Source organism: Pieris brassicae, chromosome 3 (assembly GCF_905147105.1).
Source record: "Pieris brassicae chromosome 3, ilPieBrab1.1, whole genome shotgun sequence".
In the NCBI taxonomy this organism is placed as follows: domain Eukaryota; kingdom Metazoa; phylum Arthropoda; class Insecta; order Lepidoptera; family Pieridae; genus Pieris; species Pieris brassicae.
Genome location: NC_059667.1, coordinates 14,824,984 through 15,051,871, shown reverse-complemented (window position 1 = coordinate 15,051,871; position 226,888 = coordinate 14,824,984). Strand labels below are relative to the sequence as shown.

The window sequence follows — 226,888 nt, the reverse complement described above, 5'->3', positions numbered from 1 at the left end:
GATTTCCTCCCCGGCTGATACTTCTTACCTCTCCTACCCGGGGTACAAATTGGAACATTCATTTGTGCCGCGGGCTGGAGTTTGCGCGTACGTCAGAGAGGATATCTGTTCTCGTCGCCTCGGGACGCTTGAAGGAAGGGACCTATCTAACCTCTGGCTGCGCGTAGACTGCGATGACCATCCGCGATTCTACGCATGCCTGTATAGGTCCCATAGCGGAAATACCGAAACTGACCGACTCATTGAGCACATCCAAATGGCTACAGATTCCCTGCTCGAAAGGATTCCTACCGCTGAAATCGTGATACTTGGCGATTTTAACGCCCACCATGCCGATTGGCTCGGCTCTGAAACCACCGATCACGCGGGAAGATCCTTTCACGACTTTGCTTTAGCCTACGACTTGACGCAAATGGTCCCTGCGATTACGCGAATACCAGATGTGGATGGTCATAAACCTTCTTTGTTGGACCTTCTGCTGACTTCACATCCGGAGACCTACCAAGACTCTGTTGACCCGCCATTGGGTTCATCAGATCATTGTGTGGTACGGAGCATTGTGCCGCTCACGCGCCCTTTACGGCCTAGCTTTGCGGGCTGTCGCCGTGTGTGGCACTATAAGTCAGCAGATTGGGACGGGATGCGGTCTTTTTTTGCGTCCTACCCTTGGGGGCACATTTGCTTTTCGTTGAGTACTCCGGATGCCGTCGCTGACTCTGTCGCTGATGTGATCCTGCAGGGCATGGAACTTTTTATTCCATTCTCTGCGGTGCCGGTCGGTGGCAAGTCCCAGCCTTGGTTTAGGCGTTCGTGCAAAGAGACTTTGCGCCGTAAGCGTGAATGCTATAAAGCCTGGTCAGAAGCGGCGACATCCTGTGATGCGGCTGTACTCCCTCAACACTGTTCCGAAGTGCTGGAAGACAGCTTTGATACATCCGATCCCTAAAAAAGGCGATCGCTCTGATCCGTCCAACTATCGCCCAATCGCAATAACCTCCTTGTTCTCCAAAATAATGGAAACCATTATTAACGGCCAGCTCTTGAGGTATCTAGAGGGCAGCCAGCTGATTAGCGATTCTCAGTACGGCTTTCGTCGTGGTCGCTCAGCTGGTGACCTCCTTGTATACCTTACACATAGGTGGGCAGAGGCAATTGAGTCCAAGGGGGAGGCGCTGGCGGTAAGTTTGGACATAGCGAAAGCCTTCGATCGGGTGTGGCACAGAGCACTGCTCTCGAAGCTTCCAGCCTATGGGCTCCCCGAGAAATTATGCAACTGGATTTCCAGCTTTCTCGCTGATCGGAGCATTAAGGTCGTCATCGACGGAGCATGCTCCGACCTTAAACCCGTCAATGCTGGTGTCCCACAAGGCTGTGTCCTATCCCCGACCATGTTTATTCTGCATATTAATGATATGTTGCAACTTAGCAACCTTCATTGCTATGCGGACGACAGCACTGGGGATACCTTTTACACGGGCCGGGCAGGTATTTCTCGGGCTGTTGTTGATGAGTGCCGGAACAAACTTGTGTCTGAAGTCGAAACTCTTTTACGTGGAGTCTCGGACTGGGGTAGACTAAATCTAGTCCAATTTAACCCCAAGAAGACACAAGTATGCGCGTTTTCCGCTAAAAAAACTCCCTTTGTCGCTACTCCCCTCTTTGAAGGCACTCTCCTTAAAGCCTCAGCTAACATCGGAATATTGGGCGTTGACATATCGAATAACGTCCAGTTTCGCGGTCATTTGGAAGGGAAGGCTAAATTAGCCTCCAAAAAGCTTGGTGTGCTCAGCAAGGCGAGACGGTACTTCACTCCGGGCCACCGCTTGCAACTCTATAAAGCGCAAATTCGGACATGGAATACTGTTCTCACCTCTGGGCGGGAGCTCCCCAGTACCAGCTCCTTCCACTTGACCGTATTCAACGAAGAGCGGTTCGAATCGTCGACGACCAATCACTTTCCGTGCGGCTTGATCCCTTGGCGTTGCGTAGAGATGTTGGGTCCCTCTGCATCTTCTACCGCATTTACCATGGGGAGTGTTCAGAAGAGTTGTTCGGTCTAATACCCGCAGCTGAGTTTCATTATCGGACGTCAAGGCAAAATACAAAATACCATCCGTATCACCTCGACGTCCGTCGTTCCACAACTGAGCGTTTTCTAAGGCAGTTTTTGCCGCGCACCACCACTATGTGGAACCAGCTGCCCACTGAAGTATTTCCGAACCAATTCGACTTAGGGTCCTTCAAGAAAAGAACGTACCAATTCTTGAAAGGCCGGCAACGCACTTGCGAGCCTTCTGGCAATGTGAGTGTCCATGGGCGGCGGTATCGCTTCACATCAGGTGAGCCTCTTGCCCGTTTGCCTGCTATTACATTAAAAAAAAAAAAAAAGGTGACACGAAGTTCATCGGGTCAGCAAGTAAATAAATTAATTCATATACAAAATTAATTCTGCGACGTAGTCTGATTTCACAATTACACTTAATTTGAACTGAGGTCTTTTATATTTGTAGGTACACCACCTTTAATTAACCTAAAATCAAGCGGTACGAAAACTTAATATTCAAATCAAAGTTGGAATTACGTGGTAGGACTGGTCGTTTTCACTTTTTTGACATGGGTTGTATGATAACATTAAAAGTCGTACGATACGCCTATGTGTGATATGTGTATTAAAATTTCATTCTACAATAGCATAGAAAAAACAGAAATACATGGAAGTTAGGTATTTGTATCTCTTAAATTAAAAGTGATACAATGATTAGGTTCAAATCATCCATTTCCAATTTCTGAGACTCATTTAATCAGGGCAATTCCGATTTCTGTAATAGAATTGTTTCACTTTTCCCTTTCCCATTACGCTTCAAATACTAAGTTAACGGATCTGTAGAGATATCTTGCGATTACAGTAGTAAAGAACAGGTTTACTTAACCTGTTTTAAATATTTATAACATTGGTGGTGCACATCTAGCATTTTAGTTTAGTTTGCGCATCTAACCTAGTTTTCGGGAATCTTAGATTGTACCTCAGGTTATTACAGCGTTACTATATGAACTTGCCGATAAAATACCTAATAATTGTAAAAAGGAAAGAAAGTTACTCTGCCTATCTATAAAATGCCAATACGTTGGCTTTACAAACCTAAGTCCAATCTCAATACAGTCACGTGCTTCGCCATGCATGTCATTATGGTGAGGCGCGCGACTCTCAACCCTGAGTAAATTCTTCAATTCAGCAGTACACTGTCAGATTCTTCTTTGCTTGCTGTTTTTGTGGTCTTCTAATACACGCTGGCCTTCGCAGCCCTACAACAAAAAGAAAGTGGTACAAAAAACCTTGGTTTGGTGTATTTATATAAAAAATATTTAGTTATTATTAAATACAAAAAAACTTTGAAATGTGTAATTAAAAACAACTGTTACTATATTTATTTAATCTAAATCTATTCATTACACCTTATTAATAATATAATTAATATAACAAAAGCAATAACTAATTAAATAATAATACATCTCTTAAACGAAACCTTTCAACGGATTTAACATGCGATATAATATCTAATTAATGTTAATCACTAGTCTCATGTATACAGGTATCTACAGGTGGTCAGTGAACTGTAGTCCGATCACCTAGCTAATTCCACTTCACATTTACCTAAAATAAGTTTCAAAGACTGAACAAATATACTCAATTTCACGATTGCATAAGTATCAGTCAGAGATTTTAACTAAGGGAATTTGTTTTAGGAAACTAGCTGCCCTGCGAACTTCTCCTTAATGTGATTTTACTTAGCCTACCTTTTTAGTACATACCAACATGGAACATTTTCCTATGCTACCCCAGAGACTGTTCAGTTTTCAGGAATTAATACTTTTTAGGTTTCTCTGTGAGTTTCTTTGTGATCGTAGATAGTGAAAATTGTATGTATGTATGCTGTATCATACAAAAGAAAAGAAAAAAGGTTGGGGTGGAGGGAGCACCTTTAAAATTTAGGGGGATGAAAAATAAATGCTGTCTGATTCGCAGACCTAACCGATATGCAAACAAAAGTTCACGAAAATCGGTAGGGCCAATTCGGAGGAACTTAATTACAAACACGTAAGACGAGAGTTTTATATATTTTGATAATTGTGTTGTGATTGGTCGTGGCTGTGCTGGCGCGTGCCCGAGATTTTCCTTTTAACACTTTCCAACTTTAAAGTTGCGTCACACTTGTAAAATATTAAATAAACTTGTAAGTTCGACAGTGACGGTATGGTTTAGACTCAAAGCTCAACGGCCAATGGCAGAAGGTCACTCGTCTATTAAAATTAAAATGTAGTAACAGTTACCAGAGGCAACATTAAGGTTATAAAGTACTTATATGGATCGCAAGCGAGCAAAAGCCATCTAAGAGAAAATAACTTTGACGCAGCAGTTTTCAACGAACAATTTATGAAAGTTCGTATTCCCTGAGACCATCCATTTACCTTGTGACGTTCATTGGCTACTCTTGATTTAGATTTCCTGAATGTAACATAGTTACGATTATTACAGCTAGTAGCTCGTCAAACGATTTTTTCTTAGCATCACTATTGTGCAATTCACACGCTTGACTTAGATTTAATTTCCAATGCAATAAACATGAAGCCTTCTTTATTGTGTACTGGGTATCTTTTTACATAATTAACCGGCTATATACTATACTATATTATACTTGAATTAGAATGAAAAATATTTTTTGTACCAAATCTCTCGTCTTGTGGTGTTATATATTAATTTAATAATTTAGTTACATTTTTTATATCAAAAAATCAAAACTATTTATCGAAGTATAAAATATCAGAATAAACTCTCAACTACTCTAATAAATACATACAGCTATTTGAATGTTACACTAATTACCGTTCAATATGATACGATGATTATATTCTCAGTAAACCTTTAAATAATTTTGGCATTTTGAAAAAATTAATGTACATAAAATATTTATGCACATTATAAATACGCAGCTATCATGAATAAATTGTGAAGGACTTTAGTTGATTGGACAATTTGTGTAATTAAATAATTTAAATGCTTTATATTCTGTAGCTATTATATGTTAAGAAAAACACTTTTTGAACGGATTAAAGCTATGTATTATTATTAAAACTTATAGTTATTTACATAATTCTAAATTTTAATTTTTTTCCGACGTTTCGCGTACTTTTCAGCGTGCGTAGTCACGGTGACTGAAGACGAAATGTGTTAAATGTCAAAAGTATCACAGCTGCAAAGAAAGTTGTTTTATCTGTATTTATTGCCCCGAAGTTGGTATCGACTAAAAGATGACGGCTTTAATCCGTTCAAAAAGTGTTTTTCTTAATGTGTAAAAGCTATTTTAACAAAAGCTATTATATGGTTTGATCAAAGCACCAAGTCATTGTTCAGAAGCACGGCATCCAAAATTAAAAACCATGATGTAGCGATCATCATAATCATTCCAAAGAAGATGACACTATAAGAAGGTAATAACAGCTCTGTAGAGTAGTTTGGTAGACGGGTACGAATCACGAAAAATAGTATGAAGCGAAACGATATTCTTAATAAATAGTAAGTCTGCCTTTATTTTCAGCTACTATTTTGCAACTACAATCCTTGAGTTATAGCATCGTAGGCAACACGTAAATTACGTTTGTACGGCAACACGTGTATTTATTAATTGTTATGTAGCTGTCGTAAGGAATTGTTGGCTGAAGCAAACGTGTGATCACAATGACCGTAATTTTAATTGCACAGATATAAACGATTTGTTTTGCAAAAGCTATAGCCACATGACGTACAGATACCGGAAAACTTCTAGAGCATTATCAAGGGAGTGGGGGAAACCTTGGGCATCGTACTCATTGCGGGACACAAACGTCAACTGATTTACCAATCACGCGATCGAAACGTCATTCTGCCCCCCCCTACAATTGATGCCTAAAAATCGCTTCTGCGCAGGCAAGGACATTTGTTCAAGATGTTTGCCGGTATCTGTACTTGACTTAAGGTAATGTGTCCCAGCTGGGACAAAAAGTATCGAGCGTTGAAAACCAGCCTGATCACTCTTGGGCAGCTGTTTTAACTTCACTTCTTTCGACAACTTTTTTCGACTACGCACTGATGCTTTGTTGCCAGGTCTGTTATATTTGACCACGTTTCCTTTTACCAGAATTCCTGTCTTGAGCTTGCTTAGCAATGTGACTTGGATGCATGCGAAGCGAGACCCACTTCCATTTTTCGCGTTTTATAGTCCTGTCATTTGGCACCTCCTATAGCTTCCACGTGTGGCCAATTGCAGGATTTGATGAAAGCAGCGGTTCACGTAGACCTGGAGTTGTTGCATGGTGCTTTTGTATCTATCCACATTTGGCAACCATACAGTAACAGTAAAGACTGGATGTTGGATCGGATGATTTTGAGCTTAACTCGTCGTGTTAAATTCCGTGATTGCCATCTTCGGTTCCTCCAGTTTAGGTAAGTAACCGCACCGGTTTCCTTTGTCTTTCGCGAGTCATGTGTCGATTGTTTCTGCCTAACGTAGATCAGGTCTGAATTCGTCTGCATATCAGCACGACTATGACTCAACAAACAGACGATATCTAAAACATAGGTCAATGTTTCAACATAAATTTTGGTCCATTGAGCATGACTTTATCCAAGACGACAAATAAACAAAAGCGGTTAAAAATGCGGTTACCTATGCTTTACGCTAGACTCACGAAAACATGCTCTGATGTGGGTCTTGTATCTTGTATAACTTACTTTTGCGTATTTCTCTCTTAATGTTTATATTGTGGGCTTACAATTGTCTACCTTACTCAAAGACTTCTGTTCATTTTATAATAGGGCAAAAATAAACTAATAAAAACTCTTTTTAAAGTATCGCTTTGATAACTCTTTTGAAAATGTATTCGCTTCAATAGTCATTCTAAAAGTTAAAATCAATTAGTTTCTTCAACTTTTTATTACTTCTAAGAAAAGCTTGGTAAAGTATATACATGATATTGATTTCATAAATAATCATTGATTTAATATCATTTGCGAAGGTCTAATAAAGTTATTATTACAAACACAAACTGTAAAACAAATATAGGTCGACTGTTTCTCATAAAGATTTCTTTTTTTAATTTGAAAGAAATAGCATTTACAATTAGGATTTATAAAACTTACATTTACATGTTTAAATGCAAAAATGAATTGAACCGTCGTATGTAAAGAAATACAATTTACAGGTTAATACATTATTAACTGAAGTCTAAAATCGCGATTTAAACTAAAGCGTACGTTTTATAAATATTTATTTACGCAATATATAGTATAAAATAAGGAAACTTATTTTATAATAATCACTTCAATACAATATCAAAACCATTGATCCTGGATCCAATTAAATCCACAGGAATTCATATTAACCCTGAACAAACAAGCTGAAATTATTCGAATTTAGCTCAATCGCGTATGTACAATATTTCTTAATTTCTCACACAATTTATTTCGGTTGACGTTTGTAGCCTTAAAAGTAATTTCCCAGAGTCGTATTACCGTGAACATTGTACGCTGAATGTAAACGACTACCTACTAATCTTTTCGCTGAATTAACTTACTTTGACTTGGTGACTTCGTAGCGCGATATGTCTTACTCAGCTGGTCGACGGAGATATGCAAAGTATACTTTGCGGTTTTTAATATGTCAATATTTTATAATGTATTTTTTTAACAGCTAAGGACCTTACTATCACATTGTATTTTTTTCGGGTCCTTAGAGGCAAAATAGAGGAATGGAGAGACTGGGGCTGCGTGTGCCAAATAACCACTCTCGGCGTGGTAAGCGATCGCAATTGCTGGCAGTGCCTCGGGTGCGTATGAACTTACTCAGAGAAGCACCATTTACGCGTGTCTTGCGCACCCTAAATATTATTGCTTGTGAGACAGATGTTTTTACTTGCACACTGGCTTAATTATAGTTTAGTTTTCTATTGCATTAGTATTAAGTTACTGTAAAAATAGAAAATAAGGAAATAAATAAATAAATAACAATATATCTAGTCTATATAGTTATCTCTTAATATACGAGTTTCTTTTAAAATAATGCCGTAAATGAATTGTGTTATCAGTATAACCTATATAGTAAAGTGCGGCTTGTACGCATACATGATGGGGAGCGTCCGGGCTGTTTGCGGGAGGTTTTAAAAAAAAAACCTGACATAATGATTCCTTCTTCCGTTACTTTCCTTTCCTTAAAGTACGGATCTATGATGACGGATAATGAACTACCCATTAATGGGAAAAAATAAAATAGTATTCAGAAGTTATTATATAGTATCAGTGTGTTCCGTTTAGACGTGTCTAAATATTAACTAAATCTCGTATGTACTATACTAAAAATATATTATGAAAATAAACGACAGAACGCAAACTTAAGAATTTTATTGTTATTATTATTATTGTTTTAGTTCTCTTATTAACACTGAAGTGTTGGAAGTGTGAACCCGACATCCAGTCATTGTGTTTTAAAAGAATATTTAATTTAAAATTTTCTACAACTTTTTTAAGTCACAATTCACTTACGTTATATTCTTTTCATTTATAAGCTTTTGCAATATTTTAAAAGTAATAAGGCTTAAAGATTATCTTTGTACATTGACAATATTTAATAATAATAAGCTGAGGAGGCCGTCTCTTTGTATTGAATCTGTATCCCCATGTAAGCCTCCTACAAGCCTACGCACTCCCCTTATAATAATAACTAAATGTAGTAAGTTTTAAGTTCCTCATACTTATAACTTATTAAATGTTAGGAAAAACACATACAGCTATCTAGTCTAGTCAAATAGCTAGAAATATGATTATAAAAATGTTGTAATCGTATTATTCAAACTTATATTTTATACTGTTTCATGCAGATAATTCATAAAAGACAATTTTGTCGTATATTTATCAAAGGCTACGGGGGTTAAGCCTTTGTGTGACAAAAACAAGGAGTGAATGGTTTTGTGAACGGCGACACGGACAAATCGCTTTAATTTTGTATTCATGAAACCTGTCGTTATTTTACATTAAACAATCTAAATTAATAACTTAATTGTTTTATTATATACATGTCATGGACCGATGATAGAATTAAATTATTTATGTGTTTAGATATGAATTAAAAAATTAATACAATTTTATGAAATACTTCTATTTAATGAATAATTGGTAACGTTCATGAATATAAGCAGGTAATGCATGGCCACTTTTGAAAATAGTTAAATAGAGATCAAATAATAACACGTTAGATTTTCTATAATTTCATAATGTACCATATCGTAGACAATTACAAAATCAGGTACAGTCTACATTTGATGACGTGTGTTCTTGATTATTTTTATAACACTATAAAATACAATGTAAAGTAGGTTGATTCGGGGTAGTAAGTTTCTTTTGAATAACGCGCATTACTAGAATATGCATTGCTGCCTACAAAGCATAATCCTACCCCTAACACTAAAATGGATGTACATGGACTGCAATGACAGTCGTTTTGTGCGTGCCGTAACCTAGTTTTTCCCCTACCCTATAAAAAAAGACATCTGTCAGCAAACTCATTCATTAATCTGACGTGACCAATTAACTTTTACGGCCAATTTCAGCCAATTCATCCAATGCAACTTGAAGTGATATGTAACTCTCAATAATGAAGTTAATAATTGGCAAAATTTAATGTCACCATTGTATTGGTGTAGGGTTTTTTCAATAATTTGAAGAAGCTGAAAAATGTCAACTTAGTTAATGCTATTCATAGATGGCAAATTTTTAGGAAATTAATATATTTATATTTATTTATTGTATAAGTGTTCTTAATATAAAGGAAGTTGATGTGGTGGAAACACAAACTGTGCACAGTTTTTCTATCCACCAGGACGTCGAACATAATTAAAACATTAACACATATATATATACTAAGGCCAGTGACATATAAACTGTAAATTTATAACAATCAACCATTCAAACGATTTAAAATTGCACGTAAAACGTCATAAACAAATCTAAACACTGACGCGCCATAGATAGCCGATGCAAGAAACCTGTTCTTGTCGAGAATTCTCATTCACATACAGGATGAGTTCCTATATTCGAATATTTTTTATTTTTATTTTTTAATGACGTATATAGCATAATTTATGTTATGCATAATTTATAATTGTTTGACTTATGTAGTATTTTTTTAATTTAAATTTAATATTGTTTCTTGTTATATTAGTAAGAAGTGTAGCTGGTATCGAGTTTATTAAATTTGGAATAATGTAATCTAATGTTTTTTTCCCATATAAATTATTGTATTTGGGTAATAGAAATTCGTTTTTTAATTTTCTACGTGTTGAATAGTGATAGTGAGTTTTAATTGTTTTGAGGTAATTTTCTGTAAAGTAGTTTTCATTTAGTAATCCTAGTTGCACTTTCTCGTGTATAGGTATAATTTTGAAAAATGCAAATAGCTTTCTGTAGTCCGCTTTATATTGTGATTTTAATTTTATGGGAGCAATTGTTTTTAAAATACGTATTTGTATTGCAAATATTTGATTTAGATAAGTTTTGCATGTTCTCCCATAGTTTGTAAGTCCATATGTTATAATGGATTCGGCTAGTGCTTTGTATAATAGTAGCAGAGTTTTAAGAGGTTTTTTATTTTTTATTAAAGTGAATTTGGCAAGTATCGCTCTTAGCCTATCACAGACAGAATTAATGTGCATTTTCCAGGACATTCGGTCATCTATTGTAAGCCCAAGGTACTTATGGTTATGAACTAATTCTAAGGCGTTGCAGTTGCAGCTTTTAGGGGGCGAGTTATAAGAATGTGCACATGTGTGGTTGTGTAAGATTAAGATGGGTGTACGTGAGCTTAGATTGTGACTGGATCGGATATGCATGAACTTTGTTTTGTTAGGATTTAGTACAAGTCCTACGTCGTGGGACCATTTAGCCAATGTATCGAAATCAGATTGTAGCTTTGTTTCTGCTTTTTGGATGTTAGGCCCTGCGGCTACTAGGCATGTATCATCTGCAAATTGGAATATCTGACAATACTTTATTATGTTAGGTAATGTGTTAACATAGGTAAGGTAGTGTAAAGGCCCAATGACTGAGCCCTGCCCTGAGCCGTACCTTCTGTAATAGATATTGGAAAACTTTCTTCGTTGCACACTTTAACACGATAAGTTCTGACTTGCAGATAGTTTTCACACCACTTGAGTAGGTTTCCTCGTACTCCGCAGTCATTTAAGTTCTGTAGGATTACGCTGTGCTTTAATGTGTCGAATGCCTTACTGTAGTCAATAAACACTACTAGAACATGATCTTTTTTATTTAAATGTTTATAAATGTGGTCTGTGAATGCGGATAGCAATTGTGTGGTATTTTTATTTGGTTGGAATCCATATTGTTTGTTAGAAAGAATATTGTGTTTTTTATAATAATTTTGAATTTGTCCACATATGTATTTTTCTATTATTTTGTTAATTGTTGGCAATATAGTTATTGGACGATAATTATTATAGATTTTTTTGCTACCATTTTTGTATATTGGTCGAAATATGCCTGTTTTTAGTAAGTTAGGATATTTTCCAGTATAAATGCTCGTATTAATAAGGTTAGCTATGGCTACGTTGATTTTATTACATAATGTTTTAATATCCATAGCTCGTATTTTATCTGCACCTGGAGACTTTCTGTTGTTTAATGATTTAATTATCTTTGCAACTGATTTAGGGTCTGTTGACTGAAATTTCATACTAGTATTTTCTGCATGCTGGTAAGAGCTTTTATCTAACAGTGGATTTACACAGTTGGTTGATATACTACTAATACTATTGTGGAAGGAAGTTGCAAAATTATTTGCAATATCTTTACATGTAATATTTTGGTTTGCAAATGCGTTCTGTATAGCTACGTCCATGGATGTTTTAATTTTTCCTGTTAGTTGGTTTAATATGTCCCATAGATTTTTTAGATTATTTTTATTAGCTTCTATATTGGTTCTAATTGTTTTATTTTTAGTTTTATTTATTAATTTATTGACATAATTTCTGGTTTTATTATATTTTGTTTGAGTATTAAGTTGTTTGGATCTTTTATATATTGAGTAAAAAGTTTATCTTTGTACTGACAACCTTTAATAATTCTATTATTAATCCAATGGTTACTATTTCGAAGAGAGTTAGATTTAAGTTTAACTGTACATTCAGATTTTTTATATGCTTGTGTTAAGTTATTTTGTATGAAGTTATATATACCAATAGGACACTTCATTTCTATTGTTGGCTTCCAATCAATTTGCTCTAGAAGGATCGTTAATTTATTATCGTCTATTAATGTTTTATATGTTGGAACACCTGTGGCTGTGTTTTAGTGCAAGCAAGCACGATCGCTCGATGGTCCGCTAGTTTTGTGCCCACCGTTGCCGTGTATAGGTCGTGTGTTTGGGATCGAGCGTATATGTGGTCTATGCATGATTTTGTAATGGTTCCTTTGTATAGTTCCGCCCTAGTGTAAGTTGTGATCCCACACATAAGGCCTAAACTGTGTAATGTGTAATATCGTATACACAAACAAATGAAGTTTACGTACTACACAATTTTAAGAGTACATAATGAAGTAGTTGAAACATCATTTATTTTATACGATAATTTTTTTTTTCAAATTCACTGAGTGCGGGCATAGTTCTAGTCATTTGGGCTAAACTTAAGGAACATTGTGATTTGTCACTTTCGCAGCTTTTTTAGTACTAAGCTACCTAAAACCATTTTATGTATCACTTTTTGCTTAGATATTATGAAATAATAAAGTATTGAAATAAATTAAATGTTCTATCATTTTCTTTTAGACAATTTTACACCGCTCTTACTTACACCAGCAGCTTTTAATCTGCTGCATAACATACTATATGAATTACCATAGTTCAAGTACGCTGCCACAGAAAAGTGTAGGTTTACGTTATCGCATTTTTATCAGAAAAAGTACATTTTACATTTCCCCATAGCTGTGCGTGTTGCTAAGCCAAGTTGTTAGCAATAATTTACACTTATTTATAATTTGAAATGTTTTTTGTTAAACGTAAAGTTATTTATGACTGAAACTACGAGTATTACTCATATTTGTACGAACGTTTGTATTTCAATTTGAATATTTTAATTATAATTTACTAAGTAATCTGGTAACTAAAGTGGTATACTATTCGACAAAATTAGCTAAACATCTAATATGAAGGTACATTAACAATTGGGCAGCACATAATATTACTTCCATCGTCATTATCTGCAATGAATTGTTGTAACTAATGTTATCGTAATGTGCTTATATTGTTAATGAGGCGAATCACTCTCTAAACAACGTCCAAAAAGGTAATTTTAAGATCTTTTGGGGCGAAAATATTACTTATTTTGGTCTGAACGTTTCTAACGAATACACTGTAAGTATATATAAAAATAACACACTGTGTATACAGGTAGATGGAAATTTACTATAAATTCCCAGGCGAAATGAGCGAAATCACCGAACGGATCCCGATGATCAAAGAAAAATTAAAAATTAGATTAGGTTAAAAAACACCTTCACTGCGGGGACCTTTACTTCGTCCTTCGCTCATTCCAGTGAGCTTCCGTCTATCCCTTAAGGCGACTGACTACCCTGCGACGTGCATGTAATATATTCGGAAGAGTATTATAATATTCTTATAATTCCATATGCCCAGAAACACTACGGTTTACGTGAAATCCACTCGTTTGCTACGTATCCAGTTAAACTTTGTAATATGGTTAGTTATTCACATTACGAGTCTGCTGGGATACTGGTTGAGATTAACTACCTTTGTAATTGAATTGTATGTGCGACGGTACGTACTATCTCCATATTAATATTGAATGCTAATTAACCAGTATAAATTTGTTGAGAGTCAGCTGACAGCTTTTAAAAGATAAAATCTATCAACATATAAAGATCCCTTGGTTTATACCTGTAAGCTATTTGTATACTTGGTGGGAAAATTTTAATGTTACTGGATTTATTGCTTTTTATACGGCATTCCCGAGTCACTCCAAATGATGCCTTAGATTGTTAATCGTCTTAGGTTTAGACCAGCCATCAGCTTACTATGCCTTCACGAACCAGTCTACTTGCATTTAAATAAGAACCGTTATGTATATAACTCAATCGACTCACACGCCTAAGGCGGGTATTGCAAGAGGTTACAAAGGTGCAACAAGCCCAAACGCTTGCACCTTTGTTACCTTCCATTATTTACTTCCAGTTTCTATTTTAGCATCTTTATAGTCACATACTTTAACTAAAACTATTACTGAACAAACGCGTGCTAAATATAAAAAATGAAAATCGTTTATCCTTATATCTTGTGACATATATTATGAGTTTTAAGTATCCATATAGAAGCGATATTTAATATTAAGATTCCAAATTTAAATTTCGTAAAAACACCTGTTGATAAGTAGTATGCAATGAGAGTAGCAGATGTGAGGACAATGGGCTTCTGAGCATCAGGCAATAGGAATAAGCGATTTGTCCATTAGTAACGAATGTTTGCTGCAATCAGACGACCGGCTCGATTGTAATTAATCAACCCCCTGTATTGATGAGCGGATCGATGCATTATTTACGAGATTAAGTTTCTCTAATAAGCTACTAGCTTCTAGTATTATAGGAGTAAATAATACAAGCTACTGTAATTGTATAGAACAACAACTATCCTTGTTTATGTGATATCTAATATAAGGACTTTTACGACGCATAACATATCGCAGTTGAGACTTGCCATGTACAATTACGTAGGAGATATCATAGTCTACTAGCAAATAATATTCGTACTGTAATACTATGATACGATCTTAGTATAAATAAATAAAAACTTTATTCATGGCTGAAATGTGATGTGCTAAAAGTCATCTATCGTTAATCCCCCCCGTTTGAGGGGTAACTAGATAACAATTATGTTAAAATAGTTTATTTAAGAAAAGAAGGTTTAGTGTTTCAACCAATCAAAAACAAGACTTATACGAGATTAAGTATGCGTGAATGTGGGTATGTGTATGGCTGGCTGTGCGTATGTATTTGAGAGTAGCTGAGAGGGCGTGCATTGTGTATGTGTTAGTGTTTGGAACCTTAAACTCATGCTGAGATACGTAGTAAGGCCTCCGTAGATTTGAAATTCAATTTGGCTCGCGTCATTTTTACGTGATCTGCGAGTTTGAAAATGCAAAGAAGCGTTGGCTAAACACAGTCCTTCGTTTTGGGGTCGGGAATACAAAACGTCCGTTCTTTGATGTGTCCGGATTTGTTAGTTCATAGAGTTTCTGATATCTTAAACAGATCGCTAAGATGTAGCATTCCTACAGCTTCCTACAGGTGAAGTTTGAGTGCGGGGTATGTAAACGGTCTGCGATAGGCAACTTTAAGAATTGCTCTTCATTCAGGAGATTCCCTCCATTTTGCTCTCCCTGAACTCCTCACGCAGGTAGACAGTATGTTAGAATGGACTAACAAAGTCTTTAGTATATTATTTTAATAACTTCGTCCTCCGCTACTCGTTTCAATCGATTGAAGATATACATTAGCTTATTGATCATTTTATTATAGTTCTATAAAGTATAAACTATTTGAAGGTCATCTCTGTTATTAGGATAGATATTATTAAGCATCACCATGTTTTCTTCTTATATTGTAAGAGCTATTCCTGAAATCTATAATTTATAATGTAGGGAATATCAGAGAGATAAATTCAACGAAATTTATATACTTACCTTTCCCTCGCAATCTATTTATGAAAATATTATGTATGTATACAAAAATAGTGATAAGTTTATTAGAATAGAACATACGCATAATGTAAATATATAATCGGAACAAATGCAACTTCCGCGTACTAGATATCTATCTAATGTTGGTCATTCTTTTTTGGGATACTCTTCTTTAATAAAATGCCAGAGGCTCTTTTATCTCTGCCTTTAAATAAATTTAAGAAATGTATTAAAGAAAAGCTATGTTAAAAGGTTTGCTATAAAGTTAACGATTATCTAGTTGATCAAGGGGCCTGGGAATACTGCTAGACAGGCTACTTTTAATTAATTTGTGATATTTGTTTTAAAAAGTAGTTAATTAGTATTGTTTGCCATAGTAATTTTATATGATGATTTGCTATTCTAAAAGAGTACCCTCTCGGTATTCTTCGTTTTTACACCGGCATTTTCTCTCAATCTACACCATCTGTCTTCTTTGCCGATCAGTAGTAGATGAGGATGTCTACCGATTCAAATTTAATGACGTGGAATAAGTGATACCTGTATATCATATATTCCATTATAAACGTTTTTTTTTATTTTTTTAAAGGAACAGTGATTGCAGGTACTTGTCATTCCAAATTATAAATTGTTTTCTTGTGAAATCATATTAAATTTTAGATTTGTAAAAATTCTAAGGGCTTTATTTCATTAATTAACCGTGTATTTTTTTAAAATATTTTTCCAATTTTTCTCTTCATAAAAACCTACCTCAGTGTTCACGATTTTGATTTCAAATAAATCAAAAAGAATTACTAAAATTAGCCAGGCGCCTTCGATCTTTGCCACACGTTTTGGTATTCATTTTAACTTTTATAGATGTATCGTGTCTTTGTTTCACAGCGGAGTGAGGGGATTTCAATTTGACTCCTCAGTTAGTTTACAATTCCACTAAATACTGAATCATTCTAACAACAAATACACGTTCTATAATAACGATCTATTGATATTAGTCATATCGCCAGGGACATCTTGTGTACGTGTAATTACATAATAATAGATAATGTTGCTTTTGAGTAATGTTTGCTTTAAAACATAATACATAGGACAGTCGGAAGTTATTGAGAATTACGTATTTTGTTATTAAATAATCCCGTCACGATATATAATACCCGTTTATTGTATAACTAATGAATACATGGCACACAGATAGATTAGATGCTAAACATTTGAATTTGTATATAAATACATGCTAAAGAAAATAATTAAAAACGCTAAAAGCATATTTATTATATAAGATTTTTCATAAAGAATTCTTATTAAATTTGTTCAACGTTTTATTTTATTTATGAAGGTCTAAAGCCTACGTCTTTATACTATTTGTTTCATTTAAGCGGGCAGCGTAATAAAAAATGGATCAAACTGCGCCAAAATTATCTAAACTTTCAGTTTATTATAAATTGCTAGTAATGAAAGATGTATCGAAGATATATCGTTTACAGTCTGCAGCCCAGATAGAACGCGCACGCGCAAATCAGTATAAATAAATAATTACAAAAAAATATATAATTTATTAGAAGTTATTCTCTATATAGTTAATCCCTCGCTATGTCTAACATATGCTTGCCGGATTTGGAAATATACAGAAAAGGTAAAAAGAAAAATCTAAACTTGTTAAAGGGGCCCAGAACGCAGCATGCTTAACATTAGAAAAATGAATAAAGCTAAAGCTATTGATGCTAAAGCTTAAATTGCATCTCCATTTAAGCTTTAGGGCAGGGCATGTAGGAAGACTCTCTGTCGATCGATGGACCATAAGAGTGACCCGGTGGGGTGGCCCTATTGAGAAACGAAACAGAGGAAGACCACTCACGAGATGGGCGGACGACATTGCAAAAACGGCTGGCTCGAGCTGCATGCAACTCACCCAAAACCGAGATACCTGGAGTTTGTGGACACAGGTGAAGGCCTCTAAGGGTTCTTGCAAAATAATTGGGAAATAGATATAAAAAAAAGTAAAATAATTAGTATAATTTACTTTTCTTAAAAAATATATATGTAATAAATAGTATTAAGTTTACTTTGTTCTTAGCAAGAAATAAATAGGATTTTTTACTTTATTGTTATTATTCCCTATAAATACTCTAATTCCAATACCAAAATCAAATTTGAGCTTAAAACCAAACCACGTATGTTTGTGTTTACTGGATTAGATACAATTTCAAGTTTCTGACATTATTCGGTACGAATTAGTGAGAAATGAGAGCGGGCTGTCGGCAGCATAGGGGGTGGTCATATCGACCCCTCCAATTCAATTTGCGGCGCTCAACCCGTCACAAGCGCGGCTACAGTCCGGACAAATATACCGTGATATGTAATTTTCAACGGCGAGTTATTTAGCCGCAGTTTTTAACAATAGAAAAGTACAATTACTCTTTTGGTGAATGAAATTAATTTTTCAAGGTACACTTATATCGGGACTTTATTACTTCGTAAGGTTTCTGGAATGACTAACTTGCTTGTTTTCTTAATAATAATAGTCTTTGCAGCGGAGCCATTGTGCCCAGGGACTGTTTTCTATCTCTTACACTTTTTTCTATAAAGATGGATTCTTAGCTGGCAACAGCTAACATACTTTGTGTTGAATATCAAAAGAGCAATCATAGTGTAACTGAAGATGACCAAAGGAGGAAAGTAGCATAGGACAAAGTAGCTATCACGTTCGGGGTTAGATTGTATGTTTTTTTGAAGTAGTAGAACACGGGGATTCACTTCATATATCCTGGACACTACGGATTTATTTAGATTAACTTTCGTTAAATGGAACACGTGCCTTCCTTTTATTGATGGTGGTATTCAATCACGTCAAAACAGATTAATGGATTTGGTAAAATCTCTCGTCGGTTTAGAGTACAGTTTGAATAGCACACAGTTTTATACCTGAAAACGTATGGCTCTTGTGGAAATTAATAATGAAATCCATGAAATCATAGCCTACGTGTACATAACAAAATATGGATTTATTTAATTGAATAAAACTTGTTACACAAAATTAACGAAATAATAATAGTGATATGAAGAAAATTTTTCAATACTAGGTTAGACACGAAGCTTACTCAAATTTTAAACTTAAGTTATTTACGTGTCTCTAATTTAAAAAGCAACAATCTACTTTTACGTACAAATTTGGCTTATGGGTACCATATTCAAGTGTAAGAAATATTATTCATTTAAAAACGTATAATTTCCTTTTATCTACATCTATATACATCTTAAATAAATTTAGCCAATAAATTAAAAATAGATTTTTTTCAATGTCAATCACTTTTACTTAAGTAGCTATATAGTTTTTTTTATATTTGCGTTCTCTCATAAGTGATATAGTGTTTTCAGAGAATACAATTTTAAACCCTGCTTTTTATCCTATAACCTCGATTTTGTTCCCTTGGGAGTAGACTCTTGGATCGTGGGGTTCAAGTGCACAGGTGCTAATTAAAGACTTATTAAAGGTACACGGGGACAGGGACCAATTTTTTAAATTTGTTTCAATAATTTTTATTATTACCTTGTAGGTTAGGAAAATACGTAGCCAATAATAAATAATAAGCCTTTAATAAATAAACTGAAAGATTTAATATATAAAATGTAATTATTTACAAATAAATCTCAACAAAAAATATGACTCTGTAGTCTAGACCCCTACACAAATCACGTCGACTGTTTGTTGGCTTGCGTTTTGGTTATTTATTATATGCTAAGTATTGGTTCTATTGTCTCTACCCAAAATTTATTACAGTTAATTCGACGCCTTGATTTCTGTTTATATAAATGGCCGAGGGTTTCTTCCCAGTTCTTCTCGCCCACTGTACGCCCTTGGGAACTGGTAATTAATATTAATAGATTTTCTTCGAATAATATTTATATATTGGTGTTTATTTTTGCAATAATGAATCCTTAGCTACAATTGTTAACGTTTCCATAAGTCAAAGTCAAAGTCAAACCGAATTTTAACAAATAATTATTAAGTGAGAGGTTGGAAGGAATCTAAATAATCACATAACGTAGAAAACCATGAAATTGGTTGTTGCATTGTGTTTCATTCTGATGTTACGTAATATTCCTTTAAAGTAATATTTATAGTATACGAGTATGTCGACAACTATCAAAAATTAAAACGTAAGCTTACCAAAAATACCTCTACCCTTCATAACTGAAAAAATAGTTCAAACGGAATCTGATGTGTAAAATATCGAGTACACGTCAATAGAAAACAGAGTTCAATTCAAAAATACACAACAAACGTTTTGGCACGATTCGTTAACAAATAGCTTAGTTCAGGAACGACCGGAGTTTGTCCACTACGCCACAGCTTATAAAATACAGCTAATCCAAATGATAATAAATAGTTATATCACTACAATATATAACAAGTGTTAATTTATTTGACAGTGTAACTAAGATACAGACTTTTGTAGATCCATTGCCAAGACGCAATGGTATCCGAGTGGTAGTCCGGTCCGTAATAAGAGTGGCAAACACATTATACTGGTGGATCATTCCTTTTAAACATTTGTAATTAATTGAACAATTTATATTTTTTATAACGCTGGTAATGAAGTAAACTCCTGAAAAATATAATATTTAACATTATATTGTTAAGTTGTTTGAGGTTATAATTTAGATCTGATCTACTTAGTTTACGCTATATAAATAATATATGTTTTATTCTATTATATTATAAAGGTGCGATTTAGTTGATATATTTGATATCTTCTTGTGCATTGTATACTTAGGTATGCTGTTTGTTTAGTCTATATATTTGATGTGAGACCGTTCCCTCGAATTGAACTAGATTCTCTACTGGATTTAGCTGTTATGGGCTGGACTTTTGAACTGTGTAAGGTAACTTTTGCGAGGAACAATGATTGAATATCAAATTTTAATAACTATGCTTTACATATGATCCATCTGTTTCATGATAACATCTATAGAGCCGTAAACTATGATCTAGACTTTTTGGTTTTAGGACAAAATTCAAACGAGCATACGGGTAAATTAAAGTGCTAACCACCGCACATGGACACCGACAACGCCGCGGGCATTGCTTGCGTGTGTGTTGCTGAGCTTTGAGACTTTGATTTTTTTGTCATTAGTCCACTAATTCTAAAGATAACTATATTACAAAAATTTACTTATTTTAATTTGAGAAACAAAGTACACGTTTAATTGAAAACCTTTTTTGTTTTGATTTAAGTCGGCTAAAAATAGAATAATTATATATAATAACATACATATATTTTTTCATGTAATAGGAAGCAAACGGGCTCACCTGATGTTAAGTGATACCGCCCGCCACCCATGCACACTCACAATGTCAGAGGGCTCGCAAGTGCATTGCCCGAAACACTTTGAAGGACATATAAAAAATGGTATCGTAAAAAACAACAATACAAAAAATGTTATTACTATTTTGTATTTAAATATAAATATTTAGCATATTTTAAGTTGTTACTACTAGTTAGATCTATAAATAAATTGGCAAATTACGTAACGTATCTAAACCAAGTGGCTTAGACATTCATTGAATAAACATAGGAATCTTATAAATTATTAATTGAGGAGAAAAACAACAATATTTGTCGGGTTTTCATTAATCACGAAAGCTTACGCAAACCGTATTGAATATTTGAATTGAGAGAGATATTAATAATATTATCGATAGGTGAAAAATTTAATGGATAAATTTAAATTGTAGCTCAGTTTCGTAAAACTCTTTTTATAGTGGGACATTCGACAAAGGTCTTCTCCTAATATGGCCATTTCTTGTTAACTTTACATTATTATTATACTCCCAACATCTCATGTTTTTTTTGCTCACTTGGGTGCGAGGTACATAGTATGTACACTTTTATATATATATCCACCTTTACATTTTATTTTGACATCGCATTATACCGTTATAACTTATTACAAATCGTGTTATAGCTTAGGTAGTAAGGAGAAATGTTCCAGTAAACTTACAGAATGCTTACGCGTTCCGTAACGTGAACAGCACGTTACGCGTTGCTGTTATGCGTGAAACGTATCATAGTTATGATAATATAACTATGATACGCGTAGTTCATAGTACTACGCGTATCATAGTACTATGAACGCGGTACATAGTACTATGATAACTAGTGGTAACATGTATCATAGTACATATATAACATAACCTATAATACGTTTTCAGAAACACGATGGAAAATTTATGGCGGCACGCAATGAAACCAAATGAAGAAGATTAGGGTTGGCCTTTTCCACTTGGCAAGCGGATGAGGCTGATGTCATATCATTAGAATAAGACTTAATATTATTAATACGCAATTCTCCAAAGTAAAGGATATAATATTGATTTTATATTATTATTACCTCAAACACAATATAGGTATACAGTGTGTCTGACGTAAAAGAGTATTAGTTGTAATGAATACTTCGGTACCTTTAGAAGAAACTACTAAAGTTTTACAAGTAGTTACTAATTTCGTTTTAATAGCACCTTGACTTCAGAGAAAGAGTTTTTCTTCAAAACGGTACAAAGAAAGAAAACGCTTCCAAGAAATGGTTTATTTTGATAGCGTGTTTCAATATTGCGAATGTGTTGAAAGGCAATAATGATGCACATGTAATATGAAAATGTAGCCTGAGACTGAAACTCACTTGATGCTATTTTATTTCAAAAACTTTTTGTGCGTTACAAAATACTTTTTACCGTCATATGACGATATATTAGGATCTAATATTAGAGAGATAATAGAGAACTCGTTTGAGGCATTATGTATTTAATAGTTTTAGTCAATATATATTAAATGTTATCTATAGAGGCAGTTGTCTGGAAACATTGCACCAAGCAAAACCTTGTGCAAAACAAAGCAAAACTCTGTAAGACAAACACCTAATAATTGTTATTACTAACAGGTATTAAAAATCGCGGTGAAGTCTTTTTAGCGTCTGTAGAATGACGCCATCTAGCTACGACTGTGAGATAGACACAGTATTTTGTTGTTCAGATAAAATATCCTCAGCTTATAAGAGAAACGAAATGCGTGACCAACTTAACAACAGAGGCAGTAAGTTCCCTGTAAGCAAGGCGATTAATTGTCCCATTAATGTGTCTTTCAGTGGCCATTTCGTTGCTAATCGAGCTAAGGAATCAGATAACATCGCTTCAGGTCAGCCGAAGCTATTTGAGTAATACACGCGATTAGTCAATTTTCGTGGTAACGCGGAGTAAATTAGTCGTAGTTTTTCGTGAACGCAACGTTCCCCGCTGTGAAAGTGCCGAAAACATTATAAATAGTCCGAGATTAGGCAATCTGTACATGTTTTTGTGCTTTACAAAATTCACCTGTCATCTAGCTAACGAAGGTCAAATTAAGTATTTTCTAAGAGACATTTTCTTTAGATATTTAGTATATTAAACCTTTACAATTCGCAAATTGTCGCACTCCTGCGAGTCGACAAAACTATTAAGATGAGGGAAAGGAAGCTGGGAATGGGAGCTTGTTGTCGCTGGATTGTACGAGTAGAATACACAGCAAAAAAGGTTATGTTTCCGGCAGCGGTGACAATTGTCCGGAACGCACAATCTCATAATCTCTCCCCAGCAAGTATGCGCTTTATGCCTCGTTATTAACTTTGAAGCCGTATTTGATAAAATATAAATCCCTACGCAATTCTAGGAAGTCATACCCTAAATAGTAGGGTAAAAGTAAGGTAAGAAAGAGATGATAAGAAGTACTTCCTTTTATATAAGGTTCTGAGGAATGTAAGTTCAGTTTCCTGCCTTTCATCTTCTTTCAAACAGAGCTCATCTAGAAGCATGCTGGAGTTCGTTGTTGGCATCCCCAGGCGCCGCACTGATCGATTCGGGTGGTTGTATCTTTTAAAAGCAGCAACAGCAAACAGCAGTTTAATACGGGTTCATTTAAGCGACGGTTAAATAAGCATCTCTTTGGGATTATGGCCAATCGTCTATCCAGTTCTGTATACATTTTTCTATATATATGGATAATTGAACTATCGAACTATTAGAATTCATATTATTCTTGCATATCTCATATTTTAGTGACAACTTAATGATTATATTGTTGTGGTGTGAATGTCACTGGCCTTTCGACGTCCTAAGTGACAGAAAAACTGTGACCAGTTTGTGTTTCCACCACACTGTTATATACTTCTTATTTTATTTCAGATTATGTATACAATAAATAGATGTAACTAAAGAATATAATAGTAATATGAAATTAAAACGATAACCCCAACATTTACGTGACTTTTAACAAACAAAACAGTTATTTGGTTATTAGCGTGATCAATAGACAATTTAGCCAGTGGAATTCTAAAGAAAGTTGGCCTTGACCTACTCAACAGAGAACTACGCTTTCCCATCGGAAAACACAACTTTATTTTTTTAAATAAATTAAAATATATTTTTTATGTGTACAATAAAACTTGCGTTTCATTTAAGACCAGTTACCAGTTATTTAAGTTAGTAATAGTATTGCATCCACTTCTGTAGTTTAACTTGAGTATATAGGAAATCCTTTGAGCTTCACTTCCGGGCATTAAGTAACTGAATTCTATTGTGATAATTGGAGCGTTGCTGGCATAATAATGAGAAATATTTTATATAAATAAACTTCTAGTCTATACCGATATAGTCGAGATCTGTGGTTACTAAATTCATACCATATTCTGTCGAAGTATGTTATGTGATATTACTACTCTACACTACTGATATTTATAAACGATTGCGTGATTACATTATTTTTTAATTAATAGTTTCCACGTGTCATAATGTGATTGGAAGGGACAACTGATTTCGATATTACACTAGACTGTTATGGGTCAATTAAATAACGAGATGAACTAACCTTTATATAAAACCAGACAAAGTTGCTAAAACTAAACTAAATTGGAAATATTTTAGAAACCTTCGTGTCTTTAGAACACTACAAATAGTTAAGGTGAGCTTCGATTTTCGGCTATTGTATTATATCGATTATTGTATTATTAAAAAAATTATAAATTGTTTATGTAGTTTTGAAGTCGTTACAAAACACACATTCTTTCCCTTTCGTCATATTGGTATACGTAGAAACAATCAAAGTTGATACTCTAATAGTATTTGATTTTATCAAAGAATTATACAACCATATGTTATGTAGCAGTGTGAAAGCATATCCAATTTGCAGTAAAGTAAAAAATAAGTGCAACCATGTCAGCAGATTATGCATGTTAACGTTGTTATTATCTATTTATAAAGGATACCGCATTTGCTTCAAAACGTTTGCTTATCTTGTATATTGTATTTACATTTTACTAAACTCGATCTACTTGATACGGGCAACTTATAAATTACAGTTATAATATTAAAAATTCTTGATGCATTTTATGATGGAAAGATTTAGAAGGTTAGTAAATTCCGCCTCCAAAGCAGTACGGATAATTGTATGGAAAACTATTTTCAGTATTGAAAGCTTGAAATGGCTAATAAAAATATCATGAAAATATAACTAGAATAATTTTTCGGGCAAGAATATTACTATCGATTGGTTCTACAAAATGTAAGTTACATTTTACTCAGCCAGTATTTATGACATATAAATGGAAAATAGAATTGAAACCAGATCTTTGGTTTATTACAGAAGAAGTCATAAACTTTGCGGATTTCCAAACGTGTTACTATTTTGATGCTTTTTCGAAGTGAAACAATGTATTTTTACTTTTATATTTCAGACGCTCCTTGTTTACTTGATTACTTAGCGAAGTTAGTAACGTTTGGCGAACCTTTTCAGTGCTTACAGAATTATATGGTTTGTTATACTGTGTATAAAACTTTAGCTTGAGAGTTCCGTTTTTTGTTTTAATCACTTAAAGGGAATAAACCAACGGAAATGAACATCACTGATTACGTCTTATACATTGGAAAATTTTGAGACTTTTGTCAGCTTTAAATTCCGAACTTTTTAACAAATAAAATAAAATTTATATGACTGTAGTGACACAAATTGTTTTCCACTTAGCTGCGTATGTATTATAATTTTCCCTAGTGCGATTAACCATAAGAATAATTCATCATCATGCAATACACGTAACTTTAATGTGAACATGGATTGCGTGGTGGCAAAGATTTTTATAAGCTAGATGCCCATATACATAAAATTAATGTATTCATGTTCATATTCGTTCCTCTTCTCCTGTCAGCCCTGAATGGCGTACGGGTTAATTTTATTTATTATTTTTGTCCATTATCTTTTTTTCCATACCGGTTCCTACAGTAAATTCCATTCGTGTATAGTAAGTTCAAAACTAAGGATTGAGAGTAATACGTGTAGCCACTAAGCCAGACCATACATTTATTTATTTATTTCCTTATTTCCTATTTTTACAGTAACTCAATACTAATACAATAGAACACTAAACTAAACATAATGTAACATACAAGTAAAAACTTAAAATCTAAACTCTTTTATAACTAATTATAAATAGTGCAATTTTTGTGAATTCAGCCAGTGTGCAAATAGAAACATCTGTCTCACAAGCAATAATATTTAGGGTGCGCAAGACACGTAAATGGTGCTTCTCTAAGTAAGTTCGTACGCGCCCGAGGCACTGTCAGCAATTGCGATCGGTTGGCAAACACAGCCCCAGTCTCTACAACATTTCTACATTATATATTTTACCTTTAAGGACCTTAAAAAATATAATGTGATAGTAAGGCCCCTCCCTCCTTAACTACATAAACTAGGTCATATATGTATGATATAAGTATACATACTTATATTGAAATATCTAGTAAAGTTGTTGATATAGTGTCCATAATTCACATTATAAAGTGGGCGACACGTTTACGTTAAATGCAAGGTAACAGCGTTGTGCAATTTTCTCGGCTGCGCAGTTATTAAGTGAAATAATTCCACATTAATTATAACCCATTACAGCACTGCGCAGCTCGTAATATTTTACGATTTCAATCAAAATAATGTGTTGTATAAGATATTTTCAACTGGAGTTTTGCATTTTCAGCGTAAATAGTTATTTACGTTTGTGATCATTATTTGTGATGTACGTTTTCACATATAATTAAAGTCAATATATCAATAGTCGTACTTATGTGTATTGTTATTTGGGTATTATAAATTATATGCAATTTTGTTGAATTCAGGAAGAAACTATGGGAAAGAGTTGTATGATTATTTGAATATTTATTAATTTTACCGTCATTTTGTAACAAGACAGAAAATTTACACTATTTTGATTGAGTACAAGAAGAAAAGTTATTAGTATTTAGTTTTTATTTATTGAAGTGAAACTTCTTTATCAGCGTTGGAAATAAATTTACCATCACATTTTTCGGTTCCTCGTCATGTTTTTCTTGTCCCTACCACGGTTGATTCAAAGAGTATTCGAGTTTCTCCAGCGAAGTATGGATAGAATGTCGTATAATAATGATAGTAATAATTATATTACAATTAATAAAATTCTGTAACAATCTTAGTAGTAATAAGGTAAAATGAAATAATTGTAATATTTGTATTCATGTCTATGATAATAAAATTTGTTAAACTTTATCTAATTTACCTCTATTTAACCAATATCTGTAATGTTGCATATAATAGATCATTTTTCGAAAAATAAGTTCATAAAGAAGTTTCCCTTCTTACATGTGTACACTAGTACACGCACTCATTTTTATTATTACTATATTTGGTTTATTAAATACACTTTTCCGGAAGATTTCGAAACACAGGGATTTAGAAGGCTTTCAGGAAAAATCATAGTGTAGCTTAAATTATATTGAAGCGTACTTATGTTGACAACATTAATCCATCACACATAAACTACGATATTAAGAACGGGGTTTTAAAATGGTACTTTTGCTATTTAGGTTATGCAAATAATTATGTTAAAAGAAGTAAACAATAGTACAAAGTAATTCAGTGACGCCTCAACCCTACATGGGTCTTGGCCTCCAATTACATGTGATCAGCTTTCTGTCACAGATGTCGTTGATCTTAAGATTTGGGACATGCCGGTATCCTCGCGATGTTTTCCTTCGAGTGAGTGTTAGATGCGCACATAGACAGTAAGTCCGTGCACAATCGGGGAACGAATCTATGACTTCAGGAATGAGAGTCGCACACTCAACACTGCTTTTAATTTTTATATCATATTGATAAGATAAAAACTTTGTAAAATAAAACAACTATGTAAATGTAAAAACACATGCTTTTATAAAATTAAACAATTTATGTGTGAGTTTACTAGGTTCTTTTCGTGTGATGTCACAAATACCAGGATATCCGCCACAAAACGATTTCTATCGTGACCACGCTATAATTACTACAAAGTTGATTGTGCCGATGTTTTGCTACAAAAATTTCACTTTGTACCTTTGACAGACGAAATTTTTAAATTTGAAATTTGGAATTTTAAAAAGGGTTCTGTGTTTTATGGAGGAATGTATTGTATGCGATTACGTTCAAGTAACTCATAGGGGAGAACTTTTAGTTATAGTTAGTTTATAGTAAATTTTAGTAAGTCGTAGTTGTAGTTTAGTAACACACAAATAAGACAAATCGTTTCTAAATGTAATAACTCTTTTAGTATTTTGTACATTATAAAATCAAAGATTTAAATTTAATAACGAGACTACCTCGGCCATCTATAACATTTGCAAATAAAATATCCAACGACAAATTTGTTAAATAAACTTGACAATTTGGAGACTTAGACTTTTCGCAGGCTATTATTATTGAACTATTATCAAAGTTAAGTTTTTGTATTACTTAATGAGTGTATAAGGCCACATCTTATGAATCAACCGGCATAAAACGTATTTCTTTTAATTTTGTACAACATTTAAATAAGTTATTATTATTAGTATATTAAAATAAAAATAAATTAATGGCGCTACAACATTTTTAGATCTGGGCCTCAGATTTCTGTATCTGTTTCATGATCATTTGTTAATCGAATAGGCAAGTAGGTGATCAGCCTTCTGTGCCTGACGCACGCCGTAAATTTTTTGAGTCCAGGGCAAGCCGGTTTCCTCACGATGTTTTCCTTCACCGTTCGAGCAAATGTAAAATTCGCATATAGAATGAAAATCTATCGGTGCACAGCCGGGGTCAAACCTACGACCTCAGGGATGAGGATGAGGAGGAAGCCACTATACTAACACTAGGCTAACTACATTAAAATAATATTACTTTTAAAAATATTATTTTAATTTTTATTACTAATAATATTTTTATAGATGACAGCAAAACGTGTGTTTAACAAGCATACGAAACATATATAAATATGTAAATATGTATGTAATATAAAAATATCACGAGATTTCAGATAAACAACTAAAGTTAAAGCAGAAGGTACAAAATGTACGGCAACAACTAATTACAAAAGGCCAACTATTTGCTTGTGATTGCAACTTTTTAAATAACTAAATTCATAAAAAGACAAAAGTTTTTTTGTCCTCCACAAAGCCCGATTTTATTTACAAAGTTTGCGATAGCTGCTGTGGCATATTTTAATGGACGAACGGTGATTTTTAAATTAGTTTCTTCATTTAATTTGTCATAATATTATTGACCATCTCGTCAACGATACTGTAACTTAAATATGTATTTTTATTTATCACGCTTACTTTCCAAAAACTTGTGACATGTTTTTATATGTATAAGAGTTAACTGTTATAATATTCAACACTTGACGTTTTAATCTTGCTTTTTTTCAAGAGCATCCGATGTTTTTGTATGCAACTTCGATGTTCTCTCAATATCCGTAGCGCTGATGTGGAAGTTGGGATTGTACAACAAAACTCTTTCGCTATTGGAAGTTACAATGTAAGGATCCAGATTACACAAATAAGTCACCCTGCTTAATCGTACAGAGGTCTAGCGTGTCTATCAAAATTCATCATATGAAGCCGAACAAAAGAAGAGTCTTTACTCAAACTTTGCTTTTGTTCCCTTTGGAGTAAAAACTCTTGGGCCGTGGGCATCATGTGCACATGCGCTGATAAAAGATTTAAGTTTCCTCGCTCATCGCAATACAGTGAGGAAATGCTGCCAGCGTTAAAGGTACACTACCAAAGGGATCAAACTTCTAAAATTGGTTTTAATTTTCTTTTTATTAATATATGATTATATATTTTGATTATTATTACACTATATAGGTTAAGAATATTATAAATACTAGGTAATTATTTTTTATTTATTAAACAATATTATTGTGAATACTTAACGTTCTTCTAAGTCTTAAATAAACCAAAGAGAGTAGTCAAGACATAATGGTAAAGGACTAAAGGCCTTACTTGCAGGGCATGGAGCGATGAAGATATTTCGTGTGGCCAAAACAATCTTTGGGTTGCACACGAAATTTAACGATAAACTGTTAGCTAAGATTAAAATCGAAAACTATTATACAAACCATTCCATTTAATTATGCTTCTATTCACCTGACACCGAAGGATTGGATGATATACTCTGTAGTTTTAGTGATCGACATTATTTTATTAGAAACTCTAGTTCAGGGAATAACATAATGCAATATGTTCCCGTAACAGTTATATGTGGTGGAACAATTACATTATAAACAATCATACTAGTGCGATGCATAACGATGTATGTATTTTATGATAATGATTTATTCGTTTAGGAATATTCAGATATTTCATTTGAATGTCAGTAACTAAAATAATACAGTTTGTAAGACTTACTGTGCGTTTACGCATATGTTGTAAACCGGAGGTCCTGGGGTGGATTCCCGAGGTAACATTCGGGGTGTTTGACAAATTTCTTCTTCAGAAACTCCTCTTTAAGAAATCACTTTTTTGTTTAACGTAATTTTTGACAACGTTAATTATATTTATTTAATCAATCATAAATATTTATAAAATCAGTCCTTTACCCATAATGATACTATACAATTTCTACTAGTGTAACATAATTTGCTAAGAATATAATTAAACAAAAGAATGCCTTACATCTATATCGGACATAGACGATGACATCTTCATTTACTAGTTCGCATTCACTAAGCCAAAAGGAATATTCTTTTTAGTAATTTCACCCCAACAGTCTCGCAAATGATAAAATGGTGGTGAAACTATAGTTTAGGAACCAAAGCGATCGAACAAACCATATAGATGCAACGAGAACAAACATTCAGTCTTTGTGCGTTCACAGGCTCAAAGGTAAACCGTAAGTAAGCATCAGGTATTGGATATGTCATTTGCAATATTCAGTTATTAGCCTATTAGGACTTACGATGTTTTTATTCACCTATTAAGGATTTATATGTACACCTATGTCTACCGCTGCTCTAATTTGAAAATAATCTAATATCTACTATCGAAATAATAATGCATATAAACAAGGTGCTCGTAACTTTTAATTTGAATTAATCACATACAGTCAAAAGATTCATTTGAATTTGTAAATGGAATTCGACCTTCCAATTTTTACCTATACAAAATTCCTTTCATCTTCAGGTAAACATTAGCTTCACCTAAGCCTCCACGTGCAGGCATCGTGTCATGAATACGTATTGAAAACGAGCTTACACGCTTATATCTACTGTTATCATGATGAATTGTATGTACCTGTTTATGTAATGCGTGGGGCAAAATAAAAGCAATATAGGAATTGTTTTTTCGATAAACAATAACTGTCATTAATTTATTCGATATGAATTCGTTTTTGTCTTAAAATATGAACTAAATATGCAATCTGAGGCCACATCTGTTTACTGACGAACGTTAAATGAGGAACAAATTTCATATAATGATACACACACCTAAATTTTTCTTTCTTTTTTCTATGAAGCGCAATGAAAAAGTCAATAAAGTAATGTTTGTTAGTTTGTTGAACAACACTTAATGCATGTTTTTACGTACTGTCGTCTGTCTTCATCAGCACATATAAACAAGAGACGAGAATAATTGTTTCGGGTCGGTTTGGAAGGCTTAGAAAATCATAATTCATGTCGATTCAGGGAACTAGACTGGAATTTACTTCACCCAGCGTTATAGAGCCAATATCTATAATCGACTATGTGCTCGATCGACTAGTTATACAAAATAAGAATAATTTGTATAATCAAGAAGGAATTTCGTTCATTTCGGTTAGGATTACGGAGAAATATCAATAAAATTTAAATCGAAAAAGAGTTCTAACATTACCAACCATATCTGTTGCCACAGGACTAGCCCAGGTAGTCAGTTCATATAAGATGTTATTACATTGAGCTATATAATATTTAATTACTTCTCTGTAGAATTATAAAAATGTTAAATATATAATCCCGTGGCATTACATCCTTAAGTGGGTCTTGCCCTGAGATTGCATCCGTTTCTCGGTATTTTTTTTATTCTATAGACAAGTAGGTCAGCCTTCATGTGTATGGCACATGTCGATATTTATAGCTACAGTAATTGTTAATAGAGCACTAAGAAAGTACCGTTTGAGCATTGAACACGACCACATGGCTGAGGATCACACGCTCAAGTCACTTTTTTTTTCGCGGTAAAACCCTCCCGCGGCACGGTTGCTTCGTGGTGAAGGGTTATGTGGGACCCACTGCTGTGCATACCCACTAAAACCCCACCGCCAGTAATTGCCCAGGGCAGGACACGGAAACAGCGTAGCCTTGTCCAGGCTACAGCAAGAAAGGCAAGGAATTTAAAAATTCTTGATTGCTATACCTTCCTGATCTTAGTTGTTATAGTATCACATAATGTTATTAATTATACTCATATAACAAATTATATTCATTTCTAGTTAAGTAGTAGATTTAAAATAATATAAAATCCGTATTGTAAAACAGAAATTTCAGGAAATGATAACTAGTGTCGATTATGTTTTATATGTAAGACTTATTAAAAAAAGTATGATTGGCTATCACATTTTAACAATTATTAATTGCATTTCCCATCTTTGCAGCAAGCGTATCATATGAAACGTATGGATTAAATTAAAAATATGTTGTAGCATAAGCATTATATAAATTTACGCAGATGCAGGCTAGATTTTCTATTTCCGATTCCATTCTTACATACAATATAACTTCTCAACATTAACCTTACAGTATGCTTAGACCCAGTCAAGAATAAAGTGCTTTGTACAGCACTAGCAGACTGGAATAATGATGAATAGAGTGGAACAAATCAGCCTCAACAAAACATATTGTCCTAATTGAATGGAAGGGAAATCGCTTTTCGATGATTCGACAAGTTATTGTTACATTAAAGCACAAAAATAAGTAGTAAAGTAGATTCATAAAAATGTAAATTCTTGTTCATATACAAAATCGCTTTTACTTAAATTACATTTTTGTTTGAGTAAATGGCTGTTTTGGTACACAAATATAAATGTATCTGTGTTAGATACACAGCTTAGTTGTTTGTTTGATTCGTAACTCTAAATTTAGTCCGGAATCAAACACAGAAATCAGTTCATCAGTACCATTAATAGTAATAAAGATTTAAATATATTAAATTTCATTTAAAGGGCTTTATGCTTTACCTTATTATATGGATGCATAACAAACATATCAGAAAAAGATAGTAAGAAATACATAATTTTGATTTCTATAGAACAGGGGGAAAACGGGCAAGAGGCTCACCTGATGTTAAGTCATACTGCCGCCGTTGAGCACTCATTGACAGAGGGCTTGCCAGTGCGACCTTTTAAGAAACATAATATAAATAGATGCGCCCTAGAAAAATTTTACTCACAAAAATACACAAAAATACTATTTTACGGAATAAAAATGTCAACACACAAGTTAACAAAGGTTACGAAAATTATAATTAAACTAACATAGTAATAATAAAAATTAATGACAAGAATATTATCACCAAATTTAAAAGTTTGGTCCCTGTGGCATTGTACCCATAACGCTGGCAGTATTTCCTCGCTGTATAATAATATTATGAGCAACAGCTCTGGGGTCACTGGTTATATCTACCAGGCGTCAACTTAAGTCTTTGCGTACACCTGGCACTTGAACCCCACGGCCATAACATATTTTATATAACAACGTGACTTAAAAAAGACAACTTGGCAACTTTGAAAAATAAATTATAGGCATATTGTCTGGCCTTGTATAAATTAATACATATGTTTTTAAGCTGACGATACTGCCAAGATAAATCTATGCGATGTAGTGTGTATAAATGACAGCTTTATTCGCGTATATTTTTGCTGACGTGTACAAACAGGGGGTAACAAACAGTCAACAACAATATACGTGCAATTTATCCTGGTTTCGCGAAATGGGGACCAGGTGTACATTCAGAATACCGTAATAGTTTAATATTCGCTCGTGTTTGACCGAAAATAAAAAAATAAATTACTTAATTTAATGCTAAAGTATTCGTGCGTGATATACGTAGCTTGTTTCGTAGTCGTTCTTGCTTGTTCTCATTCTTTAGCTTCTAATTTCTTTAAAAAGTCTCGATTGCAATAAATTTATGCAAAAAGTTTTGAAAAAGTATTACGATAAAACTGATTACACCTTTTAAGAGGCAAAAAGCATGCTTTATACTGAATAACTATTGCTTACTAATAGGATTATTAAAAAAATAAAATATAAATCAATGGCGCTGCAACGTTTTTAGGTCTGGGTCTTCGATTTCTGTATCTGTTTCATGATCATTTGTAAATCAAATAGGCAAGTAGGTGATCAGCCTTCTGTGCCTGACACACGCCGTCGACTTTTTGGGTCTAAGGCATGCCGGTTTCCTCACGATGTTTTTCTTCACCGTTCGAGCGAATATTAAATGCGCACATAGAAAGAAAATCCATTGGTGCACAGCTGGGGATCAAACCTACGACCTCAGGAATGAGTCGCACGCTGAAGCCACTAGGCCAACACTGCTCTTAATAGAATGGGATAATTAAAAACTATAAATTTGTGAGAGAAATATATTAAGTTTGGAATATTTAAAAGTACAAATATGAATATGGGTTCCTAAGTTCCTATTATACTTTTGAGACAATCCCATTTTAATTAAAGGAAAAAATTATATAAAATTATATGTAAAAAAATGAAGTATTAGCGAAATTATAACAACATCCAACTGTGCCTTGCGGTATCGCGTTGATCTTATACAGCCTAAGGCTATCCTGATAAATAGACATTAGCTTGTTCAAACGAACGAGCTTTATAATATCAACTATGGATATATATTTAAGATACGTAAATATAAACCTGACCAAAATTCACTTGGTTACACTAATTTAAAAATAGACCTCATCTATAAAATTAATTTTCAGAACATATTTGTGTGATTAATATGATTATGATTAGGGTCCCTTCATAAGGATTAGGGTTAGTTAAGTTAGCCGCAGACCGCCCTAATTGTTAATGTATTAAGTAACCACGACATTACAAACAATGTAACCTATTAGCATAATCTTCATACCAACACCGTAAGCTCATAAACTTTTAGCAACTGAATCTTATTACTAGGGACGTAAAGTGTATTTTTACTAAACTGATTAAACATATTAACAAATGAAAGGACTGTCAATAATTTCAATATTTTTGAGAAGACTTAAAAATATAATAATGAATGCATGTGTATAAAACGTAACTCAGAAACGAATTAGTTTTAAAGGATTGTAAATATGGGCAATGTGTTGAGTACTATCTGCTAGATTGAAATTGCTTATATACAAGCGGCCAGTGTCGGTTACTTGCTGCTCGGTTGCTTGTTATTTACTGGCTAAATGGTGAAATTTATATTAGACGGAAATTTACGTAATTATTTAAAAATAACAGAAATATCAACATTTCCTTAGAAATTTAGTATTGAGAGTCTAAGTGCGGAAACTGAGTCCACAAACCAATAGTATAGATAGATTAATAATAAGAATATGACTAATAACACGATTTAGTTAAAAAGACTTCGTATGTCCATCTAATTTTCTTTTACACCGTTACAATTTACACTTAGTAAATTGAAAGGTTCTTTAAGGCTTCTCACTGACCGTGTGTAAGCTCTACTTATATACGAATAAACATGAAAATGGACTGAATAATGTTATCATTAATCATAATATTTACGTTCTGATTTTGAAAGAGTGGTTTGGCGGCTATCGCCTTCGCTTTTCAGCAACATTTTTAAAATAATAATCAAAACACATCGCAAGTAGGTAATCTAGATAAATTCTAGTCGGACGTTGATTAGATGTAATTTCTTTGTTTCTTAGCTATGCTACACGAATTAATTGATGAATTTCATAAATACACTTAGAAAATTAAATAGTAATTAGGTTGATGGTATAAATATACGACGTTTCATAGCAGATAGATATTTGTTTAGGTATTCAATATTTCTAATTATTAAGTATTTGTTATTTATATTTAAATACAGGTTATCTCTTTCTAAATAAAACAATGTTAAGACGTTTAAAACTCGTATATTTGAGGTATTTCTTATGATTAACAAGAATCTGACAATATTCACTTCAGCACTATCTAAAAACCGACTAACTAACGACGGTCATCGATGCCATGAAACCCATGCTTCAAAATAATAGCGATAGCTTTTACCTTAATGTGTGTATTCTGCTTACTATAAAAACTGAGCAAAGAAAACTCCAAAAATGTAACGAACGAAAATCCCTCCTGACAAAAGTTTCCGCTCGCCTCGTTTCTGCAGGCTGTGTTTAACCAGCACTTGACTTGCTTGAAAAGTCTATTTGTTTTATCGGTATATTTGAATAGAATTTCTAACAAAATACTATATTGTGATATGAAAACGGATATAAATGACATTGTGTTAAAATACAGTCGGGATTCGAAATTGCTTAAAAAATATAAAATGATAGATGAAAATTATAATTGTTTATTAACAAAACAAGAGAAAACTTTGTTTCTAATTAGTTGCATTTGTTTATATTAAATTGAATCTTTGTTTGTCGTATCTAGGTGCGTTTCATAAATAAAATTAAGCGTATAATTACCAAAAAATAAGTTTCACGGTCAATCGTTCAAGAATTTATACTTAATTCATTTTTATTATTACAGATTATTTATACTTAATTCATTTTTATTATTACAATTTATTTTTACTACATTTTTTCAAAATTCAGAACAACTAATTTTATTTTTTGTATTTAAATCATAAATATTGTAAACCAATTTTAATAAACCAATTTCTATACAATTTTGAGTGAATAAGCCAACTTCGCTCATACGTAAATGTTGCCCGGTAAGAGTATTATAACTTTCGGACGAACTGTGAGTGACAGCTCAGCGGTATCTAAATTGGCTTTCTAACTTACATGGCTTGAATATTATACATTATTGACAAAGTCATAAGCGCTATTTCTCTACTGAAAAACTATTAGTTCATTAACGGCCATCGATTTTGTGCTTGAAGTTAAGTCTTCACTCTGAAACATGTCATGAGTCAAAGGACAGGTAATATCTAAGTTCAAGGTAAATCTCTAAAACCAACTATTCCATAACATTAAGTGTGCGTCTTAATTATAGTCAACAAAAGTTGAAAAAAAAACGAATTCAAAAGTTTCAACAACAAAACCGTGTTCTTATTTTAAATTTAAAATAAGAATTAAACACTTGTTTTCCTGTGCGGCTTGGAACAATGCAAGGCTCTCAATCTCCTAACACTCTTTAAAAAAGGAAATATTTGTAGAGAACAAATGAAACACTAAAGTGTGGCTGAGCTGGCGTTTCGCCAGAAACCTCGTTTAGGAGCCGTTGACACGCGATCCATACTCATTTGGTTGATAGAAGAATAATTATAAATAATGATCACTGTAGCCTTCAATTAGAGGCGAGGACGAATATCCTTACCAAAATGTCTTTTTGATATTAAAATCAACGCATTTCAAAAAAAGAATGAGGGTAAATAATTATATATTTACTTGAATTGATGAAAGAAATTACTAACTAGACGGAATTTATTTTGGTATCATGCACCTTTGTACAACGAAGTTGGCTATAGCTGTTCGTATAGAACATAAATATTCTTATAATGTGTACTTTTTATATAAAATAAAAGTCGTAGAAGTATACTATATGGCGTTACATTCTTATGAACAATTATAAAACTAGTATGATGAGTTCTAAGTTTAGGTCCCATTTATTTAAATTACTATTTAGATTATACTTAAGGCATTCTTATTACTTACTTATTTAAAATAGCCCTTTAACCCTGCATCTGTTTCTTTCGTGCCTGACAAACATCGGTGATTTTGAGTCTGTGGCATAATAATGCCTCATGTTTAGTGTAACTGTTAGGCAAGTATTAAAGGACGAAAGAAAAATATATTGGTCGGTGCTCAAACACATCTTAAGGTTATGAAATCGTATGCATAACTAGTCTAACATTTCTCAACAAAAAATGTAACTTGTTCATACAAGTGTAAGTAATCTAATTATTAACACTAATTGGATTATCAGAGCGTGCTCGACCGAAGCTGTGTTTATTTAGATTTCTACGTTTACTTAAGCGATTTTTATCTCTTTTTTGCATATTAAGATAAAGAAATTGTTATAAAATATTAATAATTGTTATATTTATAAAGAAGGCCATTGCCTCTGATGGATATCAAATAATTCCATATTTGTTCCACATACCTGACTAGTCTAAAGTTTGACATGATGGACTGCTGAGATCTCGGATACGATTCCTGGGTGGGGCTGAAAAATAACTGTATTTAGATTTTTCAATTTTAAAGGTTACATTAAGTTAAGAGGTTGGCGGTGTTGAAAACCACAGCTGCACGTTTAGGTCCCATTACCAGTGACTAGCACGCCAAGCTAAAAAAGCAAAAATCCAGTATAGATACACACAATTGCACAATTGTACAAAAAAAAAAAACAATAAAATATTATTCCTTACAATATGATATATTATTTTAAACCAGCTTCCTCCAGGGTTGATTACGTGTATTTTACCAAAATCTCTTGTGGCCTCTTAAACGATAATTCCGTATATTAAAACAAATTAAACACCCAAACCTTCTTTAGGAATCGGTATACTGTAAAGTATTGGTAAAGACTACAAAAAACCTGGTCAGTTCTGAGTTTATTAGCGTACAGACTGGAACCAGGCGGTGTCTGCCTGGTTCTTAACTTTACAATAACTTTATTTTAACTAATAAACTATTAAACAATAAATAAAAAAGCATAGTATCAGTAGTATTATTATAAGTAAAGTTTTCCTTATCATCTTCATGAATTGTATGGAAAACACATATGTAAGAACAAAAAACACTTTCCCAGTTTAAAGTAACAAAATTTTATCTTATAACTAAGACTGTGTATTACATTTTAAAGTTTATGATCTTGACAAGCTTAAGTGGCCATCAGGATAGCTGTTGCCAATCTCTTAGTCGTGAACGAGAAACTTTAGCTGTAAAATGTGGTTACAAAGAAAAATTCAACGTTACGTTATCAAGTTCTGTCAATGAATCTACATCTATGCAGTAAAAACATAGCGGTTTTATTACGTAGTAATAAGAAAAAGTAGAAAAAAGATACAACTTACTTAGAATCCAACCTGCTGTGCTATGTATATTATTTCTTATGGTAGATTATTATTATATATACCGAGAGATTCAACACGGCTGTGGGTCCCTGCTTGCTGCACCACCATGTATTATAAAAAAGTTTTTGCCATGGCTATTAAACTGTTTAATCACCTTCCTAGAAGTTATAGATCACTGCCGAGTAAGTCTTTCAAGGGGAAGGTGATACATTTTTAAAGGCAAGGTGCCTTAATTGCGTGGACGAGCATTTAGGACGGACATCAATTGTAAACAACTTAACATTGACTTGTAAACAACTTAACGTGAAACTTTTTTATGGGCGTTGAAAAAAATATGTGTGCGTGTACTAGTGTACACACGTAAGAACTGAAATGTCTTTATGACCTTATTTTTCGAAAAATGATCTACTATATGCAACTTTACAGAAATTGGTTAAATAAAGTTAAATTAGATAAAGTTTAACAAAATGATTTTATTATCATAGACATGAATACAAATAATACAATTATTTCATTTTACCGTATTACTACTAAGATTATTACAGAATTTCATTAATTATAATACTATCATTGTTATCGTTATTATATATTTTTGTTATTAATGGCTTCGAATCTCTTCGAATCAACCGTGGTACGGACAAGAAGAAGATAGCGCGTAACCGAAAAATGTAATCCTATATGGGGCAAAAGCATCCACACTGATCCCCAATTGGTCTTGAGCGTCGAATTTTATTTTTAAGTCTTTTCGCCTCATACACAACAATATTTGTCAGTTTCGTTTGGGACGACCACAATTTCGCTTTTCTTGGGAATTTCAATCGAGCCCTTACTTGGGGATATGATTGGAATCTCATCGGAGTGTTAGACCTATCCAATTCTACTTGCAACTCTTAATTTGCAGGTCAATGACTTTTACGGCACAGAAAATACATAAACTACTTTAATAATTTGTGGTGAACAATGTTATGTTTTGTAAAGGGATTAAAACGATTAATTAATTTCCATAGCGCACGTAATTGACAGAATTTTCCTCTAGCAATGTTCGAGTGTATTACTATCAATATTACTTTACTATAAATTGCCCAAACAAGCTCGATACAAACGAAACCAATAGAAATTGTGAGATTTATTGGCGTACAGTGACCACAGACTATGCTCTCACAGTGTACCGTGATTGTCTACACAACGTTAATTAAAGATGCCACTACGCTACGTGTACTGTTACTCGTTACTCTGGGGAACACGGAGTCAAGAGCGCTAGACAATTCCGAAGATGAGTTCGCAAGGAACAAAGTTACATTGGTTTGCATTTTGATTATTAATAGTAAATTTATTATAAAAACAAAATGTTTTTCAAGGAATGGTAATCCCTGTTGTAGGTGACTAGGTACTCATTCGTGTACATATTAGGCATAATAAATTATAAAACATAAACCTTTAAAGCTAATTAAGTGAGGGCCAGCGGTGAATCCCAAAAAAAAAACAAAATGTATTTATTGTCTTTTGTTAACATAGCTTTTACACATTAAGAAAACACTTTTTAAACGGACCTCGCACGCTATAAAGCTCGCTAAACGTCGGAAAATTCTAAATTTAAAATTTAGAAAGTGTTTTCTTAAAATGTATTTAAATTACTTTAATTAATTACTAGAACAATATTTGAGACTTAACTAAATATGCAAATTGAATCGGCCTGATAAGAGATGCACGATCAATTATCTATAGTCTAGACTTATTACTAGTTGAGAATTGACAGGTCCGATGTGAGGTATCCGATCAAAAAGCTTCCGAATCTGTTGTCCATTTCCTTTTATAACGGTCTTGCGTCAGAGGTGTACCAGTACTGGTTATGCGAGGCAAAGGGAGTGCAATGGATATGTAACAAACAAATTAACTTTTTTCTTTACCGCTACTTTGGTTTGTTTATTTGTATTATTTGATTATATGTAAACAGTGGATATGAAGGTGTATTGCTACTTTTAGGTCAAAGCAAAAGTTATTCAAATATTTTTTTCACAACTTAGACACAAATTTTAAAAATTTACCCGTTTGAGTAAATTCTACTGAGAGAAGCAGAAAAGAAACGACCTATGTTGTTTATGACGTCATTCATTACATTTTAATCCAATATTTTTTTGATCTACGGTAGCTATACTCGTCTAAGTCTCGACTTTGAATTGGCCCCTTCACACGGCCGTATTTGTTTTTAGCATATATATGTTACCGTAAAATTGTAAATACCGTTAGGTTATAATCTATCTCGCGAGATTATGAACTGTCGAAAGATTGTGACCCTCAACGTACTGCTTACAATTTAACGTATTACTATTCGATAGATTGGATCTATCGAAGTGAAGCCGTCAAATTTCAACCTTAGAATTGTCAACTGTCCGAAGGCTGTTAACGTTGCGTTAAATTGTAAGCAGTACGTTGAGGTTCACAATCTTTCGACGGTTCATAATCTCGGGAGATAGAATACAACTGAGATAGAATGGTATTTACAATTTTACGGTGACATGTACAGTTAAGACAACAGACAACCTAAGAAAATTAATAAACAATTGATCGATCAAATACTACATTATTCACGTAATGTGCCTTTATAGCATTCTAATTATAAACTTGTTGTTTACTTGAAATGCCAAGAGTAACTATAATGATTAACTAAATTGTATTATACCAAAACATGGATAGGCATTTTAGGCTGGAAATTACCTTACGAATATCAGCAGTGATGTATCTGGCTTAATTACGCAGCGAGTTAGGGATAAATGACATTTCGCTAGCAGTATATATCGTAATACAACCTTCTGATATTTAATTTAATAATTAACTGTTTTGATATAGCTCTAAATTCAAATGTTTATTTTATGACATGGGTGATAATTTTGACATTTATTAAAAGGATTAGTTTATATGCTTGTTACCAATACCGCATTGACCGTGCAACTGAGTTTCATCATCAGACGCCGTGGCAGATAACGAAATTCTACCCTTATCACCTCGACGTAGCTCGTTCTACAACTGAGGGTTATTTAAGGCAGTTTATGCCGCGCACCATCACAAAAAAATACTATTTTTTGGAATCTTATCCTGAGTCCGGCAAAGAACTATTAATAATATATACGTTAATACGTATTAATAATGTTTACTTTGCTATACTAGGTTCGATGAAATTAGGAATAGATACGTCGACTGTATGTATATAAACTTGAAAACCAATTGAGAAGTTTATTTATAGATAGAAGGTTATACATTTCTGTCGTTTACACTGAACTGTCGATTAATTGATAAGCTTTTTTAATTTCTGTGTCAGTGTCTCGGGGTGGAGCGCGGTACGCAATGGAGAGCTGGAGCACTGAGCCGCGCCGGCCCTTAATAACAATTGGTTATGTAAAACATTAAATTAATATAATTTAATCTTGGGTAAATTTTTAGTATTATAAATCGAAATGATAATCAATATAGTTCAATACGTACAACGTTAGTAATTATTATTTTAAAAGAATTAGTCGTTAGTTGATGTTGTATTTATGGAAGCGAAATGTATTTCTAGTTAATGATCCTAAAAATATTAAATATGAAGCGATAATAAGAGCCCCGTATTTGTTACCATGGTTATAATGCTATTACCAGGTAACCACGAAAACAAAAGTTTTAGTATCTCGTGTTAATCTATGTCTATAAACGATGTTTAAAATGACATATCTGTTAATGTTCTGATTTGGATATTGTTATATTTATTTTAATGTATTTATAGCATTCGATATTTAAAAATAAATCTCTTACTAACATGACACTTGAACATACACATGTCACAGACAGTATAACAAGGATAACCTGACAAATCACTATTCTACCAGCGTCCGTTACATTTGCAATTCATATCACGCTGCATTTAAAGTACAAGGTCTGTGGTGTTTAGGTCATAAATAGTGCAGAACAGTAAATTGGACGCAACAGTCTCAAACGATGACGCAAATTTGAGCGAAATAGGTATTAGGCGAGGTGCCAAGTTTGTAAGTAAGGAGTATTTTTAACTTAGCTAGTTGATGAGGTTGCAGCCTAATTAGTCGTTATGGATGGCTCGAGAGATTTGGAATGTCTTATCTTTATTTATACCATTAAACTGAAGTGTGATTTAGAAGTAAATGCAGTCTATCATGGTATTGGAAATAATAAAGCTAAACATAGTGCTTTTTAGGACAATTCTTGCCACGCACCAGCACTTTATAGAACAGATGAAGAGATGCTATGTCCATGGGCAGCGGTAAGTACTTAATTGTAAGTAACCCGTGTTCTCGTTTGCCTCCTTTCTCGTAAAATAAACAAGAGTAACATAAACGTATCGTATTTTTTTATTGAATTGTAATTAAATTTTTATATTGCTACACAATAAATGTAACTGGGAAGTCACTGCATCAGAAGCCTGGGAAACGTTTTTCATGTAATCAATTTATGACAGTAAATTATTTATTATTATCCTCCTTGTGACCAATTTACATATATTTTTTTCACTATCAAGTTACTGTACAACATTTTGTTATTTGTATGAATTTCCAATTGTAAGTCAGTTTATTGCCAGAGAATACTAGCATTTTTATGCCATAATTTAGGTAGAATAAGAAGACATGATGTGTTCTGTCTACAGAATATCATCAAAGAACATAGGCTTAGACAAGTTTTAAAGCGTAACTCTGACATCTGTTAAGATGCATTTCGTATTTTACAAGTGTCATAGTTAGGTCGCTTAAAAGTTGTCTCTGAATCAAAGTTATAGATTATACAAAATTTCATGTCTCCTGTATGTTCTAAGTGTTAACAGATATTTAGAGGCTATTAATAATACGCATATCATTTATTAGCAATCATATGGGTACTTACAATACGTATATAGCTGACAGAAATATTAGTTAAATTAGAGAATATTAAAAACAATACATTTTACCTTTAACTAGAAACTTTTCTTTTTAATAGCTTTACTCACGCTATTTAATATTGTAATTTACATAAACATTAAACGTGACCGTGCTTCTTAAAATGCATGAGTAAAAACCTACCTTTGTAAAAATAAACACATATATTATTAGTGTTCACTGATAGACGACATAGCTTCACATGATTGTGGTAACTACTGCAGACTTGTATATGACATACAAATCGCCAATCAATGATTTCGCACTTGTAAGAAACATCCATACTTATCCCATATTTAATATTACTACTTTAAGATATTTTATTCTTAGTGACATTTTTTCTTTTTCTCCTTTTAATTTCTGGATATAAATTAAAGCCTATAATATAAAACTATTTTATACCTAAGTCGAAGTCTCCTACATTGATTTTTCTTTCTATGGTTGATTATTATTTCAAATGTAGAACAATTTTAAACTGAAAAGAATCCACGTCAACGATTAGCTGTTCAAATCACGTTTGCGAAATTGTGCTTTTATTATTTTACCACAAAATAAACCATTATGCCATACATACAACTTCCAAACTCCAAACAATTGAATACCCATAAACCAGATTTTACAATCGAGCATGCCTTTGTGCAATAAGGGGTTATGAATTGTGGTACCGGTTCAAAGCGAATCAACGTTTAGACACAATTCACCGTTTAACAAGCCTCTAACACCGGCAATGGCTATAGAATTGGTAATTGTGACCGATGACAATAAACTCCAATTAATACTTGGCAGGATTCGCAGTGGGCGAAGTGTGGCCGGGTGAAGGATTGATGACGCATTTCATTACGTAATTGAGGGACAGTTATAAATACTTGTTATGATTGTAATTATTTCACACCAATGAGTAATATACTTGTGTGTGCAATTATTATATATGAGAGGAATTTGGCATGTTTAGGCGCATGTCCGTCGCATGGCCGATGTAGTACTGCATTTCAAAATATGGACAAGTTTGTTTACCGCTACAATTGTTTTGTATTTGTCACTGTCGGCTTGATCGGTAGGCTATAAAAACATCAACAAAGCAGATGTAGTACTAACAAAAAACAACAAACATTTTAAAATTTTGTATAAAATCACAAAATGTGTTTCATACGCACGTGTTTCAGTTTCATTTATATGACAAAATATATACAAAACCATTTGAGATAAAATCCCATACATTTAGTTAAGACATTCTTTCAAAAGATCCGGAGTGTTATTTGCTAAAGCGCTCACATTCGTGAGTTTATAAATTCTTTATGAGTTTACCAAACTGTCAGTCTCCTTGAATAATGTACGGCTCAAATTAGCTATTCACTTATAAACATGTTTGTTTATTTCTATACCTTAATTATAAACAGTTACATACACTATTATTTACGTGAATTTACATGCCCTTTACATTTTGCTCTATACGATGAGGTACGAGAGGTATTCAATAAATAGTGATAATGCAATACAATCACCTTGAAAAGGATAAAAATACTATCAGACATATTTCAGATATTAGTAATAATAATAAAAAAGCAATCAATTCGCTTTTGTTTTTTTAAAAATAAAAGTAATTTGTTGGCATCGTTGTTATTTACTAGTAAACCGATACTTGAGAGCAACATTAGGAGTTCATGTTCTTCAATATTCAACGGTTGCGCGTTCAAATGAGGAAGAACTTCCATTAACGACCCCCGCTCGAGACATTGTCTTGGCGGATCGACGTATGTAAGTAGTGTCTATAACATTATCATTTGGGTATGAAGAAGAGGCTGAGAATTTCACAAATCTCTTTGAGTTTATTACAACAAGAACCTATTTTAGCTCGATTTATAACTATGGACGAAACTTTGCTTCACCATTATGACCCGGAAACGAAAAAATAGAGCATGGCTTAAAACAGACCGTCCAACTTCGAGAAATTTAAGGTATCTTACATTAACATGGGCGGTTTTCTCTGACAGCCAAGGGGTGGTAACGTTTGAATATCTTAATCATGGTAGCCATGGAATCATATGGCTCCATGTTAAGAAGGCTTTGTAAGCAGATTAATTAACAAACTTATGCTAGGAAATACTCAAGCTAAAACGTGGGAAGCTCGCTAAAGTTGTGATGTTATAAGATTGCAGTCCCACGGAACAAGTACAGAGTTGATATGGCCGCCATTCAAAAAGCTGGCTAGCTCCGGACCTGACCTAGCTCCTAGGGACGTGATTTCTAGCTATGTCCCTGAAAGTAACATCGGAGCCATAAAGAACAACAACAACATATTTTTAAAGGGAATTTTAGCTTCAGAAAAAAGATCTATTAATTGTATAAACCTTACAAGGACTACATCGATTAATGAATCATAATTGCGTCGTACTCATTGTAAATTTTTCATCACCTCTAGTATATCTTATTTATCATAATTTGATATTCACTTACTTTTAACTTAAAATTATAATACTGTCACGTTTCGTGTCCTTTACATAAGATTTAAGGTTCATATTATTTATTAGCCTCTACATATTAGGTCACTTTAATCACGATGTTCTCCTCTTTGGTAAGGAATTCCAAATTCAAATTTGTACAGCTATTTATTCATGTATTTGTGCTCCGATGACCGTCATTCATTTGTTTTTTTCTTCCGTTTTTTTCTGTTTGCGTCACACATTTTACAAAATGGAAAACTTAAAGTATCGCATTATTTACGAGTACGAGTTCCGCCGAGGCACGAGTGCTGCGGAAACGACTCGAAGGGTGAATGATGTGTATGGCGGTCATGTTGCAAAAGAAAACACAGTTCGTTTTTGGTTCCAACGTTTTCGTTCTGGAAATTTCGACCTGCAGAACAAGACCCGTGGACGGCCTGAGACCCAAGTTGATAATGAAGTATTGAAGGCTATTGTGGAAGCGGATCCATCGCAAACCACGTCCGAGTTAGCTGTAGGCTGCGGTGTTAGTGATAAAACTGTTTTAATTCACTTGAAGCAAATTGGGAAGATTAAAAAGCTTGAAAGGTGAGTACCTCACGAATTGACTGAAGCAAACCGGCAACCGCGCGTCAACTGCTGCATTACATTACTGAACCGTCACAATAATGAAGGTATTTTAAACCGAATCATTACCTGTGATGAAAAATGGATTCTTTACGATAATCGGAAGCGCTCAGCGCAATGGTTGGATCCTGGCCAGCCAGCCAAATCCTGCCCCAAGCGAAAATTAACCCCAAAAAAGTTACTTGTAAGCGTTTGGTGGACTAGTGCCGGTATTGTTCATTGCAGTTTTCTCAAATCTGGCCAGACTATTACGGCTGATGTCTATTGTCAGCAATTGCAAACCATGATGGAAAAGCTAGCGGCTAAACAACCTAGGCTGGTCAATCGCTCCACGCCACTGCTACTTCACGACAACGCTAGACCACACACTGCACAATAGACGGCTACCAAATTAGAAGAGCTTCAATTGGAATGTCTAAGACAATTAAAATTAGACAATTTTTTTCGAAATTTGGACAACTTCTTGCAAGGGAAAAAATTTAACTCTGATGGGGCAATCACCTTCACGGATTTTATTGATTCCCGTCCGACTGTTTTTTTTAGTAAAGGGGTCAATGAACTACCTATGAGATGGCAAAAGTGCATAGAAAACAATGGTTCATACTTTGATTAATTAAATAATATCCCATACAAAACGCCAATTTCATATGTAAGGACCTAATATTTTACAGATTATAATTAGTTATTAAAAATGGCCAAATATAGATTTTTACTTTGTTATTATAAGTATTATAGTAAAGTACATAAGCAAAATTGTTTATTTAAAAAAATGGTTTAATATATTTGAACTTTTGGCCCAAAAGCTACAAGTTTTGTCAATGAAAAAATGTCTGTATTAGGTATGGCTAATATGAGTATGTAATATGTGTTGAGTCTAACTACATCATGATCTTCATCATAGTGAGTGATGCATTTAGAACTGTTCTGTTGCGTTTCAAGAGACGAGTCGGTTCACCGGTTAAGTTTAATTTGCCTTTAATATAATGCAGCAAATAAGGACGTATTTTTACATAGAAAATTTTGTTTATGCTTCAAAGTTCTGGTCCTTGTTACTGGTAATGAACTTAAAGTATTTCAAAAACATCATTACACTTTTGTCAACTAGCACAGCTGTCATTACTTTAACCTAGCTGTCAAAGTCAGCGCGGTTTAAGTAATTGAATTATTATATATTATATTATATTATATACAGTGAAATCTATATCTATCTGAATGGCAAGGGAAATGCAAAAAATCGAGTTAAAGAGATTTTGACTTAACAAGAACTTCGAGATTTCGATATCTAAATATATTTTTAGGTTCGATTTTGATAATATAAGTAGGCACTATAAGAATAAATAATTCTTTGCACATGTACAAGACAAAAACAATAGATTGAAGCCCTGGACTCGAACATACACTTTGAATTTTATTGCTATTATTTCCGGAAATTCCAAGTAAGACGTGATTATATTTTACTAACTATGACTTACTGAGTCTCTTTTTTGAAATTTGACTTATAGAGTAATATATGTATTATTAATACTTCGTAGGGACTACTCTACATATTTATTTTAACAAGTAAATCAAATTGTTTTCTCATAATTAATTTAATTGTTTATCTTTATAGCCTTATATTTTTTGGTTAATGTATTTTTTTCTTAACCGGCTTAAAAAACTAATTAAAATAAGAAATATAGGATTAATACTTAATTAATTAGTTAGAGTTAATTTTTGTTTACCATATTTCATGGCCCTATTAGTTAATGTAACTTTTTCAAGCACATTTTTCAGAAGAACAGGTACTTTTTAAATAATATAAAACTAAAGGCGATGATAACAACAGAATAAATAATAACTTTGCTTTTGTTTCTTGGCAAGTGACAGGTTTTATCTGAAGAATGCACCTGGTTCTAGTTTTTCACCTTGAATTAAGAATGAAAAATGTTAACAACCTTTTATAGAAATAACAATGAGTTTATACTATTTTTTCGATACTCATTAATCTATATTTACGTTAATGCAATATAAATTATCTTATCATCTGTATTTAAATTTAAAAATTCACAGTCCTCCATAACTATATTATGACAATGAGAAAAAAAACACGCTAACTACGATATAAGCATGAATTTCTTCTGAATTTCCAATAACATCTAAAATAAAACTTTTCTATTGGATACGGTATCTCTGACCGCAATTGTAAATCATCCGAAATGTCCAATCATGTCATAAATAAACAAAGACTCTTATAGTGGTTTCAAATATAACGTTTTAACTCAACTGGGGCCTTTTTGACGAGCTACAACCGATTGGCCCTCGATTTAACTAAAGATACTGGAATGTTATTTCCAAGTATTCTGTTGGCCCAAATCGGGTACCAAATGAGAGCATGTGGATGACGGCGTTTCCCAACAGGTTTGAGGCTCTAATTAAAGCCAACCGAATGCACAGTTACTGCATCTAGTGCGATCCTTGTTCAATACCAGAACGTGGCTTCAAATTAAACATAAAACAATCTAGACAAATGCGTTTATATATTTCATGAACGTTTGCTAACTAAAGTTTCGTTAAGTATATTTTGGTACTGATTTGATCAAAGGCAATGGTCGTGTGTCGGCTGCTTTGTAATTGATTATACTGTTGACTTTTTTTATTTTACAATATTCGTTGGCGAACGGCACTCTATGTCGTCGTATAAAAAACTTGATATGAAAAAATAAATTTTACTGAATTTCAATTAATATTTTCTGTTTTTAACAGAAGATATCGCGAAATAAAGGTCTCATATTTGTGGTCTACATCATGTACATAGGTTTGTTTTGTTTCTTTTATCTTGCTTCTCTCAAGAGATGAAAGGGCAGTGTAATCCTAGTATTGTCAGCGTGCGATCCCATCCCTGCGATCATCGTCAGAGATCAGGTTCCGTCTCCGGGCGCCAATGGACTTTCTGTCTATGTGCATTGTGCACATTTAACATTCGTTCGTACAGTGCTGTGCTGAGTACTGCAACGTACAAAATAAATTTACTGGCTACAAAATTATGGTTTCTGTAATTAAAAATCTACATGTCTAAGCAATAACTAGTTTTGTTGTGTGTCAGTTTTCAGATATCAAATAAGTATTCTCAATTGAAACGTAGACTTCGGTATAAAAGTTCTTAATTGGTCTTTCTTATAATTATTAATTGTATCGCCTTCTTAATTATTAAGATAAGATTTGTGGGTACGCGGAATAGATAAAATTTGTATGTATCTATATGTTATAGGTACTCAATAAAATTTCCTATTAATATATATATATATATATATGTGTGTGTTTTACATTAAATATAAAAGCTTTATATCAAATATGGTCAGCAAGAAACTCACCAAGTTGTAAAATTACTAATTTGATAATGGAAAAAAAAATTAAAGTCATAAAATATATATACATTGTACGTACGTGAACGAAAGAAATTAGAAGTGTATGAAAATGAAAAATTTACTGAACTGTTAATTTAATTAATCAATTTATTACCACAATCGTAATATTTAATTAACGCCATAATGGCCTTATTATGCCACAGATATATATATATATATATATATATATATATATATATATATATATATATATATATATATATTAAGATTCTAAAATTAACAAACCTCAAGTAAATTCTGAATCTTTTTTGTTAAGAGTAGCTGTTTAATATTCATAAACAGTTAATGGATTCAAAATAAAAGCAAGAATTGTTTTCCCTAAATTGGTAAACAATTGCGAACTTCTTGAGTTTGTCGACTCGAAAAGATATTGTTTGTATATTGATTTTCCGTGGCCGTATTTCTGGGTCTGTTTTAGCAATGTTTGCAATTTGTTTTATTGCTTATAAACAATTGCTATGCTATTTGTACTCAACATGTTTGTTACCATGGTTACGATATAATTTTACACGTTGCCTTGGTAACAGGTATCTTACGTAAAGTTACAATATTATATTTTTAAATATTAAACCCCACGCCCACCTTCGTCTTACTGCATGTTTTTTGTTTTTAAGGATTGATTAACTACTCATTTCAGCCTGATTATTTGAGTCTAAATAATACTAATAAATTGTTAATATCCGCCGGAGTAATCTGAAACTCCGGGTTAAATATTTAAAGATTCACGTGGAATACTACATATACAAATTAAATAATAAAAACAACTTTAAAAAAATATAATATAAAATACAGAGGTATATCTTGCTAAACTCATATGTAGTAGAACTTTGTCGCTACACAGCGGTTTACTGCTACAAGACAATCCTGGTTGGAACGTATTTGCATATTAACTACCACTCTTAATTGTTAATCTATAGACACATGAGGCTCAAATCTTTGTAAGGATCATACATAATAAAGTAATCTAAAAAGGTATTTTTAGACTAGATAAGATGTGATTGCTTGACGCCGTCAATTTAAACTTTTCTCTCTATTTGTTTACTGTTTTCTTTTAGTTTTTTACTGACTGTATGTTTTTAATTTTTCTCTTTACATAGTTTCTAGCTGTCTCCGCGAACTTCGTTTCTCCTTAATGTGATTTTACTTAGCCTACCTTTTTAGTTGTTCTTAGTATGAATCAACATGGAACATTTTGCTATGCTACCCCAGAGACTGTTCCGTTTTCCGGAATTAAAACTTTTTAGTATTTTCTGTGAATTTTGCTCTATAAAAACCTCAGAGTTCAAGTCATATGTTTTTAATTTAAAAAAATAGGGGTTGATCGTAGAGGGGTTTTTGTATGTATATTTGTATGCTGCACCATAAAAGTTGGAAAAGGGGTGGGAAGTTGGGGTTGGTGTTGGTGGGAATCGCTGATGGAGTGAGGTCAGCATTGCCTAGAAAAAGACAAAAAAAACCTTCTGCTGTGTTACGTAGTGGAACACTAGTATAAGCAGAACCCCGACCAGTCCGAGTCATCCACGTCCTAGTCGTCCACCCTGGGACCTACTGCAGCCACGCTCACGCGTGCCCCCTACCTAGAGCTGCAGATGAGCTGAGGATGCAGGGCAAAAGGCGAATATTCTGCGCCTTAAAACAGAATCCACTCACTAGGGAGGTAACCCGTATAAAACCGAGCATGTCTGGATGCTCTAAAGTGGCAGCCCCACTATCAGACTAGGGCACAGTGGGTTAATCTCCTGCTTGCCTGAAAAATCAACGATTCAAGAAACCGAAACAGTGAGAAACCGGACCGATCTTTTACCGACGACCTTTGGCATTAAATCACGGACACGAATTGCTTTTTGGAATATAAAAACGCTAAGTAACGACACTCGACTAGCACAAGCAGAAGCAGAAATGATAAGATATAATCTACAAATACTTAGTTTAAGTGAAGTGCGTAGAAATGGTTTTGGCGAAATGAGAACGTCCAAAGGCCTAACTCTTCTATACTCCGGGAAGGAAAATGAGGATGACGACCTTGAATATGGCGTCGCTTTCCTCCTCTCTAACTCCGCAAAGAAAAGTCTTTTGGACTGGAAACCGATCTCAGACCGAATCATTTGGGCCCGCTTCAACTCAAGAGCACGGAAGATCTCCATTGTGCAGTGTTACGCTCCCACCAACACGTCTGCGGAGGACATCAAGGATGACTTTTACAACGCTCTAAATGCCACACTTAAAGGTATTAAGAAACAAGATATTGTGATCGTCATGGGAGACCTTAACGAACCACAAAAGTGGGAAGCGAAAACAGTAACTGTGAGCGCAACATGGACTCGGAGTACGGAACGAGAATGGTGAACGGTTTATAGAGTTTTGCCAACACCATGACCTGACCATCGGTGGGACACTTTTTATTCATAGAGATGTACATAAGTACACATGGAACTCCCCTGATGGCTCCACAAAAAACCAAATTGACCACCTTGCGATCAGTTCGAAGTGGCGCTCGTCACTCCTCGATGTCCGAAACCGAAGAGGCGCTGATATTGACAGCGACCACCATCTGGTTGTAGCCGAAATGCGACTCAAGATTGCAGTTGCGCGACTAGCTGGTGCCGAAGGTGGTCAAGAAGGTTTGACGTCACTAAACTGCGAGATCCTGAAATTTTGAACAGGTTCAGGCTTGAACTTCGTAACCGCTTCACCGGACTTCACGCCGACGATGACTCAATAGACGGAGAATGGAAACGCATCAAAGTGGCCTAAAGACCAGCTCTTCTGTCTTAGGTCATACTAAGCACTCGCGCGTGGATTGGATGTCACAAGCTACTTGGCAGCTGATAAACGACCGTAGGGAACTCCACCTAAAACTGCTAGGAACCAACGACGAACTACTACAAGCCGACCTCAGACAGCAGTATCGGGAGATTCGTAAGAAAATCTATCGAAGCTCGCGAAAGGACAGAAGGTTGTGGGTTGACGGTATTGCTAACCACGCTCAAATTGCCGCTAACACTGGCAACATGGGAGAACTGTATAAAGCGACTAAAATCTTGGCAGGAAAGATAAGTCAGCATAAAAAGCCTCTAAAATCAAAAGACGGTCAACTTATCGTAACAGCAGAAGGGCAACTACGACGCTGGCGTGAACACTTCGAGGAAACCTTTCGTCCCACAGCTACGCATGGTAATAATGCATGACACATTTCCACCACCCAGGCCACTAGACATCGATATCGAACCATCTACACGTGATGAAGTGGAGAGAGCGGTCATGGGTCTTAAGACTGGTAAAGCACTAGGGCTTGATTTAATAGCCGCAGAAATGTTAAAAGCGGACTTGGCTACTACCGTCGACACGCTGACACCTTTGATTGGGAAAATCTGGGCCAGCGAGAAGCTTCCGGAGGACTGGAATAGAGGCCTTCTTATTACTGTGCCCAAAAAAGGTGATCTAAGCCAATGCAGCAATTGGAGAGGTATCACCTTGCTCTCGGCCCCTTCCAAGGTTTTCTGCAGAATTATCTTGGACAGGTTGTCTGCAGCCGTCGAGCCTCTCCTTCGCATAGAACAAGCTGGCTTCCGGCCTAAAACCGCTCGTGTACTGACCAAATTAACACTCTTCGTATTATTCTCGAACAGGCATCAGAATGGCAGAGAGAGATTTATCTTACCTTTGTTGACTTCGAAAAAGCTTTCGATACGTTGAGATGGAGCAGCATATGGTCGCGACTCTCTAACATTGGTGTCCCGCCAAAGATAATTAACCTAGTTAAGGCCAGCTATAGGAACTATTCTTGTAGAGTGATTCACGATGGTCTCGTCTCAGACGATATTCAAGTGCACGCAGGCGTCCGGCAAGGCTGCTTACTCTCGCCACTACTTTTCCTGGTTGTTCTCGACGGGATTATGGATCGCATACATCAGAACCAGCGTCGCGGAATAGAGTGGGGATTAACCAACATCTTAGAAGATTTGGATTACGCCGATGACCTCTGTCTGCTGAGTCACACGCACCGCGACATGCAATCTAAGTTGGACGACCTGGAACGCGAGGCGAGATTTGCGGGACTCAAAATCAACACCCGGAAAACGAAAGAAATGCGTGTTGGAGTTGAGAATCGCACCCCAATGCGGGTGGGTGCAGAGGACATAGAAAGCGTTCAATAATTTGTTTACCTCGGAAGCGTCGTGTCTGAAACTGGAGGTACAGAAGAGGACATCACTTCGCGCATTGCCAAGGCCAGAGCAACCTTTGCACAACTTCGGCCTTTATGGCAGTCACGGTTGTTGACGCGTCGAATCAAGGTTAAAATATTCGGATCCAACGTCAAATCTGTGCTGCTCTATGGGTGTGAAACGTGGAAGGTCACCAAACACATCTCGCACCGACTCCAAGTCTTCGTTAACCGCTGTCTTCGACGTATTCTGAACATCTACTGGCCTGAAAAGATCTCTAACGAGCAACTTTGGGAGCGCTATCGAGAAACCCCGATCAGCCAGCAGATCAAGCGACGCAAATGGAATTGGATAGGCCATACACTCCGAAGGGATCTCAATCATATTCCCAAGCAGGCGCTTGATTGGAATCCGCAAGGAAAGCGGAAGCGTGGCCGTCCCAAACTAACCTGGCGCCGAACAGTTGCGGCCGAGGCAAAGAGAGCCGGAAAGACTAGGAGCGAGGTGAAACACGAGGCTCAAGACCGAACGCGATGGAGACTCACTGTGGACGCCCCACCTAGGGGTTATAGGACATTAAGTCAAAGTAAAAAGTAAGTCACCATAAAAAATAAAAATGAAAAAAATTGTCTAAAAGATAATTTAAAAAAATTGTGGTGGACCACCCTTAACATTTACGGGGCTGAAAAATAGATGTTGTCTGATTCGCAGACCTAACCGATATGCATTTCACAAAAATCTGCCGAACCATTTCAGAGGAGTGACACGAGAATTTTATATATTAGATGTAAAGGAATTTGCACTGTGCTGTAGCTGTTTAGGCAACGAGGTTAAAACATCTTAATGAATTTAAGGATATACTCTTTGTTTTAAAAAAAATGAAATAAAAATAATCACTTTAAAGTGGGAAAAGGTGTTTTTATTATTGAGCCCTAACTTTCCACTTCTGACCAGCATCGACCCATCAGTTCATTAGGGATAACATTGATAGCGCAAGTTATGGATATCTGTGGAAATGGGGAGAAACACATTAAAGTTTGGAACAAAAGGTTTGGTGAACTTATACAATCGTGGATCCCTCAAATAAGAGCCTAATTTTTAAGCCTTTATATACACCGCGCACGCAGTTGAGCCTCCTGGCAGTTATTCCTCTGTTTATTGAAATGAAAAAAAACTGTCTACGCTGTCTAAATGTCAGCAATATGCTTCGATGTATTTATATCACAATTTAAATTGGTTCTTTTTTCTAATAACAAAAAAAAAATACTTTTGGTAATTATTATAGATTGCACAATCGAACAAGAAATATGAAGAATCTGTTTAATATAACTTGATTTACATTAGACATAAATAATGACAATTGATGAAATATGACAATTGACTTCCCAAGGATTTAATCTTATAGTAATAAAATTAAAAATATATTTCTTAGAAATATTTTATAGACAATATGAATTTATTGTAAAGCATAGGTTTTAACAAATACACTGAACGAAAACGCTACGAAAACGTTTCATTTCGAATAATATATATAAATAGATCAGCCTAACTTCATGACAGCTTTTGAAAAAAATGAAGAAAGCATATTCTTTTTCCATACATGTCTATACATCATTCTAAATTGGATTGATCGATTTTTTTTTAAATGTATATATCATTTATTTATCAAATCCCATATTGCCAGAACAACTTTGGTCGAGAAATACTACAAAAACTCATCATACAGAAGACAAGAACTTGAAAAGCAATACGATAAAGGTTGATTAATAATCGAGCTCACAAAATATTTTCAAACATAATCGGCGTTTTGATTGAAAAACTTTAGTTTCACTTAATGTAACTTTGAAATTTTCAATATTCCATTAGCTAACTGACTTGAGAAACTATCTTAATCCTTAATTCCAATCAGTGTAAATGTACCTCACGCTGAATCAGCTTTATATTTAGAGTGTAATGCTCTTCAGGCCTTTAACCTTAATTTATCAGATTATTTTTAAGATCTCATTGGAAGAGTTTGAACATTTTGAATTCATACAATTTGTTTCATTGAATACTTGTTAATGTTCATTGAAGGTACAGAAAGTTCGTTTCAAGGCGATTATTTACGACCTATAAAATGAATTATTTCTTTACAATTTTATAATGAGATCAATTTGCGATTATGAATTGAACAAGTTTTAAATCGATATAAATATACAACTAGATGGAATCAAGGACTGGAAGCAAAAAACCACAAAACAGGATCGGCTAGAGATTCTTACACGACCAGCGTATTCTGTTACTTCTAATTAGGAACCACTATCCGACTTTATTTATATAATGTATATATATTGATATAAAATACATATTTTTTATAAAGCTTTGGGTATGCTATTGAGTAAAGGACGTTATTTAAAACTTTATTTGTATCTGTTAAAAATCTCGTTACTAAAACCCAACATTTTAATTGTCTGGTGAAAAAATATAACTTTTGTTGCAAAGATCTTTTGAATATTCATTAAGCCGTCACTTACATTACGCTTTTCATACATTTGCATAATGCTTAGCTGAAGCATATTTTGTATCGGTTTTACTTCATAACTCAACCTGACTCGGTTTAAAATATCTTTTATTCATCTAAGATAATAAGCTTTTTACTAAATTTCTTAAGCGTTGTTTTAAAGGATTCGTCGCTTTTTTTTGGATCATCATAGGGTTTTAATTATACCAGACCTATGTTATATGGTATTATATAAAGTCTCAATTTCATATTAATTTATCTAGAAAAGCACATAATATTACGATTAGATTGTACTAACACGGGTAAATAAATAAATACTATTTCAATTTACACCAAGCCTCTCAAATCTACAAAAACTGAGATAAATGTAATTAATGAATTCGTCTGCCGTGTTAATTTCTTTAGTAGTATAGTTGTCATAAATCAGCATAATTACGATATATCGATAAATTTTACAAGTTGACAAGTTTGACAAGTTTGACAAATTTGACAAGTTAGTAACGTCTACCAAGGTATGTGGAATCGTGAAGGGGAAAAGAAAAGTGGTGGAAGGAATGCATGGATAGATGACAAACAAGAATTGTAAGCGAGAAGGAGATAGCATGATTTATTTAGTTATTATAGTTTTAGAACGTTATAATATTTTGTATTTTATTCTGAAGTCTCTTAAAGTTATCTTGTAGCATATATTACGTGTTTTTCTTATTATATAATTAAATTATTCCGAATCACAGATTTTTTATATCTCATATATAAAAGATATCAAGCGAAATCACAAAGTAAAAAAACTTCCGGAAGCACTTCGGCATCGCGTGAATTATTTCTAGACCGTGTCACGTACGCATTGTATTCCGTGTATGTTCCGCGACATTTACAAAGATAAACAAAACTGGACTTGATAATATTGAATTTTTTGACTTATTATTTACTATATGTCACACAACTGGAGGCTGAGGTGGTAGGGCTAAATACAAGGAACTTTTAAAAAACTACAATTTACTTCCTTAATACAAGGCGTAATTTGATAGATTGTGTCACTATAAGAAAAATATGCGTACATGAACTAACTTGTTCAGATCTTCTCGAACTCATAACATTCAATGTTCCTGTCAGATCTTTACGCTCGTACTGAACCTTCCGACTCCCAGAACCAACATTGGGTTCCGCGAGCCTCTTCACAGGATGTGATCTACTTTGGATTCTGATACTAATATCGACCTTTTTTCGCACTCCTCTACTACTTCATTTAAGAATAGTTTAAAACAACTATTGATGTCCTAAGCCTTGTATCTTTCTTCCTTATTATAGCTATTAGCATGTCTGTCATTCGCCTGATTTATAAATTTTGTGTTGTATTGTCTACCTAAATAACATTCTGCTGTCAAGTTTTGTATTGTTTTGCTTTGTATATTTCTTATCAGTGAAACTTTTTACGGATATTGTATTAATTTTACAATTTATTTTCTTTTTACTTTTATTGTATAAAGATGTATCTGTTTTGTTTCCTAAATGAATAAATAAATAAATTATGATCGCCATACACAAGTTAAAAGACATGTACTCTACGTAAAATTTTAACTGTACTTAATAGCATGTATATTTAACCTAACCTTAAGAATTCAGAGATATAAGAATCTTCATATTTAAATAAGGATTTTTTGTGCATGTGAAGATTTATAGATATTAAAACAATATATGTTCTCGTATAGAGTGATTCCCGAGGAATGTTTAATTACACATTTAGATTAGTAAATACATAGAAAACTGACCACCAAGCTTAAAAGAAAAATTTGCTCCCCATTGCAGTTGCCCCATTTCAAAGTAACTAAAACATCTTTGTAAACGCACATCTATATCTTTAATATCGTGGGCTTTTTTCTCATCAAGATTTCTTTTAGGTAACTCTTCGTATCCACTTCTTACGTTGAATATATTTGTGACTCGTAACTAGCACGTAGCAAATAGATTTACTTTTTCTTAGAAAAGCTCTTTTGGCATCATAAAAACAATTATTTCGCTCTTACGACTAATATGTTTGAATATCATAGGGACTTACAGCAAATATGAATGTAAACAAAGTTTATCTTCTGCAATACATTATTAATATACGTTACTGTTCAAGATCCCTAAGTACCTAGTCCAGCTATAGGTACATGTATCTTTTTAATGAAGTAATGTAATATTAATAAAATTTATAATTACATATTTCTTAACGTCTCAAATAATAATATAAATATTATATATTCACCACAAAAATGGCCACCTTTGGCTTTTATATAGGCCTTTAATCGAAGGGAAATTTCGTCACTGCTTGGTGTATAGATTTTTTAAGACACTCAATGTCGTTTAGAGCGGGCGATGTCCTCTAGACTGACTAGTCTGGGCTAGATGGGGGCCCGTCTTCAGCTCTTATAAAGTCCAGAACGTTGGTTTCAAGCCAAGCCAAGACTTGAGTAGTTCGTGCCTTGTGACCAGGTGCAGAATCCTGCTGGAAAATCCACGGTATGTTTTTAAAAAGTATATTGCTGATAGGTTCATAACAGTATCCAACACGGATAGATACATTCTGACTGAAGTTTTCACTCGTTTTTCACAAAAATGTAGTTGCTTAAACGTTTCTTAAGGCAATTTCTGCCGCGCACCACCACTATGTGGAACCAGCTGCCCACTGAAGTATTTCCGAACCAATTAGACTTAGGGTTTTTCACGAAAAGAGCGTACCAATTGTTAAAAGGCCGGCAGCACGCTTGCGAGCCTTCTGGCAGTGCGAGTGTCCATGCGCGGCGGTATCACTTAACATCAGGTGAGCCTAATGACCGTCGCCTTTGTAGTTCTAACATCGGTCACCCCCGATATTTTCTGGTCTTCGACAGACGAAGTTTTGTTGTATCTGTTGACAGATACGAACATACGGCTGATACCAAGGTTTTGAAGTGTCTGGAATATGACCGACGGCTTCATACCCACCTTGTGCAAAGAGATCACTGCATACCTATTTTTTTTAAAATATGTGCAATAGCGCAAAATCGAAATAAGTTAAAATTAAATATGTGTTCCAAATTCAAAATAATTTAAAAAAAAATTTTAAAATGCTCAACATTTTATTTTCATATACTCTTCTTTACTCATTCCAGTTACACAATTAAACTCTTTAATAAATCGGTCGTGGATCTGTTTCTTTAATTAAATACTAATTATTAATTCCTATCCATTTCAAGGCATATACGTCTCTATGTCTAGGAAAACAAAATTGAATCTTTATCGATAAATTGGTATTCTTAAATAACTTGAATCCATTAACAAAGAAGCGATTTAATTAGTATAATGTTAATTGACATTGATAGACAATATTCGAAATTTAATAAGACGATGTTGTTCGATATTTAAATCTTGATTTTGTAATTTTCTAACGTACTCGAGACTTTCTTTCATTCTCCACTTACTTTGACGAACATGTCCCCTCAACTTCATCACGTCCGAGTGAAGCACCCTCCTTGATTAACCTAGACGACATGTTTGTTACACTTCGATTAAACACTCAATCGCATAATTCGTTTAATGCGTTACGTATTAGCACGCAATGTAGGTCGTCAGTTTCCTTTCTCTGTTTATTTCAAACCTACGACAACAAGAATATTGATTATGAATTATATTAGTTGCCGCCGGAAGTCTCTAAAAAACACGATCTTTAAACAATCTTAATTAAAACAACACTTATAATGTAATTACAGAGTGTGGAAGCTCGATGCTGTGCATGTTTGATTTCTTACAAGTCTACGTTTTTATTTATTATTTATTAACACTTCGTTGCATTACAATATAAAAATTAAACATAATTAAATGAAAAGGAGAGCAACTGGCGGTATTATCGCGTTTGAGCTATCTAACCCAGGCAACCACAGTGAGAATTTTTTTAAATTAAATTACATAAGGTAGACAAGAAGTGCAAAAATACATATTACATATAATTATTAAGACAAAACTAAACAGGATCAAAAAACAAACTAACTAAAAAAAGGATACAATAAAAATAAAAAGTGCACATGAATCACGATAAATTATGATCAGTCTCACGTCAGTTAGTAGTTAGTACGAAAGTTAGGAATACGATGTGGACAGGTAATGTTCGTACAGAAGTAATTTAAATGAAGATAGAGAAGGAGCTTACGTTATACCTATATTCTTAGAGACCGATACTAAAATATCCCATGGTCTTCATCTTGCAGAATTTAACACCGTGAAATCACTGGTACTTAATTTTACTAGGGCTACATGTGTAAATAAGACCAATTATTAAACATGATATTGAGTTACTATCTCATTCTTGAATTTCAGAAAATAATATAACAGCTAAATTATTTTTAAAATTTGGAATTTAGATAATATGTATGTATAAATTATTTAACAAACAGACTCTTATTAAATTTGTGTAATGTCTAGATTATTATTTCTTAATTTGATTTGTTTAAGTTAGATTATTGTTATATGAAAGATTTTCTTGAGCTATCGTAGCTAATTTAGAATTTTTTGAATTTTTAGACGACAAAATGTATTTTGTATTCACCGCGTCTCATCTCTATCAACACTGCCTGGGTATCATGAGAACAGCAAAGGTGATAGTGATCCCACCTTTAATGTAAAATTTTTTTCAGTGCACCACAGTGAGCTGTGAAACATTGATTGAGGCTTAATCTACCTAAAATATATACTACCACTGCTTTTTTATTGTTTAGTAACCGTAAATATATCTTAATGAATGACTCTGATTGGAGGCAAACACGGACAATTCATATTCGTGTATTGTACCTAAAACTGATTTCAGTAATAACTTTTCATAGCTTGCCTACTGAATACCACCAAACCAGCTTTTTGGCAACAAGCCAGACATAACATACATAAATTCGAAAGTACTGTGAGCCATAGAAAAGTTGTTGCATGGTTCTTTTAAAACTGAACTGACTGACACTCTGCAAGGGACGCCTACACTCTGTATAACATACTGTTGTGTGACTATATTTCTATACTTGTAGATATTTTTTTGTTTGTTGTTCAGTTGCATTTATGCTTCCCGGTTCGACTTATATATATAATCATATAATTAAAACTGTAATGTTCAGCTATTGAATAAAGCTGTTTTAAATCTACTATACTTATGTAATAAATAATGTTATATATAAAATAAATAAATAGGATTTTTAATATTTATAGGTATGACTTGGAATAATAATAATATAATGAAAACTGCAATGTTCAGCTATTGAATAAAGCAGTTTTAAATCTACTATACTTATATAATAAATAATGTTATTAAAATAAATACTACTTCAATTTACAAGTCCACATGATTGAACCCCAAATGTTATTTTTCATGACATATTAAAAGTATTTTCAAGTTAGAATAAAAGTTATAAAACTTCAAAACTGCTAGCGACTTTGTGATTTGTTAGAGCTAGAATTTGCAAACATTTGTAGGAGAACTTGAATAGAAACGGAAACACACAGTAAGGAACAGTGGCGGGTTCTTCCGCGCTTTTGTTAGATTCAAACTTTAGTAATAAAACTTTTTAAAATTCATGTAAAATCTGTTCAAATTAAAAAATGTAACGTATTATCGGTAATATTATATGAATTAATTGTCATTCAAGTAACTTTATGTTTTTATAATATAGAGGAAAGTGGTGGTGGTGAAACATACATATTAATCGATTTTATACGAATGTATTAGTTTTGAAACAAAATTAATTTCCCAACTCTTGTATCAACTCCATAGTCCCGGCTTTATTACGTCTATTTACTTTGACAACGATTGTTTGATTTGACTATTTACAACAACATAAAGAGTATTAAATGAAACCGTTGAAAATTTAACACTCGTTAATTCTATTTCACAAAGTCAATAAAACATAATTAATCCAACTCAATGACAATAAGCAAACTCCTAAATTTCCCAAAATGTGAGTCGTTGCTTTAAATTTTGCACCGCATTACAGACTTATGTGTACAACTTGGTTTGACATAAAGCTCGTTTATGAAACATTTAATGAGCAGCAAACGAGCGGTTGTACATGAAAATTTATGATATGTTTGTGCGTCCTCTTTCACCACGGGCGTCAATTAATGAACTAACCTTAAATGATGATTATTAAAATATGACTGGTATCATGCGGAATTCGTGTTATGTTTGCGGGCTTATTTTGCTTCTTTTATACATTAATGAAGTAAAAATTATTTGTTTTGCTGTAAAAAAAATAATGTGAATTATGCTTTTTTAAAATGGTATACGTTGAAAGTAAATGAACTCACAATTATGTAAACTTTTTATAGTGTACCTTAGAGGGGCTATTGGCAAGATAACAAAATACTATAACTTTCTTTTTATTACACAAAAAAAATTCGCCGACTTATTTAAGTAAAATCAGTCTAAAAATATACCAATTTAAATTTCTGTTATAATATTTTCCTATGTTTCCTTTTTCTATTTAATTCAACATTAATATCTCATTATTATCGCTTATACACAAAAATAATTCATGGAATTAAAAAGTGAAATGAAAATTAAGTCACCTGCAATTTTGTTTTATTATTTAGCATTTAGTACAGTCACGTGATATCAAGAACATTTTATGAATATCACATAGGGGAAATTTTTTCTTAGCCCACTTAAACATGGCACTTTAATAAAATGCAAAAGCTAGCTATAATCGATTTATACTTCCCTAATTCCTAACGTTAACTCGCTCAGGTCAGGGCGGTGTGAACTTAAAACAAAAGACGAAACAACGGCGCCCTCCGTTAGATTCTGATGTCCACAGCATTTACAACATGCATTGACATGTGGCATAATACGTTATATATATTACTTCCGTTTGTACATATCTCAATCACTTTTTGTTATGTACAGAAAATGGAGTTAATAAGATGCTTTTGAATAGTATTTATTACTGGAAAGTTAAGTTAAGTTTGGTTACTAGTATTATAATTCGTAGTGTTAATTATTTCAATCAAGGATGGTTATTAAATGCGCTTCCTATAGAAAAAAATTGCAATACGACTCATATTTTAGGTATATCTGTTAAAATTTTGTAATGGAAGTAAGAAGGAATACTTGTCTCTAATTAAATACTCAATGAAACTAAATTTCTCGGAATAAGAAACCATTTTTTAAAAGTAAATGTAAGTAGCAAAAATATTGTCTCTAATGATTATTATTATCTTACAAGGAACTTCGTACGTAAACAACATAATTGTAAATATGTGATAATAATTTCTTTGATCATTTGTATCTCATAGACAAAGTAGTAGAAAGAAGGTCTAACATGTGTCGTCTTTTCTTAATTTGAGACATGACGGTTTCCTCACAATGTTTTCTTTGACTTTACGAACGTGTGTTGGAGACGCACATTGACAGAAAGTCCATTGGTGCCGACCTATGGGCTTTCTATGAACCTATGGCCTCAGGGATGATATACACACGGTGAAGCCACTAGGCTAAAAGTGCTGTCAATATGTTAAATGGTTTATTTAGCTATTAACAGCGTATATATTCGAACAGTTAAAATATGTTGATGAATATAAAAATATTCCTGCTGGTTTAGTTTGAAAGGTATATATAACTCTGTCGTAATAAAGAGCTAAAGTCACTAAAATATTTCAAGGAGATAAAAATATTTATATAATACAAAAGGTATGTGTATTTACATGCCATTAACCAGATTAAGTTTTCAAGTAAAACCATCGTAACAAATTGGCTTCTTGAAGCAGTTTGTGGAACCTACAATCTAACTTCGATTACTTCGAAAAGCTCACAAATTTCACGTATCTACGTGATGAAATAACATTTGGTTTTGTTAGATTCTATTTCCAACTCAGTGAGTTAGGATTAAGGAAGTTAAACGGGTTTAAATGTTTATATTAAAAGATATAAACATGACGATTTTAGCTGTGCATAGATGTTTTAGAATTTAATAATTTTACGTGATTTACACTGAAATAGTTATTTTCTTTCAGAATTTATAACACTTAATTTACTATATGAAGTTCAATGCAAAACTTTGGTGTAGCTTGCAGACGCTCGGTAATGGATTAAATGTGTTTTCGAGTTCAACAACTGAATTAACCGTTGACTATACGTATATAATGTGCTCGTACTCGTAGCACCCAGGTTGATGAATATATTTGTGGAGTACTTCTTTGGATACCATCACTGATGGTTAGCTACCACCAATTTAATTTGATTGGTATCTTACGCTAGTAACAGTTTCTGGGTGGATGTGACGCTAGTTTACATATGTTCCGTCATCTGTACTTCCTCCTTAATTGTGTGTAAAAACTCAATGACAGCGCGACTCTTGCCGAGTTTTTTTTACCAACGTTATTTGTTATATGGATTAAATTAAAGAAAACATATTAAGAATTCGTTAAACAAATAATCTTTTACCCGTTAAGTTCTATTTAAACGCAAAGTACTCTTGTCACAAACAACAATGTATGTAATTAATAGGTTGCAATAGATTTTAATGTGGCTTATAACTAAAACTTTGTCGTATACGGTTTTGCCATCAATGGCAAAATAATTATATCCACTAAGCAAAAACACACTGATGTATAATCAGAGTATTCATCAATTTATATAATATATATAACATTTTACCAATGTTGATAAAAATATTCTTAAAGTTATGCCACTTTATTGGAATAGTTAGGATTTAATACTCCGTAAGCCAATAAGTGGAGTTCAATCAAAACAGTAAATTCACCCATTTATGAACGAGCTAGTCATTGTTTATCTGGCCTATAGATGCCTTCATTAGACAAGGGAAAATAAATGCTGGAAAGTCTGTTTTCCGATTTCCCCTACGTGACCTGCGGTCGAACTGGAGAGTTAATGCCTAAGCACACATCGGTCAGCTAGCTTCGATGTAGTCATTGTGAAGTTGGCTCATTGTGGGCTATGGTCAGTACTTAGATGCGATTTTCATCTTTGATAAAAACCCCTTTTGATCAGCATTCCACTATAGGTGGAACGTACTATTTAGCAAGTGATGTCCCCTTATAGTAATGTTTAGTGTTATTAAGATATTTAGTGTATTATTTATTTGGTTTTTGTACACATTATATATTTGCTTATTATCCGCAAAGAGCGTTCTTTAACGCTCAGTGACGATGAAAGTACGTCGTTATCTAAGGATGGGGGCAAACAAACAATATTAAAAAATATTTTAAGCTAAACTTTTAAATATTGAACAAACAACTTATTGTCAAACAGTCCTTTGATAAATTAATTATATTTATGGATTGAACTTTCGAAGCCTTAGATTAGATTAGAACAATCCCATTTGTTTTCATCTTGAAAATGTAAGACAAAGAAATTTAAAAAAGTATGATTATCTAGCACTAGTTGTGCCTTTTACTTTTTCTTTAACAGATGTTTTTGGATTTTTGAATTGTATTGTGTATAATTTTTGTTGTTCAGATTTAAGGAAAAAACTTGAACATGAAATGAACACAACTTTACTATTTTTTCCATTTGGACACGTAGTTCCTGAGATAAGAACGTTTGACCAAATTTTCTATATCTATTAATCTTTTTATCTGAAAACAATCTGACAAAACATACTTGTACATATAACAACAACAAAAAAGGGTTAGGGAAAAACAACGCACCGATGGTATCTAAACCACAGACAACAAACTCGATCTCGCAACAATTTTTACGTTACTTTTTACAACACACGAGTGCTTAACAAATGAGGGCACGATTCTGTAATCTGTAATGACCTGTCTTGATTTATGTTCTGTCGGGTGATGTTATCCGCAATACTGCAGACCCTTATGGAAACAGGTACATTTTTGAATTTTTCCCAATGATTTATGAAACTGGTCTTTGCTTTAGTATCTTTGAATGTTGCAAAGCGAAGTGGACTTCTATTGAAAGTGTACGTAGACATGTCCACAATAGCACGAATAATATATACGCTTAGTTACCGTAATAAAATAGTATGTAACTTGGAAATTCTGGGCTTATTGGAAACTAAGCAGAAGCGTAAACATACATGTAATAATATCTGTGTAATAAATTAAATTTTAAGGAAAATCGACGCATTCTGGCTGTTAATAACATTACCGTATTGATATATTGCCGTGTGAAAATAAATATTTTTCATGGTGTAAATTCAGTAATCGTATTGCTAAAGGCTGTTTTAATATTAAAGAGTTTGAATTTAATATCATTCTGGTTTTAAAATACGGTATCGAAAAAGCAAATGTAAAAAGTACTCGGGGAACTGATCCGATGAATCCTACTTGAACTGCAAGTTATTTTTGTTGTTGGAAGTTGTGCTGGGCTTAAAACGATGTTCAACTAACCACTTTTTAGTGCATTCGTGAGTTTTTTCTCACAACTTGCTAGAAACTAAACTAAACTTAAACTTTTGTATTAATTCAAAGATCTCGTTGTGTGTTTACTTTTACAAAACTTTACAAATTGTCTACTAACCAGTTGCCTACATAACGTTGCGTTTGACACTGGGAATTATCACTTTATAGCATTTCCTCATGCTACTTAGGGGCTACCCCCAATGGTATGGGGTACTTAAAGTTTAATAAAAGGCTTGCTGTGATGCTATAACTTATTACGATAAATTTCAACTGGACTGCGAATGGTTCACCCCCTTTTTATAAACCCTTAATTAGCGGGACACCGTTTTATCTATAACACTCGTGTCCAGTATGTTTTCTTTTTGTGCATGTATTACACAAGCGTAAATATAATTTAACAGACATAAAATGATAACGTAGGCTCTATATAGTACTGAGTTTGTTACCATGGCTACGATACTTATTCAATAAAATAAATAAGTTTTTGAAAGAAATAACAGATTTTATTAATAAGCTCATTAAAACTAATGCAAGTATTTTATTACTGTTATTAGAAATAGAGAATACCTTTATTGATCTTATCGAATCGATTTTATATTTAAGAAATTTTAATTGTTCGACATTACCGTATTGGCTTAGTCAATAAATAAATTAAAGATTTAGGGTTTAGCAACAAAAATTGACTTAGAAACCTCAATCTCAATTTTTTTTTTTGATATGAGATTTTTGTAACATTACACGTGAAAAATAAATATAATGCTTTTACGTAAATCTTACAGAATTTCATTCGCGAAATGAAAACATTTTAACAAACACATTTCATCCTCGCAGTTTCATTTATCTTCAGCATCTGCATATGTTACAATTATTTTTTGTGTCACAAATCCATTTACTCTCCTATCCGTTTGAATAACACTTCATATTTTAGTAAAATGTTTGCTTAATATTTTTGTAACGCTAAAAATACATTTAATGTATTTGAGCGTTATACCTCAGGGGGCAAACGCGCCTACGTGACATTCATAAAAGGCAGTACCCAAGCCCACTGACAATCCATACTAATGTGTGTGTTGCTGGCCTTTGAAGTATGCTATATTTTAGTCTCCGTATAAAGACCTCTAGTTCTCTAAAAGAAGTACGTGGCGATCTAACCTCGAAATATTGGCTTGTGTGGTAATGAAAGGAGGCAGCAGGGAGGAGCCTAAACAATTATTCACTCCTTAGTACACACAAAATGCGCATAGTGACGCAATGTGCCTGCTCAAAGAGAGATATTCAAATTATTCAGTAATAAAATCACTCTGTTGAATTTGGTCAGAAGGAAGAAGCTGGAAGCTACAAATATTTCTAAAAAGCAACCGAATTATACGATTATTTTCTTTCCACTTTACACATCTATATTTACAGTTACCACTATTGGACGTGCAGCCTCAGTGTGCGAATGTCATCTCTAATCCTTTCAGTCTATGTCCATTTAACACTGTATTGTAAAGGAAAATAAGGTGAAGAAACGTACCGGCGTGTCCGTACAGAAAGATCACCTACTTGGCTATAATAAAAAAAAACAAATGATCATGAAACAAATATATAAATCTGGGATTTTTTTATATAGCACTTATTTTTTTTAAATAATAACTTGTGTTATTGAACGTGTAATTCTACGAATCACTTGAGTCAGACAGAGTAGACTAAACGACAGCTAGTAGTTGTGCTCTCTGTGAATATGTTACATCAGAAAATATGAATCAATATCAAAACAAGTCAAGCTTCAAAATCGTTACACAGCTATATAAGCACTTTCCGCTATCTACAGACAATATTTGTCGTAGTAGCGCTTCAATGAAGTGGGAAAAGGATAACATGAATGTCACTTAATGGAAATGCTACAGTGAACACATTACTGTCAATTTTCATTTATGTTCGTCAAAATTTCTGTTTTTTTTCGGATTTAACAAATTTTGGCTTTTTTATTGAATTACATTACGTTAGTCTTCAGCAAATAATGGGTTTAAGCGTAAGCTTCACACTTCAGCGATCATTTATGATACAATATGAATAAATCAAGGCATCATATAAATGCCCAATTCCTTGTTGCTGATATAAGTCTGATCTAGCAGTGTACTTTCTAGGTCCCCCTCACTTAAAACTATTACCGTATACAATTTAGAGGATCCATTCGGTTCTCACAATACATCTGCTAGTAATAATTATCGAAAAGCTTCTCAACAAATAAGAATAATTTTTATGTGGTAAAAATCATAAAATAAAAAACACACGCTAAACCATTTTAATAAAAAACAAACATAAAAAACAACTGTTATTTCGATGCTGATATTGCTGCCAACATACTTTTATTATTGCAAACGGAAATATTAAAAATAACAATGTACAACCTCACATTTCAACCGATATCATTGCAGTTGATAGGTTTTAAAATCTGTTATCTTTCGTAAAAAGTGTTTGTGAAAGAAAAAATATAGAACAGTGTGCTATGACCTAGTTACCTAAGTCTAAAGAAATATTTCGTATTGAACTCATTGCTCATTAGTGGAAAGCTCGTTGCACTGGCTTTTTTGTTAGTCTGCTGTTTTACCTTATTATGCTATGCCTATATACTTTGCCGCTGAATATATATTGTAGGCAAAGCATACGAAAAGTTATATGATTCTTTTTAAATTTTGCTTATATCGATTTAAGCCCGAAAACGTCAGTTTATATTTTAATATTTGCAGAGGAACTAATATTTTTATTTAATATAGTTTACTTTACAATAATTTGATAACACGATAGTCACACCTAAACTACCTCAAATTTATTTAATATTAAAATTTATATAATTAGTGAATGTAATTCTTTGAGAAATAAAGCACACCCACACGATATTTACAATGTTTTCGAAATATCGGACGCCTGCCCGTTGATTCACTTACTTTTAGATTAACACTGCTCTAAGCATATATCATAGTATGGAAAATATGGTTCGTAATTTTTAGATGACTAAATATTCTTCTACGTTAAAAGCGAACATTCCATTTCTAATAAAATTCCTACTTTTATGAAATTTGCCTACGTATTTGCAGTTCTTATTATTTAAATAACTTATGAGAATAAGCAAAATATTATCTTCATTCAAATTTCCAAATTCCGAAGCATATTCAGGATCATTTGACGAATTCAATGAAACAGATTTTAATAGGTTTATCTGCGATATGTTTCAATTTCAAATGGATCAGCCTAAATATATATTTTGTGATTGCTACAGGTCCATAGAGCAGTGTGCCAAATATTGTTAATGGTTTTTAGAAATGCAATTTGCAAGTTTCATTTTTAAAGGCTTATAAAATATCGAAAATTTTGATCTTTAAATTATTTATAAATACCTATATTTGAATATCTATAAATTATCTTGTTAAGTTTAACTTAATATTTTATTATATATATTTTTTTTTTATTCTTCAAATACATCGAACGACGTTCAGTTTCGCGGTCATTTAGAGGGAAAGGCTAAATTAGCCTCCCAGTGTGCTCAGCAAGGCAAGACTTTACTTCACTCCGGGCCACCGTTTGCAACTGTTTAAAGCGCAAATTTGGCCCCACTTGGAGTACTGTTCTCACCTCTGGGTGTCAGCCCCCGTGTACCAGCTCCTTCCACTTAACCGTACTCAACGAAGAGCAGTTCAATTCTTCGACGACCAGTCCCTTTCCGAGCGGCTTCATCCCTTGGCGTAGCGTAGAGATATGGGGGCACTTTGCATCTTCTACCACATTTACCATGGGGAGTGTTCAGAGTTGTTCGAATTACAGCTGAGTTTCACAATTGGAGGTCCAGGCAAAATACGAAATTCCACCCGTACCACCTCGTTTCGTTTCGTTTTTTAAGGCAATTTTTGCCGCGCAGCAACTCTGCGGCCCAAAGCTGCCCACTGTTGTATTTCCGAACGAATTCAATAAGGGTCCTTAGAGAATAGGATACTTCAAGAAAATAGCGTACCATTGAGAGTGTCCACGGGCGACGGTATCACTTAACATCAGGTGAGCCTCCTGACCGTTTGTTCTATATAAAAAAAACATATATATTAGTAAATAATTAGAATTTCTCGTTTAGTAATTACGTTTTTAATAGATAGAGTGAATGGTTAGATACATATCTACGAAAATCAATCAGTAACTATTGCATCAAAAATATGAATTCTCCAGATAAAAAATAACCTTAGAAACCGTAACACACAAATAATTTATGGGGCAGATAAAATTTTTGTGATTCTTTATTACTTAGTTCTGTTAGGATGAGCTTCAGAGACTAGACTAAGCGCGAGCCATAGCTCCAGTAAGTCAAAATCTAATACATTTTAGACGTACGAGAGTCTAATTTAGCGCGAAGGCTTGTTCTTGTCTGCGATTCTGTTACATCTCGAGATATTCACAATCACTTATCTCGCTAGTCTGTTGGCCTATAAAACCGATCCTAAACTAATATAAATCAACCACTATTAAAACGTGGAGGCGATCAAAGAATTCCAGTCATTTTTTATCTACGCAGTCGAAGTCGCGGGTAGATTACTATAACTTTATTAATAAGATTCATTAACTTAATTAGAGAAAAATATAGCTTTTCTTATGAACAAATTATCTTTAAGAAAAATTAAAATAAATTATATCATTGCCGCTCAAAGAAATAAAGGCCATAATATATTTTTCCATTATGTTGGAATGATAAAATTTCCACTTCGTACCCTGAGGAGCCATTCAGTGTCAAAATCGTTTAGAAGTCGTGAAAAACATTAAAAACTTTTGTCATCTTTCATTTTGTCTACAAACTTTTTACGTGACCTAATGATTCAGTAATTTCTTAAAATATAATGAACTATAGGTATTCGTTGATATATGTGTGTATGGAATTTGGTATACGTACGTATCGTTTGGTTTGATACTAACTATAGTGTGTTCATATAATAACTAACAAACTAGAATTCAATTCCGAATTAATTCTTGAATTTAAAATACTTATACGATGCATTGTAGCTGTCACGTAAGCTACTAATTTTTCAGACCATTATACGAAGCTTCATTTTCTTCTCTTTAATATGTGGTATCAACACGTTGGATCGTTGTGCTTTTCTTGACAGCAGCAGCTAGTCTATTAAAAATTAGATCCACGTTTAAAACCGTTAAACAATAACCTCTTCTTGTCCCTTAATATTCGTGATCAAACAAGCTTTAGTGAATGATAGTATCAATTAGTACTAGTACATTATTCCAATAATACCGAGACTGATTGGTTCAATTAACTAGAAGCGATGTCAAGCTAAGAGCGTACTTGCCCTCGCGTGTCATAGAATACGCCAGTCTAATTCGTCATTGATCAGTGGTTTATCAAACAATGTGTGATTATACTCCAATATATCATAATAGGAACTATGATAAATTACCTGTTATAGGCAAATAACATACCTAATAGTAATAATAATCCTTAATTTAATATATTAAGATATGTAATTATATTGTAACAAGGCATAAGTGGGCGAGGCTCATCTTATGTTAAGAGATCGCGTCCCATGGACATATACTGCTAGAAGAATTGCAAGAGCGTTGATGGCCCTTTATGAATATGCTCGTTTCTTAAAACAAAGCAATAAATTTAAAAACGAAATTTCTCTCATTTAAAAGTTTTTTTTTGTTCTTATCTATTTGTGTTTTTGCCCTTAGAACCAAACGCTGTTTTTATAGTTTCTAACATTTTATTAAAGTGTGAGGTTATTATATAAATTGTAATTTAGTATAAAGTAGTCACAGAGAAATTTTCTTTAAAAACGATATTTGATAATTTGTTACTGACCATAATAATTTCTTCGTAAAATTTCAAGTAATGAGGAAAATTCTAAGAAATTTAGCTCGTGTTCGCTGTAATTTCACGAAAACAGCCATTATTATACCTAGTACATTTGTGTATATATATCTATCATTATATATTAAAAGTTCCTAACAAGAATCCTCTAAAACAGGAACCGTGTCAACATAACGCAATTAAAAAATATTCTAAAGAGCTTTTAGAACTCTTTTATGTTAAAAAGTTGTGAGATTATTTCGAGAATAATGAAGCTGAAAGCTTTATCATTTGTGTGAAGCGTACAAATTGTAACTTCCACACAACAGATGAAGGGATGACAAGTGATGTGTCAAATCCATCTCGTGAAATAAATTCACATTGGATGGGCGTTTTTACACAAAATATAGTGGTTTATTTTGTGCCACTTCGTGAGGTCCACAATACAAATACTTCCATTTCAATACAAAGTACTCATAAATCTAAAACTGGGACGTATTTCCTCGTCCACCCATGACATGTTTTACTCCTGATTGATTTTGCGATTGATCGCTGAATAGCGTCAAGCGAAACTCGACATAATGCAGTGTAAATAAATAAAGAATTTATCACTTAATACCGAAATTCTTTACGGAGTCTTATATTGGTCTCATCACAATTGGATATTCCGGTTCTTGATGTGTATGTTATAATGATTTAACATATGTTTTTGTAAACATTATTTTCAGGAAAATGCTATTCTTGAAAGTCGTATAGATTGAAAGTACTTTAAATTAAACTATTTATGTAACAAAACTACAAACAACAAAGCTACAAAAACTGAAGGAGGTGGAACGGATTCGATGTGTAATCTTTTTATAGTTTATCAATATAGGACAATTATTTACTACCCTCAAAGTATATTTGTTATTAATATTAAAAATTATTTGCATTTCTATAAAACAGTGCAGCAATTAGCAACCATACAAGATATATATAGTCTTGACGAAAACTTAAGTTTTTTTTAATAAAGTGAACAGATATATAGTGTTACCGATGGTGTTGAAATATACAAAATTAGAAAGACTATAATATCTATAATATAATTTAAAATAAAGAAATTAAAGAATAAAAAAAAGAAAAGATATAAATATAAAGAAATATCACTTAACTCTTAAAATTTATATAAAACATTTGCAACATCTTTTATGATCACACACTAAGTTGTATGTAATGATGCATTATAAAAAGAACCAAAATAGTTATTTGTTTAGTTTTTCGTTAACTAAAAAATAAAAGAAATAATTAAAAAATATATTTTACCAATATAATTAGTTCTTGATCTCTTTAAAATAAAAATAACCATAGATTTCAAATGTCTTTCAAATAGTAACAGAGTATTACAAACAGAGTAGTGGCCCTCGACCAAGTGTTTGTACACGTGCCGGCCTTATTACGAGTTCCAAGTTTAATGTGTAATTGCTAAGTTAATATTTTTGGGTTCGTGCAACATTTAGTTTAGTAAACATTGTTAGCTATTATGATTATTTAGATATTTTCACCGAGTGAAACAATCCAAACTATGACATTAGAATTCCAAGCTGAACTTACGATATTCATATTTCTTCTTTCATACGCAATCATTAAATTAAGTAGAAAATATTAATGCGATAAACCTATTACTCATACGAAAATGCTATATCAACAAATAACTCTTCTAACCCTCGTTGATAGGGGCGTATAATTCGCTAATGGTGAATTTATGGGCTATTAACAACATCGATAAAATGTTTCTAACGAACTACCGAAAATCAATTAACATTATCTATTTATAGTCTTTCTAATTTGAGTTGTATATTGCAATAACTTTTTTGGTATTGTGAAACGCGTATACTTATTGTATTAAGTTTTAAATTACATCATTACACATTATAAATGGCCGCCCTGGTCGCTGACAATTTTTTCATAAATACATAGATTGTGATTCATTACAGTTTTATATCTTGTCAAAAGACAATCTAAAGGAAATCCACGCGGGTTATGCTGCAGAATCGAACATGAAGATAGAAAAATATTTGTATTCTAAAAGTCTTTATAAGCTCCTATTACAATCATTTATTCAGGAACATTTAAAAAACAAATACCACACCATGGGGAGGGATAACCCAATCTCAACTATTGTGTGATTGTAGTTTGAATTGCCCAATTGTATTGGCTCTTTCAATTAGTTCAGGCAGGCTATTAATAACTTATAACTCGTACTAACCCGTAGATCTGCGTGCGATAATTATAACAATTACTTAAAATAATCAAGTAGCATGCATTTATTGCATTATAAAACTTTGCTTAGGTGACTGTAGGTTTTTATCGTTTTCTAAAATTTTTCTACATTTCAAAATACCTGGTCTTTTTTTTACACATAGAAAAATTGCTGAATGGATAGGGTATGAACACACAATATACGTAAATTAATCATTAAAGCCTTTTATAAATTTCATGATTATTAAAATAATTCTAATCCTTGGGATTGCTTTGCCAAAGTTCAAACAATTTGTATGACTCAATACTTGGCGATTAAAAATAGTGGCGGAGAGCTTCTTGCCCGCTCTACGCCATTGATTTACAAACTGGTAAAGTAAATTTAAATTTAGAATATAATAATAAAGTTAGTTAGTTTCGACCTCACACCTATATGGTTGCTCATACTAAGCTTACACTGATCAATACCATTTTTAATTTACAAAACATTTGTCAACATTCATAATATTATATTATTTAACTATAATCACACACATCACAAAAATTACCTTCAGTTTTCGCGTTAAATACCGTTGTTTTCGTGAAATGAAAGTTCATTCTGTAATCTATAAAGCTACACCACATTTATTTCCGATTATCTTTGCGTACACAAATAACGAAATCCCTATTAATTTATAGAATGGGGAGTTCACCGCACCGGCTAACCCCACATTACGAACGAACGCGTTGCTTAATCCAGGCACGTTTAAATACATTTTTATTACGTTCCCAATAGTTTGCATGGTCTTAGTCACTTCAAATAGTGAAGAAAAATACGTGGGATCGTCATAAATAATAGTAATATTTTTAATGAGTGGCATCGATTTATTATCGATTAATTTATAAATTAAAATGGGTCTGAAAATTAAAATGGCCATGAAAGGCTATATCGTCTGATCAGATCGAGAGCATCGATTTTTGAGTCTAACAATTTCGCATTACGTATTAATTGTGTGGTATTGCGTATATGGAAAGAATGTGCACGTCAAGACTAAGCACAGCTAGGATTCATAGGCGCGATCTCTGTGTTAATTGCTTATCATGAAGAACATGGCTTTAAATATATACAACAGATTTCAGGCGGTTTTTAACTCATCTGTTATCTGATCTGTCAATCTTAAGGCTTACGCGGGAAAGCATATTGTGACTCTTTAGAGATGGACCTCATGAAAATAAATACTAATAATCGGATTGTAGTATGAAATGCCGCAATAAAACATTCTATATAAATTTTCGGAAGTAAAAGAATTGTTATATTGCCGTTCTTTCTACATCTCAATAATATTTTAAATCCAAATATTTAACAGTATATCGCACGAGCGATTTTATTTTCGGTCTAGTGATCGTGTCGTTCATTTTTATCTAAAACCTGGCATTTGTGTGGAAATATAATATGACGTTTGAAAAATATGTTGTTTTATTAAAACATTTGGATAACGAACATTTGTATGCATCAGTTATAATTAAAAACGCTTTGTTTTAGAAAAAATATACAATTGAATTAACTAATGAAATATTTGTATACAATGGTGAGTGTTTCATACAAATTTATTGTTATTAATCTAGAGTTAATATGTATAATATTACGCATGTTCTGTAGACAATGAGGATAACGGCGATATTAAAATTAGAAATATATTTAAAAAGATCGAATACTTTTTGTAAATTATTTGCATAGCTTTCTGCATGAAATATTATGTTTATATTTTTCTTTATATATATATATATGATAACAGTATGATACAATAAATAATCCTTTCTAAGTTATCATATGTCAATGATACATCAATTATCATTTATTTGTGTATATACAGATAAGAAATAACAAGTGCTAGTCATCAACACAGTTCGACAGGAATATATACGTAGTTATGAAATAAGCCAAAAAGTTATAATATAATCGTGTCAAAGAAACCAAACATGCCATTTAGAAGTAATATAAAACCCACAACAAATACATAACCTTTAAATATAATTCAACGAAATACCTACTCAAACGAGGTAAACATCGTAACCTAAGTGGTTGTATGCAAAAAGTCGAAACTTTTGTAGAATACGTTTCGCCTAGTGCATGGCAACACTGCAAATTCAAAAAACTCTTTTTAAACATCAACCAAATTATGCCGGTCACGTATCCTACCCCTTACTACACAATTTTAAACCAACGCTTCTATTTGCACTTTTGAATCTCATTCAATTTCCGATTGTTTCATCTTTTGTAGGTTTCATAATTTCTACTGAATCAATAGAAATTGGCGTCTAAGGGAAATTGGGTCATTATTTTCATCCTAACTTATAATATTGATGATACTCCAGTTAGATTTGTATCTACCCTCAAACCATGGGTATGCCGAATTCCGGCTACACCAATGCTCCATGACGTTATATTTATTAATATTGATAGTGTAGCCCAGATTTTTAAACAACTGAAAGGTTTTAAATCTAAACTGGTATTAAAAAGTTTGTAATTTGTAGAAAGCAAAAACCAGAAGTATAGAATCAATAATATATATAAAATAAGAAACAGATGAGTATGCAGGTCACACATTTCTGACACAATTGCAATGTATACTACATATATAATGCATTTTCTATAGTACAAGTTATAATCTATTTATCCTTAAACGACACCAAAATCTATTTAATAAAAAATATTATACTTCCAATTTTGACTAGTAATTTTTTGCCTCACAATGCGGATAGGTGCTTAAGAACTTTTTTTAAATTAATCAGCCAACCACCGATTATATCAAGCTTTAGATAAGTAGTGTTTATTCGTATATATTCGCGAAGAATTCGAATAAGAAATGCCTGAACTTAGGGTGGTTTTTACAGACAGAATTTGGAAAATCTGCTGATCTTTAATATTGGTAATGAATAAGGGACGACATTGTTAATATTTTGTATTCGGAATTATCAGCAGAAATAGATATTTCTAGCTGGCTTAAGATTAACTTGTATCAGTCTTTTTAAAAACCTTAGTTGTATATACGAAACAGATAAATAATGTTAAAAGCCAAATGGTTGATTTAGGTACTAGAATTTTTACTCACATTTATGTATACCAGTGTTAAGAGTGCGACCCTCTCAGGTCGTGTGTTCGAATCACGCGCACCAATCGAATTTTCTTGCGTTGAAGGCAAATGTCGTGAGGAAACTCAAAAATCGATGCCGTGTTATGAAGCACTATAGGGGTCTTTGATTTTCTTATTTGGTGATAACGTCAACAGTAAGTTTACTTTTTTACATATATTACTGACACATTGTCTACGCTTGAAAACGTAATGCATTTTCGAGGATTCCTACAAAAAATGAATACATTTATGTACTATTATTTTTGATAGCTTTGCTTACTTTTTCTGACAAGAGGAGGGGGGGGGTATAATTTTATTAAATGTGCTTACTAATACTTGAGAGGACCGCAGAAAAAAGGTTTAAATAAACTGATGCAATCTGAAGCCAGTTGTTCCACTGAATTATTGTTATTATACCGATATATAATTGTTTGATCACATGGGGCATGCTTTATGTAGCGGGCAGCGGGACGCTCATACTGCCACATTATAAACATTCTTAATGCGTTCCACATCAATAATAGCATAAATAAATTCATGTCTGTAGACGGTAAAATTAACGCTAATATTAACGCTCGCTCGTGTTAACAAATGCTGGCAAGTAATGTATAAATAAATTGTTACTTTGAAATGACCATAACTTTAAAGTCTAAAGTGAAAATACTTGGAAAAGGAAATTGCTATAAAATGACATTGTTAACGTTTTAATTAAGTTGTTCGCCGAATTTCCACCGCAGCAAGTCATTTGTCGGGAAACCGAAAATGCAATCTAGTTTTATAATGTCTGACACAGGCTGAAGTACGGAAAATTAATTTATGGCTTCATGCATGTGTAACTAGCATCCCCTTTCTAAATCCGCATTGCGGATTACTAACAGACAACCAGCCGTTCATTGTGAAACGTCGATGTTCCATTATTCATCATGCTGGCGTAATTGAATATATTTTGTCATTTTTAACCTGTCAAAAAATTTGACCTGAATGTCACACTTTTTGTCGCAATAAACCTATACTCGTACCATGAATAATATGGGAAAAATGATTCTCATCGTGCTACGTTCTCACGACATAAAAATAGACCACAGGACCAGGCTGATACAGAAATATAACTAATGAAATAGACGAAAAATCTGCACATAAAGGACATACATAGTGTCATTGATCTATATTTATACAGGATAAAAACATAAAAAAGTACTTGAAATATCTATTAACATTGCAAGAATCTTTCATAATAATGTTTAGCAACAGATTATTTAAGAGCCGTTTCTGAGTGCTAATGAATAAGAACGATTACTACTAAACATAAAATAATTGAACCAAATTAAACTATTCAATTTAACTAAAATACAACAAGTATTTTGTAATGAAAACCGAAGTATTTTAAAACAAAATTTATTATGCTCTGTTGCTTTTATCGCGACCAAGTAATTCAAACAAAATCATAATTAATCAACTAAATTCGATTTACTCGAAAATTTCCATCAAAACTTTGTAAGGACCACGTGAAAATTAAGCGGCGTGAATTAGAAACATTTTGTGAAAATGGAGATAAATAATTCACAATATAAATGATTTATTCGATAATTGCTCCGTGTATAAACATATAATATTATCAATAATAGTTATATAAATAAAACTACTCTCTGCTCAGTCAGAGATTTAAAACTCATCGTCAGTCAATACTTTTATTCTGTCTCTAAAGTATTCAAAATAACTAAAGGCGTAAAATGAGAGGAAAGTATGGAAAACAATTACGGTAACCTTGTGTGGCCGAAGTAGGTTTCATAGAATTCATTACATTTAAACCTTATTTTATATATAAATCAATGATTACAAAAATCTGTTCAACTGTTTAGTTTCGTAAATAATAATTAGCAAAGATTTATTTTTGTTTATTTATTTACGTGACAGCCATAATTCAAATTATATCTAAGAAAGTCACAAGTTTTTTTTTGTTTTAGGATTATTTCACCAGAATACGAAGCAGTCCTACCTGTGAAGTTAAGTGAGGTCGTCATACCGGCCGGACTACCAGATATAGACTATAACAAATTAACTATTAAGTATGTTACCGAGCCCGTAAAAAGGTTTTATTAGGGTTATGTTTGTCACTCTCAACTTTTATTCTTAATAGAAAATCTACCCCAGGCAAACCCAACGTAATCTAATTTGACACTGGCCTGTAGTGTTTTGTTAAATAATATTTATATAATAATTATTATTATATTAACTTAAAATAATAATACGTTCCCATAACACACAAATACTCACAAGATTAACTTTGGGACCTTGCCCCAACGGAGTATGCAAAACCACCACGGACGAAGAAAATTTTAGCGTCTCAGATCTCAAGACTGGGGATGTTTTGAAATTGAACCCAGGACTTATTTGATCACTGTATCAAGGAAACATCAAAACTTGTATTATTTTCTTAGTCTTATCATCTGTTTCTACCTAACTAAAGTACCCGACTTTAAACTTAAATGAAGAGCGATATAAAACCAGTGCACTTAATAAAAATTAATTAAAACAGAATTCTTGCCATAAACGTTACTTTTAAAGCTTTGATTATCCTGGACTTTACAAGTGTCTTGGAACTAAGTACACCGCTTAAAGTTTGAAGACAATTAAATAACTCGGCTCTCAAAGTCTTTGATGTTCAGTAAGTAATATTTTGAGTCTTATAAGATAGACAAAGAAAGAAGTTTCTATCATAGTCATGTATGTATATTTTTTTAAATTTTAATAAGTTAAATAGGCTGCTTAACATCTACCCGCTCACCGTCTTCAATCTAAAAATACGACAAAAGGACTGGCTTATAAATACAACCTACGCAGTGTTAGAGCTTCATCTGAGACCTAGTATATAGTTACACAATTTATTCATTCAGCCACAGACTCACTCACTCACTCACTCACACATTTGCATTCACACACTCACTGATGATAACAGTTGAAAATCAAAAACAAAAATAAATAAACTAAAAGATGTAATTAAATTATATTATAAATATATTTTAAGGAATGTATAATTAAGTTTGTTATGGAAGAGCTGGGAACCCTGATACAGGTATTTTTTACTAAAAAGACTTCTCAAATCTTACACATTGTAATGCATATATGTACTTAAAATGAATAAACATTAGTATGTATTTCATAAATTAAATAGCCTCTAATATTTGAGTAACATTAACAGTAGACCCATTATTTCACATGGAATTTTAACATTTTTCATATAAACGGTTAACACTTAATAAGCCTAAAAAATAACTTACTGTCTCGCAGCGGTGGATGAAGTTATGAAGGTCTGGCCGTAATTATACTGTTACATAAAATCTTATCTTTTTTCACTTTTTAGTTATATTGAATTTGGAACATGTATATTATTTTAAAAACTTCTTTCGATTTTGCGCCGTTTCAACATCGTTTTTTCATGTTCATTATCAAACCTGGTCAGAAGGCACGGATTACCCAAGCCTGGCTTGAAACCAACGTTTCAGAATTTTAAGAGCTGAAGACTTCAAATTATGGTCAGTTTACAGGGCCTGCACTAAACGACGCGGTGACATTGAGTCTTTAAATTTTTTTGTAACAAGCAGTGGTGAAATTTCCCTTGGTGTTTCCAAGTGAGCGTAAATCCATAGATTTATAGCCAAACAGATTAAAAGTCTGTATAAAAGCCAAAAATGTCCAATTCGAATAGAATATTTCTTTTTAATTTTTACTGAGTCTTTAATAATTATGTAGGTACGCATTTTAATATTATTACATTACTTCATTAAAAAAAATGCATTTTCATTTGTAACAGAGCTTTCGCTGGATTATGTATTACAATGACTACACTGTAATTGATTTTTAAAAATCGGTTGATGTTGATAGACAACTGTATATCAGCTAGCCTAGCTACTGTAGTTGTTAGACATAATGATTTGAGATAGGTTTAGATTTTTATCTTTATATTGTTTAACAGTATTGCCGTGCATATTGTCACTCCGAATGCGTAAAAAGTAGAGTAGTTTTACTATCTGATTTGCAATTTCTGTAAACTTTAAGTTTTATTTTTAATAAAAAATATCTAATATGCTACTTTTTACCTTCAATCCAAGTCGCCCGTCATTTATCATTCAAATGAATTTGTTCTTATATCAAATTACGGGAATAAACTGGTTAAAACTCTAGCGAAATTGAATTTACCTTTTCGAATCGAATTTCGGCCAATTAAAATTGGAACAATATAAGTGTCATTAGCGTCTGCTTTTAACCTCCTTGAGACAAGTAAGCCAATCGAGCCCGTCGGAAATATCTCGAGGGCTTCTCAATCAAGGAAACTTTTCTGCGTGTCATGTCCAGGCCTTGGAATGAAGTGTTTTCCTTTTGACTATGCTTTCTGAAACCCTTATATTATAAGTTTTCTAAATGCACTAAAGTTTGTAAAAAGATTGCTGAAAAGTTAGCTTCGTAAATGTATTATTCCAAGGGTATGTCTTCGAACGCCGCAGTTTTTTCTTTCTCAATGCGCAAACCACAAAAGAAAATTCTTTCATATACGGTAAAAAGTAGTACAGAAAACTGATCCCATTAGTATATTAAATAAAAGAAAATATTAATATGAATAATACAAAAGTATAAACAATGTACCACAAACAAATAACAAAACGTTTACGAAAACGGATATTTCAATTACCATAATTTGAAAAGTGATTTTTGTTAGTAAAATATTGAAACTACTTTAGTAAAGAGGAAACAAGTACTTGATCTCAAAGGTCACTTGTGTTTGCTTAGACAACCCTTGTAATTGAGTTCCGAAAGGCCTCCGAAAACACAGCTTCGAGAAAGTTATTACACGTTTTATTAATAAATTTATTTATAAACCTTGAAAAATGTATGTAACAAATAAACCAATAAGTTTATGATTATATATAGATGATTAAGTTCATGATATTTGTGTATATTTGATCTGTACACTACCTATACAAATTATCAAGGCAAGAGTTCTAAAAAAAAGTCTGGTGTCTTAAAAGACACTTGACCTTGAAAGTACACACGTTATAAGATATATATTGTTGACCTGCTGCTTTCTGCTTACCATATAATTTGTGCGAGACAAAAAAAAAGTAGTATAAAAACAGTGAGCTATTATATTAAAAATATGCTTAGGAATCTTATTGTTTACAAAATAAATAGAAATACTGCAAATAACGACCACAGTCTTAGTTTAAATCCAAAGATTAAGTCGTTATTGTACCACTGGATACTCAGTTTTGAAGTACAACTTTCCACTCGACTTTTCTTAAGTGATTCAATTTACGAATGGAGTTGTCTGCTCCAACCCTATCTATATGAATACAAGCTTCCAGCGTATTTATTTATTTACATTTTGTTCATTTGTCAAAACATGTAAAGCACTATCAACGTAGTATACGTTTACATAATACTCTTTGATCTTGAGTGAATAAAAGTAACCGCTTGCGTTAATAAAACAGCTAACAAGACTCCCAAGACCACGCAATGACCATAGAAGTTATAATATTATTAGAGGTTATATTGTGGTTTATGACATTTACCTTTGAATAATTATAATGTAGAGAGAGGGTGAAACTTGCCGAGTTTCTTGCCCGTTCTTCTCAGAACAAGGCCTCCTGGTAGTTTTGCTCTTTCGCGAATATTGTGAACGTTTTTTACATACATAAGCATGCGCTAAGAGGCACCTAAACTAAATACACGTGTTTTGATTTTTGGTCGTTATTAACAGTAAAATCGCTTTACGTAATACAAAGTGGAAATGGTAAACAAACCTAATTCCTATCGGTATAGTATAGTATTGTCAAAAAATATTTGAAAAAATCGACTTGTAAATTCCAGGTGTACTATTTTTTTTGTACGTTCAAGCATAAGTTCGCGTGGACCGATTGGATACCCGAGGTGTCAAATGATTCTGACAGGATTTTGTAATCAGACTGATAGTTTGTACGATATAAGCTAAAATGTCTCATGAAAAATACAAAATTCTCGCTGCCCCGTCGTGATTAGTTCTAGAAGTGCACTAATAGTACTAATGTAAATTGATAAATGGATTGGTTCAGTAACAGGGTGAAAGAAGGCGTGCTGTGGTACAAATATAATAATCAAATTGATTATAGTTCCAGTGGTTTTGGCCTTCTTTCTAACGGTTTTTTCAAAAGTTAGATATCAATTTTAGTTGGTAAATTCGTTTTTTTAAATACCCTAAGAAGTATTAAATAACAATAATTTTCAACTTCTTTTGTAAGATAATCTTCTATGATTCTCGAAAATTAAGTTAGAAAGAAGGCCAAATCTTAGAACTGTTCGGGTATCAGGCTCTTCTCTATAACTGTTTTTTACAAACCCTATAAGCTAAGTTTCCTCAGCCAGTGAAATATATAAAAATCTATATGGTATTTTTAATTTTTAATCCATAAAAAGAGAATTGATATACAAAAGAAAAACAGTTTTTTTTACTGTTACTCAATATAGCGTACTCCACTATATTGTTACAGTTCTTGAGTAGGAACTTAGACGTTTGTAACACACCGAAATTAAATTTGGTGACTGACAGAATCCAGATTCTCTACGTACGTTAAGTTAATAGAAACATCACCGTGAGATATATGAAGAAACTTTGTAGAACTTGGAGTGTTTAAGTTTCGCAGTCGAGGTTGGTGAACGTAAAAGGGCGCGACACAAAACGCGGGCATCCAGGCATGAAATTAAACAGCTTGCACTAAGTTGTTAATCGTCTGGAGTTTTGCCAACGCCCAATTTGAAGAAATTGCTGACGATTCGGCCAAGTTTCACCAGACTCAACTAATTGAATACGGCGCCTTCGCCCACGGCTAACAATCCGCGAATTGGAGAATAACGATAATAAATATTGATGTTGATTTTAAGGGTTAAATTTCAGATAGAAATTGCTGCAATGCAACATAACTTAATCGAATATATCTAGGTTATTAGAATATATGCTGTGTATGCCATTTACCTGTGATTAAACATATAACAGCATTTTGAGTTAGTCAAATTCCTGGATTTGAAATTTTAAAATATAAACAAAATCTCACCTTAATTTTCCAAAACCTGATTTACTTAATAATATAACTATAGAAATATCGAAGACTTGGACAAACATTTAAATGCCTCGTCTATATCAGTTAAAATTATAGACACAAATTTAGACCATATTCACCACCTCATAATCAAGACAATAACAAAATGTGGCTGGTGATTTACATTGTATGTTCAATCAGCGGAGTAAATACATCTATACCTAGGTGATTGATAATTAACAAGGTCAAATCGAAAGCTTGTAATTAGTTCTCTCGATCAAAGCAAAGAGCATAAATTACTGCTAATATACAAATTGTATCATGTAAATTTCGAAAGGTTCTGCAGAAAATTTTTGTTAATAATGTGCAGGAAATTACAATTTTAATAAATCCTTGTTTATTACTTTATAAAGCGCGTTCGGCGTTTTACAACCAATATCATTCGAACAACGAAAGTTGATGAAATTTTAAAGCGGTCTGAATATCAATATTTTATTTCCCTCAAAACACGTCAAATTTGAATAGAAACATTATTGCATCGGGTCTAAAGCCATGCAATACATGAATATGAATCAATATATCATTTGTGCATTATTATCATGTGTTTTCTGGGAAACGTTTTAAGATATTATTATTTTTTAAGTTTGACACACCACATACCAGATTCGATGTAGGAATTATCCAGCCATTTCCAACAAAACAATGTACTCAGTTTTTAATAAAATATGTATTCTATTCTAGTCCTTGCTTCCATGCGTCACAGTGTGCCGGGCGTAGATCATATGCGTTCCTAATATAAAATTCTAAATAATTAGGTTAATCAAGATTTCCAAATTAAAAAAAAACTTTACAACGTATGCTCAAACGTTTGCACTGGTATGCAAACTCGTAAGTTATGTGCTGCACAAATGTCCAACCATGCTGACATATTTCGTACGCGTGCCATTTAAGTCATGAATGTATGGCAGCTTCGTTTCCTAAATGATGAAGCTCCGCCAAGTATACTAGGCCAAAATTATGTACACTGACCATTGCCAACTGGCTGTCAATTTCTGAAATAACAGGGCCGGTCTTATTTGCGTATCATAGGCTCTAATTAAGACGAACAGTTATTTAAATATGATTTGAGAACTGGCAGTAAATGTAAAATTAGAAGCATTTTGCAACAGAGCAGTCTCATTTGATTCTTTAAATATGTAAGAAGTTTGTTCTTGCACTTGCATAAAAAATAACAGAGTTCATATGATATTTTTATAAATATATATGATTCTTTCTATGCAATCTAACTCCATACATCTCAATAAATAAACAAAAAACTATTACAAACAATAAGTAGTATTAAAATTTAAATAATACCAAAATCGTACACATTCGTCATTAAGTATATTATTTTAAAAGCTCTTGCTCGTTAAGTACAAAGCTCTCAAACTTTCACGAAAATACAAATAAGTGTTTGTATTTGTAAGTTTACAGAGGAAGAGGTAATCTGAAATGTGCACAAGCCGCTTGTTACGACTTACCTTAAGCATGGAACACGTGCTTGGAGTTTTTAGAGAACAATTTCTTATCGTTGAAAATTCTTAAGCTTATATTTAACTAGCAGGATGTAACTTTGTGAAATAAAATGTTAAAAGGTCGTGTGCCTTTGTTTACGTCTCTATGAATGAATAGTCAAGCAATCTATTTTTTTAGTAACTAACAGGTGTTGTGCTCAGTGTGTTGCCGTAAAAATTATCGGTGCTGTAATAAATGAGTTCAACATTACATCTAAAAGTGCATCAGACGACGCATTTATCTATAGAATAACTTATATTTTGTAGTAACATTAAATATTTCGATAAAATAAGAAAACCATAACATTATTCAACAAAAATTTATAAAACTCGAGAAGTTGTCATCCATCCGTGTCTCTCACAGTAGCAAGTCAGGGTTTCACACTTGACTGGCAATATTAGTGATCCTGTGGCGGAGGGTTACAAGCCTTTAGGACATAAGAATAAAACGTTACCATTGTAATCCAATCCACTAATTCATATACAGCTAAAAGAGCACTCCAAACAATGTTCAGGATCCTTCTTCTTCTTTTAGTGCTTCTCCATTACCGGAGAGGATCCACATGCGAAAACATTATTACTTCCTTCTACCAACACGCTGATTCAGAATACAAACGCCCACAAAGCCCGTAACTGTGGACGGTGAGGCCATTTTACAGCTGTGTCACTACAGTTAGGAAAGTTTACAAGCGGGTACCAGCTCTAGAATATTTTTAAAGTGACTGTTTCAATAGTTTACTAGGCTATAGTCAAACTTAGGTACAAACTGTTGTTGTTTTAACTACTAGCTTAGAAATCGAGACAGCTTCTAAGTACAGGTCACAAACATAATTAATGACCTAGTTTTCAATGAAAAGCCATCTCAAGTCCCTGTGTTTAGCTGCAAATTAATTCATCAGGCTCGTTTATATTCATTTATTTAATTTAGATATTTCAACTAGTATCTGAATAGAATGGAATTTGAAACAATGTTCAATAAATAATTAAGTATAATTAAAGAATAATTATTAATTTCGATTTTGTATTATGCTATGAATTAATAAATAAAATTAAAGTTAAATATATACTTATAAAGGGTTTTCTAAGAGATTTTTTGTGGTGTAAAAGTTTGGGAAAGGCTTATTTATCTCTGGCACTTCCAATTCGGATTAAAAAATATTTTTGTCTGTGTTTATCCATCGGTTGTGGAAGCATTACTTGTGTACGTGTTCGTAATTATGATGTTTGTATATATAAGCTATATGTTGGGTACAGATAAGCATAAAATACTGACACAAAATTCGATTTACATACGATATTTCCAATACGCTGCATACATCAAGGCACTACGAATTTGCTACGAACGTGCTACGACACAAATTTCGTAGCGCTCTTACACACCAGTGATGTTACGTTGACCACAGCCAATTGGGTCAAATAACAAATCTGAATCGTTACACGGTACATAGTACTTTAGGCAGAAATTTAATTCATACATTCTTATTTTACAGGGTAATTATTTATTCGATTAATTGGTAAATAAATTTATTAAAGAAATGTTGTAATGGATATCGATATCGATACGTGAGCATTTCTTTCTTAGCATCCTTCAGTCTCTTCAAAGTAATGTTTAATGTTTAAAGAACTTTATTTCTCATTACAATTTTTTTTTATTTACATGAGAAACTTAATATATGCAAATGAGATATACAGTATCTTTAATGCCCTTTTGAATTGGTTAAACGCGCTAATATGACGAATTTTAGACGGAATTGGTTAAATAATTGCACACGCCCACACTTAAAAGACTTCTTCAAATAATTTGTACGCGGCTTATCTTGCATAAGCAAACTCGCTCAACGAGTATTGCGTGTAGTGGTGTGTGTTTGATTTTTGTTAGGAGAGAGTTATTTTTTAAAATTAAGATACGGGTGCTATAAACATTAGTTTAATCGTCATGATTTTGGTTTCTTGGTAGATTTTATTAGTCTGTGTTAAAAAATTGTATCTAAGTAGTGCTTTTATTAATTTATTGTGTAGTGTTTGTACGTATATGTTAGACATTTCGTTTTTGCATGCTGTACCCCATATTTCAATTAGATATATGAAATGTGGCTTGACTAAACAATTATAAATTAAATGACATACAGATTGCGGAATGCATTTTGATACTGACCAAAATCTGCCTATGAGTTATTTTCGTTTGGTAATTATTATTTGTAATATATGAAAGTCCCACTTTAAATATGTATAAATTATAAGTCCCACATATTTCTCCTACTTTTTGTTAGTGATTTCAACGTCTTGAACTTTTAGCGGTTGAAAGATTAGAATGAGTTTATTTGTTGATACATAACATGTTTTTGAAATATTAATTGTTAGCAGATTTAATTGAAACCAAGAAGATGCTTGAGCTTGAATAACCATAACCTGGATATTTGAACCAAAGTAAAATAAGCAGGTGTCATCAGCGTAGAGAGTGATTTATCCGTGTAAACCGAGTTCGTGAATTTTGTTTGTACAGATTTAAAAAAACGGACCTAATGTAGATCCTTGTTGTACGCCGCATAAGATATCATTACTTATAGGAACGGAATATCTTCAGACTAAAGCGCCAATACATCAAGCACTTAACAAACTATTTCCTTCTTTCGTAAATATAAAGCTTAGCTATCCATTGGTGTGTAAAAAAACACTTTTCACATAAACGGTTTTCCTATAAGGTAGGTCAGGTCGATAAAACAATTAAAGTGTGCACTTAGGCCCGCATTTGTAATTAGTTCGTTAAAAAACACTTAATTGGCGCCGAGTTAGTGATGCGGTAGTGCGCTGCAGTAACGCTTATACAGCTTTTTATCGCAGTGCCGTGAATCTAACGACCGTGGAATTATCTTTTTGCCTCAAGTATAGCTTAACACGTGTTTCTCGAGCTGGCACTTTGTTAACACCCGCATTTTGTTCTTGGATTTTAAGCAAAATACAGTTACATTTGGACATTGTATTTTAAAGAGAAAACATTTTCAGTAGAATCAATCTATTAAAAAAATTGTATAGAGAGTAGGCAGGCATTAATGCGTCTTAGTGTTATTTTTTCTAAAGGCTTTTAACTTTTGTACCATCGACAATTGGAAACTCACATATTTAATAAATCATTCCTTGATCGTATATGTTATTTTGCTCCTTTTATCAAACTAACGAGTATGAACTTCAAATATAATAATAATTTATTACGTAAAAAAAATAATATAGAAAATTCTCTCATACTATATTAATAATTGTTATTGAAAATAACGCCATATCCATTGATTTATTAGGTCTTCAAATGTATAAAATTTCGACGCTTAAATTATTAGCACTAACTTCTAAAAGAATTATTCTCAAGAAAAATTGCTTTCGTACATTCATCAACTTCAGACCACTCAAAACTTTTACGTGATTAGTGAGGACTGTGCTTAAGTAAATTCAGGATCATAAAATAATCACTCACAAAAGTTTCAACGTCATATATCTTTTTAACATCAAATTCTTCAAATCTGTAATAAAATTTTAATGAAGTCCTGTGACCCCAGAGCATTCGTCTATCTGCGTGTGTTTCATATATATTTTGTTTAAATCGTAAATCTATATTATAACTAAGTATAATAACGTACAACCTACCAAATGTAATTCATAGATACTGAGTAAATAGTAGCGACAATGTGAGCAGTGCTCCGTGAGAACCAAATGAAAGAAGAGAATGTGAGATCTTTAAAATAGTTCTAGTATAAAATATACAAATTCTATTAAAAATTAACGCGATTAGACTGTCAGAAACTGACATTACAAATTTCGCTAACTGAATGAAACCCCAATATTGCCACTTTACTTTAAACTGTAACTGTAAACATCCTTTTAATTGTGTTCAAATTCATTAATGTGATCGCATAAATTTTTAATACAATTTAAAATCCGAATACGTACTTAACCGCACCAAAATTAATTACGAAAATCACTCAGAAACATAATATGGCTAAATATCACGTATTTTGTTAATGATACGCTCCGTACATTTACTGTCGTATTAATTAAAATAAACCTGGTTCGTCCCGTTTGTATAACCCAACTAAAGGGAATTCCTAATCACGCGCTTACTAGGTTACAGTTTATTGAATCCTCTATAGTATTGAAAAGGTAAAAGCTTTTAGTAAACACTTGATGTTAAATTAGACACGCCTTCTGCATTAAGCGATATCAAGGAAACCGCGGTAATAGTGGTTAGATAAAGGTTGGGATGGACTGAGGTATTGAAGCGAGCATTCGGCGAACAATTCTTAAGTTTTACTGTTAATTCATTTAAGTATTACCATTTCAAAAGTGATTTTTTAATGTGATTAAATTTTTTGTGATAAAGATTTATTACGCTAAAATATGCTATAGATCCGATTAGCTGTAAAATCGTTTTCGTTGTGAGGCAGACGTATTTCTGTGCCTATTTCACATATGGCTGAAAGTATGTAATCCCAACCCAAAATAGGTACGAATTATACGTAAGTCATACTATAACTCAGTGTACGAACCTTCTGTGCGTGTGCTTATTTTGTAATTTAGACTTATGTACAGGAAAAAGCCTGTCGAGTTCGCTAGTAAGACTATAAAATACATCATTAAATTACAATCAAAAAGGAACTTGAAAATGAGTTCTAATCGTTCCTTATAATTGAGACTCACCATACAAAGAACTCAACGCCCGAACTAATTGCGCGCCAGACGTGGTAAGAATAATGGTATTCCTTGGAAAAATTGCTTCCCCTTCCACTTGTTTATTTACCGCCTTCTAGTTCTTGATAATGTAGTTTTATCGCTGCGATGTAAAAGTTTGTTCAACAAGATTTATGGCCATATTGTTAAAAACAACGATTCGCCCCAACAACGCTCCAAAAAGTCTACGATCGAGCCGAGATAGCATTTTTTAATTACAACATTTAGCATAGTTAATGAACTTTGAGTCAAGGTTACAGCATTGCAAAATTACGCTTTTTCTGTTGAGTACAGTTAAGAGGTGCTCGGGGAACCCAAACTCAAGTAGCCGACATTAACGACGTTCCAATGAATATTCATGCAGCAAGAAAAGAGTGGCGCAAAACTTCGTAATGATGCATCGTAGAGGCTACGGGCACGATACTGTTGTACATCGAATAAAAAGAAAACTTAGCCTGAATACCGAGAAAACTTTAAACTGAAACAGCATCATTGAACGCCGCTTACTAATAAGGCGCCTTTCTTTCTTCGTAACAAAGGAATATATTATGGCTTGATTTCTTTATTGCTGGGTATTCTTTTAGAATATAATTAAATTTTTTCTTACAATTAATACATGATTAATGATGATGATAAAGCCAAAGGATATATCTAATAAAACACAAAAGGTTAATAAATACAAATTAACGGTGATATCTGAGTAAAACAAAGTGTACAAAATGTGACTTGCCAATTTTACTCCACATATATCTTCTTCTATACAGAATTTTCTACAGAAAGTTACACCATGTGATTTTTTTGTATATTATATAACAAACTTATCTAGTTTATAAAGTATTGATGTGCTATTATAAAAATAATTATCAACGTCTAAAAAATATTGAAAAACTGATGCTTTGGTGTTTCTTTACTAACAGTTTAATTGTAGTACAGCTTTTTTTTTTACTAGTAGCTCTAGGACCTTTCAGATCTGGGCATCAGTTTTCTGTATGCACCGTGATTTATTTTTCTTAATAGACAAGAACGCGATCAGCCTTCAGAACCTGACACACACCGTAGACTTTATGGGTCGAAGACATTTCGTTCTATTTCCTCATCGTATGGGGGAGTGTCAAATGTGCACATAGACAGAAGGACAGGAGCCGAGTATCAACCCTATGACCTCAGGGATGGGAGTCGCATTATGAAACCACAGGGCCAACACTGGTCTACAGAATATTATTATGTAAAATAAAAGATTGAGCTTCATGTGACCGCGACAAGGTTATATTCACCTTTACTGTGAACTTGATCTAGAATTAAAATTAATAGCTGTGTTTGAGAATTTTAGTAGGTTAAGTACCCTATTTACATACAAGCTCTTCTCATGAGAAGCTCGCTGCTTATAAATGAGAGTTATCACTCTAGTAGGTGATTGTAGAAACTTCGAATTTATGTCCCGTAGTGGGGCTAGATACATACGAGTGTCATATAATTGATAAGCAAATAAGTGGTCACCCTTATGTATCTAACACATGTTTGCAACAATATTTTTCTTTTACCATCTGAACTTAATATGTTAATTTGCATACAGTAGGTGACTGTACTTACATAAAAAAATACAGATGAAATTTTAAACCTGCTGCTTTGGGTATTTCTTGAAGACGGTTAAAGAATCAACTTCATTTCAAATAATTAGACCTAATCAATAGTTTGATTAAATATAGTAATACTACCTGACCCGGCGGACGTAACCCCTGAACAGTCAATGAATGTCATGTTACAGATAACCTGAACTTTCTTTATGGTTTTATGAAAGTAGTACAAAAAATACAAAATAAATATTAAGTTACAAGTTACATTATTAAGACAATAACACAAAAAGAAATAAAAATTGTTATATATTTAAGTAGCTTCATATATTTTCCTAGGTTTACACCAAATAACAATCAATTTATACGTAAATCCTTTTTCATTACTGACATTCTACATTTTTTAAGCTAAAAGGCGCCGTTTAGTTGGCTGCGAGATATACCCTGTCGATTACTTTTTTGATTTGAGGTGAGAGTTTACCGTATCGATGGGATTACATTAAATAATATAAATTGGTTTATTTTCTTACATTTTCGATCTTTTTTAATATTTTATTATTTCTATTGTTCTATTGGGTACGGCCACAAATACAACAAATCGACAAACACAAAAATCAGTCCAGCCGTTCTCTAGTTATAAGTCCAGTTTTCAATTGTATTATTATTATAAATATTTATTCTGTTTCGAAAAATTGCTCAATAATTTACTTTAAATATATTTTTAATGTAATTACCGTACTACACAAAATAAGGATTATATTAATACAGACTGTCATATTTAAATTTGCCAAGAACTAATTTCAAAGACTAAACCACTAAAAACTCTATAGTAAGTGCATCTAAGTAAATAAATTATAGCGTATCCAACGAAGTTTCCTTCTAAATGAATAATGAGAATGGGTCCTTAATCCGACGCAGGCATTTTCAAGGTATTAAGTAACTTACTCTACGGACAAAATGGATAATCACCTAAAATTTTAATAATACAGCTTTATTTCTAATAAGTACCTTTTTTATTTCAGTTTTAGGTAAACTGTATTTTCAGTTCAGTTTGCAGATAAAAGGATAATTTAATGAAAAAAATTGCGCGTGTACCACTATTATATTTTGTAGTATTGTAATAAATTGCTTGGAAAAATACCGTGAAATTAAGTCGCGCCATCTATTGTTATATTTCACAGACATACTCTACTGGTGCAGCCTTTGCGACCATTTCTAAACGTAGGGCCTAATTGACATTTGACAACGACAACTGACTCGTGTTATGAAACTTTGAATTTCGAAACTTGACTTATCAACATTCTACACACAAGTCAAATATTTCAAAATAAATGTTTCGCTCACGTTGTGCAATTTTTATTTAGAAGATTATTGTACCAGTTAAAGTACTTTGAGTGTCAAATTACTATTAGAACATTTCTTAATTAAATTGAAGTGTCGCACGTGAATTTTTAAGAACTTATCTCAACATGCGGCTTGTTGATTCAAAGAAGTTGTTTGAGCTTCAAAACAAACCTTCAAATATTCGGAATATATGTATTGTAGCACACGTGGACCATGGAAAAACAACACTAGCTGACTCATTGATATCCAGCAATGGTATTATATCTCAAAGAATGTCCGGTAAGCTTCGTTATATGGATAGTAGGCCTGATGAACAAGAACGGGGTATCACGATGAAAAGTAGCAGTATTGCTCTCTACCATGCATTGGATAGCAATGAATATCTTGTAAATTTAATAGATTCACCGGGACACATAGATTTTTCAAGTGAAGTATCCACAGCAGTCCGATTATGTGACGGCGCTATTGTTGTAGTAAGTAACCATTATCTATTGCATTTTTAATTCAATATAAAAAATAAAGAAAACTCATAAAACAATATTTTAATGTATCTGTATTTTTCTTACTTGACTGTAACTATATAATTTAATCTAATGATAATAATAAATTTTATCCTATGTCAATTAACTTTACTTACTTATCTGTCAAGGATGAAGTTGTGTGCAATTTGCCTCCAGTGTGGGCCTGCTTATCTTTTGATCTTGTCTCCCCATTGATTCAGTGGTCACCATCTACCTCTTGTTTCCTGACGTCCCTTCCACAGTTGCCTTTATACCACCTCATGTCAAAAAGCCTAATTTTGTGGCCTATTTATTTCAGCCTTTGTAGACCTCAAGGCATTAATTGTTTTTGTCATTATTAAATTTGAGAATTGTCAACTCCATTTTTTGCTTTTTCAAATTTCCAAGTTTAGCACTTGTATGTCGAATTTAGTAAGACGTTCGCAATATTTCACAATCCCAGTTTTTACTTTTTAAATATTTTTTGTACTATACAAATATACAATACTGTGCAATAGTATGTAAAGTAAAATAATTTATTTGTTTGTTTAAATGCACTAATCTCAAGTACTGTTTCGAGTTCAAAAGTTTTTAGTGTTTCATAGTCTATGTTAATTACTCAAGAGTAAGGCATATAACATCATGATAAAACTACTTTGGTTGAAAACCACACTAGTTTAACTGAGAGTTGATCTAATATGAAAATAAGTTAAATTGAAATTGAAACACTTTCACATAAATTGCACAATATTTTTAATTGGATGTGTAAATTTCAGGTGGATGTTGTTGAAGGTGTATGTCCCCAAACAAAGCTAGTGCTGAAACAAGCTTATTCTGAAAATATAAAGCCTGTTCTTGTGCTTAACAAGATTGATAGGCTTATAGTGGAAATGAGAATGACAGCACTTGATGCCTATGTGCACATAACACAAGTTTTGGAACAAGTAAATGCAGTCACGGGGGAGCTATTTGCATCTGAAGTATTGGAAAATGAAGAAAATACTATAGATAAGCAGGTATGACATTTATTTAAATAATATCACTATTCGAAAGAAATATTTAAAAATGTGAAAAGGTGGAGCACCACCTGTTTTTATTCCTATTTAACATCCTATGGGTTTTCTTATATATAACATGCACCCTATCAGTTGTAAAATATATACCAATCTTAGTCAACTATAAGGATATTTGCTACACACACTGCAATTATGTTGTAGATGGGTTCCTTATCATTTTATTTTCAGCAAGTCAATCTGCCTTCTAAAGAAGATCAAAACTTGTATGACTGGACATCTGCATTAGAGGATGCTGATGACTCAAATCTATATTTTTCACCTGACCAAGGCAATGTTGTATTTGCAAGCGCAATTGATGGATGGGGCTTTACAACACATACATTTGCAAAGCTATTTTCAGACAAATTAGGTAAGTGTACAGTATTATCTTATTATTGGGATTGCATCATTATTTACCAATTATAATGGAGTCTGAAGGGCTTAACCTGGATTTGCTTCCTGCATCTATAGCATGGACTAAAAAATAAATTATTTACAATTTTGCTAGTCTCTACTGTACTATTTTAATAATTCATTATAAAAACTTAATGTTTTTCAGGTGTTAAGGAAGAATTATTAAAGAAAGTCCTTTGGGGTGACTTTTATCTAAATTCAAAGACAAAACGATTTATGAAAGGTGCTCAAGAAAAGGCAAAAAAACCTCTTTTTGTACAAGTTGTTTTTGATAATTTGTGGAATATTTATGAAACTATTATATTGAGAAATGATAAGCAAGAAGTACCAGGAATTTGTGAGAAACTTGGTATAAAATTGACAACTAGAGATCTAAGACACACTGATGCCCGAGTTCAACTTCAATCTCTTATGATGCAGTGGCTCCCTCTGTCGCAAACAGTTCTTAATATGGTCTGTTCAAAATTGCCCTCACCAAAAGAAATATTACCAGAGAAAGTTGAAAAACTCATGTGTTCACGAATACGTGACTTTGATTCCTATCTAGATGAAACAAAAATATTAAAAGACGACTTTTTAGCCTGTGATAGTAGTAATAATAGACCGTTAATTATTTTTGTATCCAAAATGTTTAGTGTTGAACGTAGTTCTTTACCGGAAAATAAGCCAAAAGCTTTAACAGCAGAAGAAATGGCATTACGTAGAGAAAAAGCAAGACAAATGCGTGAAGAACTAAAGAATAGTGTTAATACTGATGCAATCTCTATGTCTAAGGAGACAGATTCTCCAGAAGAAAAATGTACTGAAGATGAGAAGGGGAAGGAAGAAAAGGAAGAGCAAAGCGAGACAACATTTATAGCTTTTGCTAGAATATTCAGTGGTAAAGTAAGGAAGGGCGATAAAGTATATGTACTTGGACCTAAACATGATCCATCCAAAATACTTAGTACAGCAGACTTTAAAGTAGATTTTAGTAAGAAATTAAAGGATTTGCAAAGTGATGAACACATTACTTGTGCTGAGTAAGTTTATTGAATCTGTTCTAGTGGCTTTGATGACACTAAAATTTTCTTCTCAGCTGAAAAGTCAATGGGTCAAAGTCCTCTAGAAAAATGACCTAATATGTTTGTTGACTTGATTTAAACTACCAATCCTCCTTTTTGAAGTTTTGATATTCAAATGTTACACACAAGTCAATACAGTTTTTAAAGCAATTAAATTTGATTTGAATAATTATTTTTTTAAGTTTGCATCATGTGAATAATTCAATTATTAATAAGAAAATATTTTTTAAATTTAATATTTCCTAAATTTTGGATTTTAAAAAGTATGATTGTTTTCAGAATAAAATCGCTTTATATTCTTATGGGAAGAGAACTAGAAGAAATTGATGAGGCAGTCAGTGGTAATATAATTGGTAAGAGGGCGCTTTTATATATATTTTCAAAAGTTGTCTTTGGTAATGAAAATTTGTATTTCTAGATTGTATATTTATATTAATTTTTAGGTATTGGAGGGTTAGAAGATCATATACTAAAAACTGCCATCTTAAGTAGTAGTCTGGCCTGTCCGGCCTTCAGTGAAATTCAGTACGCTGCTGTGCCGATACTTAGAGTAGCTATTGAACCAACTTGCCCTTCACAGCTACCGCAATTGGTTAAAGGTAAACTATTGTCTAAATATAAAAAAAGTTATACTCCAAATTGTCAATAAACTTAATCAAATTCAGTATTGATTATATTTTAAATAATTATTATATACAATGCCATAAAGAGTTACATTTAACTTTAAGAATATAAACCTAACCTTTTTAATAAGTTTGAAGTCGGTTAAATAATTATTATGTTAATGATCATGAAGTTCTTTCACTTTGAAAATATGTAAAAACACTAATGAAAGTAACATTTCAGGTCTGCGGCTACTAAACCAGTCGGACTCCTGTGTCCAAGTTCTGCTTCAAGAGACAGGTGAACATGTGCTTGTCACAGCTGGTGAAGTTCACTTGCAAAGATGTCTTGAAGACCTGAAGTAAGATCAATAACTTTTAATTCGGCAAAAATTTATTACGCCATCTATCGGAGTTTCTTGTGAAACTAAACACTCTAAAATAAAAATTACCATCAAAATAGGTTTAGTATCATGGTCGTAACTTAGTTGCTTCTCCTCATCATAGAGCATTTTATGTTTACAAATTTGTGAGTAAGAATAAATGTATTGCCATATCTCAGTTAAACAATTATCCAATGGAAATAATATATTTTGACATTCCTTGAGCTTGAATATTTGTTAAGAACGATCAAATTTCATCAAAATTCACATAAATACTTTTTGCAGGATATATGCAAAAATCCCATTAACTGTATCGGAGCCCATAGTGCCATTCAAGGAAACAATAGTGGATCCGCCAAAAATGGATATGGCGAATGAAGAAATCGATTCTCAGAACATAGACAAAGGAAACGATACAGAGCAAGATCCGGTTGTAACCATCTATACAAATAACAAGCAGAGTAGAATTAAAATCAGAGCGAGACCTCTACCTAATGAAATAACAGAATTATTGGACCGGTCATCAGACTTACTAAAAGCTATCTCTCAGCACATAAAGTATTTACAAGGAATTTCCAACGAGAATATAGAAACGAAATTCACAGATCTACAAATCAACGGGAAGTCTAATCTATCTGATAGAATGCTGAAGCTGATAGAAGCATTTATAACGGAACTAGAAAATATCTGCACAAAACTCGGACCTGAGTGGCAAGATATCGTCAAACAAATCTGGTCTGTCGGGCCTAGAAATTGTGGGCCAAATTTGCTTCTCAACCAAACTGAGGATTACAGTACAAAATATTTACACCATGAGAAAATTCTGAAAGAGGATTCACGGTTTGAATATGAAGGCAGTTTTGTTAATGGCTTCCAACTGGCAACATTGGCTGGTCCTTTGTGTGAGGAACCTATGATGGGTGTCGCTTTCTGTGTTGAAGAATGGACTTTGGATAAAAGCGAAAATGATGAGACACATTCGTTTGGGTTATCGGGTAAGTTATACTTATATAAAATAATGAGTTTTATGAAATTAAAAAGGGATAATTTAAAAACATTAATCTAAAATTTAAAACAATTGTATAGTGTACTTGGTAATACTTGATGTTTTAATATGCTTCAAACTATTTGATAGAATCCAATTTATGTTAAATTGTCAATCTATAGTTTCTATTCTGGCAGTTTTTAAGAAGAAAGAAAAGGTTACATTGAAAAATAATAAAAACACCATCAGATTTGTCGCTTGACTGTGATTGGTCAACGCGTCTAGACAAATCACAAGTGACACAGACTTAATTCGTTCCATCTGCCACTTCGTACGCATAGATTTTTTGAGACCTTTCAATTATATTCGTTATATTTCAATAAATTTACATAAAACCATAATTAATACACCTAAACGGTCATCAGAAATCTGCTTATCTACTTTTCAGTTTATCGCGTACAGTCAAAAGCTGTCGAGGGACTTATTGATTGATAATTTCTAATATGCAAGTAGGTTATAGTTCATCTTCCATGTATAGGTCAAATTATGTCAGCTGTCAAGGAGGGATGTCGACGTGCGTTCCAATTGCAGCCTCAGAGACTAATGGCGGCAATGTATTCCTGTGACATCGTTGTCGACCAGAAAGTATTAGGTAGGTTAATATACAATTTTAAACGAAATAAATATTATGAACACGTGAACTAGTTATAATGTATTTTTTATGTGATACTAATTAGAGAAATAAAATGAATGGTTTCCAAATCGTACAGTGGCTTCAGCTGTGCCAATGGCCTTTCTGTGTGCCCATTTAACACTGGCTCGTACGGGAAGGAAAACATCGTGGAGAAACGTTTCCTTAGACCCAAAAGGTCTTAGAATTCATTAAAATGTTGTAGCGTCCTTTTTAATATATGTAAAGAAATTTACAATAAAATTATTATTTATGATGATAATAATTTGGCTAGTTATTACTCTTCTAATAATATTAATGATCTCTTCATTTGGTACTAAAGCGAACTGTGTCTTTAATATAAGAAATTAATATTGCTACCTACTTTGCTGTTACTAAAAAGGAGTAAACAATTAAATTATAATATTATTATGTAAATAATTAAATACATATTATTTTGTTACAAATTTATTTGTCTGTAATTACAAATATTGCAATTATCTCTACTATTTACAGTATAATACGATTAGTATAAATAATATTAAATCTACCTTAATTTTCTATAAATGCATCGAATTACATAGAAATGCACTGAACACTTATCACATTGTTTTGTGTACATTTTAATATCTTAAAATAATCAGTTGTCTGCTTGGCAATCTTGATACTTACTTAATCTACTTGCGCAGTATTTCTAACATTCTGGCAAAAACGTATATGGAGTTTTAACACACATTTTAAATTTACAGAAGCCTTTTTTTTATATACGATATTGAAATGCTCTACCTTTTTGTCAAAGTATAAAATGCGCCATCCGTAATTATTTCAATAAAAATTGCAATACTAAGAATGTTTATACAAATGTTTGCAGGAGTATCTTAAACATTTTAAGCTGTCGTTCGGGATTCTAATTTCGAATTAAGCGCCTTCGAAGTTTGGCCGACAAGAGTGTTTTGAAACTCATTCGAAATTTGAATAAATAAATTGAAATGTACGATGTCTCAATTTCCTTCAATAGCAATGATCGGCAAAATGGCGCCAAAGCATTTTAATTATTTTTTTTAATACAAAAATATATCTACGAACAATACGTAAAATATGTGCGCTTCAACTCCATTTACATTAGAATATTACTTTTATAATAACTATTAAATGCAGAATGAACGAGTATTTCACAGACTCAAGGTAATTAACTTATTTCTATTATATACTGGTACATGAAAGCTAAAGCGTTTTGATATTAAACATCCATCTCATGAAAGTGACCACAGACTAAGATACTCTTGAGTGTTCTTTTTTCAAAATACAGATTACTAATTATAAAAATTTGATTTAAACCAATCAACATTATTATTATTTTCAGCGCAATTAGAATAAAGGCTTTCAACATATAACCTTTATTGACAATAATTATTAATATTACACTCAAAGTCATCAGCCATTCAATTAGAACAGATATCAAGGGGTATATATGAATTTGATTTTTATCTTGAACTGAATACAGTCCATTATATTCACATCAGTCACCCTCTTGAGATAGAACAGCTATTTAACTATAGTTGTCGTTGAATTCAATGAGGCGGAATTCACTTACACAATACAAGGCCTACTTTGAACCCAACATACCTTTTCTAAACAATAGTTTCTCTTAATTGATCCAATGTAATGATCGAGCTAGTTCTATAACTTTGTACCATGGGAAAGGGGGGTATTCTGTGTCTCGTCTCATACGTGACGAACGAGTTCGCCTGTTGTAGTAATTTGAGTCGAGATAACTGTGAGTTTGGAAACGATTGTAAACAGGTTTATCGTAGGAGTGCTGTTGAGAATAGTCCACTTTGTATGTGCTTGGAGTACTTGACACTCCGCTTGGGAATCTATTTGTGAAGCCTGTAAATGTAAAGATATGGTTAAGAAGATACGAAGAGATAGTCAATATGTACTTTACGAGACGTTTAAGTATTATTACTTTTCTAGACATATACGAGAAGTATATTACGCGATTTATCTGTATATAATTAATATTTATTAAAGGTTTTTTATTACATACCTGAATGGTAGATAGTGTTAGGCCGTACACACATCATTCCATAAACTCTGATGCCAGGCACAGAAGCGTAAGTTGGCTGGTCGTGTGACATTGGTCCTTCTGGAATATAAAGCTAATTTTTATCTAGTCTAGTCACCGATATCAAATGACAAAAAGTTAATTCAATCGTAGAAGTGTCTATATTGTTCCTTGTAATCATTGGTATTTAAATATTTTTGCATAAATAACATTTACGATGCACGGAACAGAGCCTTTGCTATGTAACTTTCAATAGCGATACCGATTCCAATAAGATTTGTACGCGTTGTTACGGATGTTAAGAGCGTCATAGAATTTTCATATAAAACAGGATCAATATCCCTTTCACTATTGGACGGGAGTAAGGGCGCTGAACCAAGAATCGGCAACGTGCTCTTACTCGTGATTGAGCTGAATTATATATATACCTTTTAACGGAGACTTATATTCAGTGAAATATTGCTGTTAATAATAATGAATTACAATCAAATAGATAAGTATATAATAATAATAATCGTTTATTTTCCAAGTGGTACAGTGGTTAGAAGGATCAATTACAAATATCCGCACAATCAGCCATATATAGGCATGCAAATGTCATATACATTATTACCAAGATTTTAAGGCTGGCAACGCACTTGCGAATAGTGTCAGTGTCTATGAGCGGCGGTATTGCTTAATACCGGATGAGCCTCCTGTCTCAATGTTTTATATAAGTAAACTATTTAGTTACTTGATAAAACAGTTCATAGGACCTGTAACCTTTTGTCGTACAATAAAAAAACGTATCTAATTTAAATGAATTCGAGATCTAGAGGGCCACTTATATTACTCTCGAAAACGATTTACAATCATTATACGTCCATTAATAAATTCAAAGGACAAATTTGTAGGTAGTAAATAATTAATCCAAGTAAATACAGGTTTCAGTACGACTGGTGTAATTGAATGTAATCGATAATGAAATTCATTTGATAAGCTTATAAGCCATCCTGTTACAATCTTAACCTGGATAGAATAACTGTTAACTTATTAACATAACTGCGTCATTTCCTTGTTAAACGTTTGTCAAGGATTTAATCTACGATTTAATATACAATTAATGCGTAGTTTGGAATAACGTTCCTAATATATATGTCTTATCTAATTGAGACGTTAAAGGAAATACATAAAGTAATTTGGTTAAAACAAATACTACACAGTAACAAACACACATTCATAAACGCGTGGCTGACTTCGATTGCCGAAAAAAAAAATATATTGAATTAGTTCCAATATTTTATATAGTCTTGTCGTAGATGAGTCGTGATAGTTATGTTTGCAAGCACACAAAATGTTTGAACATTAAATTTAAAAAAACAACAAAAAAAAAATTGTGTGATGGAAAATGTTTTTTTACAATTCTGCGACTTATACAAAGTAATAACTTAAACTATTCGGTTAACGAAACAAGTGTTTCGCATTTCAAGCTAAGCCTTCGCAAGACTGGAGAAAAGTAATTAAATTAATTAAAATGCCTTGCCAATATCCATTTAATCTTGATATAACAACAATGATATAACATCCTGATGACGAAAAGAAAAATCTTTTTGGGTATAAAGTTGATTTCCATAACACATTTATTATTTTTGTTTATTTTCCTAGAGAAGTGTTGGCCTACTGGCTTCGGCGTGGTCATAGGCTCGATCTGCGGATCCAATGGAATTCTTTCTTCATTTATTCGCACAACGCTAAAAAAAGGTTCTTGAGAAAACTGACTTGCCTTAGACCCAAAAAGCCGTGGTGTGCCAAGCACAGGCTATTTGCCTATTATTTTGAGCAATGATAACGAAACAGATACACCTAAAAATTTTGTAGCGCCCGTGACATTTATTTCTATTTTTAATGGGTTTTCAGTATTATCTTACTAAATCTCTACTAATATTATGAAGAGGAAAAATTTGTTACAAATAAACTCGAAAGTATTGGAACTAACGTCGTTTCGCCTTAATGTGTTTTTTTTTATTTCTCTTACCTTTTTGTTACCTACATACCGACATATGGAACATTGTGTTACGCTACTCAATAAAAACTGTTCGCTTTTCCGGAATAAAAACAAAAACTAAATTTTAAATATTAAAAAAAAAAATCACACCATTAAAAACCAGAGTTCAAGAAATAAAAAAAAATCCTGGAATTAGTCCAGCCGTCTTCACGATTTCAACTTAGCAGTATATATAGCGTCATTTTTATTTATATAGAATACAAAAATACAGGTAACTGTGCGTGCAGCCTTACCAAGAATGTGAGTATCCGGACAGCGGCATATAACTAAATAGTGTGATTTTCCAGTCCTTATGTTTTGCAAGGCAAGTAATGACCAATCCCGAGGGGCTCGGCACTCTCTCATCTCGGAAACGGCTTCACATGTCTTTACCAATGTTACTGCTTTCTTCGCGTACTGCAATAATATATGTTAACATAAGAAACTGTAATAGCATTATCGTGAAGTGCGTGTATTAAGTTATTATGTTTACTTGTATTTGTTCTAGTGAAACTTTACTTATGTTAATATTGTTCTTAGTATCTTGCTCATGTTTAAGATAGTAATTTATTATACACGGCCACATTTTGACATACAAGGTGCTACGTGTTCTTGGCCCCGGATATTCTTTGGACTGCCTTAGGTGAGCCGGTGGTGGAGCTTTTTTTGAATCCCAGCTCAGACAGAGCGAATTGTACACTCCTATAATAACTTATACACGCCTATAAGGAAAAATTATAACTTCAAGAAAACAGAAATCTTATGTCATTAATTGTATACTGTATTTTATCTATGCATCTTACGTTAACGTCTTACATTCTTATTCTATAGAAAAATTTAAACTTATTGAGACTAGGTTATTCTTTGCGTCAGCCCTGGATAGGCCTACCGCTATCTCGTAAGAAAGAAAACAGTTTACCAATAATAACATAGTGAAATTGATGTCATGATCCCACAACATCAATTTCACGTTGAAAAATTGTTGCAACAAATGCCTGCATTTATAACTGTTAGTCAACTTTATACAATGTTAAGCGATGCTTCTGAAGGTAACCGTTAGGTTATAGCAAGTAAATGTGATCGGCTAGGTGAGCAACGATTATAAAGGAAATTGGGTTACTGATATCCTGACGTATATGTGTGTGTGTTTATTTTGAGTATCATTAATACTTTGGCTCTACATTAAATTCATTTCATCTGTCTACGAATATACTAAAACTATATCGATATGATTCAGATTCTATTTTTAAAAGTATTAAGTATATCAAAATTCTCTCGAGTTTTAAAAATAAACTAATGTCGTCTGTCGTTGTCTACCTAACCTATTTATCGGCTTTAAGTGTGAGGGCAAATTGCAAAATCAAATCTTTTAAAATTAAATAAAACCTATTCTTTTAGAGTATTCCATTTTCAAAAATATTTTCTCTATAGTCAAAGTTAAAAAAGGAAGTTAATAGAATTCAATTTATCCTCTATGGTTGATGCGTACACAACCATAAATTACCTTCTTTTTTGAATCTGTGGTAAGACGCGTAGTATGCAGGTCGTCGGCGTTGAGGCTTGCCGAGCATGGGTCCCGGTATCTCGCCGGACAGGCGCACAGTGGTTGAGTGTAATTCAGACGAACATAAACTGCATTACACACCTATAAACAATTTGAAGTTAAATATCTGTACATCTCCCTTTACGTGCTCATAGCGTAAATGACGGATTTTGACATTGCACTAAAACAGATACAAAATGTGTCTGTCTTAAGTAAGAAATCAGAAAGTATTTAGTCCTTTTATGAATATAGATGAAACAGTTTTGAGACAAACTAGTTGACGTAATATTACTCGTACTCGGTACGTCCGATACATTAGGAAAGTTATTAGACACTTTGCCTGCAGCTTAACTAGTTTAGGATATTACGTAGATCTTCCATATAAAACATGCATATATATATTAAGTACAATGTATGATTATATCAATTATTAAATTCAAATAATAATCCCCGTCTACTTTGCAAATTTATTTGTATATTTGCTAATTTTTTTAAATTAATAATACATTTGTCGTTACACTTCGGTCTATGCCAAAATATGTTTATCCTGTGATATTTTAAAATAATTATTCGGAATTAATAATAAATTTGACACAAACGATTTTTTATTTATAAAATGTACTATATTAGTACAGTACAGCAAAGAGATATTCGTTTAGCCAAGTCAACTAAATGCAAATGTATCTGTAGGTACAAATCAGGAAGCATTTCAATAAGTTTACCTGTTGAATGGCACATTCAGGCAGCAAATAAATGTGTTGATTGTGAGGATAGTAGTGGTACTTCGTCGGTTTCGCCAGTACAGATGTCGAGCCGGCTGGTAATGGAACAGTCTGAAACGAACATTTCACTTAATACAGAACTTACGTAAATAAGGATTCAGTTTTTGTCACTTCTGTTGAATATCTTCTATGCATTTTATAACCAAACAAATTTGCTGGATATAACATTAATTTATATCAAGTTAAAAACAGAAGAATTTTAGATCAACAATTCGAATCGCACGATCGTTTCCCGTTAACTACGCAAGTAACAATTCTGTGTATTAGTGTAATCCCGAAATCCATTTGAATCTTAATACAATTGATAATGTCTGACCGCAAGATATTTACGATGTACCGGGAATCGAACGCGTGCGTAAGTGAAACGTACCTGCGGTATTTTTGTATAAGAGATGTAACGCAATGTAATACTTTGTTTTTTTTTTAATAAATAGATATTTAGACCAAGATACTTAAATATAATTTGTTACGGAATGTTACTTTTGCTCTTAATGATGTTAGAAATATATGAAGCCATCAAAAGCTGCAGACGTGGTTATTAATTATCGACACAATGATGGGAAAGATGTCGGTCCGAACGAGGTACCATTCATCTCCCCTCTGAGAATCTTTCCAACTATGTCCTCTGATTGAACTCGAGCTCTTTGATCTTTTGCGATCGACATTTTTCTTCCGGGGGTTACATTTAACGTGCGGAAGAAAAGTTATTAGTACAATTTATGATGTAGGTAGAATAATCTTCTAAAAAAGGAATGATGGATCGCGTAGCTTGATACTGTTATTGCTTTACAGTATCTCAAATACACCCTTCGCTTGTTTATCATTTTATTTATATTTAAAAAAAGAACATGAATTTAAGCGAGGAAGCCGAATAACTTCCTACAGTTGAATCCGTATAAAAAAATCACTATAAGGAACAACTTAAATCTGAAGACGTAAAGTGAAACACATAATTGCCCTCGCACGCTTGTCATTTAGTACCATCTTCATTGATGTTGAAAACAATCGATGATCGTGTAAACGCCAACACTAGAATGTAGTTAGTTAGCGAAGCGTAACGGTTCCTCCAGCTCTCTAGTTAGTTTACATTGTAGTGCAATTACTACATTTACCCGCTGTGAGGTTTAATTTTGATAAAAATCTCGCAATCGTTATATCTGCTCTAGTGACCCGTATCTTGATTGTTGACGCTGTTCACTCACAACAAAACTTTCTTGTACGTGATCCGGCACTCACTATACTTGACTAAATCGGACAAAATTGAGCTGCTATCAATCATATTAAAAAGTTGCGTTTAACTTTACCTAAAAATGCTGTCTAGACTCATTTCGTAGAAGTAATGCAATTATTTATGACAATAGTATCTCTGTTTGCAGTGCTCGTTATTATTTTCATTTGATTGGTACGTTACTATTGAGTGTTCTGATTAACTTTTACTTTTAAAACTGTTATCTGCCGAGAGCGTAATTGCTTTCTTTGACTTTTCCTTTGCTTTCACCTTATATTTTGGTGACTTATAATTTGCTTGCACAGCGATTAATTTCGTTAATGAAGCTTAAATGAGGGCACTATACGGTGAATTAGTCTCAATCACTCCTTGCGTAATTAGCGTTTTATTCAGTGGAACTGTACAACAATGTTCGGAGAAATTGTTTTAGAGAAATCAAGGTGAGATCCTCGGATTCTATGTGGTCCACCGGACGTCACGTCCTTGCGAGTTGAATGGTCGATGTTGTCGATAATCGGTAGAACAATTCAATCAACACTTCGTTTGGATGCGTATCTTGTTTCAAGAAAGAATCGCTTTGATATAAATCGATTTGTATACCGTTACGTAAGGTCACCCGAGATGGAGTCAGATCTCACGATATGTTTACCTAAAATGTTTATCTCGAATCGCGATCTTGACATGATCTGAACTTCGTGCAACCTGCAATAGTAAATCGAGATGGTAAGGTTCAATGCACTGTATTGTCTACATTATATATTGTTAACTTTGTATCGTTTCTATAATTTTTTTGTTAAATTAACTCCACCGTAACGTTGGTTTTGAATGTATGATTAAAAAAAAATGCATTGTCTATCTTATTTTGAATTTGAAAAATAATGATTAATATTTCAGGTATCGTTTCTTAAATTGTTTAATTTATGAGACACACACGGAAAACTTTATCATATAATAATGAAATAATAATATTAAATTGTAATCTGAGACATCCTAATATTAATCTTATAAACTTACTAAAACAGAAAGAAAAGCAAGTTTAAAAATATAAACATGATTATAAAAAATTTGTACGAAATTTGAAAATTTACAAACCTTACATTTTGTAAATGTACCTCTATCCTTATTATTAATTCTTATTAATATTAATAAATTAAACTGAATATGATGTCAATCAATATACAAACCACAGAGCAGTATTGAGGGCAGGAAGCGGATAGTGAAACTAATGAATCCCTTGTGTTTAAGCTTTTATGTTATTAGATAGGCTCATTAGATTTCTAAGCAAGTCCTATTCATATGTTAATTAAAACTGTGATATTTTATTTTTTCTAATCATAAATGTTTATTACCAATGTTAGCCTAGTGACTTTGCGTGACCCTAAACCCTGTTTTTTTTAATATACCAGGGGGCAAACGGGCAGGAAGCTTATCTGATACCTTAAATACCGCCGCCCATAAAGACACCAAGATTGCCGTAGGGCTCGCAAATGTGTCCGGCCGGTCCTTTGACACTCTGGTATTTTCATCCATATTAATGAGGGGAAACACTATTATGAAACGAGCAAATATAACGATATCTGCTTGTCTATAACTATCATAAATAAATCAAATACACAAATCGTAGAAAAATTTAAGAGAAAATAGCATAAGTATTTTCATTAATTCATTCTAAATTTAATGTATCAAAGAGTAACGAACCTGAAAAATGTTGCCCGTTTATAAAATCTACTTTGCCTATTAATGTGTATAATCTTGTTTGACAGGCGTAAAACTTCCCACACCAACGTAATGCTGTACGCCTATTATATATATAATAAAAAGCTTTATGTATAGCTTTAAGATCAATTAATTATTAGGCAATGTTTCGTATTCGTGGTCGAAAACAATCGTTCTAAATTAAAAAAAATATCATACAAGCACTGCCTATTAAAATCATTAGATATTTGTGTATTCACAACCGAATAATTGTTACTATTATTCTTTTAATAATTCCAAACATGAAATATGTCTGAGGCTACGTCACGCTATTAAAAGATATGTTTATATTATAACGAAACCAGTTGCATTGATTAATCAAGTTTTAGCTACGAAACAAGTTCCTGATCTACCTCAATACGAATTTATATGCACGTACGTTAAATATACGGTTACAGTGTGTGATTACTTCCGACGTTTGAGCATATTAGCATACGTCATCGAGATATGTGATTACGGTAGTGCTTTTTGTCACCTAACATTGTTATGTAATCTTTTACTTCTTATGTTAGTAATTATTAAATTAAATACTTAATAAATACTCGCATTTCGTCGTATCGAATTCCGATTTAATACGCGTTCGACAATTTCAATTCCAATCACCTGATGTATGCATGCTTTCGGAAATATAAAGAAGATACACAAAGTCAAAAGTGATTATATTAAACAAAAACGTAAAGTAACGCTTATGCCCTATTCTTTGAAACTAACTGGCAATGGACTGCTCATAGCACGATACCGAGACAACATATGGACATGTAGACAACACAATGGAACCCGCGAAATAAGAGTGGGCAGGCCAAAAAGAAGGTGGGCTAATGGGCAGGAATATGTAAAGCAGGACTAAATATCTTATAATAATTAGCAGGAAAAGACTGGCAGACTATTGGAAATAGTCACCTGGAAAGTTCTGAAGGCGTTTACCCCAGAGGGGTCTTCCACAGGTGACTTACATATTACTAAGATATAGCTATAAGTTCATAACAACATTTGATATGGAAATTAAAAAAGGGCTTTATTATATTATTATTATGTATATGCAGACTGTTTGTATTATCGCAAAGTATTTTGTACTTTTACATATTAGAAACATTATAGAAAAACAATAAAATAAATAAAGTTATTTTTGGTAAAATACATTTAATGTTTCCACTGATTCGTTGATTAAAAATGCTGTTATTTTTATTTACATATATGGCGAGCCTGACGTGACTGGATGGAAAACTTTCACGCCTTGAGAGTTTTCCTTGTGTTTAGGCTCTGTCATAAAATATTTATGACGGAGCATATATTTTCATGCTTTTGTTAAGATTTTATCATATTTAGGTTTTATCGAATTTTCTATGAATTATCAATTTTATAGCTTTATATATTTGACGAAACGACGAAATTAAATTATATATTTAATTTAATGTCTCTCTTTTACGTTTTTTTTTTGTTTTTAATAGGGGGCCAAACGCGCCTACGAAACAACCAGAACAGAATAGAATAAAAGGCAGCTGCATTGCTGGCTTTTGTTATAACAATTTTTTAAGTACATTTAAAGGTGATATTTTGACGTACGGTAAGTACCGATGACAATATTATACGACATAAAACACCGTGTATATTGTTATATATTAGGGCTATTAATTTTGCAATCACTATCAACCGCATCTAGCAAGTGCCTTCGACTTGTTCTGATATAATTGCATACGATGTAATGCTGCTCGTCTAGTTTTATTAGTTCATTGGCATGTTGGAGTTAAATAGATTATGTTTGCGTCATTATTATGAAATGGCATATTGTATATTGTTATGCCTCCTACCGTTATCCTTTACGTGCCGATTTACGAAAATAAAGTTACTAAGATTTTTGTATTTGATATTAAGGAGGAGGGAAATACAGAAGATTCACTTTTTATTGATAGTTTTTTTTATAGTAAGTGATACCACCATGCCCATGGACTCTCAATGCCAGATGGCTCCGGAGTGCGTTACATGACTTTAATTTATATTATATTTATTTGATTATTAGTAAGAATCTGTACGCTCTATTTTTGGAGGACCCTTAGTAAAATTGGTTCGGAAATACTTATGCGGACAGCTAGATCCATATAGTGGTAGAGAGCGGCAGAAACTGCCATACAATACGCTCAGTATTGGAATACAATTCAAAATATTTTCAATATATACATATTATTTCTCATTACGCCATTGTTGTATAACGATACAACCCATAGATAAAATATCTTATATTAAATATTCTGCATTGCATTTGCGCTGCACGCTTGTTCGCGTTTGCACTGTAACCGGATTATTGCTTCCGACATTTTTACTGTAATTATCTCATGCTATTTAAGTCAAGACGATGAGATAAAAGTACAGTGTGAACTCGTTTTTTTATTAATATAATATTGAATATTTTAAGTATAGACATGATTGTTACAAAGTATCCAAAACCATAGTGTAATTATCATTTAGGAAATTGCATTGCAATGTTAAATATTTACTATACATATGAGAAGTAAAACTGTGTTCTATACAGCCGAACAAATGTATCTAATTCAAAGGAATGTCTTATATATTGACTCGTTAAAAGTATAAATTATTATTAAAATGTTTTCATTTACTTTCTATAATTCATATAAAGAGGTATGAAATATAACGAACAGTGAATAGATTTATGTTTAAAAACAAAAGAGCATAATGCAAACCCGTGTAATAGCGATACGCGAAGCCATGCTACCTGGAATATTACAACAAAAATGCAAAATGTAGTGGTGTAATTAGATGTGTGTCAGATGTATGACTATCTAAAAGTCATGCCAAAATTGAAACAATCAAAATAAGAAAATTATAATATTGATGCTTTGTGCATTGACATTTCAAAGTATTCTTAACTCATAGATTAATGGACGTTTTTAATTGTCCGTTGAATTAACTGACAAAAGGTGTGCTTTATGTTAATTCCTATAGTGGGTGTTTCTAAATATTTTAATCTTTTTACTAATAGACAGTTATTGTCGTACTTTTTGTGGTTACTTTTTCTATAGGTTGGTGAAACCGGTAATGGCAACTTAATTTGTTAAATTAACTCTCACCCTAGAATGTAAGTGATAAAAATAGTTCTGCTATTGCTGTATAAGTGCCGCAATAATGGGATTAATTACGTCTGGAAACAATTCCATTTGACTGGTAATATAAAAGCTTCAAGTGAATAACTGAATTATTTAAAAATGTTATTATAAATTATCGAGTTGTTAAGAGGTGTTTTATCACAATTTGGAACAATGCTCTTGCATCTTGTTAGAAATCGGCATAATTTATAGCGTCATTATATTTTAAGGGAAACACGTTACATGTATGCTTTGCTCATCTAAAGTCACATGTAAACATAGCTTCTGTTAGATTATCTGTATCTTCATATAATACTCCTGTAATAAGGCTTTTACTAGTAGTTGCTTGTCCTATATTAAATACATGAGGTAAGCTAATCCGGAACAATGTTTTAAAATATCAAACCGCTATAGAAACCTGTTAAACATAACTACAATTTATAAGGTAATATTAGTAAATACTTAACTTCGTGAGCTCTTTAGAATATCTGTTGGAATTACTCTGCATCTTCTGCCCAATTAGCGTCAAAGTTTCAAAGGATTCTAATTGCTAACTAACTAGACTTAACAATGTTATCTTCGAGTCGACTGGAATTCAATTCACGGAAAATGTTAAAGTACAGTGACTATTTTGTTACACACTTTTTAAAGACAAAAGATAAATCTGCAATGGCATGTTTAGTTTTCAATTCTAAGAGTTTCGTTCTTGCTCACAGTGTAAACAAATATGTGAACTTTTTCGTTGAGCTTATTGCTAATGGGCCTGACGTATGGAGGAAGTAGATGTTCATAGTTTTGTGGTTATGGTGAATTACTTAAACTAAACTTATTTCTGATATCTTAATTAAAAATATTTACCGACTGACTACACTCTATCTTATAACTGATTATTATTGTTGTATTTTTTTGATGATTATTAGACGAAAAACGCGGGAAAACGTCGTACTGGAAATTTAGGGGAGAGGTCTATGTCCAGTAGTGGACATTAACAGGCTGAAACGAAATGAACAATGACTCGTCATAATAGAATCTTAAATCTTAATCATGCATTATATATGAAGTCGCGAATTTTACATTTTAATACGTCTATAAGCTTCATAATATAATAATTAATAATATTTAATTTGGCTGTAACAGACGAGAGGCTAAAATAAGCGACACTGTGATAACAACTATCATTGCATCGTATTGCTAATTAATTATTTACTGATAAAGCCAAACGTGGCGAAATTCTAATAAAGCTAGGAAATTGCGGCCAACGCTGGAATGTCTTCGAATGACGGGAATCGTAATGTGTGAATTTATTGCTTTAAGGACGAACATCCTTAAAGGTAGGCCAATAAATTGTATTAAATAAAATAATCCAAGGCATATTCTAACTTGAGTAGCTTAGTATAAAGTTACTCTAGCTTACTCATGCAATAAAAATTTCATCAATCTCTCCTTGATTGCTTGTCTTCCACAGTCCGTTTCACAAGGCACTTTCTTTTACGAACTAGCGAAATGTGGAATCGACTCCCGGTGGGTGTCTTCCCTGAGACATACGACCTCCAACTATTCAAAGTTAGAGTATATTCCTCCCTGAAAGGCCGGCAACGCACCCACTAAGAATGGGTGTCTATGGGCTGCCTTTGAGCATCCCGTAGGTTTGTTTGCCCCCTTTTATATTTATAAATAAATGGTTTTTGGTAAATCGGGTAATTGATATTCAAATATCGTTTGGAGACCTCTTGTGCGTTATTTCTTGTGTAACTAAGACGATGATTATTTATTTATTTCGCAATCTTAAAGCTAACATTTTTAACTATTACAAAAAAAGATATAGGCAAAGATGTAATTCATAAAATTAATCCCAAAAATGTTTTGTTTTATATAGGAAAAATCAATTAGAAAATTATTATATGCATTTAACTAAAGAACTTATTCGGCTGTTAAGAATTAGTTATCCATTAGTATTTTTTGTGTTCTTATTTATTACGTTTCTTGATTACAATATAAGCCGTGATGGCCTTTGATTTAATCGTGCGACTCTGAGGCCAAGACCTAAAAGGTTGTAGCGCTGTTTTTTGTAAGAACTAACTCATAAATTCAATAAAGCAAACAGATCTTTGAACCTAACCTAACCTTTAAATTTAGAAACATTGTCTAGTGATTGTCCCTAGAAACGAAGGACTCATATGGCATTGATGCTTATCTAGTCACGACTAGCCTATGACCGACTAGGTTCCTAATAGTACCGTATACGAAGAAAACTGTTATTATGGCTTGTCAGACCTTGCCTATTACAATAATGAAGATATTTCAAATGTCTTTACATTTATGAGTAGTGAACTTGTGGCCCCTTTGTGCGTTACCGTATATTAGTATATTACTTACAACATATATATATATATAACTTTGTTTTAGAGTAAGTAAAATTGGCAAAGTGGTTGCGGCGTGCGACTCTCATCCCTGATGTCGTACGTTCGTCGGCTGTGTACCAATAGACTTTCTGTTTATGTGCGCATAATGCTCGCTTGGAGGTGAGGATACCGGCTTGCCTTAGACCCAAAACGTCGATGGTGTAAGTCAGGCACAGAAAGCTAAACACCTACTTTCATATTAGAAAAAATACCAACACAAAACAGATATAGAAATCTGAGGGCCAGACCTAAAAATGTTTTTTTTTACAGCAAGTAAAATTTATACGTTACAAGGAACTTAGTGACTGAGTTATAGTTAGAAACCGTCCTATGATTAAGATTTTGTGGAGCTAAACGTAACCAAGACACAATATTAATCGTTTCGTGTAATAGAACTATTACAAGCGATATTAATCTTTAAACCCATAAATCTGGCGCAGGCATTTAAGCTAAAATATCTTCTCTTAGTTTCCATCATTAATTTAATCTATAGCTGATGCTCTGATGTAACAAAAATAATGTAAAACACTACTGATATTTGAATTATGTATATGAGTTGAATAGTGAGATAAGGTGAAAACATTGTTTCTATATCCGGAGACATAAATCTGGCAAATTTGCAAACAAATGTCCGTAACCAGGGCCAATAATTCAATGCGTAGGAGCATCGATAGACAAGCAAATCTGACTATAGATACTATGGCCAAACTACATCCCACGCATTGTAGTATCTTCCTACCTCAATAAATGGGCTGTAATAAGATAGATGATACACTAGCACTAAATTTACATTTTGCGACGCGTGGCATGGAATACAAAATATGCTTTGGTTAAATGTTTCTTCATTTATTTATTTTATAATAACTAATACATTATTATCATTTAAATTGGGTTGTATAATGTTTGTATTCAAACTAGCAGACCCGACCTTCTCCGATTGTAAATCTATCTCCAGTCGGTCCAGCTGTTTAAGAAGAGTTAAATCACAAACGCATAGAGATATAAAATATCAAATATAGTTTGCACGTTATAGCTGCAATTGAAAGCCAGTGAAAATAGTTTCAATTGTATCATTCAAAACAATGAGGCAGTGAAATTGTAGATTTACATTGGAGATATGCATATTATACCCTTATATTGTGAACATTCTCTTCGATAGCAACATCGAAGAATATGCAAGCGCATGGCAAGAATCTAGTCGATAAGGCGGAACTGATCGTATGTCACGCGCCGGGTATGAGCACCTTCAGATTTTGCTCGGAATCTCCCGTGTAATGAATACTTCGACAATCCGTAATTGCCTTGTGACGTTGAATACGGCCCGTAAACGATTGCATTCGAAAGAGAATAATAAACCCTCATCCAACACAGCCTTGCTTCGAAACGTGCAGTTGTATTCAATATAAATCAATCATTGCGATTGGGCTCGGAAGTGCGTTGGTGTGTGAAGTTCACATTCTTTCATTTATCATATTATTATTTCCATCTTGTTAAACACTAGAATTAGATGACGGATGAATACGAACAAAGTTACGGCATTGATTGAAAAACGTAAGTAATAAAAACTATAAGTTGAATAGAAGAAATGCGTCGTCCGTCCTCGTTAGTTTTTGTAATGGCGCTGGCGTCACTAGCCATATTCGCTAGGTCGGACAAGGAAGACATAAAGGGATCCCGTTTTAACAAGTCTTACGGTAATCAATGTCGTTATGCTTCAAGAAACTCTCATTTCAATACTTTTTCAATGATCTGGTGTTTTCTGCTTGACCTCAATACTATGCCTGATAATTTGAATTTCGAATGTAAATTGAGTGCAAACTTCTAGCTTCCCGAAGGATTTAACTACGTGGATTTAGAACTTATTTGGATGTTTTAGAGATAGCTTTGTTCTATTTGCAATGCAAATACCTTCTTTATTTTCTACAAGCTTTTAAATTAGGACTTATTATAATACTACAGTAAGAACCTCATTTAATTCAGTTATTGTATACTCTTATATTAATACTATTAACCAATTTTGTAATTTTATTTTCGTTAGCATAGTTTACAGTATATTTTAGTCGTTACTGAGATTTCCTGGAACAAATATTCGTATAGAAAAGTAATAAAACAATATTCACCTACGTATTTATAAGAAAATTTAAATTTTCTTTAATCAACTCGTAAAATAGCTTTCTAAACAAAATAGTCTAAGAAATGTGTATTTATTTTCCTCTCATCTCGAGTCGCTTCTATAAATTGTTCAAACGAACGTTTCGCGATAGTAGGCATTGTTTTTACATCGTGGCTGGTTGTAGAGAATTTCTCTCGTGGAACTACCATAATGTGCGCATGCCGAGGGTATTGTTAGAAAGTTCAATATAAATTTATGTTACCTACATTTGATTATGCAGTACAATATAAACGAATATTATTCCTTCTACCTTGCTTTCTTAACAAAAGTCTTCTCTTTTTGTCAAACTGTGTTTACGCTTTGATGAAAAATGACAGATATGTACTTAACAGTGGACGGCTTTTGTTTTTATATCCTTCATAAAGCTTACACAAGCATTTATTAGCGCCAATAATAGGTCGTAGCTGTGTAACCCAGCGTCTTCTAACGTCTCATTGATTGCAATAACCGCTTATATCGAAGTTCATTACTTCCCTCAGCCTCCTCTATCGCAAACTGGTCAGTATAGCACGTGTAATGCTCTAATGGCGGATCGTGCGTATCGAACCCTATCTAACGTTAGCCCATAAACCATAGATCGATACCGGTCACGAAGGTTGCAAACACTTGCTTTTTTGTTTCCATTTTGCAGGTTTCCGAAGAATGTAATGAACTATGCTAGAATTGGCTCTGACGCCAGTATAAAAACATTATCATAGTACTTTAAATAGTGAATATTTTAGTATTAATTTGTGATGTCAACCGAGGCAGGTCGCCACGTCTGCGATGTAAGTCCTAGTTTAAATATGAAAGTCGTTTTTTGCATGAAGGATGAGAAGGGTTTACAGATCCTGTTTGATACTTAATGTCTGGAATAGATTCGTATCTATTTCTTCCATCTTTCAATTGCGATACGTGGGTGGTGTATTGTGCACATGCAGGCATGTCTAAGCGTGTCTAGTACTCGACGTCATACTCTTGATGTGGAATTTAAACTTCGTGAGTTAAGGATAACTGTTCAATATCCAAACAATGGTTTTGCAATGGTGAAGAGTAAAGATTGTACACATGAAGTATAAAATGGCAGTTAGGTTCAACATTTGCGTCGAGTGTAAAATTTATTTTGTGGTATGGCTCAACGCTCGTCACAAAGGAATGCTACCTTAACGCTTCGTCCATAAATGTATGTATATTAACGTCGAAATAAATCTTAAAATACATTCCAATGTTGTTACCGAGGCAAGCGAGACGTATAGTGCGACACTCATTCCTGAGGTGCTCGATACCTGGCTGTGCACCAATGGACTTTACTGTCCATGTACACTCGCTTGTCGAAAGAAAACATCGTTTGGAAACCGTGCGGGCTTTAGACCCAAAAAGTTAACGGCGTATGTAAGCCTATTAGAAATATACTTTAAACACTGCATGTTTCATTTGACTAGTAAACAACGCTTGAACACCATCGCACGAACTATATATGTATTTCTAAATCACTTTTAAATCAAAAATAGTCTTGCCTTTTCTTATAGCTAATATACATATTATAAAACAAAACACTTAGACAATACAGAAAACCAAAACAGTTTACATAGATAATCAATATATGTATATGTAACAGAAAACAAGTAATAGACAAACTAAAGAAAACTGAAATTTAACATTTGAAACAACATATAATACTTAATATTTCATGACTGCTTAAACAAAATCAGAGTATTCCCGCCTCTTCAAATACTTCCTCACGTCTTCTTTGGTGAGGTGGAAAATATCAATATCCTCATAGTTAGATAAAACCCAAAACATTGGCGATTTAAGCAGGTAATTCAATTTCGTACGAGGCACATGGAACAATTTTGAATATCATTTTGACACATTCAATGAGTAGTGTTGAGCACTAGCCATAATATTTTATAACTCATTACACTCAGTAGTAAAGCTGAAGGTACATATATTCGTAAAAGCAAGTTAAACATCTTTATCTTAAACAAACGCATCATAGTTGTGGTCAAATCGTGATTTATGTTGTTGTTACCTCGACCACAGCTCTTCGCAATTTCTAATTCTCTAGTCTCGTGCTTAAAGTTAGCTAAGCTAGTAAATTACCGCTCGTGATTACCACAGCTAATGCCTCCTGAAATAATAGTCTTGCCTTCCGCATGGGCAAGAAATATTTATTTTTAAGGCAATTGCTAGTTCCGTGTTTCCTTAGTCATTAGGTACACATCTTTGTGGTTTACATTTTCTTTAGTGTTAGCTGTCTAAATTGATTTATTAGGAGGCGGTGGTAGTCTTACTCCTACAATTATTGTTGTTTACTTTTTAATCATGAATATTCTTAAATATTGTCTATTAAAATATATCATTTAATTTCGCGCTAAAGAAATCAAAGACCAGTCGTCAATTAAAACCTTTTTGGGAACTTTGATTGACGCCTGATTTCATTCACAAATCGTAATTGCTTCGAGTTGTAGATTTTTCTAAAGAAAGCTAATTTGACAACTGTTCGTTTCTAATTTACGATACGCAATTAGGCTTTGTCCGTGGGGTATGAAAACCGGGCGTCAGTAGCCTTACATAATTAGATTGAGATTTTATCTTTGATTGTAGATTTTTATAATTTACATTTAGTGAGTAATTTCACAGAAAAATATAATGAATTATTTCACAATAATTCGTAAATAAGATTTTATAATATTTCTGAAACCCCAACACAATGCTTAAAGTTATATCATATAAGGAGGCATCTGTACAATCATTGCTGCCTTTTCCCTGACAACTTCGTGCCGGCTCGCCAAGAATAATAAGTTAATTATTATGGACCATAATCGAGGGACATATCAATAGACGCAAGAATGCTTTGAACTTTTTGCAATGTGTGTGGTATTAGTATATTTGTATTAATAGTTTAAAGAAGAAATATTCGCCTCTTTCTCTATAGTATCTTTTAAGATTTGTTTTAATACAAATATGCGCATGTTCGGTGCAATAAACTGAATATTATCCCAAGCTAAGACCGCATTAGAACGCACGGAAATAAACCGAACGAGTCCTTTGTTATCAGAGTATTTGGCGGCTGGTCTTGCAACTGGAAATACTAAAACGGAAATATCGACTGGAATAATGGAAAATAGGACATTCAAAATTCTAATTAGTAGGGGCCGTTCATGTATTACGTAAGCACGATATGTCTTTGATTTTCTTATTTGGTGATTACGTAAACAGTAATTATTTACGTTTTTACACATATTACCTACGCATTGTTTATGCTTGAAATTGAAATTCGTTAAAAATTACATAAAAAAATTAATACGTTTATGTACTGTTATTTTTGACAGCTTTGCTTACTTTTGTGGACAAGGGGTTGAGGGGGGGGGGAGATAATCTGCTTACGTAATACTTGAACGGCCCCTAAGCCTTCAAGTCTTTTAATATAAGAGTTTTTTCAGTATCTATTTATTATTGTACTTCTCAAATATTCACTAGCCAGATATTCCTCGTCTTAATTCAGCTTTAACTAGAAATATATGTCTTTTCGTGGTGTATTTCACGCCGCAATCAGGTATCTAGCTGCGTCTTCTTATTAAATTAAGCTGCACTTGTTGATTGTATCGAAAAGAGACTTTATAGAGACAGTTTTATCTATAATGAAGGCTTGTAGGCGCTGTAATATACTATTGTGCGATTGAAAATCTTCAAAGCTTTTTGTGCAAGGTTTACGTCACATTTAAAGATACCTTTAGCGTTTAATAATATAGTGAATTAGCTAGATATAACTATGTATATAGAACTAACTAGGGCAATATTGTGTGCATAATTTTTGAGACAGTAATTGTTTATACTTGCTGTTACTGAAGAAACACATCTTTGGTCATTTGCGTATATATTTTATTGACCTTAATATATATTGCATTTATAGGTATTGCCATGCGGTCAATGCCCTTTACATACATAATACTTATTCTACCTTATACGTTTAATTAGGTACTAAATATGTTATATATAAATCTAGCTTTGTCATTCTTGCTTTTTACATACATTTACAATTTAAATTAACGAAGGTTTCGACGCGTACTTTCATTACTTGAAGTTCGCTTTCATCGTTCAACAAAGGTTCTTTCGATTATTCTAAAAGACTTTGTAAACAAAAGGTATGATAAAAAGGAATGTTTACTTTCTAGCGGTCCCTAATGGAGATCGAAGCAGTACGTGTTTTACGAAAATATAGTCGATCAAGCGTTTGGCGGTTTTGGGCGACCCACTTCACCCATTGACGTGTAGGAATTTGTTCTAGATTATGAAGATTTTGTGATTCCAATATTTGCTGCGGTGAGCAAATATTGACTTGATAATTTTGATCGTGACTAGATGATTGAAAATTTTATTATAAATTGTAAGTAATAAGAAGCAGTGAATACGACTATGCCTTTTACGGCTGTGCCCAAAGTTGATATTTACGAGTTAATATTCACTTAAGCGGTCACGGCTATACTCTCGATATGTAATCGGGAATTTATAATTACAAATAATACACTACTTTTAGTAATGAAAATAAATAATGTATTCCGAGTTGTGAGTTTTAAGAAAAAACAAAAGACGGATTAATACATTTTTTCTTCTCTTTATTATACAAAATAATATAATATTATCAGAATATGTTACATTAGAAAACCGCTGTGGTTATAAAAAAAAAATGTGGCATAAAAACGTTACTCAAGTTAAAATGTAAGTTTTAAAAGGCCAAAGATATTTTACTGTTTGAAGCTTTATAATTGAAATAATTACACTAGGTGATAGGTTACAATAATTAGCTTCATTAATATTCAGTCTCATTAACCACAACCAGGCTTCAAACGTCCTTAAACACTGCGCTGTAATATATAGTACACGACAAATCGCTTTTTAATGTATTCTAATTGATGACTACTGACAAAATACCTTCGCTGTTCATTTGTTATTATATCTAAATCGTTTGTTTCGAGGATATATTTCGGCCCTTTGAAACAACACCAAATCTAACTGGACGCTTACAATGTATGGTAAAGCTGAAACGTCTTCGTTCTCAGGTATGTCCTTCTGTGTCTGATAAACCGACATTATTTTTATCTAAGGCATACTGGTTTCGTTACGATGTTATCCTTCGTTGCTCAAACGCTGGATTTCTCTAAGAATTCAAGTCGCAAATATTACTACATATTACACTAACATTCCTCTCAGACGCAATTAAAATATAGGATTAAAATATTCGATAGTAATAAAAAACTATTTACCTTCATTTTTTAAATAATTTCTTATTATGCAAAGCTCCTTTCTAAAGTAACATGATAATAGATAAATAATAGCTCTTTTATCCAACAATTACAGAAATAACCGCTTAAACATAGTTATATTTGATAACAGTAAATGGTAGAAAGCATTTTATAATCACTTAAGAATAGTTGAAAATTATATTTACTTCTATTTATACGATACATACGTATCGCATTAAACAGTAATTATGATTTACGAAGAATAACACCAGAAACATAAGAAGTACGTATCTTGAATAGCTATCGTAATAGAAAAAATTAATACTATATAATTGTGTCTTTATGTGCATGGAACAAGTATGAAGTGCTTCTAAGTTCCAAACTAAACTGAAGCACGAACATGCACCGTTCGATTAATCTACAAATTCGATTGAGATGTCAAATTGTATTACTCAATCTGTCAAAAACGGAATTTATCATATTTACGTATACGAATACGTAACTATGGTAAGTGTTAAAGCCTTTAATTATAAAGCTATTTCGTTTAAAGCGTTACTTTGATGACCCTTGTTAATGTTATCGTATAATTGTTTAAGTTTTATACTATCTGTATATTGTAACTGTCGAACATTTTTGATCTATAACGACATTTTACAACGGTTTGTCTTTGATATATGCATCAAAAAGAATAAATCGTGATCACGAATTTTCGATTATTAACCGACAAACTCGACATGATATAGCCTTAGATATATATATCTTAGTTGCCGCCTTGGTCGAATAGGTATACGAGAAGCACAATTGAAGTTTTACAGATGACTTATAGTGAAAGTGTATGAGAGTAGAGTAACTAGTCTAAATTTAAATATTGCCGTAATACAGATGGGCTGAACTCATCAGAAAGAGGCTGGTCAAATAAAATAGTTATACACCCGTGGGCGTCATACAGTAGTTACACTAAATTTAATGTCAAGCAAGTCGTATTCAATGTCTTTGGAATGATACTTCTTAATTTTGTATAAATACATTTTTACATTTTAGAGTGGAAGTTTAATATGCCCATTTATTTGGTTTAACGAGTTAAAGCGTGTACGTAGCAATGTCAATGATGATCCGCGTAAGGGACGTCCTTTAACAGCGACTACAGCAGATAATACCAGTGCTGTGAGACGCATAGAGCAGTTACAGGCAAGCCTAGGCATTGGTATGAGTCAAGTTCAAAAAATATTACACGAACATTTAGGCGTCAGGAAGCTTTTTACCATATGGTTTCCCCATACTGGTGGATATTTGACTATGGCAGGTGTCGAGATAATGAGTCATCCGCCATACAGTCCTGACCTGGCGCCCTGCGACTTTCATTAATTCCCAAGAAGTAAAGATAAAATTCGAGGCATTCGCTTTACGAGCCCTGAAGATGCGGTGAAAGCGTACAAAAATGCCATAGAAGAGACCCCTAAGGAAGAATGGGCCCACTGATTTTATCAGTGGTTCCATCCAATGCGACGATGTGTAAAGAGGAACGGAGAATATTTCGAAAAACAATAAAAGTTTTGGCAACTTTGGTAAGTAAAAACGGCTTAATGTGGTCATTAAGCCGTTTTTCTAAGCATTTTCAGTGTTACCTAGGTATTTATATTGGATCAAAGTATAAATAAAATGCCCAAACCTAAAATACTATTAGTATTGCGGAATCATGGTCGATTATTTTGCTTTACATTAGTAATTCAAAACGGAGATAATTCTCGCTAAATCCGAATTTGTTCTTTATGTATATGTCAATTACTGATACTGAAGCAAGCACTTATTTAATTATATCACTAGCAATATTTACGTCTGTAATACGACAATTTCAAACTTAGCCTAAGTAAAGGTACGCTTTTTAGAATTTAGTAGTGCCTCAAGTAAACAATTCATGTAGCATAGTCAACATTCAACGGTTTTATCCATAGTTCATACTTAATATTGACTCATAAGTGATAAACACTAATATTTTTCCGCATCGCTGAAAATCATGTTCGTATTAAATACAACTGATTGGTTTACAATAAGTACCTTTATAACCTATGGGAACATAGTCTTAGTGCATTGAACCTTTGTGTTTTTCTGCACGACAACCTTGAACGGCTGCTTTTTATTGGATTTACATGTGAGGTAATTGTGCATTTCAGATAATAAGTGCTTTGTGAGCTGCAAAAGTTATTTATTAAAAAGAATCCGGGCGACGACAAAATTGCTTGGAAAATCCTTAGCTCTTTTATTACTTTGGTCCATCGCTTTCCGCAATTTATTGGCTCAACATTATATGTGGTTTTTAAAATAAAATATCGCTTAGGAGAAAAAATCCTAAATCTTTAAAAAGATTTAATATTGCTTAATCTATGTCATTACATTATACACTACAATCTAGTTTTATACGCCTCTTTAACTGTCAGTGAAGATTCACGATTTTTTTCTTTTGGAATATTGCGGTTTCGCGACTCTTGTCGCCTTTTTGCAAACTTTCTGCATATTATCTCAATTATTCGCTTCAGTACCAACGCTTTTTACATTATTGACCCTATTAATGGCAAATTTTTATTTAACCTGAAAATGTTACGTTTATGCAAAGATTATAATTCCTTCCTGTTATCTATAGTTTTAAATACAAATATTTTTTTTAAATTTCCTACAATATTTGCGTCACAATCCCAGATAAAAAAGTACGTACACACATGTATCGTCTACGTTAAAATTTTCGAAAATCTTTACACCACGGTACCTATACGCGAAAACATTTGTTTTGTGTTACTATGTAACTTTTTAGCTACCGTCCTTCATAAGCTATTTCCCATTCGAGAGACGTGCTTACGTGTATCGAAAAGGTCATCTCCACGAACTTGGAATCCGTAAGTCATTTAAAAGTAGCGAGTTTGTATGTGGGTCGGTTCATTGTAGGTTAATGGGACATTGCATCGCGTTGCACTTTCTTGCAGTTGTCTCAGAGATGATGATCATGGCACAGCAACTTTGAAATTGGAAATTATCCAATTTAATATATTCATTTCAATTACTCGTGGAATTACCGATTTAATGTGAATTATACTTACTAATGTTATAAGAGTAAACGCGGATAATAACCACGGCAAAAAGCTGTAACAAAACAATTCTAGCAATTTCAATAGAACCGTTTTTATTTCTTGAGGAATTCGTGACTTTAAAATCATATTAAAATGTAAATATTTATTATAAAAATAATAAATATAATAAATTTTCAAGTGTATAATTTCTTGAAGTAATACTAAAATTAAAAATTAATCGACTAAAGGATATATTCAATCAAAATGATTAGATGTGCTAATTGCGCATTTTATTCCTTTGACATGGTCCCGTTAATTGAGACTAATTGCAATCTTGATAAAAATTCCTTTCCCGTCGTGGTATAAAGCGTTGAACCACAATATTTTTGAAAAAGGTTTAAACGAAATTAAAATAAAAAGTCAAATAGCCATGAAACTTTTTGCTCATTATTCAGAAGTTATTATATTTTTATAAGACAAAATATGTGCAAATGTTTCCTATTTCTCAGTAGGGTCATCCGTGTATAAGTGACTATATATTTTTCCTGTGGTATTTAAAAGTATCTTTATAGTTTTTACCGTAATCTTTCTATAGTCCTTGGTAATTTATCAGAAAATCTTAGTGAATATCCAGTAATTATAAGCAACAATCTCAGTTGTGAGAAAGATTCCTTACCAAGATGCCGTTGAAGATTTTCCACATCAACTATTGAAATTATAGATTACAGATAACAATAAGATAATTTGTGCCCGCGCATTCTCACCTTTCTGTACGGAAATTGGAACTCAAATTATTACTACTGTTATACAGTATTGTATATTTCGAATTTAATTGAGAAATTATAGTATAATTTCCTTCATTTGTAATAGTCATCGATGAATAAGATGTTTGTTTGTTCCAATCTGGAGATTGTAATACAAAAAATATTAAAAATTATAGAATTCGTAGTGAATGGGTGTGGCGATTGCGACTTCTTAAGTCGTACGACACGTAGTTTTTGCGTCAGATACATATCGGTTTGTTTACGATATTTTCCTTTAAAGTATCGTTTACGCACATTGATAAAAAAATATACATTTTAAAATATATAACTCAACGTATTACTAAAATTAAATAATCATCAATAAATATATTAAATCAAAATGATTAGGTTGTTCTATTGGATGTGTCGAAGCCGGTTTTTGAACGCATTGATTAGAATCAACATGTTAAGACTTAGTCTGGACACATCAAATGTATGGTAACATGAATTCATTCTACGCTCTGCTATTATTTAAAACACCTATTGACCCCTTTAATTTGCCTCGTACTAAATCTTTGCTCGTGATCTTGTTACTTCCGTGGTTGTTTCAACAGTAATTAACAATTATTCGAACATCGCTATTGATTAAAACGAGCTTTGTTGTCTGTTGCTTAAGTTACATTTGCACGTCTTCGATAAATATCGTCCGCTATTGTTTTCTCATTATTAACCATCTTATTTACTCTCTAATTCCAATTGCGATTATACTGATATAACTTTCATTTGTTATTTTATTTTCTTTATTTATTTATTGTGATATTGTAAGACGTAATACTTATGACTTCACACTGCCACAGTTATTTAACTAAATGACTGAGGCAGTGTGAACTAGTTAAAGAAGAAAAACTGAAGAAAAACTTAAAGGTTTTAAGTCACCTGGTGAACGATTGTTTTGAACGCAGATCTATATAAGCAAGATGCAATAAATTAATGCTGAAATTGGACGGTCTCGATGCCCTTCGATGTTCTAGTGATTTTTTTTTAATTTATTCAAACCAACTTCGTGACCAACTGAATTCAAATTATAGTAAAAATTGCATTTGCAATATTTTCATGATGGTGTTGTGTAGTTGGGCGTAACGCGCCGTTTTGTCGGCTGCTCTTGCCGATACGGTCTGAATGCTTTACAATATCCGTCTAACCTTTGGTTTCGACTTCTAGTTTTCTTCTCGATGGGGAAAGTAAGGGTTTTCTATTTCCATATGTAATTAATATTGCATTCGATTTCTTTCAATCAATCATTAACTTTGTCATATTATTTAAATTTAAATGACATTTTAATAGGTTAGCATACTTATAAATCTAGCTTATTTTAATCTTTGAAGATTAATAAAAATTACGATTTTCTTCTTTAAAAATAACTCTTGTTAAAATGTATGCGATTAAATGAGGTCCCTAATGTCATAATGTCCAAATGAATATTCTGCTATTTACAGGTTTTAGTTGTAATATTTAATATTGACCGGGAAATAGTTTATTGTATCTTACATTTAATCCATATCAAATCGCTTACTTATCCAGAAGATAACATTCACGAATTCTTCAATTGTATATTTAACAAAAGATTTTATAATGTTTTCTCGTAAAATTACGACGGTACTCAAAACGGTATTAATATCGGTGATGGCTTTGTACTAAGTAGAACTCTTTTGACACGACAGACCTGATTAAATATTTATTCCAAACTGATTACGATCTCAATTATTAGTATTATATCTTAAAAGTATTAATTCTTTACAATAATCTTGACGTAATTACAACAATGTAGATATATTATCAAAATATCGTAAACTTCAGGAAAGAGTCCGCAATTCATGGCTTAACGGCCAATAAACTTGACGACGGAGTCAAGTGCGAAATGTTGCGGCTTGGCTCAAATTTGTACTGGAAATGAGCTTGCCGTTAGCGTTCGGTGACACAGCCTACACCACAAATAGTCTATACTTCGTGTCTATCGCAAAATTCTATATAGACGAAGAGCTTTATATAGAAGAGTCCTACAAGTCTCCAAACATTCTCTTATCTATACATATATAAATGAATCCCTATTTCCCTTGGTCACGGCATCACGCGTGAACGGCTGGACCGATTTCGCTATTTCCTTATTTGTTGTTTTTGTTAATGTCAGAGAAGGTTCTTATGAAAGAAAAAATAAGAAAGTTATACGGAAAATTAGAAAATTTAAGAATCCTATCCACCATATTAAGTAGTCCTGACTTTACTTTCAATAGCAAATTTTGTTTTCAGTGCATAGATAGCGCTTTTACAATTCAAACTTTTGAAGCTTCGATCGAAGTTATTATATTAATAAAATACATATAAAATAATTATAGTCGCTAATTTTTTGCATCATAAAGCATTTTTAGTTAATTATTCCAAATTTGAAATCAATATTCATAGTTAAGACAGGATCTGTCGGGTATTTCATAAAATTAATTCAACGTTCAAATATTAAAAAAATCTCGACTAAAATCTATTACCACGATGATATACTAGTAATTACTTCATCGTGATTTAAGCTAATAAGATTTTCTCTACGTAATATCCAGTTAGTTTTACTCATAACAATATATAAATCATAGTAAACTCTACAGCAACCACGAGCTCCCCGTCTAAAATAGCGTTCCGTGTTTCCGACATGGATGGTTGATGTCCTCACCTGTCGCGTCCCGTTACGAGATTATCTTCTAAACCGATTGCATTTACTCTATATTATATGAAAATAACTGCAATTGCATTGCAAAATATATTGCATAGGGAATGACAAGAATGATGACCATTACGAGAGCAGTTTTTATACCACATTATATTATGTTGTAATAATGACTAGGGCTTTTATCAATATTCTTTGAGAATAAATCGAACTAGAATCAGCTTTTTACTATCATTTCTCATTAGTTGCACGTTTAATGAGTTAGATATGTAAAGTCATATTATATAAATTTGTTATGATATTGAACAGTTTAAGCATAAATGCGAAAAAAATTGCTGCAGATTTTACAATTTTGGATACAGTTTTATAGACCGTTGAGTGAACTGACAAACGGCCTGCTGCATGTCAGTTCCTGTACTGTGAGAAATAGTGTATTACCTTTGTTGTAAATATAAATGTAAATTGTTGCCGCGTTAGAGTAATCTGTAATACTCTTAAAACACCTAAACATTCGAAATCAATTTTCAAAATTGAATTCTAAAATAATATGAGAAAGATATCTAGGGTTATCAACGTCAAAGCTTAGCAACCAAATCCGTACCGCTCAACCGCAATGCAAATTGCTATGATAAAACAATGTTTTCGCCCGTGCTGATGTCATTAGGTACACAATAACGTTTCCACTGTATTTACATCCATATAAGGTCGAGATGAAACCCGCCGTGATTGGTTTGTGATCTCACGGTGCCGCGTGAACTACGAGTAACGGATTACTATAACCTTCTGACATAGTTATTATAATATCTGTACTAAATTGATTCCCTCCAGTACGAACTTTCGTGCCCATTGATTCTTGTATATTTTAGATCATATTTATAGACCATCGGAATCTATTGTTTCTGTTTTTATTCGCGCTATTTCTTGTCTGTGTCAACAAGGAATTACACTAAATTTTCCCTTTCAAAGTATAATTGCAGTTTAATGAGAGTTTTCTTTTATATCTGTTACAATAACATTTTTGTTATTTCATTTGTGCATTATTAAAGCTTCAACAAGAGATATTGGGCGTATTAACTGACGGATTCAATTACCACCTATCTGCCTGTCGCTATGTAAGAGTTTAAATTGTGCGAAATTCATTTACTAAGTGAGTGCACGTCCATTCGTGACGGGGATATTAAGTGAGCCCAAGGCGGTTCTCGTGTTACTTTACTCCTTCCTAACTTACTATCACTTAATTCTAGCTTAAATTGTATAATGGATCGAGTTTGTTCACAGCAGCACAGTTCATAAGCGCTCATTATTTTTTGTTCGTAAAAACATGCAACAACAACAACAACAACAACACGTACCTATAGTCTCAGAAAATTCAACATGTGTATGTGAATATATTTTACTACCCTTTAGAAATTTCTGCAGTTAATATATTTTCATGGTTATAAATTCTAGTGAAGCGTCATTAAGCAACAATAAGCAATATAATTATTACAACTCTGAGGTGGCATTCATTCAGCTATATAAATATAGTTTCATTTTCAATTACTTTTTTCGAAGGTGAGTCTTGTGAGGTCTTAAAATAAACTCTCATGAATACAAAAACTACCGCATCGAAGTGATTCTGCCCATTTCACCAATATACTTATAAAGCTTTTTACGACATTTCAATTAAATGACGAAGTTACGGTTGAAATGCTTACAAGCCCTTCGATAGTAAATATTAAGGCTATTGTACTTATAAATAACGTAAAAAGTTAACGGTATATTACAAAAAACATGCGTTTTTCTGGAGCGACGAGAACTCAAATTGAATATGAGTTTTTTCGGTGTTTTTGCTTACGTCTATGGCTAAATTATCATCAAACTATTTATATGTCCCGAAGATGTGTCTGGCTGTGTTTGCCTCTGCACGGAGAAATTATTATTAACTTTACACTAATAAGCAATTCAAATGTTAAAATGATATTTAACATAAGAACGTGTCCAATAACACTACTAACAGACTATATTGAGGGAAGACACTCTATTCTTGTGTACGAATTTTTAAGGTGTAAATAATAACTATTTTTATATTATTTAGTATTTAGTGGTGTCTGCTTTTCGTCAACGAACCGTCTGAGGTGTAACACTTGCTAATACAGTAAAGGCAATCAGGAATAAATTGGCATGTTTTACCCAAATATGGACGACTTGTATCCCAGAAGGATGGTTATCTACTTGCCTTTAAAATCAAAATAATTAAATAAACAGATCAATAAAGGTTGTAGCGCCGCTTGATATTTTTTATCAGGCTACTAGTATTTAGTTAATTAGTTACTTTTCTTGGCAAATAAATATGGCTTGCATGATAATTACACGCCGTAACTTACACAGTAATTTAATAATTCATTAATATTTAATCCCTACAATTAATAATAGCGTTGTGCTTAATTAATCAACCATTTTAGAATTACTATGTATAATCGTTTTTATTACGCGAGAATAAAAACATTACCCTTATAAATATGCGTTTGGATTATGCACTTAGTAAATTAACAAAAAATACATCAATAATTCAATAGTAAATTTATCAGTTTTATGTGTAATTACGGTAAACCTTTGTTTTAAATACGATGTATGTTCTTCTAGAGGTAATCAATATTGCTATTTTAATTATTATTAATTATTTACCTATTCTCACGTATGGCCCATACTATACAGTTGTGCACTATAACGGTACAGTCTTGTGAAGTTTCAAAGGTTGAGTATATAATCAATATTTTTGCTTTTGCATAAACTAAAATATGCGTGCGCCGTGCTCCATGCATGCGTGACCTTATGCTAATATGACGATCGGTGTATTATAACGCACCAGCGGTATAAATATCTTTTGAAGAGGACATTGGATAAAAATTGTTTTATTATGATTTTGTGAACTATATGGACGGTACCTTGTGAATTAAATATGTGTGTAATACACTATAATAATTATATCTTGTTGTTAAAGAATTCATATGACCTAATTTAAAATAGGCTATTTTGCCATTTCACGATGTCTTATAAAAACAAAGAAGATTTTATAACATTGACATCCATTTCTAAAGCATCGAGCAAAAACTGGGGAACATAAAAACAACAGTTAACATTCGACGCGCTCAGTGAAATCTTGTAGAGCCGTGAACATTATTCCCAATCAATTATCCGAGGTAAATTGAACAGGGGATGACAAACTACCATAATGATATTATGTTTATTCAACACAAAAGGCGAGAAAGTGTTATGGCGATCAAATAGCCATTCAATGCTACCGACGTATGAAGCTCAATTTTACAAGTGGCAACTCATTTAGTAAAATGAAGAGGCTATTTCTTGTACGTCACTGTTTTTTATGACCACAATAGCATCTGAGGTTATCAGACCGAATGGAACTATACAATAGCTTTCTCCGATTTGTACGCATATTAATATAGTTACACAATGTTATGAATTATGTGTAATTGAAATAATTTATATATTGTTATCCTTACTGAGATAATTAAGAGAGGTTTCTAACAGGTCCATACATGAAATACCAATTTTTACAATAACACGTTGATATGTTTTATAATGGTTTCTTTTTACAATTATATTAAATATTTTCACTATAAGCACTCTGCTTTAAAGTTACCATTGATTGCCAGTTCTTCTCTTCCGTTCTACGACCTTGATTTGAGAACTGGAAGTAAATGTAAAATAAGAATTATTTGTATTAATTTATTACTGGATACGTTTAAGGCCAATGTTATTAATTATTTATATAAGTAATTTCTTGCAAATTGTTATAAATACTTTTAACTTAAACCTATAAAGCCTCCTTTATGATAGGTCTCTCTAGAGATTTTAAGAGCTGGTGATAAATCTTTTATTATTTCTATATTCAACATGTGCATGTATTCCCATTCATGTGTATTGTTATTCTTCAAAACACTTCATCTTTCATCTCCATAATGCGAAAATTCTTTCAATGGGACATTTCTTTAGAAAACAAACAATTACTTCTCATCGAAGATGTAATTGTGTTATTTCCTTTCCGGCTAGATAAACAAACCATGCATACTCAAGATAGTATGCGTTGGTATTGCGAATTTCGCTGCACGTGATTTGAATTATTATTTATATTCATTCCGACAGTAAGTACCCTAATGACATGGATCACAAACGTAGGACTTGGTTTCAAATCCGCCATAAACGCCCTGGTTTTGCACAGAATTTTAAATTTATAAAGAAAGTATTCGGAAATCATTACAAGGCTAAATCTTGTTATAATATTAGAGATCGAGTTGCAGATCAATCCTAAGAACAAATTTACATTCCATACAGAGAATAGATTGTTCTGATTGAGCGCTTGACCCGCGTCAAATCATGAAAATTCTAAGTCAAGTGATACATGCATACTCGATAGCCAATGTGGGTAGACTTTCGTTACCAACCGCATAACAAATAACATCGGTCACGTTTCACGCAATGTCCGATTGTGGAACACGGATAATTGATATCGTGATCATCCCAATAATTATTTGCGGTGAAATGTGATATTTATTTATCTGTATTTTTATATTTAGTACGTGAACGAAATCTTCTCACGGTCATAAGGCGAAACTTTCGATTCAAATCGCGAGCTTTCATTATATCGGACGTGCTTACATTTTAATGATTTTACCTTCGCTCAAAATGCTTTACTGTGAATGCCACGAGTGTCATCGTCAATGTATTAATAATGCATCGTAGGGTGCTGATTTAAGCTTATTGTTAATAATTAACATTTATAACATATAAATTTTAATAAAAAACGATACGATTAACCAGGTAATAAAAATATAGTAACAAACAATTCCCGGAACGCACCGAATACAAGTATTCATCGACCTTCCTAAACATAGATACAGTTGTCATGTTACTTAGAGTAAGTGGCGACAAAGCAGTTTGCTACTGTTAGTAGTGAGAGGCGATCTGCCCATTTAAGTACGCAATCGCCACTTTTTGTGCTGAATGATCGCACTATTTATCATCGATATCATCATTAAAGCTTTGAAACGAAAAGTGAACTAGATTTTTTACTTACATGTTATCCTGACAAACTTTTGCTTTTAGTCATTACTTTGCTCTTAGCACCGTCAAGATTTTTATAACTTTACATATAAATACAGAGAATTTATGTGCAAGTTTGCGAACTGTAAACAAATACCTGGAAAAATTGATTCAAAATTCAAATCATGACACACACCTGATATAAACCGAATTCGATTACAACATCAACGATAAATGTTGAAAAATACTTACCTCTGTTAGTATCTATTAAGACAGGCTTATCGAATCATTAGACGGACAACGGTTAAGACATGAAAAGGGAAAAAAACCTTATACCGCTAGCTGACACAGTGGTTTATTGAGCATTATTATATTGAATGCTGCACTATCGCAAACCAATGCCGAGGTATTGAGAATTTTACGTCTCTTTCTTATAATTAAAAATAAAGACCATAACAGGTCCTTAATGTCCGAGATTTTTACATTAATGTAGTCATAAAAATTATTCAAATTTATTTAATATAAAATGTATGTAACCACTATACAGTGAGAGTATGTTAAAACCGTGTAATATAAAAAATAAACATTACTGTATCCGCCCAGTGATAAAATCCTTTATCCGCTTTTGCAGTATTCACGAAGAGAAAGTTGAATTTCACCGCAGATCAAATCAGAATCTTGTGCGTATTTCCAAATATGACGTGTGTGTTTTGTCTAACGTTAGCTGCCTAACACCTACTGATTTTATCACGCTTCACATAGCTTTTGATGACCCTAGATCAGACCTTACTGTAACATAACGGCAATACGAGAAAAGTAGCAGTACAGCGCATTAGATGTGCCAAAAATATCAGCTGCAAGTCAACATTAACCCGCTTTATAGCAAATAGTTTCTTAGAAAACTTCGTGCCAGATTTTCTTTACTTTTACGTAACGATTACCGTTTTACAATCCGTAAAGGGACTATTCTCACAATCCTTATATAAAGGATTAGGAAAATTTGTACCATATAGACAGTATTTTTATCACATTTTTCACATCCGAAGAATGCATGGTTTATGGATGTGTCATATACATAGCATATTTTTGTACTTTATCTATACTAAATTTTTCAGTGTGTCTGTATGAGTCAGTGACTCTTATTAGCACATCATTGCTGACTATAAAGACAATATGCCAACGCAATCGACACACCAGCTATTAATCGATTTTTTTAATTCACGGAATTTTCTTGAAATATTTTTCATTTTCATTTTTCATTTAAATATATGTATTTAATAACCTCTTGTAAATCAAGCCATATTAACAAGCTCTCAAGTATAAAAGCCATAGTTCAGATCTCGAAACGATTCATCTTTTGAGTCATTACTTCATTAGACAGACTCCGCACCTTTTAATTGTATATTAATGTGTTTAAAATTGGCTTGTAAGATGTGCTTCAGGCAACCGGATACGAGAAAAGTAATTATATTATATACGTTTTATATAATAGTTCTGAGATAATTGATGTAACATATATGATACTTCATTGCATTTATTTTTCTTGACCGTTATGAAAAACTAGTTCCATTTATGTGGGTTGCTTGATATGCTTCCAATGTGGTAAATTCTATGACCGCCCGAGAGCTCGTAACTATTAATAAGGATAATTAAATCATAATAATGGAGAAATGGCAAACGATACACCCTTATTTATAAAAATATTTTAGTAATTTACGGATTTGAGTAAGATAGTAATTGTTATGAATGAACAATAAAAATCACACCTTTGAAAGATGACTAAGACAATACGAATTCAAAAATTCCTTAACTCGATAGTTTATCGATAGAACTCGTCAGACCAAAGCCAAAGATGAAAAATTCTATGCTAATAAGCCGTCAGACTCTTGCATAATTTTGATTAATTTTTTGTGATACCAACCACGTGTTCTTAAATAACTTCAAACATAACTTTCGATTACTAATAAATGAAGAGGTCAGTTTGTATTGCTTTATTTCTATGACATAATGACATACAAACAAGTTTTTATAATGCCTGTATGATTGATGTTTATATTACGTGTGATGTGGATTTATTATTTTGTTTCAGGTAAGCTGTTTTTCGAATACGGTAAGATGAAATGTTATCAATTACAAGTTGTATTGATTCTGAAAATATGATCATTTTCGACTTTGGTAGCAAAATCTAACTTGTAGTTTAAATCATAACGTATTTAAGGCCGTTATAATATCCATATTTACGAGTATATTTAAACATATTTTATCTCCACTGATAAAGTACACAAGACAGTTAGCATTTTTACCTAAAGTACCTTGTTTATAAAAAAGTCTTGTTTCATTATACAATCCAATCAAATATTTAACCATCGAACTTTTCAAAGTTAATTCATTTTTACCGGTAATCAATTGGGCCTTCTTAACTTTCACTTAAATTGACAAGGTATATTGATAGGGCATTGTTGCAATCAGAAAGCTCTTGATAAAAAAAACAGTAGCGCTACAACCTTTAAGACTCAGCTTTAGATATCTGTATGTTTAGTGATAATTTTTAAGTAGATGATTTGCGGTGCCTGACACACGCCCTCGATTTATAGTTCTAAGGCATGCCAATTTATTCGCCGTACGAGTGTTAATTGCACACATACGAAGAAAAGTCCGTTAGAGACGTTATTCAATCGCAAGGGCTCTAGAGGTACACGCTCAAGCCACTAGTTCAATACTGTCTTGATAAAAGTGTGGCTTAATAAAATTCAATAATCGAACGCGGAATTATAAATTCAGGTCCGTCATATATTTTATAACATGCAACTTTGTCAACATTAGTTTTAGTAAATGATAATTAATTTTCTAAAAATTCTTATAAAGTATTAAGGGTGAGGCCAAAGGCTTGTAGTCTTTAAGTAATTCGGTTTCTGTTCGGAATGCACCGTATGTTTAGTGAACATTAATGGTTTGTCACAAGAGCTCTATGGTGCTCTAAATACATACCTAATGGTCACATTCACGATTTGTTGAGAGTGAAAATGTTTTCTAACACATACAATTAGCATACTTCTATACTTTCCTTCCATTGAAATACATATAAAGTGAAATTAGGTTTGATCTAATAAAAATACTTGAATTAAGTAATATATTATTATATTTACGATTTAAAAAGATGCAATATTAGCTTGTAATATTTAATATTATTTAATTATACCTACTTGTTATTTTTTTATGTTCCTATTTAACGACTCATTTTGAATGGGGAGATAGAAAATGTTTATTAAGTGTCGCATTTATTGGTTGATTATTATACCTGAGTATAAATATGTTTGATTAAATAAGTATTCGGTGTAAAGACTAAAGATAAACTAAGGAGTGACAAACTAGTTTTTACGAAAAAGTATCGCGCATAAAATTAGTAAATATTACCATACGAAACGAAACTTTTACCGAATGCCATAGCAATGTCAATTCGAAGCCTATATAATATGCTTAATTACCTGTCATTCATAGGCTGCGTAATTACAAGCATTCAGGGATACCACTAAAGTAATCATTAAAAACCACTCAATCACGAATGGATTTATTAATCTTAATCAAGAGCTTAAAGCAACTCAATCTTATCTTGTATGTTTTTATCAAGCTTATTAACATGTAAGTTTGTTTATTGTAGTATATTTTACATCAGAAACATAAATAAAATATATTTTTAATAAGCTAAGCAATCAATAGTCGCGGGGTTTTATTTAATTATATTTATATAGTATAGACTAGGTATTAGTAGTATTTTTCACTACTTTCCAGTATTCCTTCTGGTCATATTTTACCATGTAAGTTGAACTATTTGCTATTCAATACTAAGCTAGCTTAATTGCAGTTTCCTAATTGTTGTATAACGCTTTAAAGTACTCTGACCTTTAAATCAACATTTCCATTACAATTGTAAATACCATAAATTTAGCTAATCGAATACAATTCGGCAGATTAATTGATTTCATACACTTTCTACAATAAAGTTGTTAGTTTCGCTTTCGTGAAACATATTTGTATAGCACATTTTAATTTATCTTCATTGCACTGTTAACCTACATATAAGGTAACAAAATCAGAACTTTCTTAATTACTGTCATAACAAAAGTTACGATTTTAAACGGTCACAACTTCATCAAGTGAAATTTGCACAAATGATTTTTCTTCATTTAATATTCTACGCAATTGTACAATTGCCATTTTATTCGCAACTGTACTTATGTAGATGAAACTGTATAAATAAATGTAACACTTGACGTGAGCCGCTATCAGCAAATCTTGGATTACGTATTTCATTGTAAAAAATATTTCCAACAGCGATTGCACTGTTAAACCACTTTTTACTTACCTAAGTCCCGTAAGGCATGTTTATGGACCACGTCCCAGAGTTTTTCTTTAACACTTGAGGAGATAAGACTATGTAAGGAGTACTAGTGACATTCTAACTTTATAGGTCATTCTTAATTTATTACTCGTTGTATTTAACTTATTTTCATCAGTCATGTTGTTCCTTCACGAGATTGAAGCTAACATAATAACAGTGTAAATAATAAATGAGTTTCTATAAATGCATGCGCCGTTTATGATTGTAAGAAGCAGTAGAAAAATGAAGTAATTGAAAAATACAAATTACACGATATTAACCAACCATAATATGAATAAAAACGTACGTTCCTGTACTGGAGATTGAATCTTGTAGTGGGAAATCTAACCACAGTACCAATGTATTATACCAAATAGTTATTATTTCTTTAACATTACTAAGAAAATTACCCTATGGGTTATTGATACATCGTTTTTGTTTCATGCCTAGTGAAGCGTAATCAAAACGCATTGAAAGGAAAATAATAATTATATATCGTCTTAATACGACGCAAGGGTATAGTTTGGTTAATAAATAACCTAGGAGTGCAGGCACCTCTCATTTCAATTCTTCGCTAATATAACAGAATAAACACTACTTATCCAGAACTATTCGGTAGTGGGCCGACCAATTTTTGAAAATAATTAAAAAAAATTATCTAAATTTATAATTTCAGTCCCCCATTTGTCAAAGCTCACCAATGTCCAGTTTGAGCATTCTGATAAACGAGCTTTTTTATTTTTTTGTTACTTTAACTTTTTGATTAGTAATTGTTTTGTTTAATATTTGTTCTGTTGAAATTTGTATGATCTCTTCGGGTATATCATATTTTCTTGACCCATTATTTTTTTAAGTATTTTGTGGTTCTTTTACCAATGTATCAATGTGCCGAGCGTTGGCAAGCTTTTATGAATAAAAAAAATTAAAAGCGTGTGTAAAGTGCCTATCTAATAGTAGTACATTTTACTTGACAATGCCGATACCTAATCCGCATTGGTAAGTAAATGGTACTACTAAAATCTAAAATTGGAAGTGTCATATTTTCATTATTTTTAATTTTTTGGAACAATTATGTTTACCATAATGGTGCTGTCATTTAGAATAGAAAAAGCATTCCATATGATGTGAACTTTAATAAATAAATTTATAGATCATAAATAGTGCATAAATAACGGCATGTCATAGAATTTCCGGTTGTTGTAAGTGAATCAATGGCTAACGTATCAATCGTTATGCAATAATGCAGCAATGGCCTTGAATTGATAATTGAGAAGTCAAAGTCGGTCGCCGCACGGCGGATGTACAAATTGCAACTACGCACGGAACCTGTCCATCTCTTCGTGTTTCTAGTCTGTTGCTTTCATATTACCTATTATTACTGTCGTGTAATTAGAAGCGTATAAATTGTTATAATGCGTGTCACCGTGGAAGATTTGCGAAGCTTCTGAAAATTGTTTGTGCATTTCTCTGTTTCATCTCTATGATTACTTGCTAAAGGTAATTGGTGATTTCATATGTGAATTGTATTCTAGTCCTGAGTCTGTGAATAGCCTAGCATCAATAATTTGTATGTAATATAACTTACAAGTTGCCTGGGCAGGCTGGAAAGAAGGTGGGCTAATGACTTTATAGAAATATCAGGAAAAGACTAGATTGGCAGAGATAGAGACATCTGGAAAGATTTGGACGAGTCTTTTACCCAAAAGGGTTCCATCCACAGGCGAGTAACATATTACTGCTAACATTTAGCAATAAGTGAATACTAGCACAATTTGAAATGGAGCTTAAGCATATCGAAATAAAAAAGGCTTTATTATTATTACTTACATCTTTGATATTTATTGGATAAGTTTTAGTAACAAGTCTACGTGTAATTTCCAAATAGGCTTGAACTAATTTATCCATAATCGTTGATACCGACCGTTAATTTAATGATACGGCAAATGTAAATCAGGCTATGATAACACATGTTGTCCTGATCCATAGACATACATAGACGACCCACAACCTGGCACGTAGAGGTAAACCGTAACTTTGGCGAGCTGTCGCGAAATCATCACGCACACGTTGTAATTGATAATAATTTGTAAAACCACTAACAACTAGATTTAACATAAAAAGTTCTTTAATATGAACGAAGATCACCATTGTCTATTGTATGATCAATACATTATTATTAGTCATACAATACGCAATTATTACTATATTTGATTAAAACTGTTCAATGTTGTTTCAAATCATTATTATTCTACGAAAATGATTATAGTCAAAATCTGTTATAACGACATTGAAGGGCCTACTCATATTTGGTTGTAAAAGCCGATAGTCGTAACAGCTACTAACAGTTTGGTCAATGTAACCGGTATGTTGTTCTAAACGATATCGTTGTAAACGACTGTATTCAATAATTGTATGATCAATAATCAAAATCTTTGTCCTCATTGTCTATATTGCTCGCACAAACTAGAAGCCTTCAATCCCAAATTTTGGCAATCTCATTGGCGATACAATCTCTAATCTCTAAAATAGCTTTCCTTATGTCTTAGAGAATCGTGATCAAAAAGCTTTTATTCGCAATTGTTAAGGAGTGAGTGTTAATACACTTCAAGATAAGTGAATGATATTATTTCGATTATCGCGTTGTGTAATATATTACTTAACGAATTAGAATGCGACTGAAAGTAGAATTAAGGCTGTAATTGATTTAGGTAATGTCACACATATCTAATTTTATTAGTTACAATAGCAATACTTTCTACAATTAAATTGTAACAAGATCTTTTGAATTGAGAAAACGTATTAAGGCGGCAATTATGTAAGGGATTTTGCAGTTAATGAAAAACACCCGAGAACAATTACAGGTGTGTCTACAATCGCTACAGCAAAGATTATTTAATTTCAAGGGAAAGTACATGATATATTAAATGTTTGACACAAACACTTTCATTCAGTTAGCAACCTAGTTATTTGCTTTCGTACCTAAAGTACTAACTACACCCTTTCTCTTAGAATCCGTAATACAAATACGACTATCGACTTTCTATCCGTAATGCGTGCTGATTAATTGGACACGATTACCATTGATTCAAATTCCTAGATAGATTTTATTGACGTATATAATTCAAATGTTCCTATTGCTAAATTGCACCTGTTCTAAAGAACATTTAACTAACATACTACACTCCTCGACCGCCTTATAAAGTTGCCACCAGACAGAAGATAATTACCATACTCTAATATATCTAATTATATTGGCCTAGAGATAAGAGTAATTTTTCGCTATCAACATTTATTACATAAATAAATTTCTGAGTCGACAAATTTATAAAATAAAGACATCGACCCCACTGAAATATGTTCCCCGGATTCAAATGTTCCTAAACGATGCCTTAATTAAGTTTTTTAATTCGTGAGACTGCTAGAGATACGTGATGTTTAGCACATTAATCGCAAATGTATAAAGCTTGCCGAAATTGTATGCAATTTCGTTAACCGTATCGTTTTATTACTGAGTGTTTAATGTTTTAATATTTGGCGTCGCAGTTGAAATCCTCAGCCGGAAATTATCCAATGATGTAGTTTTGCACATAAAATTTTACGATCAGAACGAAATTAAACGATTTCAAATCTTTTTCGGTTTAACAATACGGAGGAAAGCTATTAGTGACGATGCATTAAACTGTTTGGCATTCAGAAATTTCTGTATATGAACTATCTTGTAGTGAAAGTGTTAAGAATATTGTTCGGAAAGAAAATTTGTTTATCCTAAGATGGTTTTCAATGTGGCTTAGCGTTAATGAGATGAAAGTTGGGGCCTCGCTTGGTTCTTTTTGACCTTTTGTTCGTTTAAGAAATTTTTAGAACTTTATGCATTTCATGCTTGTGTGAGATAGGGTTGAGAATGCTAATTATGTTAATTTTATGTAGGTACATATTATATTTTTGATCCGATCAAATAGTATTAACACGAAAAATTTAAATAAAGTTAATTTACATTAACAATTATTTTCGTCGGACAAAAATTAAAAAAATTATAAATCTTTAAATTTCAATTGTTTAAAAAAATGTCCGTGTAAAAATCATATTATCATTTATTTTATTTCCGTCCTTATTTAGTTGAGACTTTTCACGGCGGTAAAATAATAGTGTCTAGTCAATTAATTATTAAAATTGTTAAGACAAATCTGAAAAAACTAGTTCGGAATCATTATAAAGAAATAATATTTGTTAAGATCTCGACGCTATTATCTATATTAAAAATGGTAAAAAAGCGTCATCTATTATTTCTCTTGTTCATCCTTCATTACCAAAACTTAAAATTATTGAGATCTCCGTTTTTGCCCTGCAAATGAGCTGACCTAACCATTGGATGATTTTAAACGATAATTACCGCAGTTTTTGTAGAAGAGAACTAATGACGCCTGATAATTTATTCAAAAGTGTTGGTATGTAAAACTTTTCTTTGTTAATTATGAATATTTATTTGAGAGTGTTGTGAGATTTTTTACGCATTTCCGGACAATAGTAACCACTGTTTATAGATACGTGTGAAAATGCAAATGAAAGCACGCAAAACTATCTTGCTGTTAATATATTTATTTAGATTATATCACGGAATTATTTTGTTTTAACTTTCACTGTGAAATAACAAAAGGATCACGTGAAGCTTAGAAATAGATGGGATATTTGAAACACGGCATGTTAGGAGAGTCGTGCCAGGATGGTCACGATAATGTTGGTGGGAACAAAAAAGGAGTAAATAGTTCAACGCAACCTAATTCTATCCTTTTATATTAAACGATCTAAGGCTTAGAATTGTATTTCTTCTAATACTTCTCATAATTGACTTTCAGTTAAAGACACTTTAACGTTAACGAAGACAAATCTTCAATTTAATATTATTTTTATGATATTTAGTCATTTCGCAAAAAAAAATCTCTTACCTCTTTTTTAGTCTGGTCATTGATCTTTACGTGGGTCTGTTGAGGCTTGTCTCTCAACGGAAGGTATCCTTCGCGGCTATCTGCTGGTTCAGTGGTGCTGTCAATAAACGTCGTGGAGTCCATGGTTATTGTTGAAGATCCTTCTGTTGAATGCTGATCTGTACTCAGAGTCGGCACAACAGTTTCCTTCACAATCTCATTGGTAGTTCCCAGTGTTTCAACGGCAATAGTTTCAGTAATATCGCTGTTCAAGTTCATAGTAGAGGCAGTTTCCTGAACAAATGGTATCTCAGTGGTGCGCAATGGACGGATGGAGTAATGTTTTGTTGGCCGCGAAGTTACCGGTACCTTAGTAGTTTGCGATTCATATTTAATTGTTTGGGTGACTTTTGTTTCAACAGTTGTCTCAGTAGGGACAGTCTTGTGGGAAGTCTTTTTTATTTTTGGTAAAGCAGTGGCTGTAGGACGAGGAGCTGGAATAGTGGTTTTAATTTTATTGTGGGATTTTCTTGCCATAGTAGTCGGACGCTCATTAAGAGTTGTCATGGTTGCAGCGTCATCCATGGTAGTTTGTACTGTGGGAGGCTGTCTGTCCGCCGGAGGGTCTAAGTTAGATTGCTTTGGGGTTCTGGATGGCGGGAAAAAATAATCCATGATTGATGGCGACTTGTTTCGATTGTTTGGGATCCATGACCAGGGATTGAAGTCTATAAGACGCGGCTTTGAAGGTTCGGATGCTGAAGCGAGAGCGACGAGCGCGAGGATAACGTACGAAAGACGAGGCATGTCGCGGCGTGCGTGCGGCCGCGTTGACGATTGGAGCGGGACTGCGCTAGCGCATCGACAGCACCACCACCGTTCATCCGGTTCATTTCATAGGGTCGCGCTGCAAATTGCACGCAGGAAACGCATACGCGTGAAAGTAGCGATCATTTCGTTTATAAAACCACTGGTGGTTAAGATACACGTGAAAGACGTGAACGAAATAACAAAATTACTTGATATTGCTAAGTGGTACCTGGGACGGGAATTGCAAGTAGAAATCTTTTTTGATATTAATTTTTGGAACGTAAAATCATTTTCAAAGACTTATGCAACAATATACGACAAACTTATGTTTTTTTCTGAAAAGTACTCGGCTGTGCAATACTTATTTTTTAGTTTCAGAGAACGTTCGACACCTCAAATATAAATTTTTGAACGGCGTCACCGCAATCCGTGTAATGTTCATAGATTGATCATTTTTGCACGCTCTATTTAAACTTAAACTCTTAATTTATATTTCCATTTTTAAAGCTCCCACGATGCATCATGGTCTAGTTAAGAATTGTAAAGTTAAATTGTTTATTGTGCTAGAGTTGAAATAATTGCACTTTTAAGATTATATATAAGGATGTGAGTCGCTATATTCATTACTGAAGTAATTTCAAGTTAATAATTAACTTATTATTACTTGGGTAATAAATGTTGAATGCGCAATGATAAGTCATTATAAAATAATTTTATTACTTTAATTTAATTGATACTAAACTTAATATATCCTGTCACAAAGGTGAAGTAAATCTAGGTTTGAATGGATGAAATTTCCTTTATTTCTTAGAATTTTTCATATAAATTAGGACATTAATGTACCTTATATATTATGTATGTAGTATACAAATCAGTAATATTAGTATAGTCTATAGGCCATATCAAATTTATATCTATGATAAAAAAAACAAATATGAAATAAATTATGAAATTTTAAACTTTAATATGTATTTCTTCCTTGCAATTCGTATTGGTGACTAAGCATGAAGACATAAAGACTGTCATAAAATTGATCAGCCTTGCATGTCCTCAAAGCGTCGCTTACGGCAGATAAAGTTCTTTTTAGCATTACAACCGAATACGACTTCTTAGTATATGATAGAAAAAATCCCATTGAGGCAATAGTCATATATAAAAATGTTACATTAACGTAACGAACAGCAATAACAATTTCTACCTACTGACACTATTCGAGTAGCGATAATTGAACGAGCCGAGTAAAATTCACATAATAGCCAAAATGGACCACTTCGATTGTTTCAAAATCATTACCTCTATCCTAACTAGAACCTTTCACACCATTGTCTGTAGGTATTTTTGAATGTCACGAGCTAACTTTTCCTTTTAACGATCATTCAATTACTTTAAAGAAACTGTGATTATATATAGAAAAGGCAAAGCATTGTGCAAATCGCCTTATTGGTTTCTCTAAAGGGAATTAGCAAACATAAAAGCTCTTAAAGAATACAATGAAAGTTATTAAGCATTTGTCTGACCGCGATTGTTGGGAAGAGAAATTTCTTTAGGGATGTTCAAAGTTTATCATTAGTGGCCGGACAATGTGGTGTTGCTTTATGACCAAAATTACAATGATGTAAATTGAACCTAATTACTAACTACACTTTGTGCATCTAGAATTTTTACCTATTTGTAACTGGTTTCCTGAAAGTTGTTCCGGACGTAGTAAACTCCACATAGTCGCCCCTTGATGATAGTGTGGCAATAGCAATATTGCTTTAAATACATGTAGTCAATATCTCTCAATATCTATCAGTTTACTTCTGCCCCGTGAAACTATGATTTGATTTAATTGTAAGATGCTTAATCGCTTGAAAATTATTATATCGGTATACAGTATTCTTAGCAGTAGTATACACGTTTTTATTTCTCCTACAGTGTTTTTTTTAATTCTTTAAATGTCGAGCTTTATTTCATTAATGCGGCGTCCTATCGCTTATGTTAGTTTTATACTTTAAGAGAGTTTAATATTGCCAGAAATACTTATTTATCTCTTGAGGCTTCTGCCCGATGTAGCGTACTGTGTACTTAGGATAGTAATATCTTAAAACTTTGTAAATTACAAAGTTTCGAATGTAACAAAATTGAGCAAGTAAACATTGGCCACAATAATCATTTTTCCATTACATCAGATTAAAATGTGAACTTTCACGTTGTTTACAGCTAAAATTACCACGTAATATGAAGTGGTTGACTTGTATTTTCTCACAAGATAGCTCTCTTATCGGATAGAAACAATGCCGCACCAGTAGTGAATGCTTGCGAATGACAAGCGCACTTTTTCTTCGGATTGAGAGCTTTTTAAATTAAGACTGCCATGTTTTTATTGTTATATTTTCATTCCTAACAATAGTAACAAATTTTGATAAGAATATATTATAGTTTATGTTATATTTATACATATACGGAGAGCGAGTTCAAAATAGCGATTTTGTGTATCTTCTGTATTTAATAATATATATATTTTGTCGACATCATCGTATTGGCTTATTAGGATTGTGTATGCCTTTTTGTGAATAAATAAATAAATATATTCTTGGCTGGCAAAGTGTGTATCGGTGAGGTTGTGCGGGTCCTTAGAAGTCGGAAGAAATGAGTTAAGAAACCGGCCTTACTAAAAAAATCTATGGTTTACCGTATAGACGGCACGTTTTAGTTAAATTCTCAAATAAACAAAGGAAAAATTAAATAATATCAAGCCATACCAACTAAATTATCCAGGTATCAAAGGCGTAGAAAGCTCGATTGATTGTATTTATTTCAAGCGTATCCGATTCTCATGGAAAGGAAATAACAGAACATAATAATAGCCTCATGGGGATGATAATCGTGCGAATGCAACAAACACTTTTACTCATCATTCCTCTGTCCTCATAATCTCAGTCCCCTGACCTAACAACTCCCTGTCATTATCCAGAGATTGCCGATCGAATCGCTTGATTACTTTTACATGCGATACAATAGAGGCATTTACGTCACATGTTGTACTGTGAAGTGCCGTTCTTAAAATTTGAATTGGACATTTTGAAAAAAATATCGACATTCTCGTAAATGTCAGTAAATAAATTTATAGGATACCGAATGCTAACAACGTCACAATATTTAAATATGTTTAATTTGTATTAAAGAAACGCTCAGTCTCGACATTAAATAAATTTTCAGTTTCACTAGTTGATAAACAGTATTTAACTAAGGTTTTTATTAATAGAGTTTGTATGTTATATTAAGATCAGAGATAACTTGCTGTAGTTAGAACCTCATCTATTACTTAACAACTAAGTATTACAAAACGTGCAATACGCGGTATATATAAATAAAATATATATATCGCGTAAATTATATATATTGAATTAATTAAAGAAATTAGTATTTTAACAGTTGCCGCCCAATATGAGTATGAAAATATTATGTACTTTTATAAAACATAAATACATTTCTAAAGCTCAGGGACTGTCACAACTTAAACACAAGAAGTAAGAATAGACTTGATTTTCCAGTTTTCAGACATCATAAAACTGCTCACTCATTTATGTATATAAATATATAACAAAATTCCAGGTCATGTAACCAAACTTCCGCTACATAGTTTAAGCCTTATATCAAGGAAACTCTGGCCACTAATGCCGCTATAAGATAGTGTGATGGCGTAAATTGACATGCAAATTGTACCCAGATGAATAGATGACTTTTTTATTTTTTTTAGTATGCTATTTTTATCAGGCCTGAGATCAAACTCTGGCTGCCATACGGTCAGTGGATTTTTATAGATATGGAATTTCAGAGATGTTGAGTAAATTACTTTACGACGAACATAAGAAATCCTAGGACGGTAAAACCATATTACATTGTTAACTTATTATAATCTTTACTAGAACTGAATAATTTGACATAAAATACTAGGTGTTTATTAAACTATTAAAATACTACATAATTTGCCTTTGCCTTGACATAATGCTATTAAGTTTCTCGTTTGTCCGGATACAGAATGGTACTAAAAAGTAAATTTCACGTCAATAGCACATTTCTACTACGGGAAAATTGATTCCCGGGTGGTCCTCCCATTAAGGATTCAATCATGGCGTCAGCAAATAGGAAACGTTCACTGTATTTTAGCATTTAATCGTACTTTTCATGTAATCCACGTTTCAAACGGAATTTTTTTTTAGCTATTTACAAATATTGAGAATAGTGAAAGAAATATAGTAAACCTCCCAAAAGGCATTAATGCTTCGTAATATTTACCTCACATACCTGTTGATTTCAGGGTCTACTTTTGCCAGTTTTCTTACGCGTATACGTTGATCGATTTTATTAATATTCTTGTTTTTCGTATTATAAAGTTCACAAGAGAGTGTGACTAATGAATTACAATCTTGCCTATATAATAATTGGGGCTAATAAGTAATATTATGTTGATTTCTACAATACTAGTGTAAAGCTTAAACTAAGGTAATGTTATATAATATTTTGACACTATGTTCGTGAGTCCGAAACACCACACTTGCACTTATATCTACTTATAACTACACTAGTTTTAGTATATCAAAGGGTTTTATTCTTAAGGCGTCTTGTTCCCGTTGTATCAAGTAGTTGGACTGCCTCAGCAATGACGGTTATGGTATTTAGGTTTCGCCGCCACATTAGATACGTGTAGATATTTTTATTTTTAATATACCACGGTGCAATGTTCCATTAATATTCTTAATACAGTGTATCACTTTTATATTTTCTTTATAATATAATTATGAACATTCTCCTTTCTCTTGTGTATACGCTTAAAGAATATGAGTATGCCAAAGTTCAGAGTTATTAAGGTGAAATTGGGTGAAATATAAAGCTCCGCTAATGAATCCTAGTTTTGAACCGCAATTCGCTCCACTCATACATTTCTCACCGCAAGGGGATTACTTATCATGATATCTGTTTCAGGGAAACTATAAAGTCTTTAGAAACTTATCTATGATTGGAGGGGATTCCCAATTATAAAATGCATTTCTATAGAGAGAAGGAATTCATAATCATTTCTTAAAAAGATTATTATTATTATCTCAATAGAAGAGTTAACTTGCTGAAGGTCTCAATCTTGAGCTTGGTATTTTCTTTCTTCAGAATTAACAAATGTTTTACGGAAATATACATTACAAGGAAACCGGCATCTTTCCTGGAACTGGGGCGTGTTAAGCACAGAAGCCTGATTACTTACGGTTATAAATTATCAATAACGCGAAAAAGCGTTGGACCCAGGCTTCACAGGGATATCGTAGGAAAAAACTTCAGTACTAGTATAGATACTCGTTTATAGCAGAAGTATTATTTCATTAATCGGTCTTGGATTGTTAATAATACTTTATTCATAACTTAGCTTATTTTTAGACGTGGGAAAGTAAGTTCTCCACGGAAGTCTTATTATCTGTATACGAAATTTATCCAAATTAGCTCAACTAGTGAAGCGAAATCAACACAATAGCGTTAATATGACGCATCAAATAATGCTAAACAGAGGTTTCACTGTACCAAAACCGTCTAGTATTAATCAACTATTTAATAGACATTCGAAAATGCATCTTATTGTTATATGAAATAGGACTTAAGACTATGTCATATTGGCGCGAAAATCACGAATTATTGAAATGATGTTAGTAAGATTACAGTTTAATTCAGTAAAGTCGTGGTGACCTAACTGTACCGATTGTTTGATCTCGTTGGAAGCCTAGATTTTATAACATTATGGCTATTTCCAGCAAATTCTGACACGGTCTTACGATCGGGTCAAAAGACTAATGCATTCCTAAGAAGTGAAGTATTGACACAATCCTATGTTCTCTTAAGGATTTTCTTAAATCTTCAGGAGTGTCTTTTTTCTTAAATCTTTTATTTAGTGTTATGATTTGGTATCTGTTTTAAACATCTCCGTTGTATATGTGAGATGATTGTTAGAAAAGCGTATGGGATTTACTGAGGTCGTGCGTTCTAACCCCGGCAGTGGATTATTTCATACATTTCCGCAATACATCGTGTGGAAACCAGCATTGTTTTGACGTGTGTCAGTCACTAAAGAATAACCTACTTGCCTATGAAAATACATAATCAAGAAACCACAGATTCGGAGTCCATGTGAGCGCAAGTTTCGTACTTTAGAAAAAAACGTTCGACTGAATTTGCTTGAACTCCTTAATATCTATGTCTTAACTGTGATTTGAATTTAATGAATTGATAACATGGCAACATCGGCTTCTTATGCATATTGTACATAAGACATTGTTATACGTTTCAGCCTATGCTAGAAGTTTCTTATAAAGTACAAATTGCTCTATTAAGTCCTGCATTAACGGAAGGCATGGTTTTTCGTCTCTTCGTTATTAGTTGGCAATCAATGATTGGCTACGGAGTAATGCGCAGGACCTTTGCTTTGCGGGATTCAACTGCTTTGTAATTGGTTATGGGAATGGTTAGGGAAAAAAATGCGTCGGTAGCTTTTAAAACCTTCACATTTTCTTCACACAAAGAATGCATTGATGCAACAATGAATTACCGAGTCGGTTTAATATTATGGTTGTATGAGGTTATTCTAGACATAATTCATTATAATTTTATATACTATGATATATACGCATACATAAATTAACTAACCATGCTTCTTCGTAAATAAAGTCATATCCGTCTCAAATCTTGGTGCCAGGCATGAGGCTGAGACTCGACTGTGATTTTATGACCGAATCACAGCTAATGTTCTCGACTAAACCATAGTGGCGGTACAATATCAATTATAGCCCATTTCTGTCTGTCTGTCTTTCACATTCATTCAAGTTGCACCAAACTTCCTAGAAACAATAGTTGTTTTTGTTACCACTAAATATAACTTTGCTGTGGAATGAACGCCTGGTTATCCATATCACAGGTTCCTAGTTCGGAAACCAGTCTCCCATCACCTTCCCAACTGTAATCTTATTTATTGTTGTAAATGTTATATGGGGGGAAAATAATTAAATAAATAGTCGTTACTAATAGTATTTTTACGCGAAAGAAAAGGAATTACTTCTAAGTGCCTACGCTTTTTGTATTGTTTCATTATACAGTAAAGTTGTTTTCCCATAAGGAAGTTCACGTGATGGTTGTTTACATCGGCATTACAAGAATATATACATATATATATATATATATATATATATATATATATATATTAGTATACCAATATAGTTCGAGCGTTGATACTGTATTTCGAACTCTATATTGTTGGACAAAACTAATACATATAACATACTTTCCGCATTATATTGAAGGAAGTCGTGATTTTAATAATCCATAGATTATAATAGCAGGTTGTGTAAACAATTGTTTTCGTTTTATAATAAATATTAATATAATATTCAAAAATTGTTAATAGTATCTATTACTACTATTCCAGGTATTCCTGGAATGCTATAGTTTCCTTCTGTGTACTGCTATAGAAGGACGCAGTGCCTATTCAGGTCTAGAGGTCTCCTCAAAGGGAGTGAACAGAGGTAGACCATCCCCGTCTCTTACTGCGTTTAGACTAAGACAAAAAGATGTTCTTTTACAGCTAAAGTCCTGGTTGAGCAAGCTACCAAAAGAACCTTAGATGTGTGATCATTAGAAAATACCCGAGATGGTTGTGACGTAACGGGCAAACATTTGCCGGTATAAATTTTTACAACCAATTAATTTAGCCAAAATGAAATAACCTTTAAGATATTGAAACATTTAATCGCTTTGTGTCAATAATTTAACTAAACCTACGTAAAACAAGGAAGACGTACCTCGGTACAATACAAAATATTAACATTTTCTCATATTTACATAAATACACGATTGCTATATTCAATACAAAAGGCAACACAATCGTAAAAATAGTATTTAACAATAAGGTTCATCTAAAACAATAATATCGCAAACATAAACTTTGTCCATGGAAGACATTGAAACAAGGCAACAGTCTTAAAGTACACAATATATCTTTAGAACATTTTGCATGTAAATAACGATTATATCATAAAGTCCTTTATTCGAAAAACTATTGTACCACAATCATGACGATTGCAGCTATTTTTTGTAATTTTATTATATACAGTTATAAATGTTGTAAAAAATCACACAATAAGTGAATATAGGTGACATAATAACATACATACGTATACCTTTTTGGCCTTAAAAACATCTTATAAAATATCATAATTGGGTTCGATATCGCTATTGGAAGTTACAGAGGAAGGGCCCTATATGGAAATAATTTATGTCAACTTTTTAGTATATATAAAAAAGTCCTTTACACTTCCGTTGTTTACATGAAATGCACGCAATAGATACAGTATGGCAAGTTATATAAAAATAATTTAATCTAACCGATTGGAATGATACTTAAAAATATTATTTACAAAACATAACAGAAACAATTACTATGTAATAGCGATTTTAACTTACATATATTTACACTGAGGTCATCATAGCTGTCTATGTAGACAAATCAATGCTTAACTGGCCAGATATATATCGCATCAATATCTGTGATTTTATATTGATTCCGGTCCGTGTATGTTCATATTTTAAAACTACCTTTACCGATTTGATTTTCGTATTCTTACGACAATTTTGTACTGAACAGGTATTAACGAAATATGAAGCTTTGAGCGTTAGACTAGGTGTTTCAGTCTTTGTCTCCAACGAACCTGTAGCTATCAGGGGGCGGTTCTGGCATGCAGTAGCCGTGGTAGGTGCGGATATCTTCAGCGACGTAGGTGACTCCTGGCAGCACACCTGGTTCTGTATGGTGTTTGGGACATGTGTGGTCTCGTGGGCATTGGCAGATTGTACTTGCGTTCACTTCGTCTATCTGTTCGTGGCGCCGCCTAGCGCTGAACAGCCGGCATGGTTCTTTTCGTGAACACCTCAATCGCTGTAATAAATAGAAGTTGTTGTTAAATCTTACATAAAAATAAGAACTATCATTAATTTATTTAGAGCGATTTAAAAAGTCATAAAACGTATAATTTTCTTTATTCCAGATGCAAATGTTATAGAAAATAAATTCCATATTATGTACGACTCCTTAACTTCTTCGTCTCGACTCGACTTTTAGATTAAAATATTTAAGCACCATCTAGTGGTGACTTTGTAAACTACAACAACAAAGATACTTACGCTTTGTGGCGAGCACGCGAATTGATACTGGTTGCCTTGTTCACCGCTAGGTGTCGTGTAAGGCAATTTCTTGAGAAGATATGTAACTGAAGACTTTGGACAGTGGCAATTAACTATCTGTTGAGTAGCATTGCTATCTGGCAATGAGAATATGGTCCATGCCGCGTCCTTGAAGTACCGGCATTTTGGCAATCGCCTCACTGGTTCACAGGTCTTGTATAGTGTTGTCTTATCTGCGAGAGTATGGTTATCATCCGACGACAAATCACTGAAATTAAAAATTAAAAATTAAGAACGTACCAAAATATATTTATGTCTAATGCAAAGATACTTTGAATGTGTGGAATAATTTGCAAAATTTTAAGTGGGCTTTAGCTATCTCATTCAAATATGTATTGTTTTGCCGGCACACGCTAATGGAATAGTTAGTCTCTTATAATCGCTAGAAATGTAAAATGTCCACTTTAACACCGTTATACTCCCACATAATCGTAACGCAAACCACTTTCTAGCTCCCCTGTGTTGCTTTATTTTGCCAGATCATATAACCTTTGAGTACTACACAGTAAATGGCACAATATATACCAGCGTTACGACTGGGTTTGTCATTATTTTCTGCTGCACGTCAACGGACTCCGACGTTACTAATTTCCCATTATGATTGGTGGTGCTGATCACCATACAAATAAGATCGAGAGTTAACACTTAGTATCACTCCCGTACAATAAAATCTATATATGTTAGAGACATCTGTTTCATGCTGAATAGGCGTGAGTTAATTATTTTAATAGTGTGACTTTCAATATAAGTTGTTATTACTCACCTAGAACAAGGCCTGTGTCCCAAACACCGACATTTTCGTTCAATCCAAGGCTGGGCTGAATCATAAAGGTCGACTTTACTGCAGACTTGTCGTGCTCTGCAATCTGGTAAGTCTTCTTCTGACACCTAGAAATAAAAATCGTTTATATAATACACTATATTATGTTATTTATCTGTGTAGGATGATATAGAACCTGTTTCAATTTGTTAAATAATTAAAGTCAAAGGCTTGCATTATTAATTTATTCTTGGTCTCATGTTTCAAACAATCGTTTGTAAAGAATTAAATATTAAAAATGTATTGAATATAAATAAAGTATTTCTTACAAACACTCTATATCGGTTTTATGATTAAAAAACTGTACTGTCTAAAGAATTGAGATTTTAATTGTTATGCCGTGATATAATCCGGTAAACCTATATTTTACTATACCTATTAATATACCTATTGAAAGTTACCAAGAATTTAGTGTAATTTTCCTAAATCTCGCGCATTTAAAATCGATTTGATACATTTTGTACATTCATCGCGTATTTTTATTTAGCGTGCAGTTGTTGGATTTTGCATGCCGTGATTAATAAGAATTGCGGAAGCTAATACTGAAAAACATTCTGGGAATAGGTACAACAAAAAATTACACTTTCCTTCCTAAGCCTCGTTTAGTTAGAGTCGACAGCGATAAGGACATAACATTCTATTTGACGCACGAAATTGGTATAGGTCATCAATAAATCATTAAAATCCCAATAAATTCTGTATCATGTAGTGCTATCTTCGTGTGGGAGAAAATTGGGAAACACCTGCCATGGTGATTTTACATCGAAAGAAGCTAATCATAATACTGTATGAACATGTGTTCTATTCAATTTTTTTTCGAGGCAAGGACTATCGGTCGTGGCATACTTCCGGCTGGAATTACCGGCGACCTGTTGACTGTGGGAACATTTTTTCAACGCAAACATAACTCAACCTAGTCCTAGTTCCAGTGGACGCCACCCATAATCATTATTTTAAAATTTAACGGCGTTTTTATGACATATTCTTCAATAGATATTTTTATGATATTACATTTTTTTTATTAATTAACAGATTTTTCGGGCTTTTTTCTGAATGGATTTGACGATATTCTTAATTCGAATTTTATGCTATGTATAAAACGAGGCAAGCAATACATGAGAGGTATAATTTAATGTTCAAATAGACAGCCCTAAGCCCTTAGGGGCGTGAAAACGTTTTTTGTTGTTCCGGATATACTTCCGTTTCTTGTGCGTTGCGATGTATTTCGCGGAAACTGCCTTGGATGGATCAAAAGCCGGATAGCCCTTTTGTAACGAAAACAAAAACACAATACATGTTTTGTTGAGTTCTTGACTTGAGAGCCACCTGCTAATTTACCCTTCAATGGATTTAATCCAAAATAATAAATGTATAAATAAATCATAATGTTTATTGTGTATATGGGCTTAACGGAGCTTGCATATCGCGCTGAATGCTAATCGCATTTATAAGAAATGCGCTTTTTAGACTTCGATGAATATCAATCGAGGTTGACAATACATAAGTCATTTTTATTAGATGTTTTGAATACAAAGTTTAGACACTAAAATAATATTCAAATGTGGCTTATACGTTGCTCAATTCCTTCCTATTGCGTATATTTTGAAACCATTCCATGAAATGACTAGCTGTCAATCATATCCAAGCATGTTTTGAGACTTTAAAAATCTCCACAAAGTCTGAATCAGACTGACACTTAAATTCCTACGGTTTTCTAGAATATATCCAACGGCGAATAGGATAAATTTTTAAATGTATCACTTATGCTTAACCCAAAATTTTATTATAGAGTGACTTTCTTAAAGCTACGACAATAGACAATATCTTCATTCTGTCATTTATTAAATTTATTTTTATCAATAATTATATTTTATAACGTGTCTTATTAAGTACTTTACATAATTTTTGGGGTGCCCTGGACCTATTCATTTGGTTTTTTTAACGCAATTTGACCGTTGCCCCGCTGGCGACAATTTTAAAGCACGCTTCCGTTTTTGGTGATATTAATATAAACCCTATTGTGTGTATTATAGAAACTATATTTGCGTGAACATTAAAAGGATGAAGATTTTAACTTGGATCCCGCATTTGCAATGTAAAAATGGACTTTCACGAGATAAAATAGAATATCTTTTTGTTGTTCGAGATGTTTCTCTTGAGTGAGGCGTGGGAGGGGGGTATCCGGTGTGAACAGGTGTGAACACACGCACCTATAGAAGATTATTCTTACAGGCTGCGGCTGCCTGCCGATTTTGGAAAGCCTTAAAGATTTGTTACACAAATAATAATCGACTAAAAATTGGGTTAATCTTATAAGTATTTTATTTTATTACGGAACCCTATTCTAGGCTACAGTATAATATTAGTGTGTTCTTCTGATATTCCTTGTTTATATTAAACAAACTCGCGTGTTGATAGCCTTATAGTAAACTATGACCAAACGACCTTCCACAACCTTCGAAGGGCTATGTGGGCACACGCCTCCATTATCTCCGTTTTTTGTATCGTAGCCCGTAGGTGTAACTGTTGTTTAATATTACATTCTACTTATTTACATTTCGTAAGGTCGTGTATACACACTGTAACCAATAACAATATTTGTAGGTATATGTATTTCATACGTATATTATACGAGGCTCGGAAATTTTATATAGTCTTCTCAATGATCTCTTATAGAAATTAAAGTGATTGTTAATAAAATAATATATATATATATATAATGTATATGTATATGTATATAATCGAGATATTTAAATATTATTTTAAATATCTAAGTAACTAACTTGAGGTCGTGCTGTATAAAGCACACGAAATCTCGAGAAATTAAAAATAAATTATTGTAAGCGTATTTTTATAATACTATACGTCATTTACGTAAAATACACTTTCATAAGAATGTGGTTTATTCACTACGCTATTATTCCTAATACCTACGTATAATTTGTTCCTTCAAAAGACATCAACGGCGCCGGAAACTCATGCGCACGCACGCCATTTAATTAACTCGTCTCATATAGCTCATTGTATGCAATAGGTGTCCAATAACCAGGAATTACATCAATACTTAGTACTTGCACATATTCACTGCCACGATAATGTTAATTATCATTTAATTAGTCGTCTGTATATAAGATTTATATTTTGTGTCTGAGACACATTTTGATGTATCGCTAGTCTTAAATAACATATGTATTATGTATTTCGATTTTGTTTATAGTAGATTGATCATTCACTAGACAACTTGCGATTTTAAGATGTTTGTTATTACTTGTAAGCTAGGAAACTGATCATTAATAATTTCAACTTATATATTAACTATACGCGAAACAATATTTTTTTCCTCTATTTTGTTTTATGCCACTGTAATGTATTGCATTACAGTTCTGATAAATGTTATTGAATGTACGTAACATTAGACCGGCCCGCAGAGTATTGAGACACGCCATCTTACACCATTGTATGGGCATCCGGAGGAGGCATTGATGGTACACGTGTCCTCAATCGAAAAGCCCATTCCTCAAGTGTGCCCAACTGAAAAGGATGAGTGGGAATGATAAAAGACGAGATTTTATCGAGACGCTTTGAGCAACTATGTATGGATGAAATTCTTTATTTATTTGAAAATGGATTTTTATTTTCAATATGCGACCCGTACAATGTTTTACTGTATAATATCAATTATGTTTATATAATATTGGTGAAGCGTTGTATTAAAAATGACAATTTTAATTTGTTACATATATCTATGTAGTATAAAAGAACAGCTTAGCAGTTAACAATTATTTTTACTATATAAGTTATAAATCTCGTATGGAGTGAGGTACAATCTGTATGAAATACAATTGACAAAATTATGTACCTACTAAGTTTTCTTTGTTAACACCTAAGCCAAGTCTAAGTCCAAGTACCAGGTTTTAAGATTGAATTTTTTACAAACAAAAACCAATCATCATAATAGAACGTGAAAAAACAGAAATCAAAACTTTCCGGTCTCAGTCGATTTGTTTATTTTCTAAGATAGAGTAACAAAAAGTATTAGTTTTTTTTTTGTCGCATAAGGCAGGTGCTTCGAATCTCCTATAATTTTTTGCTTTTCACTCCTTGTACTGACTCCGTAAGGAAATTTTACCAATAAGAAATTTGAAAATAAAAACTTCTAAACTGATTTTAATATTGATACGTCGTTTGTATCAATATTTCCAAATTGTAATTCGTTAAAAATTGCTATATGGAATGCAACACACGCTTATGTTGATTTTAGTAGGTGTAATAAATAATATTTTAATAATAAATAATGTATTATTATCTTATTATGCGATATGAGACAATTCATTGCTTGATATTAGCAATAATTTGTCCTCGCCTTAAGCATCTGTCTTTACCTTTACTCGTAGACTCGTGTCTTCAACTGAATTAATTACTATTTTTGAATGTTGAATAACGAGAATATTGTGTAATATTGCAAATATATCAAGGGCAGTCAAGTGAAAGACCCTTTGAAAGTTTCAAAACCTCAAGGATTTTGTTTTTCGAAATTCAAAATTGTTTATTTTAAACAGACATTGTATATTGGTCTGATAATTAATTAAACAGACTGAGTCATTTGTATAGAGCCTGGACTTAAACATAATAACTAATACAAATATTAACTAGAGTTTGCGTACAAAAACTTATTTTTACTGACTTAAAAATAAATTACATTAAAAGTAATTTATAAATTAATAAGAATATAATGTTTACCTAACCCGACTTCGCCCTTAGAATATCCATACTGATATAAACTTCATTCTGTTCACCATATAGATATGTATATAACAGTAGTTGGTTCTACCGCCTCCGCTCAGATGTAAATTGTATGTAAATATTCACAATAAACAGGCTTCCGTAAAATGTAGTTCGACCAAATATGGCGACTTCCCCATAGACTCAATCACGTAGGCCGCGATAGCTATAGACTATAGAATGTTGCATAAAATATTAAATTGCATGCCATTCGTTTATATGGTTGTATTATAATCTGTGTCAATAGCAACCAACGCAACTGATGTAATGGCAAAAATAAGATTCAAAATTCGAATTTCGAATATACTTGCTTCCACTTGTTGTAAATTATTATTAATGAACCTTTATTTACGGGACTAAAAGATTAACTTACTGAGTTTGTTGTTTTTAATTTATTAATATATGAAAGAAATATCTGGAACATGTAAAACCTTTCTAATTATATCTTTTTACCTACATAAATTACATGTAGCTAGAAAATAGTAGCTAGATAGCGATCGTTGGTTAAACCAAACGAATGTTCTAAGATGTGAAGCCGGAAAATTTACTTTAAGTTCTCAGTTGATTTAGCAAAGATTGAAGTGGAAAGGAAATTTCATGCATTAAATATTTTTTCCTCTGCGTCCGCGCAGGCGTCCGGCGGTATCATTTGCTGGGCTCCCGTTATGTCCGTCTCGACGTTTCTTGTCATCCTATCGGATATTTATACGACACATGGAAATTGCGATTTCATTTCGACTAATGAACCGATTCGTTTAATTGCAATCGCATTACTTTTATGCAGGTGTAATCAACCTTTATTTTCTCCCACGCTTGGGTAGCTTTTAAAATTGGAAAATAAAATTAAGAAAGGAAATAGGAAAACTATGGGTTGTGGGCTGTGGCAAAACATAAAAGCAATTATATTTTGCTAAGTAACAAAAATACACACACTTAATCAGATGCAATATACATATTTTTTATATGTATAATTTTGTATATTACGGTAACGAAGTGTAAATAAATAAATAAAAAAATATACATCGCATAATTGTACATAATGGTCTAATTTTGATAATTTGTATCACCAGTATACTGCGTCATCATTATTTTCATCAAAAGCCAAATATTCCGTGAAAACGCTAATCTATAACAGACGTTATGAAACCATAATTTTCTAGACCTAGTATTAGTCTAGTTTAAATTTAGATTGGCGTCTATTCAATCATATTGGCATTGTTGAGTAATGGTTCAATTGTATACATTATTCTATTAGCTGTCACCAACAGCCCAAATTAGACCTTCACACTAATCCAGTAGATTTATTATTGTATTATTTTCGTCGGCACTAGAGAGACACTACACAGAAAAGTCTAAACAGAATATTTATAACCTAAAATAAATTATGTATTATTATCTATAAAAATAAAACCTAATGCATTATATTATTGTAGTACCAACTTCTTTTAGCAATATTTATTAATGACTAACGACTGACTAACTTTTTCACAAAAACTGTTAAAAAGGCTTCCAAAAGTGAAATACACGTAAAGATATTAATTTCAACCTTCCTATTCTAACAACAAATCTAAAGGCATGCATAATAAGTTCAATCTAAGTGTAATTTAACCCTTTGAACTTGTAACTGTGGTACCAAAGCGGATGATCTTCCCTTCTGTGGTTTTGTTATACAAATCTTAGCTTGGTTACTCTTTGTTTGAACGGTCCATTGATCTTTTAAAGTACAGGAAGCTGTTGAAAAGCCCCCTAATAGAATGAGACATTTCTGTCATATGTATGCTTGTATGTTCTCTAACAAAATATTTGATATTTTATCAACGTCATTACTGTCTCTGGCATATGAATAAACGAAGATAATTCTTAAATTCCATTCCACAATAAGATGTAAAACGAAAAGGTTACCGTTACAAATCAGTTTCAAGCCAGTGACACAAAAAGAAAAAAAAAGCTTTTTTTATCAAATTGTACCCACTGCCCGGGACGGAGCCTCGTAAGTCATCAAAGCTGTCAAGATAAGAATGAGTGAATGAACACCTGCCGCTACCGGTGTTACGCATGCTCCTACGCAAGCGTGCACAGCACCAAATCCATAATATAACCCTTAAAAACCGAGAAGTCTCACAGCATTTTGACTTTTAAATTGCGTAAGATATAGCTCATTTTCGATGATAAAAACATGTTTCTAACATTACAACTCGAATACACGCAATTACAGCTTAGAACGATTATCTTGAATCGACTTTAAAATTAGGCATAATAATATGATTAACGTTGTTTTTAATATGACTTACAAAACTTGATATCCGTGACTCCTTTTCTATTTTTATTAAACTCGGTATCATTATTGCGGTTGATCGCATGGCCGGCTTGAAGGAAATCGGTGACAGTTTAATTTTGTTTGAAATTTGTTGGAGGTACAAATAAGAGTTTGATCGGGAACGAGCACTTGTGAACACGTGTGCGCAAGAGCAATTTTAATTGGGTTAATTGTCGGGTGTTCCCTTCCTGGTATCTGTATGACGAATCATAGATTTTTACCAGATGTTTCTCTGCCTCTAACAGCAAACGAATTCGAATAATTTCCTCAAGCTTATTTCCGAGAGCTTAATAAAATTGACTTCTTGGTAAGATAAAGCGATCTCGCGAGTAGTGGAATGTTGCTTGAATAGCTTTTGATGGGGACCTAATATTTTTTGTTATACTGATGACGTCTGCGTAGTATTATGATGAAAGTTTTATAAAATACATATATCATTAATAAGCTTCTTATAAAAGGAAGAAGAATTTTGAAAGCTTTACGGCCTAAATTAATGTTATTTTTCCGGTACAACTGTTGTATTTTTAGATTTATATTTATCGCCTAATTTTCGTTTCGCGTGTTTGCTGAACCAACTTAATTGAAACAAGAATTTCGACATTTCGCCTCTAATGTGTGTCAATTATTTTCTAGCATCGTTTATATTTCATACATAACAGACACGTCCTATTTGAAGTTCATAAGATACTGGCAAAGGTATTTCGCAGTGCAATTGAAAACTCAATACCTTCATACCGCAAGACGCAAAATAATATCCACCTTTAATAAAAGTATAGATTACATACAATACTTACGCCTGTTTGGTACAGAATCTTGAGTCCGCTTTTCTGTTGCATCGTCCTTCTATGAGGCAAAAGAGGCAATTTGTCCGGTCGACGTATGTGTATTTCGGCAGAGGGCCTGAAGGCTTCGAGGGGTGTTCTGATAACGCCCCTGACTTCGTTTAGGAGCCACACGAGGGCGAATAAAGCTAGCACTTGCATGATCACGTCACAAAAAGTCTTTGGTAGCGCGCGAGTAGTTCGCGGGTCGGTTAAGTTCGGACTGGCTGTGGCACGCTCGTCGCAGGTACGACTTGGCCTACGCCTCGGTATAACCACCTTATACTGTGACTGTATCGGTTTAGTACTTTAAAGCAAAAACTTACTTTAACATCGATTCGAAAGCGTCATACTGAGAGACTTCGTTTTGAAGTTTAACTTATCATTACATTTTCGCTATACCACCAAAGCTCCTTGATTTTCTATGTTGCATGTATTAATTTATATAATATGTATTTCTTTAAACGTGGGCGACACATATCTGAAAGTAACTATAATTTATAAATATAAATTTCCATATTTATAGATCAGAAATTAATAATACTTGTTGCCGTGTTTTAAAATGCTATATTAAAATAACAACGGATCAAAATTCTTAAATCCCACTGGGGTTGACTTCCACCGAAGATGTTTTTTTACACAATCTCGTTGCTTGTGTATTAAGCTGCGTTTATATTGTTTATAATTAAATTCTTATTAAGTTCATTAAAAATAGTTCAATAAAAGTTTTATATAGAATTTTAAAAAATCTCCTTTAAGTTCTCGCAGTTCAAAGTTACTAAATAAAGTTAAGATTCATAATAAATATACAAAATAAAAACTTCAACTAATGCAAGCTGAACCTACTTCGATATTAATCCTTTATCTACAAAATTGAAAGGATGATAGTATCGGCCGGCAGCATGAAAAAAATCTTTTGTATTTTACAATCCATAGTTATTCCCGTAAACAATGAATCCACAATAATCCCACTTACGTCGATCAATGACCACTTCAACGGAACGCCACCGTACAATCGTCCAAAAACAAAATCGTTTCGAAACGGAAATTCCTAGAAGATTGTTTAAACAATTCTCGTGAACGTATTGTTTTACCATTGTAACGCGAGCTTATTTGTCTTGCCTCTCACTCGCTCCCATTCACTAGTCTCGAGCCCGTATGAATGAACTGTTTCTTATGAATGGATAGTACTATGTATACGTATCTTTGTGATGGTCATTTCGAGTTATATAGGTAGGTTTGGCACGTGGTCCGTTGGCATTTCGTCTTTTTCGTAACGGTCATGAATGTCATTACATCAAGTTTGTATTTATAAACTAGACGATCAATATTCAGGCATGTTCGAAGATCAAACGTTTATTTGATCACGACAGTTTAAATATATAAAATATTATCTGAAGTTTCATACTCTCAACGTAGTAGGTATAGAACACCATGAAATTTTTATTTTTATGAAAAAATGTCTATATAAAACCCCTTCATTGAATCCAAAACAGGAAAATGCATTATTTCATTTCCAGTTCACTTTGACATACTTTAAACGATTACGTTTCTATTTCCAAAAATAATAAATTCAAAATATTAAATGCATTATTTTATTAACTACTCTAATTTTAATAAATGCTATTTTTACGAATATCACAGTTAAAAACTAACGGTTCACAGGAAACTGAAATAATTAGGCGAATTTTAAAAATTAATAATGGCGCCATTACATTGTAATATATATTAAAAACAGGTTGTTGTTATCAGTCGGTTTTTTACAATCTATCTTATTCATGCTCGTATGCGAATTGATATATAATTCTCGATTATCTCCTAATTTGTTATGTATATTCTTTTTAAATCTGTGTTCTTGTAGCAATAATTATTATATTAATTTGATAGACCAAGATGAGACTTATTTTAAACTTTCAGTATTAAAATAGGTCTAGTAATCCTACATAGTATTTTACTATTTTCTTGACACATGCAACCCTTTAAGCGAAATGCATATTCTCAGAATTGCAGCAAGATACAACAATCAATAACTCACTCCGTTCTCCTTAGACGTTAGCTATACTATTAAAAATTTAGTATCTAAAATAAATATTTAACCACGCCATTGTATTTTAAGTGCATCATAAAATAGGATTGTTTAAAGAGAGGAAATACTAGCAAAAAAGTGTTAAGCTGGTCAACCATGGGTATTGTACATATAGACAATAAGATACTTGAGAAGTGGTAAATTTTTGTTCCTTTAAGTCTGTGGCACGCGTGTGTTAGTATTTAGATGTCTAAAGACTCTTGGTATTATTAGATTTTTTATTCTTATTTTAAGTATTTTTCATTTGTTTTTAAATTCAGCCAGTGTTTACGTACTATGTAAGCAAGATGAACCTGGAATGTTAAGTAATATTGTGATTAAAAATATAAAGAGGTTATTGCACTATAATTTAGTTTAAAATATATTTCATATGTATATTCACAAAGCAGGTATCTCAAATAAATTTTCTATATATGAATATAAATCATATAATTTATAATATTATTTTTTAAAAAATCCTCATATTGTGTACCTAATTTACTTTTATTTTGTCTCAATGTTGGTTTAATTGACTTATTTCATTGTTTTTTTATAAATAAAACTGGAGCATTAAAAATCACCGGTGAAAAGGGACAAAAGAACCTGGAAGCCTTCAGGCTACACATTTCATTACTTACAACTAAAGACTATAAAAAAAATATTGCAACCATTACTAAATATAGAGCAAAAAAATATTATTATACATAGTTCATAGTACCTATAACTATTTTGAATTTCCAAGCCAAGCAATCACATGCGAGGTTGTCCAACAAATGCCTGTTGAGACGATCCTTAGGTCCTATGTTAAGATTTGAGGGTAAACAGTTATATATATATAACTGTTTATATATATATATATAAATATTAAAAATATTATGTATGTAATATTCGCCTTACCAGCTTTTCTGTCGTAATATAGTTTAAAAAACGTGTTGTTTTTCGTTATTCATTTATTTTGATTATATTTTTATGCAAATAGTAAAAATCTGTAACCTAAGTATGGAAGTTTCAACAGTGCTAACATAAAGAACAAACTTTGAACTAACACATTAGTCCTATCTTGATTGTTATTAACAAAGTTTTATCACGCGACGGTACTCGCCGTGCAAGGATACTGAGAAACTTGCCCTATAAACTTCTCAAGTTTGATTTAAGATATCATTCTTGCATTGTTCAAATTCTTGATTCTTTTCTAAGTATAGGTCGGTCGTTCTCGTATGATAACGTCCTCGTTGGACGAGGAGAACTTGGACAAAAAGGCTATTGCATTCACAATGCTCAATTTACATTTCAAAACAACCGAAATGATGCTGGCTGCGATTGGTCTAAATGCTGTGGACCAATCACATTCACGCGATCTATAGTTTATCAAACATACATTCGGCTTTGAGCATTGAAATGTTTTATGTTATTATACTGTATACTTTAATAAACATATGGTTTATAGAAATGGCTTGAGAAGAGACAAATATTTTTTTGGTATATTTAATTTTAAAAAATGTTAAAGGTATTTTTTTAGATTAAGGTTGGTAATTCTATATTTTTCTAATATTTGGTTCAGCACTTCTTAGGTACTTCTTACTTAGGGCTGCTGGAAGAGATCGCTTATTAACGATAAGGCTGTCCGTTACATCCCTTATGATTTTAGTGTGTTGTGTTATTTGTTTTTCTATAGGTATATGTACCGAAGTGTAAATCAATAAATAAACCCCTTATAAGAAAGAAAGACAAAGCTAGATTACTAGCTACAAAAAGTGTGACTTATTTGTTGTTTGATTCGTTTAATTGTTTCATATTTGAAATATACTTATTTCTAAGACGTCGAAAGAATATGGAATGTATAATGAAGTAAGTAATTTAATGTTTAGGTATTGTGTTCATTTAGTACTATTTCATTTTTAATACATTTTTGCTCTTGAAATGCCGTTGATTCGGCTAATTTTTACTACAAAAAGCTATAATAATATCTTAAATTATAATTTCACTCGCTTTAATTTATACCATAATTATTATTGGCCTTAGATTATAATAAGGGGATATAAACGGGGAAAATTTACCATGTATTTAGATTTTTAATCTAATGATCTAATCCCCGGTAATAAAAGCAGACGACAAAACTTCTAACATTTATCAAATTATTTTTATATTCTGTTTAAATTACGAACATCGTGACTTTTATTCGCAGTAATTTTGATACAAATTCAAACACGCAATAGCACCCTTTTAGGGCTTTATAATTTGTACATTAATATTATGTGAGATAGGGCTAATACTTTTTTACTCAAGAAATAAATTAAATATATTAGAAATTAATATTAGTATGTACTTTTTATGTTCTTTCAATTTATTATGCTAAAGGAACGATGGCTCATAGCGTTCTTTGTTCTTCAAATAGGTAGGGTAATATGTATGAATTAACTTATCAATGCTATCTGAATCATATTAGACCAATCTAAATAAGCGATATTATTTCCAAATAGTAATGCATTTTATTGAGAATAATAAAATTAGACAAGCAAAGATTCATAGACATAAGAGCTGGAACAGGTGTGACAGACATTCTCACAAATTAAATGGAGGTGGACGGGTTGAAAAATGAAGCAAAGTTGTACCCGAGAGGCGGAAACCGGAAAGGTCGACATCGCAAAAAATGAGTGGACGAACTCAAATTAATAGTAGGCTCCAACTGGAGAAGAGTCGAAAAGGATAGAGAACAGTGGAAAGAGTTTAGTTAACTTGGCCTTTGCCAAAAGACACAGCGCACTCCGAGATATACTGTAGTGAAAATATATTAAAGATCACAGATCAGAGTTTCGGAATATAATGGCAATATTGTTATTATTACAATGCATTTTTAAAAGTTTTTTGATGAATATATTCGTGGAACGTGTCAAGTTTCAGGAAAATTTGCCACGTGTAAAAAATAGCAAATATCAATTTTGTCAATTCATCCTATAAATTCCCACAGTTATGATATTTTTGGATCACTACGTAGTCTATGGACTTGTGCTATTTAATATTACAAACCTTATGAAAATAAAAAACAGATGAACATGTTTCCCATAAGCAACAGTGGATATGAAAGAGTTCATTTTGCATCTGTTTCACGGATTTCTTTATATTTTCTTTTTATAGGAATCTGTCACTTTAGCATTTGAAATTGTGCAATTACGATGAAGCCGCAAATGCATGACGTTTATTTACAGCATAAATGCCAAACAATAAGTATAATGCTATTATTCTTATGATTAAAAAATATAAGGTGATTAAACTTTTAAAGGCAACCTTTACAGCGTATTTGGACCATAGGTTTGACACCAATTGTAAATAACTCACTTAACGTTGACATTATTTTATGTTCTTTAATAAGACATTGTGAAAATTGATATGACATTTGCATGCCTATTTATATATGGCTGATTGTGCGGATATTTGTAGTCTTGTATTTGTATTATTACAAAACATCTTACATTTCAGTCTTCGTAAACCTGTTACATATATATTAGTTCTGGTGCAAAAGATGATAACTACTCGATTGATTTAAATTGTTGTCTACTTTGTAGTAGAAAACAACTACTAACTAATAACTCCGGCTAAGTTTAACATTCTTCAGTTTAACCTAGTTAAGTTATATATATATTTTAGTTAATATTTAAAAGCGTAGACAAAATGTTAAATAAAACTTGAAGCCAATATGGGCCTTATTTTTTCCCACATCCATTAATTGTAATTTAACATTTGATTCCGGTAATGTCCAATAACATAAGTGTTACTTAGATTTACGTACTCTTCAATAAGTCAAGTTAGTTTTTTGTTAATACAGCGTCGCAACCCCACTACCCCAAGTGTTAACTTAGTGATAAGCTCATATTTTAAACAATTAAAGTTGTTACACAGCTTCAAACAAAGTGTTTCATTTAACAAACATTTGAACATATCCATACAACAACCGCGACCGAACTTAATTCCAGTCTTAGCTTATAAAGTTGTTTATTTCTATGATGAGAAAAATTTAATAATAAATAGACGAATCTAACATTGACTTGTTTACGTTGTCTAACTTACACGTGCAACCTTCCCCTCTGCCCACGTGCGACCTTTGAAGCCTCAAATACCTATTGAAGTCTCCAAAAATAACTCAATTGATGTACACGCTTGCACAATTACATCTCAATAAATTTCTATCTGAAGAATATATTAAAATTTATCATAACCGTCTCCAGGTTTTATTATGGAAGATTGTGTACATTCTCAAAAATGTCTTAAAAGTCTTTAAAAAAATCAGGTTTTTGTAAATACTTAATTAATTTTAATTAGCCACAATTAATTAAATATTTTAATAATGAATTGACAAAATCTATTTGCACTCCTGCACTGGCTTAGTTCGGTCCCTATGATAAACGCGTGTTTCGAAGATACTATGTAATGCAGTGACACGGACCGTTATGATCCACAAATTGTGAATCACTTTGAGTGTGGAAACGAATGCACATGCTCTCATGAAAGGTTAAAAGTAAAACAAAACCAATTAACAGATTGCAAGTGAAGTTTCGGCTATACTCCCACGTCTTGGCTGTCTCGAATGACATCGTTAGGGTTGCCATGCAAAGTGATACATACCATACAGATAATTTATTTATTTTATTTAACAGTTTATTAATAAACCACAGCTCATATTTTACTATTGTTAAATTAAAATATAGCCAAAACGATTATACGAACTAACAACGACACTACTAATAATATATTGGTTGAGATGTGTGTGTGGGGGTGTGTAAGTGTGTGTGTGTGTGTGTGCGTTAAAAACGTGTGATCTTTAAAATTAATTCGATTTGCTTAATTATCTCGTACTCCTTATTATATCTGTACATTTACAATACGTGTATGTTTATTATTTCGAGCATAGTTTGTACCAATACAGGGCAATTTCAATTAGTAACTTTCTGACAAAAGAAAAAACACCCGATACAAGTGTGGCCAACCAACGACATCAAAACCATTGTCCAGATTGTCGATCAGTTACTTATATTTCGTCTTAAGGCCCAACAGTTTGTGATAGCCCTAGAGGCAGGATATAGGTTCTTAGCGGTGCACGAGAGCGGATGCGATCGGGTTCTTACAAGCACGACTTATTTGTGCTCACGACGTTAAGCGTCACAAAACAATAGCCCGTAACAAGCTAGAAAAAATGAATAAACTCCTTGCCTTGAGAACTTATAGTTGGTCATTGGCCAGTTCAATATAATGTAGTAGTATTATTAGTAATCCCTTGAGTTGCCCCCCGAGGGCCCATCTTAAATTATCCATGCATTATCGGGTTGTCTCACTCCCTAAAATATGGCGAGGAGGCCGATGGCTGGCCATGCGTCATACTCGTGAACGGGTGCTACTTGTGGTGACTGGTCGTACTTGAATTCGTGTATGGGGTGATGCTAATTGTTTCGACTATGTATTTGCGTGTTGTTCCTACGAGCGTTTCTATATTGCTATTTCACCATGCGTCCTGCTGATATAGGATCTTTGACAATCTTAGAAAAATCTTTGTTTTTAATTTATTTTATTTTTATTTATTACTAAAGATGTCATGTGGAACATGGTGTAATGGTTGCAGCTACTTACAAACTATGTGTAAAACAAAAAAAAACTTGGCGATTAAAAAGAGTGGCGGAGAGTTTATTGCCAGTTCTTCTCTTCAGTTCTACGCCCTTGATTTGAGAACTGGCAGTAAATGTAAAATTTATTGTATATTTCTTTTTTTTTGGCGTTCATATGTGTACATTGTGTTACCTATATGCATAAATGATTTTTGAGTTTTACTTTGATTTTAAGCTGAATAGTAGAGGGCTTTGAGTGTAGATCCAGGCCCGCGGTCCCCGCGTCAAGCTCGACATCCATGGCTCGGAACTGCATAAGCGCCTTTTGACCTCATCGAAAAAAAAAGTAGTAGTAGTAATAGGATGGACTGAGTTTCCGTAGACGCACATTTAGTACGTTATACGTTAAGTCCTGGCTAATAAAGCCAGACTTTTTCCCTCCAGAAGCTCAGAAGGTTCCTTGGCACTTCGCAGGCTTCATGGAGCGAGCTCACTGCTGCAAGAATTTCGGCTCGTTGGGAGTTAATAATAATCCAGTGGCGCTACAATCCTATATGGATCTTGGCCCTAGGCTATATCTGTTCCTTTGATCATTTTTTTTTTGACTAGATAATAAGCCTACTGTGCCTGACAGATGTCATAATAATAATAATTTATTGCAAGAATATGGTACAAATAGGTGGTACAATAGTAATTTCGCATATTCTGCCATACAATGGCGCGCAAATTTGTCTTTGAAGGAGTTTTACATTTTACATTATTAGTCATATTAAAATTGGTCAATTCTTATATTATTTGTATTGTACATATCATATCAAATGTTATTTTATTTATATCAACTACAGTGTTTCACGCAAATAATCATTTATTGAGTAATACATTTTTTCCATGAGTAATACAAGTCGATTTTTAAAGATTTTCATTGATTTTTGTCTTCACCGTAGGTGTGTGCATATAGAATGAAAAATCCAAACCAATACTGCTGCACTGTTTGATTATAACGGAAACGTCATAATCATAATATTTGGTAGAAATTGTAATTTTTATATCCCCATTTTAAGCTGACTTCCTTTAAATAACATAAAACAAATGAAAGTCAATCGGAACACATGGATATTCGATAATCACAGCCCGAAGCTCGCATTTCCGCTGATACATTTTAAGGTTCTATGCTATTAGCTTGAACCCGGCTAATAGTAATTGGCTACCGTTTGTTAAGATTTATGATAGCAGGTTTGAAAATTATTACAACCTATCATTATGTATTGTGTTGAGGAAGGATGTAATTATTTTTTTATTTGTTGCTTCTGAACTAATTTATGAATGTAAACTTTATCGCATTTAGATTACTTTTTCTTAACAGCTTATTTTTAGAAAAAATCAATTAGCCGAACATTTAAATTGTTGTTCGTAAAGTCCTTTAATTGTTTATTTTACGGTGCATGCATTCAATGCAATGTTTTTAGTTTTGGGTGTTAATATTGTCTTAACGGGTTCAGCGTGATTAAAGCTGTATAAATCTATAAACTTTGAGTAGAAATTTAGATGTTGCCTGAGATTTAGTATCATTACTAAATAGCATACTACTTTTGTGTCTGTGTTTACGAATGGTAAAGCTTCTTTCAAAGTCAAAAGTAGAGCGACACTCTAAACAGTTTTGACGCTCAGTTTAAGTGCTCCCACACACGCCTTCTCTCCATCCAGAGGACATTAAGTCCAACGTTCATATGCTTATTTATATTTGTAGTCTATATTTAAAATTATTTTTAACCTGTGCACGAAACACCGTAGCGATTATAGATAGCATATAATCTGTGCTGGTTTTTCTCGATAGCGGATGTGAACGTTATCAAGTGAGCGCGAAGTGGGCCGGTAATTATAGCTAATGTTTAGCGTCCTTCGAACGGTGTAGCTTTTTGTTCTTGGGCAATTATTTTGTGCCAACACTCCGGCGGAAGCGCAGTGGCGCGACAGTAATGGGTACCCAATACGTTTATGACTACGGTAAAAGTACCCAAGAAGCATAGAAATGTAGGCATTACCAAGTTACTATATAATTTGCTACATTTTTAATCGTAGTCAGAATTCCAAAAGTATATAATTGCAATCCCTGAGCGCGTAGGTTTGATTCCAGGTTGCGCACCAATAGACTTCCTATCTATCTGCGCTTTTAACACTCGCTCGTAAGGATAACATCGTGAGGAAACCAAAATGTTTATACCCGTGTATGTTGTTTATATATATATTGTTTTTATAATAGGCGGGGGGCGGTCAGGCACAGAGGCATGGTCTTTATTATAAAAACAAATAATCACGAATCAGAAATATGAGGGCCAGACCTAGAAGATTATGGCGATTTCTGTACTGAATTATTCGCTATTTGTCTGAGAGTTCAGCTCAAAATTGCACTTTCAATATTTGATAATATTCACAAATTACGATGCATTCATTTACGATACAATTAAAATTGTTTGTATCCATGGCAAGATGAACAGAAAAGTGGAGCAAAAAAGTACTAAACTAATGCCCAACGTACAGCAAACAAGAACCAGCAGGTGATACATGGCAGAGAGTGGCACAGTGCAGAGAGGAATGGCAGGATTTGAAGGAGGCCTTTGCCAAAAAGAGCACATAGATACCTAAAAGAAGATTGAAATAGAAACGTGTTTAAATGTAAAAGTATCACAACGCTATTATAATTGTATTTCTTGTAGAATATTTATGATTACAAGTCTTTTAAATTACTTATGTAACATAACATAAGTTGCAATATTCCCGGAACCATGCAATTATAAATAATAACTGAACGGAAGTTTGTGCCTAACATCGCGTAATCAAAGCTAATAAGTTATGTATATTACATAATATTTTTAATATATAAACTAAATGGAGCGTTGATAGACTAATGGCTATGTGCCACAACCCTTGCGAACCATGAAATAGGATTCTGCATCACAACATTACAACAAACAATGTTTAACAACAATGAGAAGTCTATTTTCTATAAGAGAGTAGGTATATGAATACCTTTGGAAAAGCGAAAAATATCTTACTAAGGAAGAAATTAAGTCTACCTACTAAACATACTAGATTAATAATATTTAGTGAAATTTATTCTACACGTAGCTTTACAGATAATACTTAAAATAAAAATAAAAAGGGGCGATTCATTATCATTTGTTTTTTGTAATAGGCGAGTGGGTGATTAGCTGTCTGAGCCTTTTTGGGTGTAAGGCATGCCGGTTTCTTTGCGATGGTTTCCTTCACCGTCTATGGTGCACTGCTGGGATTCGAACCTACTATCATCTGTCGCAACGACGACAACGACTCGCGCACTTAACCTCTGGGCTAACACTGATAAATATACACATGTTATATATAGACTGTAGGTACATATAAATCTGTGTTTCACTTGGATTATTATCGAACCGAATCAGAGCCGAATTATATCTACTAAATAAATGAAATTATGAACACCAGTATTAATACTATTATTTTGTTGTACGTACGTTTTCATATTCCTCGGAAGAATATCTCCGTTACGGATAGGGATATAGGGCTGAGCAACGGTTCGCGCGCATCATGCCATGATAATTCAATAACCGCATTTCTTATGGAATAACTTCATGTGCTCATAATCCAGTATTTTTCTTCATAAACTGTATCCCTACGCCTGCCTCGTCCATTCTAGTACATTCATTGCGGGTCTATTCTTATAAAATCCATGTAGGTACGCTCTAAGAATACTAAATACATTTTATAAAAAGCCGATGTTCACTTCACCTATTATAAATACATTATATTTGTCTATTAGTACTATTATATTACATATATTTAAAGCCTTTATTTCCTGACCGTACTTAATAATTGGATAAAACAACTAATATTAGGTATTTGTTTTTTTAGCAAACAGTTGACAAAGATTGTTTTCTGACATAGGCCATAATTTTGACCATACCGTTCTATCCTAAACTATTAATACTAATTTGTCATGTATGGAGTTGAAGTAAGCCCAAATCAACTGGCATATTAATAAGAAGCCTCTTTGTCTCTTTTATTACGTTTAAAACAGCATAAGAGTGATAAGGACACAACACTCAATAGCTAATTGAAGCGTATATTTTGCTATATTAAATCCCCAATATACGGAAAGAGTGGCCCTGTTTTTAATACGAATAAGTGGTTAATAATAATCTTATTGCAAACCAATAAACACATGTCAAATAACAACCATTTCTTATTTTTAGTTTAGTCTATTTCCTTAGTTATCGAAATAATATCGAATAGACGGTCCTTCCTACGTACTGGTATAAACAAACGGTGTTACGGTAGGAATGTTTGTAGGTGTACCCAACAAACAACCATAAATATTATTTTAACAATACAAAAACCAAAGCAACATAAGTTCTCACTTAAGAACATACAAACATTTCATTCTATACATTCTACAACTCGTAGAAATACTTCTAGTTATATGAAAAACCTCGTGAATATTCCATTTGCAAGTTCGTGCCAGTATTTAATAGGCAGTAACTGGATATTATATAAATGTCAACCATTGATAAACTAGTTTCCCGGGGAACTTTACTGTTACGACATCGCATATTTACGCATTCATTGATTGGAAAAATATCATTCGATGATATTATTGAATGGGAAATATTAAGCTAGTGGCTTATATAAGGGTAACGCTTATTTTGACTTATTTTTAAAAAATAAAGCAAAAAATAAGTTTTGTATAAAATAATATTTATTATTGTTTATTAGAATAAAATTATTTAATAGTTTAAATCAAGTAGTTGACAAAAGGATAGTACACTTAATTGTTATATATATATTTTATATAAAAAAACAAGCATAAACATTAGCTTAGATTTATCCATATTGACCTGAAACTAAGATCTTGTCTTTGGGTTGATATTATGAAGTAACACGTAATAACGCCTTATAACAATACTAACCTACCGCCATTTTGGTATTTCCAAATCAATACTATCAATAAATTTATTGTTCTAATTGGTAGAATGTCAAAGTATAAAAAATACACACGAAACACTTTCAAGTTCCAAGTATTTAAATATTTAATTAGTAAAATGCCAAATGGTTTTGCAATTTGCATTTCTTAATCAGTACAGTTGAGGAAATGCTTACTGTTACAGTTGTATTAAATACACTTCCGTTTTTAATACGGAGTGTGTGAAATACAATACCAAATCGGCTAGTTAGAAATAATAAACTGAATCAAGTTATTACCTAAGTGGAAAGTTAAATTACACAATACTTAATAGATTTTATTCTCAATTAACTGGACCAATTCAAATAAGAAACAGATATTTTTTACTTTACTTACTTACTTATTTACTTTAGAACTACTCGCAAATGACTCGTAATTTTTGTTTCTCGTTTATTTTCACATTAAAATAATAAAAAAAACAAATAAAACAAATAATTAGGGATACAATGTAGTACTACTACTATGCGACCTTATTGCTAACAAGCGATCTCTTTCAGGCAACTCTAGTAAGAAAACAACAACAACAAAAAAGAAACATTAAGGGTAAAGTCTATTTGTCAAATAAATTTATTTAAGTACCAATCGCGTTAATCATAGACAATATTAATTTGCTGTCTTTGAAGTTGCATATATTTTTATCAAACATCAAAAACGCATACCGAGTACTGACCCGTTGACCTGAGGCAACATAAAAAGTCGAGATTTATCAAAAAACTTGTCTTGGAGTCTGCAATGTGACCGGATGCACGGTCCACTCCGGAAAGCACCCTTTCTCAAAATGACCATAACCAATCTGCTTAAACTTGGAATTTTCTACTTGACTGCTCACGAAGTATTTCGTTTCGTATGCAGATGCCGTTTTTGTATGACATTTTATATCGAACTTTTAGGTGTTCTGTGCAGATTTTGTAGATATTTTTTGTCAATTGGTTTTTTAAGGAGATATAAAACATGTTCTACTTACTGTATCACTTAACGCATGAAGCTTTTTTATCACTCATATTGCCTTTTAAATTAGGATAATTGTGATCTGAATAAGTAAGTTTCGTTTATATTCCTTTATAATTTTTGGGTTATATATCATTTTTGGATTTGGAATGCATATTAGCGCCTTCTACTTAGAAAAATATTAATATTGAATTAAGAAATAAATCTGCCTCATGGGTTTTATACTTATAATATTCATATTATATGCACCTTAGAACATAATTACGAACGTACGCAATTAAAAACCTGATACAACTTATTAATAGGTGTACTTAAAAAAGCTTAAAATGTTGGTATATAAGACTGTATAACTGCCCCAAATAAGTTGCCCACAACCATTAAATTTTATGCGCAGACTAGTTTCGTCTTAACACTAGTCTGATAATAGCCAAATGAGGGAAAGGACATATGCCACATTACCATATTTTATGACCCTAAATTTTGATACCTTGGAATATTTCATCATCATCAATGGCTATAAACCTCTCGTAGGCTTTAGCCTCCTCCTTCCCGACAAAAAAGGCTCGTAGGAGGCCCCGACACATACAAACGGGTCCGGATGATCCAATTACCGTAGCTAACAAATTAAAAGCGCGGCCAATAATAATAAAAATAGCCAAAATCAGATTAGGGTAAAAAACCGCCTTCACCGGGGAAGGCGAGGACCTTTACTGCGTACTTCGCTCACTCCAGTGAGCTTCCGTCCTGCCCTTCAGGAGTTTGACCACCCCGCGACGGCCCAAGCTGAGGTTCGGGTCTCACAGGAGATGACCTCGTACTAGCCGCGGAATATAACGCCATTTCAGGCCGAGCTACGCTCGCCAAAACACCCGAGCTTAGCTGTAAAAGGAAATAAAAATTGTAAAAAAATTACCTCCTCAAGTATACTTCGCCGTCGCAATCTATCCAGTGCTTCTTGGTCCAATTTCGAACCCCTATTGTTTTGAGGTCCTTGACAACTCCATCCCACCAACGCAGGCTCGGTCTTTTTTCTCGGTTCTCTTACCACGGGGTTGTGAGTTCAGTAAGGACCTTGGGGATCTGTCGTCCGCCATTCGGTGCACATGTCCCAACTACTTGAGCCTGTTGCACTTTATGAATTTGACGATGTTGGCGTTGTCTAGGATGTTATAAAGTTCTTCAATGTAGCGAATAGTCAAACACCGTCTTCACAAACAGGGCCAAAAATTCATCGAAGAATCTTCCGCTCGAAAATAAGGAGAAAATTTCTCGTCTTTCTTGCTAAAAGGCCAGGTTTCAGAACCATAAGTGAGCACTGGTCGCAGCTGAGTTTGTACAGTGTTCAAATATATACGTAATATATGTTCCTATATGTAGATGCGTGAACATTTAGTTCGACTGTACCGATATTTATCAAAATTAGTGCTAATATAAATAATATTACTAACTTATTTATTCGTATATTTTTGCATTATTAATGAGTAAATTTCTGATTTCAGGCAAATTGTACGCAGCGCTGGGTCGCCGCAATGGTCGAGTGGTAGCTAGCGACTTGCAGAGTGGGTCTTCGTCCTTCCGAGTAGAGGCTTTGATGCCTGTTGCTGAAAGTTTTAAGTTTGCACTCGAGTTAAGGACACATACCTCTGGACTAGCTGCGCCGCAAATGATGTTTAGTCATTGGGAGGTGGGTTCACGTTTTCAACTTAGTGTTTGCTCTTTTTGGTTGTGCTTTGATGTCTCTTTTCCTCCTTAAAGAGCAGAGAGCATTGGCCTAGTAGCTAAAGCGTGCGATTCTCAAACCAGACGTCAAGCGTTTGATTCACGGCTGTGCACCAATGGATTTTCTTTATATAGTGCAATTCACTCTCTCACAAAGAAATCAGCAACATGTCACAGACTGCTGATAACCTATTTCTGTAAAAGATTTCTAAGATTTATTATTAAACAACCAAACAATTTTTGGAAGGCTTTTTAAAACATTTAGTATTGACTTGTATTGAATGGTCAATTATTTTTATTAATTTTGTACAAATAAATAGATATATCTATAGGGTTGATGTAATGAATAATTCCACGCAAGCAGTAAAATAACGTATGGCATCACGCCAATTTAACGTAGCCCTATTGTTGGATTATATATTAATTAAGCCATAAACTGCAATAAACATACAAAATAGGTTAAAACTAATTAAATTAATAATATATTTCAGGTGATAGACATCGATCCGTTCTGGCGTCCACGCACTGAAGAGGAGTACCTCCAATGGGGTGAAAAATGGGATGGCGTTAATAAAGCAAAAGCCTACATGGATGCAGTGCGGACGAGGAAGGGACTGGCCACAGACAAACATTTGGTTCAACACGCCGAAAAACAACGAACGCTTTCTAAGAAGAAATAGTTTACAGTACATCCCAGAAATAAGAAAAGCCTGGCGTTGGGTCCATGAGCAGTTACGTAATTCTAAGTACCAGCCTAGTAGTGTGCATCAAAGCACTTTAGCGGGATTACATCGATCTACGTCAACCGTGGGCAGACTATAGAATGGGATATATTTAAAAAAATATTGACGATTAAACAATTAACTGACAATCGTGTATTTTTTTTCTGAAGCGTGGCTGCGCGATAACGCTTGCTCTAGGTTAACGCTGGTGCTACAATGAGTTAAACAAAATTTCAACATCTTTCATGATCAGTCATATAAGAAAAAAAAACATGAACGTCTTTCGAGTATAGAAAACTTTAGTTCTACGCGTATCCACCAGAGGTGCTGTAGAGTTTTTCTTCTATTAGATATAGTGAAGCTTTAGTATAAAGATTAGACCTATAGTTGAATTTTCGTGCTTCCGTTTAGTTTCAAATATATAAGTTTTAAATACATACATATATTGTTATCTTCCTATTACGATCGATATTTGATATTGTTCGTGGTTAAGGCGGGGGTAGAAGTAAGTGACCATTCTTAAATGTCTAAAGATTATATTAGTTTTTAATTATATTTTCAGTATTCCATTTAATGTGTATTTGTATAGATGGTGTTAAACTAAAACCCAAACTCCAAGCAATTGAATTGGTTGAAATTTGGGTTGTAGAGTTTTATTAAGTTACAATTGTTTTCACATTTACCGACAGGTGGCAGTCAAACAATAATAGTTATGCCCTTATGTTATTGTACAATAGATGTAATGATATGACAATACATTTAAAACTTTAAGTTCTATTTTATTATTTTATTCAATTACCTAGAGTCGAAAATTGAAATGGCGGTGTAGATCATTTTTGTATAAGCGCCCTCTATTGGTAGGTATTACATCTATATCAACAAATTTTATTGAAATATGATATGCATTTTACTAATCAATCAAGCCTCAGAGGGAACTGTAATATACATATAGTTAAAATTGAAATTGGAATAGAAAAATCAAAAAGAAGTGGAACGAAGTGTATATTAATTAATTTAATATATGGAATTGATTCTATTAATGTTACTGTTTTAAAATTTGTAGTGTTGACCTAGTGGCTTCAGCGTGCGACCCTCATCTTTGAGGTCGTAGGTTCGATCCCCGGCTGTGCACCAATGGTTTTTCTTTCTATATGCGCATTTATGCCCGCATTCCACTGCGTAAGTGTTGAGCGAGAAATAGTTGACCTGATAGGAGGATAGGAATGACTTTGAAATGATAATAGTTTTTGCCTTCCACCAAGAAAGACTTTTTAAAATAATTTACTTTGCCGTCCACTGACAACGAGGTCAACTAGGTGGAGCGGGAAGCGAGAAATGAACTACTTCGTTCATTTTTTGCCTAGTTCTCGCGAGGTTGTGCGTCCTTTTGCAAGCGGGGAGCTGAGCACCACCAGTATTGGGCAGCCCTTCGTAGCATCAATACGTTTTTGTGAATTTCACTATGTCAGATGTTTCTAGTAAAGATGATTATATTAATATGGTAAATAAAATCGAACTACTGTATTACTATAAAAAGGACCATATCCGGGGCAAATCAAGATTTTAGATCAATTATCACATTCGAGGAAGGCCCGCAAGATGAGATTTATTAGGAATGTACAACGATTTGGAGTACGACTTCGTTCAAAACTAGTTTTCAAGATCATACGCAACGGACCCCGCTTTATTCGCTTGCTCCGCTCTGCTTTACTCTTTTGCAGTGGAAATAAATGTATGAAATATAATAAAACTAGTTCAGCGAGTTTCGTACGGAGATCACAGACCAGGATCTGATAATACCCAAAGAGGTTCGTTCGGGCCACAGGGGTATCACAATTTAAATAAAGATTTACCTTCTAAGTCCCTAAACTTCCATTGGAATATCGGGACCATGAAAGAAAGTTTTTTTTAAAACCGTCAAAAAAGATAAACAGTATTCACAAAATTATTTATTAGATAGAAGAATTCGCAGGTCAGATCACATGGGAAGTTAGAGGCAGGATATCACATTTAACATTCATTTTAATACACCAATCTTTGAGTCTTCGTAAACGTAATCCTAACATTCATTTCTAGAACTTATCTAAGAAAGTCTAAGAGCTGTCCACAAACAATGAAAACGTTTCTTACGTTAGCCAAAAATCATTACTTTTATCGTCGATACGAAGTGAAGTTTCGCAAACTTTTATAGAGATTTAGGGAAACGTGTATTGTTCCATTAAAATCGAATGATTTCAATTCACTGTCTTCCTGGTTTACAATTTCATATCTTTAGACGATTTATCGTCAAGGACATATTGCACACATTTTGTATTGAATTTTTCTGGATTTTAATTAAATGGTTTAGAGAAAACAAAATTTTAAATCGAGGTAGATATTATGATTCGAATAGCTAATATTGTGTGCACAATTTATATATATTTTTACTGATTGTCTTTTTTTACGTTTTCACGGTCAGTAAGTTTTTGTCTCCTACTACTCAGTATTTCATTGTCAGTAAACACTTACAATAATCAACTCAGGCGATCTTTATTTAATCGGATTTATCTACACATCAAAGGTATATTTAATTAGTAGATACGTTTCTTTACAATCGTTTCTTTAAACATTGTTTAGGGTCGATTAAAATAAAATAGAAGACTCATGTTGCAATTATGCTTTACAAATACAGTGTAAACTCTATATTAAACGACATTGAAAGACTGTGCATTTTATGGCGTTATAGAGAGCTTTCGATAAATGGAGATAAGAAAACGGCATAGATAATCCATGACTCCTACTTATTAGTCATGGTCAACAACAGTCTACATGTGCAAGTAATCCCAATTTGTAAACGAAAGAACGAATTTCTTAGAAAGTTCGTATGTATGATGCCGACGGTCGAGTTTATTACGGGCTAGGAAAATAAAGCAACAAAAGAACGTACAAAGCTGCGCAGCGCTTTCGACGCTTTAGTGACTTCGTCGTTAAATTGACTGACGTTACATGAAGTTTACACTGTATATAGATGTTCAAAAACGTATTACCTCATTTCAAACGTAATTTTTGCCGGAAAAGTAATATATTTTCAAAATTTCATAACCCTTCATACACTAACAAAACTATATTACAATTGTGCTCAAATTAGTCTTAAATCTAAACATCAATAAGTCCATATTAGGTATAAAATGTCTTAACCCTGAATAAAACTATCGAAATATATAGGTAAGTTCTTAATATTGCAGTCATTGTATAAAAGAAGATATTATTCAGATATAAGAATAGGTTTGTTTCTTTATATGAGATTTTAGACACGTTTTATTATATATATCATTACTAGTGCTATATAAATTGGAGTTCTCAACTACGTACATATAATAAGTACATATTTAAAACTAATTAATTATACACAAGCCTAAGCCTACATCACACTGGCAAATCAGAGACAATTTTTGGCATGAACTGTCATATAACAGTTAGTTCACGCTATAATTGTCTCTGAATTTATCAGCATTTGGCGCATTTGGTTATCAATTTGCAATAGTTCTACATTTGTTTAAGCAGTACAAGTGACAACTTTATAGCTGTTGTAGTCTACACAGGAAAATTCCGACTGGGCCAAAGAGCGGTCTGTAAGCTTAAACGAGAGTTTTTTGGTCACATAATCATTATTACGTTATAAATGTTACATATGTACTTTCTTATATGTGTACTTAAAGTCACATTAGAAAATATATGTAATGAGGAAATTACCTGATAAGTTTTTTAATAAGTCAGAATCTCTTGAAAATTCATATAATCACCACACCAATTAAACATTGATATGAAATTGGATACCTACATATATAAGCGTATATGTATATCTACTTATCTAATATATGGGGTATCACATTAACACAAATTAGGTGTAGGAAGACTACTGACTACATAACTTAATACATTCCTTAACATCCACGTTGTGCCTGCGTTTTGGTTATTACCTATTAAGTATGCAAAGTAGGTATTCGACAATCATCAAAGTAATTATAGTTGCAAGCAATCCCGGTACAATATGGTTTCCCATAAAAATTTCCAGCTGGTTTTATATTCCACTAGAATTCGTCGTCGTAATACATGGCGGAGTATTCCAAGGCGAATGAGTTTAAGAAATACATTGTTTTTTAATAGAACATATTTCTAGTATTGGCGGGTTTCATCATATCTTATAACGCTTCGACTCTTTATGTTGTCCTCTTATTTATTTATGTATTTCATTGATTATTTTCTTCATAGGCAAGCGATTATCCGCCAATTTTATATAATTCCTACTATTATTTGCGTGTCAGCCAATACTTGATCTGGTTTTCATACCTATAGTTTTGAATTGGTTTTCTAACAATTGATTGTGCGTCTAACGTTTTGTAAATGGGTTGTTCCTTGCGTGTGTGCGTGCGGCAGCGGCTGCAGTCTGCGTACAATTGCAGAGTGCGTCAAACATTCGTAAAACAAAACCTCTAGCCCGACCAAGGCGCCTTTTTACATTATCTGAAAAAGGAAAAGTATTATTTAGAAAAAGAAAATTTGATAACAGGTGTTTAAACCTTCACAAACAGTTTCAAATATTCGTAAATATCAACAGGATGTAAGTCTGACAGCTTGAACGCATAGAATTTCTAAGTCCTACTCCTAATAGACTACTCGTATTCATACTAATTAAGATAAACACGCCTTAGAACTGCTACTCAAGTTTTTTATACAAAAAATATATGGTACTACGGTAATGCGAGTGAAACTAGTGGTACTCTAAAGTAAGTTAAATCACGTGATAATTTACATATAAATCGATTGGCGCCATTCGCCTGTCACGAAATAATTTTTAACTAAAGCAATATTACAAAGTTCGCTAAAGAGTCTTAGATGTAGGTACCTCTTAAAACGCGCACATAGAAACATATTGGTTCACAAAGCACTTAGTGGTAGCACCTAGCCATCTAGGTACTGGTTTACTATATAATATGTTTTACATAACGCATATATTTAATTAATCGCTGTTTTATCAAATGGCTAAATATCGTTCAGGCCGTTAGTTAAAAGGCTAGGCTGATAATTGAACGGCTAATTAAGCTAGTTGGCTGCGACATGTATATCACATGAGAAGAGAAATACTAGAAAACTTTAAGAATCACATACACATAACACAACACTCAGTCTGAGGTAGAACTTCAAAGCTGTGTCTAGCTTCAATAAAATTATCTCCCCCCCTCCCGGAAAACGGGGGTTCACTGAGGTACGGATTTTGAGACCTGATTGAATGAAATGTTTCCCGGGAGGTGTATAGAGTAGACTTGTGCAGAGATGTTTGTTTGTTGTGTTAGATTTTATGTTGTTAAACTAAAACGTAACATACTTATGCATGGCGCCAGAATATATTATTGCCAGTTCTTCTCTTCCGTGCTACACCCTTGATTTGAGAACTGGCAGTAAATGTAAAATTAGAAGCTTTTAATGTATAAGTATTTCTTATTTTTTGACGTTCATAAGTGTACATTGTGTTACCTATATGAATAAATGATTTTTGTTTTTTTTATAATTATGTTTCTTATAACGACAAGACTTCAATGACGGGAGTGTTCAAAATGAGATTCTCTCTTCTCTACTTCCATATGTAGACGAACAATTAGTTTATGAATGAAATTATTTTAAAATTTCAAAATTATTCAATCACCCAGGGGCATTCTAACAACCTCATGTATGTACAGGTGAATATAACAAGTTCTAACAGCCACGGCGGATATATAGAGTATAATATTGTTAAAATAGGTGCTCTGAGCCTGGGGTGATTATGCGAGGGTGGCGTTAGGTGTACTATCGATCCTGTTTGTAGGGACATGACAGGCAAAAGCTCAGACCGTTGCATATTTCTATTTACTTTGTACCTTACGTACATTTGTATTAAAATAACAAAATCTTGCATACGATTTTTAAGGATCTTAAAAATACTTAGTTTAGCATAATAAGATATGTAATCGTGAAGATAAAACGTCTAACATTATGATATAAGCACGATACTAGACGATCACTTTCTTGTCACAATTATTTCAGATTATTAGATTAGCTATCATTTGTTCGCATCCCTTTACTGTAAAAATGTATCTACACATGCCCATTTTTCAGATATGATTCCACATCTAGAAATATTCGAATTTATTTTAATGTAATATAGATGTGGAGGATATAGGATCATGGCTTTCCTTCTGAACTACCCATGATAAAGACAGGAAGCCTAAGTGACGCTTCAAGGCAAGCACGACATCAAATAGTTCGAGAGAAACTACAGTCATCTTTTTCATGTTATTTGAAGTGAAATCCACTGGATTGTTTAATTTGTAAAGAAATTGTGTATTGCTTGTATACGTACATGTTATGAACCTGATTTGATTAAATAAAATATGTATTCTGCAAAGCATTACTTTATTTTATAATGTCTAATTGCATATAAATATATTTTTTTAGATCTTTTATTCTTATATAACATCGTATTTAGTACATTGATATCATTCATGCAAAACTTCTTATCGCAAGTTTCAGATATTTTGCTCAGGCGATTAGATAAGATCGTGTTTACAAACCACTTATAAAATAAACGTATTATAAAGCTTAGACATCAGATTTCCGTTTTTCAAATAAACAATAATGTTACCAGCCTTTTTGGGTCTAAGGTATGCAAGTTTCGTCAAGATTTTTGTAATGTAAAATGCGCAAAGTCCATTGGTCCATATCCATCATACGAAACTACGACCTCAGGGTTGAGAGGCGAACGCTCAATCAATTAGACCAACACTGCTCTACTTACTTGGCTTGCGATATAATATATTATGTAAATTTAAAAATCATGTTCTATATACATTTCTGTCTTAAAATGAATTCAAAGTGTCAAAAATTGGCTATGTTTAGATTTTTTTTCTATCGAGCGAAGTTATTTAAATCGTGTATCGATTTTTGAAAAAGGATACATAAACAACTCAACTCCACCATATATTTTTTCCATTCGCCATACTTCAAGAAACGATGACAAAAATGGAAAGAAACAATGTACTAATGTGCGACCGTATAGGCCCTTAAACACGAAATAGGTTTAATAGACTTTCTGAATAATACAGGAATATTTTGCTATTTATAAAGATATAATTGAATGTCGTATAAAATCATATGTTAGTAAATCAATAAATTCCAAATCTATATTAAGCTGTCAACATATATCCAAGTGCGTTTTTATTAGCGAGCATGGTGTAATTTATGATTAAGCAAGTAAATAAAAAGTCGTGACAGCTAATCCTAGATTATATGTTTATAATATTTACTCAGAGAAACATCCTACTTAAAATATATTGATCCAAAAATCGTAACACGAGTCAAGTTTTAGTTAATATACAAACATCTACAAGTATGTGTGAGTGTGACTTATACTTATCTATTAAGAAAAATGATCACGAAACAGATACCGAAATCTGATACATAGACCTTAAAAGCGCGCCGTGTATTTTGGGCAAAATTCAGTGAACTCAAGGAACTCACGTTTGCTACTATATTTAACTCCAAATCTACATTTCGTAATAAGGGTTATTTCCAGCATCCTAGGTGTTATATACACGCACGGTATGTCATTCCGAATTAGGTTCCTAACGTGTATAACTATCTAAGTAATTTACGATTTTGTTTTGTTAAAAACTTTCAAATCTTTCATTACAAAATCAGTTTGTCAAAGCCATTGTTCTTATGAATTACTACTAATGTTGACGTCAGCGCTTCGTAATGTTTAACTTCGCTTTGTTATTTTCGACTCATTACCAATTATTGTTGATTGTTGGCATCCGTCATTGTGCATCTTAACTGACTTGTTAGATGTTTTTGGTATTTCAGAACTTTGAGTTTCGGTTCTAAATCCATAGTAAATAGGTAATTCAAAAACCCGAACCACTTTTGATTTTAACTTTAACTACAAGTAATAATATGTAATCTTTATAACAAAATATGGTTTTTGACTAAAATCTAAATTTCCCGAGATCAGGAAGCTGCTGGTGATACTGCAGTCGCGTTTATATCCGTCCCGTCGTAGTGTCAAATAAATGTAATTGAGAGAGAGCAATGATGAGAATGACGAATTTTTGGTCCGCGATGCTAAGCTTGGGACATTGCACCAAGTATATTGGGACGTACTTCGAAATTGCATACAAAAACCTCTCAAAAGAGAACAGCTGACAGGAACACTGATTATATAAGGAATTTATTTCCACTCCGGGCATAGGTGGTAAATATATATAGAAGCTATGAAATAGTTTATTACGTATTTCCGTGGTTATGTGGAGTTTCAGATGAACCGAATGCGATGGTGATTAGATAATTATGAATACCGAACGATATCTAAACGCATCGTAGGTAAACTAAACGAGTACATATTACAATCTTGAACAAGCTCCTAATAGGGTTAATGAGGTTTACGCTAAGCACGGTTAAGTTAAGCATGAAAGTTTTAACAGTTAACATCTATAACAATCTATTATTTATTTTAAATTAACGTGTTTGACTATGATTTGTGTTGTTATGGTGTTTTTTTAAATAAGAAAAGGTAAAAGAGAAAATATACAATACATCCACCTAAAATGATAGCTACCAACTCGGTTATTTATATTTAAATGTAAAGAAAAAAAAGTCCGTAATTTTTTTACGGACGAGAACTAATAATTTGTTATTAGTTCTAATAAATATAAACTCATTTGGTTTTTCTCTTTTCGTTCATGCAAGAAGTTATGATCCGTCGATTAGATTGGCCAGACCAAAGTTCTGAACAATTGGGCATGTCTAGGATGTTCTAAAGTGACGAGTAAGATCACTGCTGCACAAAACATCAAGGAGCTGAAAAGATCCATTGCAGAAAGGGAACGTTCCTCGAAACTTTTTTGAATAACATCGTGGAAAGCATGCCCATAGCATTTCACACTCGTTTATAGTTTTTTAGATTAGATTTTCAAGTCATAGTGGCTCTAAGTATAAATACTCTCGGAGTGCAAATACATAACAGTTGTATTTATGAGTGACTTATGATAAAATACTCCTATGACGAGTGTTTAATGGAAATTACAAATTCGATTACAAAGAAACGTTCCGTTTTTAAAACTACTTTGCAAAAAATATATACGAAGTCTCACCGCCTTATTAATAAAAACATTAGTCGTTTCAACTAATTCATTTGACTCTTTTCATCACAGTGTAAACTCAATTTGATGAAACGAGACGAAGGTATGAATATGGGAATGATCTTTAGTGATAGTCTAGTCCTTTTCTCTATGACGTTAAACCGAATAAGTAAGAATTATATTAATAACAAACATTTAGTAGACGATACAATGTGTAAAAAAATATGAATATCATATTCATGTGAACTTAGAAATATGCCATAACTTTAAATTATTTTCTGTGATACGGGCGATTTCCATATAAATCTGTATGTATGTATTAGGTCACGCTTCACAATATAACTGTCGGCTGGCACTAATGGGTCACGCGACACGCCTATTGCAAAGAACTTTTTTGTAGAACTCGTAAAGCGTCCCAAAATTCAGTGATGTTTGTAAAAATAACCATTGTCTAATTGGCGAAATCTTCAGTATTTTGAAACCTAAAGTAAATGAAAAGAAAGACGGTTTTTTCACCAAGTTAATCGCATGGATTTCATGAAGTCGGTTCTTACAGCAGCAGGGCTATCCAGAAGTCCGCAGCCCGAGCTCGGAAAATTTAGGATTCTGTCATTTATACTTATACAATTTTATAAGGGGTTCGGATTACTTACGTTGCTGTTTAATTAGCTATTTCATTATGGTTTTAAAATGTCGCCATTTATAATAACATAGATTTCGGAAACGATGGGCGATTCTAATTGGTGTACTGTTAATGTTTCCACGAGATATTTTCCATCGGAAACAAGTTGCAAATTTAAATCCTTATTTATAATTTTTAATAATATATGTTTCATAGCGCTTTTAATGATTTAGAAAATTGTAGACCACGTGGTTTTTGTCAAAGGATTGACAGTAAACGATGTTTTAAAGACTATGTCCTTATTATTTCATCTGAATTTCATTTCACAATGACGAGCTTAGCTGTAATAATAATATTACTAATCAGAACCTCATAAATTAATCTGTATAACTACGAGCGATTAAATTTAGTGAAGACTTTCTTAAGAAGAAACATAGCTTTCCGCTCGGAATGTGGTGCGGAATTCTAAGTAGCCCTTTGAATTAAAAAAATATAGGTAACAAAATGGTAAAAGATAGGAATATACTTACTTGAGCCCGACTCCTGCGACTCCTGCAACAAATAACAAACGAATCAAGTATTTAAGTTAAGTTCAAATGAAATTACAAAATTGCAAAAGCGAGCAATGAAAAGTCACAACGAAAATAATTTCTAGATGCCATGTAGAATGCAGATATTACAATAGAATTATTTTGTATATTAATGGCAGAATTGTATGAAGTCACGAACATGCGAGAAAATAGCTTAGCATATAATAGGTGTACTAATAGTTCGGAACAAATTAAATCCAATATGTAGGTAAATAAAGCGTTTCTATATAAACCCAATTATCCTTACTGCTGTTTTTTATACACGATATATTGTTGTAGTGATATTTATGTACATTTGAAAATACGTTTTTGGAAACTAATCTAAAGTAGGCTTGAGAAGTAATTACTGTATAACCAAAAAATAACCAATATTGTCGCATCATCGCTTATTTGATCAGAGATAACGTCAAAGATAACATCAAATTAAACAATACAGGTACGATAAGTTACATTAATAATTTTATTACTTTTCTCACGATTTCCCTAAAGCAATGCAGTTTATGTTTCAGAAAAAATGTAGTTATGACGATGTAGGCTTTTTTATTATATAGGGTTGAATCGCAGTGATTTATACCTGAAGTGTAAAAATAATTTCAGTCGATGTCCATTGTCCCAACATTGGCCCTGATCAAATCGTTATATATAGAAATTTCAGAATGATGGAAGTGCTATATAGCATGCAGATTCAGTCTACCTGCTATTTCTAACGACGAAGCGATTTGCGTTCTATTGCAATTACAATAAACTCACCTAACCTAGCACATCCACATTTCCTTACCGGGATAAATATACATTGATACTTACGAATTTGTTTCTCTCTTTCTCTTTATGTTTTATCTCTGCCTCTTTCTTTGCCTGCTGAATCAGTTGTTCTACAAACTCAGAGGCCTCGCGGAGTTTCTCCGGATCGCTTTTGAAGTCAGCAATACGGGTTGCTAATTCAGAATTTTCACTGTCCTGTATCATTTTTACAGCTTTTCCAAAACACACAACAAATTGATTTCACATCACAAGCTGTACGAGGGTGTATCTTATTCGCGGTTACGAGGGAGATTCCGATGCGTGTGCTGCGGGTGATAATGTTGGAAGGACTGACTGGCCGGGCGTAATTTCGCTCATGCGCTAACCGCCTGTCGTAAACTGGTAGATACGGTTCAACAGATTACTCCTAATCACTAGCGATGAGTGCTCTTGAGCTCTCCGTACTTCGAGGATCATAGGCATCCGATATTAATCGCCATCTCTTATCTATGAGGAACAGGATAAGAGCCTATAGAAAACTAGTTAATCATACAATATAATAGGGTTATTAGATGTATCATATTATTCATTCAAAACGTTAGATAGTTTTTATAATTTCTAGTATATACCATACCATTTTGCCATACATTTAAAAATCAGAGCGCTCTTTATTAGCTAGAAATTTGGGACATGATACCAACAATACTTCGACTATTTTTTCCGCAAAAAAACTACAATGAAACTGATTTTTATTTTATTTATTTAGAAAACCTTACAGCATACAAAACAAGATAAAAAAATACTTTTTAAATCAAAGCGCCGATTAATAGGTTTACATGTATTTGCGTGTGTAACTAAAGCGTGTTAAAATCGGCTTGAATCATATGAGCATACATCTTTTAAGATTATTTCATTCTTTACGTATTTCTGTACGTTAGATACATATAATTATATGTTTATGAATTTACCAATCCTACCCTCGTTTATGGATATATAATTTTAAAACAACGTACTGACCTAACGTAGTAACTACATTGATCGTTCTCAGTGAAGCGGTAACAAAAAAAGTAACGTTAATATTGATCAACATTGCCATACTATCGAGACTACGCCATTGCTTTATTAAACATGCAAACTTCATTAGGTACTAACTCTGTTATTAAATAGCATGAAATAATTTACATAGTTTAGTTGAATTTCTACGAATTCTCCTCTAAGAACTTGCCGCCAAAAGTATGAACGTTCGAGTACATATTTATGATTTATGACTTCAACTTTGTATTCTGGCTTCTCAGTTTCAATACACCTTTGTCATTACGACATAAGCCTTCAACCAAGAGCCGGCAACTGCCTGTAAGTAACAGCGCGTCGCGGGAAAAACTAAACAAAAGCGTTTAATATTTAATTTTGAAATTGGTGTATGAAATATTTTATGGCTTTACAGTTAAATTCGTATGTGTATTGTAAGAAATCACTGAATTTTATAGATGGTACTAAGCGGCTGGCATAAATTATAGGTAGGTACACGCATTTACGTACATTTATTATACACGCATTTGCGAAATAAATGTGTTAATAAATAATGTATGACATAGAATCATTGTCTGATGTCACAACCTCGCCTTGACTTATGGCAATGAAGTACCAAGTAATAATATCAAACAGCTGTTTTCAATATAATAGTATTGTCATATGATAGTTCATATGAACTAGCTTCTCACCTCGTCTATTTTCCGAAGATATGCTGATTTCGAACACAGTGATATTCGTACTGTATAAAAAAGGAAAAAATGGAATTCCTTTATGACTCGCTCAGTTTTTTCTAGAGTCTAGAGGGCGTTCTTAAAAATACCAGAAACATTAAAGCAACATTAACTTGACTTACAACCATTCTACACTCAAGTCAGTTCATTTCTGATCATGAAAATTATTAGCAATTTTATTAAAATGCTCCATCTAACACAATTCAGGCTCTATTAAATGGTAGTAGGTGCAGAAACACCGAAAGATTGTGTTTTGTACACGTAAAAGTTATAAGTAGAAAGTTGTGTAAGTCGTGTCCTTTTTATTGCATCAAAAACACTTGCATTGACGTAAAAAGCCTTTCCTAGAAAATCCACTAACGTATTATATTAAGGAACATGACTGAGTATCAGTTATTCCTATCTATCCCATGTCCTTGTCCTATTTTTCAGGTCGGCGCAATCCATTCTTTTACTTGTTCCATTTTGCCTTTAAATCGAGGAAATGGCACACGTTTTCAATAACTAAGAAGTGCTTATGGTATGTCTACACTTTTTCTATAAATAGCATCTTGATCTATAAATAGAATGAGGTAAATTTAACTACGTACGAAAAGCCATTACTAGCATTTAGTTCCATCTGATAGCTTTCTTTTGTTACCTTTTTCGACAGCACAGCCTACGAGTAAGAAATAAATAAAAGTAAAAATCTGTTTTAATTAAATTTAAGAATATAAATCCAGACAATGTAATAAATAATGTATCTAATTTGACAAACCACTAAACATTGTCACTCAATAAAGCTATTCCTTAGGAGGAGGTGGACAGGGAGTGTGACGATCGATGGTTTTAGATTGTTTTACAGGTAATGGTGGAGGGTCGGGAGCGCATTCGTAATAGCAGTGGCCATCCCACCACCAAGCAGGACCGGGTGTAGGCGGACTATTGAAGCAAATCTACAAATCATACAAGATTAGCCACCATCCTTTAAATCTGACCAATAAAGAATTTGCTTAGCTCCGGCTTCAAGACATGTGCTTTAATTATAGCGGCATCAACGTGATATTTTTTTTTATTGGGATTTCACATAATTCAATAGGCTGTCTAAAGAAGCGCCACTTACGTTCCACAGTACAGTGTATTATATAAAAGGTATGTTCAAAAATACTTACAGCATCTGACTTTAGAGGTCCAGGACCGCCTATTTTAAGGGGTGGTCCCTCGGCGATTGGTGCCACAACTGGAGGGTGAACGGAATGGAACGCATTCCGCTCATGATAATATTGGTTGGAATACTTGTAATCCGGACAACGCGTAATTTCGGGAGGCGGAATTGTTCTAGGCGAAATGTATGGCGGGAAGCGCCCGTGTAAGTTGTGCTCTCTGCCTAAGAGGATTGCTCGTATTTTCTGCAGAAAAGCGCCGACATCACGCACTTTTGTACCCATTTGTAGAAAACGTCAACGTTAGCACTTTATTAGAAAAATATTTTAATTATAGTTGTTTTGTTGACGTACGTATGTGTTTAATATTTTTTTGATTAGTGAATTGTTTTTGGCCTAGAAAAAGATTCAAAAAGTTTTTGTTTTAATATATGTAAGTATGTATAATGACTAGTACTGTTGGCCTAATGGCTTCAGCGTGCGACTCTAATCCCTGAGGTTTTAAGTTCGTTCGCACCGCCAATATCAAGCACAGAAGAAAAATAATTGATCACGAAACCAGATACAAAAATGGTGGTCAACGCCTAAAGGTTTTATAAAAGTTGATTAAAAATAAATATTCTTACTGCTACAATTGTACTATGTCCAAAAAATCGTTGTAGAGTACTAGAGCCGAGGTTGCTTTAAGCATTATACCCTAGGGTCGTAGTCCGACAAGGCATCTGTTAAGGCAGTCGAAGTCTTAATCATAATTAGTGCTTAATCGTAGTGATTGGGGATTCGTCAACCCCCAGGTCTGAATGAACATTTTATGTGTATAAATAATATTACCCTTTATTACTGTACTGTCTTAGTCTAGGATATTTTTCTACATTAGTTATTATTATTACCACTAATTAGGTAGTCTCTCGAAAAAGGGTAATTTGAAAATTAGACGAATATTTAGATGATCCAAATCCTTGGAATTGATTTGCTCCAGTTCAAGCCATTTTATGGCTCAAAATTTAGCGTTTAAAAAGAGTGGCAGAAAGTTTATTGTCAGTTCTTTCTCGCCCGCTCTACGCCCTTGACTTGCGAACTGGTAGTAAATGTAAATTTATAATTAATTTGACGTTCATAAGTGTTCATATAGGTATGTATGAATGAAGTAAATTTTGAGTTGGAGTTTTGTCCTTAGCTATTCTATTGAATAATAGATTAAAATAAAAACATTTTTGTTACAATAATATATTTTACATGACATGGGCAATATTTACATAATTAAAGATAAATACATTTCAGATTACTTAACATTGAGTAAAAATTATATAACGCCATCTATACGTCATATTTAATAGGTTTTACGGGTCAATAACAATTTTTCTAAAATGTTTGAACATTGAAAAATTAGGATAAAAATTAAATTTGCTTGAAATTATTGATTCGATTTTAATTAAAATGTAAACAAAACATTTATACTCATGAACTCTTAACTTTTGTTAAAAAAGCATTAATACCCAATTGGTTTTTCTCTTGTTTCTCACTCTTTTGTTTACTCTCCTTCGGTTCCTTTTTCTCTTTCTTCTCCTTTTTCTTTTTTTCCGCAGGGCTGTTTGCCTCTACGTCGGAAACTTTCTTTTTCTTTACTTTCTTTTTATCGTCAGGTTCATTGATTGACTGCATTATCGGTGGATCATTCATGATCATTGACACTTTGCTGAAGTAATTCCAAAGGGCGTCGACGCATTTCTCCGATTTTCCATTTTCCGTTTCCCAGAATAGGCCATAAAGTCTGGGTTTTAGTTTTTCCGTGGGCTTCTTCAATTCCGACTCAAATTCGTCTTCTAAATGTTTAAGCCGCGCTTTCTGCGTTTCTGGTGAAAGGGACATGACGTCATCGTCGTCCATTGTTGCTTCCTGGAAGTAAACAACAAATCTATAGGAATTTAAAATAAATATAAATTAACTATTTATATTTAATACAACAATAATTTAAAAAAAAATTCTTCTCATGGTCAGAATATAATTTAATACTTTTTGTAGAGGCACTTTTCATACTACTGTATATTGAAATTTTTGATCCATAACAGCCCTTGCAAACAGTCTTTTATTCAAAAATTAGAAATATCAACATGTATATAATTAAACAAAACAAACTAAAACGTTTTACTTTAGATCGATCGATCGATAAAATAATATCTTATATATACTATCTTAATTTTTGTTTAAAAACTTAATGCTGGATAGGCTGTTAAGATGCTAGATAGGATGTTGAGATGAAATTTCGATGACAGCGGAAAGATTCAGGAGACAACAATCTAAAATATTAGGTCCTTACATATGAAATTGGCGTTTTGTATGGGAGGAACAAAAAGTCGAATATTTTTAAATATAACATATTTAATTAATCAAAGTATGAACCATTGTTTTCTATGCACTTTTGCCATCTCATAGGTAGTTCATTGATCCCTTTACTAAAAAAAACAGTCGGACGGGAATCAATAAAATCTCTGCAGGCGATTTGGACTGCCCCATCAGAGTTAAATTTTTTCCCTTGCAAGAAGTTGTCCAAATTTCGAAAAAAAAATGGTAATCTGTTGGAGCAAGGTCCGGGGAGTACGGAGGATGTCATAGACATTCCAATTGAAGTTCTTCTAATTTGGTAGCCGTCTGTTGTGCAGTGTGTGGTCTAGCGTTGTCGTGAAGTAGCAGTGGCGTGGAGCGATTGACCAGCCTAGGTTGTTTAGCCGCTAGCTTTTCCATCATGGTTTGCAATTGCTGACACTAGACATCAGCCGTAATAGTCTAATTGCAACATGACCGCCATACACATCATTCACCCTTCGAGTCGTTTCCGCAGCACTAGTGCCACGGCGGAACTCGTACTCGTAAATAATGCGATACTTTAAGTTTTCCATTTTGTAAAATGAGTGACGCAAACCGAAAAAACAGAAGAAAAAAACAAATGAATGACGGTCATCGAAGTACAAATACATGAGTAAATAGTTGTACAAATTTGAAATTACTAACTAAAGAGGAGGTATTTGAGGTCAAAGTGGCCAGTACGACAAAACGCCAATTTCATATGTAAGAACCTAATATACTGTTACGAAGACGGGTCGACTGCATGTTTCTAGATTTTTCCACTAGTTAGAGAACTTTTCAGCAGGCTGTAATATGATTTCTGACCGTTTCAGGAGAGGGTCAATCACATATTAGAAAATTGTAATTTTCATAATGTTACCCTAGTTTTCAGGAAGCTGAAACCTTTTTTCAGTCGGTTTCAGAACATGTGTAGTCGAGTGGTGCAGTTTTCAGGAGACCCGTTTTCAGGCGTTTTCAGGCCTAGTTATACCCCTTTGATGAAGGAATATTCTAGACCGAACTTTCTAGGTGTGAGACAAGGACGAAATGATACGAGAGAGAGAGAGAGAAGATCAGAACTTTCTCGAAACTAGACGAGCACTCTAGAACGCCGTACGACAAGGACGGAGCAACGTGCGAAAGAGACAAAGAGTGCGAACGTTCAAGAATTGTGCAATCGCTACTCAGTAGCAAGCCCGCCTACAAAGTTCTCGAATATTGTTTAGAATTATTCCCAGGGATATATAAGCGAGCCGAAACGCGACTAGTCACTTAGTTTTGATTGCGATTACACGAGAGAAACACCGAAGCGATAAAGTGCGAATAAAGTGAATATAAGTGATAAAGTACTGTGTGAAGTGTGCATAAGTGAAGTATTTAGTGACTGTGTTTTTGTGTGTTATTAGTGAATCTCTGCAATTAATTTTGTGCCCATAAATTCCTCATTGATTTTTCAAGAAATAAACCCTTGAAGAATTCTACGGCATTTTCTATCCGATCCCCTAGCTCGTAACAATACTAATTCCTTTTGTAACATTACGATTTGGGGATTGAATTACGCGTTAATGTTAATATTATTTTAGACTTTCCAGTACTTTACACCACATAAAGGTATCTTTTAGGTATAACGAGTCACTGGGTGTTCACTAAACGTTTTACTATTGGGTACAAGAATTGCCAAAAATTTCGTGACGTAATACTTGAACGCTCCCATACCAGCGGGTATTAAATATTATGAATATATTATGAAGAAACTGGCATACTTTAGACAGAAACTCGTCGTGTGTCACATAAGACTGATCACCTATTTGATCACTAAGCAGAAATCTGAAGCCAAAACATTTTTTTATAAAATGTATTTAATGTTACCTCATCACTAAGGTATCCGTGTGGCACAAACACTTCATTGTCCAGTTCGTACTCATCTGGACCCTCATCATCACTCCCAGCTGCACTTCCTTCGATGCTTTCACCTTCCTCCTCTTCCCATTCCTCATCACTGTCCACTTCATATTCCAGTTGTTTCTAAAATTAATGTTTAGTTTTTTTAATTTATATCTCTGTTCCTATATAGTTTGTAAAGCAATACTGTAAAATACTTGATATGAGGCATGCGGAAGACAAAACACAATAACTTCAAACATTTATTGCCCAGAAGCTTGGCCTATATTTTCATATAGATAGCCTTATCATCAATAGTTTTTTTCAATTAAACCTAATTTTTAAGATAGGATATGATGGTATATCGTTACTGAAAATATACATTTTTAAATAAATAAAAAATATTTCCAACAAAAATTTGTATAAATAAAATTTCATTTACACAAATTAATAATCATAGAATACTGTAACTTTTAACTGATCAAAGAATTATCGAAATCAGTTCAGTAATTTTAAATATTACTGTCAACAAACCAACTATACCTCTTTACAATGTAAATGTTTACCTGATCCATAGAAAATGGTTGCCTCGGTTTAATAAAAGTACTTTTCTTCCTCCATGTGCCCCAGTAAGGTGGTCGTCTGTTCTCATGAAAACTCAGAAGTTTCGGCCGGAGCTTCTCTCTTACACCCAAATCGCATGAGACGATTTCTCCAGCACCATCTATTGGTGGTAACTCGTCTTCTGAAAGGTGTTGAATAAAAGTCAATAACTTTAACTAGTAATTTAATAAATCTGTGGTTGGTAAACTCTAGTTTGGACCCCTCACTACAACATCAAGCAGAGGAGAGGGAGACACCAAAGAGCCACTGGTCGTCTGTGGCAAAGACTTGCTAGGGATAAGAAGCAATGTAAGCAGCTAGAGGAGACCATTGTGCCAAAAAGGCAAGTTGTACAACAAAACCTTAAAGAACTCTTTTATATACATATTTATGTAAACTTTCTCTAGTATTAGCTGAAATAAAGGCTTTGAAATTGAACAACTCTGGTTTAGAGAAAATACCTCAAAATGAAACATTAAATTTGATAAATATTTCTGACATATAAATTCTTGTGATAATTTAGTGTTGATATATTGTTTTCTTTTTTAGGGTTGCTTGGAAGAGGTGGGTTAGTAGAGATAAAGCCGCATGTTGCACCATGTTTTTCTTTTGTGTTTGTTCCAGTTCAGAACTTCCTGAACTGGTACTTCACAATGTTACAAAACCTAAATGGTGTCAAAGTATGACTTCAAGAAAAGAGCGTACAAATTCTTAAAAGGCCGGCAACGCACTCGCGAGCCCTCTGGCATTGAGTGTTCATGGGCGGCGGTATCACTTAACATCAGGTGAGCCTCCTGCCCGTTTGCCCCCTATTTTATAAAAAAAAATGACTTCCATATGGTAAATAAAAAAAATTGACAGATGGGACTCACTTAGCACAACTTGTATGATTTCTTTCTCAAGTTTCAGTATACTTCATACAATGTCAGTTTTGCACCAGAAACAGATTTTCCATACATACATTTGTATGATCATCCAATTATATGAACTAAATATAAAGATAGTTCTATATGCACCCTGGAGTGCAGCTTTTTGCATACAAACATCTATATCATTACATAATTTTTTTAATAAGGGACATAAATTTGGTTATGAAAAAAAATTCTTAACACCATTTCAGTTTGATTATTCCTTACTAAAATATATTTTAGATTGTACTCACCTACGATAACAACATCTTCATCTTTTTCGTTAATAGGCCATGTTTTTTCATCAGCAACTATTGGTATATATTTACCACTCCTTAGATTCTTTATATATAGATCTCTAACATTTTGGCTTTCCAAAAACATATCTAGCGCACTTCTTCGGTCTTCTGTTAAGGGATTTCTGACAGTGGGAGCTAATCTCATATCAGCCTTTATTGTGAAATTTGAAAGCATATCATTTTTACTAAGACATATAGTGGTTTGGTCTTTATCTGCTTTCTGTTTTGGAACAAAAAAGCTTGCAAATGCTTCTGCTGCTTTCTTTTTTTTCTGCTCCTGTTCTAGTTTATCCATTTCTAGGGCTTCTTGTTTTTTCCTCCTTTCTTCATCTTTTGCTTCTTTTTCCTTCCTTTTTTGCTCATCTTTCTCCTCTCTTTCCTTACGCTTCTGTTCTTCTTTTTCTTCCTTTACCTCTGAAGCAATAAAGAACAACTATATTATATTTAATTTAAAATTAAAAAGTATAATTGTTTGGTTTATTCTCTCCCAACCTGCCATTCAAACCATTTCACCAATTTTCATGGGATATTTTATAGCACTCAAGACCGGGTTGTGATTTAGATATAAATTTGGACCTCAGTGTGTTTGTATAATTTATTCTAAATTTAGACAAAAAAAACTATTACAGTTTAGAATTTAAAAGGTATAAAAATATAACATTTTTTTTAAAGGAAAGCATATATTAAATTCTTAGAACACAATTATAGAAAATTAATAACAATTATTATGTGTTAAAGACTAACTTAGTTGTGAAATAACCTATGTAACTGTCTCAAACTCATACCCATAAACATTATAGTAAGAATATTAATTTTCTTCTATGCTCACATAATAAAGTCTAGATTAGTCTTATTAACATTTAGAGGTACTCACTTTTTTCTAACTCTTTCTGTTTTTCCTTTTCTTCCCTTTCTTTTTTCTTTTGCTCTTCTTTTTCTTCTCGTTCTCGTCTCCTAGCCTCTTCTTTTTCCTCCTTTTCTTTCTTTCGTAGTATCTCCTTTTCCTGTTTTACTCTCTCCTTTTCCTCTCTTTCTTGTTGTTTTTTTTTTTCCCGTTCCTCTCTCTTTTTAGCATGTTCCAGCTTCTTCTGTAACTATAACAATAAATCTTAATATGTCAATATGGTGTAGGTAGTTATGCATAGATAGTTCAATCTGATTTCCTTCACATAATCTACCACATACAATAGTATAAATATTTATCTTACATACTTAATTATTACATTATTTTATAACTGTCATCACATATTTTACTTATTCTTAGTATGACTTAAAAATATTATAATTAATTTATCACAAACCTGTTTTGGTGTTAAATTAGTACTAGAATTTTCAGTCATTGATACATCGCCTTCACTTTTTACAAGTGACGAACTTCTTGTATTCCTCTTAGGTGTGTTTTGGTTAGAACCTGAGTCATCTGTTGTTTGAGACATATTTAGACTTTTTTTACCATTATCTACTTTACGTCTAGGTGTTCTTCTAGGAGTCACAGGACTTGAAGCTTTACTTTCTACATTGCTTAAAGAATCTTCTTCCTTTTGAGAATCTTCACAATCACTTTGAATTAAAATATCATCATCACTTTTTTTGTCATTAGACTTTACTTCTGCTACATCATTAGAGTCTTCTAAGGTTATTATACTATTAGACTTCTGAATATCCAAGTTTTCAACTATATCATTTAATTGTTGTGTCTGTGAATTACTAGTGGTCTGATAAGTGTGTTGAATTTCATCAACATCCATTCCATTATCACTGTCCTTACTTCCATTGTCTGTTGAGTCATTTTCTAATGGTTCATCTTTCTTAGCTTTTTTATTTTTTGCTGTTTTTGATTTCTGTTTCTTTTTCCAAGCCGTATCGACTAACTTAACAAAAGGATTGAATTTTTTAATCACATTTTCTCCAGAAACAAATTCTTGTGCACCATCTTTGCTATCATCATCACTCACTATCACTGGGTCCTGGATATCGTTTTCTTTTGTAATTTTACCAATTTTCGTAATAGGCTGATGTTCCGGTGCAGACAATTTTCTCTTTCTAGTAGAAACATCATCTGGTTTTGGTGAAGTGTCTGATAAAATTTGAAATGGAAGTCGAGCTTGTTTAAGAACTTTTTTTGAAGGCGTCACTTCTTCATTACCAGGTGACTTTTGTGGTTTCATAATAAATTTTGTAACGTAGCAATATAATGACTAAATTACTTAATATATTACAATGAAAGGTTGTTGGTAAGGTGTCTTTATCGTAATGTAACAATCACATAGCTTGATTGAAATTTTCGACTATTACAGTAAGAAACACAAGTCCCAAACAACAAAAATAAAAGTTTTCTTTTTCAATTAACAAGCAAACGCGGGAAATTCTGACAAAAAAAACATACGCAATGCAAGTGACAATACTTGACACTTTGACTTTTATAACAACTTTAACTACAGATTACAAAAGTATAGTTTCCTTCGTTTTTGCCACATATCACGATTTAATGTTGACGGTTGACACTTTAACTTGCGAGTTATTCTCAAGACTTCAAAGTTCAAACAAAACGATTTGTAATTTGTATGAGTGCGCTGTGCGACTCGAATGAAGAATTAATAATTATTGTTATATCGTGCGCCGAATGTTTAAATAATATTGCTTTTTTAATGGTTAAAAACGGGAAGTTGACTGTATTATTTCTATTGTTACACCGAGGAGAAATTTAGTTTAAACGTTTTCATAGTGAAGTTATTAATTTGTGTAGATGCCTTGACAAAAATCATCTAAAAATGAGCAAAATGTCGAAGAATAAATTAAATTTGACCCTCCCACCGGGGTCTATAGACACAGCTCCGGCAATAACTCCGTCTAATATGACTCCTCAGCTGAAATCTGCAACAGCTTCAGAGTAAGTATAGTTGTGACATAATACTAAATTATTTGCTTCCATGCATTTGCTAAGCATAGAAATTATAATATTGAAAGCTTCTATTGTATCTTAGCATTAATACTTATTTCATATTGTTGATTAAATAATTCTATAGAATGTTCAGCAAATGATACTTTGCTTAAACAATGACTAACAACATTTAATTAATAACACACTTTACAATACTGGATCTGATAAAAGTGCAACTGTATAAATTCTGCTAATTACCATTTTCATTTAAAAAAAAACATTAAACCTGTTACATGTTGTATTTTTAATGATATCATGCTATTGTTCATGCTATTTTTTCACATGATAAAATGACAGAAATGTTTCATCTTACCTACAGTATAAACTATGTAACATTCCACAATTTAACGACAAACTCCCTAAAGCATCCAAATCAATTGGCTTTGGTTGGTTTGCCTTGTCTTCCATACAATGATACAATCTACATAGCATTACACCCACTCTCAACAACAACAATTGAGTAATACAGTACTTTTTAAGTTGCTAAAATTAGTAAAAACTGGGACATTTCTTTATTGCTTTATTATCCTAACTCACAATAAACTCATCTGGCATCATTCAAATGAACTTTCTAAGAATTTATTTTTTTACAAATTGGTATTGCTGGCATGGGTAGACTGTTGTTGACCATGACCAAGTAGGAGTCATGGATTTTCTATATATTTTTCTTCTCTCCGTTTAATGACAACTCTATAAATTATATGACCATAACCATAACCCATATATATGATTTATAACACACAAATATAGAGTATTAACAATATTCTTAATCTACATAGTCATTATAATAATAAGAAATGGAGAAATAAGAAACTAAAACAAATTCAAAATTATGTTCATTGTGACATATGTTATCTTAAATGCTAACAGCGTTTCCTTGTTCTAATGCAATATACTTATTTATTGAAGAACTATATTTTTATAAATGTCAAATCTATCCTTTAATTCACAATTGCTTGAATCATGTTAAAATTGGGCCTTGGGTTTTGAAGATATAAGTAATAACTTATATATTTACATACAAACGGATGAATAGTGTTGAAGAATTTTAATAGAGACTCTAAAAGACTATTCTCTATTTCATCCTGTGGTGCCCGATTATCAATTTCAGGTTTTTGTCATTCTAGGAAGTACAATATTAAACATAAATTCTGCTTATGTATTAGATTTGTTATTAATGAAATAATAAAAAAAAATTTCATCTTCTCATTTGCCAGGAGGCAAGGACTAGCTGGGAAGTCAAAGACTAGTATTGAAGCTTTGACTGAGAGATTGGAGCAAATAGAAATGGATGACACACAAAGGAGAAGAATAGAAGTATTTCTATGTCAGAAAGAAAAGATTGGAGAGCTAAGTGATGATGACTTTGAGAAACTTGGCGAACTGGGTAAAATTTTCATGCAATTACCATCTTAATAAGTTAAATGTGTGACTAGTTCTTATTGTCACACACATCTAAAGCTACTAGTAGCCAGAAAAATATATAACATGTATAATATAATATGTATAATATGTCAATAAAACATACTGACTGGAGCTACTTTATCAAGTATTTATTACTTCAGACTTGATCTGTTGCCTGCATGACAATTGTAGTTGTAAAAATATGTTAAATACATATAATCAACACTAAATACATTCAATTCTTTTCTAGGCCAATATGTATAAGAAACATTGCTCAGTATCATGAATATATCAAAAATGAAGAAATTTAAAAAGTGGTTTATAATTCTTCAACTTTTCAGGTCAAGGAAATGGTGGTGTGGTGATGAAAGTACGTCACAAATCAACTGGTCTTATCATGGCTCGGAAGCTCATACATCTGGAAGTAAAGCCAGCCATAAAAAAGCAAATTATAAGAGAGCTTAAAGTTTTGCATGAGTGTAATTTTGCACATATTGTGGGTTTTTATGGAGCATTCTATAGTGATGGTGAAATTTCTATATGCATGGAATATATGGATGGTGGATCACTGGATTTAATTTTGAAGAAGGCTGGTAGGATTCCTGAATCTGTATTAGGTGAGTCATAGTTTATTCTAGCCATAGTTAAACACTTACACTCACAACATTTCGGTGTCACACTAGTGTTTTCCATTTTCTGCACTGAAACTTGATATGAACTGGAAAACAGCTGTCGAGCATAGATGCCATTAAAATATGGTGTAGGAGACTCATTTTTCCTTGGTCAGCAAAAATGTCAATTCTGTGATAACAGCAAGTGACAACCCCTATTTCTTTCAGTGCTTTACCAAAGTATCTCAAGCTTCTTGAGCCTTTTGCATTGTCTTAAAAAAGCCTTAGCAATTGTGCAATAATATACAGCCTGTAAAGAGCTTAACTAGGTTGGCCTTGGGGTCTCACACCAAGAAAACAACATGATCTTTAGAAGTGGAGAAGGCAATTAAAGAATTCTTTTGTTACTTGAAAAAGTTTGGTATCTTTTTAAATTCCTAAGATTATAGTAATGATATAATTTATTTTTACCTAAAGCATCAAACACAAAGATCACATATTTCTAAAGTTCTTTAGTGGAGTACTTTAACCAATAATTAAAAAAAATATATTAATATGGTATATATTATATATATAACTATTAATTTTATCTGCTGCAAGTGTGTCTTAGACCACAGATGACTGCAAGACAGATGTCTAATCTAACAAATTATGAAAAAACTTTCAGGAACAATAACATCAGCCGTTCTCAAAGGTCTGAGTTATTTGCGAGACAAACATGCAATTATGCACAGAGATGTGAAGCCATCCAATATTTTAGTGAACAGTAATGGTGAGATCAAGATTTGCGACTTTGGTGTCTCAGGGCAGCTTATTGATTCTATGGCCAACTCGTTTGTCGGCACTAGGAGTTATATGTCTGTAAGTTTATTTCTTTCTAAAAATGATTAATCCTCTCAGTCATTAAAGTAATTATTGTTAAGAGTGCTTAATAGTTTTGATGTTTAAATCTGCTTTAAACTTGCTTGCTTCAAACTAACTTTAATTGGGTTAAAAATTGATGCCATGATTGTTTATTTAATAATTAAACATAAGCAGCCCTTTGGAAAGGAAAACTTCCCGTCCTCAGTGGCCTATAAAATCTAAAAGATAGGGTTTAGGGAAATCCGGTTCTTATTGGACCTTCTCATAATAATGGAATTGTACTAACCATTAAGAAAACTTATACTGACAAATTAAGTAATTATAACTGTTTTCAAGAGAAATACAAGAAAGCCATTTTATTATATAATAATTAAACTCATTATAATCTGCAAAGTGTTTTAAATAATACATTAGTTTTATTTAATTACAGCCTGAACGTCTTCAAGGTACACATTATTCGGTTCAATCAGACATATGGTCCCTGGGACTTTCCCTTGTAGAGATGGCAATAGGCATGTACCCTATACCCCCGCCTGATGCTAAAACCCTGGCTGCCATATTTGGAGGACAGAATGAAGATCATTCACCTGGACAGGTCAGTATATAAAGTATCCAAGCAGTTACATCTCTGTCTCAATAGTTTTTTACAGCCTGTAAGTGGTACCTTCCATATTTAGGTGTATGTATACTCACTGTTGAGTGGTTTAGTTTTTTTTAACATAAAAGTTTGGTTGGTTGCATACATTAATCTCAATGACAGATCAAATAAAAAAAATTGTATTGTATAGCACATTGAAGTTATGGGCACACTTGATACAGCATATGTATATATAATATCACTTTTGAAACTACCCACCATGTTTCACAATAACTCAATAGTAGTTTCATCGAAGATAATTATAAAAAAATTATAATGTATATTATTGAGAGTAATTGGTATAATACTAAGGTTTGAAAGTGTTATGGAGTAAACTTGTGATATTCATTAATTTATCAAAAAATACTGTATTATATATTTCATATTTAAATCAATCCTTTGATTAATTTTTGAATGTCAAAGTAGCAGTTTCTATGATTAGCAACTACAATTAAACATACAAACTGTTTAGTAAGTTCTGTGAAGGATGTATGCTGTTCATTCTCAACCAGTCTAACTGACTGGCAGGCCCAAAGGCCCTGTGGCTAAGATTATAAACGTGTATATATTAACACCGGGAATAATTTTAATTCCAGGCACCTAATTCCCCTAGACCAATGGCTATATTTGAATTACTAGACTATATAGTGAATGAGCCGCCACCCAAGTTGCCCACTGGAGTGTTTTCTGATGAGTTCACGGATTTTGTAGACCGCTGTCTCAAAAAGAATCCCGATGAGCGCGCTGACCTTAAGACGCTTATGGTAAGAATTTTTTATTCATTTTGTTCAATAATAAATAATAAGAAGTAGGTATTATATATGTCGCAGTAAACTAGTTAAATCAGAGAGTTAATTGAATCTCTAGACAGTTAATTAAAAATCGATATTCAAACAATTAGTAGAAGTAAGCCTAGATTGTACGCACATTAAATGTATAATCACGCATTAGAAACATCTATTTGGTGTCTGATTCTCTATATTATTTAAAATTCGTCAATTAAGTTTACACGTCATTGTGGTTTGCAGAATCACGGCTGGATCCGTTCGGCAGACGCAGAACGTGTGGACATTGCAGGATGGGTCTGCAAGACCATGGATCTGATGCCCTCCACGCCCAATTCCAATGTGTCTCCTTTTTCTTCATAAGCTGCAAGAAGTGCATACTTTCATCAGCGAAAAAGGGTGAGTCGACAATATAAATAATCTGATTAGGAAGTATTATACTATATAATTTTCAACCTTTTTTGTTTGTTCAATAATTTTGTATTTTTTTGGTAATATTTTTCAGGTCAAAACATTTCCCAAGAGAAAGCGGGCGAGACAATCAGTGAGGACGAAGATGCAGAGTAGCCCCAAACAGGCCGCAGTATGTCAACTCTAGACAACCATTACTGAACCAAACAAACCAATCAACAGTCCACCGACCGATCACGTATAGATTACTCCTGGGCACTATTAAACATTATTTTGTATACAAACGGAATTAATAAAATAATCTATCGCATTTCAAAATTCGAACGTCCTTCGCAAGGATACGATAATTCGTACGAAGCTTCAGGGAAATAAGTACGTCCACGCCGTATATCGCTATATGGCGTTGTGAGTACGATGGGCAACTTCATTTGGGTGTGACACTAAAACATAGTGCAATTGCGTAAATAGTGGGGTTTTAAGCGATAATCTAACATCTAATCGATTAATGGTCAAGTAGAGTTGATTTCACTAGTTGCAAGAAATAAAATTGTTAGTAGTGTTTTGACATATTTTTCTTTGCTGAAAGTGCGTAATTCATGTCAGCTGGTAAATGTTTAAAATAGGTGGCGCCACTCGCGTCACCGAGCGTTGGAATACTCAAACGCTGTTGTGAACGACGGCGTGGGAGCGTTCCAAAACTCCAATCATATAGTTATTGTAAAACGCATTTTTTTATAGAAAATACATTAAAAACATATAAACCAAAAAAAAATATATTAACTTTGTAGCTATTTTGACGTGATGCACTTTTCCCGCGTTTGTTTTCGCTTTGTTTTAGTGAGCCCCGCCTTACCCATATTGCACCTAGTTCGTAGGCAACACGCTATGTGTGAACGAGTGAGTGAACGAATGGTTTGATGACGTTTTCAATCCCATGTCTCCAAATTTTAAATTACGCACGTAATCACTCAAATTTTGAAAGAGATTTGAGAGGTTAGTCACATATAATTTGAAAATCGAATCATCTAGTTAGTGTTCTTTTGTTTTTAGTTGTTAAAGTTTGGCGCCCTAGAAGATAATTAACGGAAAGAAACAAAAAATCATATCCATAATATGATATGTGTCCGTTTCGTAATTTAAGCATTTAGGAGACTATGGATTAAAAACGCGTCTTCTATGCAAGCTGTAAAACAGAGCACTTCCTGTATATGCATGTTTGCTTTGTCTATTTTGCCCTTATAATTTGTGATATATTTTTGGGGCCGATTGTGATTTCTTAATAGACAATCTATTATTTGTTAATTATGGATCGGTCCTTTGTTGAGCATGTCGCCTGATTGTAAGCGTCACGCTTTTCTTGCACTTTATATGGTTTCATGTAGATTATCTACGGCATTTACCGTAGATAAAACATTTCTTATAAGATGTTATAAGGTTACACAATATATTATGTTTTAATATATAAAACTAAAAAAAAAGCTTAACAATTTGTTGGTCACTTACGCGAAAGCATTAAAATATACCTAATATTCCTCGCTTTTATATAAATTGTTTTCCGTTCTTAAATTTGGAATTTACCTTGATGCAGTTTTTTATACATTTGGATGTATATATAAATTTTATTTGTAAATATCGCTTGTGATAGACATTTTATTGCATTTATAGTAATTTTAGGTTATATTACAGGGTCAAACTCCAAGTGGTTATAATATGAAAATAACTTAAAATTAAAATAAAAAACCGTTTCGATTGAAGTGATTTTTAATGTTCCAATATGTATAGTTAGTTAAGTATCGAAATTATTATTGCTAGATTATTTATTGTGATTACTAGGCAACATCGATATATCCTTAATGTTTTGTATTATCAATTGTATCTAGATGTAGATTTTCAGTAAGCTTCTTATTAGGTTACGTGTACAAATAAAGAAAAACAAAAACTCGGCTTTGTTTTATTTAAGCACCTGTATTGTTATTTGAATAACTATTGATAGTGGATCTATTGAATAATAATAATAGTTATAGTAACAAAAATTTTGTTTGGAGTACTTGAGCGAACCGTATTTGGTAGTATAATATTCGAGTAGTTATCTTTACAAAAGCAAAATCCAAGCGTTCAGAGCTGTCAAAAACAAAATATATTTAGAGTAGTGAACTATTTAAAACTTATATTTGAATAAGGTACATCATTACAGTGCACGACCGGTGGCGCCATATTTGCTGCGTGGTCTCGCTCAAGTCGTCGATATCCATCACTTGGCGTTAGTGCAAGTTTGACTTCGAGCGTCTAAATACAAGTATGACGTGTTCAGTCTCATGTCTAAGGGTAATATTCAGAAACGAGAACTTAACGCAAAATCTGACTGTCCTATGTCGAAAATGTATTAGATTTTGAGTCCATAGCTTGTGAAAAAATCTGATATTTTTTAATCGTATTCGGTAAACTTCAAGTTATGTAATTAATGTAAAAGATTCGCGTTTATGTTTAAAAAAAATATTTAAATATGTAGTACTCGCTTAATCAAAGACAATACCTTCTCTATAGTGACTTTTATGAATAGACTAAAGAATGTTATAACCGACAAAAATTTCCCGCCCAAAGGCGAGTTCTCGATGAATTTTTAATTTCATTAGAAACGCGCGAGCCGTAACATATTAAAGGCGGGATAGCGATATTAAAAATTCTATTTCGAGTTGGGGGCTTAACTGGCTGTCAATTTCGCGGACAAATAACTAAATTGAATTCTGCAACAATGAGACACATAGGTAAAGAAAAAAAAAACTTTAATTGAATAAAAAGTTGAAAGTTTTTGCAACATGAAACTATGGAACATAAAAAATGCTTTTATTATAAAAAAGAGTCTATATTAACTGTTTATTTTCTTTTATCAGCAATAACTGCTAAAGCAGTTTCACTTCTATATATCCTAGCTAAGTTCAAAGCAATACTAGTTATTTGTATTCCTAGCGGTTATTTTTTTCAATTATTTATTCAATAACACAATCTAAATCATAAGATATTACATGTTTTATAGTAATATTACAATATTGTCTTGTATAGTTTTTAATGTTGGTTAACGTTTAACTATTAAATAACAGACCGGGTAGTCCATATTAATATTATTTATGTATTAATATATATATATATATATATATATATATATATATATATATTTAATAATATCGACGGCGCGGCGTCGTGACGTGAGGACACATTCGCACACTAGTGAAATAACCCGTGAGAATCGGTCAGTCATTCAGCCCCCTTCTTAGTGGGAGTGCCACTCCGTCTCAAAGAATACCAGCGTGAAGTGAAACAATAGGTTCATCTTATTGAATCATCCGAGATTCGAGGCGTGCCTGTATAGGTCCCATAGCAGAAATGCCAAATCTGACCGACTTATTGAGCACATCAGCAAAAGGCTAGAGATTCCCTGCTTGTAAAGGTTCGGTCCGCATCCGGATCGATCCAATGTAAGGACCTAATTTATTAAATATTATTTATATTAGCCGCGGTAGTAAATACTGCAACGGTCTCTCACCATAGACGCTGTTTGCTCTCGAAGTTTTTTTTTTATTTTTTTTATAAAATAGGGGGCAAACGGGCAGGAGGCTCACCTGATGTTAAGTGATACCGCCGCCCATGGACACTCTCAATACCAGAGGGCTCGCGAGTGCGTTGCCGGCCTTTTAAGAATTTGGACGCTCTTTTCTTGAAGGACCCTAAGTCGAATTGGTTCGGAAATACTTCAGTGGGCAACTGGTTCCACATAGCGGTGGTGCGCGGCAAAAATTGCCTTGAAAAACGCTCAGTCGTGGAACGGCGGACGTCGAGGTGATACGGGTGGAATTTTATATTCTGCCTCGACGTCCGATGATGAAACTCAGCTGCAGGTATTAATCCGAACAACTCCTCTGAACACTCTCCATGGTAAATGCGGTAGAAGATGCAGAGTGACCCCACATCTCTACGCAACGCCAAAGGATCGAGCCGCTCGGTGAGGGATTGGTCATCGACGATTCGAACCGCTCTTCGTTGGATACGGTCAAGTGGAAGGAGCTGGTACTGGGGAGACCCCGCCCAGAGGTGAGAACAGTATTCCATGTGGGGCCGTATTTGCGCTTTATAGAGTTGCAAGCGGTGGCCCGGAGTGAAGTACCGTCTCGCCTTGCTGAGCACACCAAGCTTTTTGGAGGCTAATTTAGCCTTTCCCTCCAAATGACCGCGAAACTGAACATCGTTCGATATGTCAACGCCAAGTATTCCGATGCTGGCTGTGGCATCAAGAAGAGTGTTTTCGAAAAGAGGAGTAGCGACAAAGGGTATTTTTTTCGCGGAAAACGCGCAAGCTTGTGTCTTCTTGGGGTTAAATTGGACTAGGTTTAGTCTACCCCAGTCCGAGACTCCACGTAGTAGCGTTTCGACTTCAGACACAAGTTTGTTCCGGTACTCCTCGACAACTGCTCGAGAAATACCTGCCCGGCCAGTGTAAAGTCAATGACATGTTGCTAAGTTGCAACATGTCATTGATATGCAGAAGAAACAGGGTCGGGGATAGAACACAGCCTTATGGGACCCCAGCATTCACGGGTTTAAGGTCGGAACATGCTCCGTCGACGACGACTTTGATGCTCCGATCGGCCAGAAAGCTGGAGATCCAGTCGCATAATTTCTCGGGAAGCCCGTAGGCTGGAAGCTTCGAGAGCAGAGCTTTGTGCCACACCCGATCGAAGGCTTTCGCTATGTCCAAACTAACCGCTAGTGCCTCCCCCTTGGACTCAATTGCCTCTGCCCATCTATGTGTAAGGTATACTAGAAGATCACCAGCCGAACGACCACGACGAAAGCCGTACTGATAATCGCTAATCAGCTGGTGGCCCTCTAGATACCTCAAGAGCTGGCCATTAATAATGGATTCCATTATTTTGGAGAACAAGGAGGTTATAGCTATTGGACGATAGTTGAACGGATCAGAGCGATCGCCTTTTCTAGGGATCGGATGTATCGAAGCGGTCTTCCAGCACTTCGGGACAGTACCGAGCGAGTACAGGTACCGGAATAGGCGCGTCAGGACCGGAGACAACTCAGAAGCACAAGTACGCAGCACAATTGGGGGGATACCATCAGGCCCGCTCGACTTATGATGTCCAGGGAACGGACGGTTTACGGATAGCACGTTGCCGGAATGTAACTTAAGGCATCGTAGTATCACACTGCAATAATGTCGGTGGTTCCTTCCCCTGATCATCCAAAGTTGAGTTCGACGCAAAGAGACAGCCTAGAAGATCGGCCTTCTCTTTTGCAGTATGGGCCAGTGAGTCATCCCCCCTATGCAGTGGTGGAATAGAGGGCTGACAGAAATTCCCTTGGACAGCTTTGGCAAGAGACCAGAACCCTCGAGTTCCCGAAGGAAGGTGGGCCAATTTCTCACCAAACCTGGCAATATGCTCTGACTTTGCCTTAGCGATTTCCCGTATGAAGGACCTAGAGGCTGAATTGTATGCTCTTTTACGTTCGCCGATAGCCGCATCACAGGATGTCGCCACTTCTGCCCAGGCTTTAAAGCATTCACGCTTACGGTGCAAAGCCTCTTTGCACGAACGCCTAAACCAAGGCTGGGACTTGCCACCGACCGGCACCGCAGAGAATGGAATAAAAAGTTCCATGCCCTGCAGGACCACATCAGCGACAGAGTCAGTGACGGCATCCGGAGTACTCAACGTAAAGCAGATGGGCCCCCAAGGGTAGGACGCAAAAAAAGACCGCATCCCGTCCCAATCTGCTGACTTATAGTGCCACACACGGCGACAGCCCGCAAAGCTAGGCCGTAAAGGGCGCGTGAGCGGCACAATGCTCCGTACCACGCAATGATCTGATGATCCCAATGGCGGGTCAACAGAGACTTGGTAGGTCTCCGGATGTGAAGTCAGCAGAAGGTCCAACAAAGAAGGTTTATGACCATCCACATCTGGTATTCGCGTAATCGCAGGGACCATTTGCGTCAAGTCGTAGGCTAAAGCAAAGCCGTGAAAGCATCTTCCCGCGTGATCGGTGGTTTCAGAGCCGAGCCAATCGGCATGGTGGGCGTTAAAATCGCCAAATATCACGATTTCAGCGGTAGGAATCCTTTCGAGCAGGGAATCTGTAGCCATTTGGATGTGCTCAATGAGTCGGTCAGTTTCGGCATTTCCGCTATGGGACCTATACAGGCATGCGTAGAATCGCGGATGGTCATCGCAGTCTACGCGCAGCCAGAGGCTAGATAGGACCCTTCCTTCAAGCGACCCGAGGCGACGAGAACAGATATCCTCTCTGACGTACACGCAAACTCCCGCCCGCGGCACAAATGAATGTTCCAATTTGTACCCCGGGTAGGAGAGGTAGGAAGTATCAGCCGGGGAGGATATCTAAGTCTCAGTAAGGAAGAATAAGGCCGGCTTCGCAGTTTCGAGGTGAAAGTGAACCGCGTTAAGATTAGAATTGAGCCCCCTAACATTGGTAAAGTCCACTGAGAGCGTGGAAGCCTTCGGTAAATTCTTCCGTTTGACCCGAGATCGAAACCTAAAGTTTTTTGCGCAGTTTATGCCCACCCCAGAATACGAAGGGCAGCCTGTGCATCCACCACCGAATGCTGATTGTTCCGATGATGGACGCTCAGAGGGGGATTCTCCACAGTGGTAACGTGTGGTACCCCCCTGGGGTGATCTCTGTTTAAACTGCATCTTCATATTCTGGGGGGGGGGGGAATTGATGGGCTCCGGGAGTCTCACTCACCGCACGAAACGCGAGTACAATAAGATGAACCTATTGCATCACTTCACGCCGGTTTTCTGTGAGACAATGGTACTGCCCCGGTCGTGCCTGCCCGTTTAGCTGAAGCCCGAAAGCAACAGCATGGCACTCCCACTAGGAAGGGGGTTGACTGACTGCACTGGTGAAATAACCTCTGTCACAGGTAATAACCTGTGAAATATCACCAGTGGGCGATGGGGTCGTCACGTCCCGACGCCAAAAAGTACAGAGCCGAACTTGCGTTACAGCTCGGGTCTGTAGGTCATGCTCGTTTTTTATGTCATCTCGAAAGAAGTGCACGACGAGAAGACATCTAATCACTTTTTCTGTTATGGGCAGTATTTTACTGAGTTTAAAAATGTCATTTTTATATGAGCGGTGTAATTTTTTTCTAGACAACATGTTTGAGGATTAGCAGTTGGGTGTTATATAGTGGGTGAAACCAGTTAACCTTTTATAATTAATGATATATTATTACGTAATTTATTTATTTGTAAGTACGTCACTGTGTCGCCGTACGATAACATATCGTACTGAGCACGGGCAGGTTGTTTTAGCAGGCTAAATACAGTAAAAACGGTATTTAACTCTGTACGGACTTAATGTGAACTCAGAAGAAGATATGATTTATGCCAGATTGAGTTATTACATTATTTTTTGTTTCTATTCCAGTAAAGAGATATATTTATTGTTTAGTTCAGTATTAGTATCACCACACAAAACATCGTAAATGACTAGAAAAGTAGGAAACCTCTAGCAATTAGGACCTAATTTTCCTTACTTTAGGTAATTTTGACTCGGCAAAGTGCCTCGGATAGTTAAGGCAAATAAATTCCGAAATGTCTGCTAATTAAGGCAAGCATTCGTATGAATTTTTTTAGTATAAATCATTGCTCTTTTCATTACTTTTTCTTAATTAGAACGTGAATTTTTCACCATTCGTTGTAATCGATAAGCTTTTCATGAAAGTATGCTCTCATTTGTTTTTATATACGCTTGAGTTCCACACTGTTCGTACGAAATTATTTTTACTTAATGTTTTTTAAATACTAAGCTATATCAATATGTAATCTTTTACAATGTATTGTTTTTAAGCCCGTAGTAAATCAAAAGCAGAAAAGTTATAATACTACTGTTTTAATTAAGTAGAATATGGCAATCATAATTCCACCACTGCGCAATGAGGATGATCGCTGGCTTATACTACGAAGGAGAAGGCAGATCTTCTAGGCTGTCTCTTTGCATCGAACTCTACTTTGGATGACCAAGGGAAGGCACCACCGACATTATTGCGGTGTTATATTATATTCCGTCATAGGTTTATCTTTCTATAAAAGGAGCGGGCCCGATGGCATCCCTAATATGTTTTTAAAACTCCATCACCGACTCGTTTATGTTACGTGCTTTGTAACGTTGCTTAACAGATATTGTACTTTATATAAAGACAATTAATATTATTAATCTGTATATATTCCAGTTAAGTTATCAGCTAGCTTCAATTTTACGGCAGTTTTTGCAGCGCACCACCACTATGTGGATCCAGTTGCCCATTGAAGTATTTCCGAACTAATTCGATTAAGGGTCCTTCAAGAAAAGAGCGTACCAATTCTTAAAAGTCCCCTGGCATTTAGAGTGTCCATGGACGGCGTTATCACTTAACATCAGATGAGCCTTCTGCCCGTTTGCCCCTTTTCTAAAATAACCCGCTCAAATAATGAGCACAAAATCTTTACGTTATACAAAACCGAAACTTAATTTAAACGCAAATAAATAAAATCCGAAACGGTTAATCCGTATTCACAAACTCAACATAAGCTATTATAATTTGCTGCGATTCTAACGAGTCTACGTGGAGCAATTACTAAGCAACATTAGGAAGGAGTAATTTACCTACAAATTAAAGTTGAAAATATGCAAATGGAGAGGTCACCTGGAGACTAACCGTATTAAATCTTTGAAGGGCCAGTTTTATTGAGTTCTTTGTTTTTATATCTTTGGTACACAGTATTTAAATGTTATGTTATTTTATTTTAAATGTGTTTACTGTTCTTTATCTATCGTGTAATCCGTTGTGGCTATATTTTTAATTTACAATTAAATACAAAAGCTGTAGGTATCAATAAACTTTTATATAATTATATAATATTAGCTATTTAGACATAAACACTACTAATAGACACGATAATGTGAAAAAAGCCTAAACCGCCGGATATTGCCTGGTTTGACAACAAAATCTAATTACTAAATACGATATAAAAATATGATAATCATAACTGAATTATATCTGCTAACTACCTCTTAAAAGTTTCTACGTACTAAACGGTACCAAAAGTGAAATTAGCTGTTCCGCAGCTAAATCTTTTAACATCTTCGGAAAAGTTCAGTTAACTTTTCTTAATTCAATTAAAACGTACTTATAACTTAGGTTTTCAGGAAATCACGCTCAAAAGCTCCGATATTTTTCATACTTACGAGCGTAACATAGCGAATATTTGCGCTTGGTGTAATGTAACCTAATAAAATGAGCTGCCGACGATAAATAGGGGAAATATGGATGAAAGATGTGTGGGTTCGCAGGTCGGGAAACGCGCGTCAGTTACGTCGGTAGTGCCAACACTCTGATGTATGATGTGTGGATATTAATAGGGATATCAACGCAATTATAAAAAAAAACTTATCTAAAAGAACTGTTAAGCAATACATTTTAATTGATGGGACTGATCTTCTCGTATAAAATGTACGGTCCTGGGTTTACGTTACCTTCTATTTAAATAAGTTCCTCAAATCTCTCCAGTAGAGCTAATCTCCTCACGCTTGCTACGGCATTTTCAATATATATTTTAAGGTTTGAAGAAATGTGTTTATTCCTGTTGAAGCAACGGATTGCTTAGGCCTTGTAGCCGGTATCAATATTATTTTGAGATGTTTAAAAAAAGTATTTATTTGACAAAGAGAATATTTATCTTTAAAAAATCTTTTTAGGCAGCCCTACGTTAGCGAATAGCCAAGGGAGCGAGATTTGTGAGGCTAATGTGAAATTTCTTAGATTTTTAACACAGATTTTACACGTCTTCTAGTAGACAGATATCGTTTGAATTCAGCTCGTACAACATTGTTTTAAATTAATTCTCTCTCTCTTCGTTCTAATGTTGGTACAGGTTCTAAACATAAAAAAAATCTTACGAATATGTCTACCTTTTAAGCCTTCAGGGTCTCCGTCCTTCAGTACTCCGTCTCTTACTTTCAATATTGTTTCTTCCGGTATTTCTTACCGCCCAAAACTTGAGTCCGGGTGAGATAAACTAGAATCAATTCAATTCAAGATATAAATATTCTTGCCTATAAAACATATTATCAGGTTGATGATATGTCTGCCTCATGTCCATTCACATTCCGCTTGATAATGCACTTAAAATATTTTGCCAAATCCAACGTCACAACATCTGTATCAATTTCCGTTTGTTCATATGTAAAATACGTGATTGTCCCGCTAATCTGTATTCTGTTCAAGCCTACATATCAGGCCCATAATGGCCACGGTTAATTAGATGATATTTCCAATTTATCTCCATGCCAGATACCCGTAACTTATAGATGGATGATTATGCATTTATTGCCTTAAAGTATGACCAATTAGCGTGTTCGTGTTATGTTACATCAATTATTGAGGTATAGTAGATGTTATTTATACAAACGTATATAAATAGCCGAGTTTTTATTGTTCTCTCCGAATAAATGGTCTTTTAGGTCTATTTTTTTAAAACATACATACAAAAGTTATATGCTTTAACCTTACATTTAATTTTATAGAGAACTGGACCGACGTTTGGCTACAATACCACCTGATGTTAAGTTTGATTCGTCCTGGAGGACACGCCTGTACACTAGATGCTTATTTAACCGCCTCTTTTTTGAACCCATATCTCCCATAGAACCCATGTCTAGGGAAGATGTGCCCGGAGAGAAGAGAGAGAGAAGGGGGAAAGGAGAGGAACTTTGCTGCTTTTTCCAGAAACGACAACCAAAATCGTGCTGTATGGCACCTGGGGATGTCAACAACGAAGGCGTGAAACTCCAGCGTGCGTGTTTGAACCTTGTTTAAAAAGGGGATTACAGAATCGTGTTGTCTATTTCCATGGAGCATTCTCCGGGGTCAAGTGTTGAGATTCAATATAGTGCGCGGTACAGCAACTAAAGTGGTGCAAATTAAAAATCAAAAGACGAAACGTTGACGCACTCCGTTTAACTCTAGCTCAATATCACTAGTCCCATGTCAGGCGACACAATCAGTCTACGGTTTACCAATAAAAAACGAAATATGCCATGATTTAATTATTTTTTATGATCGGCGAAACGGTTTTACTAAGTACAGATTATATTTCACAACATAATAATATTTATCTGTCAGACAAAGCAGTCGATTCATTAGTGTGAGAAAAAATAATATCATAAAAGCATGCATTAGTAGTTTTAGTAGAAAATAAATTTATTTATTTCTGCAATCCAGCCGAGACATCATAACAGTACTGAAGATAGGGTCAATTCAACCAGTTTGCTATCATATACACACATAGTTTTACTCAATATATGACTCTTCATGCATTAGGCCCAAGAGCTGTCATGGTTGCCCTACATTTAATTGACATAAATTTAATATTCCGCCAATAAATTAATATCAATTTTAAACCAAGCTTGCATACAGATTAAACGCATTGTCATATCATATCGCACGTGTCACCACAAACCACACATTAAAAATATATTATTGTAAACCAAAATTTGGTAAATTTGATATTAGTCACTGAGTACGGGTTAGATGGCGGGATACTATAAAGAATAGTAGAGTTTCATAATAATAATAAAATAATAATTAACTAGTCTAATGACAGAAAGAATGAATTTTAATAGAATATTTTATCTAAATCTGTAGCACTAACCTAAAATAAAAACAAGTATGATTTGGCATTTCAAGCAGTGTGTGAAATTTATAGAAGTACCGTTAAGTTATGGTGGCTGTGTTTTTTCTCACGATTTTGATTTTAGGACTTAACTGCTTTCCTCACAGTCTTCACCATTAAAACAAGTATCTACTTACGAAGTAATAAAAATTAATGCCCAAGCGTAGTTCAAAAGCACCGCTTAATCGCGAACACAAATCGTATACAAAAAAAATGTGTGCGTGTACTAGTACATACGTAAGAAGTGAAACATCTTTATGACCTTTTTTGTCGAAAAATTATCTACTGTACTAGTAGATAAGTTGTAATGTAACTAAGTTGCTAATTTACAAAAATTGGTTAAATAAAGTTAAATTAGATAAAGTTTAACAAAAGGCTTTTATTTTCATAGACATGAATACAAATAATACAATTATTTCATTTTACCTCATTACTACTAAGATTATATTACAGAATTTCATTAATTGTAATAGAATTATTACCGTTATTATTCTATATTATCATTATTGTTCATTGTTACAGTTATTATATACTTTTGTTATTAATGGCTTCGAATCTATTCGAATAAACCGTGGTAGGAACAAGTAAAAGATGGCTAGTAACGGAAGAATGTGACCCGTAACCGAAAAATGTGACGGTATTTTTTTCCAACGCCGATGAAAAAGTTTCACTTCACAAACATACGGTCTCAGACACATGCTCTAGTACTGGAACACTGCTCCTATATATTTTTAAAGATAAACGATTAGCTATTATCTAACAACGTTCACTTTTGACTTGGATTTACGTTAGACGCAGCTCCAATGTCTATATAACCTATCTATATAGCCATCGAGTGCGACTAGACTTCTATTTCCGTCAGTCAGCTGTAAATGTCAACATTTCCTTGCATACAGCTACGTACAATACAGTTTAAAATATGTATGTATTACTTAAAATGAGCGTGCTATGATTACAATTGGGTAAATAGTTCACAGTACGTAAGTTTGAATAATTAATTGTTATATTAATAATTTTAAAGTATATTTACCAGATATATAATATATCAAAATTAAATTGTGTGCACTAATGATGCATTTGTATCTAAGCGATAGGAAATAATATACTTATATAATTAAGAATGTTAATGACCACTCGCGTAAAACCTAAATGTCAGTTTTAGTTATATTCATTTCCAATTTGAAAATACGATTCCATGAAATACGTATCTGAAAACAATATTTTTACATATTTTAGTTTTTACGTAAAACAATTTTTTACTAACTTCATTTTGTGATTAGAATTTCAAAACAGTTTACAGGATGTGTGTGTATGTTTATGTTTGGAGTATCAGGAATATAGGATTTATACTTAAAATAGCACAAACTATGACCGTCTTGTTTCAAAGATTATTTATCGTAACATTAAATTGTTATTTTAATTTAAGATAACATGCGGTTTTTTATATTACAAATAAATAACGATACAAAAATATTCAATAATGGAACACGTCGAATATTTTCCAAATAGTAGGTATAATATCGTATATTTTTACTATGTTTAGTTTTAAATATGGTGACATACACAGGCGAGTTGACCTAAATTCATTGCAGGAATAAAATACAATGAAAAATTCTGAATACAAACTTTTTTTGAAATGTTACTTTGTGCACGAATGTCATTTAGTTCTCCATTTCACAAGGTAAAAGGTGAATTTGAGATGTTTTAGCACGTATGCTATGTAACAATGAACTCTCAGTTTTTCGCATAGTACTTTTGCATTCAGGTGTTAAGTGAAGTGTAAAGTGCATTTTGAGGAACTTTGTCCTGTTATAAAACGTTCTAAAATCTCGTGATTATATCTTACTGCATGTCTGATTTGAATTTGAATCCTCATCCCTGAAGTCATAGGTTTGTACCCTGGCTGTGCACCCATGGAATTCTATGTGCGCATTGAACACTCGCTCATAAGGAGAAAGAAAACATTGCGAAGAAACCAGCGTACCTCTAACCCATTAAGATGATATGATGATGACCAAACTTCTGTGTTAGATGATATATCAAACACAGAAGTTTGGTCACCTACTTCGCATATTACCAGCCCACATATACGAGAACTTTTGGTACTAGAGTAGAGTGGTAGTGCTAGTGAGTGCAATGGTCACATTGTATACGCAAATAATGGACATAAAGGTTTGATTTACTTTAATATATTGTTTATTGATAGGTAGATTACATCTTCTTGTAATGATTGGTATATATAAATTATTATTATTATATTATTTATATTATAAATTTATAATATAAATTAATACATTGATATAAATTTTGGGTTTTCTTTAGTAACCCTTCAATCGTGCAAACTCATTCCTACAACTCGTTATTTAATAAATTTAAGTAGGTGATCTGAGCCGTCAATAAAAACTATAGTTGTTTCGATCTCAATTCCAGGAGTGGTAACCACTAGCTTTTGTAAGCTATATTTCATAGTTTCGGCGGTTTCCTTCAAAGAAGTAGCTGGTTTCTTCTTGCTCCGTTTTAATACATTTGTATAAAGCGTTAATTGGGCTCGTGTGAATGTTTTTGTAGAAATGGAAAACGTTAGTTAGACTTTAGAGCAGTCATTTTCTTAAACTTTAAAAGTGAGAAAGCGCCGTGTGATAATAACGGCGTGCAATGCTATATGCTGCCTGGAAAATATTATTGCACCATTGACCATACAGACAACTGTATTGCACTTGTTTACAAACGCTAATTTATGGTAAAAGATGGAGTAAGAAGTTTTTTTTTTTTTTCGTGAAACAAACCTCGTAACTACGGTAATATGTTGTGACTGGAGCTTTTACAAAAAATATTAAGATATAAGAGGCATTTTGAAAAAAAGCTGATATACGAAACCAGGCTAGCGCATTTTTATATTGTCATTGGAGAATCGCAGAAAATTAATTGATGTATCGTTTGCAATAAAGATACTTAACAATCAAGTGGACTACCCCCAACCTTTAATTTCGTGTACCCTATAGATTTCCTAGGGATTCCATCAATCCATTTGTCCTTCCTTTCCGGAGAACACGATTTGGCCAAAACTCACCCATGTCCATTCATTCAGGAGCATTCTGTTCAACGAGCTGGACAACCATAGTTGCTCCCCTCACACTTTGAAATCGATTTTCGTTTCGTTTTTATATAAATGATATTATTTTTTTGTTTAATTTCTTTTTGTTATCTCTTAAATGCTATGTATGCCTATAAGTGCTTATTAAAAAAGGATAGTTAGAAATTTAAAAGAAATTTAACAAGTTTGGTACCTTTGATGTTAGCATTCCCTAGCTGTTTTTACTTAATAGCGGTACTTTTTCGTTGAGCGAGACAAGCACAAGCTCTGTGGTCACCGGTACTATCTACCAACTTAAATCTTTAATTAGCACCTGTGCACTTAAGACCCAGGCGTGCCCCAAAAGTCTCAACTCCAAAGGCAACAAAATTAATGTGAAAGAATCTTATATTTTTGCTGTTAGACTGTTATTAATTTTAATTACTTGTCAATTAAAACAAAAGTAGCTCAATTAACATGGCAACGCGTGTTCTTTTTTACATTAACCAATAATAGATATGACTTAAAAGGATGTTAAAAATATCTTCGGATATTGAATTTTTATTTTATAATGTAAAGCTATAAAGTAATCCTATAATGCAGTCGTCTACACTTGCGTGATGTATTGCAAACGTACGAGCTCGTTCGGACTATTTCAAGTTAGATAGTCTGAAACTCTGATGTGACTTTATTGATCTAGTTTATTTATATTTAATATCCACACTAATCTTCTTACAAAATTTTCATTTCTTTGTAATCCTAGAGTTACTCGAACTAAAAGTCTTCTATACGTACCTACGGCTCGCCTATCTTCTACTTTGAATGGTCCAGTGAATAAGTTATCTCGCTCTTACAACTTGATTACTAACATCGATGACAATATTGATGTCAAATTACCGTAACCTCGTTTATCATGGTCTTAATGAGGTTTAAGTTTTCATTTAGTTTAGAGTATTATTGTTATTGTTATTTTGTTTTTTTATCTTTTAATTTTATTTATTATTAATTTATGATTTTTAGTTTTTTAGTTTTTATTATGTTTGTTTATTTTATATTTCTCTTTAGATAGATTCCTTATGTTCTAGTATAATTGATGTGTATGTGTTAAATTTGTGATGTCATATTTTCTTGTATTTTTTAGGCATACACATTGTCTTAGAACATATAAATAATAAATAAATAAAGAAGTGTATAATAATTTAAATAAAGCTGTTTTTAAGGCATATGAGTTGATGATTATGGCTAGCGGTGCCCGATAATATTAAAATGTTTATAAAAGTAATAGAAAATTTACGATAAATTTTATCGTGAATTCCGATTTGAAATCAATTCCTTTGTGAATACGATTTTAGAGATAGCGGAAATAAGACGTTATTTTTTTTAAATTTCGAGGTCCAAGTCTAGCGACGCAAGTCAAACTAACGCCCGTCTCAAAGCAGATCTTGAAAGTTGCGCACAAAATTACAGTTTTAATCCACTGAGGATTAGAAAAAATATTTTCCAATTTCAAGGTATTTGCATAAGATCTGCTATATTTTAAAATTGGAACTAAATATATATAAATATTGTCCTTGGTGTACGCTATAAAAAGAAAACCTCTAACATAAATGTTGGATGTTAATATATTTATTTAGGCAACTTTTCAAGTGCTTATCAACAGGCGTTTGATTATTCCTATTTATATATCTCTTAAAGTCATTTTTTAAAACTATTGTTTATTTTTAGGTTTCATTTTTAATATTTTTCTACATAATATTTAATAACTAAAAAAATTTTATGGACATGAATTGTAAATATATATCTAATAATCTAATAATGTACATCAATATTACTCATAATATGCAGATGAAAAGTACCCATGAGCGACGAGCATGCATATTTAATGTCATAAAAATGGATGAAGCGAGAGACGTATGTAAGGACCGTAGCAAGTGGAGATCCGTGGTCTCTGCTGACCACTTAGGGAAAAAGTAGTGAATAGATAGATAAGTAAATATTCCTTATATACGACGTCTCGGTCCAGACACAATCACACTAAATTCACTCGCGTTCAAGCGTAAACATATGTGTAATGTAATACGCATATCATAGTAAATACTAATTTAATTATAGCGATATCTCGTAACAATTAAATGAACATAATTAGCAGCATTCAACTGATTAGGACCCAATTAAATGTCTTTCGAGGTATAATTGAGGTATTATAGGGTTTGTCGTGTTTTCGGAGTGCTCTACAACGCCCACGAACCAGATAAAAAAATACGTCCTGGCGGAGGTTGCTGGTAGGAGTTTGCTACTAAATAATTCATTGCCCCGGGAGGCTTTACAGGAACATAATATTAGGACTTTAAAAACTTTGTATTTTTTAATGTAATTTTAGGCTCACCTGGTGTAAAGTGATACCGTCACCCACAGACACTCACATTGCCACAAGGATCGCAAGTGCGTTGCCGGCCTTTTAATAATTGGTACTATTGGTCATATTGGGTCATTTTTTAGGACCCTAAGTCAATTTTTTGTTTTCAATATATCCTACTTCAATAATGCTGCAATCAGAATCAGAAATGGAAGCACACCTGATGTTCAGTGATACTGACACTGCTGCGTTTCCGGATTTTTCTGAATCGTTATGCTCTTTCCTCCGTATGTCGTGTTACGTTACGTTCGTCAAAATCACCTAGTGATCCCTTTAACTTCGGCTACGAAACAACGGGCGTATAAATCGATTGATTTGACAGACGCAGCCATTAAGCCGCTCAATACACACTTGACCAAATATATTGCATAGATATGGGAAGCGTATCGCATACCGACATACCTGTAATAACGGAAACCGCTTGATTTCTGTAACCACGTCAGTTTATTTATTAGTAAACTAGCAGCTGGTAGTTATATCTTAAGCTATAATTTAACGTAGGTACCAAATGAAATTATTGCTTATCATAAAAATAAATAAAACGCTAACACCTGCTTCTTGCCTGTACTACATCTGTGTGCGTTATGACATTTATTTATTACAGAAATACATACATTATCCTTACAGACTATGCCAATACGATAATGTCGAGAAACATTAAATAATATTATAAAGTACGCATACAATATTAAACACGCAATATACACAATATCGCACTCTGGGAACATATAAATATGTCGATAGTGTGGTAGATAGCGTTCAGTAGGCGCAACGTCCTGGATAACGGGGATGTGTGCAACAGACTGGTTCTTGACCTTGGTATCGCAAATACCAGTTCTTGGAGTACACTTGGGTTGCACAGTACACTCCTCAAGACTTTCAGTGCGTAGTAGGCCAACAGTAAGTCCCGTCTGGTTTCCAATTTATTGTACCCCACCATCCCTGAGACAAATAATTTTGGGTATATTAAAGGATAGTAGGGATAAACGCCATAGAGACTGTTATAGAAGTGTCGTGTAAATTTATTCTGTATGCGTTCCAACATAAGGCAGTATTCAGCTTCTTGCGGAGCCCAAACAGACGAGTTACACTCCAACATACTTCTAACCAGAGCGTTATACAAGCTTGAGATGGATTTAATATAAGTGTTGTCCTTCGAAGCACAAATCCCATCCTTGCGTCTGCTTTCTGGCAAATGTCCACTACATGATCTCGGAAATTCAGTTGGGCCTCCACTCTCACTCCTGAGTCTCTTACTGACGTTTCCCGCTTGAGTATCACCCCTGACACGCTGTACTTATGATGACGAGGCAATTTGGCGCGACTAAATGTCACCATGGCACATTTGGTAATATTTAATAGGAGCTTATTTTTATTGCTCCACTCACATACTCTATCTATATCTCCTTGCAAGCGTTCACACCCCTCTATATGCTTCCACAGAGACATCATTGTTCCTCGCTAGTTTTTTAAATTTACACCGAACCTAAATGCCTTCTGCATGGAGACTATGTTGGATGTCAAATATTTGATAAATATACAGCACTTGCATCAATTCTAAATCTCTTATCAATTTTAAAATTAAGGACATTCGTCTGTGTGACAAACTACAAAGATGTAACGAACGAAATAGGAATCAAATACCCACTTCTTCCTTGTATCTTTACCCTTTTGTGTATCATTTTTTGTTTAGTTTATATCCGATACATAAAAAACCATTGAGAACAAAAATAACCTAAATATCTAACCGGGGTTTTGAATAACCGTAGCACGGTTAACTATATACTTAATAAATGTATAATGAACTGTTTAATGAAAAACAAGTGTTTTGCCTGGCAAAATATGTTACGGACCTGGTTGCCCTTATAAAAGCTTATTTTATAGCTGTCATAAATCGGAGATATTGTAAGGACACCAGCACGCCTATAGTAAAAATCGACGGCATACATTTGAAGGAAAATGGCCAAGAAGACGTATACAGAAACCCGAGGTATTGCCACTATCTTGTAGACTTTCTACCAAAAAAACTAGTTAGTTTTTTTGGTAGAAAGTCAGGAAGTTACCTGCATTGTAAATTCAATTCAAAAATGTAAAAAGTATCAATAAATTTAACGGTCTTCGTGTTTTTCAATAAAAACCAATTACTGTTCGTTAATCCTAATAATATAACAGCTTTTGTTTTCGTTCAATTTACGTGTGATTTTAATTTCGATACGGCTAGTATTGAATTTTTGTACACATACAGAAATTAATAAAAATTAATTAATTTACGGTCGGGGCCGAAATGGAAATTTATTTGTATGAATATTAATGAAATAACTACGTGAGGCGAAAAATAAAACACAGGAAGTAAAAGAATTTCGCCTTTATGTCATTATAATATTATATAAAATATGTATTAGGATCACGTCCCAAAATATATTAGTCTATACTTAGTTGACCGAAAAATTTAAGAGACTACTAGAATTTAATAGAAGAACTAGATTCAGGCGTAAAAGTAGCTTTAAAAATAAGTGCCGCCTTTTAAGATTTAATGCTTTTACTTAATTACATGGAAATTTAACTTAGTTTTTATTTATTTATTACATTTTAGTCACACATCTGCGACCCAAAGTGAGCCTCCGAAACTAGATAACCTTTGTTTATCACGCGCTATCGACCATTTGGAGCGTAGGCACCTCGGCGATATGACTTAAAAGATTTTGAAGAAACCAATTATATCTGTGACGAATACCTCCGTTGTAGCACAGCTGTTCACAAGATCTTATTAATTTAGCTACCAATTCAAACTTTTTGGTATTAGTAGAAATACAACATTGTTTTTAGCTTGTCCCTTTAAAGATTTATACATCTTAGATCCAAATTTCGAAATTATTTGAAATTCTTATATACGTACAAAATTATTTAAGGAACGGTGTTATTGAAATGTAGCGAAGATTTTAGAAGAAAAGTTTTACTAATTATCAAATTGTTATTTTAAAAAACATATCTTCTCGCTGTAATTCAGTCAGTTTTCATAAAAAAATATTGACACGTCAGCAAAAGTTTTTTCTG

General features: G+C 33.2%; 6 protein-coding genes and 1 long non-coding RNA gene across 9 annotated transcripts; 3 read left to right on the top strand and 4 right to left on the bottom strand.

Annotated features, from left to right (window-relative positions):
* Positions 1-95,164: 95,164 nt before the first annotated feature.
* LOC123706647 (elongation factor-like GTPase 1) lies at positions 95,165-179,621 on the top strand. Of its 2 annotated transcripts, XM_045655919.1 has the most exons (11): positions 95,166-95,676; positions 96,480-96,719; positions 96,948-97,128; positions 97,318-98,194; positions 98,516-98,589; positions 98,680-98,835; positions 99,083-99,200; positions 99,507-100,216; positions 100,745-100,858; positions 177,957-178,141; positions 178,668-179,621. In XM_045655919.1, exons 1-11 carry the CDS (start codon positions 95,329-95,331, stop codon positions 178,854-178,856), a joined length of 3,192 nt encoding a protein of 1,063 aa, XP_045511875.1. In that variant the 5' UTR covers positions 95,166-95,328; the 3' UTR covers positions 178,857-179,621. The 2 variants fall into 2 exon arrangements, with proteins under 2 accessions (XP_045511876.1, XP_045511875.1); XM_045655920.1 differs by lacking the exons at positions 177,957-178,141; positions 178,668-179,621 and adding an exon at positions 100,977-101,104 and having other exon boundaries at positions 95,165-95,676.
* Positions 102,301-144,838, bottom strand: LOC123706649 (zonadhesin). Its single transcript, XM_045655921.1, has 6 exons — positions 144,053-144,838; positions 107,233-107,343; positions 106,472-106,612; positions 105,222-105,384; positions 102,927-103,025; positions 102,301-102,766 (listed from the first exon to the last, which is right to left on the bottom strand). The coding sequence occupies exons 1-6, from the start codon at positions 144,836-144,838 to the stop codon at positions 102,525-102,527; spliced, it is 1,542 nt and encodes a 513-aa protein (XP_045511877.1). The 3' UTR covers positions 102,301-102,524.
* Positions 152,607-163,046, bottom strand: LOC123706650 (protein giant-lens). 2 transcript variants are annotated; one of them, XM_045655922.1, is made up of 4 exons: positions 162,801-163,046; positions 154,860-154,984; positions 154,037-154,304; positions 152,607-153,791 (listed from the first exon to the last, which is right to left on the bottom strand). In XM_045655922.1, the coding sequence occupies exons 1-4, from the start codon at positions 162,996-162,998 to the stop codon at positions 153,543-153,545; spliced, it is 840 nt and encodes a 279-aa protein (XP_045511878.1). In that variant the 5' UTR covers positions 162,999-163,046; the 3' UTR covers positions 152,607-153,542. The 2 variants fall into 2 exon arrangements, with proteins under 2 accessions (XP_045511878.1, XP_045511879.1); XM_045655923.1 differs by having other exon boundaries at positions 162,810-163,046.
* Positions 179,622-180,844: 1,223 nt separating the features above from the next.
* On the bottom strand, positions 180,845-190,244 carry LOC123707364. The gene is made up of 3 exons (XM_045657367.1): positions 190,067-190,244; positions 189,203-189,224; positions 180,845-183,401 (listed from the first exon to the last, which is right to left on the bottom strand). The coding sequence occupies exons 1-3, from the start codon at positions 190,226-190,228 to the stop codon at positions 183,268-183,270; spliced, it is 318 nt and encodes a 105-aa protein (XP_045513323.1). The 5' UTR covers positions 190,229-190,244; the 3' UTR covers positions 180,845-183,267.
* LOC123707365 lies at positions 189,549-192,275 on the top strand. Its single transcript, XR_006753486.1, has 3 exons — positions 189,549-189,698; positions 190,237-190,405; positions 192,199-192,275. It is a non-coding gene; the product is annotated as an uncharacterized LOC123707365 (long non-coding RNA).
* A 1,921-nt stretch (positions 192,276-194,196) lies between these two features.
* LOC123707510 (chromatin assembly factor 1 subunit A-A-like) lies at positions 194,197-201,310 on the bottom strand. The gene is made up of 6 exons (XM_045657606.1): positions 200,244-201,310; positions 199,817-200,036; positions 198,898-199,356; positions 197,699-197,877; positions 197,121-197,276; positions 194,197-194,804 (listed from the first exon to the last, which is right to left on the bottom strand). The coding sequence occupies exons 1-6, from the start codon at positions 201,108-201,110 to the stop codon at positions 194,367-194,369; spliced, it is 2,319 nt and encodes a 772-aa protein (XP_045513562.1). The 5' UTR covers positions 201,111-201,310; the 3' UTR covers positions 194,197-194,366.
* A 193-nt stretch (positions 201,311-201,503) lies between these two features.
* LOC123707320 (dual specificity mitogen-activated protein kinase kinase dSOR1) lies at positions 201,504-208,520 on the top strand. Its single transcript, XM_045657248.1, has 8 exons — positions 201,504-201,832; positions 203,101-203,270; positions 203,629-203,904; positions 204,566-204,759; positions 205,193-205,357; positions 205,996-206,163; positions 206,428-206,583; positions 206,690-208,520. Exons 1-7 carry the CDS (start codon positions 201,714-201,716, stop codon positions 206,545-206,547), a joined length of 1,212 nt encoding a protein of 403 aa, XP_045513204.1. The 5' UTR covers positions 201,504-201,713; the 3' UTR covers positions 206,548-206,583; positions 206,690-208,520.
* Positions 208,521-226,888: the final 18,368 nt, after the last annotated feature.

Coding starts and splice junctions, on each gene's coding strand:
- LOC123706647 (XM_045655919.1), top strand. CDS start 95,329: ATGCGGCTTGTTGATTCAAAGAAGTTGTTTGAGCTTCAAAACAAACCT. Junction 97,129..97,317: donor GCTATTTTCAGACAAATTAG/GTAAGTGTACAG, acceptor AATGTTTTTCAG/GTGTTAAGGAAGAATTATTA. Junction 178,142..178,667: donor TGATGTTTAGTCATTGGGAG/GTGGGTTCACGT, acceptor AATATATTTCAG/GTGATAGACATCGATCCGTT.
- LOC123706649 (XM_045655921.1), bottom strand. CDS start 144,838: ATGCCTCGTCTTTCGTACGTTATCCTCGCGCTCGTCGCTCTCGCTTCA. Junction 106,613..107,232: donor CTGAATGTGCCATTCAACAG/GTAAACTTATTG, acceptor AATTGTTTATAG/GTGTGTAATGCAGTTTATGT. Junction 103,026..105,221: donor TCCGGATACTCACATTCTTG/GTAAGGCTGCAC, acceptor TTTATATTCCAG/AAGGACCAATGTCACACGAC.
- LOC123706650 (XM_045655922.1), bottom strand. CDS start 162,998: ATGCAAGTGCTAGCTTTATTCGCCCTCGTGTGGCTCCTAAACGAAGTC. Junction 154,985..162,800: donor ACCAAACAGGCGTAAGTATT/GTATGTAATCTA, acceptor TTTTATTTCTAG/GTGTCAGAAGAAGACTTACC. Junction 153,792..154,036: donor TCGCGTGCTCGCCACAAAGC/GTAAGTATCTTT, acceptor TATTTATTACAG/CGATTGAGGTGTTCACGAAA.
- LOC123707364 (XM_045657367.1), bottom strand. CDS start 190,228: ATGATACAGGACAGTGAAAATTCTGAATTAGCAACCCGTATTGCTGAC. Junction 189,225..190,066: donor AGAAAGAGAGAAACAAATTC/GTAAGTATCAAT, acceptor TATTTGTTGCAG/GAGTCGCAGGAGTCGGGCTC. Junction 183,402..189,202: donor GTCGCAGGAGTCGGGCTCAA/GTAAGTATATTC, acceptor TTCCTTTTTCAG/ATAATGTAAAAAGGCGCCTT.
- LOC123707510 (XM_045657606.1), bottom strand. CDS start 201,110: ATGAAACCACAAAAGTCACCTGGTAATGAAGAAGTGACGCCTTCAAAA. Junction 200,037..200,243: donor CTAATTTAACACCAAAACAG/GTTTGTGATAAA, acceptor TTATTGTTATAG/TTACAGAAGAAGCTGGAACA. Junction 199,357..199,816: donor ACAGAAAGAGTTAGAAAAAA/GTGAGTACCTCT, acceptor TTATTGCTTCAG/AGGTAAAGGAAGAAAAAGAA.
- LOC123707320 (XM_045657248.1), top strand. CDS start 201,714: ATGAGCAAAATGTCGAAGAATAAATTAAATTTGACCCTCCCACCGGGG. Junction 203,271..203,628: donor TGAGAAACTTGGCGAACTGG/GTAAAATTTTCA, acceptor TCAACTTTTCAG/GTCAAGGAAATGGTGGTGTG. Junction 205,358..205,995: donor AAGATCATTCACCTGGACAG/GTCAGTATATAA, acceptor TTTTAATTCCAG/GCACCTAATTCCCCTAGACC.